The sequence below is a fragment of the Martes martes genome (genome assembly GCF_963455335.1).
Source record: "Martes martes genome assembly, chromosome: 11".
NCBI classification, from domain to species: Eukaryota; Metazoa; Chordata; class Mammalia; order Carnivora; family Mustelidae; genus Martes; species Martes martes.
In genome coordinates, this window is record NC_137899.1 from 43262870 (window position 1) to 43551227 (window position 288358).

General features: G+C 38.4%; 2 protein-coding genes across 2 annotated transcripts; one reads left to right on the forward strand and one right to left on the reverse strand.

Moving 5' to 3' along the window:
• Window positions 1-11828: 11828 nt before the first annotated feature.
• Window positions 11829-15963, reverse strand: RPA3 (replication protein A3). The gene is made up of 4 exons (XM_080817978.1): window positions 15485-15963; window positions 14099-14173; window positions 12978-13086; window positions 11829-12170 (listed from the first exon to the last, which is right to left on the reverse strand). The coding sequence occupies exons 1-4, from the start codon at window positions 15581-15583 to the stop codon at window positions 12088-12090; spliced, it is 366 nt and encodes a 121-aa protein (XP_080674104.1). The 5' UTR covers window positions 15584-15963; the 3' UTR covers window positions 11829-12087.
• UMAD1 (UBAP1-MVB12-associated (UMA) domain containing 1) lies at window positions 15845-233170 on the forward strand. The gene is made up of 4 exons (XM_080817977.1): window positions 15845-15981; window positions 45634-45724; window positions 159656-159729; window positions 231247-233170. Exons 2-4 carry the CDS (start codon window positions 45643-45645, stop codon window positions 231502-231504), a joined length of 414 nt encoding a protein of 137 aa, XP_080674103.1. The 5' UTR covers window positions 15845-15981; window positions 45634-45642; the 3' UTR covers window positions 231505-233170.
• Window positions 233171-288358: the final 55188 nt, after the last annotated feature.

A 288358-nucleotide genomic window follows, 5' to 3' on the forward strand; every position in this document is an offset into this window, starting at 1 on the left:
GTGTATTTAAAAATATATATACATTACTCTTTCTTAAAATCATGAAAGGTAGACTGGAAGAAAACTACAGGGTCATTCAGGGAGGTGCTCTAACTGTAATAAAGCTGAAACTAGATCTCAGATCTCTTGAGTGAAGTCTAGTGTTTTCCTGTTTCATAGACAGATGAAATGGACCAGATGAATTCTTCCTTCTTAGTACAATGTAATTATGTGAACTTTCAGTGATTTTTTTTAAAGCTAATTGTTATAAATATAATGCAGGCTAATGGTAAAAGAAAATCAAAAGTTAGAACAAGTGTAATGTAGAAGTATTTATCTTGGGCCTTTGCTCTCTTGCACCCATTATCTATGTGCTACTTTCCAAAGTTCCAACTTTTACTTCCCAGGAAAAACTGCTTTAAAGTTCGTATACATACGTAGAAATGTGTTTTACATAGACTGCATCTCTGTATGTCAGTCTTTGTCTCTCTGTCTTCGTATGGATAAAATCTGTATAAATTCTCTCTCAAGTTGCTTTTTTTTAAACCTAAAAATATATCTTGCAGACTTTCATTAGCCCATATACACCTATTTTTTTTTTCTTTAGCTGAGTGGTATGTGATCATATTCATATATCCTCCCTTTGATGGAAGTTTAGGGTATTTCCTTTGTTATTTTTACAATGTCACTGTGAACATCCTTGCCAGTATATCTTTGGATATTTGTGAGTAAGCCTGTCAGTCAGATAAACTATAGAAGGGGAATTGTTGAACCAAAAGCTATATAGTTATTGATAGTTATTCCCAAATAGCCCTTCTATAAATATTTTCCTAGAAATCATTGGTATAGAAAATGCCTATTTTCCCCAACATCTTCAATTGCTGGCATTATAAAATTTCTAACTATGACCATCTGGAAGGTGGAAATCTTAAAAATATTTTAATTTATGTATGTTCAGTTTGAGTGAGGTTAAGCATAGAATTTGTTTAACTATCCACTGTTTACAGTACACTGCCTATTCATTTTCATGCTCAAACTTAATTATGTTTACTTCTTAAATTTTTAAAAATTAATTAATTAATTAATTAATTAATTTGACAGAGACACAGCGAGAGAGGGAACACAAGCAGGGGGAGTGGGAGAGGGAGAGGCAGGCCCTCTGCTAACAGGGAGCCCAACGTGGGGCTGGATCCCAGGACCCTGGGATCATGACCAGAGCCAAAGGCGGACGCCCAACGACTGAGCCACTCAGGTGCCCCAATTATGTTTACTTTTGAAAAAGAAATTTTGGAAAGCCCTGAAGTGGATATAATTCTCTCATTACTCATCTTTTCTTCTAAAACATCAAAATTACCTTTGATGCATTTCTCCATTTTTAGGATTTTAATGTTTTTCTTCCACATTGATCAACCCCTTATGCCCCTTCACCCAAAGGAGAAAAATAATAACCTTCTTTTTCCTTTTATCTTCCTTCAATTGGGACGGTTCCAGCATTGATCACATTAAAACAGTTGTTTCAGGGATGCCTGGGTGGGTCAGTCAGTTAAGTGTCTACCTTTCGCTCAGCTCATGATCCCAGGGTCCTGGGATTGAGCCCCACGTTGGGCTCCCTGCTCAGCGGGAAGCCTGCTTCTCCCTCTGCCTCCCCCCAACCCCGCTTGTGCACACACTCTCTTTGTCTCTCTCTGTCTCTCTGACAAATAAATAAAATTTTAGAAAAAAATGAAGCAGTTGTTTCAACCTTTGTCAAGGGATGCATTATGTAACAATAGAGATCATATTTTGAAGTAAAAAAGAGATGGTGATTTTGACTAACATCCAGTAGCTATGCAACATTACCCAAATTAGGAAATACCTAATTTGATTTTGATCAAATTTTGATTTTCTGAGAGAGGGAGTGGGGGCTTACATATTAAATAAAGGGCAAACATAGCTCATAAGAAACCTTCAAAAATAGTATCTATTGTCATTACTGCAAAGAACTTTGTAGGATGTAATATATTTTGTATCATTTACGTAGTTCAAAATAAGAAGCAATATATTCAGAGTGTTTTTCCAGATGTAAGTGTTTGGTTGCTGTTGGGGTGAGGAGGACTGATATTACTGCTCAGAGTCTTTGATTGTCTTGTTTCAGAGATGATTTTTGTTGTAAGGTTGCTTAGCATATTGTACTCCCTCATCTTGTTGCCACCTAGTGTGGGTTCTTAGTATTCATCTTCTGTCTCAGTGATTTCCACTGTAGATGAAATCATGTGTTTAGGGATAGCAGAATGTCTTGTTCCCTGTTTTGAGGCTACCTTTATATTCTCTTAGGCCAAAATGACCAAACTTGGCTGATTTGTTAAGAATGAAACCTCTTGGAAATTTTACCTCCTGTTTACCTCAGTGCTAACTATTCAGGAAAAAATCTCTTGTGAAGACTCTTTCATCAAACTTTTGAATAGCGAACTTATCTACATGGGTCAGATGGTTTATTTCACCCTCATCCACTATCTTTGAGTTTCCCTCATACTATTCCTACCATTGTGGAGTTAGAAATACATCAGAGAGGTAGATAAATTCTAAAAAGTATGACAGCACACTCAAGGTCTTCTCATTATCAGTGATTCTTGGTGGACTTGCAGGGTTCTGGGAGGGAGGGCATTTCAGAATCCTAACTGAGAATCTTAAGCCATGAAATTTTAATATTTATCAGAGGAAGACTTAAAAAGACTTAAAAATATAAAAGGAATAAACTGCCATAAATGGAATAAAATGGTTCCTGGGGTTATTTCTTGGAATCTCTCTTGCAGTAATCATTGGTGTGTGTGGTAACCTCCTAGAGGTTACTTACATGAAAGTGTATCCTGAAGTAGTTTATATTTGGTACCTTGTCCACTTCTTACCAAAATACATGGGTGAAAACTAACAGTAATACTTTCATCTGTACTGAATCTGGTAGAAATTACCCTTTCCCAGATTGTAACATATTGTCTAAAATGATAACATATTATCATACGTTGTATACTGTTATACAATATCATTGTGCAATATATATTATATGTTACAACATACCAAGCCCTATGAGTAAAACTTACTTGCATGTCTGCATTCTTATGAATATTATGGAAATGAATAAGATCGTTTCTTAGTAACAAGTCTTCATAAACACTTAAATATGTGTATCTAAATTTTCTCATCAGCAATTTAAGAAGTTTTCCCTTAAACAAAGCAATCTGTCTTTTTATTTTTCATAAAGTCATTTCTCTATTTTAGCATACATTCCTTTTTCATTTTAAAGTCTGTAATCTTCATTATATAACCTGCAGGCTATATGAATGACGTAATCCACTCTCCCCTCTTGGAAAGGGGGATGTTTTCCTGTGCCACCATGTAATTTGCTTTGCAACAATTATTGCTATTTGTAACCAGATATAGTGATCACAGGACACATGCAGCTAGATTTAGAATATGTTGAAAACAGGGAACGCAGTATGACTATTTCTAAATGTCATTGACTTCATAATTTTAACTCATAAAAATTTTTAAAGTTCAAATGCATCAATCCAAATCATTCATTTCTGAAATGTTCTTTAGATAAATCCCTCAGTGTTCTGATGTTGCAAATGGCTATCTTATTTTATTTCACAAATCCCTGCAGTTTCCTAACCTCACTTCCAGTGAAATAATTTATCAGATGACTTATGTCTAGATCCTATTTTTAAAACTATAGAAGACAAATGTCATGTATTCCAGGCGATTTAGGGAGTTATAAGTAATGCATATGGTGTTGTGTAATCCTTTCCAGGCTTTTGATTAAGAAATTGTCAATGTGTATGTAAGTGGTGTCTTTTACCAGTTACAGATGAATTTTACAAATGTTTCTTTGGCCTTTTTTTTTCTTTTTCCTTTTGGCCTGTTTTTCCTTTAAGTGCTGAAAGAATCAACTGTGGATCAGATTAAACAGGAAGCATTTATTTTTGTTTAAGCTTTCTTAGGTATAGGTTTTGAGTCATATGTACTGACCATGTATATTCTCTATATTGCTTAAAATATCACTAAATTTGTATCTCAAATAATTTTAAGTTATAAGATAAAAGCTAAAGGAAGAAAAGCAACATAGAACATATTTTATTCATCTCGGAATGTTATTTTTAAGTTTTCCTAAGAAGGGCTAAAGCAGGGTATTAGTACCAGTTTTAGCAGATAATGTTCCTGTGCTAAATGACAGTAATCAATTTTCTGACTGTCCCATTCTACCTCCCCTAGTAACTCAAGTCCACATTTGGAAAAGTCACATTGTGTAAATTTATGATGAGAAAACAGGGAAAGGATAGAAGCCTTTGCAGCTGTCTTAAATTCTTTTTTTAGAAACAAGTGGGATAGAAATAAATGTTGTATCTCATACTGAGTTGTTTTTGTGACTTAATCATACTGCTGAGAGTGAAGGAAATTGCTCAGCGGGTCAATTCCTTTAGGTCACCATGTTCCAAAAGAAAAAGAAGCCTACAAATTCCCCTGGTTTGGAAGCAATGATTTCTAATGCCTAGTTCCTCCTTTGGTCCGCAGTATGTTCATCTGGAAAACATTTAGTATTTCTGAGGAGATTGCAAAACGAGGCAGCCTCTGGTCTACTGTCTGCCTCTCATAAAAGGTCAAATACATGACTAAGGCATAACATGTCTGAGCCATAGGGAAGAAAGAACTGACTCAGTGGAACCCTGGTCACTTTTATAAGAATAACTTATCTCTTAAAGATGTATTCTTTCATCAAGCCCAATGTTTGCCCAATGCTTAGAACTTCTCAAAAGCTACAGAAAAATATTAAGATTTTTGACACAGATTTTGATTTTCTTAATGGTTTTGCTAAGTTTATTTGCTACAGTTTGGCTTTAAATGGTCATATGTATTAAGTGGAGTTGAGTTAATGAAAGTAAATGTTAAGGTTTAAATAACAGTTCGTTCCTAAATAAATATCTAAGCTAAAAATATTAAAGCACGTAGCATTTAAATCAGTAATTACTCAATAGAAAAATTTCTCCTTGCTGATTAGCTTTTAAGATTTAAAGTAACAAGATAGCAAGATCTTTCAATGAAACCATTCATTTAAATCTATTATTAAATAAACTGTCATAGCATTTTATGGTGAGAGATTTTTAGCCAAAATAATTGACTTATTTTCCTGGGTAGTATTTCAAACTCTTGTGAAAAATGAATAGTCTCTTTAAAACAGAGGCTAATTAAGTCACGATGTCGTTTGTGGTGTTGCCAAAAGTGTTACACTTGCTGTTCATATATTCTCCTTTCTTTCAACTTACGGCACTCACTGAGAACTATCTCAAATTTTCTCACCCTTGCATCTTAGATAATGCATTATATGAAACCCACAGAGATTGTTGTTCTTTAACTCCCAACCTACAGAAATAATCATGTTGAAAAAAAATTTTTTCATATGTGAAAGCCACTATATTTCAGTCCAGATCTTAAAAAAAAAAAAAAAAAAAAAAGATTAGGAAATGCTACAGAACACAGTGCTCTCTTTCTGACATTTTGTGTTATGCAAAGAAGAAACAGTGGCATGCTAATGACAAATTTAATCTTTGCAGTCAAGATGAATATGTTACAGTGTAAATTGTTCATAATCTACACCTCTGGTCTTACAGCCATCTCAAACCCTATGCTCTAGGTCAAATGGGGTCATAAAGAACATAAGTGTCTTACCTCAAACCAACATCCCAATTAAAAAGTAACTTAAAGTATATGCTTTATTATTACTCTAGATTTAGCATCATCTTTTTAAGAAGGATAACCTGTGGTGTCAGATTATTAATTTTCTTTCAGCAACAGATCAGAATCAAATTCCATGTGAATTATATAAGGGAGGAAACCAAATTGTAGTTTCACCAAATAGAACCTACAGAATTTGGTTGTTCATAATCATGGATTTCTTTGAAGCCTTAGACCAGTTAAATATTAAACAACTCTGAGCCAGACTCCCTTAGAGATTATGCTAAAATGCTTCAGATTGAAATTTCAAAGGATAGGGACATTATTTATATGTATCTCTAGCCCAGGACTTGACACAAAATGTGTATTGAGTATAAATACATATTAAATGAATACCTTAAAAGACAACCTCAGAATTCTACGAATTTAGTGATTATACTAGTTTATCACTCAAACCATTTAACTCACCCTATGAAGAGACGCTTTTAGAGTTGTTTTAATTTTGCCTTTTTCAGATGAGGAAAAAAGATCATTTGGAGAATATCTGTAAAATTACTACTAAAGACAAACATTTTGTAGTTTGTCATCCTTCACATTAGATTCTGTGTGATATTGCTTTTAGAATTTAATATTAGAGAAAAGTTTGATTATCATAAAGACTTTAAGGCTGTGAAAATTATATGGCCTATTGTCCCTTTTCCTAGGTTCCCTGGACACCTGGAGTTAAATTTAACATCTACGTGTATTTCCTATTGAGTGCTTTTGTAGTTGTTATATCCTTTTTTGATATGTGTCCCTTTTTGTTTTGTAGCCTAAATCTTTTTAGAAATAAGTGTGATGTATGTTTGTAATGTCAGTGTTTTGTCCTTTAAAAAAAAAAAAAAAAAAAAAAGAATTGCCTGAGAGAAAGAGAGCTCACGGGGCTCTGCCACACAACCCAGAGATCAAGACCTGAGCAGAAACCAAGAGTGGGGCGCTCAACTGACTGAGCCACCCAGGGGCCCCTCAATGTTTTATCCTTAATCCTTATCTTCACTTGTTCATTGAACTTTGAACACTCTTTGAGACTCTTCTGGCTTGCCTTTCATGTTACTCTGTCAGTGAGTAAATATTTGAGTGCTTACTAAGTGTCAGGCATCGTTGGGGTCCTTCTCCTGACTCAGTCATTCTCCCGCTGCTGTTGCATAGTGCCCAGTTCCCTTGTGTCATTAGTTATATGGTTTTCTCACTTTGTATGCTGTCCTTTGATTTAGGAACAGTCCCTTACCTGAAACTCTTGGGGCCAGATGTGCTTCAGAATTCAGAATTTGGGGATTTTAGAAAAAGTCATAGGATGCATCTGCCAAAGATGTTATGTAACACCCTCCCCAGAGGGCAGCACCCTCTAATCAAACACACTAATATTTCTGCAGTGAAGCTTATGAGTATTTACAGTAAGTGAGATAAACACTACAAGGAACTTCATTACAATTCTTACTGGTATTGTTGCCAAATGAGTTTTGTTCCAAATTTAGGGGAAAGCTGTTGGGTTTCAAACCATTTTAGATTTTGAAATCGCAAACAAGGGATGGGAAGATCTCTTAAACTCTACTTTAAATATTTTAGGCGGGTTGTCTCTTAAATCTGTCTGATCCTACATTTCCAAATACCTTCTGGACATCTTCACTGAAAGGGCTTATCAGCTACTTAAATTTTTATTGACGTGAACTTTTTGCTTCCTTGCCAACTGACCTTATTCTTGCCTCTTACTCTGTTCAGTTCCTAACTTCGTCACTTAGTCCTGTGGAATCCATTATAATATATTCTGAACCTCTTGCCTCCTGTTCTTTGTCACCACCAGTTATGATTTAGGTTTACATTAGCTCTCTCCTTGGCTCCTTGCTTCTCAAACCAGGCTGGATGGACTAATTTATTCATATGCTGCGTTAGGCATTGAGAGATACCAGTAAGGTGGGTTTTTTAGCTATAGGTTTTTCACTATAAACACCTCTCCTTAGTGGGGAAGACTAGTTAGAGGACTGGTTAAATAAGCACTTGGCACAATGGATATTTTGCAACCATTAAAAAGGAAGAGATAGTTCTATATGTCAATTGCCAAGACATTTTAAAGGAGAAATGCATGTTGCAGAATAGTATAGTTGAGGTCCTGTAGACATTTATATAGTGAAAGTTCTAGAAAGTTACCTACAAATCCATAGCAGTGTCTTTGGCGAGACACGAAGCTCTACTTTTTGATTTTTGAAGTGTTTAAATATATATTCAGTAGTCACCCCTTATCTACTTCATTTTCTATAGTTCCAGTCACCTGTGGTCCAGAAGCAGATGATTCTCCTTTTCATATATCCTCAGGTCAATAGTAGCTCAAGGCTGTATCACAATGCCTACGTTTTTCACCTCCTTTCATCTCACCACATAGGCATTTTATCATCTCACCTCATCACAAGAAGGGTGAGTACAGTACAGTAAGATATTTTGAGAGAGACAACATTCATGTAACTTTCATTACAGTGTATTGTTATAATTGTTCTAATTTATTATCAGTTATTGCTAAACTCTTACCAAGCCTACTTTATAAATTAAACTTTATCATAGGTATGTGTGTATGTATGTATAGGAAAAAACAGTATACTTAGGGTTTGGTACTATCTGAGGCATCTCCACTGGAGGTCTTGGAACGTAGTTCCCATGGATAAGAGGGGGGGGCTACTGTATATGTGTGTGTGTATACATATAAAATATGTATACTATATAAACATATTAATATCAAATGTAATTTGTATATTTATATAAACAATGTTTATTTGAAAATTAAAAAGGTTATGAGCAAGTTAAGTATGATAAGAGGTATAAAGAAAGAAATATAACATAAAGTAACTAATTCTGCTTGCCTGTTTGGGAAGCTTAGAGAATGTTTTCCTTTCCGGACATAGCAGTCAGAGCAAAAGCAAGTTCAGTGGCACCCAGATCTTTGAGGGTCTAATGTGTTCCAGTAACAGCAGATCAGTACTGGATGGATAATAGTTTCAAGGGGGAAAGTAGGATTTGGTCTGAGGTGAGATGTGGTCAGATTGTGAAGGGTAACTAACTGGAAATGTGGACCTCATGTAGTCATTGCGGAACCTGAGGAGGTTCATTTTTTTAATACCTTTATTATTGTGGAGAAATTTTAGATTTACAGAAAAGTTGTGAGATAGTAGAGTTCTTTTGTATCTCCTCCCCCAGAGTGTCTCTCCCTTTATGCTCCCTTACATTATCATGGTACATTTGTTAAAACTAAGAAACCAACCGTGGTATATTACTGTTAACTCTAGCCTTTACTCAGATTTAATCAGTTTTTCCTTTGTCTTTTTCTATTCCAGGACCCAATCCAGGCTTAGTCTTCTCTGCTCTGTGAGTTTCTCTTTTCTTGTTTTTCATGACATTGACAGTTTAGAGGAGTGATCAGTTTTTAGAATGTTCTTCAATTTGGGTCTGATATTTTCTCATGATTAGCTGGTGGTAAGTGTTTTTGAAAAAATACCAGAGTGGCGAAGTACCTTTCTTATCACACTAGAGGGCACATGATCTCTGCCTGTTGTCACTGCTGATGTTAACCTTGATAGCTTCTTTAAGGTAGCATTGGCCAGGTTTCCCCACTGTCACCTTCCCGGAAAGTTTTCCACTTCCCAAACCTCTCTTTTTTGTTAAGCTTATAGTGTGGTGGTTAGAACTGATGTTAAATGCAGCTGTATTGGCTAGGAAACCCAGGAGCCTAGAAACTGGAAGGCCATTTACAGTTGAGACTGTTATAATAGTTCAAGTGAGAGATGACAACTGTCTGAACTTGCAGGGGCAGTGGCAACGAAAAGGACTGGAGATACTCAAGCTTTTCTGGGCAATGGGATGGCTTGTGGTAGCTTTAAAAGAAAAAGACCAAATCAGAACCACAATGAGGTACCAGTTCACACCCACTGGGATGGCATAATCAAAAAGTCACATTATAATAAGTGTTGGTGAGCATGTGGAGAAATTAGAATCCTTAAACACTGCTGCTAGGAATGTAAGATGGTACATCCACTTAGAAAACGTTTGGCAGTGCCTCAAAAACTTAAGCATATTTACCATTTGGTGCAGCTGTTCCACTTACAGGTATATATCCAAGAGAAATAAAAAATATGTACACACAAAAACTTACACATGAATGCTCATAATAGCATAATTCATTATATCCAAATGGTGGAAACCACCCAAATTTCCAAATGATGAATGGATAAAAAGTGATATATCCATACAGTGGAATATTTGGCCATAAAAAGGTTGATGAAGCACTGATACATGCTATAAATAGATGAACCTTGAAAACATGCTAAGTGAAAGAAGTCAGTCACAAAAGATCGCATATAATTTTATTTCTCCGAAGTGTCCAGAATAGACAAATCTGTAGACAGAAGGTAAGTGGTTTCTTGTGGTTAGGGGGTGGTTGTGGCGGTGGAGGGATTAGGCCATGATGGGTAAAAAGTACAGGGTTTCTTTTTGGGGTGATGAATATGTTCTAAAATTGATTATAGAGATGGTATACAACTCTGAATATACCTAAGAGCCACTGAATTGTACAGTTGAAATGTGTGAATCATATATGTGAATGTATCCTGATTAAATTACTACCAAATCAGGGAACACATGAGAGTTTGCACACATTCAAGCTACACTTGCTGAAGCTACAGTGCTGGTGGGATATCCAGGAGCAGATGTTGAGCAGCTCAGAAGTGAGGCTGGGACTGGAGATATGGCACCATAAATAATTAGTAGAAATGACTCACTTGATGGAAAGCAAGATATCCTATTCATTTAGTCCAATTTATTAAACACAGTAGTTCAAGGGAAGGTTTTAAGCAAAACACCTTTAACATTTTCATAGCACAGAGTCGGCAGAGGTTAACACAGGTGAGGATGGACTCTTTTTCTCTGGCATTCAAGACAACAGTTATTGAGACTGGCTGCTGTTCCTCCTAAACCTAAATTTCAGCTATAACGGTCTTTACTTCCCATGTTTTACTTTAAGTGGCTATGGCAATGTTTCTTAAGTAATTTGGAGACGATTTTGGGATAAAAGTTGAAACTGAAGATACTATCAATTTCAAATTTTGTACACCCAACATGGGGCTTGAACTTACAGCCCCAAGATCAAGAGTTGCATGCTCTAGCAACTGAACCAGCCAGGTGTCCATAAAATAAATATTTTTGGTAAAATTTATAATCTAAATTTAGGATTAGTTCATTTCCTAACTGAAGAAATTAAGTCAAGCCATAAAACTTGACTGGCCATATAAGTTACTAGTTATTCTGCTTTACTCTCTATTTTATAATTGGCACATCCCAACCTGGCCCATCCCCAGCGTTACTTAGTGGTATGAAGTACAAGTAAACAGGAATTTCATACTAAGAATGACAGTTGAAAGGAAGAAAAAAAGATCAAATGATTTCATCAACTGTTCTAATGATTAGATATCCCTTATTTGGCATTAGTAAATGTGGTTCCAAAATCCTGAGAAAGAGGTACTATGATAATTTTATATGTCAACTTAGCTAAGGGAAACCCAGATAGCCAGTAAAACATTATTTCTTGGTGTGTCTGTGAGGGCATTTCCAGAAGATATTAGTGTCTGAATCAGTAGGCCCTTACCAAATAGATGGGTATCATCCAATATGTTCATAGCCCAAATAGAACAAAAAGGTGGAGGAAGAGCAAATTTGCTCTGCCAGATCTGGGATGTCCACCTCCTCCAGTCCTCAGACATTGGAGCTCCTGGTTCTTGGGCCTTCAGACTGGGATTTACACCAGTGGCCTCCCACTCTTCAGGTTTTCAACCCTGGACTGTAAGTTATATCATCTCCCCTGATTCTCTAGAGAATTCTCATATAGGTTCTCACAAATTATAAAAGATAAAGGATTCTGTTTGCCCTTTTAATTAAAATCACTTTTTTTCAGAGTGTCAAGGAAATAATTAACATAGTATAGTTCATGAGGTAGCGAGTAAACTCTTTACACATGTAGCCCAGGATTTCATTTGGTAGGTTTAAGTTCTGACCTTACACTATGAAAATTCCAAGTTTGTGTTTGAATACGTGACTAAAAGAATAAGAATGAAATGATCAACAGTATATCCCATTTCAGTTTTTATTAATAAAACACAAAACTAAACTCAAGGCAACTGCTTTGTTCTTACATCTGAGAAGTGATTCTTTACGAGGAATTAACTTGCAGTATATAGACAGGTTCCATCAAAAGTGGGATACTGCAATATCTAATAAGGTTAGGTAAATGAAATTAAAAGGAGAACAAATTAAATATTAAAAATAACAGAAATCTTCCCCTCAACTATCAGGGGCTTCCTGTAACAGTCTTCAATGTGTTTATCAAGATCAATCATATTGCACAACCCCCAAAGGAAAAAACTGAGGGAACTCATGAGTAATTTTCACAGCTTCATTGTAAAGTCCAAGATCTGGAAAAAAAAAAAAGAAAAAAAAATTTTTTTTTAATTTTTTTATTTTAATAAACATATAATGTATTTTTATCCCCAGGGGTACAGGTCTGTGAATCGTCAGGTTTACACATTTCACAGCACTCATCATAGCCCATACCCTCCCCAATGTCCATTTCCCCACGACCCTCTCCCGTCCCCCCTACCCCCCGACCCTCAGTCTGTTTCTTGAGATTGAGTCTTTTATGGTTTGTCTCCCTCCCAATCCCATCTTTTCATTGAGGAAAAAAAAAATTTTTTATCAAACATTTAATCTACAATGGAAAGATGTAACATCATTTATTATCTAAAAGCTTTCTACCTCTTTCTCTTTTATAGAGATCAACTTATTTTCACAACTGTCTTCTAAAATAGATAAGAGATCATCACAGCTATTTACCTGTGGCTCTAAAAAATAAAAGACATGGGGAATAGGCAACTATTCATTTTGATATCCATTGTACAGGCAGTTCTTGCCTGGTTTTAGGTGTTATGCATTATTTGATGCTTTTGATACATATGATAAAACAAAAAATCTATTAACATTATTTTTGTTTGCCATGTTTTAAGTTTCTCTTCCCACAAATACTAATCTTTAATTAGTTTCCTGCATATACAAGCATTACTTAAAAGGGGGCCAAAATGTTCTCCCATTTTCCTTTGGGATCAGAAAATTCTATAGTAATTTAAAGATGGCGGGACTGAGACTCAAGACAAGACATCTCAAGTTAAGAAAACTGTTTTCCTCCTAATTACATGAAACTACTTAATACAGAATGCTTTATTTACCAAAAGGATGGTTATCTTCTTTAAACTGGACATATGATGCACACATAATGGTTGCCTTGGCCGTTACTCTTCCAACTACTTCCACAATTCCAGAGATTTCTTCGTCAAGCTAACACAAAGGACAAATTGTCACATTGGTGTTGTTATATTTCTAGTTGATAACTTGGAAAATTGTTACAGTTTACTAATCTTTCATTTCATGTAACAAAATCATCTTAAAATGTACCAATGCAAAAACTGAAATATAAGTTGTTAAAAATGTTTGAGTACTTAATGTCAGCATGTTAAGTCCTATTACCTTTAGCAGTACCTTCAGGTCCAAAGATCCAGTTAAATGTTTAAGTTGAAGACAAAATCACTTAAGGATAATGAGAATGTCTAGGATTTCTACAAGGAGTAATTTGTTTAAAAAGACCCATTGAAAGGAACTTTCTATTTTCTTATCTTGTGCAGTGTATTCTGTATATATTAACCAAACAACACATGGACTTGTCTTCATTTAAAAAAAAAAAAAAAATTTTTTTTGAGTACAATAAATGTAAAATGTAAAAACAAGTGATAACTAAAAGTACACTTAAATGAAAACAGAAAATAGAATTTTAAAAATGTTAAGCTCTTGAAAGAAGAAATTACTTAAAAGGTTTTTTTTTTTTTTAAAATGTGATTTTTTGGGTCTTTTATAGGAATAGGAATTGTTACCCAGTTAAGGGATGTATTAAAAATCATAGAGCCCAAGGGGTGCCTGGGTGGCTTAGTCATTAAGCGGCTGTCTTCAGCTCAGGTCATGACCCCAGAGCCCTGGGATCAAGTCCCACATCAGGCTTCCTGCTCTTCGGGAAGCCTGCTTCTCCCTCTCCCACTCCCCTGCTTGTACTCCCCCTCTCACTGTGTCTCTCTCTGTCAAATAAGTAAATAAAATCTTAAAAAGAAAAAAAAATCAGGGAGCCCAAAGAATCACTGGTTAGAAATGTAAAGGGATATATAATGTAAGAAGAGGACAAAAGTTTAATTTTTAGAGCAGGTAAGTTTTATGAGCTGGTCCTTTATATCCACTCCAAGAATCAGAAACATCAGCAAGATGAATTAACTAGAAGAGTCTTAGAATTAATACTTGAACATACGGGCTCCATCAACTCAATGGTTCCATTTTTTCCTTCTCCATCTGAAAGAATAAACATTTTTCCAGTGGGATGAATCTAAAAAAGAAAAACAGGATTAAAAAACCCAAAAACATAAACAAAACAAACTTTTAAATCTCATTAAAATAAAAATATTATAAGTTTGAAAATGAGCAGATTGACCCAAACATACTTAGTCAATGCACACAAAGCAATTGCTTTTGAAAAACTTGGTTCAGATTATAATCTTGTGTTAACCACATCTGGTCAAAAAACACCTAGTTAAACTTGAATTTCAGATAAACAGTACTTTTTAGTATAAATATGTCCTGTATTTTTATTTAGTAATCTGGCAACCCTGCCCTAACAATAGATTAAAGGGGGTCCATAGTGTCTAAAAGTGAGATCTACTAGCACTCATGATTTAAACAGTAGGTATTCCACCAGAGGTCTGTTTTAAAAATGAAGTTTGATGGGGACACACCTGTTTGGCTCATTGCTGGAGCTACCACTCTTGACCTCAGGGTTGTGTGTTTGAGCCCTACCTTGGGGGTAGAGAGTATTTTTAAAAAAAATAAATAATAAGCATGATGAAGTAAAGAGAACTGGTTGCCAGATTTGGGCTCTACTACTGAGCTATAAAGACTGCATTCAGGTCTGGATGAAAGTCAGCTTTGCTACTTGCTGTGGCCTTGAGCAGTTAACCATACATCACTCCTACCCAGTTTCCCTACTCTGAAGTCAAGTAACACCTATTTAACGAAGAGGACGAGAGGCTGAAATGAACTACTAAAGCTTTAAAATAGTTTTTTGTTTTTTTCCCCCTCAGCTTTCCCGGTTCACTGACTCCGAAACTTTGGGGCTGCTTCTCATCAGTAGGGTGCAGACGCTGCACTCTAACACTAGCATGAGAACACAGACTGCTATGGAATCTGGAAGGGACAACTGAAGAATGTTTATGACGAAGCGACTAACGAGAAAGCGAAGTTTGAGAAAAGAAAATTGCATTAGAAAGAAACTAGAAAAACAGAGTAGTTGCCAAGTCTGGCTAAGCTAAAAAATCAGGAAGTAAATGTGTGAGTCAGGTCTACAATTTTCTTTTTGTAAATACCAAAAGGAACCAGAGGGGAGGACGCAAGAATTTAGAACCGAGCGCATTCGAAAACGTCACGATTCTGCGCCATAAAAGTGGCGCCAAAATGGGCTGCAGTGGCTAAAAAGTGTGCAGAACGTCCCCTCGTGTAAAACGAAGCAATTGGGAGCGCAGTGTTGCTCTAAGACCTGTCCTCCTCCACCCCACCTTTCCACCCTGAGGCTGCGGCCCTGGCGGTCACGGGGTCCCTCCACCCGGCTACAAAGCAGGGGGCTCAGGGCAGCCACGGCGCGCACCTTTTCCAGCCTTCCTACGAAGCAGACCGGCCGGTCGATGAACTGAGCTAGCATGCTGGCGTTGACGCGCGACCTGGGCAACTCCATGACATCCACCATGGTCGCGGCGCGAGACCTGCGGCCGGCAGGAAACAGACGACTGAAATTCTGCGCCCCGCGGTGTCTATGGGGCAGAAGATGCCGGGACCAATCAGCGGAGACCCGCTCTCTCACTCCACCAATCAAAAGCTCGGAAATCTCGATCGAAACCGCGCAGTCCCAAAAATGGACAGAGCCGGGCGGGCTGCTTCCGGAAGTGGGGATCGGCTGCTTAGTGACGCGTGGCGTCCCGGAAGTTGCCCAGTCCTCCGCAGAGCCGGCAGTGGAGGCGGGGCTTGGATGGGGCGGGGCGGCGGCTGCCTCCCGCGATCTCCGGGCCTCCCTGCCCGACTGGATCCCGGAAGTAGGGTATTGGGCTCCTGTGCGGTAGCGGCGAGGGACTGCGGCGCGAGCCTCAGGTACCCCTTCTCGCGGGAGGCGCCGCAACCTTACTGTTTCCCTTTCTCCCCATCGACGGATGCGGAAGAAAGAGGCGGGACTCGGTTCTTGCCCTGTAGCGGCATTTTCGGTGCTGCGCACCCGCTGTTCGAGTTTCCCCACCAGCCGGCTTTCCGGTTCTGCGTGGGAAGCGCGGGATTTGTGTTGCAGTCGAGGTGTCGGGTGTTTTTGACACCCGCCCTCCTGGAGACGGGAAGTGGGGTCACCAATGATCTTTCATTGCCCTTGTCAGGCTCCTGCTGCTCGGTGACAGAGGGTCGGTGATTTAACCGCTCAACCTGCGTCACTTACTGTTCTGTTTTCACACCTGTTAGAAGGGTTGATCTGATTATCTCTACGACCCCTTCTAGCCCTCACAACCTGGCCAAGCTAAGGAGGTGGGAGTTTTCTCACCTCCTCCGTGTTAGCGACGACTTGAAGCTTTTGGGAATGAGTAGGGGGAAGGATCACTGAGCTAGGTGAGGAGACGAATTTAAGTAGCTGTTAGATCCTGAGCAGGGGCGCTTCTCCCTGAGACAGACTTTGCCTATCAAAAAACGAGGGGGTTCGATGACACGAATGTTTTGTAAGATCCCAGCAGAGTTTTGCCCATGTAATTCACGGACTCGTCTTAACTTCCCAGAACTTTCCCTCATTGCTCCCCACACCCCGGGACAAGGGAGGCATGGAAGATCACCTGTTTCAAGGAGATTTAGGCTGGGGGTGTGGATTCTTGAATCGGTCGCTGGCTCCTGTGGTTGTGCATTTGGGGACTTCATCTGCTGGGATTGGTACTGACTTGCCAGGGAAATTATGGAATAAGCGATCATAAAAATACTTGCCAACTGCTGCGGAAATTGGAAAAACAACTTTTTATTTGGAAACTGCATCCGTGAATTTGTCTAAAGCTCCAGAGTTGTCACCATTCAGATTCGGGTTTTAGCTCGAGTGTCCCAGCTTTATCTCATAGTTGCCTTAAGCAAAGATGATTCTTTTTGACACTTCAAGCCGCAATTTAAGATAGAAATCTGATGTTCCATAATTAAATGATAGCCTCCCTCAGTGTTTATTTAACTGAATATATTTGTCTTTTAATATCGCTGTCACGAAAACAAATTTAGAGGATTTCATTAGTAGATGCAGAGTGCATGTCGTTTGTTGTATACAAGAATGGTTGTACTGGTGCAAGTCAATAAAGTCTATATTTTCGCGCAAAGCCTTGACGTTTTTTGCACTTCAGGGTTGCTTTGGAAGACAAGTTGATGTGCATTATAAAGGGTAGGGTGCATGAATATCTTTAACATGGGCCCTTAATGTATCAGGTATCAGATGCTAATGTCATTATTTTATTATACTTTAAAGACCACTTTTACATACCAGTGACCTTTAAAAAAAAACCATAAAGATGAACGAGATAATTTAAAACAGCGTTTTGGATATTTTTTGTGTCATTTAAAATGTATTATGTAATACATAGTCAAGAGAGAAGAGTATATATAGCTAATATGTATTATTTCCAGAGAAATTAAATGAACTCACAAGGGCCTCACATTCAGTTTAAGAAATGGAATTTAGCCAGTTAGTAGTTTGCACCAACTCAGCTAATCTTCCTCTCTGGAGGAGCCACAAATAAACACTATCTTGACATTTTTGTTAGGCACCCTAAGCTTTTCTATATAGTCTAATCACACATGGAGGCATTCTTAAATGGTATGTTTAATTGTGCTGGTTTTGGCCTTTATATAAATGGAATCATACCATATATATCCTCTGACTTGGGTCTTTTGCTTTTGAGATTAATCCATGGTGGCATATGTGGGTGGAGTTCATTCTTTTCACTCTGCTATTTTGCTGCGTTATTGACTGACATTTTGATTGTTTACCGTTCTTTTCTACTGCATACACGGCTGCTGTGAATGTTCTTGTACCTGTTAGTTGGCGCAGTTGTGCAAAGGGATATCAGTAGAATTGCTGGAACATAGGTTGTGCCTCTTCAGCTTTACTAGTAAAACCAAATATGGTTGACCTTTGAACAACATAGGTTTAAACTTCATGGGTCCACTACTATGCAGATTTTTTTCAAAAAATATAGCACAGTACTGTAAATGTATTTTCTCATGACTTTCTTCATATTTTCTTTTTTTCTGGCTTATGTATTGTGCAAATACAACATATAATATGTATAACATACAAAATATATGTTAATCGGTTGTTTATGGCTTCTGGGAAGGCTTGCTGTTAATAGTAGGTTATTTGTAGTTCAGTTTTGTGGGAAGTGGAGAATTATATTTGGATTTTCAACCATGGTGTGTGGGCAGTGTGCACACCCCAAAGGTCAACAGTACTGTACTCAAAGTAGTTGTACTGACTTACTCTTTTATCAGAGGTATAGGAGAATTTCAGTTGATCCACATTTTTGGCAACTCTTATTAGAGTTTTTTTACCCCCTGATGGATGTAAAAAGGTTTCATGTTGTGGTCTTAATTTGCTTTCCCTGATTACTGAAAGATTGAACAACTTTTCAAATATTTATTGGCCAGTTGTGTTTGTCATGGGTTTTTTTCTTCCCCCTGTCTTTTTTTCCTTTTTTTCACTGGAAGGAGCTCTTTTAATATGGTTAAAATTTTTTTCTCTTTTGTGTAATTTAGTTGAAAAGGTCAATTTAAAAATCTGCTATAAGAATCTTTTCTTAAAATAAGCTCTTAAAGACATTATATATTTAAAATAAGAGTTTTGTCTTTCATATTTAAGAATACTCCATCATTTAGAATTGAGTTTATACGCACGTTGTTAGGTAGGTATCCAATTTCTTTTGTTTTATTTTCAATAAATAATCATTTATTGACTACATCACCATTTGCAACCAACCTTCGGCATCACCTAGGTTTACATATATGTGTGAGTCTGTTCCTGGGCTCCAGGTCTATTCCATTGGTCTATTTGTCTGTCCCTGCACCAGGACCACTCTCTTCAGTAATGTGGCCTTATGATAATTTTTTACTTCTGGGGTACAAGTTTCTCTCTCTTGCTATGTTCCTCAGGAATAACTTTCTGATTCTTGTGACTGTCTATAAATTTAGGTTGGTAAGTTCCTTAAAAAACTTTGTTGAGATTTGATCACAGTTGAATCGAATCTTTGGATTGATTTCAGCAGTAACGTCTTAACAACTACTCTTACTCTTCTTGGCCTATTTTGGTCTTAACATCCTTCCAAAAAGTTTCATGATTTTCTATAAGTTTTGACTTTTAGATTCGATTTATTCCTAGCTACCTTGTTGTTGTTGCTAGTATAAACGGTGTCTTTTTTAAGTTAAAGATTTTTAACTGATTCTTGCTTGTACACAGAGTGCGTTTGACCTTTTTTTCCAGCCATCCTGCTAAACTTATTTCTAGTAATTTTCTATAGGATTCTTTTAGGTTTTCTAGTCATATGTGAATAATTACGGATTTGTTTCTTAACCATACTTACATATTATTAGTATTATTATTTTGCCTTTTTGCCCAGTTTAGAGCTTCTAGTACCATTTGAATAAAAATAATATTTCAGTTAAGATGGCGTTTGACTGCATAAGTAAAAGTATCTTAAATACACAGAGTCTTAGTTTCACATGTTAAAAAAGTACAGAGGCATGCAGCTCAGCATGCAGCTGTGCGTAGTGTCTCTAAGTCATCAGGGACCCAGGTTCCTTCTGTCTTTCTCTTCTCTGATTCTAAGTATCTGGCACCATCCTTAAGGTCACCTCATAGGCCAGGATAGGTGCTGAGCACCAGCCATTTAGTCTCCATTCCAGGCAGCAGAGAAGGGGCAGGCAAAAGAGACTTAGCTCCCTTTAAGGAGCCTTCCTGGAAGATCCTTACAACTTCTTCTACTTATTAGGTTAAGGACTTTACCCTGTGTTCCTACTTTGATAATAGTTTTGATTGAGTGGTTATGGATATTTGATGAAAGACTTCTTTTGGTCTTAATTGAGATGATTGAAATGAATATGTTTTCCAGTCTCAACCCACACTTGCATTCCTGGAGGAAACACAAGTTGGTTATATTATCTTTTATTACATATTCCTGGATTTGGCTTGCTATTATTTTGTTTAGGATTTTTGCAGTCATGTTCATGAGTGAGATTTACTTGTAGTTTTTCTTTCTTATGTAGTCCTTGTCTGATTCTGGTATTATTAGGGATATACTGGTCTCATGAAATGAGTTATAGAGTTTCCTCTATTCTCCAGGGTTTTCTGTAAAGCTGGAATTACCTGTTTATTGACTGAATTCATGTGTAAAACACTCTGGGTCTGTACCTATTGCTTTAGGCATCTCCCACAAGTTTCTTAAGTAGATGGTTGTCATCAATTTCTAAATATTTTCTAATTTCCAACGTATTTCTTTTCTGACTCATGGGTTGTTTTTGTTTCCAAATGTAGAGGTTTTATTTATTAAATTTTGTTGTGTTATTAATTTCTAACATAATTGCATTATAATTAGATGGTGTGTTCTATCTGATGCTAATTCTTTTGACATATATAAGATTTGCTTTAAGGCTTATTGAGGACATGTTTTGTAAATATTTAATGTGTGATTAGGAAAAAATTGTATTTTCCAGTTGGATCAAACTTGTTAATTGCAGCATTCAACTATTTTGTCTACCTTTTGTCTGATTAATGTTTTAGTAATTGAGATAATTGTGTCAGATATCTTAGAGAGTAGCATTGGCAGTTTTTCCTTGATTCTGATGACTTGTGTGATGTATTTTTAAGGACTTGTTATTTGACACATGAAAGAAGGATTGTGAAATAAAATGATGACATGAAGTAGTGAGTGTTTCAAATCATGCTTTCAGCTTGATGTTAATTTTGTCAGCTACTGCTGTAGACATGGCTTTTGGTTAGAATTAATTTGTTGTATCTTTTTTCCATCCTTGTCACCGAGGGGAGACAAGACCCAGGGGCGTGGATGCTTATTTCTTTCTCTCTTGGGTGGCTTATCAGAGAGCTAACTTGGAAGGTCTGAGCTTTAGGGCAGAACAGGCTGATAGCAACCTGTGGGCTCCAGTTGTTCCCTTCTTCACAAGGCACTGCCTTAACCAGGAGGAGTCCATTACGACAGGCGTGCCCAAAGGTGTGGGCACTGGTGTTCGGCAGATCACCAGCATGTTGCCATTGTTCTATTTTCTCAAATAAACCTTATTTGATATTCATACTGTGTGGTGCTCCTATTTGGCTCTGTGTTGGCTTGATACCTTTCAACTTTTCTGTGTTCTCTTGTTTTAGGCATATCCCTTGTACAGCGTGTATAGCTGGAGGTTTAATTTTCCCTTTGTCCATTTATATTGGTTGTGGCTACTGATATTTTTGGATTTGTGTCTATAGTCATTTTATTTTGCTTTTTTTGTTGTCTGTTTTTCTCCTCCCTTGCCTTCTTTTGAATTGATTTTTAAATTTTTTTCTTTAATTCCATTTTGTTCCTTTGTATCAGTTTAAATGTGTATTGTTTTTACAGTTTTTGTGGTCATCCTTTAACATGTGGATTAAACTTAAAGTCTAAAGTTATTTTACTCTGTGTCAGGACAAGAGCCTATATCTCCATTTACCCTTTTCCCAATTTTGTTTTTTAAAGATGTTATTTATTTATCTGACAGAGAGGTAGAGTACAAGCAGGGGAAGCAGCAGGGAGAGGAAGCAGGCTTCCCGCTGAGCAGAGAGCCCAGACGTGGGGCTCCCTCCCAGGACCCAAGGATCATAACCTAAGTCGGAGGCAGATGTTTAACCCACTGAGCCACCCAGGGCCCCACCTTTTCCCCAATTTTTAAAAAAACATTTATTTGTTTATTTTGAGAGAGAGAGCAGGGGGAGAGGCAGAGGGAGATGGAGAGAGAAACCCAAGCAGCCTCTGTGCTGAACCCACGTGGAACCCCTGTCGGGCCTCAACTTCACAACCCGGAGATCATGACCTGAGCTGAAATCAAAAGTTGGACGCTTTAAGGGACCTGAGCCACCCAGACACCCCTTCTATCTTTATGCTGCTGTCTAGAGTTTTTATTCTATATTGATTTCTTGTAACTCCACAAATTTGGAATTATCATTGCTTTATGCAGTTACTATTTGCTCGGAATTATTCACATATTTATCACTCTCATATAATTTATTTTTACATTTCAACATTTTTTCTGGTACTATTTTTCCTCTTTTTGAGTTTTTTTAGTGAGAATCTTTGTTAACAAACCCCATTGTTTTGTGTTTTTCTGAATTCTTTGTTTATTTCATCCTTGATCTCAAAAGATAGTTTTACCTCTCTGTGGAATAGAGTGCTAAATGGACAGTTACTTTCCTCCAAAACTACTTTGATATTATTTTACTCTTTTACTTTGATATTTTACTCTGTTTCCCTTAAAACTGTGATTATGTTGTAAGCTGTCATGTCTTTTCATCTGCTTGATTCTCAGTTTGTCTTTGGTGTCCTACAGTTTTCCTGTGTAATGTATCCTGATGTGGCTTTCTCTCATTTAGTTTGCTGGCTGATATGTTCTGCTTCATGAATCTAATAATTGTGTTTATTGGTACTGGGACATTTTCAACCATCATTCCTTTGAACACTGCCTCTCTCCTATAATCTAACTCCTTCTGGAACTCAATAGTAAGGAGGATGTTCTCATGTGCTATTGACCTCTGTTTTGTAATTCATTGGTTTTGATTCTCTGTGTTGAATTCTGGACAATTTCTTTCATATCTTCCAGTTTACTAATTCTTTAAGCAGTAGTTACTCATTTGCTCTATCTAATTTCAGTACTTTTTTATTATTTGTTTCTAGATCTCTTGTTTGGTTCTTTTTACAAATCTTAGTAGTTGTCATTGATATTCTTTTGTCATAGTTTTAGGTTTCCCTTTATTTTTTCAAATAATACAGAATATAAAGTAAATTTGTTTATAATCTAGTTTTGATACCCACAGTCTTTATGGGTCTCATTCTGTATGTTTGTTTGTTTGTTTGTTGTATTCTATTGACTTTTCTTTGCTGTGACTTGTTTCTTCATTTGTATTGTAATTTTTGATTATGAATTCACGTATCTTGGAAGTTTTTGGTGATTTCTTTGAGATTTAGTTTGAGGGTGTGTTTCTTCACAAAAGATTTGTGTTTCCTACTTCCCTAGGTGTTTGAGCCCCAGACTTTGTCCTTCTCCCTGCGGAGCATGGATCATTAAGGCCCAGACTTGTAGTCATTAGGAATTAGCGATGGCCACCGGGAAAACATTAGCTTTAGTACTTGCATATACGCCTATGGATTTGTTGATTCCTGTCCTTCCTGGCTTGTATAGGATTTCTTTATTCTTTTGTTGGCTTGGGCATACATTTAAAAAAAAGGTGTATTTATATTTAAGACATTACCACAAATACTCTTCATCCTTCCACATAGTCAATCAAAAGCAAATATAAGCTGGGTTAAAGTGGGCATTCACTGGATAGAATTTCAAAAGATATAAAAATAAGATATTACTATGCAGGGAGCATAGTAATGAATTCTGGGTCAGTTGTACTTCTTGGTCATTCCCCTTTGTGTAATTTATGGAAATTTGAATCAGACTTTGACATATGGTTGACAGAGCTATTGCGTTTTTGTCTTATGTTTCTTTACGTGCATTTTGATGACAAACTGGGAAGGAAGTAAAACAGCCAGCTTTCTTGTTTCATCAAATATCTGAATCAAGTCTTCAGACAGATAGCAATACTGCTTGACGAGACTTACTGAATTGTAAGCCACTTGCCAGTGGTAGTGCTGGTTTTACACAGGACTGAGCACCGTGCTTTGTACCCACTGGCATGGGAGAGCTGGTAGAGAAGGAGGCTGAGAGGCAGCAACTAGACTGGGTACTTCCTTGAATTTGGAGAAAGTGTCTTGTCTCATTTTGTTTCTCTAGGGCCCAGCAGTGTGCCTGACCAGTATGTGGCCTTCACAGCATCTTGGCAGAATGAATTAAAAAGTCGGCAGTTGGGGCACCTGGGTGGCTCAGTGGGTTAAAGCCTCTGCCTTTGGCTCAGGCCCTGATCCCAGGGTCTTGGGATCGAGCCCTGCATCGGGCTCTCTGCTCAGCTGCGACCCTGCTTCCTCCTCTCTCTCTGCCTGCCTCTATGCCTACTTGTGATCTCTGTCGGTCAGATAAATAAAATCTTTTTAAAAAAAAGTTAGCAATTGAACAAACGACTGATTTTTAGCAGTTTATTTATTTAGTTTTTTTTTTTTTTTATAGGCTCCAGGCCATCATGGGGCTTGAACTCATGATTCTGAGATCAAGAGTCACATACTGTACAGACTGAGCCAGCCAGGCACCCCATAGCAATTTGCTTTTTGTTTAGAGAGGAAGTAAAGACTTGTGATGATACAATTAAGTTGTTCTGAAAGTCAAAAGACCCCTTCCTTTTTGTAAGGAGGTAGAGAGAGAATAGCTCTGTATGTACCAGGAGCTGAGTTCTCACCAGATGGTGAATCTGCAGGCACCTTGATCACAAACTCTCCAGCCGCCAGAATTATGAAATATAAATCTGTTGTTTTTAAGTTTAAAAAGAAAAAAGAAAGAAAGTCAAATGATACATACTTTTATAGGCACATTTGGGAGTGATTCCTATTGGAAGTTGAATGTGGTGGCTCCTGTTGTGTGTTAAATATATTTAAGTGAGCAGATAGAGCAATTTGAAGACCTGCACTGAATGTAGTAGCAGTAGTAGTAGTTGTTGTAGTTGTTGTAGTAGTGGTTGTTGTTCATTCTAGCTTTCCCTGTGCTGTAGAGAGTACTAAAGAGCTGTGACGTTACACCATTCTCCCTTACAACAGCATTCTCCCACAGAGCATTATTTAAATATGCCCCAAGATTTTTGTTATGTGAAGAGATGCTTTTTGATAGAATTGTCTGGAGTCTTTTTCAGGATGTTTTTTCGTTTCAGAGTAGCAACATTGAATGCAGTGGGCAGAAATTAGTATTGTATTAGTAGGAATCTGTTATTTAAAGCAAAACTTAGATGGTTTGGGGACACCTGGCTGGTTTGTTGGTAGATAGAGCATGTGACTCTGGATCTTGGGGTGTGAGTTCGAGCCCCTCATTAGGGGTAGAGTTTACTTCAAAAAATCATTAAAAAAAAAACCTTAAATGGTTTTTGGTAGAGTTATGTTTGTAGCTTTTCTCAAACATAAAAATATATCATTGTATCATTACTTTAGATGAGTCAGGGTAACTCTAAAACTTGACTCTGAATTATGTGCTTGGGCAATGAATGAAATCCAAATGATATAAATTGTAAGTGAAATTTGTTTGCAGGCTCTCAAAAGGCAGTAGCTTTATCTTCTAAATTTCTGTATCTCCCCACACTATTTAGCATCTTTTTTAGGGGAAAAAGAAAATCTATGGTTTTCATGTGTTATTGCGTTTAAAAAAAAGGAAATTAAAAAAAAAAAAACAAAACCTCTTGAAATTGAGATGTCTGCTGACTGGAATGTATCACATATTAGGGGATTATACCCATCCATAGAGGACCAGGTTACAATGAAGAATTATCCAGCCCCAGGGGCGCCTGGGTGGCTCATTGGGTTAAGCTTTTGCCTTTGGCTCAGGTCATGATCTCAGGGTCCTGGGATCGAGCCCCGCATCTGGCTCTCTGCTCAGCAGGGAGCCTGCTTCCCCCTCTCTCTCTGCCTGCCTTTCTGCCTACTTGTGCGCTCTCGCTCGCTCTCTGTCAAATAAATAAATAAAATATTAAAAAAAAAAAAAAGAATTATCCAGCTCCAAATGTTAAGAGTAAAAAGCTTGAGAAACCCTGGTTTAATATAAGGGAAGATTTTACCTTCCTTTTTTTTTTTTCTTCACTTTTTTTATCGATTCTAGTTAGTTAACGTACAATGCAATACTGGTTTAGGAGTAGAATTCAGTGGTTCATCTCTTAACATATAGTACCGTGTGCTCATCATCACAAGTGCTCTCCTTGTTATATGAGCATCAACCAACCCACAGTGATGCCCATCACCCATCTTGCCCATTCCCCACCCACCTCCCTCCATCAACCCTCAGTTTCTTATCTATTCTTAAGACTCTCTTACTGTTTCCCTTATGTTCATATGTTCATCTGTTTTGTTTCTTAAATTCCACATGTGAGTGAAATCATATGGTATTTGTTTTTCTCTGACTGACTTATTTTGCTAGCATAATATACTCTAGCTCTACCCATGTCATTGCAAATGGCAAGATTTCATTCTTTTTGATGGATTAATAATATTCCTTTGTATATCTATACCACATCTTCTTTATCCATTCATCAGGCAATGGACATTTGGGCCATAGTTTGGTATTGCTATGAACATCAAAGTGCATGTGTCCCTTTGAATCAGTATTTTTGTATTCTTTGGGTTGCTGGATCGTACGTTAGTTCTCTTTTTAACTTTTGGAGGAACCTTCATACTGCTCTCCAGAGTGGCTGTAACACTTTTCACTCCTACCAACAGTGCAAGAGGGTTCCCCTTTCTCCACATCCTCGCCAACATCTCTTGTTTCTTGTGTTGTTAATTTTAGCCATCCTGACAGGTATGAGATGGTATCTCATTGTGGTTTTGATTTGTATTTCCATGATGCTGAGTGATGTTGAGCATCTTTTCATGTGTCTTTTAGGTATCTGGATGTCATTTTTAGAAAAGTGTCTATTCATGTTTTCTGCCTATTTCCTAACTGGATTATTTGTTTTTAGGGTTTGAGTTTAATAAGTTCTTTGTAGATTTTTGGATGCTTTATCAGATATGTCTTTTGCACATATCTTCTCCCATTCTGTAGTCTGCCTTTTAGTTTTTTTGATTGTTTCCTTCCCTGTGCAGAAGCCTTTTTTCTTGGTGAAGTCCTAATAGTTCATTTTTGCTTGTTTCCCCTGCCTCTGGCGACATGTCTAGTAAGAAGTGGCTGTCGCTGAGGTCAAAGAGGTTTCTGTCCATGCCCTTCTCTAGGATTTTGGTGGTTTCTGTCTCACATTTAGGTCTTTCATCCATTTTGAATTTATTTTTGTGTATGGCGTAAGAAAGTGGTCCAGTTTCATTCTTTTGCATGTTGCTGTCCATTTTTCCCAGTACCATTTTTTTAAAAAAAGATTTTATTTATTTATTTGACAGAGAGAGAGAGAGAGCACAATTAGGCAGAGAGTCAGGCAGAGAGAGAGGGGGAAGCAGGCTCCCCACTGAGCAGATAGCCCTATGTGGGGCTTGATCCCAAGACCCTGAGATCATGACCTGAGCAAAGGCAGAGGCTTACCCCACTGAGCCACCCAGGCACCACCCTCCCAGTACCACTTTTTGAAGAGACTGTCTTTTTTCCCATGGAATATTCTTTGTTGAAGATTAGTTGACCATATAGTTGTGGGTCCATTTCTGGGTTTGTTGAAGATTAGTTGACCATATAGTTGTGGGTCCATTTCTGGGTTTTCTATTCTGTTCCATTGATCTATATGTCTATCTTTTACATACTTTTTAAAAAGGTTTTATTTATTTCTTTATTTGACAGAGTGAGTGAGAGTGCACAGGAAGGGGGAGCGGCCTCCCCACTGAGCAGAGAGCCCAATATGGGGCTCAATCCCAGGACCCTGGGATCATGACCTGAGCTGAAGGCAGATGTTTAATCAGCCGAGCCACCCAGGCGCCCCATCTATGCATCTCTTTTTTGTGCCAGTACCATAATGTCTTGTCTTGATGGGGGCGCCTTGGTGGCTCAGTGGGCCTTCGGCTCAGGTCATGATCCCAGGGTCCTGGGGTCGAGCCCCGCATCAGGCTGTCTTCTCAGCGGGGAGCCTGCTTCCCCCCCACCATCTGTCTGCCTCTCTGCCTACTTGTGATCTCTCTCTGTCAAATAAATAAATAAAATCTTTAAAAAAAAATAATGTCTTGATGACTACAGCTTTGCAATACAGTTTAAAGTCCAGAGTCGTGATACATCCAGCTTTGTTTTTCTTTTTCAGAGTTGCTTTGGCTATTCAGGATCTTTTATGGTTCCTTATAAATTTTAGGATTTGTTCTAGCTCTGACAAAAATGCTGTTGTAGAGATTGCAATGAATATGTAAAATGCTTTGGGTAGTATAGACATTTTAACAATATTTGTTCCTCTAATCCATGAGCATGGAACATTTTTCCATTTCTATGTGTTCTCTTCAATTTCTTTCTTAAGTGTTCTATAGTTTTCAGCATACAGATCTTTTACCTGTTTCGTTAGGTTTATTCCTAGGTATCTTGTGGGTTTTGGTGCAATTGTAAATGGAATCAGTACCTTGATTTAATTTTCTGTTGCTTCATTATTGATGTATAGAAATGTAACAAATTTCTGTATGTTGATTTTATATCCTGGAACTTTGCTGAATTCATGTATTAGTTCCAGCAATTTTTTGGTGGAGTCTATGGGTTTTCTACATAGAGCATCATGTCTGCAAATAGTGGAAGTTTGACGTCTTCCTTGCCAATTTGGATGCCTTTTATTTCTTTTTATTGTCTGATTGCTGAGACTAAGACATCTAGTACTGTGTTAAATAGTAATTGTGAGAGTGGATATCCATGTCTTGTTCCCAACTCTAGAAGAAAAGCTCTCAGTTTTTTCCTGTTGAGAATGATCTTAGCTGTGGGTCTTTTGTATATGGCCTTCATGATGTTGAGGTATGTTCCCTCTATCCCTACTTCGTTGAGGGCTTTTATCAAGAAATATTGTTTTGTCAGATGCTTTTTCTGCATCATTGAGACGATCATATGGTTCTTATCCTTTCTTTTATTAATGTGGTGTATCACATTGATTGATTTGTGAATATTGAACCACCCTTCCAGCCCAGGAATACTTCCTACTTGATCATGGTGAATAATTCTTTTAATATACTATTGGATTCAATTTGTTAGTATCTTGTTGAGAATTTCTACATCCATGTTCATCAGGGATATTGGCCTATAATTCTCCTTTTCAGTGGGGTCTTTGTCTGGTTTTGGAATCAAGGTAATGCTGGCCTTGTAGAAAGAGTTTGGAGTTTTCCATTTCTATTTTTTGGAACAATTTGAAAAGAATATGTATTAACTCTTCTTTAAATGTCTGGTAGAATTCCCCTAGGAACCCATCTGGCCCTAAACTTTTGTTTATTGGGAAATTTTTGCTTGCTGATTCAGTTTCTTTGCTGGTTATGAGTCTGTTTAAAATTTCTATTTCTTCCTGTTTCAGCTTTGGTGGTTTATATGTCCCTAGGAATTTGTCCATTTCTTCCAAATTGCCCAGTTTATTGGCATGTAATTTTTCATAGTATTCTTTTATAATTGTTTGTATTTCTGTAGTGTTTGTTGTTATCTCTCCTCTTTCATTTGTGACTTTATTTGTTTGAGTCCTTTCTCTTTTCTTTTTGTTAAGTCTGGTTGGGGGGTTATCAAGTTTATTGATTCTTTTGAAGAACCAGCTTTTAGTTTCATTGATCTGTTCTACTGGGGTTTTTGTTTGTTTGTTTGTTTGTTTTTTAAGATTTTGTTTATTTATTTGACAGACAGAGATCACAAGTAGGCAGAGAGGCAGGCAGAGAGACAGAGGGGAAGCAGGCTCCCCACTGAGCAGAAAGCCCGCTGCAGGGCTCGATCCAAGGACCCCGAGATCATGACCTGAGCCGAAGGCAGAGGCTTAACCCACTGAGCCCCCAAGCGCCCCTGTTTGTTTGTTTCTGTATCATTTATTTCTGCTCTAATCTTATTTCCCTTCTTCTGCTGGCTTTAGGTTTTATTTGTGGATACTTTTCTAGCTCTGTTAGGTGAAAGGCTAGGTTGTGTATTGAGACTTTTCTTGCATTTTGAGGGGGGGGCCTGTATTGCGGTATACTTCCATCTTAGGACTGTCTTTACTGCATCCCAAAGGTTTTAGACTGTCATGTTTTCATTTTCATTTGCTTCCATGTACTTTTAAATTTCTTCTTTAATTTCTTGGTTAACCTGTTCATTCTTTAGTAGGATGTTTTTTAACTCCCATGTATTTGTGGTCTTCACAAATTATTTCTTCTGGCTGACCTCCTTTCATAGTGGTGTGGTCTGGAAATATGCGTGTATGATCTCAGTCTTTCTGTACCTCTTGAGGGCTGATTTGTGACCGAGTATGTGATCTGTTCTGAAGAGTGTTCCGTGTACAGTCAAAAAGAATGTGTATTCTGCTACTTTAGGATGAAATGTTCTGAATGTATCTGTCAAAGTCCATCTGGTCTGGTGTGTTATTCCAAGCCATGTTTCCTTGTTGATTTTCTGCTTAGATGATCTGTCATGGCTGGAAGTGGGGTGTTAAAGTCCCCCACTATTATTGTGTTATTATCAGTGAGTTTTCTTATGTTTGTTATTAATTGTTTCATATATTTGGGTGCTCCCAAGTTGGGGGCATAAATACCTATAATCGTTGCATCTTTTGGATGATACAATGCCCTCCTTCATCTCTTGTTGCAGTCTTTGGTCTGAAATCTAGTTAGTCTGGGGGCATCTGGGTGGTTCGGTTGATTAAGGATCTGAAACTTGATTTTGGCTCAGATTGTGATCTCAGGGTTATGAGATCCAGCCACACATCAGGCTCTGCTCTCAGTGCAGAGTCTGCTTAAGATTCTCCCCCTCTTGTTTGTCCCTCCTACTCCCCATTATGTGTGTGTGTGGATGTGTGTGTCTCTCTCAGAAAATAAATAAATAAGTAAATAAGTAAAATCTAGTTTGTCTGATATAAGTACGGCTACTCTGGCTTTCTTTTAATGTCCATTAACATGATAGATGGTTTTCCATCACTTCACTTTCAATCTGGAGGTGTCTTTAGGTTCGAAAATGAGTCTTTCATAGACAGCATATAGATTTTTTTAAAAAATCCGTTCTGATACCCTATGTCTTTTGATTGCAGCATTTAGTCCATTTACATTCAGAGTGATTATTGAAAGATATGAATTTAATGCTGTTGTATTACCTATAAGGTTGTTTTTTTTTTCTGCTGGTGTTCTCTGTTCCTTGCTAGTCTTTGTTGCTTTTGGTCTTCTTTTCTCCACTCAAAGAGTCTCCTTTAATATTTCTTGCAGGGCTGGTTTAGTGGTCATGAATGCCTTTAGTTTTGATTTGTTCTTCTGTCGTGAATGACAGCCTTGCTAGATAAAGTATTCTTGGCTAGGTATTTTTCCCATTTAGCACGTTGAGTATATCCTGCCACTATCTTTTGGTCTGTCAAATTTCTATGGACAGATTTGCTGCGAACCTGATCTGTCTTTACCTTGTATCTTGTAATACGTTAAGGGTTCTTTTTTCTTGCTGCTTTCAGGATTCTTTCTTTGTGTGTTTTTTTTTTTAATTTGACTGTAATATTTCTTGTTGATTGCCAGCTTTTGTTGAATTTAATGGGAGCTCTCTTTGCTTCTTAGATTTCACTGTCTGTTTCCTTCCCTAGATTAGAGAAGTTTTCAGGTATAATGTACTCAAACCTTCTGCTTCTTTTTCTTCATCTTCTGGGACTCCTATGATATGAATGCTATTATGCTTTAAGGAGTCACTGAGTTCCCTAAGTCTACATTCATGATCCAATACTTTTCTTTCTGTCTTCTTTTCAGCTTCATTATTTTCCATATTTTAATCTTCTGTATCAGTAATTCTTTCTTCTGCTTCATCCATCTCCATTGTCATGGCATCTGTTCATGTTTGCATCTGGGTTATAGCATTTTTAATTTTGGCCTGACTAGATTTTAGTTATTTTAATCTCCGCAATAAGGGATTCTCTAGTGTCTTCTGTGCTTTTTTCATGCCCAGCTAGTGTCCTTATTATTGTTGTTTTAAATTCTAGTTCAGACATCTTACTTATATCTGTATTGATTAAACCCCTCTCTGTGACTTTTTTCCTGTTCTTTCTTTTGGGGTGAGTTCCTCCCATCTTATCATTTTGTCCAGGAAAAAAAAAAAAAAAGGAATCTAGATCCTAGGTATGTTTTGATCTGCTTGTTAAAAGAAGCTAGATCCAAAAAATATCTTTGAAATTTTAAAATAAATTTTAAAAAATTAAGAAGTAAAAAACACATTAAATAATAAAATTTAAAACTTTTAATTAAAAATAATAATAAAAAATAAAAATAAAAAGGAAGGTAGATCCTATTTACCCTAAAGATGAAGCTTTGCTGCACTCTGAGCTGTAGACTAGGTGCCTGCAAGGGATTTTTGCTTGTTACCTGAAGGAGAGGACCCTTGCTCTGATTCTCAGGTGGACTTACAGGTGGAGATGCCCCTGCAAGGCACCAGGGGGTGGGACTTGGTGTAAGTAGCTTTGGTCTCCACTAGGTGGTGCTGTTTTGCTCCCTGAAGTTTTTCAGCACTGATGGGCTGGAGTGGGAATGGCTCTCTCCTCGTGGGATGGGGAGCTAGCACCGGCCACCCTTCAGGAAACCCTCACAGAAGAGCACACAGTCGCCTCTCCTGTGTCCTAGGCCTCTTTGACATCCCTGTCTTCACCCTGCCTGCCTCTGAGGTGTCTGCCTGCCAGCTGTAATGGCACTCCTGTGTTTTATCTCAGGCACAGGCTGGGTTCCAAAACTCTAAAGTTTAGAGATCCCCGTGGGCAAAATCCACGCTGATCCCCTGGGGGAGGGCCTGGCTGAGCTGTAGCTGCCTGAAGGTTTGTCCCAGAAATCAGAGGTGCAACCACCTGGTGGCGTGGAGTTTATAGCAAGGCACAACAGAAAGCCTGCCAAGACTCCCTGCCTTCAGCCTGTGCCTGTGTTTCTGTGCTAGCCAGTGGGGCAGCTCAGTGGTGTCCTCTGGGTCCCTTGGCCCGGAGAGGTCACAGCACCCCATCTCCCAAATGTACTCCAAGCAGGGAAACTGCCTCTCCACATGCAACCCAGAGCATCCTCAGACCTCGCTGCCCACTCCTGGGTCTCTGCCCTCCTTCCTCACTGGAGCACTGCTAAGACCCAGGCATGACGCCGGTGATGTTGCCCGCCTCTGAAACTTCACACTCTGTGCTTCCCTGTTTATAAAAACTTGCGATGGTCCACTCCTCTCCTTTTCCCGGTCATTGTTTTAGGGAAGAGTTCTTATGCAATTCTCTGTGCGCCCATTTCCACTCTCTCTCAGTCCTCTTTCTGCAATCAGGGCTCCCTAGCAGCACCCACATCTCATCTGTCCTCCAAATCAGCTCTCTGCATTTCCTACTTTTCACGATGTGGTGGTTTTTGCTTGTTGTTTTTCAGTTCTAAGTTGTGCATTTTTACTCTCTCAGTCCTCTGATTGATTGCTTGGGTGTCCAGAATGATTTGGTATTTCCATAGCTGTGTTCCAGCTGTGTCCTAGGGTCTCCCTACTCCTCTGCAATCTTAACTCCTCTGAGATTTTGTCTTCCTAAATCAGTAGAATCAGGGGGGAACATTATTATTATGGTGTTCTTTTTTTTTTTTAATGAATAAGGGACAGGACAGGGAAAAGCAGCCAGTTCTTATCACTGCCAGGATACCAGTCTTGATTCTGAAAACAATAGGGTAGCTAGCTAATTAGAGGAAAACAGACCAACAAAAATCCCCAAATCTAGCAACAGCAATAACAGTAAAACTACGTAAAACCTCCCTGATAATTCTAACAGAGACTTTGGGGGTCATATTTATTTCCAAAGTAATGGAGGAGAGTAAAATTGCATGAGGTCCATTTTACTCTTGGTGAGATGTCTGTATGCAATGATGTAAAAAGGATACGAGAAGAAGGAAAGTTCTGTTCTAAAACTTCCTTGGACCAGCTTGTGTCTTTTCAAGATATTTTTGTCATATGCTTGAAAAGGAGCTCTGCTGGAGAAAATTCCAGAAAGTTAGTAATTTCAGATTATGTAATGCTTCCAAGATAGCAGGATTTTATTATTATAGCAACAGCTAATGATTGCAAACAGCTCCTAGTGGTATGCCTCTTACACGCTAATGAGTAGCTGGCAGTTGAGATTATCAGATGAAGCCTTTGTGCTGCTCCCCATGGCAAGTAAAGCCAACTGTTAAAAGTCACCAAGTTGGGGTGACAAACTAGAAACACCCCCCAACCCAAATTAATAAAAAGCCTACAAAATGCAGAAAAGAATTCCAACTTGGCCCCTGTGTGGAATCTTCCCTGTGAAATTCTCTGGAGCGCCTTTACACTCTTCCAGAATCCTGTCTTGCCTGGCTATATAATTATGAATTTCTAGCTCAAGATCTCCCACCTTTCTAAGTATTTTAGATACTCTGTTAAGCTAAAAATCATACCTGTTTAACTTACCAATTTGCTAAAAGCAACTATATTCGTCATGTTAGGGAAGTGAGTTTTCTTAAATCATATCTCTTCAGTTTTTAATGGCTGTTATATATGTGCATGATGTCACTTTCCAGTTAGGTGACAAGTGAAAAGGTTAAAAGTGTTACATTAAAGGACGGGCTGTCTTCAAAATGAGGTTGCCATCACCACTTTGTACACATCTAGCTATGTTGTAAAAACTGTGCTGGTGTGTTCTGGGGACATCCCTGAGCTGCTCAAGACCAGGGGAGATGGAATGGAAATACCAGTTCAGGGAGGAAGAAAGAGCAATGTAAAATTTCCTACTATTAGAAAGAACTTGTTCATGTATTTTTAAAATCGTTGATGGTGGATATTAAAATGCTCTGGTGTTTAGATTCCATTGGGGAAGTTTAAAATAATGTTATAACAGTTTTATTTCCACATTTGTATATTTATGATATGCTAGAAACTACATCCTTTATAATCTTCAGTGGATTAGTTCTAGATGTTACCTTAAAAAGTGCAAAGGGGTGCATAATGTCTGACAGTCCTTTTAGGGGTTATGTGAGCAGTGCCGTAAGATTAGTGGCTTTGAAACTTTTGCCTGCAACCCAAACTAAGAGATACGTTTCATATCATGACCTAACATCCAAAGCAAAAGTTCATAAACCATTATTTACCATACGTGATACTCTCTGATATCTTTTTGCTTCTTTTCCCTTTCTTCTTATTTTTTTGTTTCTTATTTCATTTTATTTAAAAATGTGGTCATGACCCACTAAATTGAGTTTGCTTCTGCTGAAAGATTGGGACCTGCAGTTTGAAAAACAGCTGTAGATCCTAGATTCAGTTCTTTGTTTTTGTTTGTTTGTGTATTTGTTTCTGGAGTGTTTTGGGGGAGAGGGGCCAGTCTGAACATAAAATCAAAGAGGTGGAAATGAAATTTGTGTTAATGCTTCCGTTCAATTAATTCGCTTTCAGACTTCCTGGGAGCTTATCTGTGACATCAGTTTAAAGGTCCTTTCCTTGCTCCCCACTTGCTTATCCTCTCAGATACCCATACCTTTCCCCTATTACACCAGTATCACAGACCTTTAAAAATAAAAAAGCTATCTGGGATGGCAAAACAGAGGGAAAACCTTTGGGTAATCCTATTTGGTAGTCCAAAAGTAATGGATAAATTTTAAAAGGGGTTAAATTAATCTCTTTCATACAAATATAAAAAAGACTACTGAACTCATTAAGGAGGGAACTTGTAAGATATTATAACTTGTTCAAAAGAGAACTCAAAGTATCACCACACGTTTCTAGCCAAAGAAGGGAATGTTGAATTTACAAATGGATGCAAATCTGGTCACTATCCCACAGAGCAGTAATGAATGCATTCTACCTGATACATTTCTTTGGAGAGGAATTATTGGCATGACTATCATTTTCTACAAGTTACCTCCTATAGTATGGTGATATAACCTAGTCAAAGATAAACAAAAGTTACCATAATCCATATGGATAAGCTAGCCAGAAGATCTGCTAAATTCCAAAGCTTTTCACAATTTTTCTTTATGCTGATGAGATTTAAGCTATAATGCACATTCCTGACCTAAGTTTAACATGCACCTGAAGGCCACATCCAGTTTGTGGAAGGTTTATTCAGTCTCTGGAGCATTTTAAAAATATTTTTAGTTTGTTGCTATCACCTAAAAACTAGATTTTTTCCAAAATAATTCGATTTCCACTTTGTCTTGAAAAATCAGAGTTGGTGACACTAGGCCCACGTTCCTTCACGAAACTATGACTGGAAACACCAAAGGTGCCTTCTGGTTTTTTTTGTTTTGTTTTTTAGATAGAAAATAGAAAAATGTGAATACTACAAGAGAACTGTACAGTGAATAGAAACTGGTCATGCATCCTGGTAATGACAGCTATTAGGTTCACTGTATAGGTTTCCATATTTTTGTTTTCTAAGTATAAACACGCTTATCCCCTCAACCCCTTCACACACAGAAATAGAAATTACTTTTATAATTAGAAGGCCTGCTAGTTGTTTTTTTTTTAAGAAACCAGTAAATTAGGAAAACTACAGAAAGAGTGAAATAGTATAAAACAAATACAGTCAAAAGACATACTGTAAAGAATATACAGAAAAGATGTTATGGGCGCCTGGGTGGCTCAATAGGTTTAGCGACTGCCTTCTGCTCAGCTCATGATCCCAGGGTTCTGGGATCGAGTCCCGCATCGGGCTCCCTGCTCAGTGGGCAGTCTGCTTCTCCCTCTGCCACTCTCCCTGCTTGTGCTCTCTCTCTTCTTTCTCTGTCTGTCATATAAAAAAATAAAATCTTTAAGAAAAAAAAAAGATGGGGGCGCCTGGATGGCTCACTGGGTTAAAGCCTCTGCCTTTGGCTCAGGTCATGATCCCAGGGTCCTGGGATCGAGCCCCGCATTGGGCTCTCTGCTCAGCGGGGAGCCTGCTTCCCCCTTTCTCTCTGCCTGCCTCTCTGCCTACTTGTGATCTCTGTATGTCAAATGAATAAATAAAATCTTTAAAAAAAAAAGATGTTAAAGCAAATGATTAAAGAAGTATAAGTAGATCATATCAGCTAAAATGATCTATTAAAAAATGTTTGAGGAAAAATAAATCACTTTAGCTGGAAGGTTCTCTAATAGGACTGAGAGAGCAGGAGCAGCAGTAGGGGAACCCAGGCTCCTAGTCCCGCTCACAGGCCTTAAATGAGCCCTTCAGACCGAGGCAGCTTTGGATGTTCAGGCTGCGTTCCACCAAGCTTTCTAGATGCTTTGGAATCATCTTTGTGGGGGAGATGTGAGCTAACCGTAGCTTCAGCCTGGTCCCATGTGTGTTTGTTGTTGTTACTGTTCTTATTGTTGTTTTTAGCTTGGCTATAACAGCATGTGCAAATCTGAGTCCAGGTTTCCTTAGCTCAAAACCATCAAAAGATGCCTTTCACTGGTTCCTGAATCAAGCCCTTACAAGCCTTGTTTTGGTGAAGGGCTCCTCCTCGTGGCTCCCTGGGTATCTGTCTCCCTCCCTCCCTCTCTGGAGGTGCCCGTGGGAGACCGGCCCGCACTCCCTGTCACTCCCTGTCTCACAGGAGGCTGGCTTCACGCATTCTTAGCTGATTGGCATTTGAATTTACCACTCCTGGGTTATGCTGAAGAGGTCAGTTGTTTCTGCAGTTTTGAAACGTGAAACAATATAGTCGAGTTAATATTTAAGTCCTGATAAGACCGCCAAGTATGTTTTTGAAAATACTGAAGAAAAGGGAGTGTACACATCACTTTGGTGGGAATTAAGGGGATGCATTGTCATAGTATAATCTGAGGTCTTAGAGATCGTTACCTCAAGCCCTGAACTTTCACATTTTCCATTTGAAATACCACTGATGTTCCTGATTTTGGCTACCACTTATGTGCTAACAACTCCCTTTCTCTGGGGCACTAGGTCTTATTTTTCTAACTGCGTTTTACATATTTATATTTGGACGAGTCCTGTTTCCCTTACATTTAGCTTGTTTGAAATGGAATTCATTATATTTCCTCTCCCAAAATGAACTCCCTTTCCTTCTTTTCTAATTCATAATATCACTTTCTTCAGTCCCTCAGGCTTAAACTCTCAGTCGCCTTGTGGTAATTCCTTTCCATCTGCATTTTTGTAGAGCAGAGAGTTACTAGGTCCTGCTCCGTATTTCTGCACATCCCTTCCTTTTATTCAAACGTCGCCCATCTAATCCAATCCCTTTATGCTACAGCTCTCTAACTTCTTGACTCCGTGCTCTCAGTCAGCCTCTTCAGCATGTCGTGTTAATCTTAATCTTTCTGAAACATGACTTTCCTCAAGATCCTAGACCATACAGTAACATTAAACAGAGCCTGGTCTGCAACTGTGGCTATTCTAACATATTCTTGACTCTTCAGCCCTTTCAATAATGTGTCTCCACCTTGTTCTTGACCTTGCTCTTGCAGTGTTAATTTCTGCTGCTTATGTGCATGCCTCTGTTGAAGATAATCCCCCCCCTTTTTTTAAGATCTTATTTATTTATTTGACCAGAGAGAGGGAATACAAGCAGGGGGAGTGGGAAAGAGAGAAGCAGGCTTCCCATGGGGCAGGGAGCCTGATGCAGGGCTGGATCCCAGGACCCTGGGATCATGACCAAAGCCGAAGGCAGACACTTAACAGCTGAGCCACCCAGGTTAATAATTCCTTTGCTGTCCTCTAAACGCACTGTACTGTTTGTTCTTAGTGACCCTTCTTACAGCAGAGGCCCTCCTTCTCCTTGCTTTGTGTCTGTACGCTACCCAGCAGATGACGTTGAACTCAAGGCTACCTATTTGTGAAGTCCCAACACGGCTCTTCTAATTCTCACTGACTCTTCTGGATTCCTTCGGGAGCAAATATGAAGGGGGGGAAAAAAACCACGCACGTGTGTTTGCATACAGGTATCCCCTGCTTTTTGAAAGTTCACATTATATTGCTTTGCTCTTACGAAAGACTTAACCTTAGTACCTGTTGTCGCTGACTAAAACAAGTCTGAGGAGGATTTTCCACTTTTATGAAAAAGGTGGAAAGTAAAAAGAGGGTCAGTGTTGGTTTGCAGCAAGCTATTACAGAGGCATTGTGCGACCCCGCCAAGCTCCTTTCCTGGGAACTACACTGAGCATTTCAGCATCAAGCTGCTATAGCTCTCCACTCTGCCCCGGCTTTATCTGCATTTATTTTGTGTATCCCTTAGCAAGATGTGTCCTAAGGTACCTGAAAAGCTGAAGAGAAATTATCTTGGGAGTCTGGGCATGTTCAAAAATTTTTCCATATAAATTAATGCTAACTACTTTTTCATTTTTTTGCCATTTTGGCTTACAAAATGCTTTTCTAGAAACTCTCTACATTTGGATAGCAGGGGAAACTTGTATGTTATTACTGTTAAGTGGCTGCTGTTGATCAATCACAGATGGGAATTGTGGTGTATTTGCATTTTACATTATCTAGTATATTGAAATTGAAAGAAGATAATCAATTGAGAAAACCAGGTTGCCTTCATCCTTTTGTCATGGGTAATATTACTTAATAGGTAAGCCTTAGAATAATAGGGAAAAATAAATATATTACTCGCCCTACTCTCTGCCCTTTCAGAGCAATAAGAGCTGTGCTGCCTAGCGATCAAGCTAACAACCCTTTTATATGCAGTTTCTGTATACCATTAAAAGTGAAGACACTGTCCTTTTATTTTTCTGTTTCGTGTGACTACACAGAGAAGAGAAGCATTTTGTCTTTTATACAAAGACTGTATCTGTAACACACACACAGGGGTTTGAGAGATTGGAGGCAATTTTCCGAATCATTGTGAACTAAACATTTTTATGACATCTAGGTTATTGTGCTAATAGCGAATTTTTAAAATAGTTTTATTGAGTTCTTACAACATACAAAAAATTTCACATATTGAAAGTGTATCGTTTGATGAGTTTTGAGATGCATTTATGCCGCTGAAACCATCCCCACAATCACTATAATGAACATATTCATCAGCCCCAAAGTTTCCTTGTACTTCTTTGTAATTCCTCCTTCCTCCACCCACCCCCTGCTTCCCCATTCCCCAGACAACCACTGATCTGCTTTCTGTCACTATACATTAGTTTGCATTTTCTGGAAGTTCTTATAAATGGAATCGTACAATATGAACTCTTTTTTGTCTGGCTTCTTTCACTCAGCTTAATTCTGTTGAGATTCATGCATGTTGCAGCATATTTTAGGACTTCATTCCATTTTACTGCTGAACAGTGTTATGGATATGCCACAGTGTGTCCATTTATCTGGTTTTGGACATTTGGGTTGTTTCCATTTTGGGGCTTTTACTCAAAAAGCTGGCTGACATTTGTGTACAAGTGTGACATACGCTCTCAGTTCTCTTAGGTAAATACCTGAGAGAAGGTCTGGGTCATATGGTAGATGTATGTTTATATTTTCAGGAAGCTGCCAAATTCTTACTCATAGTGGTTGTACTGTGTTACACACCTACTGTGGTATACAAGACTTCCAGTTGTTCCACGTTTTTGCCAGCCCTCGGCATGGCAGGCCTTCTAAATTTTAAACATTTTAATTGGTATATGGTGGTATCTTGCTGAGATTTTAATTTGCCTTTGCCTGTTAGTTAAGGATGTTGAATATCTTTGCATGTGATTGTTTGCCATCCACATACCTTCTTTGGTGAAGTGTCTGTCATAACTTTTGCCCAGTTTTTATTGTTTTCTCATTAAGAGTTGTTTATAGGGGCGCCTGGGTGGCTCAGTGGGTTGAGCCTCTGCCTTCGGCTTAGGGCGTGATCTCAGGGTCCTGGGATCGAGTTCCACATTGGGCTCTCTGCTTGGCAGGGAGCCTGCTTCCCCCTGTCTCTCTGCCTGCCTCTCTGCCTACTTGTGATCTCTCTCTCTATCAAATAAATAAATAAAATTTTTTGAAAAAGAGTTCTTTATATTTTCTAAATATGTGTTCTTTTTTTTCTTTTAAGATTTTATTTATTTATTTTTGAGAGAGAGAGAGCACGAGCAGGGGTGAGGGGCAGAGGGAGAGAGAGAAGCAGACTCCGTGCTGAGCAGGGAACCCAATGCAAGGCTCCATCCCAGTACCTTGCCATCATGACCTGAGCTGAAGGCAAACGCTTACCCAGCTGAGCCACCCAGACGCCCCTTGATAGGCATTCTTTAACAGATATGTGACTTGCAAGTATTTTCTCCCAGCCTGTGGCTGGGGCAGGTGAATTCTTCATCCCCCATCCATACTGAGGTAGCTTGAGGATTTCCATGTTTGAGAATTAGGAGACATTCATTCTGGGTTGGGTCTCAGCTCAGCCAAGCAAGAACGTTGCTACTGGCTAATAATGAATTTTTAAGAGTAAATGTTGGCATTTTTCTTGTTTATAAGTATAAAATTCACTTATTGTAGACAATTTTTAAAATATTGAAAATTGTAAATAAGGAAATGAGACTGGAATATGCTTAAGAACTCCAAGCTGAAGGCCAGCTGTCAAGGCCATGTACGTGAGAAGCATGAGTGCTTGGGGCTTCCCTTATACTACACTTGGGGCAGCAGGACTATTACCAGCTTCCTCCACTTTGGGGATGGGGCTCTTCAATCACTCTTATTGTTGCTAAGGATTGTCTCAGAACTATGGTGGGCTGAGGCTGCACTTGTTCCTTCTGGATATAAGTTGGGTGCTGCATTGGCAATGCTTGGTCAGTACCTGGCCTAAGCACTTAATAGATGTTTGTAAAATAGAAATACAAAGTAAATGAAGTTCTTGAACCTAGATGCTGTGGAATTAGTAAGTATCTTCAGAACCTAGAGCTGAGCAAGACTTGGGAAAGAAGAGATTGATAAAGACAGAATTGGAGTGAATCAAATGTATGTGACTGATACTGTGCATGTGACTGATAGTGATATGACATTAAAGTCCAACACAAGTGATCTACCTGTCAAGGACTCCTTGTCTTGGTGCTTTGTTGATGAAAAGCTTTCAGTTCGGTTGCAAAAGAACTTGGTTTAAAATTCTAGCTTGGCTGTTGAGCAGCCACATAAACTTGGACCAATACTTAATCTCCTTTACTTTGATTCTTTCACTTACACATTGTGAATCCTTAGACATACGTGGAGAGCTGGCTATGAGGTTGTAGGAGATAGAGTACATAAAGCAATTTGGTATAATGACTGACACTCTAGGAGCCCAACACATGTTGGGGGGTTGTAGTCAATCACCTCTCCTTCCTTGTTTCTAGTCTCAGACAGGACAGCTCAGTCTAGCCGCTGGGGTTGTGACCTACCCACACAGCTTTCTGACCGTGGGTGTAGTTCATAGAGGGGAGAGCTTACAATGTTATTGCCAGCCTCACCAGGGTACATTTTTGTGCCACTCTGTGTTTTTTTCAGTGATAGGAAAAAATCTCCTGGGAGAAAGATAATTGCATTATGTATCCTAGTGTCCAGGACATAGTCTTTTCTTGCATGGAGTGATTTCTGTAAATATGTGTGAGTGCACTGACTTTCTTGGTGCCTTGTGGAATGACTCATTAGTGTCAGCAGCAGTATTGGCTATACAAGGGAAACCCAAGACCTGTAAAGTTGGAAACTTGTTCTCACGGAGAAACATCTTGAAGAAGGAGTTAGGGTGGCGGCCAGATTGGTGGAGTGATGGGTGTGAGGGTGACTGGTATTTTTGTAACAATTTTAGAGTTCTTTCAGATGGGTATTTGTAGTGAGCTCTTCTTTGCTGCCATTCTGAGTTCTTTTATTCTGTCTTGACTTCTTTTCTCTTACTCCTAATTTATTTCTTCCGTGTCTGGAAATTGCTTGACTCATGGAACCCAAGTTGTCCCTCCTTTTCTAATGTTTATAATGTTCTAAAGGACTATAATATTATTCATTGCCAATCAGTCATACTAGCAACAAACTGATGGAGCCTGTGTATAGTTTAAATTTGATGTTTTAGGTCATGGAAAGCTTAAATCCTTCCCTTAATTAAGTTATAAATTCTGTACAAAACACTTGAATTAAAAAGAGAAACCAAGAGTCAGACGTTTAACTGATTGAGCCAGCCGGGTGCCTTTTGGTCTGGCTTTTATAACAACAGATTTAAATTTGGGGGGCTTGAGACTGACTTATCAGAGCCCATTTTATAATTTCCATGTTCGTTCCATTTCTGTTTTGTGGCCAGACATGAAAAGGTATTGGAGGGGCGCCTGCGTGGCTCAGTTGGCTAAATATCTGCCTTTAACTCAGGTCGTGATCCCATGGTCCTGGGATCGAGCCCCACGTTGGGCTCCCAGCTCAGCAGAGAGCCTGCTTCTCCCTCTGCCTGCTGCTCCCCCTGCTTGTGCTCTCTCTCTCTCTCTCTCTCTCTGTCAAATAGATAAATAAACCTTAAAAGAAAAAGTATTGGAAATTTGAATCCTTCTATTAGAAGGCTTTTCTTTACATGCTAGAACAGGAACCAGTTTTGAAAGGGCTTCTCTTTCTCTGTGTTTCACAAAGCTCCTTGATGTAGCACCCTGATGGCACATGACACAGTGAACTGAGCAAGCCACATGGCCTCATCTGCCTCCAAGGAGGAAAGAACACTGCAGTCCTGTGTCCCGCTAAGCCCGAAAGCCAGTGATCAACCCTAATGATCCCGTGGTTCTCCTTTGTGGTCATCACATACAGTTCTCCTCATTGTAGGCAAAATAACTCACCCCTCCCCAAGCGCAATCATCTAAACTGCTCCATTCAGCCACAGCATCCCACTCGAAGTCCAGTGTCTCTCCATCAGGCCCAGGTGTGCCATCTCTTGGTCTGCGGGCTTCGTGAGTTAAAATGACCCACGCCCCAGGCTCTCCCACGCTGGTGGAACTGGGAAACATACTGCCTCTTGGAGTTTCCTCCTTTTCTGGTAACTTCCTTGGCCACTAGAGAATGGGCCCTCACTGGGGTCTAAGCAGTTTTCCCTGGCAACTTTCTGTCTCTACGGCTGTTTTAAATATCCACTAGTCATAGTCCTCCTTTAACACACACACACACACATATACATATTTATTTCAGAACAGAGGAAGAGGGAAAGAGCGAGAGAATCTCAAGCACACTCTAGTGAGAGCCCAGTGGACGGCTCGATCCCATGACCCTGAGATCATGACCTGAGCCAGCTGCTTAACCAACTGAGCCTCCCAGCTGCTCTGGTCTTGTTTTAAAGCCAGACCTACAATTTTGGCTAGACATCTCTCAGATTTGCTACATCCCTCACTGCATTCACCCCACAAGTGCTTCTTCCCTCCTTCTGTATTTGAGGGTAACTTTTCTCTGCTAGGCTTCTGCTGAAGACCTACCCTCTTCGTCCATTTCTGAACCATTTTATCCCAAGTAAAGGAATTGACTAGGTGCCACATGGATCCATGCTGAGGGTTTAATGTCAGGTGTAATGGTTGTATTCTTGCTTTGATGCTTGCCCAAGGTTGAGTTTTAATCAACTATTGTTCCTTCAGTGGCTTTCTTCATATTATTTTCAACTGCTTGGGGTTGAGAAGTTAGTTGCCTTTTCCAGTCTTTCAAGTCTTTAAATCTAAGCTCTATTTTTATACATTCCTGCCTGTAAGCCAACCAGTTCTCTTCTAATACCATTTCCTTCTCCCACAGGCTTCTCTTCATCTTACTCAATTATTCTTCGCATCTCACTCTGTGTCTTTTCATCTTTTGCACTTGCTTTTGCATCTAATCTTATTTTCACCAGTTCCTTATGGGCCGTGTCTCCTTGTCCTCTATGGAGGATGCCAAACTGTTTCCAGACCTTTCTTTCGGACCTGTCACTGTATAAGTGTTTTCTTTGAGGATTTCAGAGGCCGTTCCTTTTCCTTTACTGAACAATTTTCTTGATCACATGCCTTGTGTTATTCTTCTCCAGTTGTTTTCCTTTAAAAGTAAAATCGGCCAAGTAAGTTTATCAACAAATAAGCTCCATCACCGTCCATTCGGGTCCACGGCTTAGAGCAGGTCAACCTCAGCAAACCTCAGTACAGTTCTCCATTTCCAGAAGGCTTTGCTCAGATAAAATCTTTATTTACCCTCCCTACTTGGTTTTCTGATGTGGGTGGAATATATGAAATTAAAACACGGAGCACTTGCTGCCACCAAGACTTACGTTGCTTTGCTTATAGGGACTGTACTCAGAATGTGACGTATCCTATCAGGTTCCCCCCAACTCCTTTCCCAGTTGTTTTCTAGGAGTTGTTGTCCTCCCTGAATGTACGAAGATGGGAGGAGAAAGAGAAATGTGGTGTGTGGGTGTGTGTTGGGGTACAAAATCTTACCAACACAAAGATCTGCATTGAATTTAAAGTTGCAATGGATACAGTCAGCCCGCGAGTGTCTGACTCAGGTAACCGACTATGGAGTATGTTAGAAGTGCCTTCCTTTCTTTTTTTCAGGTGGCCTCAGTTTTATGATGCTTAAACTGATGGTGGCATGACAAGAAACCTGGACAAGTTTTTGTTTTGTTTTGTTTTTCCTTTCCTCAGTCCGGTGTCCATGTTATAGTTAGCGAGATCTTTACAGATTCTGGTGTTATCTGTTGATTTTAGTTTTATGTGTATAATTTCTTGTGTTACTTCCTGCCTGTTCAGAAATTGATAGAGGTTGCATGGTTCAAAAGACACACAAGGTTGTGAACTGGAAGTCTTTGCCCCTTAATTTCTGGGTTTGTCTTCTGACACCTGGAGGGGGCTTATGTTCTTAAGTCTGGTAATAGAATTCCTAAAAGTAATTATAGTGTTATCTCTGTGTTTGGCTTTTTACTAAAAAGGGTAAGACTTTTTTGTATTTTCCTTTGAACTTGACATTATATAGTGTTTCTGTTTCAGATAGCCGCAATGTTTCCCTTCTTCAGAAAATCTCCAGAATCTAAAAAGCCTTCCACACCAGAGACAGAAGCAGATGGATTTGTCCTTTTAGGTGAGTCTTTTTAAGAGGTAATCATAATTGGTTGAAGAATTTTTCCTTTAAAAGATTACTTGGAAATTATGTGATTGATTTTTTTAATTATTTCCTTCTAATTCCAGAATTCATTTATGTATATGAAATCTATAAAAATAAAGGTGGTCAATCGCTTAGAATGTTCTCATCAAGTCATACACTTCTTATATATTACTTTGGCTGTATCCTTCAAATTAAATGTGAAAAATCATCCCTTTTTTTTCTACATGATAAGCTGGTCAACCTTTTTAATTGTGAAAAACCAGAAGTCTTGAAGGATCCTTGGTAGATTCAAGTTCTGTTTTATAAATAGCACCAAACCTTGCTTCTTAAATTAGCATCTGAAATTAAATTAGACATCCAATAAATAATTTACTGGATGAAGTATACTTTTTAAATATGTTAAATTGTGTCTCCTATGTGTTTGTTAAGACTGGTTTATTTTTGGGGCGCCTGGGTGGCTCAGTGGGTTAAAGCCTCTGCCTACGGCTCAGGTCATGATCCCAGAGTCCTGGGATCGAGCCCCGCATTGGGCTCTCTGCTCAGCAGGGAGCCTGCTTCCCTTCCTCTCTCTCTCTCTGCCCATCTCTCTGCCTACTTGTGATCTCTGCCTGTCAAATAAATAAATAAAATATTTTTAAAAAAAAGACTGGTTTATTTTCTGTTATAAAATTGATACCTGCACTTATTATGATTTTGGTAGCTTTAAAAAACAAAACAAAACAAAACAAAAAAACCTTCTTTCAAATACTATGCTCTTTCCAAAGGGAATTCTGAAAAAAAACATTTCCTTCATGTCACTGTGTCTTTCCCCCTGAGGAGGAGATTTGCAGTCTTTGTATAGTTCTTCCCAGAAATTCTCTCCCCAGAGGGTGGTGAGCCAAAACCCAATGTTCCCACGTAGCAGGCATCCTCTTCCACTCTGGACTTCCTCCTGCCAAATTCAGCTCCTTCCTCGAGAAGCTGTGCATGAATTCATAGGGTATTTGCTCCCTGGGATGTTTCTCAGGTGTTTCCCTTTCCAGATTCTAGCTTCCTACCTCTTAACAGTCTTTATGTTGACCCAGTCAGACCAGAGTCCCCTTGCATTGGCAAATGCTCTGTATGTCTTTGAGAAGTGGAGGATGGCTCCTTGGGTTTAAGGGTCATCCTGAATATTCAGTTTAGGCCCCCTCAGAGCCAGGGTTCCTGCTGTGCCTCTTTCCCCATACTTTTAGAAGTATAGGTGGGTGGGTCTCTGCCTCTTTAGCCCTTCTCTTTAGGATCTGGTCTCTGCCATGCACACACCTGTATATCTGGCCCTTCTTACCACGTCAGGAGTTTATGCCATGGCTTCCTGGTCAGAACTGGCTCCGTCAGTCCCAACTTCTGTTCCTTGAAATCTGCCAGCATTGCTTCCCTCTTACCTCCTGAATTAGCTTCACTACTGAACCTCAAGGATGCCTCTGGTCTCTTCTTTAGGCCTTTCACAAGAAATTCATCTCTCAAAATTTGCTTCAACAAAGCCTGATGTTCCTAACTCAGTTCTGTTTTTCTGTAGTCTGAATACATATGTAGAGAACTTTGCTACTTTCTGTTGTTTCATGACTTGAAATCAATATTATTATTTTTTTAATCAAATAGCCATCTAAAGGCTGTGAGAGAAGCGCACAGACATCTTTGAGAGCACGTGCAATTTCTAATGCTCGGCCTCAGCAACTCTTTATACATCTTCTTCACCTCTCTGGCTCTCTTGCCTGCGCTTGGCAAAACTTAGGGCTAAGTTTTAACCACAGGCGAAAACACTCCAGCTGCTGCTCTTTCTGAAGTCTCCAGTGTCTGGTGGCTCGAAACATGTAGATGCTTCACTTTAGCCAGCTAGACCAATAGCGGCACAGTTTCCAGGCGGTTCTACCTCAGTGGGTGAAGCTTATTTGCTGTGGACCTTTCCTCTTCTAGAAAAGACTCTGGTTTAAGATGCAGTCTTTAGCTGAGCCTCAGAAGATACAGAAACTTGCAGATTTGCTAATTCATGAGGAAACTTCCAGGACTTCATGACTCTGATCTGCTCTCATGTTCCAGCTGTGCCATCTGATATACCTAAGCTCTGAGGGTATATTTTCCTGAAAGCCAACATGCTGTACTTTAAGGGCATTTTCCCAGGACCATCTCGGATGGAGTCGGGTAGGTTCTGTCCCTGCACGGTACCTCCCCCGCAGCAACCATGGTGACACTTCTGTCGTCGTTCCACCACAGTGATGTAATTTGAAATGCAACTGGTGGTACTCCCTCTTTCAGATGACCCAAGCCACACAAGTCCCATAGATGTCTGCTGAGACTTTCTCGTCCTTCTGCTTCCATGAGTGTTGATGCTTGTCTCTGTTTAGCCCTATTTCCCTCCAGGTACAAAGCTTTACCCCTTCGCCACTTTCTGTGAAAAATCTTTGCGTCTACCTACTGTTCTGTGAACTTAGTTACTCTCCTGAAGTTGTGGTCGTATTAGCCAGCATCAGTATCAGCTCTCTCTCTTCCTGTGTCTTCTTTCTCTTCTCATCAATCACACCACCTCCCTTCTTTCTCAGGAACACCTCAGAGGCACTGCGGGGAAGCGCAGATAAGAATCCTGACTCGAGCCAGACCTGTTGGCTCAGTATCCTGGCTCTCCAACTTGCCAGAGTCTCTGTTTCAGGGGAGGCAGAACTTCTCGCTCCTCTTAAGGTCTCTGCCTGGGCCTAGGAAATACATACACATAGAACGCGATGACAGGAGGGAAGCATGCAGATTTTTCGATGTACATGGGAGCTCCTCCCACCTCAGGAAAATGAAGACCAAAGACGTGGCAAAACCTATGTGCTTATATACCAGGTTGAACAAAGAGGCCCTTGTGGAAAAGTAAAGAATGTGGGGAGACTAAAGAAAGATAAGAGTTATTTTAACAGGGTCTGTTGTACAGAGTTCTCTTGGCCTCAGTTCTCCACCTCTGCTGATAGGAGTATTTCTTTCCTCCTGGCATCTTCTCTAGGGGACTTTATCTCCTGCTTTTAGGAAGGAAAGGGGAGGCTAGAGACCCCTTCTTGCACCTGCTGTGTTTTAAGAGCCTTCGGCTCAGAACAATCCTTATGCCAAAGTGGCATATTTTGGAATGGCGTATATGCCACCCCTCACCATTTTGGGCAAGTTATATAACCTCTGGGGGTGGGAGGGCATTTAGAAAATGAGCACAAAAATAGTACCAACCCCACAGGGTTATGGAGAGGATTAAGTGGGTTACCATGTGTAAGGTGCTTAGAACAGCCCTGTCAGTGAAATGGTGGTGTTATGTCCACGTACAGGTGAGGACTTAACTTCTCTGAGTTCCTCCAGCTAACGTGTAGCCAATCTGGAAGGAGTCCAGGCAATCTGACTTTGGAGCCTAATCCTCTTAACCACTAAGCTACCCATCTTTTTTTTTTTTTTTAAATGTCATAATATCATTTTGAATTTTAAAACATTAGTGACATTTTAAGCTCTTTAAAAAAATTTTTACATTGTGTTCCTTACTATTTCAAAGAGAAAGTGCTGTGTTTCTTTGATTTCATTTTTAAATAAAAGAGCGTTGGTTGTTCATAAAGTTGGGCTATGATTTTGGCTACCTTAAACCTTTCAGTATGTAGTATGTAATGTATAATAGTCTAAATACTTTTAACTATGTCAGACAACAGTAATCTTAATGAGGTTGAGGTTGGAAGATAGTATACATTATTTAGTTAGTAAAAAATGCACCGACAGTTAGGGACTTAATTGATTTGACTGGTAAAAGTCAGGACAGATTATTAGGCATATAATAAGCTGTCTTTAAAAATGGTTTTTAAAGGGGTTACCACTTTAAAAGTGGTAACCTCCTTTTTTAAGCTGACTTGTTCTGCTAAGTTGTTCTTTTTTATCATGTGATAACATACTGACAAATGTAATACCCACTTTAGTCTCAGTGCATACTGTGTAAAATATTTGGGAAAATGCCAAATAAGTCAAATGGTAGATATGAAATGTTCTTATTAACATGCCCCATATTTGCACACATATATTTTGGTTATCATATATCCACATAACTGTCTTTGTCCTCATGTGCAATAGATACATTGCAGGAAAATAAATGTATATAATGGGTTTTCTTGTGTTTTGGAAGTGATACAACCAAATAAAGACTTAGAAAAACAATTATATTTATGGCAACAACTTCTTCTTGATATGGATTCTACGGAATCTGTGAGATTATCATTGTATGTGGTCTTGATAACCTGTTTCTGAAATGGTCAGTAAATTGTGTTGTAAAAGGTATGAATTATCTCTTTTTTCCCACTCCAGAGTACCTTTTACTCTAGGCAATCCTTCCTGCTTATTTAACAGAAAGAGGTTTTAGGTCACAAAGATTAGATGGCATTGCTGAGTTGCTGAAGTCAACACCCCGCGACTTGAAACTCAGGGTTCAGGCACAGCCTAGGTACTTTGATGATAATAGGAATAGCTGGGATGTTGGTATACAATTAGCTCACTTTTGGACAGAAAGCTTTTTCCCTGTTAAGGTTTCCAAAGCTTTCAGCCTTTGTGAAATGTCGAGTGTGCTGAATAAGGATAAGGCGGGGAAAGCCTTGTACAAAAACATCCTTTCCCTTGTAACCAGTTCCCATTCACATAAGAAGGTAATAGCTATTCCTTCATTCAGTAATGAAGTTGAAGTAATCCTCCAGGGTACTCGTTTTACACAAAAACAAATTGCAGTTTTCATTTGCATCACTGGGTGGCGATTTTTCTTAGTTTTATACTAGTGTTTAAAACCCCAGTGAGCGTGGTACTATTAGTAATTACCAGGGTTTTCTTGTGTTATGACATGTTTAATTGTACTTTTAAGACATTATCTTTAAGTTGATTACAAATTTACTACTGTAGTGTGCAACCTCGTAGTTATTTTAAATTAAGGAAAAGGGTATCTGTTGCCTAGACGTTGGCATGTAATTCCTTCCAAAACTAAGACAAAGGCATGAATTAGCTTATTATGTTATGGCAAGAAGAAGGAAAAATAAAAGCAACAAGAAAACCCCACGGAATGTAAGATGAAAAGGATTAATTTAGATTACTCTTGTTATGTTCGCTGACATGGTTGACCAGATATTGAATAGGACTTTGGACCCAGTGGAATGAAATAGGGCGAGGACTGCCCTGAAGATGGAAGGGCTTAGGTTCATCACCGCTTTCAGAATTTGCAGGTGCTTCTTAAAGTAGGGCACAGGGACCCATAGTTCCCAATAAGCTGATTCTTTCGTAAAACTGAATTGAGAATCAGAGTTTAGTAATTCAGTGGCTTGGATTTCATCATCTTTGAAGTATTGATATTGAAATATGTAACTCAGTCTCACCTTCTGTTTTCCAGTTGAAATGATAGATCAGATTTTGAAACGTAATGGCTTATTTTTTAAGATCCTCATCCTCAGAATCATTCAAACCGTCTGTACACACTCCAGTTAAACTATTCCATTTTTATATGGAAATTTTTGGTAATCTCTTTGTCTCTGTGCTCCTTTCTTTATTTAAAAGTGGAAATTTGGCTGTGTACAAGACAAATTTACATTCTAAGAGATGAGGGACAGTAAGTCACTTTGAGTCTCTGTAGGACCGAAGGCTTTAATTAAAACAACAAAGATAAAAACTAAGCAGATTTTTAGTGTGTGCTTTCTATTTTTACTCCCTTTTCTTAGAACAGAAGTATACCAAATCTTTTTAAAAAATAGAGTGTTGATGGACTAAAAAAGCAACTGACCCTATTCGTATCTCTTTACCCATGTATTGTGATACCAGAAAAACTCAAATTGCAATTACTTTACTTGGCAATCTGTATTTTTACTCTGACCTTTCAATTCTAAAGCAAGTGTGCCAGGATTTTTCAACTAACTTCATCATGCACTTGTTTATTTTCCCACTATGGATAGAATTAACAGGACTTTCACATTCATTGGCTCCTAATTCTGGTTTACCCGTTCATCTAGCGACACTTTGGAGTTGGAAGTGTTGAGGCAAGTCTGTCCCGTGTGGGGTGTACCCCCGGCCTTGTCTCCTCGACTGAGCAGGTTAGAAGGAACATCATGGGGCAAAGGAGAGGTGTGGACCATACTGAGAAGCAGAACTGAGCCCGCTGTTTCATACACTTAATTGTGAGCAAGTCAGTCATTCATCCTGGGGCTCAGTGATGTCAGTCGGATGATCCGTCTCTTTGCCTCCCTGGTTCTAACCCTCCTGTGCATTAGAGAGCACTTTGAAAAGACACTGGTGCTGGCACCTCCAGAATCCATATATTCTGGTTAGAGAGGCCTGGGGTTTGACACAGACAGGAATTTTTTTTTTTTTTTCAGTGTTCTCCAGACAGTTCTAGTGTGCATGCAGAGCCCAGCACCACAGCTATTCTGTTCTCTGTAATTTAGTGATCATACACCAGCAAACACTTTGGAAAGGACCTCATAAAAATATAGACTTACAGTTTCTCTTCTACTGTAGTTGAGCCATAAACAAATAAACAACAAGCAAACAAAACCACAACATTTCTAGGTTAAACACATGTCCTTTCAAACATCAGGTAAAAAGCAGAAAGCTTTAAGTTTCTTAATATATTTGGAAACTTAAATCTTTTTTTTTTTTTAATCAGTGGAGCGGTTGAGAAACTCTTTATTAACCTAATTACACAAATGTGAATGCCAAGTGGCCTATAACCCTTTTCATCTTTAGCCATAGTACATCTATGTGATGGATTAACACCTGTAAGCTCTTCAGAAGAGCTTTTTCTTTGAAATAAAACCTTCTGGCAGCCATATTTTTCCTGTAGCTATTTGGGGGGGGGGGGTCAGTGACTGGTTTACTCTGCTGCTGTTTCCCAGAGGGCACTTACTTAGGCAATATCAGTAGGGAAGCAATTTAAGCACGCAACACCGTATTCCATAAACGAGTTTCCTCTAGTATTTTCTTGGAGGCTTTCACGATGCTGTATCTTCCACATTTGAGACTATTTAACTGAAACATTGTGATGAGTAGTTTTTATATTTGAGCTTAAAATTTTATATTTTCTTTCGTTCTATTGAGGAAATAACAATGAGGATGACAGTAAAATGTACACACGAGCATGGTACTTTGTACTGGCAATTCAGGTAGGGTTGGCTTTCTGGTAATCTGAATAATATGACCGTATTCTTTCATATTTTAGCGGTTGTCTTACTCAGCATCTATTTTTTCCCTTTGAATGCAACCAAAGCATGTTATGAAAGGAAGGATTCTTACTAAGGGTAGCACATTAATCTTCATAACCGTGAATTTCAGAAAAACGTATCTTCTTCCTTTAGTCTGTCATGATAGAATTAAGGTGTCACCTCAGAATAGCATTATCTAATAAAGTCAGCCACGAGAAAAACATGTAAAATTTGTGTGATGGAGTTTTTTCTTATTGTAGTGATCACTAATTGAACACTCCTGAGCACCCGCTCTGTCACAGGTACTCTGCTCCTTGTTGAAAATGCTGCAGATTCCTGGGCCTGACCCCTACTTAGTGAAACAGAATCTTTGGAGCTCTAGCCTGAGAATCAGCATTTTTTAAAAAGCAACCCATAGGACTTTTCTATGACAAAAGAGACAAGAATATACAATGGGGGAAAGAAAGTCTCTTCAACAAACAGTGCTGGGGAAACTGGATGACTACATGCAAAAGAACAAAAGAGGACCACTTTTGAAAACCTACAAAAATATAAACTCAAAGTGGATTAAAGACCTGGGGTGCCTGGGGGGCTCAGTGAGTTAAAGCCTCTGCCTTCGGCTCAGGTCGTGATCTCAGGGTCCTGGGATCTAGCCCTGCATCGGGCTCTCTGCTCAGCGGGGAGCCTGCTTTCCCCTCTCTCTCTGCCTGCCTCTCTGCCTACTTGTGATCTCTGTCTGTCAAATAAATAAATAAAATCTTTTTTAAAAAAAAGTAGATTAAAGACCTAAATGGAGACCTAAAACTATAAAACTCCTAGAAAAGAACATAGGAAGTGATTTCTCTGACATCAGCTGTAGCGACTTCTTTTTAGATGTCTTCCTCAGTCAGGGGAAACAAAAGCAAAAATAAACTGTTAGGACCATCCCACAATAAAAAGATTTTGGGCAGCAAAGGAAACCAAAACAAGGCAACCTACTGAATGGCAGAAGATGTTTCCAAGTGGTATATCAGATGAGGGGTTACTATTCAAAATATGCAAAGAACTTGGGGTGCCTGGGTGGCTCAGTGGGTTAAGCCTCTGCCTTCCGCTTGGGTCATGATCTCAGGGTCCTGGGATCAAGCCCCACATCGGGCTCTCTGCAGGGCGCCTCCTTCCCCCCTCCCTCTCTGCCTGCCTCTCTGCCTACTTGTGATCTCTCTCTGTCAAATTAAAAAAAAAAAAAGAAGAGTACACTTATCTTGATGAGCACTGAGTAATGTATGGAACTGTTAACTTGCTATATTGCACACCTGAAACTAATACAACACTATGTCAACTATACTGAATTCTAAAAAGAATTTCTGCTACACTGTGGTTATAAGTTAGATTATAAACTGATATCCTACAATTGGTATTTTCATTAAAAAGTCATACTTTTATGATTATGTGTACATATTTTATGTATACATATATACAGAGATATACATTAGTCATGTTTTTAATGAGAATTATTATATATACTAAAACCTTACATTATAGTATAATTGACTTAAAGGAGCCATCGTTCTGAAATTTTTCGATATTCTAAGTCAAATAGCTCATTTCTAAACTTACAGGATGATTTATTTTTATTTCTGGCATCGATTATTTCCTGATGTACAAGGTGAAAATATGCTTGGCAGCACCGAAGGAAAACGAACCCTTAAAATAGTTTGCTGATGGATTGGTTGAAAGAGTTTAGTAACTGTGATAACCAGCCATTGTCCCTGTTGGTCTCCCTATGTCAGGGGTTCTTAGCCATGATGACTGGGGAGCTGAGATTATAGGCAAAATTTTGTGTTTGCGTTTTTCTGAGGAGAAGGTTCCTTACATTTCCTCAGATTCTCAAAGTTCTGTGACCCTAAAGAGGTTAAAGAATCACTTGTCTAGATGTTGCTATGCATCCAGATGTTTACTAGCCCCTTGGGCTGTGTGATCTTAGGATATTTTTATTTTAAGGTCAGAGGTAGCACAGTCGTTGTCAGAGGTGTGTCACATCTCATTGGCCACTTGAACTAGCTTGGCTTCAGAAAGCAGAATGACTTTTGAGCAGCTAAAAGAAAATTAAGGAATAATTACTATAATGTGAGATACATAGCCAAGGCGGTATCTATAAGGAGGTTAAGTGTCTCTAAGTGTCTAGACCTCCAAAAATAAAAATTAAGATAAAAATAAAAATTAAATAACATCTCAAAACAATACTATTGAACATCAGGTGTTCGATAGAATGAGTACCGTTAGGGACAGCTCATTCATGTGTTGGCGTTTCTCTGTCTTGTCAGTGTGGTATGAGCATACGTGCATATTTTTCCAGTGGTGCCTTTGGGACATGATACTGCAATTAGTTTGCTGTTAGGAAAACTAAAAGCATGCAGATGATAATAGAGATGTACAAATCCCAAACCGTGACTGGAGAACTCTTTTACTTGTTATATTAAATATGTAATTAGCAATGGTAGTTTACTCTTGGTTTTGCTTGTATATGGACCTGTCACCGTTCTTGCAGTAGCTCTTCTATCATTCTTCTGTAATGTTACTTAAACTTTTCTTTTTATGTTTTACCACTTGGATTGTAACCTCCTTCTAGACATCTTGTCTGCTGTGTGTCTTAGCTAATAGCACAGTGAGTTCCATAAAGCACATCCTCAATCAACATGTTGACGACGGGTTTTGAAATGACCTCTGGATCATTTAGTACTTGGTTAGAAAACTTGGTAATGTCTTCTATTAAGGCGTTTTTCCAGTGGAAATGGATCTTTGTTGAACTTACGTCACCTGTCACCTGGACTTAAATTATACTAATTTTAGTTAATTATAGTAACACAAAATGAGCAGGGATGGCTCTTCCAGATTCATTCCCTCTTCTTCCATACTTCTGAGTAAGTATTCATTTGATCTCTGTGACCATGTGTTTCAGGAGAGACTGGCTTTATTCCCGGCCCTGGGAGCTCAGTTCTAGTTTGTCTTAGCCAGTTGGGGTGGCCCAATCCACCTTGCCGGCACTTAGTTTCGGAATGGGCACCCGTGGCAATTCTGCCTGATTGCATGTGAAGGAAGTTCGGCTGAGGGGCTCAGAGGCAGATAATGGAGAGAGAGCCGCCTCTTCCCCTGGCAGCTGTTTTCTCTGGATGAAATGCCTGATGAGGTTGCATACAACGCGTCCACCTTTGCTGAGGGGAGGTGGCTCAAGACAGAGATAACATGCTGAAGATGGCAGAGTAAAATGAGAAAGCGATTTGGTCCATGATGACACTGTTGAACTGATAGATTTACGAGCCTGGCATCTGTCAACCTCTGGACTCCTTCCAAGGTGAGATAGTAAATTCCCTCATTAAAATTTAAGCCATTTTTAGATAGGCTTCTGTTCCTTGTGGCTGAAAATGTCTGGACTGATGTTTGACAGGTTAGCTTGTAACGTCCAGACTTCATGGGATATATATCTATTTCTTCACTTGATATGTGTTATAGGAAAAGTTTATATTTATGACCTTCCAAAACTTAATTTTAACAAAACAATGTATGGAAATAGTCTTGAGTTGTGTTGCAAATGAAATGACTAGGTTGTCACAGTCCCATGTAAACATTTTGAAAGATATGGCTCCTGGCATCAGGAAGGAAGCATCCTGGATGTTGCTGGTGTCTGGGAGGCTCTGTCTAACACTGCTACAAAGCAACCGATCGGTGAACAATCATATCAACTGTTTGGTGATCAGGAAACACGTTTAACATACAAACATAATAGTTCACTACTTATATGCAGGCATTTTGCTGTATTTTAGTTCGATTTTAAGAAATTGGTTGGTAGTTTGAGATTGATGTGCAACACGTTATAATTTTTCTCATCCAAACTGAAGAGAAATAGGATGGTCCCTCATACATTTTCTCATAAGTCCAGTATTCAGGAATGGATTACTGATGTGAAGCAGGAGACTCCTTTGCGAATCTGGACCAGCTATTTTTTAAAGTCAGCAATCCTGTTAATGATAACAGTCTTAATCTTAATATAGTTTTAAAGCAAGTCACCTATATGACTCACGTATCTTTAGGTGTTATATATTTAGAAATATGCCATTTCCAAAATTGCCCAAGGCAATAAATGAAATCGTAATTCTTTTTTTAAACATGGAAATTTGGGAGGAAAATTGAAATGTGTATGTTTCTTTTTATAGTTCTAAAGCCACTATTTAAAGTTTAAAACCGATTACATATTCTGTTTTTACTTGATTGCGTGTCAGTCATGCTCAGTGTGTCAAATTTTAAAGAAGAGTTTTTAAGGGCAATGATAAAAAGTTCATTAATCTTTTTTATTATAAAATCAAGCTACAATTTTTTACATTCTACCTTTAAAGGGTGGGAATGCTGCAACATGTAATCGCTAAGTGTTGAAGGAGATTTTAGGGATAATTCTAAACAGCCTCATATGTAAATATTTCCGATTGAGAGTTATGTATTTAAAATACTTTATATAGATTCTTTTGTTTGCTAAGGAGAGAAAGGAGGGTAAGTATAGTATAGAAGCTACTTCATATAGAATATCGCATTACCATATGAACCAATTATAGTAAAAGCATTCCCTTCCCTGTGAGATATAAATGCCTTTCTAGCCTGTGGGCATCATTTTATTGCCAAAGTTGGTTTAAATTTACCACCACAAAAACTCAATTATCATTTCTACCTGTTATGAAAATATGCTAATGAATCCAAATGTATTTTAATATTCCCAGTTTAGATATGCTTAAATGTTTTCCCTTCCCCAAAAGGATGCATTTTCTTTCAGCTCCTGTAGGTCTCCAAGGTTACAGGACCTTGAAGCGTGTAGAGCTCAGTGTGGTACAAACCTATATTTCTTGGGTTGAGTTCCATGTGCACCTTCCTGGAACAGGGCAGAGGTGTTACACTGACAAAATTGAATAATAGTAGTCTTTCTATAGGAAAAAACAAGCTGATGGAATTGCATGTTTTTGTTCTGAAATTTTCCTTAAGTTCTAGAGAGAGCCACCATTAAATTTATAAGCAGGTATTAGGCAGACAACATGAATATGAATATGAATAAAGGAATAACTTGCAAGTACACAATCATACTGACTTCTTTGGCTGCTTTGTTCTTTGAACATTTGCAGTCCAAGTCACGGTTTTATATTTTATTTGATAACCTACAAAATAAAATAAATTGCATATTAACAGCAATTTAAACAGAATAACTAAACATAAAATTTTGTCTGAACTTACAGTGTGTATGATAAAATTTAAAATACCAATATCAATATTTCATAATGTTCTGGAAAGAGCATTTTGACTTTCAGACACTACGTGACCTTCAGTGTGGGAAGAGATTACATTTCGAAGGAGAAGATGGGAGCTTTGCTGCTTATTTCTTTTCTCATCTTACACAGTTCAGATCACTTTACTGGGACACAGATTCCTCATCTGGTGAATGAGAAAGGAAATTAGATTTTTATCTCCGAAGTTTTTGTTTGTTTTTAATAGCTTAACATTTCAGTAATACTTTTTTTTGTGCTATGTATTTAAAGAGACTGACAAATCCCTCAATTTATTCTAATCTCTGTTGGAATAAATTGGTCATACTAAAGTATGTTCTGATACATTGAGCTCTTTTTCAAGAGGCCAAGAAATCAGTGCACCAGCCATGAAACAAATTCAGTATGAAGCTTTTCTTTTTTTGTTAAAATTTTATCTAGCTAGTAGACTCAATTTATCCCTGGTGAATCTTTTATTAAAATACTTATGAAAACGGGAAAATTTTTTTTTAAGATTTTATTTATTTATTTGACAGACAGAGATCACAAGTAGGCAGAGAGGCAGGCAGAGAGAAGAAGGGAAGCAGGCTCCCCGCTAACCAGAGAGCGCCATGCGGGGCTCGATCCCAGGACCCTGAGATCATGACCCGAGCCGAAGGCAGAGGCCTCAACCCACTGAACCACCCAGGCGCCCCATAAACGGGAAAATTTTATAATAATTACCGAAACTTAAGGTTGACAGGCAGCTAAATGGCAGAATCTGGGACGCAGTCAGACTAGGAAAGAACCAGCTGATCTGCACATGGTAGAGTATGTTGAGACCTACATTTTTAACATCTAGAACTTGGCGGCTGTCCTGTCTACCCTTGGTGTTCAGTTCTGTGAGTTAAGCAGCGTACTCTGTTCCCTATTCCTATACTGCCAGCATACACGTCACTCTTTCTTTGTTCTGGAAAACAGCTGGTCTGCAGGTAATGGAGGGATGGACGGCAAATAGGGAGGCAGAATTTCTGCCAGTCAAACAACGTAGGCAGCCATAGAGATAACATTGGTGTTGGTAGCAGTGTTATTGAAAATTGACATTTTTTCAGTGTCATCCTAAGGTGGTAGCAATAGGAACAAAAAGACAGCCCAAGAGAGAAGAGTTACATACACTGAGTCACAGCGTAAGAGAAACATGCAAATGAATTGAGCTCTGTGTGTACCAGCCTGCCTCCGGCTGGTGGGAATTTATATTTACACAGTCCTTCTGGAAGAAGAATTGGTAGCCTGTATCAGAAGCTTTAAAGAAGTAGATCCTTCACTTTAGAAATTCTACTTTTAGTAATTTATCATGAGAACATAAACAGATGCAGCTTAAAGGCTGATATGTTTAGCATGAACCTTTAAATTTTTATTTATTCCAGTGTAGTTAACATAGAGTATATATTAATTTTAGGCATACAATATAGTGATTTAATAACTCTGTACATTGCTCAGTGCTCACTCTGTTAAGTGTACTCTTCATCCCTATCACTTATGTCACCCATCTCCCTCCCCCTCCAACTGCCAGTAACTATCAGTTTGTTCTCTAGAGTTAAGAGTCAGTGTCTTGGTTTGCCTCTCTCTTTTCTTCCTTTGTTCATTTCTTTGGTTTCTAAAATTCCACATATGAGTGAAATCATATGGTATTTGTCTTTCTCTGACTGACGTATTCTGTGTAACATAATATTTTCCAGCTCCTTCCATGTCATTGCAAATGGCAAGACTTCATTCTTTTTTACTGAATAATATTCCATTGTATATAACATGAACCTTTTTTTTTTTAAGATTTTATTTATTTATTTGCCAGAGAGAGAGAGAGAGAGTGAGCACAGGCAGACAGAGTGGCAGAGGGAGAAGCAGGCTCCCTGCGGAGCAAGGAGCCCGATGTGGGACTCGATCCCAGGACGCTGGGATCATGACCTGAGCCGAAGGCAGCCGCTTAACCAACTGAGCCACCCAGGCATCCCAACATGAACCTTTTTCTTACATATATTTTATGTGACTAAAAATTTCTGGAAGAATGTTTGTTTACCAATGGACTTTATGAATTGAGGTGATTTACTTTTTTCCTTTTTATTACTTATATTTACCCAGTTTGATTATATTTATTGTAATGAACATGTAGTACTTACATAAACCCAAAGTCAAAAGGAGCCTCAAAAAGATGTCTCTGAATCCCAGTTCTCTCACAGTATATGTAATAGTTCTCCCAAAAGCAGAAATTCACTTTATTCTGCTACTAAAATTACATTGTGCTTCCTGTTTCCATAATGTAATCCAGTTCATTGAATGTTTATTGAGTAACTATAAATGCTGTTACCTTCTCTTCAAATATTTCTTTAAATATATATATATTATTTTGGTAGATTTAAGGCCAGGATATAATAATATAAGAAAAGCTTATCCTAAACTTCTCACTCATTTTGCAGTAACTTAATAATTTACAACATTTTAAGAGGAAAATATATCTTGGAAAAAGAGATTAATCCGTTTTTTTTTATTTTTTTTGAGATTTTTATTATTTTTATTTATTTGACAGACAGAGATCACAAGTAGGCAGAGAGACAGGCAGAGAGAGAGAGAGGAGGAAGCAGGCTCCCTGCTGAGCAGAGAGCCCAATGCGGGACTCTATCCCAGGATCCCAGGATCATGACCTGAGCCGAAGGCAGAGGCTTTAACCCACTGAGCCACCCAGGCGCCCGATTAATCCATTTTTTTTATCTGATTTTCTCTCTCATGTTTTCCTGGATGTTGACTTTTATTCCCTAAATACCATCCTTTATTCCCTAAAAACCTTCAGGTATATCAGGAACTTCTAGTCTATTAGAAGACATCCTTTAAACATTAAGGTCAATTTTAAGGTGAAATTTCATTGCATTTAAAAAATTGCTTATATTAACTATATCATTTTTAATGGATTGCATAAACTTTACCCTATCTATTTTATTATAGTCTACTCAGGAACTTTAGTAACATGAATGTGGAGTTTTGTGTTCTTCTTCTTCAGTTATATTTTAATTTCAGTTCTGATTGTTTCTCTAGAATTTTAAGTTTAAACTTTTAAACACTACTCATACTGTGAAGATATATAGTAATTTTTCATCTGCATTTGTTTTTTGTATTGATTTAGTTAATAAAGTTAAAGTCATGTGTTTGTTTTTTTTTTTGTCATGTGTTATTTTTACATGTCAGATATTTATTTATTTATTTATTTGAGAGTGAGAGTACAAGAAGGGGAAGGGGAGAGGGAGAGGGAGAAGCAGACTCCCGCCGGGTGGGGAACCTAATGCAGGGCTCGATCCCAGGACCCTGAGATCATGAGCTGAGCTCAAGGTAGAAGCTTAACTGACTGAGCCACCCAGGCACCCCACGTGTCAGTTATTTAAAAAAAAAAAGTCCCTCTCAGAAAGAAGTTATGATCTCTTTTTTTTATTGCCCTTATTGCCAGTTGATCTAGAATGTCTGTTGATGGTGTGTTGACTAAATGCTGAATTTTTTCTCAACTGAGTCAATAAGCACTTGTAGCAAATATATTAGAAATTTTTATTTTATTTATTTTAGAGAGAAAGAGGGAATGGGGGAGGGGCAGAGGGCAAGGGTCTCCAGCTCCCCGCTGAGCATGGAGGCTGACTGGGGGCTGGATCCCTCGATCCTGAGATCATGACCTGAGTGGAAACCAAGAGTTGGAGCTTAACCGACTGAGGCACCCAGGGGTCCCAGAAACTTTAATTTTAAAAGAAACCAAACCTTTAGTTTTTTCCCACACCTACAGAAGAGCGCTCTCAAGTAGTTGGAAGTTTATCTCTGATGACATGTGAACCTTCTGAAGAAGGAATTGAGCATTTTCCAGGTAGAAAAAAGCACCGTTGCTCCTGAGCAGGTAAACATACAGTAGTTTGTTTATTTGTCATCAACCTTTCCCCCACCACAGTCTATCTTGGACAGAATTTTCAAGCACAGCCAACTTTAGGATTGATTTATAGCAAAAAGTGGTTATGTTCTGATAGTTAAGAAAGGATGTGGAGAGAGAAGAGTCGGTTAACTTTGTCCTTCTATCTTTTTCTAGACATAATAAATTTATTTTTATTCTGATTCTGTCCATTTAATTTTTGTTACATGCTTCTCAACCATGCTCTTTCCTTGTTACTTTTAGGCATAGAACTGCCTAAATATTTAGCCTCAGCAAGAACACTCAGGCTTTTCATGTTCTTTGGTATTAGCAGCTATAACACATTGACTTTCTGGCAGAGGAATTCTACAGACAGACTCTGACCCCTTGCACCGTGTCCCTGAGTAAAGAAGCCTTGCTTCTGAGCATGTGCATCTTGACAAGGACACTCAACTCTTGTTCTTAATAGACCCAGCATCTTTTGTATCTGTGTGCGTTGGGAATTATCAGTCAGGCATCATCTGTAGGTCCTTTATTTTCCACATCTGTCTTCTCACATGATCATAAATGATTATAAATTAAGCAGCGTTAATCATGTTACATTTTATGGACTCATAGCTGGATTTAGTAAGGCAAGGGAGTGGAAGAGAGATGGATTGTCAAGCTTTCTTTATATGACGTTCTTTTAACCTATTGTATCTCCATGTATTCCTGATAAAACTGTTGTCTGTGTGATTTATTTTCTGTTCAAGCTCATATGAAACTCTTTTAGAGTTGAAATTGAAAAGAGTAATTAGCTTAAAACCAAAGAACCAAATATCTGATTTGTGGATTATCATGATAAAAATAATTCGGAAAAATTACACGGTAAATTGTTATATGTGTCTTAGTATGAAAATTGAAATTTCCTAGAAAAATATACTTTTTAGAAGACCTGAACTCAGCCACGGCATTGGCCATGAGGCCAGATTTGAGAATAGAATAATATGTGGTATGAATTTGGTTAGTAAAGTTGTGGAAATTCAGATCCCATTTGATCATGAAGAAGCATATTTTTCCCCGGCTATTAACCCATGTCAACTGCCTGAAATTTATCGATTTGAAGGCTCTTCCTCATTTGTTGCCAGTAACTCTCCCTCCTACAGAACAAATGACTCACAAGCTCAAGCTAAATAAAGTAGTCTGTAAAGATTTTCTGCCTCTAGGACTGCTCAAAGTCAGCTTTGATTAGTGGGCACTGATCTTGCCAACTTGTTCACCCTTAATAACTCCATGGGTAGGGCCCGTCAGACCCAACTCAGATGTAGACTCTCCTGTTTTTTTGTTTTGTTTTGTTTTGAAGACTGCCCTTTTCAGACATTCCATCTGCAATCTGTTAAGAACAGCATAAGACCGGTCACAGATTTATTGATTTTTCCTGGACATTTGACTGTGGGAAATGGAACCAGCAATGACCTAAACTTAGCATGCTCAGTAAACACCCTTTCCTTGCTCCAAGTTCTATAAGAACTTCAGTCTTATAGAAGTATGGGTTCCAAGCCAACTCTAGGAATGTTCTTGTGGTAGATCAGGTAATTTTCGGCAAGGGTAAATCAGCTTGTTTTGCACTTCTTTTTATTTTTAAAAATTCTTATTTTTTTCACTGTTAAAATCTGGACGAACACCTGCCTCTTCAATCAATTCTTACCTGACCCTTTGCTGGACTGAAGGGAGAGATTAAAATCTTCTACAACAGTGCTGATTGTATAGATTTTTTTTTTTTTTTTTTGGATGGGTCCCTCACTATCTACTACTTCTGCTGTCTAGTTTTTATCTGAAAGAACTGCTTACTATTTATTGCTGTAACATCAGCATCGTGTTTGCCAGACAAGGTGCAGTATTCAATTTGCTTATCTCTAAAAGGCCTATGAATCAGGTAACATCTATTTCATCTTGAAGGGTTTCCTTAAAGTTATTTGCTTAAAATAGATGTCTTATGGGTATCCTTCAGAGACTTTTAAAAATGGCTAATGTAAAATCCAATTTGAACAATTATTGTGGCCTCTCTGTGGCAGGTCTGTTTGAACTTTTCTTCAAAGTACCCCAGTGATAAAGGAGCATGAATGTGCACCCCCTAAAGGCTTGGAGGGGGCACTTGACATCAAGGATTCCCACCCTCAGCCCCAGAGCTGGGGATACCTTAAACTCATGTGAATTTTGCACTCAGTGCACAATATAGCTGTGATTGCCTTAACATAAAATGCCTTAAATTGTGTAACATCTCACAGTAAAATAGATGCTAAAACTTTTGCAGTGTTTTTCCTTTGTCATTGTGTATCTTCTGACGTGCTGCATATACCTCCTGGGGGTATTTCTCCACCAGTTTGAGAAGTGAAAATTCATTGGTTGTTTCAATGACTCTGTGTAATGAGACCAGAAGTGTTTTGTAGGAAAGTTTTGGTATTCCTTCAGCCCACTTTGTAAGCGCTGTTAAATGGCCTTTTCTCTTGGGCGGTTGCTGTTGCTTGGAGTGGATTCCTTATAACTCTTGCCCTCTGCTCGTTTGACTGTCAGAGCATACAGTTCTGCTTTTAATTAGAAATAGAGAATTTCTTTGCTGCAGGTTCTTTCCAGAAAATGTGTTATCTGGATCTTTTGGTTGTCAAGTTCTTATCAAAATCTCAGTAATATTAATAGTGGGCTGCTTGAAAGATAAATAATTCATCCATTATTCAAAATAAGCCATATCCTTTTTTAGATATGGGCTGTGTGAAGATCTGTTGAAAAAATGCCCATGAATCCATAAGCCCAATATTTCAGCTACAAGTTTAGGAGACTCAGAATCCTTGTAAACCATTCATGAATTTCCAGTAAGTTGATCATTTATTCAATAAATATTTATCAAGTACCTACTCAAATACTTATTGAGTGCTCATGGGCTAGACACCATGCTGGTGAAGGGATTTTTATTCACTGTGAATTGCTATAAGCTTTACCAAATCCTTTTTTTTTTCTTTTTGATGAAATTAATGAAGTAAAATATAGATAGGTCAAATTTCTATGAGAAGGTTGCAATATATAACAATTCTTTTTTTTTTTAAAGATTTTATTTATTTATTTGAGAGAGAGAGACAGTGATAGAGGGAACACAAGGAGTGGGAATGGGAGAGGGAGAAGCAGGCTTCCCACCAAGCAAGGAGCCCGATATGGGGCTCAGTGCCAGGACCCTGGGATCATGACCTGAGCCGAAGGCAGATGCTAAACGACCGAGCTAGCCAGGCGCCCCATAACAATTCATACATTTAAAGTAACTATGGAGACTTATTTCTTTAGTGGTTTTCATAAATACCTGTGACTGCGTTTCTGCCTCCCTCTCTGCCATCAGTTTCAACCAGATTTGTAGAAATTTTAAACAAGAAGTGTTTGTTAAGTTAACTTTCAGTGTTTCAGAACTCAGCCTCTTCCTTAGAAGTCACTTCTTGAACCGGATCCACATGACTTCACATGGTGTTTGAGATTGAATCATTGCGGACTTTAACCTGTCTGCATATTTTTCCTTTTTGTGGTAGATCATATAACTGGAGATCCTGTTTGGGCAGTTCGGTTCAAGCTTTGCAACTATCAGATAGCCAGGTTTTACCTGTAGGTGCTACAGCTTTAGCTTCTCAGGTTCTGTTGGTACTGACCTCTTCCCCTCCCCCCTTCTCCGGCCCTCGTCATTATTAACCACCTCTCTTCCTGAGCAACTGTTAATGGTGAGGTAAAGAGAATCTTGTCCTAAACTGAACACCTCTCAAAGTGATATGCATCCCCAAAAGCAGACCCTGAATTTTTCTGCAGCGTGTAAGTGATGAGTTTTGTGGATGTTGGTTTCCTCCAACTCGATGGGGCACTGACTTCACTGGTCATGGAAATGCCAGACCTTTCTGAGGGCATAGTTTTGTGCTTTTCCTTCGTATTGGTGTAATTTTTTTAAGGGAATATAATGAGTTTTTAGGTCTCTTAGATTCTTTTTCTGATGATTTGAAAGTAAAATTATGTTTATACTTCCACCAACCATTCATAAAGTTGGGCCTCAAGTGAAGATTTTAATTGCCCTTGAATTTTATAAGAATTTATGAATTCATAATACAGATTTGTTTTATTTTTACGTTAAAATAGGAAAATCTTGAACTGTTTAAAAATAGTGGCACCAGACTGGCCGAAACAGGAGCACTGGAAATTTTCACTTTAGAAACACTTGGAATCCCTAGGGTGGTCTGTGGATGTGATGTTCCAGTCTGGAAGGTCATCTTGGAAATAGATTTAGTTCTAAGTTTAGGATAGAAAGACTACTTCCTTCCTCCAGGCTTTTCACATTTTGCCCTAAAGCTGCGTTGAGGGAGGGCAGATATATTTTTTTTGTTCCACGACTTTTGTGAGGCTCTCCAATGTTAGTGCTCATATAATGCCTTACAGAAATAAGGCGTTCAGTAAATATTGGAGCTGAGTGAGAGAGAGTGGATAAATTTGTACCATAAAACCTCTAAACTAGGCCCTGGGTAATAAATAGTACTATTTACGTAAGTGGAAATAAATCTTCAGCTTACTTTTAGTCAGATTATATCCAGAAAACTGTGGTTAAAGATAGGGAAAGTTCTGAAGTAAAGTGAAAGTAAAAATGAAGTATTTTCTTCTCATGAAGGGTGGTGATATTTTACCCACTTATTTATAAGGCTTTCAAATATTTAGAGACGCTCACTAATGTAAGTAATTCCTTGGTGGGGGGGACTCCAAAACCCCAAAACTTATAGTAAGAAAAAATCATATAATTCACACTTGGATCTCTGCGGAGATTTGGTTAATATTTCACTTGTGTGTCAGGCATTTACTTAGCATGTTCTGTTCCTCGTGGAGAAAACTCTGTGAGGTAGAATGGAGCCTCTTTTACCTTTTAAATACACAATAGAGCGTTAAAGGAATGAACAGTATAGTTTCTTCCCTCACTGTAGAGCTTAGGGCCCTGAAAATTCTCAGAAGGATGAAGTTATGGCCAATAACTTAAAACCTTGAGCAGAGACTAAGGTTGGGGGCCTGAAGTTGGTGCTGTGCTGGGACAGTTTTTGCATTTGCTGAACAAAAGCAGAGAAGCACACTAAAGAAAATCTACATGACGTTTTACACATCTTCAGGAAGAGCTACTGGAAACTGCCCTCCTCCATCCCATTTACTATGCCTTGTTTGTTAGGAAATTTCCCAGAGTTCTGTCTCCCACGCTTGTAAGTTTGTGTTGCTTTGTTGAGGATAAAGGATTTAGTGAATTATTTTATTTTTAAAGTTTTATTTAAAATCAAGTAATTAACATATAGTGTATTATTCATTTCAGAGGTAGAGTTTAGTGATTCGTCAGTTGCATATAACACCCAGTGCTTATTACATCATGGCGTCCCTTGATGTCCATCACCCAGCTACCCTATTCCACCATTCCCCTCCCCTCCAGCAACCCTCAGTTGGTTGTCTAGAGTTGGGAGTCTCTTCTGGTTTGTCTCCCTCTCTGACTTCATCGTATTTTATTTTTCCCTCCCTTCCCCTATGTTCATCTCTTTTGTTCCTTTAATTTCACATATGAGTGAAATCATAGATTTGTCTTTCTCTGACTGACTTATGAGGATAAAGTAATTATAAAGTAGCATTTTTTTAGAGCCCCCTCCCCTCCTTCATTTAAATGTTCTGTGTCCTTCTGCTTTTCTGATTCGGAGTGGACCTTAGTCTCCTGCCTTGCAGGTCCTGCCTGATTCTGGCCTTAGAGAAGTGTGATTAGGACCATGACTAGAACATGGTTAGGCACTCCCCTCCCTTCCTGTCATCAGCTCTGCTTGGCCCACCTCTTCATGGGTTTGCAGCTGTGGGTCTCACCGTGCTTCCTTCATGATAGATGTTCTCGCCTATGTCTCAGATCCCTTACCTTCCAAGGATGTTAGGCTGTGTTTACTTTCTGCCGTTTCTCTTTCTCTTTTCTGAGATTTCACTGTGACCATTTTTGGTGTTTCTTTGCTCTGGGCTCTACTTCCCTTTTCTATCTCTGACCTCTCTTCTTTTATGAATTTTCACAACAAGAGGAGGTCATGAGTTGTGAAGCTGAAATTTGTTTTGAAATTCAAGCAGAAAAGGTATATGGAAATGTATTCACATGCAGTTGAATTTGAGGCAAGGGATCCCAAGGTAGAGGAGCGATCCCTGTATAGATGTCTCATCATCATGTTTTTCTATCCTTTCCATTACTGTGATTGAGAGCTAGATTTTATGGGATAAATTATTCGTAGCTTGGCTTTAAAAAGACGGCATTTGATGATACCAGTGCAGAAATGACAGGCCATTTCACATTTTAAAACCCTGAATCTCCATTAACTCACTCTTTCAAGTTGGTAATATAATCGATATTCTTGTTCAGGGCCTGGTGGTCCTGTGCTTCCCAAACTGACTTCCAAGGAAAAATAGAAATAGTTTTAGTATAGTATTAATGTTACATGTTTCATTAGGTCTTATTTTTTACATATGATATTTTGTGAAGTAAGATCAAGTTCTGGGCTGGGAGGCAGGAAAGCTGGGTTTCATTCACACTCAAGTGGCTCTTACATAAAACTCAGGTATCTTTTTCCTCCAATACTCAAAACAGCTACTTCCATTTAAATTCTTATTCCTTGCATTTTTTCTTGGTGCCTTTTAAACATTCCTTAAAATTTCCAAACAAACAGCCCTTGAGGATGAAGACGAAAGGCATGTATTTCTTAATGTTTTAGTCAAATATTTTAAAATAGTTTTTGAAGTGATTTTCTTTAAATTGGATCATCTCTTTCCACTGACCTCTATTATAATCCCTGAAATGTGTTCCCGTGAGTAGAATTTGATTCCAGTTCAAGCTGCTCAACTGTTCTCCCTACCTGACCATGAGTACCTCGTTTTCTTTCCTGTAAAACATGCTGACAGACGAGCCGAATAGTCTTGTGTTGATGAACAGTTGCTGTGCCCACCTGTACAACGTTCCTGTCCTAGCTGCAGGGGAAAAGCACTCAGTCTTTATTTCTGTTCCTTCTTTGGTCCCATTGGATATAAATTTATTATGTGTTCTTTGAAGCTGTAAGACCAGCCACAGCAGACTTTCAGGAGAATGCCATCAGCTGGCCTTCTGGTAGCGCTACCCTGAATTTACTGCCTGCTTTTAAAATTCTTCCTTGCCAAAGTTTCAGTGAATAACTCTTCATGTAATTGGGCACAGCTGTAGTTTATTTTATTTGCCAAAAATAATCACTGTCGCCCACTAAAATGGCAATTAATGTCCACTCGGTGTTTGTGACTCTTTTGCTAAGGTTTTGAAAATGTGCCTGAAGTGAGGCTTCTCCAGAAAGAGTCATGTCAGTTCCTTGAATTACTGATTTACAAATCCCTGTTCTTGTGAAAGGTTGCTGTTTAAAGCAGTCTCCTATCCCAATTTGGAATGAAGAATCAATTATCATTCCAGTTCGTTTCACCTATAGAATTTTTAACTTTATAATGTGAAGTACCAACTTGTTAGGACTCTAATTTTTCCTTTATTAGGTAAAAAGAAACTTTGTGTGTTGTATGGATGTAACCATGTACATGGCAAAAAAAAAATAGCCCATTAATTAAAAAAAAAAAAATCTTTTCTAACCTGTATTGAATTCCAGAGGTCCTCACTCAGGTCTTAAATCGTCTGCAAATACTGGTGCTTACAGTACAGATGATGCCAAGAATTTATCTTAACCAATGCAGAGGCTGAAGGTGAGCCCCTGAGAGGTGTTTTTTTGTTTTGTTTTGGTTTGTTTTACTTATTTCTTATTTGGCCAGTAAGATTTTTTTTTTTTAAGATTTTATTTATTTATTTGACAGAGGTCATAAGTAGGCAGAGAGGCAGGCGGAGGGGGGGGGGGGAAGAGGGGTGAGGGGAAGCAAGCTCCCTGCTGAGCAGAGAGCCCAATGCAGGCCTCGATCCCAGGACCCTGAGGTCATGACCTGAAACGAAAGCAGAGGCTTAACCCACTGAGCCATCCAGCCGCCCAAGATGTTTTAATATAATTACACAAACCTCCTTAGAATGGTAGCTCTCAAAGAGATACCTTCGTGGGGTCCAGGAAGTCTTTCTTCTTGCAGGTATTTATCTGTGTGACCCTGGGTTTTAATATACTCCAGCCAAACAGTGGATCACAACACCCTGAATGCAGCAGTAGATAGGAGAATCCAGCTACCCTCTCTTAATTCAAAAATTAAAAGAGATTTTTAAAAACGTAAGATAACACCTCTCTTTTCACTACATTTGTTGTGGTTTTTAATATAGCTATTTTTTAATGAAAACATGCTATTTATGTTAACATGCAAAACATAATTTTACTTATTTATTTATTTTTAAAAAGATCTTATTTATTTGAGAGAGAGAAAGCCCAATGGGGGGGGGGGTCAGAGGGAGACGGAGAAGCAGACTCCCCCCTGAGCAGGGGTCCCAACATGGGGCTTGATCCTGGGACCCTCAGGTCATGACCCAAGCCAAAGGCAGATGCTAACTGACTGAGCCACCCAGGCACCCCCAAAACATAATTTTATATGAATTAATAAATATATTTTAAGTTTCTCAGTTTTGCTTTCTAATATGATAAAATATCAGTAGGTATCACTGACATAAATAAAAGCCCTTTGAGGTCCTCAGTATTTTTGAGAGTGTAAAGAGGTCTTGAGCTAGATCACAAAGTTTAAGAAGTGCTACCTTAGAGAATTGCTTCTGTACCAGAATGTCAGTTTAACTTACAGTTTTTAATTACAAAATGGTCATCAGTGGGGAAAAAAAAAAGTGCCGTGTCTTATTTGGGTAGAAGTAAAATAGGCAGGGAAGATGGAACTGATCCTGAACAGTGTTCATTATCTGAATGGAAAGAGAGGCAGCCTCACCCAGCCTGAAGGTACAGCTCCAGAAGGGGAATGACACCATGGGAACCACATAACACGGGACTGCTGACATTCTCGCTGGCCTTGTTATTATTCTAAATTGAAGGGAGCGCCTCTTGTCCCATCCTGTAAACCAGTCTTTGTTTTTTAAAACCTACGCAATGGTGAGAAGAGATCTGCTTTGACCAGCTCCTACTGAATTGCATAGGATAAGAAATAAGTATGTGAACTTCCAAGATGATTGTAATTTATAAAGGAAGCACTACAGTTTCATTTTTGTCATTATTAAGATTGTGCTTTGGAAACATAACTGGCTGATGAAAAATAGAATCTTTGCTGTTTTTAATCATAATAACCACTTACATTATTAGAGTGCTTTGAAGTACTCCAATGGATGAAATGAATGAAAAGTAACTTGAAGTGTTCTAAGAAGGTACTCATTCAAGTCATGTTGTAAACCTAATATAGTGACTCTGTAGAAAAAAGTGAATATAATTGGATCAGGTCACATGCTTTCTGCAGTGTTCATGTTCAGTGTGTCATCTCAAAATGCTTGATATATGTTTTATATAATCATCTGACTCTAAGTACTGTACTTACCTAATCCATTACTTTGGTAATCGTTTGAGTGTTTTCCATTATAAAGCAGTGAATCATAATTCAGGCTGAAGCTATTGCACATATTCAAAACCGAAAAGTGTCTGTGCTCTATAATCTATTATTAGAAATCTTCGGTGCTGTTTGGCATGGAAAAAACCTAGATAACATCACCAGTCCCTAGCGTAAGCTGTGAAAGTCACCAAAGTTCTCATGGAGTCTGGGCGCTGAAAAGAAAGTAGATGAGGCTCCGTCCTGTTTCTGTGTGGTGTGTGATTTGGGGGGAAAAAACAGAAGAGATTAATGAAAATATGTAAAATCCACGTTGGAGCAGAACCAAAGTCAAGTGAAAAAAATGATCAAAAAGTTTGCAAAATGAATTACTGACGTAGGGTCACGGAAAGTCTAGAAGAGGTAGAAACAGTGAGGCCTATCATGTCTGCACAGCAGTCTAGCTTTGCTGATTAGGGGCCCTATGATGGGAGGAGAGAAGGACAAGTTGAGGGAATGCCAGTGGGACGTAGGAAGTACATGAGTTTTAGTGATTCTAGTAAGAAAAATTAAAACTAATAGTATAAGAATGTTAACAGTACGTGTAAGATTTTTGGTCCTTTATTTATTATTATTATTTTTTAAAGAAAGATTTTTTTTAAAAGATTTTTTAAAATTTATTCATTTGAGAGAGAGAGAGAAAGAGCTCGAGAGCACACGTATTGGGGATTGGCAGAGGGAGTGGAAAAGCAGATGTCTTGCTGAGCGGGGAGCCTGACAAGGGGCTCCATCCCAGAACCCCGGAATCATGACCTGAGCCTAACTGACTGAGCCACCCAGAGCCCCAGATTTTTGGTCTTTTAAAGCACATTCCAAAGCTGCAGTTGAATTATGCCTAAAAACATTAGGTATTGTTATTTTTTAGAGTCAGGGAAAATGAAGTAGGCAAAGCCCCACACTAGGGAATGATGCAAAGGACCCTGATGATACGTGATCTCAACTCATTTTCGTCTTCATCGCTGCTCTAAGAACTTGGTACTGTTCTCCCCAGCTCACAGATGGGGAAGCTAATTGTGGGAGAAGTTGAATAACTCGTCCAAGACTGTACAGTTAATAAGTGCCAGAGCTAGGATTCTAAACTAGATTGTCTGAGTCTGTGCTCTTAACCGATATCTTCTCCGTCCCGTGTGTTGTTTCTGTTATTTTTGGATGGACCATCTTAACTTAGATTTTAAAAATAATCCAATATCATGCAAACATTTACAGTGGTGCCTAAGATCCTAGCAGTGGCCCAGGGAGGTGACCGCAAATCTTCTGGAACTCCGGGCTTATGTGTTTGTTCCATTCCTAACGTTGAAGTCAAATCATTTTTAGTCAGTCCCCAGAAACAGTAACATGATCATGTCAGGGCACTTATTCATTAGTACTGAGGGGTTGTTTTCTCATTAGAATGTCATAACCATAGTGACTGCTCTAGCATCCTTTGGATAGTAGGATGTGGGTAGTATATTTCTGCATGTTTTTGAGGAGTTGGGATTAAATAGGCAAAAAGCAGTTTCTGTGGCCCTTTGTGAGTATTGGTCTGTGCGGCAAAAAGTATATCCAGCATGGTAGTTGACCTGCCCACAATATTCGTATGGAATGCATTTGGTCGTCAAATTATTGTTACCTAGAAGACTTGAGAAAATGCCCGTATGGGACTCAAATTAAGTTTGTAACTATGGCACTTCTTACTTTCTTTGAATGACTTCCCTGGAAATCAGAAGCCTTGTGTTCCGTTTCTAGCACCATCATCAATGTTACCTTTGAGAAACCATTTAAACAGGCTAAACGTATGTTCCATTTGGCAGTGGGAGGGCCATATGCTCTCATGCTGCTTCAGTGCGATTTTGCAAAAGTGAAATTGAGTTTTGAATAGGAATATGTAAAATGATTCTATCACTTATTAAGTAGAATGCATTGTATACTTCATAAATCTAATGTAATAAAAGAACAGAGGATAGTGTGGAACTTAAAAAAAAAAAAGGGATCTCTTTAGTTTTATAGGATCGAGAATTCAGCTTAATTTTGCCTTAAAATGATTCTTAGTGTTAAACATCTAGTGCTTTTTAAAAATCAGCCAAGATCTCTTTGGACATTTAAATTCTTTTTCTGTTCAGAAATGTCATTAACTTGAAATATAAAGATGCTTTCTCAGGAAACTGGTTTGCCTAGCCAGATCGTTTAATGTAGTTATTTTGCGATCTGAGCGGTAAAACCCAAACATTGAGGCTGCTTTCCACAATGCCTTGTTGCCCAGACAGTGATGTCATGTTTGAAGCATGTTTGGTTTGCAAAGGTCCTGCTTTTGATCCTTCAGTTGCCACTTTTTTTATGCAGCTCCTCCTGAATTACAAAGGTACTGAAAGTGATTTGCTTCATTAAGGTCTGTTGCTGACACTGTTGTATTTCATTCCTCATTCTTCCCTTCGCCTCCTTCATTAAGACCTTATTCAAATTTGGATCATGGTTCTACTGCGACATCCATGCTATTATCATCTAAATAGCAATTACATATTCAAAAACAACAGCTCCTCCTTAACTGTCTGTAACTTAACATTTTACATAGATTCAAGTGGGAATTAAGAGTAAAATGAATCTTTTCTTCGTGATTTACAACCCTCCCTTTCACCCTTGATTTACTAGTTAATGTTGAATAACTACTTGTAGACAGAGGAAGACAAAATTATTGATTGCTCAGCTTTAGTTCGTAGAGGTATATATATTATAAATTGTTTCTGTACTGAGCAGTTACCTAAGTGACAGTGACCCTGATTTAATCACCCACGTATTTGTTAGACAGCATTTACCCTTTGGGATATAATGGGACCAGGTTTAACACTCTATTAAGAAATTAATAGTTATCTTTTACAAACCTGCAGGCTTTGTAACTTGAAACATTTAAAGGAACCTCTTAAAATGAGTCGATGTATTTGTCCTTTTGTAGAACTCGAAAGTAGATGCAAATTCTAACAATATAAGAATAGACTTTTCTGTATTTTGGCCATTTTAAAATTATATTTTATAATCAGTACATAGTAAGCTAATTTGACTGAAATGAGCAACCGTGGAGGCAAAGTGTTTCAACAGATTCAGTGGGCATAAATATTAGGGCTTTTTTTGCTGTTCAATGCGGTCAAAGGAAAGATAGTGCAAAATACCAAATACACATACATATATTATATAATACAAATATTGGCAATTATATTGTATAGATCTCTTTTAAGAATTTCTTAGCCAGCCCAAAGAGAGACAGAGGCAGACAGAGAGGGAGAAGAGAGGGAGAAGGAGGTAAAGGGAGGAGAAGGGAAGAGAAAGAGAGCCCTAACCTCAAAAATGTTAATCAACTCTTCAGTACCCAGTCTTTTGGTGCCTTGCATAATTTCTCACATATTTTGCAAATTTCTTGTCATGATTAAAGGATTTTCTTTCCTGTTTGTCTGAAATGAACTGCCCTTTTTTTTGTTTCTCTATCCATAGTGTCAAATGTATCAAAATTATGTATGAGTGAATAATTATATAATGCTTCCAGTGTAGATTTAAGTGCAGTTAGCTTTTGTAGATGTGAACAATAGAAAGTTGTTCAGTTGTGGAGTCTTCACCTGTGAGAGTCAGGAAGACTCATCCTTGGTCATCTCACCGTCTTTTGTGACCATAAGCCCCGAAGATAAGGTGGCGAGGCCAGATGTTGGTGTTCATTTCACAAAGCACCTACCAAGGAGGGTAGAATGCTATAAAACAAAGCAGAAGGAGCTCTGGAGAGAAGGTGGACCACTGGAAGTCAGGCACTGAGCCTCCAAGAACAAAATGAGGTGTATGAGTTGACTAGGGTTGCTTAGAAATCATCTGTCCAAAGAGGGTCCCTGTATTACATTTTGTAATGTTGTTTTGTGATTACCTGGGGTAAGGTCATTAAAGTGATAGATCTTACCAGGTATTATTTGTACCTCTTGCTTATGCTGTCTTAGTACCTTTGAGCTGCTGTCAGAAAAATACCACAGATCAGGTGATCCATTTTGACCAATTTTTGTATAAAGTGTTAGACCTAAGTCATGGCTGCTGCTGCTGTTGTGTTGTTCTTCTTCTTCTCCTTTGCTACAAATGTCCAGTAACAGTGTTGCTTTTAATCAGTAAAACAAAAGGTCCAAAACGCCCCAGATGTCCATCATCAGAATAGATACATAATCTGTGGTATATTCATACAATGCAATGTCATATAAAAATGAAACAACTCAAGGTACATTCAGGGATATGGATGAATCTCAGATATATGATGTTGAATGAGAAAGGCAGATTGCTCAGGAATATTGTATATACATCGTCATTGTGATTCCATTAATATATGGTTCTAAAACATCTAAAACTAAACTAGGGATATAAACAAATATGGTAGCAGTATTAAAAAGGAGAATGAGGAATATGGAATTTGGAGAGAATTTACCTCTGAAGTGGGGTAGGGGAGAGTGAGATGGAGCGACTTCACGGTTAAGTAAATTCTATTTCTTGAGTCGTGGATCCATGGATTTTCACTATGTTGTCATTCAAAAGATATTTTCTTTTTACAGATTACATTTTGTGTTTATTGTTTATTGTTAGTATAAAAAATATAGTTGACTTTTGTAACAACCACCTTTTTTTTTTTTAAGATTTTATTTATTTATTCATGAGAGACGGAGAGAGAGAGAGGCAGACAGAGGCAGAGGCCGAGGGAGAAGCAGGCTCCCCAAGGAACAGGGAGCCCGATGCGGGACTCGATCCCAGACCCTGGGATCACGACCCGAGCAGAAGGCAGACGCTTAACCATCTGAGCCATCCAGGCGCCCCGAAGAACTATCTACAGAATGCCAGAAACTCACAGATGGAACAGTTATTTAGAATTTTTTTTTTTTAATGTAGGCTCCACACCCAGCATGCAGCCCAATGTGGGGCTCAAACTCACAACCCTGAGATTGGGACCTGAGCCAAGATCAAGAATCACACGTTTAACCCACTGAGCCACCAGGGAGCTCTTTGTAGCAACCATTTTGATAAAGTTTTTATTTCTAATAATTCATCTTTGGATTCTTCTGGATTTTCTAGGTAGATAATCATGAACACTGAATAATGACGTTTGTTTCTTTTTTTGCAGTCGTTATGGCCTTTAATTTTTATTCTCATTATGTTATCTAGGGTCTTGTCTAGTATGTTGAAATGTGAAAGCAAGCATCATTTTCCATTTTCGGTTGTGAAGAGAATGCTCTTAATGTTTGCAATGTCTAACTAGTAAATACAGAATATACTGTTTACCAGATTACTCCTAATTTGTTATAAGTGGTTTTTTTAGTATAAATGGGCAGTGAGTGTTATTAAATGCCTTTTTTAGATCTTTTCATGAAGTAATTTTTTGCCTTTAATCCTTAATATATAAACAGCTTTGCATTCTGAAGTAAAGTCAAAGTATATTTTATTTTTTATAAAAATAAATTACTGGATTCATTTAGCTTATATTTGGCTTGAGTGAAATTTATAATTCTTGTGCTATCTGAAAAGTTTGGTTCAGGGTTATATTAGACTAATTTTAATGAATTGGGAAGTATCCCTTATTTTTAAAACAATTTGTTGGAAAATTTGTGTAAGATTTTATTTTAATAGAATTCACTTATAAAATTATCTGGGCCTGGTGTTTCTTTAGTAGGTAGCTTTTTATCTACTGAATGAATTTACTAATGATTACTGACTTGTCTATGGAGTCAATATGTAAGTTATAGTTTCATAAGAGATTGCTCATTTTTTTAAAAATTCATACTTTATTGCCAGAGAATTTTTTAAAATAACATCTTTCTTTTTTGATCTCTGGGATTTTTGTTATTACTTTGTATTTCTCCCCCTAATATTGTTTACTGATTCCTTTGCTATTAGTTTGTTCGTTCTTTCTTTCTTTCTGTTTGTTTTTTTGTTTTGTGTTTTGTTTAGTCTTTTCAAAGGTGGACTTTAGAATTTATTGTTCCTCTCTGTTGTATTTTTATATCCTATGTCGTTTTTTGTTTCTCCCTCAATTTTTCCCCCTGTTTTCTTTGGGATTTATTTTGTTAGTCTCGTTCTGACTTCTCAGGCTGGTGGGCTTACTTTTGGTTCATCAATTTTTAGCTTTTTAACATTCTAATGTAGTCCTTAGAATGCTCTGTATTTCCCTTCAAATGCTAATTAGCAGCTTCCAATTTTAATTTGTATTCTTTCTGCTAGTTTTCAGTTTTATATATTTTTTAAATTTCTATACGTCATTGCTGAGTTATTTAGGGGTGCCTGGATGGCTCAGTGGGTTAAGCCTCTGCCTTCAGCTCAGGTCATGATCTCAGGGTCCTGGGATCGAGCCCTACATCTGGCTCTCTGCTCAGCAGGGGGCCTGCTTCCCCACTCTCTCTCTGCCTGCCTCTCTGCCTACTTGTGATCTCTGTCAAATAAATAAATAAAATCTTAAAAAAAAAAAAAAGAAATTCCTTTACAAAAAAATGTTTTAAGATTTCTGGGGCTCCTGGGTGGCTCAGTCTGTTAAGTGTCTGCCTTCAGCTCAAGTCACGATCCCAGGGTCCTGGGAGTCAAGGATCTGGCTTCTCTGCCCTGTGGGGAGTCTGCTTCTCTCTGTCCATCTGTCCCTCTCCCAGCTCATGCACGTGCGCTTGCTCGCTCGCGCTCTCTCTTTCTCTTAAATAAATAAAATCTTCAAAAAAATATTTTAAGATTCCCAAGTATATGAGATGTTTTGTTTTGGTTATCTGTTTGGTGAAGATTTTTAATTTAATGCATTGTGGTCAGAGATTGTGGCCCAAATGAGTATCTTTAAATATGTTGAGATTTGATTCACAACCCAACACCTGACATTTATAGAATATTTGGGGGGGGAGGGATAATTTTTAAGTTTTATGAAGATAAATTCTGTTTTGGTGGATTTTTTATATTCCACTTACCTTTTTAGTATTTTAGAGTATAGACAGATTGGAAGAAAAATCTGCTGTTAAAAAAGCTGTTTTTAACAACTAAAGCTTTGTATGTAATTCTCGGGTATGGTCTATTTATTGTCTTCTATAATTCTGTCTCAAGATAAGAATTATTACTACTTAAAAGTAGAGTAACTTTATTTTTTGGTCTCAGTTTTATAATCTGACATGTAGGTCATAGATCTCAAATATTTATTGTTTTTCTAAGAAAATCATTGTTTTATTGTTATGAATGCTGTTTTGATATTTGATTTTTATTTTATGCACTTGATTATTACCTTCTTATTTTATTTAATTGGATTTTAGATGACTCCATTGCTGGTTTCCAACATGTAGTTTAATATAGATATATATTTTACCTAGAATTAGTAGTGAAAGCATGTTGTTTATAACAGAGGACAAAAGGTAAATAGGTCAAAAACTTGATCTAAAATCTTTCATATTGGGGTACGCCTGGGTGGCTCAGTGGATTAAGCCTCTGTCTTTGGCTCAGGTCATGATCTCAGGGTCCTGGGATCCAGCAGGGAGCCTCCTTCCCCCTCCTACCCCCCCCACCCCCAACTGCCTCTCTGCTTTTTTGTGATCTCTCTCTCTGTCAAATAAATAAATAAAATCTTAAAATAAAATAAAATTTTCATATTGGGACAGAATAAGAGAAGACAGTAATATTTGAGTTAAATTGGACTCATGAAGATTTACTACTTTGGGAAGATGTTAATAGTTGGTTAGAAAGAAGATTTGCATTTACATTAAGTTTGGGAAACACTTGGCTTAAAATGGCTAAAGACGTTTGCAAAAGCTTTTTGGCCTTAAACCTATTACTATCTTGATAATATTTACCTTGGTTTACAGTATAGGCATAAAGCTCCTTTTTTCAAGGAAGATTTTGTAAAATTGAACATTCTACTGAACTCACATTTATTAAGACTACTTAGGATAACTTTCAGAAAGTGATCATGAATTGTTGAAAATTTCAAAAAATCTTAAGGTACAAATTTTGAGATTTTTTTTTTAAGATTTTATTTATTTATTTGACAGAGAGATAGAAAGTGCACAAGTAGGCAGAACTGCAGCAGAGAGAGAGGGAGAAGCAGGCTCTCTGCAGAGCAGGGAGTGCGAAGTGGGGCTCCATCCCAGGACCTTGGGATCATGACCTAAGCCGCAGGCAGCTGCTTAACCGACTGAGCCATGCAGGCGCCCCAGATTTTGAGATCTTTATTGCAGAAGTCCTACATCATGAAATTAACTAATATATATTAATAGTAAGAATGCCTAATATTTCCCAGTGCTTTAAACATTTCCAAGCACAATGATATATCTTATTTCATTCAGTCTTTCAAATAGCTGTGTACTGTTGTGAGCTGGGCTTTTTGAAGTTTTCTGGAATCCTCAAAGCATCAAGTTAAATTTGCCTATTTGGTGAATATTGCTAGAAATTCCATTCAGGAATTCATTTTTGTTGCTGAAATTCTTTCCATCTCCATTTTTGATTCATTGGAAGTAATACATTAGCTGAAGCTTTTGTTGTTATTAAAGAAAGAATAGTAACCCATTAAATTAAAATGGAGAGGCTTTTACCTGTTTATATTAGCATTTGTACGTTCTTCTTTGCTGCTTACAGCTTTGTGGGTAGTTAACAGGAGCTATTTTAGTTTGACTGGTATAGTTCCGATTACCAGATTTCATTATTAATGGAAATACAGTATTATCTATATCAAGATGGAAATATTGCATTTATTGTGTATCTTATTGGAAAAATAAGTTTTGTTTCACTAAGTAAAAATTTCTGTTTAAAAATTCTGTGGAGCGCTTGGATGGCTAAGTTCGTTAAGTGCCTGATTCTTGGTTTCTGCTCAGATCATGATCTTGGGGTCCTGGGATCTAACCCCATGTAGGGCTACGCTGTCAATGCCAAGTCTGCTTTTTCTCTCCCTCCCCCTCTGCTCCTCTCACTACTCAAATCCTCTCTCCTTCTCTTTCTCTCTCAAATAAATACATAAAAGTTAAAAAATAAAACTAGATTAAACATTAAAAATTCTGTGATTGACTCTTATTATTTCATTACATATGTACCAATTTTTTTCCACAAAACCATTATTTAAAAATATGAGGGACGCCTGGGTGGCTCAGTTGGTTAAGCAGCTGCCTTCGGCTCAGGTCATGATCCCGGCGTCCTGGGATCGAGTCCCACATCGGGCTCCTTGCTTGGCAGGGAGCCTGCTTCTCCCTCTGCCTCTGCCTATGCTCGCTCACTCTCTCTCCCACTCTCTCTCTGACAAATAAATAAATAAAATTAAAAAAAAATATGATACAAATGTGTCTTGGAATTAAGATACATTAACCAAGTCTTGGAAAGTCAAATTTTATTTTTCTTTAATTTTCTCCAAAATACCGTTTCTTCCATTTCAGAGCCTTTTCTATTACTTTGGAAAAGAGGGGTCCCATGTTTTCCTTAAAGAATAGTATAGAAGGGAAGTCTTAATTGACTTCCACTTAGGTGAATTTGCAAATTGATTAGTATTCTCCAGCTTCTCCAGGAAGTCCTAAATATTGTCAGTGTATAAGCCCTTCCCTGGTGAGCAGACACGCTTGTGCTCCTCCGGCAGAATGGTGTCCTGTCCATGTGTCACACTCTTTGCTCTGAAACATGGGTGTTTGTTCCCGTAATAGCACAGTTTAATTTTTAAAATACACGAGTATAATGAAGAAGTAATTATTTCTACAAAAATATAGTTAAATGCTTTGAAAGTAATCCATAGTTTAATTTCTAAGAAGAAAAAAAAAAGAGCTATCAATTTAGGTGTGACTGAGATAACCTATAAAGAGAATCGAGGTTTCTTGATTTGCAAGTATCTTTAAGTTCTCATCTGCTACGAAACAAATCAGAGATTGTATACAATGAATTGCATGTTGGGCTTATTACTAAGAAAGGCTCAGAACTCTAATCAGGTGGCTTTTCTACAAATGTGAGCCTTGACCCCAGATCTTCCCTGCGTGGGAATGTTAAAGCAAGTAACAGGTGGAAAGTTGGGGAAAAGTCAGATGTTGGGGTGTTGGGCACTTGAAGGGAGAGATTGTCTTCTGATCAACCTGTTGCTCAAAAACTTACAAATGATTTGTTTTTTACTGATAATGACAGTTTAATTACAGATCAGTTATGCCATGTAGTTGAGTTCTCCAAAATGATGACATAGAAAAGCAGAGCACAGGGCAGTAAAGTAAAAAATTCAAAGAGGGAGTTATAGTCGCCATAGATAGCAATGCAGGTAGAACTAACAAGCTATATTTTATGTTACAGGCAAAGTCACAAATCCTAGAACGTTAGAATAATATACATTATATATCTTTTAGTGTTTTACCAAATGGACTCTCTAAATTATTTATAGAATTTCCCCCCATTAATATGTACCCTCAGCATAGAAGCACTGGAAAATAAACTTAGCTGAAATGAGTGTGCTCCCTGTACTTTAAGTTTCTTCCTATCCCTATCCTTAGGATCTTCGAGAAAGTGACCTAAAGTCGTACATCAAATGTAATGTCCTTGCTGTAACCTTCGAATCAGAAGATTTTGAAATGTTTAAAGAGGATATAAAAAAAAAAACAGTTTTGAATTTTAATTTGGAAAACAGGTGTAGGACAGAGCTAGCAGTTGTATAAAATAGACAGCATCAAACACTTAAAAAAAATAGTAGGTATAGTGAGGGCACAGAGCAAAATCTCCACTGAAGCATTTACTAAACTTTGGTGAAAACTGTGACTTGAGAATATTCTGAATTACAAACGATACTGAAGAACATAGTTCATTGTTGTTACATGTTTTTTTATTATCTCAGACAAATGGAAGGCTTTTGTCAATTACTAAGAGACTAATGTATGGTAAACTAATAGTCACAGTTTATTGTTTGTGTGTTTTCAGTGAAGTCATGGATGATACGGAAACCATACAGGTTGTGACACAAATGGCTAGATCTAAGTATGAAGAGAAGGAGGGGATAAGAGCAATCCAGTGCCAAAAATCACTATGTCATAGTTACAGATGCCCTAGAAATAGTTGTATATTGTACTGAGTAACAGCCTGAGTCAGGATTCAGTAATGCCAAAATATGGGAAGAGACAATGTCAGGAATAATTTTAGTTTTTCTAAGTAACTTCAGATTATATACTTTCCTAAACAGATACAATTTATTTTTTTTTTGAATTAAAAGATAATGTTGAGGGGTGCCTGGGTGGCTCAGTTGGTTAAGCGACTGCCTTTGGCTCAGGTCATGATCCTGGAGTCCCGGGATCAAGTCCCCCACCAGGCTCTCTGCTCAGCAGGGAGTCTGCTTCTCCCGCTGACCTTTCTCCACTCATGCTCGCTCTCATTCTCTCTCTTTCTCTCTCTCAAATAAATAAAATCTTAAAAAAAAAAAAAAGATAATGTTGAAGTTATGCATTTTTAAATGATTTCCCATTTAACTGAATGTTTATGAAATAAAGAAATAGTTCCAATCACATTAGATAAGATGGCCTCTGCTTCATTTAATCCATCTAGTTTTCCCACTCTAGGGCATTGACAAGGCATGGGTTGTCTATTGTTTACCATTTACGTGGCATGAATGCATTAGTAAGAAACAAGTAGAAATGCATAACCTAAAGTTTAAAATGTATACCTTCAAAATCAAAATCTAAAGTTATCTTGGAGAAAAAAACTACATGCATCCAACAAGTTGAAATAGATGCCTAGTAAATTATGACTATTTGGAAATAAGTATTTTACCCCTCATCATTTTTCTTCACATCCACAAATCCCCCTTGGAGCCTCTTGTCTGATTATCTTCTATGGATTTGTGATGCTAGGATTTTCTTTCTTTTTTTGTTTTAAGAGTTCTGTTTTACCCCATTTCCTTGCATAGACATCATTCTTGACTCAAGGGCGTTTATGAAATGTACACAGTAACAGGCACCAAAAAGACTTGCCTGAGATAGGCAGAAACCTGTTCTTTCTCTTCACAGCAGCATCAGCATAAGCTTTATTTATAGATTAAGTTTAAAAGAAACCACTTTAAATTATGACTCAGTAAGTCTTATATATAGCAGGGGAAATCTATGGGTGTATTTTAAAGCCTCTAGGGTGATTTTGATCATAGTCCAAATTTAGAAACCAGTGACTAAGATTAATTTCTTTAGTATTTGCTAGTATGTTTAATTCCAAGCAGGGAGAAAATGGAAATTTTTCTAAATATAAAAAGTACCTTTGGAGCTGACAGAACTTTTATTTAAAAAAATGGTGTTTTTATTTTTCAAGAACAGCTTTTCCTGCCTTTTTGTTAATAAGAGTCAGCGATGGCTGCGGTAGCTATAAACACCTTTGGGACAGATTCAGAAGATCCCAAAGATACAGTGATGAAATAGGATTAGCAGGCTGTAGGGGAGGGTCACGAATGTGTGATTTTTGAAGTCTCTTCTGTTTGAAACCGATTTTCAGAGCCTTGAATTCGATCCAGTATATGGTATGCTACAAGTGGAAAGATTAAACCCGAGCGGTATAATTAGGGTAGGCCACGGCATCTGTGCTTGGATCGCAGCAACTGAATTTGAAACCAGCTGCAAACTGGTGACTAATCTCTCTGGCAAGCCCACATGAGAGTGTAGGACAATGAGGCCGCCTCAGCCTCATGAGCACATGTTTCTCCAACTTGCCTCCGAGCAGGTGATGGCGATGATGCAATCTGATTATACTTTTGAATGTATTCTAACCACAGTCAACAGTTGAGTCTCACAAGGGATTTCACAAAAGACTTCAAACCAACGAAATAATTTTTCACGTCGTTTCAACTGTAGAAGGCCATGGAAACCAGTATCTTTTTTTTTTTCACCTTAGTGACTAGTTCTTTGTGATACTTTATATAGTCTTAAATTTGAGAGGTTTTAATTAGTTTTTACATGTGAAACGAAGATGAGAAAAATGTGAAAAGAAGAAAGTACTTGAACTTGGAGCTCTTACTCCGAATTGTTCACAACTGCTTATACTGATCAATTAAAATAATTAAACTGTTCAGAGAGTTGAATTCTGTGCACACAGGAGATGGTGAGTTGGTGGGCCGGGGAGGGTTTCAGTGAAACACTAACCTTTCCATATTCAGAGATGTGCCTCCCTAGCTATGTAACCTGTCCCAATGAGGTGATATTTAACAGTGTCTTGAACATTAAAGGTGTTTAATAAATACTCAGTTTGACTTGGACGTGAGCCTTTATTTTTTGTCTTTGAAGAGAATAATAGTTTCTTGCAGTGTACTACAGAGGGACATGGTGAGGATGAGTAAAGCCATCTGTTTGAGAATGTGTGGCATCTTTGGGGAAAAAAATGCAATTGGACCTAAAATATAGTCACAGGTATTATTTCAAATGAGGACTTCAGAGGTAGAATGCTTAGAAACTGCCTATTAGTATTAAATTTAAATATAAAAATATATAGCTTGCAGTAAAGAACATGAACTCCCTAAGACCATTGATAGAATTTGCCAACTATACACCCCTGAGAAGAAGGGGAGGAAAGGAAGTGAAAAAACCCTCACCTGGTGATACTCATACTTCGTGTACATCAGAAGCATACTTTGGATGCTTGTCAGAAGTGCATATGCCAGGGCTTCATCCCCATCAATTCTGATTTTATAGATGAGGTGTGAGTCTTAGGCACCTATTTTACTTATCTCCCACCATATCTCTTCCACACGGTAATACTGATACAACCAAAATTTGAGAATTGTGATGCAGACTACTATGGTATGATAGTATAGACTTTTAAGTATACTACTGTAGTATAAACTGCTAAGCTTCCTAATTTGCAAATAAAACTTTTCATTATCATCAGGACAAATAAACTTTTCTCATGGTAATTATAAAAAGATGTTTTGAAGAAACGAGATTATTGTGTTCAGTTGTGGTTTCGTAGAAAAGGCCAATATATTTTTTTAGTACATTTTTACTTAAACTTGTCACATAAACGACATTTTACTAAAGAACTAAAGCCTTTAGTATAGTGAACTGAATGCGGGTATGTTGTGTCTGGTAATCTGAATTTGTAGGAAGCTGAAGTTTGGTTCACCATCAGAAGAATGAGTGGTTAGTACGTGTTACAGTTTGACTTGTGTCTCCCATAGTAGCTGTTAACCAAATGTATAGTGGTAATCATTCTGTAATATGCACATATATCAAATCATCAGGTCGTATATCTTAAACCAAAACAATCTTTTTGGTCAGCTATATCTCAGTAAAACTAGGGGGAAAGAGCAAGAAAAAAAAATTTCAGAGTTAAGGGAAAGGTGTGGAGGTACAGATTTTTATATGCCTTATTTTTTTACGGATTATTTTCCCCTCCTATCCTAGTAGCTGGCTAAATTTCCAATAGATGATGGTGGTTTTCCCTAGAGATATAAGTGCTTATTTTTATTATTTTAATTTTTTTAAATTTTTTTAATTAACATAAAATTTATTATTAGCCCCAGGGGTACAGGTCTGTGAACCGCCAGGTTTACACACTTCATAGCACATACCCTCCCCAATGTCCATAACCCCACCACCCCCTCCTTACCCCCCTCCCCCCAGCAACCCACAGCTTGTTTTGTGAGATTAAGAGTCTCACTTTTATTATTTTATTTTATTCCATTAGATTCACATGTTTATTTTTAAAAGTGAGAATATTGGAATGCTTTCTTTTTTTAATTTTTTTTTAAAGATATTTTTTATTTATTTGACACAGAGAGAGAGAGAGAGAGAGAGGTCACAAGTAGGCAGAGAGGCAGGCGGGGGTGGGGGGAAGCAGGCTCCCCGCCGAGCAGAGAGCCCAATGCGGGGCTTGATCCCAGGACCCCGGGATCATGACCTGAGCCGAAGGCAGAGGCTTTAACCCACTGAGCCACCCAGGTGCCCCTGGAATGCTTTCTTTAGGTCTTTCTGTACTAATTAGGATTTGTGTGCTCCTAAGCAACAGTAATTGAATATTAACTACGTGAAAAACAAAAAAGGGAATTTATTTACTAAAAGAAAAGAAAAAAGAAAAAAAAAAGAAAAGACCTACTAACCTCTAGTACCTATGAATGTAACCTTATATGGAAATAAAGTCTTTCAGATGTACTCAGATTCAGATGAGGTCATATTCATCGGAGTGAACCTTCATCTAATGACGATGTCCTCATAAGAAGGGGGAAATTTGGACACAGCGATATATGCACGTGTGTGCACACACACACGGCCCTCTGGTGATGCAGGTTTAGAGACTGGAGTGGGGAAGCTACAAGCAGAGAACACCAGGAATTGCCAGCGACCTAGGCAATTGTAGAAGAAGCTAGAAAGAAGAAAAGAAGTATTCTCTCCTAGAGACTTCGGAGAGAACATGGCCCTGCTGACCCCTGATTTCAGACTTCAAGGCTCCAGAATTGTGAGAGAATAAATTTTGATCATTTTAATCTCCCAAGTTTGTGGTACTTTTTTGTGCCAGCCCTAGGAAACTAATAAGGCATGCGAATGTCTCTTATTTGGATTTTGACCAAAACTAGATTAGAAGGAAAATATGGAAGTTTCATTTCTCACATATTCTCTATGTGTCTAAAGGTTCATGTGCTTTGGACCTGGCATGGTGGGCAAGGTGGAAATTGGTTTGCTATGTCGGGGAGCCAGTATAGTTCTGTTCCCCACCGAAAACCACATTCTACTTCTGCATGAGCATGAACCATCCAGGGGGCTCCTGCCATCACAACCCAGTTTTTCCTTAAAAGCAGCTTGTATTTGAGTAAGTACTAAGTGGTGATTTCAGAGTGTTGTCCCATAAAGTACGGAAGAGACTTTGTCATCGGCTGGAACTGGTTACCTTTCCTGATCTTTGACTGGAATGAGAACTCCCATCTCAGGGAAGATCTCTGCAAGTCAATGAATCAACTTCTTGTGCTGCTTCTTCCTCCTCTGATCTTTTGTGACTGCCCATGAGGATTTTGGCTACTTGTCCTCTCAGTGATTTGATTGAGCTCCCCATCCAGATGTATTCCCCTCCATTGACCCAGTTTTCAACCCTTGGGACCTCCATTCTATTGTAAACTATCATGGTGAAAAGCACCAACCTAAAGCCAGTCACATTGATCCAAGTTCAGAGATGTGTACATGTCTGGAGTTGGTGTTTTGAGCAATATTTTAACCTTCACTGTAGGTACCCCTGTTGTCAGCTTTACATAGAGAGGGTGTATGTGTACCTAGGAAAATCCTGGTTCTGGTACTTCTCTAGTGGGGGATGACAAGTAAGTCATTTAATTACACTGAGTGCCATTTTCCTCATTTATAAAATTGGAATGATAAAGTCTATTTTAGAGGTTGATGCATCATAAATGAGTGGCCATATCTCCCATATCGGAAACACTTGAGGAATGTTATCTTTGGTTGCTAGAAGAATTGCATCAGGATTCCATCTAATGCCTCTTCACTGTTCATTTGCATATCCATTCATATAGTCTTTCATTCATTCGTTCATTCAACAGCATTTCTAGAGCGTAGTGGGTCTACCATATGCCAGGTACTTTGCTAGGCGTTAGGAATAAGCGATGAATATGATGATGTAGTCTGGGCCCTCCTGGAACGGACAGTCCAGCTGGAGAGACAGACTTTAATTATGTGATCACCTAAATAAGTGTAAAACTACAGCACTGATAAGTGCTGTGAGAGCAGATGACCATTTGTGGAAGTTTGAAGAAGACTTCCCTAGGTAACATTTGAGCTGGAATGGAAATAGGTATGTGTTAACTGCATGGAGAGAGGAGGGGCGGGGGAGGGTTCCAGGTAGAGGGAACAACAAATCATAATGGCTCTTTAGTGGGAGGGCAAATAGCTCTTGGAGGAATTGGAAAAAAGGCCTGTAAGCTGATGTGCAGGGAGCCAGGAGGGAGTGTGGAACTTGATGAGGTCAGGGAGTAGGGCAGACCTTCACACTAGACCTGGTGGGCCCTGCTAATGTCTTTGTCTTAAGAGCAATGGAAACCATTGATGATCACTGAGCTGTGGGTGAGGGTGGCCTGAACAAGTATGGTTTGAAAAGACGCTCCTCCCTTTCCCCCCCTTAATTGAGAGGATTTAGCTCTTTCAGATGGATGCTGCTAATTCTCACACACTTAGGACTTGGCTTCTGGGATCAGGGTTGTCAGTCTGCAGATACCACCCGGCCACCCTCGTCTGTTTCTCATGTACATCATTAATAAGGATGCCATCTTCCAAACTTCATACCACCTGCCATCTACTCGCTCTAGATTGTGCCCCAGACTTCCCCGGGCCCCTCAACTTGACTCTCTCCCCTTCCCAGCTCCTATAGTCAGTCTGAGTGACTCTGCCATCTGTGGTGATGCCCCGGCTGACACCCCACTTCAATCCTGTGTTCTCCAGAGACTTTGCCTACCAATGATTTTTAGCTTTTTTGCTCTAGCAGTTCTCTGCTACGGCCTTGCTCAACATTATATAATCACTCAGAATGAGGCTTCCCCTGGAAACTTAAATCTTAAACCCAGAAATCCTATTCTCTGAAGTCAAGTAGTCCCTCTTGCATGCCACCATTTCTGCTTGTGACAGTCATTATTTGCTCAGTCTCTCACCACTTCCTGCCTTCTTTTCTTATCTAGCCTGGAGCTTGCGGCCCCTCATTGCAGTGCTGCTTTGAGATCCGATCTCTCAGTTATTTTGATCCCTGCCAGTTTTCAACTCTGGATAAACCCAACCTTTCCCTTTATCTGCGCCTGCCCCCAGGCTATGAAGCATTCCCAGAGAAAATCACAATTGTGCTTATACAGGCTGGAATGTATTGTTGCTTTCTAGTTCTCTGAACTGTGAGCGCTCTTCTTTGCTCCTTGTTCATCAGCTATGTCTTCACAGAGTGCATGTCAACCTTGACTGCCCATGGAATCACCTGGGGGTGTTCTAAAACCCCTAAAGTTTCTGATGTAATAGGCCTGGAGTATACTTCACAGGGTTAGACATCCCCAGGTGCTGAGCAGGGAGCCAGACCTGGGGCTCCATCCGAGGACTTCGAAATCCATGACCTGAGTCGAAATCAAGAGTCAGATGCTTAACCCGACTGAGCCCCCCCGGCACCCCAATTCCTGTCCCTTTTAAGAAAATATTTATTGGTATTAGTGAACTGAGACGTCTGACTTTTGGAAAATGTAAAAAAGTTGAGTCTGCTATGAAGTTTCAATTGAGTTTTTTTTTCTGAAATTTAGTTATGGTCTTTAACTGCTGTAATCAGTAAATTCTGTGAGAAGAAAGAAGTAGGCAGAATAATAAAATGAAAAAATGATTATTTTTTCAGATCTTCTTTGTTTCAGACCTTCTGTTTCCAACACTTCCATCAATATACATCTGGGCTTCCTTTTTGTCAATTGCCAGTGTCCTAGTTATCTTTTGCTCTGTAACAAACTACCCAGTTTTCGTGGCATCAAATGACAATTTGTGATTATCTCTCAGGGTTCTGTGGGTTGACTGGGCATAGTAGGGCTATTCTTGGTTGGGCTCTCTCATATGGTTGTGATCAGGTGTTGGCCGGGGTCACTGTCATTACAAAGCTGGACTGGGCTTGTTGTCCAGAGGGGCTTATTCACGTAACTGTCAGTAGATGCTAGGTCAAGTTAAGGCTGTAAAAAAGATTACCTATACATAGCCTCTCCGTATCACTTGGATTTCTCATTGAATGGTGGCTGCATTCTAAGTCAGTGGTCAGAGAAACAAGAAGTAGAAGCTATCAAGCCAGCTAAGACCTGGAACCAGTACAGCATCACTTCCACCATGTTCTCTTGATCAAGGAGCTTCAGGGTGTTCCCAGATTCAAGGCACAGAGAAATAAATACCAGCTCTTGATGGGGAAATGTTGCTAAGGAACACATGATGGAAGATGTTTTGGCCAACTCGAAAATAAAATGTGTCCCAGTTAGTGATTATAGGTAAGGTGGAGAAAAAGGTAATTCCAGAAGTACCAATATTCTCATCACTTAAAAAAAAAAAAAAAAAAAACTATTAAGCTTTTTATTTTGGAATAATTTTAGGTATACAGAAAAGTTGCCAAGATACCTCAGAGCATTTTAGAAATATTTTTCATCTACATCTTACACAGCCATAGTAGATTTGTCAGAACCAAGAAATTGACATTAATACAAAACTATTAACTAAACCACAGACTTTATTGGGATTTTACCAGTTTCTCCATAAATGTCTTTTTTCTTCTGGGATCGAATCCAGGATGCTACCTTGCATCTAACCACATTCTCTTTTAACATGTTAACCGGTTCCTCTCACACTGATTTTTTTCTTTTCACAACCCATTAGAAAATGGCTTATGTACAAATACGAATCTTTATAAAGAGTAGAATTTTTTAAAATGTGGCCTAAGTCAATTGGAGAATCAGTGATCTCTAATATATGTTAGCTTTTTTTGGATGCTATAAAACATTTTCTAGTGAGTTGCTATTAGTCTTCTAACACGGGAAAAACAGTAACATTTCTAATAGAAATATATCACATCACAGCCATTTTGGGTGTTTTTAAAATTTCTATGTTAACTTTAAACCCTAATCTTAGTTCTATTTGTGACAGAAAAAAATTAAAAATGACTTAAATCAGTGTGAATAAGACTTTAACATTGCACTCTAAATTTATAGACTTCAACATAACCACCATTTTTTGGTGATCCAACATTCAGTCTGATTTTCCACCTCATTGAAAACATTCTCCAGCTGCTGCCGAGTGATTTCATAAATTGCATTCATGATCCTGGCTTGAAGTTCCTTTAAAGAATGTGGTCTGGATGAATACACAGCAGTTTTAACACAGTCCCATAAAATATAGTTCAGTGGGATAGGTCAAGTTTAAAGTTGCACAAGGATTTCATAAACACCCTGAGTAGATGTGCACTAAAACTTTGAATGTGTTATATGGAAAAACCTTATAAAGGATGGCAGTGTTCCAAACGTAGATTGAGTTGGTCATCTATGAAACAATTCCTACTACTGATGGCTCTTAATAGTACCACCTGCTAGTTCTTTCATAGTAAATTGTGTGAAATAACACATTCTGCAAACTGATGAACTACTTATTTATTTAATAAATCCATCAATGAAAGAAACCTCTGTCATAAGAAATGGAACTATTTATTAGACCCAAAAGGTCTTAAGCCAGAAATGTCAGGCATTTTTGTGGACAAAGACTGTTGCAATCTGGCATTGTTTTTTTTAAAACAGCAGCAAGTAACACACCATACCCAGTTGGTATATTTGTCCTTTATCTGGCAGGAAACTCCAGAATCTCTGGGTAGTCGGGTGAATGCCAAGTTAAACCTCAGAAAGACTTCAGTGGTCTTGGAGTATAGTTTTGAAGGTACTCCTAGGCTGTAAGTGTGCACTGAAAGCTGACCTTTTTGGGTGTTTCACTGATACGTTTCCTTTTTCGGTGATATGTATTGGTTTAGAGAGAATATCTTTTACCAGCCATGACAACTGTTATCCTAGAGAACAAAGTAAACCAATAGAAATTTCATATTCCTAAATTAGAATTGTGGTCCTCTCGTTAGAATAGACATAGCTCGTGTTTTGAAGTTAATATGATTACATGAAATGGATGGTACACAGAAAACACAGCCATTTGTGGTAAGTATGTCTACACAGGCTGGTATGTTGGCCAGACATTGTGCAGAATTAATCCCAGGGCAGTATTTACTACTGGCCAGTCATGTCAATTGAAGTTTGATATTCTGCTAAAATACCTTATTAATTTTCAGCTTGTCACTGAACCTTTCTTTAAATGTTTATGAAGACATGTGGGTTGTTCATACTTACCTATTTTATGTGCTTAACATACTCTGTTTGTATTAGTACTGTGGAACTATCTTGAAACCAGCTACCACACACCAAGACAGATTTCCCACTTTGCTGTGGTACGAATCATACATGGTACGAATATCTCTCTTTAGAGAAGAAAATATGAGGGCAATTTCTGGCTGTTTTAGATAATTCTGAACTTGTAATTTCCTTGCATCTTCAAAGGATTGTTATCAACTTTGTCTTTTCTTTTTTGATTATAGTTAAGAATTAGCAGTGTATGCTTTAATTGTACAGTTTTGTTCTTCCCCACCTTATTAAAAAAAAAGCTTTTGATCCATGTTATTATCATCAAAGTTATTATAAAGTTAATGTAGAACTATAGGCTTAATTAGAACATTCCTTTTGAGATATTGTCCTTAGTCCTGTAACCCTGGGGAGACTGTTGTTCGCTCATGGAGTCTTAGAGGTGAGTCTGCCACAGTATGAATTAAGAATGCTAGGTGAAATTAAGCCATTAGACTTATCCTTGTGTGGATATGAATCTCCCATCAGTTGCCAGAAATTTTCTGGTTCCTGGACTGGTAATGCAGCTAACTTTTATTTATTAAGATTTTTCATCTTAACTAAGGCCTTTTGATTTGAACCCTTAAGTTCATGAATGTAGGAAGCTTAAGCTTTTGAAATTATCTTCTCTGTTTAATTAAGCTATATTTTGGTGCTTTTACTTTTCAGAGTTAAACCTCTCTTCTTCTTTGGCTTTCACTTAAGTAAAAGAGAGAGATTTGTTATTCTTTATTATATGGACAAGTATGGAATCATTACCATACACTTGAAGTTTTGTTAATACTTAAGATCAAGAGGAATATGGTTAAAAGGAAACCATTCACCACACCATACTGAGAGTTAATGCCTAGCCTAAAAAGCTTTTGTGATCTTTCATTTTCCATTCATCCCCTCAGAATGAAATAGTTACCTATCATTTCCATTGATGTGCTTTATCAACTTTAATAATACACATCTTTGTTTTTGAAGCAAAATGATATGTCAGATAACTTTATTTTTCCACTCAAAAAGCAGTGTTTTAAATCCCAAATGCATTAATTAAAATTGCTTTGCAATCTCCCACAATGCTCAGGAAATGTCTAAGACCTAAGACTCTGATATTAAAAAGTGTTTTCATTCTATTTGAATTGCATTACATAGTACATATAAGATTATAAAGTGTTTTATTTATACTCCTAAAAGTATACTTAATGATCTGTTGTGAACGGGGTGGTGTTATTTTAGTGGTTTCAACCATGGAACACTTGGGTTTCATAAAAACCAATGGTGTAAAAAAATTTTCAGGAACACATCATATAAATTACTGTTTAATAGACAATGATTTGTCCATGAAGAGTGATTATGCCTTAAATGAGTATTGTTGCAAGGTCAGTCAAAGAGAAAAGTTGACATTAGGTGATTGATAGTGTAACACTCTCGAGGGCACAGGTATTATAGCTAGAGATAATCCATCGTGGTATCAGACTCGAAGGAAAAATAGTGTAATTTAAAGGTTGTTTTTTTTTTTAAGGTACTATGTATACACACATGTGCGTGTGCACATACTGAAGGCTTCTGCAAACTTTTCATCCAAGCCCACTTTTAGTTTGTTATACACATTTCTTGGAGAACCACTGGGAAATATCCCATATCTTCATCTTCAGAATTAATTCCTATAAAGGTGGTTTTGATTATCTTGATCCTAAAGTTTTAACTTCCCCAAAGCCTGCTTCATTCAATTTAGGAGGGTCTGGGAGCGCTCATGATAAATTCCCTCCCATTCAGTTTGCCATAGTAGTTGTGTTCCTGAAATTTTGTGCCATTGTCAGGAATGGATCTTTCACTGTGTGTCCATGATTGGAGAATTGCTTTCCAAAATAAAATCTTTGTATCTCCCGGTAAAAGAGAAGTGGTGGTGTTTATTACAAAAGAGCTTTGCCATTTGGTGAGAGAGAGGGTTATCTTTTGAATATTCTAGTCAAATACGCCAACTGGATTTTTGTGCTGTCCTTCCCGATGACTTCACTGCATTCTTTTGGGCTTTGCCGATTGCAATTGGGGTTTTCCGTGCTATTAGTTCAGGCTGCACTTAAGTCACTGATATAAATGAGTCCTTTCTCTCCTCAGTTCCCACTGTGAATATTATACATTCTGACTTGAGAAGCGTGGTCTTTGGAGATGTCTGCTGGTCAGATCCTCTTCCGGAGAATGATCCCTTTGGATTTTGGTAGTTCAGTGTTAAGACCTCTACGTGTCTTCTTCCTACGTCCCAGCTCTTGTGCTAAGCCACTGGTCTTTAGGTCACAACTCCATTTTTCCTCTTTCCAGTTTGATGAAGGTAGAGTTCTGTGCTTCCTCACCTGCTGAGTTTCTACCTCAGTCTTTTTATTTGGGAGAGTTCTGTTTATTTAGATTGTATCTGTTCACTCAGTACTTTCAGATTTAGTTGGCTTTATTCATTTTATTCCAGTGTGTTCTTCAAATTATCTTATCGATGCAGGCCTTCTGCGATGCATGATAGCCCTTATTTACTTGTCTTTGTTTCACTGAACGTATTTTTCTTCATCTAATAAAGTTCCTATAAACATTTCTTCCAAACATCTTGTTCTTTAAGAAAGAGTTCTCTCTCTTTGAATTCTGAAATTGTTTCTTAATGTCTTCATGTAGAGTGACAGGGCAAAATAAGTGACAGACTTGTTCCTCAGTGTGTTGAGCTGAGGGTCACTGTGTCTCTCTGAGCTTTGCCACAGTTCAGAAGGCAGGTGTCATCCCCTACCAATGTCTCCAGCATGCCTGGACCCTGGCTTCCAAGGGGCTGCCCAACGAGATGGTCACTTACCCTCTTCTGGCCTTAGGAAACAAACCAAGAACAACTGGAGTGGCCGAAGGTCATTGGAGCTCTGGTCTCCCCGCAGACCCTGCTGCTTCTCCCGGCATGATAGCCGCCTTGCTCTACAAGGGTGATCCTTTTCTTGGCTTGGTCTGCACCCCTGACAAGCAGGTTCTGTAAAACCACATTTTGAGAATCCTGACGTCTTTTGGAGAAGGAGGAGTTAAGCTTCCAAAATGTGTAATTTTTATATGTTCATTTAGGGGAAACCCTTATTGTTTAGTGAATCAGACATCTGGATCTAAATCTCAGCTCTGCGACTTGCCAGCTGGGACTTTGGAGAGTTAATTAACCTCTCTGGGCTTCAGTTTTCCTCAGCTCTGAAAGGAAGATGATGACATGGTCTCAGTAGGGCTGCCATGATGTTTATATCTGAGAATTATGTAAAATACGCAGCCAAGCCCTGGGCCCAGAATGGGTGCTCCCTCAACAGGAGTTTCTCCTTCTCTCCAGCAGAAAGCTGAGGTTTCTGCCCACGCTCACCACCAGTTCTTAAATTTGCCTTTTGTTTTGTCCGTGGCTTAATCTCCAGAGCAAATAATCTTAGTCATGTTGGAGGATCAAAAGCCTGCAGAAAAACTACCACTACAGTATAAGTGAAAGACAAAACCAGTAGGAAATACTCAGTATTATTTGATTTATTTAACCTACGACAGTTTCCTTTTTTTTTTTTTGATGACGTACCAGTGGTTGTACTATTATTTTAATGTGTACACTGAGATTTATACAGTTTTAGTTACCCTTATATTTTCATTTAACAGAAGATGATTGTTTTTGCTTTGTTTATCTCCAAATTTTTGCTAAATTGATCTCCTTGAAGCTTGGCATATTATCTTTTTATGTGTAGTAAGATGAGGAAGAGTGCGGAATGTGGGCAGGTTGCATAATTTTAGAGTAGCCAAATTTTATGATAAAATGCAGAAGCACCATAATATAAGGTTGGTATATTCAGTTCTTTTGGGTTTGTTTTTGTTTTTGTTTTTGTTTTTTTAGATCTTCAAGTTCATTCAGTTTTTTATTTTTTTTTTTAAGGTTTGGTGGCACACGTGCTCTCTCAAAATGAAAAATAAAGAAAAGAAAATATTCAGGATTGGTTCAAAAGAAGTGAATAGCTCACTATTTTTAGAGAAAGAAAGAGCACATGTGTGCGTGCATGTGCAGGTAGGGAGGGGCAGAGGAAGAGGGAGAGAACCTCAGATCTCACCACCCTGAGGTCATGACTTGAGCCGAAATCAAGAGTCAGATGTTTAACTCACTGAGCCACTTAGGCTCCTCTTTCTTTTTCTTGAAATCTGTTCCCTTGGTTTTGCTGCTCATCTCTTCTGCATGGTCTCAGTAAGCATCTATAGATTTGACTTATAAAACTCATCCTCATGTTTAAGTTAGGTTTTCTTTACTGAGTGGTGCTTCATGCTTGGTAGTCTAGCCTGAATACTTCTCATGGCTAATTGGACCAAATCATGTCCTGCACATTATTTGTGGTGAATTACAGGAGGAGATCCCAGTGAGAGACAATCGACCCTCGTGGCCAGGGGCTTGCTTGGCCTCTGATGCTCATTAGACTGTAGTTCACATCTGGTGTATATAACATTAATTAGCTGTTGGGTTTTGGGCAGGTCACTTACTATATACCTCAGGCTCCCTATTTGTAATGGGATAATTCTGTAATGGAACAATCTGCAGTGGAATAATAATGCCTAATTTATCAGATTGTTATAAAGGTTAAATGAGATGATACGTATCAGAGGCTTAGCCCAGCAGTTGTATACACTAAGTCTTCAGTAAACATTAGCCATTATTATGTAATGGAAGATACAATGTTATTAAAACATTCTTACTAATCACCTTAAACCAAGCAATCACATAACCCAGTTTTCATGTTATCAATTGAGACAATGTATTCTAAAACCAAGCTAATAGAAAAGTCATTTCTAATCTATACAGAATGATAATTATTTTGAATTAATAAGAGGGCCTATAGACCATTAAACAATAGTTAGCTATTGAAAGAATTCATTTTTTTGAAGATGTTCAACATATGACCAAGGCCTAGAGTAGGCATTGGAAGGATGTAGTATACTTTATGAAATTCTTCCAGTATGGGATCTGACTCGCTGAACTTAAAAATGAAGCAAACAAAACAGAATCTTGTTCTCCCATGCCCATGGTGCCAAAAAATAAATCACTGCTCTATTCATCAAGTCATAAAATTTAAATCATCTCTATTTGAGTTGGATAGCTCCAAGTAGTATTTGACGCTAACCACTAGTTCAAGGAGAATCTGGTGATAGTTAATGGACTATTGTTCAAGGTCAATTGACACTAGGTTGCTGCCTCAATATTAAAGTATTGCAAAAAATATGGATATAAAAAAACTTTCATTAAGCAGTGGATATAAATGAACTTTATTCCTCTAACCAGATGTATTACGGTTTATGCTGTGTTTATGCTTAATGCTGTGCATTAAGAAGATTTTCTTGCTTTAACTTTACCAATAATTTGCTTTTCTTCTGAGCTCTCAGGGCTGTGGCTACCTAGCAACAACATGTGTAGGCATTTCTTTATGTGCTTCTCCTACTTTCGTATTTTTATAGGCCAGAACCCCCAGCCCGTATCCTCTCTGGAAGGCTGCTGATCCACAAAAGTGGCACCTTCTTTACCCGGGACAGTAAAGTTCCAGTGGTTTTTGTTGTTTTGTTGTTGTTGGGTGTTTTTTGTTGTTGTTGGTTTTTTGTTTTGTTTTTTTTTACATCTGCCATATTCAGTTGCCTTGACCTGGCTGCGTTTGGAATCAGCTGGTAGCTTGAAAGGGGAGCTGTTGGCTTCGGGGCCAGTGTACCCAGGTGAGATAGAGTTCCCAGGTGAGAACAAGAATGGGCAAGGGATATAAAAAGGAGGGGCTAGGGAATGAAATCCTGTTGTTTGGATTCCTGAAGGAGTGGGCAGAAGTTTTAGGAGAAAGGGTAAGAGACTCTTTTTACTTCTCAGCACCATTCAGGCATAATGTCTGAAGTTATAGGAGTTAACAAACTTTTAAAACAAAATATTTCAGATGTTGCGTGATTATTACCTAAGTATACCTGAAGTAGTTTAGGTTATGTTCTTTTAAACAAGGAAATTAGCTTAGTTTGCTCAAACATCAGGCTTTGCATTTGACCATGGGAGAGGCCATGTGCGCACTTGGTCATGAACGGCATCGGCAGGCACTGGAGGTTTAACCACGAGCTCAGTCTCTGTCCCGCTGTCATTTTGCCGGGCCTCCGTGAAATTCACCCCACACTGTCAGTCAGTTGCTGAACTTCAGGGGAGATTTGGCCTTTCCCCGAGTTGCTAACATCTGCCCTTTGCACGTCAGGCTTGACAAAATAAACCGGCTCTCGGTAGCAGGCACCCCTAGCTCCGGCGTGTTTCTTTGAGGTGCTTGGTTATTTACGCGCGTGGAGTATGGTTTAACCTCAGTACCTGCGCTGTCTAAAAACAGTCAGAACTATTAGCAAAACTTACATTCTTCAAGACCCATGTTTTTCTCAAGGAGGCTGACAGGTGTTTCTAATGATACCACAAATTGAGCAAAATCTTTAGAAACGCTGGATATTTCTGTCAGGGTCAAAAGCAGTTAGTATTTCTTGAAATACATGTGTAAAAGAGTGGAACCTGAGTTTATACAACTCAAGGTATTTCGTGATCTTCTGCAAAATTATAGGAGTTTCCTGTGGCCACTTTGGGATGACAACAAATTCATAAAGGGTAGAAGAACTGACCCGGCTTGCCAGTTTATTGGTTAGAGAAGCTTCTCAAGATGTTCAGCTTCTGTGTATTTGTACAAAGGGGAAGCACAGGAAGGTTAGTCAGGACTTGGCTGAAGAGAAATCTGAGTAAGCTTTGCAGTTCCTGTGTCAGGGGGACAAATAGGAAGGCAGCTTAAATAAGTGAAGACTGTTAAGCATCTAATTACTAGGTGGTGAGCCCCTTTGTTTCCCCGTAATAGGAGCATAATTGTTAAAAGTTCCTGAAACCCTGGAATTACCACTACTTTCAAGGCATGAGTCAAATTTGAAAATCGGAACAGTGGGCTAAAACTTTCTATTGAAAACTGGTCAGTCGCAAATTTTAATATGAAGGAAAAGCATTCCATCATTTGGTAGAAATGTACATATTTATGTGTGTGTATATCTATATCTGTATATATATTTTTGCATCCACCTCAAAGAATGTTTTGTGAGAATCCGTTACTACCCTTTGTGTCACCTGTCCCCTAAAAGTATCACCTAAATCCTCTTGTAGACGGTTGTGCATATAACTTCACACCACTTCTTAGAAGACTGATGTTTTCTATCCACAGCTTAAAATACTTGATTTGTCCTCAGTTGTTTCCAATTTTAAGTTGGTATTGCCTTTGCTATAGAAATCTGAAGTTCTAGAATTTTGAAACTTGGAGAACAAATTCAAGTAGGACATATATTTCATAACCGTTCATAACACTATCTGCTCTCATAATCTGCCTTTGGCATTACCCTTTCCATCGTGAAGGATTCATAACCCTTTTTATGGCTTATTACCTATAGCAGTCAATAGACTCCGTAATCATTTTCATTTCTTTGGACTCTATCCAGTGCCCATTTATGTCTTGACATGTAGCTATGAGAATTAAAGACAGTTTGAGAGCGGAAATAAGTTGAAAATCTTCCTCAGCCAATGCCGAAATCAGGAATTCACTGTTTCTCTAAGTCCTTGTTAAACCCTGACTTTTAGGCATGATTTTTTTTTTCCTGCACTCCATTCATTTGATGGAAACATTAATTAAGTTAATAGCATGGCAGCGTCTCCCACTGCCACTGTGAGTCCCTGAGCAGTAGTGCACATTACATTAACTTCTTCAGGTTATAAAGCCCCCATTTTGCACGGCGAAGCAGTAATTTCAGGGAATAGGGCTTAATGAAGTTTCCCCAGGTGTTTAACTTAATACGAGAACTCTGAATTCCTTCTAAGTGCAAGGAAAAAAAGTAGTTTTTTGAAACAAAAATTTTAATAGTGAATTAAAACAATTAGAATGATAGTTGAGGTTCTCCATGCTTACTAAGCCAAGATTAAACTGAATAAACCTGATGCCATTGGCTTGCTGAAAAACAATTGTGAACTTTTCCATTAACTACAATTAATATGATAAGGAGTGAGCAAAACCTGCATTTCTTCTTCCTCTAAAAATGGGACTATACGGTATAAGGCTTTAAGTCAGCTTACTAAAAATTCAATACATTTGTAAAATGAGAGTAATTTTTCTGCTCCTAAATAAAATATTTTCGTTTTTTGATGTAGCAAAACTAACTAGTTCATGATTAGAGTTTTATTGAAGAAATCTTTCTCACCAACTGCCTCTTAAAACTTAGCATAGTGGGGGCACCTGGGTGGCTCAGTGGGTTAAGCCTCTGCCTTCGGCTCAGGTCATGATCCCAGGGTCCTGGGATCGAGCCCCACGTCAGGCTCTCTGCTCAGCAGGGAGCCTGCTTCCCCCTCCCTCTGCCTGCCTCCCTGCCTACTTGTGATCTCTGTCTGTCAAATAAATAAAATCTTAAAAAAAAAAAAAAAAACTTAGCATAGTGATAAAATTGTTGTTGAAGAGTGACTGACTGAGTCCCCTCCATTGTGTAGCACAGGGCCTGGCACATAATAAGTAGTCTGCAAACATTTGTTGACGTGCTAAAGATTTATATGGTGATGGCCTCTTTCTGTGTAATATTTGCTTTTTTTTTTTTAAGATGGATTTTTTTTTTGAGAAGGAGGGAGAAAGCGAGAGAGAGAGAGAGAGAGAGAGAGTGAGAGAGTGTGTGTGTGTGTGTGTGTGTGCACGAGTAGGAAAGGGAGAGGAAAGGAGAATCCTAAGCACTGAGCTCAGAGACTGACACAGGGCTCGACCCAAGTACCCTGAGATCAGGACCTTAGCTGAAGCTAAGAGTTGAAAGCTAAGAGTAGACTGTGCCACCCAGGCACCCCTAACATTTACTTTTTATAATCAACAGGGTTTTTTTGCTACATTGTAATTATTATCTAGGTTCTACTTCTATTTAATTATCTTTCTAAAATCTTTATTAGATTTAATTTAAATGTAAACGTTTATACTAGGAAAACCTACTAAAACATGCTAATGTTTGAACTCTCCCTTTTTAAATGATTAAAATATAATTGATGTACAGTGTTAGTCTCAGATGTACAACATAGTGATTTGGCAATTCTGTGCATTACTCAGTGCTAATCACAATAACTGTAGTCACTATCTGTCATGGTACAACATTATTACAGTGTAATCGACTATATTCCCTGTGCTGTACTTTTCATCTCCATGGCTTGTTTATTTAATAACTGGAAATGCATGCCTCTTGATCCCCCTCACCTGTTTCACTCATTCCTCCTGCTTCCCACCTGTCTGGTAACCACCAGTTTGTTCTATTTAAGAGTCTGTTTTGTCCATTTGTTTTGTTTTTTTGATTGCACATATAAGTGAAATCCTATGGCATTGGTCTTTCTCTGTCGGACTACTTTCACTTAGCATAATACCGCCTGGGCCCAATTCATGTTGTTACAAATGGCAAGATTTCATTCTTATAGCTGAGTGATAGTCCACAGTGTGTATATGCCACATCTTCTTTATCCATCCGTCTGTCGAAAGACATTTGGCTTGCTGCCATATCTTGGCTATTGTGAATGCTTTCCCTTTTAGACATATGTTTAAAAAAATACTAAACCTATGTTTTTGTATCTGGAAAGATAAAAAGGAAATGGTTACAGTGGTTGCTTTCGGGGCCCGGAAGTGGCTGTTGGTGGAGAAGGGGGCTCTTCAGCAGTTAATTCAACAAATATTTGTAAAGCACCTATTAGATGCCAGACACTATGCAGAGTATTGGCCATGTTGGGGGACCAAGACATCGTCCCTGTGTTCATGAGTTGTAGAACCTAATAGGAGAACCAGGCATTTAACATACACATACATACACACACACACACACATATGTTTATTTATTTACTAACAGGAATGAGTGATATGAAAGAAATAAAAGGATGCTATGAGGCGGAATTTGTAAGAGGAAAGTAATTTAAGGGGGGGTGTTGTTTAGGGAGGCCTCAGAGTGATATTTGAGTTGAACTGGAAGGATAAATCAGAATTAGGTAGGCAAGAGGTAAAGGAAAATGTTCCCCAGGTAGAGGAACCAGCATGTGCAAAAGCCCAGAGGCAGTGAGGATTTGGGCTTCCTGGAAGAACTGAATGAAAGAAGACCCGTAACACTGAAGTGCAGGGAGGGAAACAGAATTGGAGTAAAGGTGGAGAGCAGACAGGTCAGAGCATACAGGGCCTGGGAGTTTGAGTTTTGTTGTCAAGGACAAGGGGAAATCATTGAAAGTTTTTTAAGCAGAGGAGAAATAATATCTGGTTTGCTTGTTTTAATTTAAAGACCTCCCTGGTTGTTGGAGGGGATAATGAATAGGAAGTGGTCTAAAACAATAATAATCCAGGCAAGCGAGGTTGGCAACTTTGGCTAGGATAGTGACCACAGAAATGGGGAAGAGTTGACAGGTGTAGTATGTTTTGGGGGACCTGGTGATGGATTAAATATGGGGACAAAGAGGTACCCTAGACTGAATCTCCATGTGTGCTGGCATGAGCCACAGGGTGGAGGAGGATGCTCCTTCTAGAGAAGGAGCAGGGTTAGGGGGAAGATCAAGAGTTCAGTTTTTGGACAAAGTAGCTTTTATGTAGTAGTGGAGGTTTATAGCCGACGTTGGGCTTGTAGTGTGAATTTGGGACTATTAGGATGCACATGGTATTTACATCTTTGTGAATGGATGCAATTACATAGGGAGGGCATGTTGAGAAAGAGCTGGGGACCCAGCCTTGGGGGACTCTCAAACTGAGAGCTTGAGGAGTGTCAGGGAACCTCACAAGAGCCTTAGAAAGCACTGTGGAGTCAAGAGGAATATTGAAGAGAATGGGTGTTGGGAAAGCTAAGATGAGAAGTATTTCAGTAAGAATTAGGCCCACCTTTTTGTGTAAGTTTGTATTACTTTTAAAACTTATGTGCATGTACATATATTTTTTTTTCCTAGAAGATATCTTTTATTTGCTATTCAAAAAAGAAACCACCGTGTAACTAAAAATGAAGTTAACCGATGAGATGATCTTGGACAGACTCTCTTTTAGACTACTTTTTCTTAACATATAATTACAAAAGATATGTTCGAGCACCTGTACAAAATACATACAGAGTGGGGAAAAATACAGCATGTAGAATCCAAGCAGAAGGATTTTCACAAGACGTGTATCCTATTTGCCACATATTCTCATTGTTGTCTCTGCTGGCTGGATTCGTAGAACTTTTAAGACACATAAATGTGAAGGTTGAATTTAATTTCATTTTGATTCTTGCCGTGTTTGTTCTCATGTGCCAGAACTCGGCAGAGTAAGGATTGCCATGCCGAAGTGTTTTATTTCTCCTTCTCTGGGTAGTATAGCTGAACCAGTCAGAATGCAGGAATGTGTCTGGTATTCCCTGAGCCCTTTTGTAGTTGTAATAGCTGATGCTACTGAATTATCTTGCTAAATGATAGGCTGTTCGCTCCTGGAAGGAAGACTGGTCTAATGGGAAGAGCATGGGCTTGGATCCAGTCCCAGCCCTAATTCTTACTCCTGCAAATTTGCGCAGGCTACTTATCTCTTCATCCTCTTGTGTGAAGTGCCTATTCATAATGAATACCTACCTCAAGAAATTTTTTTGAAGATTTATTTAATAAAGTTAAGTATGTAAAATGCTCAAGAAAATATCTTTAACAAAGCGTGCCCTTAATAAGTGTATTTCTTTTTAAAAGATATCATAAAAAATACAGTTTCTGGTATCTCCCAGCCCTTGCGTATAATGTCTGTCAGTAATTATTTCTGTCATTTAAGAAGATTACATTTCTTTTTTGTCACAGAAGCTGAGATTTCACAACACATGATACTGTTTACAAGTTTGTTTTTCATTAAGGCATCCCTGATGTCCATTTTCTTCGCTCTGTCTCAAAGTGCTTTTTCCAAGTCACAGCTTCTTTAATACTGCTAATTCATGAAGTTAACACCTATAACCAAAATTTTCAGGTAGTGATTTTCAAGATTGTCAGTTGAAAAGCAAATATATATATATATATATATATATATATATATATATGAATAATCACAGATGTGAAATTCTGTGTTCACTTATCTAAAAGAAGCTCGATTGATGAGAAAGTTACTATTTGACATTTACATTTTTCTGGCTTCTAATATTAGTGCTTTACTTTGTCTAAAATGGGACTATGGTGAATATTGACTCCTCTTTATGTCCAAATAGACTTGCTATAAACGAAGCCCATCAAAGTGCTGTATGTTCAAATATAATCATGTTAAAGTAATGATTCTCTGTATATCAGGGAAGACTTAGAAATATTTATTGTAAAACACATGGTTTTACAGTGTATGCACTAGGTCGTTTTTGCTTCGTCTCTGTGTGTATGTGCATTTTATATTCCTGAAACTTGAAAGAGGTGCTATATATTTAAATATTATCTTACTTTAGTTTATTCACATCAGTGTGCTTTTCTGTTTAAATATCTATCTAGAATTGGTTGGGAAGCAACATAACAACATATGAGATTTAGTCCGGCGAGTCAAAATGAAATGTATACAAATTATTCACATTCTGACAAATAAGTTGCTCTAAAATCAAAGCAGGAGAGTAAATGTAGTGTGAAATGGTACGCAGAATCCAGCCAGAGCATAATTAGCAAAGAATAGTAGAAATGCCATTTGTTAAAATCTGAATTGTAACAGTCAGTTAATTTTCTCACAACAGGAAATAGCAAAGCATTTGAGAAACATCATCTGTTAAAAACAGTATTTAGGCAGGTTAAGGAACCACAAATACAAAGTATATAAATTATAAAATTGAAAACAGAACGTTCAGTAGTATTTGATCTTGATCGCCTTAACAGATATGTTGTTGTTTTACTGATTGCTTTATTTCAATAAATTTTTCAAGATCCTATTAATACTTTCCCCCTATATATGTGTATGGGCATATAAAATCTCTTAGATTTGGGATTTTCCTCCTTTGGACAAAGTGAATCTACTAGAGAAAAGATATACTAATAATTAAAGCTGGGGAGGTAAGCCATTTTTTTTCTATTCTGCACTGGTTTAAAAATTTTTTATTGGGGCAAACCATACATAACATAAAGATTTCCATTTTAACCATTTTAAGTATAGAATTTAGTGAAATCCATTACATTGACAATGATGTGATATCACCACTGCTGCTTCCCAAACTTCTTCATCACCCCAAACAGAAACTGTATTTTTTAAAATCTTTACTGAGACATAATTCACCTGCCACCTGCCATATCATTAACTTTAAGTGTACAATTCAGTGACTTTTAATATAATCACAGAGGTGTCCAACCATCACTATAGTCAATTCTAGAACATTTTCATCACCTCAAAAAGAAACTCTGTACCCTTTAGCAGTCAGACTCCATTTTCCCCCAATTTTCCTCTAAATGTTTGCCTAATCTGGACATTTCATATCCATGAAATGTTATAATATCTGATTGTTTGTAACTGGCTTCTTTTACTTTTATGTTTTTAAGGCTCATCCACATTGGAACACGTATCATTATGCCATTCCTTTTTATCTCCAAATACTGTTCCATTCTATGGCTATACTGCTTTTTGTTTATCTGTTCATTAGTCCATCAATATTTGGTTTCTACTTTTTGGCTATTATGGATAATGCTTCTATGAAATTTGCATACAGGTTTTCTGTAGACATGTTTTCATTTCTTTTGGGTATATGCCTGGGAGTGGAATTGCTGAATCATATGGCAATTCTATGTTTAACTATTTGAGGAGTTGCCAGAATGTTTTTGCAAAGGAGCTGGCCTATTTTTTAGTAACTGTGTTGGGGGGGGGTTCCCATTTCTCCATATCCTGGCCAATTCTAATTGTTGCTGTATATCTTTCCAATTTTTCTAGTCCTCCCAGTGTCTGTAAAGTGGTACCACTGTGATTTTGATTTACATTTACTTGATGGCTAATTATATGGAGCATATTTTCAGGTGCTTATTGGCCACTGATAGGTTTTCATTGGACATATGTCTATTCAGATCTTTTGCTCATTTTTAAGTTAGGTATTTGCTTTTATAATTGAGTTATAGAAGTTCTTTATGTATTCTAGATACAAGCCTCTTATCAAATATGTGATTTACAGGTATTTTTTTCTTATTCTATAGGTTGTCTTTTTTGAGACTTGACTGTTTCTTCTCTCGGGTTTCTAATTACATTGTGACTTTATTTGGGGAAGTTCTGAACTGTTTATGGGATGTGCATATCAGTGACAGAGTGAGAAAGGTTACTTCCATTTCTCTGTACCCATGAAGTCCATTTCCTCACTCCGCACTCTGTCCTGTCACATTGATTCAGGAGACATTTATTTTGGTACTTGGTAATGTGCTGGACTCTGGAACCAGCTTCTGAGAGTAGGAGAGGGAACTCCTTTCTTAGAGTCTGGACAGGTCAGAAAAAGTTATGTTGTCAGGAAAAGCACTGCATCTTTACAAACCAGGGAGAGTTTATTTTGTTAGATTTATGCTATAAACTTGCAAGAAGTTGAAGGAGACTTAAATATCACTGCGTATATTTTACTTCATGTGTGTAAAAACTAGTCTAGCGTAGTGATTCCAACAAATGGTCTGTTTCCCCACACTGTCCACTGTCCTTCATCAGAGCTCTCTGTTCCATCTCCTGGGCTCTGGAAGCTTATCCTGTTGGGTCACCAGTTTTGTCATTGCCCTGGTGGTTTCTTCTCTCCATTTACCCAGGTCTTACCTGCTTTCCAAGGCCTATCTGAAGGTACCCATGATGGTGTCTTGCTGATCACTGATGATCTTTTCATTCCCAAGTGAGTGTGATGCTTTTGAACCTTCCTTGTGTCTTCACCAATAGTCCCATCTTTGAATGCTTCGTTGTCCTCCTAGCTTGCATATACTAGAGTTCAGACCATTTCCTTCTTTGGGATACTCCCCATGGGGCCGAATGGAAGAAATTCGAGAAAAACAAGAGTTTCTGGTCTAAGCCTACAAACTCTTGGAAAAGTGATGGAGGGAAACAGAGTCTGGGAAAAATCAAATAGTGGTGGGTTAGCAGATGCTGAGTTGATAAACTTAATGAAACAAGCTGTTACGTTGAGTTAATGGTGATGAAAATACACAAATTCAGATCTAGTTTAGGCTATTTAGCATGTCCCTCCCTCCCACCCCCATGTTTTTCATGGGATCTGACTTTGAGTAGGCTGACTTGGAACTCTCATATGCTTAAAGTTTTCCATTTCACACATGTTGTCTAAATATGTGCCCGTAGTTTTTGCTTTAGCTACTGGCCTAATAAAAGCCTCTTGTGAATGCTTATCACCTTGTAAAGTAGTTACCAGAGCTACAGTAAAATTTGCCTGCAAGTGAAAAGGCTTTGACTTCCCTAGGGGGAGAATAAAAAACATATGAGACAAACAGCAGCAACTGAAATTATCTGGTGTAGAAAGTGGCAGAATGCCAGCCAAATGCTCTGTCCCTAAAATGTTCTAAACCTTTATCTCAACTCACTAAAAAGGCCACCTTGTTTAAAGAACTTCAAACACAAACTTGGAAATGTCTCATTATTTTGGCACAGTTTACACAAACAATCCCCCTTTTTATTGCTATCTTCAGGTATTAAAGCCCTAAGAGTTACAAGAATTTTTTTTTAAATGTTTCTATTTCTTTTTTAAGATGGGGTGTGTGTGTAAATTGTTACTGAAAGTTGTTGCCGTGTTTGTTTTAGATACTTCAGTATATCTAATCAGAAATGATGTTGATTGTTAAGTCGGCAAAGTGGCCTTGGAGGGTGTGGTAAGAAATGTTAACGAGAAACCTTCATTAGCTATTAGGCCATGAGGACTGTTTTTTTTTTTTGGTGGTTTTTTTTTTTTTTTGTTGTTGTTGTTGTTGTTGTTTTAATAATAGAGTTGGAACGGGTTGGTAAATCTTGCTGTTGTTTGGGTGTTGCCATGGGAGAATAGACCATGTTACGTAGAGATATTTTGACGTCTGTCCTAGGGCAGCGGTCAACTCTAGCCTTGTTTTGCTCAAAAATATTGGTATCTTTTTCAAAGTTACTTTTTTTTTAGAAAGTTCACTCAACTTTTTGCTTTATAATTCTTTAAGTTCTTAAACCCAGAGAGTCTTATTCACTGAAAACCCAATTATAGTTAAATGCTTTATTTCCTGAATAATCACTATTTTTCCTACTATTATTAATACTACTTCATTTGCTGAATACTGTCTTAGAGAACATTTCAGAGATGCTACTTGATTTTGATTCCTTCAGAAATCCCTAGAATAAGGCAGGGCAAATGCTTTTATATTGATTTTTAGGGATGAAGGAAGCTGAGGTTCAGACATACCAAGTGGCTTGCTAGAGGTCACAGGTAGCAGGGGATAATTTTCTATTTCTCTGCAGTGCCACTTGAAAAGCTTCAAATCTTAGGGGCACCTGGCTGGCTCAGTTGGTAGACCATGCTCTTGACCTTGGGGGTGTGAGTTTGAGCCTCATGTTGGGTGTAGAGATTACTTAAAAATAAAATCTTTAAAAAATACAGAAAGCTTCAAATTAGGTTATTGTGATACTTCACAATTATGAAATACATTTTTGACAAGAAATAATAAACCTTTTCATCAAATCTGCCAGAAAGGCTGCCGTATTAGTAACTCAAAACAAAACAGAGCTGGAAGTTTTGGGTCCTTTCATCTTTCTGACTAAGCCCACTCAGTGAAGGTTTTGGGAAATGGAGGTCTTCGTTGTTGTTTGCTGAATTACTCTATTTCTCTATATAACTGAAAATTCAGCCTTCATTATTTTCAATTTAACATAATTTTCCTTAAAAGGAAGAGGAAGTTTGTTCTTGGAAGAAAGTATAGTAATTAAATCTAAACCATTAAAATATTAGAGAACATAAGAAATGCTGTTTCTGGGCCAAAATATAAGAAAATAAGGTTTAATCGCCTAACAAAGTATATGTTTAATGGTATGCATTATGTTTCCTTCTATATATAAATTCAATATTTTTGCTGTATTATGTATTTATGTAATAAAGTTATATAACTCCCTTAATCCAAGGTCTATTCCATGGATTAGAACACATTATAAATTAAATACCTATTCATAAATAATTATTTAGAGAAACTTTATGGAGCCAGCAATGACATTTTGAAATTGCTGCTACAAAACCAGATGACCAATCCTGGAATTGGAATATAAATTAGTCAATCAGTCTTGTTAGGGCTGCCAGATTTTTTTTTTTTTTTTTTTTTTTTGGATGGGAGCAGGTAAGGTGAACTTTTATCTTTGCCTTGGATTTCTATTTACAGCAAATTATTCAACATTGTGCTGTGGTGGTACTTGATAATACAATCCTAATGCTGATTCACCCATTTACCAAATTTTATGTAATAGCTGTTGCCTTTTTATATTTGTTTAAATGCTTTATATCATGTTCTCTCTTGAGAATAGTAGTACATTTTAATATACATAAATTTTAAATTTTATTATATTTTTAGGGAAAAATGGGGGAAAATGTAATATTTTTCACAATAATATTTTGGGATTTAGCTCTGTCATTCTAGGTCAGGCATAGTCATCAATAAGTCTAGGAACCACCAAGATTCCCACATTCCTGATGCCTCTTTTTGTCCCCTTTTATTACTGTGCTGTGGACATCCCATCATGCAAGATTTTCCTCTACTCTGGACTTCGCTTAGATCAATGTGATTGCATTGATTTCTGTATTTGCTGTTTGGATCTTTTTTCCCCTTTATTCAGAAATTTCCCCTTCTATGAGACTGAAGCGCTACCTACTGCGCTAACGAGGCACCTCAGAAATTTCCCCTCCTAGTTCGTTTAAAAGTTCCAACCTTTGCCTTTCCATACTTGGTGTTGGTGTTTTACAATAGATTTGAAGAAAAATTGTATGAGGGTCCAAGACAAATATTAATCACTTTTTTTGACGTGAAAATGAATGCTATAACAATTCCATAATAAATACCATGAAGTTTAATGTGCTAAATTAATTTAAACAGTTTTGATAGTTCTTCCTTGAAGGACTCTTTTCTGGGTTTTTATAATCTCACTTAAGTGAGGATACAAGGTGGTTTAATTACTTTCCAGCAGTGCACGCTCTAACAGCCAACATTCCAAGTTAAAGCTATGTGTCTTCTTGGGGTTTGAACTGTTTCCACCTAATCCAAGGAAAAATATTTGAGGGACATTAGTTAATGCATTTTCCAGGAATGGGAGTGGGTAAGTATTTTTTTCATGGCTTATAGAATATTTAGCAAATTGAGCCTCTAATATTTAATTTTATAGCATTCTCGGTACTAGTGGCAAAGACTTCCTCCAGAAATAGTGAGAAATTATGTGAATTCCCCTCTTGGTATGTTTAGGAGGGTAAGTCATAAATCTTCAGTCTCATATTTTTCTAAAATGAAACTGGGCATTGATATCTGCTATGATCTAATATGCAGATATAATGAAAAGATTCATAAAGTAGTATGAAGACTTTTGAAAGTTCTCACAAAAGATCATATAAATTGAGACTGTGATGCAGAAAACATCTAAGATTTAATTATTCTTTTCTATGATAGTTTATCTAAGTTCTGTTAAAACCTTAATAACATTAAGTACTAATGAAAGGACCTTATGTGTCACATTTGCATTCATAAATATCCATGAAGGATCTCTTTCACCAGTGTTATTCAATCTTAGTCCAGGACAAGGTCAGACATTGATTATGTTTGACAGTCTTAACAAAAGTGAATAGGAAAGATAGATTTTCTTGTATTTAACTGCTAGAATGGTGAGGGGCAATGACCTTTAATATATAGTATAATATATGAAGAGGACTGTTAGCACAATAGAATGATAATGATCAAGTGCAGCTATAACGATGACTATTTATTGAGCATCTGCTAGGTGCCAGGCTCTACAATAGCTCTTTATGTATGTTTCATATAATGTAATTTTAGCAAACATTTCAAATTCAGAGAATATTCTACCCGTTTGCCCAAACATGGAAACTGAAGTTCCAAGAAATTAAATGACTGGTCTAAACCTTCCCAGCTAGAGGCCGTTTTGCATACATTTGACCCCACTGGGCCAAGCTGTTTGTCAGTGTTTGGCTACCCTGTGATCAGAGACAGAGAAGGTATTGATAATGTATAAATTATTTATTTGGCTCGGAAATGTATGTGCTTTTAATTTTAAATTTGAATTACCTGTCTTTGGCAGTTTGGAATTTGTAACGTGATGGAAGATAGTAAAACTCCACTCAAATTAGTATGAATATTTTGATTTAAGCTTCTCTGGTTACTCCCTATTTCATATTACACACAGATGCCTATTTTCTTATAATTGACAGCCCTGGTGTGTGTCAAATGCTGCTCTCAGTATTTATGCAAATTTATGAAAATGAATTCATTTATTGCTCACAGCATCTCTATAGGGTAGGTATTATTTTTGTCCCTGTTTTACAGATAAGATAACTGAAGCACAAAGAATTTACGTGACTTGCTCAAAATTACAGGTAGAAGGTGGCTGAGTGGGCCTCTGAACCCAGTTTGGTTCCAGAGTTTGTGCTCTTAACTGTCTGTGTTTTTCAGATTTTACAGGACATGGTGAAAGCAATAATTGTTTGAAACTTATTGCTGAACTTACAAGTGTGTGAGGGTAAATGGAAATAATAAATAATGTCAGTAAGATATTTAGTAAGAAGTAACGACCCCCAATAAGACCTTGGAATTCTCTACATTAAAAATAGAAGATGAATTTGGAAGGCAGCTTTAATTGTGTTAAAAGCCAGCTGAGACTCCTGGTTTGTAGACTTGTTTGATGTTGTGCAAGCTCTTCTTTATGGATATAACTGAGCAGGGTATTGTTTCCTAAATTGTACCGCAAGTTACATTACTTCCACTAATGAAGAAGTATTGAGTTCCGTGATGACTGTTTCCTGCCCCACTTCTATGTATCGTGGCTTTAGCCCATATGTTACAAATGAGAGAGATTTCTTATGGACATACAGGGACAAATGAGACTTTTAGAATTGTTATGTTAAAAGAGGGCTGATGTTTCCAGAGCTTTAGAGAGAGAGAGAGAGAGGCTGGATGCATCAATCAAAACAATGGATTGGTAAAACTGAAACTGAAGAAGTTTCTGAAAAAGAGTGAGAAGTTTTTGATTAAGATTTCAACTTGTATGCATTTCAGTTTTGGCAAAAACAAAGCTTAAGTGTTTCTAGCTGTGCAATGTGGGAATGTAAATGAGAGTTTGCTATGAGACTTTCTAGAAGTACACTCAGTCTAAATTGAATATTTATGGGGGTGGGGCAGAGTGACAGACAGGTGGGGAGAAACACCCAGCTCCTCTGGGGGAGTAGATTAAGGACCTTTGGTTTAAACTGGATCTTCTAACTACTCTGTTTACCTGTAATCAGAGGCAAGTTTAGCAGGAGCTAATTTACCAGGTTTAGGTTTTAGGGCCCTTTCCTTACACCAGCCCCTTCCAAGGGTTTGGGAGGGCCTGTGGCTGTATATGTTCCCATGGCCATATTTTGCAAAATTTGAAGAATTTTAAGATAGTTAAACCACAATTAGTTAAGACTGCTGTCTCTTTTCTACTCTGGCCCTCCTTCCATCACATTTCCTCACATGCTGGATTGCTTTGGAGGGTTCACAGGCATTTTTTGGATGTGGCTGGAGGGAAGTTGAGCTGTCAGTACACAACTTTAACTTTAGGAGAAAGATGCTTTGGAATGTTTCAGTCAGACAACTGAGAAATCAGATTCCTAATTTTGACAAAGATGAAGAGTTACTTCTTTTTTCACCTTTACCTTTATTAAAGAACTGAGAAAACTCAGGTAACAGAACATAAAATTAAAACAAGGTGAATGATGAAATACATAGAAATTATCCTCCAAAAAATATATTGTACGAAAGAAAATCAGATTATCCCCAAAGCAATAATTCACTGGGAAGAAGAAATAATTTTTGAATAGAAGTAGTAAAATGGATTGTTTGAAAGTCTAGTTAACAAAGAAGAATGGATCCTATGAATCCCTCGGGAAAAGAGTTACGTTTCTTGCAGATTTGACCACAGAACACTAACATGGAAAAAGGTAACATAAAACTTTATCATAATGTATGTCTACAGGGAGCTTTATAGTGAATGTCTTTAATTCAAAGAATATTTAGGGATACTCACATGTAAACTTTGAAAGCCCTGAAATTTTGTACCTTATATATGAAAGAAACCTTATGGAAATTTCTCCAGATTTCACAGTGGTCCTAAAAAATTGACCAGAGTTGTGAAGGTTAGAAACTTTCTTAAACATATATTTCTGAACGATTGGCTTTTAGATCTTCATTAAAAGAAACACCAAATTGTTCAATTTTATGTGTGGAACATTATATTACAAAACTGTCACTTGGCACGTTATATAACAAATTGTCAATGTGCATAGTCAGACATTTTAGAAAGAAAGCATTATGGAAGTGTGCCAGATGATTGATTAATAAGAGAATGGTATTTCTCTGGATTTTTGTGATGTTTGTGGTATTTTCAGTTGCTTAAAATTTAACTTTTGGTCCTATTTCTTATTCTACATGCATTTTCACTATCTGATGGTGTATACATAAGTTTGTATTCTTCATCTTTAAGAGGGCTCCTGGGACACCTGGGTGGCTCAGTCAGTTAAGCGCCTGCCTTCAGCTCAGGTCGTGATCCCAGGGTCCCGGAATCTAGTCCCACATCAAGCTCTCTGCTCAGCAGGGAGCCTGCTTCTTCCTCTCCCTCTGCCTGTCGCTTTCCCGGCTTGTGCTCACTCGCGCGCTCTCTCTCTCTCTGTCTCTCTGACAAATAAAATCTTTAAAAAATGGCTCCAAAAGTGTTCAGACTGCACACTACCTGTCTGAAGTTAATAGTTTGTAATGTGAAAAGATATTATGTGGCATACATATTCTATAGTACCTAAGGTGAGGAGTAGAAGATCCCTCCCCCACTCCCATTTCAAAGCCCAAAAGAAAACTTTGAAGAAAGTTTTAACCTTTCCTGTGTGTTTCCTACAACGTTTAGATCTGTTTTGTCCAATAAAGTAGACAGTAGCCACATGTGGCTATAGAGTGCTTGAAATGTGACTAAGGTACTGAATTTTTAACTTAACTTAAATTTCATTTAATTTCATTAAAGTTTAATTTAATGAATTTAAATTGAAATTTGAGACGAATGCCCAATTCATTAATTAAACATACTGCCAAGTATGTTTAGGATGACTTAGGTATGTTAATTTACTTCAGCCGTGAATTTTGTGAACTCCATAATGTGACATTAGTGTGCACCTTCGTGTGTGTGGTATGTATACACTTTTTTCCACAAAGGATCATACTCTGCATATACTCTTCTTCATCTTAACTGTTTAACTTAACTATATGTTTTTCACAATAACTTATAGGTTTACCTCATTTATTAGCTGCATAATGTTCTTTTCTGTCTGTATGATCTTTTTTTCAGATAGATGCTGGAGTAATTTTTGAAATATGAGTGAGATCCTGTCACCTACTCATATGTTTAAAACCCTCCCATGGCTTCCAATCTCTCTCAGAATAAAATCCCAATTTGTTATATTCCTCTAAGGCCTGCCTTGTTCTGTCCCTTCACTGTCCTTCTGCTTAGTTCGGATAGCACGTGCATCTATTCATCTGTAATGTGGAGATGAAACAGGGGTACTTTATTCTTTTTAAAAACTCTACCAGAAATGTTGCCAGTAAAGCAAAATGTCTTCACTTATCAAAGGTATAGTCTCATGTAGTGTCTCACTTATCTGACCACCAGCAGTTCCTCTTAAAGCAAAGAAGTCTGATTTTTCCTCACAAATAGTGCTCACTGAAGTAAAATAAACCTCATTAACCAGAGTAAAAAATATTATAGACGCTCTGTAATCAAGAGCACATTTGAGGGAGGAAACGGTGTTACAGCAGATAGCTGTAGTGCACTGTGTCTTAAGAATTTGATGCTTCTTTATTGCTAGATTAAATTTCAGAATTTAGAGTCTAAATTTTCCCTTTCACATCTGGTGACACTTTTTTTAATCAGTGTGCAAAAGGAGAAAAATCTGTCTGCCTTCTCGCCATGCCTCTCACTGCAGTCCAGCCTATGCCAGGCTTAAGGAAAAGCCTTTCGCGTTGGCAGGGAAACTCCAAAATGGTTTCCAAGCCCATTAAAAGTAAAGGGAGAGTTTTTGCAGAAAATCTAAGAATTTTTTTTTTTAATTAGAGCGGTACAAAATAAGCAACTTTTAAAATTAAACAATGAAAGTCAAAATGTGTTGGCTCCGAGTCCAATGTAATGTTGGTGTTCCGGTGCCACCGGTGTACGGCGGACTCCTGTGATCTATTAAAACTTAAAATTTAGGAGTGTAGAATTGTGGAGGATTTATGATTATTGACAGCTAAAGGGGCTAGGGAGCAAGGTATGGTGGTAGTTAGAAACACATGGACTGGCACACATTTATCACTGAAGAAATGTGTGGACGAACAAGTGAATAAACAAGGAAACTGTGTTGCTGTCATCAAGTAGCGTATGTTCGTTAGAGCATTGTGCCCTGGGAGCCGGGGACTGAAGGAGTCCGGGATGAGTGGAGCAGAGAGAAAGGAATATGAAGTGATTGCCTAGAAGTGGGGAGCTCTAAACCTGGCTGGAATAAAATAGGACCTAGGGGGTGAGGACAACTGTTGAGAAATGAAAAGAGAGCCATTTATGTGTGAGTCCAGGCGAGAGGTAACGCCACTTTGACGTTATCAGAACTTTTTAGACAAAGGTTTTAATGACCTCAGGAATCAGGGTTATGTCACGGACTGACCAAAAGCAAGCTTGTCAATGCGTTCAGAGAAGATGAGAATTAAGGTATAAGTGGGTCTGGTCTGAGTATAAGACTGTTTATGTAGAAAGGGACAGAAACTCCAGCTCCTCCTGGTTTAACTGAAAAGGGGCCTTTGTTGGCTCCTACCAGATAGCACATGCATTGGGCTGACTTCAGGAATGTCCTGATCCGGCTTCAGATGATGGTCCAGGATGGCCTCCCTTGCTGTGGAGGGCTGATCTTCCTCTGGCAGCAGGACCGTGTAGCTGTTACCCTGCTCTTTGGTGTATGTGCTGGTCGCTATTGTCTCCCACACTGTGGGAGCATCTTGATAAACAGGTTTTTAATTTTAATGTCGAATTTTACGTTTACATATGATGTTGAATTTTAACCTTTTGGTTAGTACTTTCTGCATCCTGAGCAAGCCATCTTTGCCAACTGAAGATCAAGAAAATATTTATCTTTTAGGCCCTACTGTTTTACCAGTCACATTCTGCTCAGAGCCCCATGTAGGTTTCTGGTTGATTCTACTGTATAGCCAGAGTTGGAGGTCACTCGCCTGGACGGTGCGGAGAGTCTTCCCAGGATCCCTGGGTACCGCCACAGTGTGGGGTAACTGCTCACCCCAGAAATGACCAGTTTGACCGAACCCCTGCATGTTGACCTCTTATGTGGCAAACTAATATGCACTAAGGTTTTTTTTTTAATAGGACTTTCCCCTTTTTGGAGAGAGGATTTACTACTTGTATTAAGAGATAAATGATGTGAATGTATTTGTGGTTAGTTAGGTTTTTTGTTTTTTGGTTTTTTTTTTTTTTAACTATGTAGACAGGGTATCTCTTCATAAGCAATGATCAATTAATTATATTTTGTAGTCAAGGTGTCTTTTTGGATTCTGAGACCTTGAGACTCCTCAACCTCAGGACTCTTGATCCTTTATTTTTCATGCTGTTGCACACTATGAGGTATCCAAGATGTGAGAAAATAAAATTATTCCAGATGGTGCTCCTTTTTCATTTTTTACAGTGTTTCCATCTAATCCTCTCCCACAAAAGAAAAATTCCCCTTGGAATTGCTTCTGTTATTATTTGTATTCGTTTTTAAACCTTGACAACCATGTGGACATAGTACAGGTGGTTTTGTAGGAGAATGATCTATAAAGTTCCTGGTGCTGGGCTGCAGAAGGGGAAATCCTGCAAATGCCAAAGCAGAGCTGCTTCCAAGTCATTAAACATGTTTTGGAGCCGGATGTAAATGAAGTAACTTTTTTTTGAAGATGCGTTGATTTTCGGATATCTGATCACTATAATCTGGGATAGACAGGCAGAGGAACACTGAGGACGTGGCCGGGTCTGGCCAGAGGCCTGGCACCCCCTCTTGCTAGCTGTGTGGCCTTGGCAAGTCCTTTAGCCTCTCTGTAATGAACGTGATAGTGATTCCCACCCTGCAGGGGCGTTATGGGGATTGAGTAGAGCAGGCTGGTAAAGCTCCAGGCTATCAACGCCTGATCCACTGTGTGTGCTCCTTGAATCTTAGTTATGCCGTTGCTTCTGCTGCCGCCGCCTTTGCAGAGGCCACAGTAGGGTCTCTGTTGTGTTCATTCCTGTCTCCTTTTTGTCTGTCCAGAGTGAAGGCTCCAGGGTTGGGAGACGCTTGTAAAAAATCAACATGCAAAAACTCAGGGAAGGAGCTGGAGTGTGATTTATTTAAAATAATTTTTTAAGTGTTTGATTATTTAGGGTTTTTTGTTTGTTTTGTTGTTATTCTGAAAACCAGAGATGACTTTGCTTCCTTTCCTTCATGTCATAGCCCATCCCAATGTTTTTGAACCCTTCTACTTGTCGACTGTACAATTGTTTCTCTGTTGATGCAGAATTTTTATAGTGAATACTTAAAAGACAAAAGTGGAAGAGAAGTTTTGATGGATCTCTTTTTTAAATTTTAAGATTTTGTTTGAGAGAGATGCGGGGGGGGGTGGCGGTTGGAGAACATGAGTTGGGGAGGGAGCAGCAGAGAGAGAGGGAGAAGCAAACTCCCCTGAGCAGGAAGCCTGATGTGGGGCTCAATCCCATGACTCTCAGATCATGACCTAAGCCGATGGCAGATGCTTAACCAACTGAGCCACCCAGGTGTCCCAGGCTTGCTCACTTTTTTTTTTTTTTTAACCTTGAAATACTGTTATAAAGTAATAAAACTTTCAAGCTGTAGAGCATAATACATCATGCATTCACGTGCCTACCCCAAGCTTCAGCAACAGAGCGGTATGGATAGATACCATGGAAGCTACCTGTGGACACCTCTGATCCCCCATGCCATTTTCTTATACCACATACAGTGTGTAATTCCAAACTATATGTGGTTTTGTTTTGCTTATTTTAAAAGTTTATCTGAGTGCTACCTTTTCTTTGCATTCTGCTGCAAATTGCTTTCTTTACACAATGTTGTATTTGTCAGATTCATCATGTTGGTGGTAACTGTCATTCATTCATTTGAACTGTTGGCTGATATTTCTTTGCATGAAGATACCATAATTTATTATGTATTTTATTTATGAGTGCCAGTAGACACTTGCACTCTCTCTCTCTCATAGACCATGCTGCCATCAACGTTTCTTTTTTTTTTTTTGATATTTTATTTATTTATTTATTTATTTATTTATTCATTTATTTGACAGAGACGGGGAGAAAGAGAGCAGAAGCAGGGGGAGCAGGAGAGGGAGAAGCAGGCTCCCTGCCAGGCAAGGAGCCTGATGTGGGACTCGATCCCAGGACTGTGGGATCATGACCTGAGCCGAAGGTAGATGTTTAACTGACTGAGCCATCACGGCGTCCCAACCATCAACATTTCTATACCTGTTTTAGCTCACAGATCTTTATAGCTTCAGTTTTATTTGTTTTTATACTCAAAATCAATTCTTTTTAGTCTGGTCACATTTTGTGGCCCTCATTGTTTGCATCATCATCATAAGATTGCACTACATCTTTTATGTCCTTTCTAGCTCAAAATTGTACTTTTTATATATGTTCTTTAAACTGCGTAGTTTGAATTATTGGATTTTAATTAATATAATTTCACAGCCCCATTGGTATGTCTCTTCAGTTTATTCTTCAGGATATGGATTTTACTTAAGCAAGGGAAAGTTCCATTTTGAACATTTTTGAGGACAAAAAAAAAATCAAGAAATTATCATTAAGCACGATGACACAAGGTACTAAATTTTTTCCACCCAGTTTTCTTTCCTGGAATGTAGAGTAATTGCAAATACTAATAATTTAGGATAAACATGACTTTATCCATATGTTTAAAAAAATCTTGTGTAGATGTAGATCAGTCCCTGTACCTGTTTCCACAAGAGTTCAGTCACATTGAGTATTTTGTGTCCTCTTTAACCTTTAGTGAAATTTCATACAGTCGAAGCATTCTCCTGTTCCCTTTGCCTTTCTCTCTTTTGCTTCTGACCTAAATGAAAACCTAATGTAAGATTATGAATAGGCAATTAATGAAGAAAATTAATTTCTTCAAAGAAAAAAGTACCAGAGCATCTGGAGCAAGGAGAGATTAAACCTGCCTGAAGGGCCTGGAAAGGATTCTTGGAGGAAAGGGAATTTAAGCAGTGTCTTCAAGAATGAAGACCTCAAACATCTGTGACAAGCAGGAGGCACGGGGAGCCTCCAGAGAGCCCATCGCTAACTGGATCCCAGTACTAGAGAGCCTACTCACAGTAGTACTACACGGAACAGAAGTGCTTGGTACTGTCCAAATTGCTGTTCCACAGATTTGTGAGGTATAATAAAGATCGTCCTTGTTTTAAGTCATAAGCTTGTCACCAATAGTTAACAGGAATGGCAGCAAACACTGGCGGGTGGGGGGGTGGATACTTTTTTTTTTTTTTTTTTTTTTTTGGTTGGTTTTGCTGCTTGCTAGGTCAGTATCTAGTGCTCTAAAACCTGTCCCCCACATACACTACTGTAGAGCTTATAGCAAGAAGACTGAGTTCAGAGAGAATTCCAGGCAGAGGAAATAACATGAACAAAGGTCATGAAGTAGGGAGGGACAGGATATATGGAAGGTAGACTGATTCAGATGTGACTGAGAGCAGGATATCTCCTGGTGAGTAGTCACTGACGAGACCAGAAAAGAAGATTACGGACATGGTATGAAGGGCCTTGAGTGTGAGCTTGAAGAGACTAGAAGACCTAGAGCCACTGAAGGCTTTTTGGAAAGAGAAGTTGTGCTAGTGGGACTTGTCTTTGGGAAACTTCTCAGATATTTGTGGGATGGACTCAAGTTTGGAGAAATTAAGGAATTAGGTTGGAAGCTATGGTAAGATGTCATGTGAGTCTGATTTGTGGTGGCTGGATCCAGAATGAAGACTAGAAAATAGGCGACAATGGGGCTCAGTTGGTTAAGCTGTTAAGTATTCGGCTCTTTGTTTCTGTTCAGGTCATGATCTCAGGATCATAAAATCAAGCCCTTGATAGGGCTCCATGCTCAGCGCAGTGTCTGCTTGGGTTTCTCTCTTCCTCTCCCTCTGCCCCTTCTGCCTGCCCTCCCCACCCCACCCCACCCCAGTTCTCTCTCTCTCTCTCTCTCAAATAAATCTTAAAGGAAAATAGGTGGGAAACTTTTTTAATTGGGCTATCACTAACCCACTCAGTGAATTCTGGGAATTAAAAAGACGCCCTGTCTTTAAGACCTCTTACTTCCATTTGTTAGAAAATTGTTGTAATATATGTATTTAATGAGAGAAAGACACTTGACTGCCATCTACTGGAAAACAAAACATACACAACTATAATGTGAATACTCCTCCCTGCAGATGTGGCACTCTTGTGCAGTACACAACCTGTACTACCATGTCTGTGACCATAATCATGTGAGTATGACTGATAGGATTTGGTAAGTGATTGCATTTGTTATAAGAGGGAAAAGGAAGAAACTTCAACTCTGGATGGCAGGGAAGTTGGTAATTAATAGAACTGGAACTTAGGGAATAGGTTCACAAAATAGAATTATTCTAAACATGGATAATTTAAGAAGTTCCTCATTTTGTTTATTGATCCTAGTATTTTGCATTTACACAGTTAGAATTTTTTCTTTTCTTTTTTTTTCTTTTCTTCTGGTTTCCACTCTTTCTGACATCTGAGAATGGTGACCAATCTCTTCTCTCTTGGATTCCATACCTCCCCCACCCTCCCCCATATCTTTTCCTTCTTTCCTGATCATTGCTTCTCAGTCTCCTTTGCAGTCCCTTTTTTCCTCGGGTTTTCATTCATATGCCTTCGCATACAGTGGGTGCACAATAAATGTTTGTTGCATTGAATGACATTGCCTTTGGAAGATCAGTTTCAGGTTTACCAGGAGACTGACTCATGGGTGCTAGGGACTAAGGGTGTGCGAGAATTCAGAAAGTAGAAACCTATTCTAAATACAGTCCCTTGTTTTAGGATCTATTTTCTACACAATGGGTCACTCTTTATTGGGGAATTCCTGTACTGTTGATCTGTTCATCATTGTTCAGCGGTGGCAACACCAGGAGAACAAATTATTTATATTGGCTGTGTCATACGGGCGTGCCTAATTCAGAAAATACTTTCAAACCAAATAACGAAGCTTCCCCGTCTTCTACTTTGGGAATAATGAAAAGTTCCTTTTTTTTTTTTTTTTTTTTTTTTAAATCTTGACTTTTGTACAAGTAGAGTAGTGATGCGTTAAGATCCCATTTAAGTATTTTCATTTGAGGTTACTTGCTAACATTCTTAACCACTACCACCTCCTCCTGACCCCCGCAAGCCCATCCACTTGAGTTACTTTTGCTTTCATTTTTCGTGGGACTTGTATATCAAGGCAAACCCAAGAACTTTGCTCTTCTGACAGAACTCTGCAGACATTTATTGTGTGGCTGCTTTGTGCAGCATGCCGTGGAAGATACAAAGGTTTCAGATTGCTTCTGCCCTTTAGGAGAGACTGGCTTAATGGGAGAAGTAGACACATACGTAACTGCTCCAGGGCAGGCGATGACAAGGGTCATAATATAGTGCAGACTGAGCCAGGACTCCCTGTGTAAACATCTCTCCAAGACTGAGCCACCATACATGGCCTTGCCATATTTCTTTTCTAAATTGTACACGTTTAACCAGTAACTTACTGAGTTGGATTAGACTGTGTTTTCTTCAAAGATTCTTAAGTCAAAAACCTACTATGAAGTTTGAGATTTAGCAGAATTTAGCTAAAAATACATTGAATAACACTGATTTGATTCTTTTAAATTTGATTTTTTTTAATGCTTTTAAGTTGGTACTATCCAAAGAAATTAGAGAAAACTAGAGTGATATTAAGTAAACAAGGATGTAAACCAGGAGTTTTATATTTATGTGAGCCCAGTATTTAGGAAATAAATATCCTAAAATTCTCTAGCCAAATTTTATTTTAAGATGTGTTTTGAGTACAGGAAAAAGAAGATTATAAACAGTACAGTAGGAAAAAATAAATATAACCCTCATAAATACAATGAGGTAGAACGTAAATACTGAATGGATCATTGCTGTTTAATTAAGGTGCCTTTTATTTAAGTGAAACCAATGACATTTTTACAGTTACTAGAGAACTGAAAACATTCGAATTTTTAAAATTTAAGTGTATTCAAGATTTGAAATTTAAACAAAGTGTTACTTTTTTTTTTTAAAGAATCCTTTCTTCTACAATAACTCAATCCCAAAGAAATGAAGGAGCAAAACTGAACCAGATATCCACGTTGTACAAAAATAAATGCGCCTGAAAACTCATTTGAACTTTTGTTTACAGCTAATACAAAATTGAGAGTGTATAATTTGTGTAATGAGTGAATTCAGGTTTGCTGACTTCACATGATGACTTGCAAATTAAATTCATGCTGAAGATGAGATGCAGCTCCATGAAGGCATATTACCTACTGCATTTAACTTAAAATCTAAAATCAGAAATGAACAGTGTGTCAACCAGTTTTGTAGGTGACAGGAAATTGGGAAGTATCTCAAAGAGCGAAATAAGAGAAGTATCACAAAGATACCAAAAAGGTTTAAAAGTATCACAGGAAATAGTAAAATAATACATCTAATAGCAAGTAATCTGAAAGAGATATTCAATGGGAGAAAATGCTTAGTAATGCTGAAAGGGTGCCAAGGTGATATCAGACAGCAAAGTAGGTATGAGGTTGCAATGGGATATGGCAGGCACAAAGAGCCACTGCCATTTGGGGAGTCATCTTGCAAACTCATTATAGTAAAAAGAAAGGAAACTGAAATCCCTTATAAATTGACAGTATCAAGAACACATTTGTCTTATACCAACCCAAGAACTTCCAAACCAGTAGCCACTGACATTTTGAGTAATTTAGAATACAGAAATTACAGTGTGTAGAATAGAGAAGGATTGACCTAATAAAAAAAAAAGATTTTAAAAATAAAACGCCTTGGAGTGACTGAGTGGCTCAGTTGGTTAAGGATCTGACTCTCGATTTCAGCTCAGGTCATGATTTCAGGGTTGTGGGATCGAGCCCCACTTCAGGCTCCACACCGGGTGTGGAGTCTGCTTGAGATTCTCTTTCTCCTTCTGCCTCCCACGCCATGTGTGTGCGCACTCACTCTGTCTCTCTAAAATAAATAAATCTTTCTTAAAAATCGTCTTATCTTTAAGTAATGAAACAATATGAAGTTATACGATGGATATAAATGACTTATTGAAAGACAGAAATTGTTTAGATTGAACTAAGACCGTGGAAGCTGGGAGTAGTGTGGATGCTTTCAGAGGCAATTCTCAGCATCTAGGCCAGTTGCACGATTACAAAAGAGCATCTCAGGGCCGTGATGGGAGCTGGATCACTTGAAGCAGGTTTGGAGTTCATGAAGAACTTCGTTAAGTAACAGTGCCAGAATTGATTAGAAACAAGCATGTTCTAACAATGAGGTAGTATTTCTACTGTTGTCTGTACTGGTCGGATTACTCTGCCTCATTGTTTACCATCTGTGATTCACTGTTTATACTCTAGGACCATTTAGATGTCTTTGCCAGGATACCCTGCCCTTTCTCTTAGCACCCTTTTTGATCTTGGCTTCTAGAATTTCTTTGACTGGTTTAACCTCTTATCTCTGCAGCTGGCTTTCTGTTTCCTTTGAAAGCACTTCCTTCCCTGTAGGTACCCGCTAGTCTGTCTCAGCACTGAGCATATTTGTCTTCACCTATCACTGCCTACTACTGGTGACCCATCTTCACTCTAATTCTTACCATCATTAATTTTTTTAAGGACACATCAGATCAGATGTATTGGCTTCTTATCCTTAAATTACTGAAGCTCTGGGGCGCTCTGGGTGGCTCAGTGGGTTAAGCCTCTGCCTTCGGCTCAGGTCATGATCTCAGGGTCCTGGGATTGAGCCGCGCATCGGGCTCTCTGCTCAGCAGGGAGCCTGCTTCCCCCCCCCCTCTCTCTCTGCCTGCCATTCTGCCTACTTGTGATCTCTGTCTGTCAAATAAATAATAAAATCTTTAAAAAAATTACTGAAGCTCTATTCCTGGTCTTCCCATCCCAAATCCAACAAATCCACAGCTTTTCAGTTAGGCTGGGGAGGATAGCATCTCACTGATCAAAAGGCTTAATTCCTTCTAACCCTGTCTCCTGTCTCTCACCACTTTATTCTTTCTGTCCCTTTTCTTCTGGTAGCTAAATTCTTAGTCTGGTCTTGAAATCTTTCTCTCAAAATATTCCTTTTGTTTCTTGCAACAATACTCCAGTGCTTAGTAATAATAAGTAATAATAATATTTAATAAAATGATACCATTGTCTCAGAAACTTACAAAAACTCCTAATTTAGGTTAAATTTCTGTTTTGATATTTCCTTTCTTAAGCTTCTATGGGGAAGGAAATGAGTTATATTAAGCAAATTTAATAATATATGTCGTTTACTATTAAAGCCCTAAAAGTTGTCTTTTAAAATCCAAAGTTGCTGGGGCACTAGGTGGCTCTGTCGGTTAAGTGTCTGACTCTTGATTTCAGCTCCGGTCATGATATTAGGATCATGAGACTGAGCCCACATCAAGCTCCATGCTTAGCTCGGAGTCGGCTTGTCACTCTCCCTCTGCTCCAACCCCCTGCTCATGTGCATTCTCTCTCTCTCTCCAAAAGTAAATAAATAACATCTTTTTTTAAAAAAGTAACAATTCATTGACCTAAGCAATTTGTTATCTCTTCTTACACTATCAACCCTTGATTGAGTTCCACCTCTGTCAGGGCTCAAATTAGGCCTCTGCTGAGGATTATGTAGGCTTTGGCCTCAAGAAGTTCACATTCTTATAGTAGGCAATAATTGTGGTTGAGCGACTGAGAAATCATTCCGATGTTCAATAAGTATTTACTGAGCTTCTGACTCTATTCCAGGCACTGTGCCAGGGAGTAGGGATACACTAGGGTAAGCACTAGTAGGATAATGTAGGGTCCCGTGTAAGATCATGGGCCACCTGACTTTCAATCAGGTGGGGAGACAGATCATTAAACAGTTAATAAAGTGGAAAGTCAAGAGGTGCTGTGTACTCAGGGGCACTTAATATAATAGATGAGCAAGCAGGAACTGTAGGACGAGGGAGGATGGGGGTGACTTTGGGGCTGCATACTGCAGAGCCCAGCGTCCCTGTAGAACTGAAAGAAGGTTGATGTGAATTTGCTTTTGATTCAGCTGGGGAATAGTGAGAGGAGAGAAGAGGGCTGGTAGTTGGTGGGAGAGCTGGGATTCTTATAAGCACACATAACTATTTGAAGTTTTAGAAATCGTATGTCCTACCCAAGATTTTAGAAATAATTATTGTCTCCCTATTTAGTATCTTCGGGATGTTTTTCTAAAAACTTATTGAATTTGTAGCCAAGAAAGTATGGTGTGTGTGTTTGTGTATGTGTGTGTGTGTGTGTGTGTGTGTACATACACACACATATAAGTTATATAGTGCTAGAACAGTTCTCTTCAGTCACAGATTGTTTTAATAATGCAATAATAGTTTTGATTATGTTATGATCGGAAGATGGCAGTTAGAACCCAAATGGAGTAATTTTCTCATTTCAATAAAACTGTGGGGATGCCTGGGTGGCTCAGTCAGTTAAGCATCTGCCTTCAGCTCAGGTCATGATCCCAGGGTCTCCGGGTTGAATCCCTCCTGAGGCTTCTTGCTCAGCGGGGAGCCTACTTCTCCCTCTGCCTGCCACTCCCCCTGGTTGTTCTCTTGCACGCGTGCTCTCTCTCTCTCACCCTCTCTGACAAATAAATAAAATCTTTACCAAAAAAAAAAAAAAAAAAAAAAAAAACCAACTGTGATTGTGCCATGGCCCAATAAGCAGCAAAATTTACTTGTCTGTTTTTGGTTTTTTGTTTTTTTTTCCTCCTAGGCTATATATATATGTAGTTAAACTCAACCCATTTTTAAAAATATTTTTTACCACAAGTAACTGCTTATCGCAGGCAAACCCAGTGACCTACTATTTGTTACTTATATCTGCAGGCCAACAATTTATATTAGGAAGTAAAACTTTACTGTTCAGCATTAAAGTTCATCTGATTAATAAACTGATATTGCCTCAGGTTTCATACTTTGTCGTGAATAAACTAGGTCCTCATGCAGTTGAGAAATAGTGCGCCAGCTGCAAGTCCAGAAAATACTTGCTGTTACTCACATAATAAAAGAAGCCCCAAAGCCTTATAATTTATAGATTCATAACCATTTCTTGTTGAATTTATTCTTCTAAATTGTGCAGGTGCTACTTTGGTCTAAAACATACAGCCCTCTTTAGACTATCTTGAAGAACTCGGAGGTGCTTAATTTTTTTTCCCCTCTTACATTGTGAGCTGGTTAGTGTTAAGGATAAACTCAGCACTCATTTAAAGCTCAAAGGTGTGATTGTTTTAAAACTTACCTAATACTCCTTTTTTATCATTGAAATATATATGTTGTTTCCTGCAGATGTATAATTGTTCTTTTATTAAAACATACTGTGATCTTGCCATGTTCTGCACAAGTCTAGATGTTGGTGAACTGATGAATACAACGAAAGTCCCTGCCCTCATGGAAACTTACAGTCTGGGGCAAATTATATTTCGGTGGATTCTATAAGCATTCCTGCCTGTTCTGCATTCACAGAACCTCTGGCCTAATGAAATCTAGGCAACGATTTCAAGTTCTGGCTTTTCAAGTCCTTTCACCTTAAAATGATGGCAGGAGTGTATTGCTTCAGAGATGACTGTTACTGTTTATTGTGAATAGTGAACATTCCAAGAAATTAAGCTGGCAACCAAAAGTAGGATTAAACAGTTTGCATTGTTAAGCGTGTTTATTTTAGGTTTCAACTCTAGGGTATTAGTAGCTAGAATTATTTCATTAATAAAACAACATTTTCCCAGAGTTTCCTAAGAGGATAAACAATTTTCCAGGAGATCATCGGTGGCTAATATGAATTCTGCAGTAAGGTACTCAGCTCCAGATCATAATAACAATTACCACCCCCCCACCCCGCCCCTGCCACAATAACAGTTTCAGGTAGGTGCCAAGTACTGTTTTAAGAGCTTTACATAAATTTACTAGTCTAATCCTCAAAGTAATGCTTTGAGGTAGATACTATTATTATACTTCTGTATTACATATGAAGTAGCTCAGACTAAGTAACTTGCCCAAGGTTACAAAGCTAGCAAGAAGCAAAGCCGGGATGAGATTCCCTGTGTCATCCTGTGTGCTCTAGAATAGCTTCTCCTACTGAAGTACATGCTTCTCATTACCCTTCTCACTTTTTTGTGTTCTAGTAATTTGCTTTCTCTCAGATACGTAAATACTGATTTGTTTAGCATACACATTGTACTCTGAAAGTGACCATATGGGTTTTTTTATTAGGGTTTTCCCCCCATGTTCATAACTATCCTGTCTTACAAAGGTTGGTTGGTTGGTTGGTTGGTTTTAATTCTAAGCCTAGGAGGTAGGGTAACCTGGAAGTTCATGTGTTTTGGTTCCTTGTGGAGTTTGCTGGCTCATTCGTTTATTAATTAATATATATGGGTTTTTAATACTTAGTACACTGGCAGATTGATCACATTTAAAGTGAGAAGTCAGTCAAATTCATTGCATGTGAAATTTTATTTTTCTGTACCTCCGAAGAACAATGAAAACAGAGAAGCAGTCTTTGTTGTCCCCTAAAGAGAAGGAGCATGGTTTTGCCAACCTCATGTTCAGAAAGGGATTTTCTCTTTTGTCCTTGCCGTATTTTGGGTTACTTTTTTCCCTTTGGGTTTCCTGCTGGAGCAAGTTATTTTTGCCGTTCTGACTCCACACCCTGTTCTCGAACTTGTCAGGGCTGTTTGGTCCCGGGACCACCCTCCTCTCCTGTTGTGCGTTCCTTCTGCTCCTCCTCCAAGGTTCGCTGATGGCGGCTTCTGAGATGGGGCCTCCGCTCTCCTCCCCATCTGGGAGGACTTGCTGCCTTAAGTTTGTGTGCTTCATTTTCTTTGCTGATTTGTTAACGAATTACACTCCTTGAGGATAAGTTTTTGTTTGTTCTCTTATTTCTTACACTGCGAAATCCTCAGCCCCACCCAAGTGCCAGATAAATATTAGGGCTTTGATATTTGTTGAATAAATGCATATCTATATTATAGCACTTACTTTATTGTGTTTAATAGTTTGGGCATGTTTTTCTCCTTCCCCTTTTATTCATTTTTGTATTTTCCCCAGTGTCTATAACATATTTAGTAGTCAGTGTTTCCTGAGTTAATGAATGTGCGTCTAAATCATACTTGTACGTTCTGTGGCACACCAGGTAGAGAGGACTAAAAGGCAGGGCAATAATGGATAGTGCCAAAAGGCCCACCGCAGCAGAAATTTTAGAACTCTGAATCAAGAAAGTTAGAGCAGAAGCTTCAAATCCAGATGTCCCCGTTCATTCATCTGTCCGGAAGTTTAGCTTTTGCATGTCTGTATTGTATACAATTGGGCACAGCAGTCAGAATGAGCCCCAGATACTCCTGTGTCTGTAAGGGAAACGTGGCAAGGGAAGTAGTTCTAGAACTAGGGATGGAAAATTCCATAAATCTGCTTCTGTCAATTAGGGAGACTTAATTACACAAAAATCTAAAAAAAAAAAAAAAAAGTAAGCGCCCACCATTGTCTGCTTTTTCAGATGTAGAGAACTTTAAGTATCCTATTTTAAGTTTTAAATTGAGTCACAGAAATTAGGACCTCAGGAATAATAGGCTTATTACAGGGGCGCCTGGGTGGTTCAGTCAGTTAAGGTCTGCCTTTGGCTCATGTTGTCGTCCTGGGGTCCTGAGATCAAGTCCTGCATTGGGCTCCCAGCTCAGTTCAGAGAGCCTGCTTCTCCCTCTCCTTCTGCCTGCCACTCCCCCTGCTTGTGCTCTTTCTCTCTGTGTCTCTCTGACAAATAAATCTTAAAAAAAAAAAAAAAAAAAGGTTTGTTACATACTGTGGGAAGCTAGGAGACTAGGATTCCCTACAAATCATATGATGCTTTCACCAATCAAATGCTTGTAGAGTGCTCCATCTGCACCCACCTAGTGGGCTTGGTGGCCTGCTGACCTTGGCCAGTGAAATTTATCTTGGAGTGTTCCTTTTCGTTCCCTTAAAGAATGGAGAGAGGTGGAGAGGGGTAGAGGGAAGCACATTTATGTAGAGGAAGCAGCATGTCCTAGGACAGAGTTCTGACAGCACGGCGTGTTCTAGCAGTGGTACAGCACATTTATGATGGTCAGAACATAGGGTCCAGGAGAAGCAGAGGAAAGAAATGGCCACTGGCCTTGGGGAAGCAGACCTACCTGGATGAAGGTGGGTATTGAGAGCTGTTGGGGACTTAAAACCCATCAGCACCATAATCCTACTCTTCCTGGTCTCCTGCCCACCGCCTTTGCAACCAGCATTCCTCTTACGGTGCAGACTGACCCTGGTACAGATTTATGATTTCTACCTCTAGCTCAGCACTCAGAATGACCTTCTTCTCTTTTTAAAATTTTTCTCCAACCTGTTTTTTATGAGCTGCATTTTTTATTATCTGTAGTAAGTATTCGAAACTGGAACAACTTTTCTCAGGAGCCTCAGCTCTCATGACCCCCTCATTTTAAAGTAATGACTCATTGCCCTTGTCCTTTTTCTGAGGAAATAGATAGTATCTGGCATATGCTCCCTCAGCGCGCCTCCCCTCCACATCCAGACTTCTCTTCACCTTTGGCCATCCTTATAGTCTTTCCTTCTGCCTCAGAGGAAAGTGTGTGTTCACTGTTCTCAGCTCCGACTCCTCCTCCAGTGCTCTTGAGCTTGCCGCATGCTCTGGGACCTTCCTCTGTTGATCATTTGCTCTTTTATTTCTTCCTTATTTTAGGCTCTTTCCTTTCAGCTCATAAACATTCTCAAGTCTCTCCTACCCTTGAAACTCCATTCTTTGAGTCCCCCCACCCCCCGCGAAGATGTCCTGTGTTTCTCCTTATTTAAACAAGGATCTGAATATTTAGAAAGATTATCTGGCTGAGAGATAGAGGAGGAAGTCAGGGAAGGCAGAAAGTTGAGGAGAGGTTCAGTTAGGATGGTATCGAATTAAAACGGTGACCATGGGGAGGAGCAGACAAGTTTGCAAGGTATGGAGGAGGTAGAATTGACCCAACTTTGAATGGATATGAGATTCGAGGGAGAGGGAGAAATCCCTGATGACTCCCATGAATGGAGGGAGTGAATACAGAAAGAGGAGCAAGTTCACTGGAGGGAAACAATGTATTCCTTTTTGGACGTGTCAAAGTGAACTGCTCTTGGGGCATCCAGTTGGTGAAATTGAGTAGGCAGTTGGAAATATGGGAAGTGTGGTCTGTAGCTCAAGAAAAATGCTTGTTCTTTAGAAACAACTTTGGTAGTCAAAGGCATATTGGTATATCTTGAGTTATAGTGTTGGATGAGATCCCTTATAGGTGCAGTAAGAAAAGAAAAGCCTTGGGGAATAACAGAGCGGGTAGAATAAGAGGAAGCAATGAAGGAGATGGAGAACAAGAGAAATAGCTAGAGGCATACGTGTGTGTGAGGTGTGTAATTTTTGTTTTGTTTTGTTTTTTAGCTTTTGAAAACAAGGATAATTGCATCTCCCGCTTTTATGCAAAATGTGCCAAAATTGTGTAGACTCCATCAGTATCTAATACATGCCATTATTGATAGAGCCTATTGAAAATGGAATCAGCACTTTCATGAGAGCTTCCTTTGCCTTTTGTCACATATTGCTGGGGTTTCTGGAGGGAACGAATTTGTCAATCTGATAGTTTGGAAAGGTAACATTCAACAGGAGACACTCGGAAAAGTTGGGTGACTAGTGTGCTTAGGGGGGTGACAGTCGCTGCAGCAGCAGCATGGGATGTTATTTTCAATAACAACTCGTTTGTCGATGTAGGTGATACTGATGGCCGTCTTGTGTTAGAGAGACATCATCGGTAACTTCACGCCAATAGTTTTGCCACCCAAGTGGAGGTTCTCAAATCTGAACATTTTCTTGTTTTTATCTCCTTGATGTTCGATCACATTTACATTCCGTTGCAACACTCTAGCCATGAGTCAGAATGAAAAGCTGTTCGAAAGTAGATTATATCCTTATGTTTCTGCAAAAAATCTTGGGATTGAGGGTAGAAATTGACAGCAACCCAAGAATTCATCCGAAGCCACTAACAACTTAGACTGGCCTCGTTTTAGCTGGGGCCCACTCAGGGTCTCCATGGAGGTGGGGGAGGTGGTGGGCAGTGTCACAGGATCAGTACAAGAGGGACCCCTGGAGGTGTGCAAAGAAAGTCTTAAAGCTTCTATTTATAAATTATTTCTATCTCCCCCTTAAGAAACAGCTGTCTGTTTTTGTGTGTGTTTTCTAATGTTCCCTAGAGATCGGTACATTGGTCCATGTCTGTAAGTAACTAAATTATATTGATATAAATCTAGAGGAGGCATGTTCAAACGTCTTTAAATTGTGTTTGTTTGATTGGGAATACACTCTGGAGACCTCAAGTCTAAGTCCTAGACACTGTCTGAACGTCGTGAGTCAATCGGGAACATTTAGAAGTTTCTTACCAAAATTCTGTCAATAATTTTAGCTTCTATCCGAGTCCAAAGTGTTTCGCTTGCAAATGCAGATGTATGACTTGACCTTAATTCCACAGCATGGATTTTAATGGAGAGCATTCAAACGCAAGTTCAAATGCATCCATTGCCCTCCCTGGGAACACGCCACAGTCTCTCACGAACTACCTAGTGCCTCTGCACACACGGTGTGCTCTTTACAGCCCTCCTTTAGTCACAGACAGTTTAAGCTGTTAAATAGTATCTCGCTTTAAAAGGTAGGCTGATGGCGTTTCTATCTTCTGGTACATCTGGTAAGTTAATAAATACAGTCTCTGCGAGTATCCTGCAGGGACCTGTTTTTACACGCATACAGGGACGTTTATGCAGAAATCAAAGGCCATGAATCAGAAGAACACAACTCTTGTTTCCAGTGTACTGGAGGCTTAAAAAAATTGGCTTTGAAAAATTGAAAGTAGTGTGGTTTGTTTTTATTGTGGAACCGATCAGGAAGAACAATTTACAGTCATTGCCATTCTTCACAGCTGAATGGAGTAGAGGAGCCTGCCTCGTGAAATGGAGCAGCTGCGCCCGTTTTCTCTGGGCTCACAAAAACATTTGCTTTTTCATCGAGAACTTTGGATGGTGGGGTACAGTTTGTTTTCATGATGGAAGTGGTCAGTTGTGCCTTACCAGACAGCTGTAGTGTAATTAAGAAAAACTGTGTGAAAGTGGATTAAATATAACAGAAGAAGCCTTTTTTTTTTTTAAGGGGGGGTGGTCACCTTAAATTTATTCATTTTACTTTAATGCTTAAAAAGCAGAAATACCACTGTAATTCTGGTCTATAAGATTTTACTATTTCACCGTATCATTAGGAAATAGAAGATTAGACTACTACAGAAAAATTGTTTGCTTTTGGGACAAATGCAAACTGAAAAGTAGGAGTTTTAAGATGAGTTAGCTTGTGAGAGAACTGCTTTCAAAACAATGTTTGGAAGAAGGAACTGAACACTTATATTTATGTTGACTTTAATGCATTCTAAAAGTTAGTGATTTCTTTTGTAGAGAAAAGGGTTTTTTTGAGGCAGCTTTTTAGATTCACTTTGGCTCCAAGTTGAATGTTAGGAGAATTCTGTTTTTGATGACCAGAAACTATGAGAGATGAAAATCACATTTTTCTTGGTAAATTTTTAAATGAATTAGTCAAATAATAATGAAGTAATCTGGTGAAGTGTTGATTTGTTGTAGTTAAATGTGGAACATTAGGCTGTCAGTGGGCTTTGAAAAGCATACATTTATTTTATGCAGCAGACTTTGAAATAAGAATAGAAATGCCTTAATTTGCATCATAGTCTACAGTGGGAAAGTAACTGTTACAAGGTCAGAGGAAGCTGAATTTTAAAAAAAATATATTATTGCGCTCACAAATAACCAAGACGCGTACTAGGTGTTCATTGTTTTTATACTGATTGCCTAACATGTTGAAAAACCAGATACTCACCCTAGGCAAAATAAAAGATTCAGGTTTGCTCTAAGAGTTTATCCTATACTGAAGATTTTGTAGGAAAGACTCTTGGATTTTATTTCAGTTAGGGAATCTGGAAAGCTGGAGGAAGGGAGGGAGGGGGCAGAGAGTTACAGCCCAAAAGCTCTAGCTGTTTCCAGCCTGGAAGCCCTTACTTATCCTGGGAGTTTTCATAGGAGGAGGACTCTACAATGGGTGTTTTCTAGAAGAATCCCAACCGTCACTTCCCCACTCTCTGGTGGCCCATTCTTTCCCGATTCCTTGTGTCTTCCCTCATCAGAAGCCCTAAGAAGACTCTGAGAATCAAGCCCGACTTTATTTCTAAATTGCAAACCACGGCTGCAATTTGATAGTTGGTTTTTTGGTTTGCAAACTGAGCCTTCACGTTTACGAAATTCTTCTTCAGACTCCAGTATCTGCAGAGTCCGGGCAAAGTTGACTTCAGGAAGGTGAACAAAGGAGAGTGTAGGGTGGACTGGAAAGGTAGACTAGCAGTTAAGCAACTGAGGCTGGGTTTTCAAGTAAGCATGGCAACGAAGAACAGTGAAGATAGCAGTGTGATGCAATGAAGACATTACTGGGAATTCTAATCACTGGAATTAGAATCAAAAGATTTGGATTCAAGTCCCAGCTAGCCTAGCTTTGGGGGAAGTCATTCTCTCGGGTTCTGTTTCTTCTTGTATCCGGTGGAATTGCGTTACCTCTTCTACACACCAAACAAGTTGTGAGTCTTCAGAAAGAAGAGGGGAGAGAGAGACAGTTGTGGGCCAGTACGATCCAATAGTGTAGTTATGGGACCAGTTGAGCCATCTGTATCGTTTCTGGAGGGGTGAAAGTGGGGAAGAATTCTTGGCAGCAAGGAAAGAGAACGTAGCAAACATTAAATCTGGCTAACATCGATTCTGAGTGTTCTCAGAGCTCTTTGAGAATCCCGTTATTTATCTCTGTTTGCTCCCCAACCCACCACTTCCCCCATAACACCAATTCCAAACCCTTTCACCCTCTCTAAATCCCAGCCCAGCCCCTCCTTCCTTAGTCTTGGTACACAGACCCCTGCCCTCCTTTGCAGGGGTAACCCTTCCCCACCTACCATCTGGAAGTGTCTCTCTTTATCCATTCCCTTCTCACTTTCTGTCTCATCCTCACAAAAGGAAAACTGTGTTCTTGACGCCGTCTCATCCTACCTTATCTCAAACTTTGCTTCACCAGTTAACTCGTATCTTCCTCTTGTTCTTTTCATCTCTCCCTTCCTGGTTCTTCTCCATAGTCAAGTGGCTCTGAGTTCAGTGTCCTATGTGGTTGGTTGGTTGGTTGGTTGGTTTTCATTCTCACTGATGAAATTTTTAAGAGTGATTTGAGTACTTCCTTTCATCCTTCATCCATGCTTTCTTTAGATCCATTTCAATCTGATTACTGTATATTTCATAATGAGACTCATGTCTCAGAAGGCACCAGTGATCTCATGGTCAAATCCAGTAACCATTACTCTGTTTGCTTCCATTGGTCTCCATGCAGAGTTCCACATGAATTTCTGTGGCCTCCCCTCTCCTAATTACAGACCTCTCCCTCTCTGGCTTCTGTGTGTCAGTACATTCCTTGTTCTCCTCACTGACTGCTCTTCTCTTTTCCTTGGCCTCTAAGGGTAGATGTTCCCTAGAATGCTATACAGAGCTCACACAATACAGAAACATTCAAATTGGGTAGAGGACCTAAATATAAAATCTAAATCTATAAAACTGATAACAACATAAGGGAAAATCTTTTGTGACCTTGGACAAAGATTTTTTTAAGAGCCAACACAAAAAGCGTGATCCATAAAAGAAAAGAGTTGATGAATTGGATCTCATCAAAATAAACATTCTGGGGACGCCTGGGTGGCTCAGTGGGTTAAGCCTCTGCCTTCGGCTCGGGTCATGATCCCAGGGTCCTGGGATCGAGCTCCGCATCGGGCTCTCTGCTCTGTGGGGAGCCTGCTTCCTCCTCTCTCTCTCTGCCTGCCTCTCTGCATACTTGTGATCTCTGTCTGTCAAATAAATAAATAAAATCTTTAAAAATAAATAAATTTTAAAAAAAAACATTCTGCTTTAGAGAGGTATTGTTAAGAAGATGAAAAACTCAGATTGGGAGAAAATATTTACAAAACACTTTTCTGATAAAAGACTTGTATCCAGAACATAAAGAACTTTGAAAACTGCATACTAAGAAACAAAGAGCCTCATGAAAAAAACAAAAAAAAATAAAAAAATAAAAAGTGGGGTGGGCAGATATGTGAACAGATACTTGATCAAAGAAGATATATGGATGGCAAATAAGCACATGACAAGATGCCCAGCATCATTAGTTATTGGGGAAATGTAAATTAAAAAACCACGGTGAGATACCACTATACCCACTGGAATGACTAAAATCGCAATTATTGACCATACCAAATGTTGGGAGGATGTGGAGAAATTGGAACTTGCAAATAGTATTACTGGTGGGAATGTGAAATGGTGCAGCCATTCCATTCCTAGGTTTTTACTGAAGAGAAATGAAAGAATACACTGTAGGACTCCCTTTATATAAAAATCTAGAAAACCTGGTGATGGAAAACAGAGTAGTGGCTTGGCGATGGGAATGTGGTGTAGAAGGAATGGATTGCAAAGGAGCAAGAGGAAATTTGGGGGAGTGATGGATATATTCATTATGTTGATTGTGATGATGCTTTCACAAATGTATACGTATGTCAAAACTGATCAAATTTGACACTTGAAAATGTGCAGTCTGTTATACATTAATTATACCACAATAAAACTATAAAAAATTCATAGAACTACACACTGAAAAGGATGAATATTACAACATGTAAATTATCCCTCAATAACCCTGACTTTAAAAAAAAAGCATATGAGAAAATGAAATATGGGGATTGAGGTTGCAAAAATAATTAAAAGCCAATCTGAAAAGATTACAGACCATATGATTCCATTTATGTAATAGTCTCCAATGACAAAGTTATAGAGGTGGAGAACAGATTGGTGGTTGGTTGCCAGGGTTTAGGAATGGTAACCATGGGGGAAAACAAGGTGAAGATTACATGGGAATTTTCAATACTATTTATGTAACTGTATAATATACAACTAATAAATCTATAATTATATGAAAATAAAAAGTTTCTTTTTTTAAGAAAGCCCATTAGGTATTTTTGTGTTCTCTGATGGGAAGCCATCAGTGTTTTTATATGTTAACTCTATAGTAATGTTTATCACACAAACTCTAGAAACTGATTTTATTGAGATGATTACAACTTAATGTTGCATTGTTGTAGACAGAAAACACATCAAGCATCATTTTCCAATTGCTGGTTCCCCATCTGAGCACTGAATACCTTAACTTTTTTCTCTGAGATTTTTAAGTTTTTCTGACTAGATAATACATACAAATGGTTCAAAATACATAACAAAGGAAGCAATGAAAAGTCGTCTCCCAAAGCTTTCTTCTACTTCACAGTTCACACTTCCTCAAAAGTAAACAATTATTAATTTCTTGTGTATTCCTCCAGAGTTTCTTCATATGTATATAAGCAAATACAAATATATTTTTTATGCTCCTCCCCGCTTTTTTAAAATTTTATTTATCTATTTGTCAGAGAGAGAAAGCGTATAAGCAGGGGGAACAGCAGGCAGAGGGAGAAGCAGACTACCCACTCAGCAAGGATCCCAGTGCGGAACTTGATCCCAGGACCCAGGAATCATGACCCGAGCTGAAGGCAGATACTTAACCAACTGAGCCACCCAAGCATCCCTCTCCTCCCTGTTATTATCAAAAAAATAATTTACTATATTGAATATTTTGCATATTTCACTTAACAGTGTGTCTTAAATTTTGAAGGTGATATGCAGAGAGCCGCTAAGTTCTTTTTGACAGTTGCATAATACTCCATTATGTATTTAAATACATATGTTCTATACATACATTTAGAGACAGTTACATAATACACACACACACCTGTGTTCATGCACACATACACACATATACATAATACTTATATACTAGGTTATTTCCAAACTTCCACTTTTGTAAACAGTACTGCAGGGAATATCCTTATACGTATGTCATTTCTTACTTGAACAAATACATGTGAATACATGAAATTGCCCATACTGACTTTTTTAATCTAGAAAAAATTTTATGCAGTTGAGCCTAATATATGTGGAATAAGTTTCCAGATGTGTAATTATTGGAGACAAAATGTTTAGTGTCCTTTGGATTTTTTGCTTCACTACCAGATGTATATGATAACTTGGATGCCTAAAAATGGAGTGGAGACCCACTGCATGTGTTCTTTTCCTTAGAGCTGAGGGTGAAATGCTCATGTGCACACACAGGGGTATTTCCCAAAGCCCGGTGACTTCATTCAGCGGCAGGTCTCACTCTCCCCCTGACCCAGTTCTGTCAGGGTTCCTTGCCTGTTTATGAAAGGCTTTGGTTTCTCCTTATTCACAGACCTAGACTAGAGCTCTAAGCCCTTTGTCTTTCTCCAGGGGGTATTGCCCAAAATACCTTCTTATCTGCGATCAGTGTGTTATCCCACATTGGTTCTCCCAATTAATGCAGCCTTAGTATTACATTAGGTCTTATGTGTTAAATCAGATTCTCTGAAAAAGGCTGACTGTTTGTACACCAGACAAGTAGATGGAATGTACCCTTCTCCATAATGAGCCAACTGATTAGAGTCTTGGCTTCTCCAGCACTGGTTGTGTATATGGGTTTGTAGGCGAGAGAGAGAGAGGAAAAAAAAGAGAAAATATGGCAAAATAATTAACAGTTGGTTAATAAAGGTGACGGGTAAAAGGGAAATATTACTGAGGCCCCAGGGCCTTGAGGGTTGGGCAGGATGCCACCCTGTGGGCAAAGGATCAGATTTTCTATAGATTGAACATGTTTTAAAATAAAAAGTTGAGAGAAAGCATATTCACTCCTGAAATTATTTACTTTGAATTAGTTGGTCTTCATCACCATTATGTTCTTAGTTTTTGTTTTGCTATTTCTAGATCTGAAGACATCTTAGAAACTCTGTCCCCAGATTAAAAAAAAAAGGGGGGGGTTTCCTCTGATGTTGGGCATTTTATGTGGACGATCTCATTTAAGCCTCTTACCAACCTGTTACTGCCTTTGTCATTTCTCAGATGAGGCTACTCACACACAGTGAGGTTAAAAACCTTGTCCCAAATCACACAGCAGACATGTGGTAGAAATGCTACTTACTGCCCGACCTGCTGTCACTATGCTTGACCTGGTCTTTATTTTGGCCTGAAGTATTTGAAGAGAGAGATAAATTATCATCTGACTAAAGCTCTTAAAGCAATCTCCTGGTCCAGATAATGGGATCATCTGAAGGCTTCATGAAGAATGCAAGTGGTTATACCTGGAGTGGAAAATTGACAAACATCTTGACATGTTAAATTTGCAAAACTCTAGGAAAAAGGAACTGTTCTGTGTGCATACAGCAGCCCTTTTTACCCCTTTTTTTGAGTTTGCTTCTTTCGTGCATACTCACCAGCCTGCTAAGAGGCGTCATTGGCTCTTTTTTGGTATATTTCCTGTACATTTTTTTTTCTCTGTTGACTCCTTTCTATCAGAATTTAAACAGGTTCCCCCTTTACTCCACACACCCTCTGGCCACCACCATCTCTTCTCCAAACCAAGCTTTCCTAACAAATGATACCACTGGGGTCTTTTTCTGTTTTCCACCAGCTCCTCTAATTCTCCCCAATCCCTGGCTTATACCCCCAACTGCCGATTTCCTTCTAGCAATTTTTCTGTGCTATTCTTTAACTCACAAAACTGAGACTATATTTCATGCACAGTTTTGTGGCATGATTTTCTTCCTGCTTTCATATTGTGGACATTTTTTCATGTCATGAATTTTTAAACCCTTCTTATTGATGAGTGGCATACAGAACATATTCTGCATAGAGAATAGCATACAGAAACAAATTTTAATTTCAGTGATTTTTCATATGTCATTACCATCTAGATCAAGAAATAGAAATTACAGAATCCTAGAATATCCCCCCAACCCACCACCACTTTCTGTCATTTTACCCAACTCTCCAAAGGTATCCTGACTTGAAGCATAGATTGTTTTATGTGTATGAAATGCATGTAAATGCAGTCCTACATTGTATACATTTTGTGTCTTGCTCATTTCATTAAATGATTGTGAAATTCACCCACATTATATGCAGGTGTAGTTGATTATTCTTTGTTTTATAATATTCTATTGTGTGAACACATGAATATGTTTTCAAACGTAACATTAATGGGTATATATTATTCCATTGTATAGATATGCCATAATTTATTAATTCTACTATTTTTGCCAGGTTTTTGCTATGATAAATAACCCTATAATGAACATCTCTATGATAAATACTTAAACTAATGTCTGACCACTCCCTTAGAGTATATTCTAGAAGTGCATTTACTAAGAGGATATAAGCTCTTTTAAAGTTCTTAATACATACTGCCAGATTGCTTTCTGAAAAGATTACACCAGTTTACTTTTCTGTTAACAAATTACCTGGCACATAAGTATTCAGTAAAATGTCATTGATGTGAGCTCAAGAAAATGTACTGAAAGTTCTTTTATATCTTAGGATCCACTTCTGAGTTTTATGTGTCAGTGATCTTTTCAGTTCATTATTGTTTCAATTAATGTAGCACAAATATTCTCCCTAATTCTTTTTTTTAATTGCCTGATTGTTCTTGTGTTTTAAATTTTTACTGGTATAGCTTTAAAATATATTGCCAACTTCAGGAGGAAAAAAATGAGGATTTCATTGGAATTACCTTACTGGTATTTCTCTAAATTTATGTGGCAAGAATTGACATATGTATATAATCCTACCCAAGGATGATTCCCCATTCAAGTATTTTCATTAAATGCTCCTTCGTAAAGTTTTATACGTTTATTCACCTAGGACCTGGTTTTCAAAAAATTTTATTTCCACATATTTTATATTTTGTGGCTATTATGAATTGGATAATTTCATTATATTTTATAATTAGTTATTTGAAAGCTGTGGAGTTTTATATATTTATTTTGTATTTATCCTCCTGGCTGAGCTCTTATTAATGCTAACAGCTTTTGTTTGGATTTGGTACCATTCATGCTTTGGGGTTTGTGACCATTTAGTTTCTAAATTCAGAGAGGGAGAAATTGGTATGAGGATAAATAGAAAAAAGTAACCTCAAAAGCTATTTTTAAATAGAGTTATAGAATTCTGATGATTTGCAAAACCCCATTTTTTTCATGCATTGAGGTATTCTCTCTGCCAAATCCAAACCATTTTCTCTAGCTTTATATTTTGAATGAAGAAGTCACACTTCAGTTAAACATAAAATTAATGAGATTTTTAAATGTGAAAACATCTATCATTACGTTAGGTAAATTACTCCTGTAGTGAAAACCACATCATTTACTGTTTGTGTTATGCTACATTTGCTTTTTTCCATTTTCTTATTTAAAAAAAAAAAAGATTTATTTATTTATTAGAGAGAGAGAGAAAGTACAAGTGGAGGGAGGAGCAGAGGGAGAGAATCTCAAGCAGACTCCCTGCTGAGCAAGGAGCCCAACACGGGGCTGCATCTCACAACCCCGAGATCGTGAACTGAGCTGAAATTAAGAGTCAGATGCTTAACTGACTGAGCCACTAGGCATACTCTCTCATTTTTTAAACTTCCATTTTCTTATCTGTTCTCTATTTTGCTTCTCTATTTCTTTTTTAGGAATATAGTAGTTTGGGAAGAAATTTTTTAATCCTATCAGAAAAAAAAATCTTCAAAGTAAGGGAAAAACTAGAAATCTTTCAGTTCCTCTAATTTTTCTTCCTGTATTCTCCTATACTTTTCTGTTCTGGATATTCCTCATGATTTTCTGTCTCCTTATACACTATTTATCTGTCTGAATGCTTTACACATATGTACATGTGAGATATATGTGTTTGTGTCACCTGTTTTTTGTATCCCCTCAGAGGTAAGAAAATATGTCTAGGTCACATATACACATGTTATTGCATATATAATAAAAATAAATTTTTCTTCATTTAAACAGTTCTAAGTTTTTTTAACTTGTAAATTTAACTTGTAAGTTTGTTGTCTTATTACTTTTTTTACTCATTTTAAATTGTGAGGTTTTTTTGGTGGGTTTGTTTTTTTTGTTTTGTTTTCCTTTTTTGTTTGTTTTTGTTTGTTTTTGTTTTGCTTAATCTTAATAGTTTTAAGTACACAGAAACTTGAACCACAAATGTAATCAGAAAATAATACTTTAATCCAAGTTAATCCACATTTTGACCTTCTGTGCCTACATCAGCAACAATAGCAGAATGTCTGGTACATAATCTCTTGTGTGGACACCCATATGCACAGGCCAAGTCTGATCTAGAAATGAGATCCTCTTTTGAGATGGTAGTTTTGCTGGTTTTTAAGAAAATATCATCGAGGATCTCATTTAATCCTTATAAGAGACAGGGTGGTTGTATGGTCTTATCTCATTTGTAAAGTGAAACTAGGTCAGACCAACTACAGATAGTTGTAGCATGCTCTAAGTGGTTGGTTAAGCCACGGTGGGGGTTACTGAAGTACGTATTTCCTGTGTCAAAATAAAAAGAATTCACGATCTCTATAATGGCAGTAGAATTGGAGTATGAGAACTTAAGAATTCCTGTCTTCTGTAGAACAGAAATTTTATTTTTCAAAAGGCAGATGCTGTAGGGTGTGTTTCTGCAGGTCTTTACTAAGCTTTGAGGCTGGGAGGAGAGAAGGAATGGACCACAAGGACGCCATGTTCCCCATCTCCCTTATAAAACGGGCTCACAGGCAGGAATAGAGGACAGCAGTCAACATTAGCTCAAAGGGAGGGGCACCTGGGTGGCTCAGTGGGTTAAGCCTCTGCCTTCCGCCCAGCTCATGATCTCAGGGTCCTGGGATCGAGCCCTGCACTGGGCTCTCTGCCCAGCAGGAAGCCTGCTTCCCCCTCTCTCTGCCTGCCTCTCTGCCTACTTGTGATCTCTGTCAAATAGATAAATAAAATCTTAAAAAAAAAAAAAATTAGTTCAAAGGTTGCTTCCGTGGCTTAGCTACCAGGAGGTTTAAGAAATGATCTCTTAGAAACTTTAGAGGTAAAGTGATGTGCTTTCATTAGAGAGATGTAAAACTGGTTCCAAGTCCTTAAGAGAAAATGGAAATGAAACATAAGAGCCAAAAATAATTACACCAACCACATAGTTAAAAACCAACAACAAAACTGCTTCAACAGGCACCTTGTTCCATGTGGCATTTGGTTTGTTTTGCACAATGTCATAAAAGTACACGGTCAGTGTACTTCTGGTTAAGCAAAGTGAAACCAGAAATAGACTCTGTGCTCCATCTACTCTAATTCAATACACACAAAAAGGCGAAATAAATTTAAAGTGATAAACAGATCCAGGTTGCCTATGATGGTATGCCTTTCTGAAGGTGGATATTATTCAGGGAGAAAATTCAGAGTAAACGGTTTCCTTTTATAATTATGTTAAGAAGAACATGGGTCTTAAATCCATACAGAGTCTCGTTTGAATACAGGCTCTATCGCTTAGGCATTTTTTGATGCTGGAAACTTTACCTCTCTTTCTCATGATTTTCTTTAACTGCTAAATTAGCAAAAGTATTCCTTCAGAACGTTGTTGGAAAGACATTATCCCCTTTCATAAAGTTGTCACAATTTCCATGGAAAGTAGGAAAAAATTGCTTAAAATCTTTTCAGGAAGAGTGCCATACAAGAAAACAAACAAGACCAGCCTGGTTATCATTTGATTATATTTTTCAGTTAGTTTCTGTGCCCCACCCCCCCTTAGAAAGAGGTTGCTCAATGATCTGAACTGTTAGAGGTTTTTTTTGTTTTTGTTTTTAAAGATTTTATTTATTCATTTGTCAGAGAGAGAGAGAGAGCACAAGCAGGAAGAGTGGCAGGCAGAAATAGAGAGAAGCAGGCTTCCCACTGAGCAAGGAGCCCGATGGGGGACTTGATCCCAGGATCCTGGGATCATGACCTGAGCCGAAGGCAGCTGCTTAACCAACTGAGCCGCCCAGGTGCCCCTGAACTGTTAGAGTTTTTGTTGCGTATGAAACATCACTCGGTGGTTGTTCATACCACTTGGCTGTGCCGTCATTTACAAGTGAAAATGGTAAAAAGGTGCAGAGAGTAAAGGATTACTTCTGTTTAGGCTGGTGGGTTAACGAGCCACCGAGATCCCTATCTCCACCTTGACCTAGATCTGTCTCTTGCCTATCTTTATATCCTATCTATGTATTCTAACCATCCTAATTATTCACCTCATTTATTTTCTGTTTCTTTTGAAATAATTTTGAACTTGCAGAAAAGCTGGAAAACAGCTTTTTGTCTTATCATTTGAGAGTAAATTAGCAACGTGTTGTGTCATCACTTCTAAATACCTTCGCATGTAGTTGCTAAAAGCAGGGTATCTCCTACATTAGTCATCAAAATCAAGAAATTAGCCACCAGAGCCATAGATCCCTATTTATATTTTGTTCAAATTATGTACTTTGTAGCGAGGGATCCTGTTCAGAATCACATATTGTCCTGTCTGTTTAGTTTCCTTTAGTCTGAAATAGTTCCTCCATCTGTCCTTGACTTTTCAATACCTAGATATTTTTGAAGACTATGGACAAGTTATTTTTGACAGATATCCCTCAGTTTGGGTTTGTCTGCTATACGTCCCTGAAATTAAATTTAGGTGGTATATTTTTATTAGGAATATCACAGAAGCTGCATGTTCTTCTCATTGCATCTCATATGGGAGTGCATAGTTCCTATTTGTTACATTACTGGAGATTGTTGACTGTGATCACTTACTTAAAGCCATGTCTACCAGATTTCTCTACTGTAAAATAACTCATTCTCTCTTTATGATCAGTATGTGGCGGATGATGGTTTTGGACTATGTAATATTTTGTTTCTTATCAATCTCCCACCAACTAGTTTTAGCATCTATCTGTGCTTCTTGGCTGAATTAATTATTACACTGATAGTTGCCAAATGGTGATTTTCCTAATTCCTTGGTTCTTTCTGCATTCATCAGTTGACATTCCACTGCAAGAAAAGGCTCCCTTCTTTTCTTTTTTATCTATTCACTCTTTTATTTATGTCAGCATGGGTGCATGGATATTAAAAATTATTTTATCATTTATGGATATTTGTAATGGATTGTGATCTGTTATTACCATTATTCATTTTGATATTTAAAATGTCCCAGACTTGCCCAGAGGGAGCTCCTTAATTTTTTTTTTTTTCAAAGGTTTTACTTACTTATTTGACAGAGATAGAGGGCCCAAGCAAGGGGAGTGACAGGCAGAGGGAGAAGCAGGCTCCCCACAGAGCAAGGAGCCTGATGTGGGGCTTGATGTGGGGCTCAATCCCAGGACCCTGGGATCATGACCTGAGAAGAAGGCAGATGCTTAACTGATTGAGCCACCCAGGCACCCCGAGGGGGCCCCTTCAAACCATCCTCCTTACTCTTAGAGCACTCTCTGGCACAATGAGATGAACCAGGCCCATTTTCACCCTGATTGTATTTCAGTAGCCTAAACCAGGCCATTGCTGCCACCACTTCCCCCACATCTTCCCCTCCTTAGTTGGGTCGTGAAGTCCTGCCGCTGCCTACTTGTTGGGACTCAATTCCTCAGGAGGGGAGAAAAGGATGAAGACAGACACGGATGGATGGGTAGGTGGATGGATTGCTAGGCCGGCTGACTGACTTTAAAAAAAAAAAAAAAAGTGTTCTTCCCATAGATATTGGGAAATAAAAGTACTAGCTCATCAGTCTGATAGGGAAACAGATATTTGGATAATCAGAAATGACAGATATGTCCCAAGTAATTTATTTATTTTAATCTTGGAATGTGTCTTAGTCCCTTCGAACTGCTGTAACAAAATACCAGATTGTGTAGTTTATAAACAACAGAAGTTTACTGGTCAGGATACTGAAGGCTAGAGAGTCCAAGATCAAGGCACCAGCCGGCACCGTCGCTTTCTGGTGAGGGTCCTCTCCCTGGTTCAGAGCAGGTGTCTGCTCGCCCTGTGCTCACATGGTGAAAGGGGCTAGGGACCTCTGTGGGGTCTCTTGTATAAGGCACTAACCCCATTCCTGAGAGCTCTACCATTGTGACCCAAGTACCTCCCAAAACTCCCCACCTCCTAGTATCATCATCTTTGGGGGTTAGGATTTAAAAATATGAATTTTGAGGGGACACATTCAGACCACAGAACATTTCTGCTGTCTACTGATGTTTGAATATGGGTCCATTTACTGTTCTGAGAACTCGGCCTAAACCAAGCCAAGTTCTCCAGCTCTTTATCCTACCCTTGTATACAGCCTCCCTGTCTGAGAAACTTCTTACTAAGTCCGCTATTTGCTATTCTCTTGGAATCAGGCTTAAGAAACCATGTTCTTTATGGTTTCCTTTCCAGTGTCTTTTGCCCTGTCATGCATTAGTAGACTCATGGCCTACAGACCGGTTGGCACTGTACAGAGAAGTAAGCATTCCGTAGTTGCCTCCTCAGGAAGCCTTGGTGGGGAGCTACTTCGTGCTCTTCCTCTTCGATTGGGATTGCCCCGTGCTCTGGTTTCCAGAACCCTTGCCTCTCATGAGGGCTGATGTCTGGTGAAGAGAGAGAATCTGATAGTCTCAGGAGGGAGGTTTGCTTTTAATAAGTCTGGAGGCGGATAGGGTAGGTGAGTGGGAGAAGAGAAGGAATTTGATTGAGACAAGTTGATTGGAATGAAGCAACTACTCTGGGAGGGCTTTGCATAACAGAGCTGGTTGGTTAATATGTTCCTTTTTCTGTCGTAGTCCTTTAAGCCTTAAAGAAAAAAGGGAAGCTCTTTGAGATTGGACCTTTTTTTTTAATGTGTTGCAATTAGGCGCATGTCCAGATGAATCCTAATTTCGCTAAACCCGCCCCAGAAGACTACTGAATTTATTTGAAATCACTGAGTCATGAAGATATAAATATATAGTGAGTGCTTAATAAACGAACTCTGATTTCAAGAATATCAGATTTATGAAACTGAGCAATACTGTGGAATTAGGTAGTAATAAATTAGAAATGTAAGTTTAAAGCACATAAACCATATGCAGTTTTTGTAACTTTAAAATGGCAAATGGTTTTACTGTTTAACCGGTCTTGAAACAAGTGATTTCTTCTTTACAAACTGAGAGAACTGTAGGTTTTTGTAACATTACAACTGTTTTGAGAGACATTTTGTGCCACAAATATGTTAGTGTGTATTCTAATGTGATACTATGTTTTTGTTTTAATTTGGGGGAGGACTTTTTTTTTCTTAAAGTATTTTAAAATTTATTAAATACACATCAGTGGGAAAAACTTTTTAAAAAACAGCATTAAGTACAGTAAGATAAATAAAAATATTTTATCAGAATTCTTTTGGCATCCCAGGTACCACTTCTATTTCATGCCATTATCTCAAACTCACTGTAACTACACAGAACCCAGGAAAACCTCTTCTCTGGTTTCAAAGTCACTATTGACTCTTTGTCCTTCTTGTTCTACCCTTAACAAACTGCTGGGAAGTGTTTCCAAGTATTTTACAGCTGGTCTACCTCGTCCTTCCTTATTGCTGAAGTCCTGTCCAAACTTTACATTAGAGCTGTGCGTATTGATCTCTGCTTAAGCCTTTTGTTCAGCCTCTACCTTTCGCCCAGTTCTCACTGCTATGAATAAACTTCTTTCTTTTTACCAGTCATGGTGCATCCTCTTCAGCTTCCTTTATTTGTTCCATAGTTTCATCAGAAATGTATTTGTCTCAGGCTATCTGCCACTGGCCTTTTGACAGTGCTTCGTTGGCATTGATGCATCAGTTGGAAAAGAGCCATTACGGGGTGCCTGGGTGGCTCAGTGGGTTAAACCTCTGCCTTCAGCTCAGGTCATGGTCTCAGGGTCCTGGGATCGAGCCCCGCATCGGGCTCTCTGCTCAACAGGGAAACTGCTTCCCCCTCACCCCCGCCTGCCTCTTTGCTGCTTGTGATCTCTCTCTCTGTCAAATAAATAAAATCTTAAAAAAAAAAAAAAAAAAGAAAGAAAGAAAGAAAAGAAAACAGCCATTATGTAAGGGCCTGCCACATGCATACTTGGTACCAGACACTGTACTAGATGCCGCAAATACTGTGGCCAATAAAATAAACACATCACTGCCTTGGTGGAACAGTCTAGTGGGAACAACAGCTAGTTAAACAAAAGTATGTACAATTAAATGACTGCAACTGTGTGAAGCGCTTTGGAGAAGAAGAACACGTGGGAACAGGGAAGGGGCATGGGTTTGGGAGGTTGAAGCTAAGATGTGAAGACTGAATACATATTAACTGGTTGAGATCTGGGTTGAGGAACTTCTCAGGCACAGAATGGTTCTTGCTCTTCTCATCGTCACTTTTTGCGCTGTAATGAAGCAGATTCTCCTACTGTTCAGCCAAGCCCACTGCTCACCGTCATGATGGTTCTTCCTTCTTAATGGGCTTTTGCCTTTTGGCCATGCTGGTGCTGTCAACCTATTTTGGAGCTCTGGAGGTCCCTGTTCCCAGTTCTTAGACTAGGATTTAGACTCAGAGCTGGTAGTAGACTCTTAAAGTCTGATTTGTCCTCTGCCTTCTACCCTGTTACTCTTTTTTCCTTCCATTAACTCCATCAATCCCACAAGTGGGATTTCTGTCGAAAAGCACAGGCCAGCAGTGGGCATGTTAGAGGGGATTTGTTGATATTGAATCCTTGCCCCTAAACACCTGGATTCCATTGTCCTCAACCCCCCTCCTCATCCTAGTGACATCATGGTTTAAGGTGATTGAAAAATGTCTCTTCCCTAAAGGAAGTTGAGGTATTTTGCTTCGGATCATTAAAGGATATGCATGTTAACTGTGAAGTTGCATACTCTATCATTGTTTCATGTGTTTAGCCAGTGCTTTATAGCTTAGATTTCCTGATTCAAGTTATTCAAAAATTTCCATTTTTATAACCAGCATTTGAGATTTATTAGTATATTGATATTTACTATCACTACCACCATGTTGTTTCCTGGTGATGTAAGGACATACAAGCTTGCAGATACACGTCAACAGAAATGACCTTATTGTACTTGTACACAGTGGCCAAAGTGTGCTCTCCTGACATTGGTTCTTTTTTTTTTTTTTTAAAGCAATGCATTGTAACTGGGCAGCTGGTCAGACTATTTCTTATAGCCCCACTCCTTATGGAACCATAACCAGTTCTGGGGCAGAGGGACAGAAAACACACAATTTCCTTCACATGATTTTTCCTTTTTTCTTCAAATATGTGTATTTATTAAAAGAACAAGAAGATGAAATAAAGACTAATGTATATGAAAACACTTATTATAATGAAACTAAAATAAATTGTAAAATACAGTATTAGCCAATAGTAGACATATCTTTAGCTTCCACCATTTTATTGTTCTAAATAGAGGATGACCATCTTATTTTAAAAATGGTTTATATTTGGGAGCCTGGGTGGCTCAGTCAGTTGAGCATCTGACTCTTGATTTCAGCTCAGGTCATGATCTCACGGTCATGAGATAGAGCCCCGCATTAGTCTCCTTGCTCAGAGGCGAGTCTGTCTGTCTCTCTCTCTCTCCATCCCTTCCCCCAGCTTGGGCTCTCTCTTTCTCTGTCACTCTCTAAAATAAATTAATCTTTTAAAAATTTTTTATAGGGATGGGGGGGTAGGGAGAGGGTGGTTGGGTTATAGACATTGGGGAGGGTATGTGCTATGGTGAGTGCTGTGAAGTGTGTGCTGATGATTCACAGACCTGTACCCCTGGGGCAAATAATACATTATATATTAATAAAAAAAATTTAATGTTTTATAACTAATTGTGGTAAAAGACGCATAAGCCCTGCTTTTCAAAACTCAGAGTCTAGTACCAATTGAACATCTTTCCATTCTCCCTTCCCTCCTGCCCTGGCAGCCTCCATTCTACTTTCTTTCTCTATGAATTTGACTATTCTAGGCACCTCATTTAAGTGGAATCAAAAAGTATTTGTCTTTCTAGGACTGACTTAACTCACTTAGCATAATGTCTCCAAGGTTCACTCATGTAGTGTACATCAGAATTCTCTTCCTTTTAAGACTCAGTAATGTTCCAGTGTTTGCATGTGTCACATTTTGCTGATCTGCTCATCTGTTGATGGACGCTTGGGTTGCTTCCACCTTTTGGCTCTTGTGTGTGAATGCTGTTGTTCTAAACACGGACATACAGATATTTCTTCAAGACCCTGCTTTCAGTTCTTTGAGGAACTTATCTTATTGAGCCCCAACCTTAACACAGAGATAGGGATTCTTAACTATTTAAACAATGTGGGAGGGAAGGAAAGAGGGAGGAAAAGGGGGCAGTCATTCCAAAAATTAGGCAGATGGTAATCTGCCAGCCATGTGAGGTTATCTAAGTCTGCTTCGGTGTTTTTCAAAGTGTTGTTCATGAACCAGCTGCATTAGAATCTCATGGAATCCTTGCTAAAAGTTTTGAGGTGTTTCACCAGAGTTCACAAAACTGAATGTCTTGTGAGACTCAGGAATTTGCACTCCTGGTGATTCTCACACACACTGAAATGTGAGATGTACTGCCCCAGTGGCAGGGAAAGGTCTCAGAATTTTCCTCTGTTTCTGCATATGAAGGCTCTGCTCCCCGCCACGTTTAGCCCCTACCTTCCTTTGGCGCCCGATCATCCCAGGCTATCCCATGACACACTTTCTTTCCCTCTCTGTCTATATATTGTAGCCCAACTAAAAGTTTTATAAATGTAACAAAGGATGGCCAGGCCTGAGTCTGCAACCTTAAACTTTGATCTGGGCCCTTTTTTATTCAAGGTCTTTTCTTCCTCAGTATACTAAGTGGCAATTCAGTGTTGCTGTCTGTCTGCTTCAGTCTGGGGCCAGTGAACAGGTTAGGACTTCCTCCCTCGGCCTTGTGGTGTCTAGGTTTACCTGAATTCTTAAAGGGACCACTTGTCTTTTTCTTAAGTGAACATTTTAAATATGACACAGTGTATTGCAGCCCTCGGGATGGTAATTTTACACATTTATGCCGTATGACCAAATGACAAGTGTGACATCTTCAGTAAAACCAACCAGGTTCTTCAGCATTTTGAAATCAAACTCCTTGTCTTGATTCAGTTATCAGATCGTGCCCCCTATCATATCTGCTGTGTGTGGCTTTGCTTCTGATTGTGATCTGTGATTTGCAGGGGATTCATTTTTTTTAAATATCAACTTTTCTTCAAATAATGTTGATGTGTTTTCAGAAATATTCTCTTAACGTCTGGGTGACACAAGAGCGTGTTTAATATTTGACTGCCATTAAAAGTAATACTAATGACATACTTTAAAAAAAAAAAAAAAACGAAAGGAGCTGTGGGTGGAGTGGAGGCAAAGCCATGGTAAGGAAGTTTCTGGCCACCTTTTTCACAGAGCGCTCCATACAAATTTCTATTCCTTAAGTGATTGGGTACTCCCATAATTTTTAGGTTTTGGCTCATTTCTACAGCCAGTTTTTGTGACTGAATTTTGCTCAGTTGAAATCCCTTCCAAGAAGATGTAAATGACGCAAGGGTGGGGATAGGATTGCGCTAGTTCATGTTCACGTGGTGCCCAGCATTATATGTGGTACATAGCAGGTGTTTAACATATATTTCTTGAATGAATGAAACTTAACTTGAAGCTGATTATAATATATTTCATATACTGTGCTCGTTTCTGCTAGAGATTTTCTTTGCAGTTTTCTACTACACTAACCCCCCCCCTTTTTTTTTAATCAATCTAAGAACTCAGTTTCAAGTGCTTGAGAAGCTTATGTACCTAATATCTCTGATTGGACCAACCGATGCTATGTTTGAAATACCCTTTTGATTTCATGGGACCACTTGTTTTTCTATGTTGAAAACTGACTGGGCAGAACTCTTGACACCAACCAGTAACTTCACAAGTTTATTCTGTTGAGTGAAAAGGAGACGACACTCCCAATGGTGAGTGATGTGATGTCCATATCTCTCCCACCGAGGCTGCATTATTAGTGATAGATCGATGCCATCATTTTACCAACAACAGGCAGCACGTTTGAGTCTGTGTCTCAGGATACCAGATAACCTAGGAGAGTGAGCCTACTCTTTTCTCTTTTCAAAGTTTGGCTTCAATCCATACACACTGAAAATCCTTTTTGTGTCAGCGCTGTTTGTTTTCACAGAGCCTATAGAAGCTGTTGTCCGTGGAGGCTCAGAGCGGCCCTTTACGGAGCTTTCTTTCCCCAGCATTTTGGGATCCAGAGTCAGGAATGGTGAGCTGAATATACTCTCACAGTATATAAGTTTACTCTGATTTAGGATAGATAGTAACAGAAATCCTTTGAAGAAGATTTGTACAGCGTGATGCAATAGTGTACAAAATTAATTTGGGCGGTCTTTTGTGTTTCTCGTCTTCCAGTCCAAAAGTAAGAATGCCTAGGTTTAAAATGTTGAAGCTCATAGTGTTAACACTGAATGGATGTTTTTGGTTGCTTTAAGGTCTTCCAGAAAAATTATTACCCCTAGCTACAAAGTAACAAGACTCAGACCTAAAGACATCCGTGGACTCCTACGACAAGTTAATTAAGAGCAGGCCAGTAGGACTGATCAGTGGGTCTGACCTCATTTGGATTTGCTGATATTCCTACTTTCCTGAGTAAATGTGTTTTCACTGTTCATGTGCCCCTAAGCTTTTTCTTTTCTTTTCCCTTTTTTTTTTTTTTTTAACATATAATGTATTATTTGTTTCAGGGGTACAGGTCTGTGAATCATCAGTCTTACACATTTCATAGCACTCACCATAGCACACACCTCCTCAATGTCCATCACCCAGCCACCCTATCCCTCCCCCGGCAACCCTCAGTTTGTTTCCTGAGATTAAGAGTCTCTTATGGTTTGTCTCCCTCCACAGCCCCTAAGCTTTTAAAGGAGTAAGCAAGATTTTAGCTGTGCGATTTTAACAGCAGTCAGAAAATTAAAATCTAACATGATGCCCACCTAAAAGTTGTATATCAATATGTATTAAAATTAAGATCCACACCAATATAAAAAGTAGTTTTTTTTTTCATATTTTAACATTCACTTATAATTCCTTTTTATAAGCCCTTGGTAAGTGTGTATATAGAGCTTTCTTCTTCACCCCCCTCACCGCACCCACCGCAGTCAAATCAACAGATGTCTATTCAAGTAAGAGTTCACCTCATTGTCAGAACAATGCCATTGTGTTAGTTGTAGTCCATCCTTAGTGAATCTGAGTGTAATAATTTTGGGGGTACTAATTTAATATAGTCTTGGTGTCATTTTAATTTGCTTTTCTTTCATCCCTAGTCAGCTTGAACCTTTTCCCACTTTTGTTTGCTAACTTCATTCCTCCCTCCGTGGCTTAGCTGTTCCTCTTGGCTCATTTTCTCATGGGGTTATAACAATTGTCATCAGAATCCTGACCTGACAGCAGCGGGCTCCTGGGCAGGACATGTCTTCAGCAATTAGTACTTTTGCTTTTTGTCTCTTCTTCCTTTCTTTATTACAGTGGAAAACGGGGAGTAAAATGGATAGTATGGGAAACTGTGGAAGGGAAAACTAATCAGAACTGGAGGAGACCCCAATGTAAAGTGTATTAAGCTGAGTTGGATAACTCAAGTTTTGATAAGTAATGAGAAGCAGCGTGAGATTATGTAATGATTTGGCATTGTCGGCGGACTTGGACTCCAACAGCAGGCCTGCCATTGTTACATGGATAAAATAAAGCCTACCTCACAACACTGCCAAGAGCACTAAATGAGATGACACTCGAGGGCCTCTCCTGTCCTCTCTCCTTTGGGAGGTTACAGGCAACAACAGCCCAGTGACAAGGGCAGGAGGACGGATGAAACCAGCACTGAGGAGGAAACCTTTATCTTGCCCAAACTCCAACCCCTTCTTCCCTGCTGTTAGCATTTAACATGTTTTCTCATTCAGTCTTCGTAGCAGCCTCATTATGTCTCATTATTCCCATTTTTCTGATGAGGAAATTGAGGCTCTGAGAAGTTAAGTACCTTGCCCAAGGTCATGGATTTGGTAAAGGATTTGGGCTGAGTTCTGTCAGATTCCAGAGCCATTCCCTTGCCACAGTGCCAGGCTGCCTTGTATAATGAGTGTGTGACTAAAGAATGAAAAGGAGTTAATGGACTGGCCATTCCACTGTTCTTTCCACTACTTCACTTGGTGAATGACTAATAAGCAAACACTCCCAGAGGGTATTTGCATTTTAAAAGAGGAGCTCATTAGCCCTAATGAATCTCTAATTTGTGGAATATGTGGGGGAGATATTTCTGATCACTGGGGCTTTCTCCTGTGTCTTCAAGGTGCTGGCTCCCCTGTTCTCCTCCATGGATTATCAGCTGTTCTGGAATCAGAATTATGTGTAGAATGCAGTCACATACTGCTAGTCTGCCCCAAATGCCATTGCGTGAATTGACAGGGAGTTGTGAAAAGATCGCTAAAAGAAAATAAGTGTAGGTTAGCACCGTGGAAAATGAATGTTCGAAAGCTGAATAACAAATGGGACAATTTTGAGGGTCTTCTGAAGAATCAAGTAAGAATGATATATTTTATAATCAATTTTAACTTCAGAAACGTTCTATCAGCATTTCTCACAGTGTGTTCATAGACCTCTGGAAGATGTTTAATGAATATCAGGTGAATAAAATGCTCCATAGTCAAATATATTGTGAAAAGGGGTTTTAAAGTTTTTCCTTCCTCCCTTCCTTTTTTTCCTTAGAGAGGACAGGGAAGGGCAGAAAGAGAGAGACAGACAGACAGACAGAATCCCAAGCAAGCTCCACACCCACCATGGAACCCAATGCAGGGCTCGATCTTACCACCCTGAGATCATGACATGAGCTAAAATCAAGAGTCTTATGCTTAAGCAAGTGACCCACCCACCCAGGCACCCCTAAAGTTTCTTTACTGAAGAATTTCTCAGAGCCTTTCACATGTTTAAGTGAATTGGAAATCAACTGGAAGGAAACACATTCTGCAGATTTTTCTCATACTTTTGACCATAGACATCTTTTTCCCACGTGAACCCCTCAAAACTAGTGTTTTGTAGACTGCATTCTGAGATATTCAGTTCTATGTAATTCTTCTCTAGTTAAAGGAAATAAAACCGTTTTCTGTATTCACAGCTTTTCATATTTAGGTGGGCTCCAGACCTGTCCATATCAGCCCATTCCCAGTCCAGTTAGACCCTAGGGCCTTCCAATAGTAACACCCCTCTTCTCCAGATAAGATCTAATCAATTGGGGGGGGGGACAACCAAATAGAGACCAGATTCTCATTTTTCCTGCCTATTAAGCTGGTGCTGAAGAATGTGGCTTCCATCAAGGACCAAATGGATTTCTGAATCCCCGAATTAGATTGAGCTTCATCTAGTTACGGAAAATGCTGGGCTGGGGCAGGTTTTCCAAGGTGGGAGGAGGTCCCTGTGGAGGGTCAGAGCAGATAGAGCCACGTGCTGTCTATGGTCCTCCCATTCTCAAGAGAAGGGGAAGAAGTGGGGACGAAACCACATGTGCAAGGCCCCCTAAGTTACAAAGGCATGGATTAGGGAGCAAAGAGAGGCCTGGGGTTAATGTTAGTAGAACTTCTTCACCCTGAATGAGGCCTAAGGAGTGAGGGCATTCCCTCACCCCCTCTCCTGCCAAAAAGTCTCCTCTGGGTAACCCAAATAGGCATTGGGGTTCCTTTCCCATCACTGAGGATTTCTCTCCTTTTCTCTGTCTCTTATACCGAGTGCTCATCTTCATCACCATCATCTGCCCTTAACCCAATTCACCCAGTAGATTAGGATCATAATGATACCCTAATGACCATCCCTTGCTTATTTCCTCAAATAACTCAAATATAATTTAGGCTTTTATCCTAGAAAAGGCAGAATACATATAGTCTCTAGAATAGGGATCAGAAGGGGCATCTGACGGGCTTATTAGTCGGTAGAGCATGCAACTCTTGATCTCAGAGTCATGAGTTTGAGCCCCACACTGGGCATAGTGATTATTTAGTAAAAAATATATAAATAAATAAACAAACAGGAATCTGGAAACTACAGCCTGAAACGTGTTTTTATAAATAAATGTTATTGGAACACAGCCACATTCATTGTTTTATATATTGTTTGTGACTGTTCTCAGCCACAAAGGTAGAATTAAGAATTTTGTGACAGAAACTGAAGAGCCTGTGAAGTCTAAAATATTAGCTATCTAACACTATATTGGAAAAATTTACCAATCCCAAATCTAAAATATAGAGGACTTTTACTTCAGCTTTTTAAGTTCTGAAAGAGCTCCCTTAGTCTGTATATGTAGCCTTTATCACTTACTCTAAATAAAAACTTCATTTTGAACCAAGAAAATTGCATGGTTGTAATGTAATAGGGGTTGTTGCCTTTTGTGAAATTGTTTCTAGCCTTACAAACTTCTGGAAAAGTATCGAGGGGACTGTATTTGCTTTGAAAGATGGGAAGGAAGGACAGAGGCTTGCTCTGGTCAGAAGTATTTGGCATCTTCAGTGGAAAGGGAAGAGAAGAGATAATCTGTAGGGCTTGTGGAAGAAAAAAGGAGTCCAGAGAAGTTGTCTAGGTGCCGAGAGGGTTGGACTAATGCAAGATCCCGCGTTCAGAGCTCCCTTTTGGATCCTTGGGCCCTTCTCTTCACCGTTCTTTAACTCAGACTTGATTCCACCACCTTAGCCCACATCCACTGTAACCTTCCACCAGACCAGAGAGTCCCTAGAGATGTCAGAAGACTAGGTTGTGCTCCCACTGTGACTGCCTTCTACCTGGGAGACTTGGGGCAAGTCACTGAATGCCTCTGCCCCTGGGGGTTCTATTCTCCTTTTTAGACAGCTGATTCACAAATGAGAATTTTTAATCTGTCCAATGTACAAATCAGAGTTAATGATCATTTTGAGAACTAAAGTACCTTATTTCACATTTGTCACATGTGCTTTATTGTTGAAGTATCTAACTTTTGTGTGGATTATAAAAAATTGGAGAAAATAACTTTCTCATGATAATTCTTTGGTGGGAAGAAAAAAAACCTTCAAAAATTATATTTGATTTGATTGTGACCTGTTCTTTTCTGTTTGTGATTTATGCAGTTTTCATTTTGTGCCTTTGTTTATAGAGAATAATCTCGCAGATGGCATTTTTCCTTGTAATCAGTTATTGTCCTATCTGAGTCATCGCCAGACATGGCATTTCAGTAAATAGTGATTCTACAATTGCTTCCAGGCAGATGTGTTGTGTGATGTCAGGAACACCAGCTGATAACCTTTCTGGTTATTCAAGCAATAGGGAGAAATGGAGAAAGCTTCACACAGACACACATCTTGAAGTCAGAAAATGGCAAAGTAAGCGCTGACTTGGTGTTGAACGATTTTAGCCAAGTACAGTGTTTGTGAGGCTATGGGATAGAGCAATAATCACTTGAGAAGGTAAAACTCTTGAGTAAATGACCTTGTATTGTGAGCATCGGGCATGTGAGTCGTTAAAGGTGCTCTGACCTCAGGATGTAGAGACTGCTGGCTCCTTCCGCTGCTCTGGCCTTAGGCCGTTAGCCAAGCCAACCAAACTCTCTGGGCGTCGGTTTTGCCAGCTGTAAGCTGGGGGTGATGATCTTGTCCCTCACTTTCAGAGAGAAGAGAGAGTTCTGAAAAGCGGGATCTCCCAGATATGCCAATAAATGGTCAGTTTAAATGAGCACTTCCAAAATCAGTCAAAATAGTTTGACATGCTAGGTTACAGGAGTAGTTTGGTGTAAATTTTTCACTTGAACAGTTATTAACTTTATTATCCTGTAGACCTAACCTAAGAGTTCCTGATGCTATTGCCTTGGTTTGATTTTTTTTTTCCTTATAAATAATCATTAACTGCTTTTAAAATGTAAGAAGTCATGCCACAATCATGGATCCCTAGAATAAATACACCCTAGTGGTACTTAATGTAGTTGCCTTTTAAGTTTAACAAATATGTTTTAGAAGGACGTCAACTGTATGCTCAAATGCAGCTTTTATTACATACCATTTAATATTTTAATCTCAGTTTTATGGACTAGAAAGTATAAAGAGAAGTTAGCTTATTTATTCAGCTAGTATTTATTGAACACCTATTATGTGGTAGGTCTTGCCCAACGATAAGAATGTTGTACATAGCTGAGAACAGAGCTTATAAGCCAGAAAATGCACTGAGTGATGTGCTTGCATTGTATTTTTTTTTTAAAGATTTATATATTTATTTTAGAGAGAGAGAGCAGGGGAGGGTCAGAGGAAGAGGGGGGTAAGAGAATCTTAAGCAGGAGCCACACCTGGCCAGGAGCCTGACACAGGGCTCAATCTCATAACCCTGAGATCATACCCCAAGCCAAAAAAGCACGAGTCAGACCCTTAACCAACTGAGCCACCAAGGCACCCCATAATTCTAAATGATTTTAGTATTTAACAGGTTTATTTAATTCCTTAAAATTTCAATGAGACTCTTCCTTGATTATCGCCAATGGTATGCTGAACTTCTGTGTTTCATAAAAAAAAAAAAAGAAGTTAAGCTCAGCCAGGACTTGCATACTTCGTTATCTCCAATCAGGACTTATGGCCTTCCTTATTAACAAATTCCTACCCTTTGGTGTTGGCCAAGTCATCATCCATGAATTTTGTAATCTTCCCTGTTGTGGACATTTCCTGAGCTGGCTTAATTTTATGGGAAGTGTAGTTTACAAATTACTAAATCAACCTCTGATTAATTGTTTCTTTACCTACCATGTGTTAATCACAGATTATTAGTGATAGTTAATAAATTAAAATGGGCCATTAAATAATTATGCTTAAACTTACCTATGTTTGTGCCCGTCCTATGTCCTTGGAACCAGCCTGGTTACCAACTTCATTTAGTGATATAACCCACCCAGGCATCAGTCTTAGGAGTCAAAGTATTAACCAAAGGCTAATTTATGAATTTGTTCATTGTTCTCCCCTTCTGTAAAGATTGTTTGATGTTTGGTTAACTATTACATGCAAATATACATATCTACTCTGAGGCAAATCTACAGACCTACAAGTAAACACGTACAATGAGTAAGCCCTGTTAAAAAAAAAAAAAAAACTAATTTGGAGGAGAGTTATTCATATTATAAAAACTTTTAAATTGAAAATAATTTGCCTTGTCTTCCTTAAATCCTAAGCTTTCCTAATTTACTTGAAATATGACTCGATTTACAAAATAAGAATTTTCAGAGTAAACCTCTATTAAAGCATCTGGGTTGAGGTCTTATGTGTGTGTGTGTGTGTGTGTGTGTGTGTGTGTACATATGATTCCTGGAACCTGTATAAAATGATCATTCTTAGAAATTAACTTACTTTGTAACAAAGAAAATAGTAGTTGCTTCCATAATGTGAAACATACAGGAACAAAAGATATTTTAAATAAACAGAAGACAATTTGGCCTCAAGGGTATGGTAAAGGTTTTGTTGTGTTTTTGTTTTTTGCTTCACAGGAGATACAGCAGGTGAGCAAAGAAAGGCAGCAGAAGGTAAAACTTCAGAGGCCGAAGGCAGCCAACCTTTGGAGGTAAGGGGAACTCAGTAAATCTTCTTGGGGTGAAGCTAATAAGTCAGTATGATTATATATTCATCTAAGGATAAATAGTAACTTCCACTCTTGCTTATGTAGACAGATGCCTAGGACAAAGAAAGCAGGTGATCTGCTGAAAGTCAGGCAGCAGTAGAGGGAGTGGTTTCGCCAAGGCTAAGCTTTTCCTAATGCTGGAAATGGAAACTTCCAGTTGAAAAAAGAGGAAAAGAGCACTTAAGTTAAAATGTTTGAACTATTTTTAATTGAGTGGCTATTTTCTAATACATTGGAGTAAATAGATAATATATGAAGCTATAGGGAAGGGTTTGAAAATAACCTATTCAGAACTGTGTTCCTGTTTCCAGCATCAAAGTGTACTCCTTGACATTATTCAGTAGAAGGACTAGAACATTTGTTCTTTTCTGCGTGAGAAATGATTTCTTCCTTGTGGGTGCTTCAAAATGTAATTCACATAGTTCCACATACTATATAGAAACATACTAACATCATTTAATCACTAAAACAATCATTTTTAAGATTTGGGGGGAACATTAATTATTAGGGTACAAGAGATACCCATGAATTTTGGAACTTTCTCCATGGTGACTCACCCCTACTTGTATTCGTCTTGTAGCACAGGGAGGGTACCGCTGCATACAACTAGAGAGAGGTCAGGGACCTGTCCTATTTTGTGCATCACTGGAGTCCTAAAGCCTAGTGCAGAATAGGCCGTTGAAACGTTTGTTAAATGAATGGATGAATACAGTCACGATCAGTTGAGATGAATCTTATCCAGTCTCATGGTTTTAAGTTCTGTGACGAGGCTAAGGATTCCCCAAGTACATCTCCATGAGACCTCTCCCCTGACCTCTAGACTGTACCCAACTGCTCACATGCCATTTCACAGACAAGCTTCCAGGCAGTTCAGCCTTTACGCAATCGAAGAAGACTGGTTGATTCCCAGCCCCAAAGCCCTAAAGGTTCTCTCTGCTCAGGTTTTCACCATCTCTCTGTAACAGCACCACACCTTCTATACAGTTGTTTAGAATCGAGTTGTATATAGTCGTTTAGCCTCAGGTGTCCCGACTCCTCTCCTCCTCACATTCCACATAGGGCCCGTCCCTAAGCCCTGTCACTGGTTCCTCTACATCTGGAATCTGACCCCCTCTCAGCACCGGCACTGGTAGAACCCTAGACTGAGTCACCACCCTCAGCCCCGTCCTTCTCCCTTAAATCCATTCTCCACACAGGAGACAGAAATATGAATCAGATCACATCACTCCTTGGCTGAAAACCTGCCTGTTGCCCACAGTAACTAGAATAAATGCTCTCCCATCTCCTTTCTCCCCACACCCCAAGCCCCAACTCCACCTCCCATTCTGTCCCTTGGTCACGTTAAGCTCCTTCCCACCTCAGCCTTTGCATTTGCTCTCCCTTTGTTACCAGAGGGTCATTCAGGTCTTCTTTCAAATGTCACTTTCCATGACTGCCTCAGCTAAAGTGTCTCTTTCCCCTGGTCACTGTCACATAACCCTGTTTTATTTCTTCCATCAAGTTTATTCTCAGATTATTCATTTGTTTACTATCTGCCTCTCTGACTAGAACAAAAACAGGCTCTCTGGGCCTAGAAAAGTGTCTGGTACGTGGGAGGTGCTCAATAAATATGTGTTAGTGATAATCAGGACTTCCTGTAATGTCACCATCCGTCTGCCAAGTTAAAGGCCTCAGCATGTCATTTGGACTCATTCTCCTCAAAATTTTTATCAAGTCTATCAAGTCTTATTGATTCTACCTCACAAATATCTTCCAAGTCTGGTTCTCATTCTCCAGTGAGGTCTTCATCTGCTCACTAGACTGCTATTAAATGAGCAGTTTCTTTCCCAAATCCTTTTCTGAAAATCAGCAGCAGGTTTTGTGATGTCAGGCCCCCCAAATGCCTTGAAACCTGCAGCATAAACCTTAAAACCAAAATGCTGTCCAAACGGCACCTCCTTTGTGAACTCTTTTCCCTGTGCTCCCAGCCAGAGATAGCCCCAGTGTCCTTGTACTACTTGTGTTGTCTTTATGACTTCACCAAAGTGTGAGTTCCTGGAAGGTGGAGCCTACAGCTTCATGAACTAGCTTCAGCCACTAATATCCTGTCAGATGCATGTGGTGTGACAGAGATGCCCTGTCAATAATTCTGGGATGGATAAATGAACAGATAAGCAGTCTTCTGCAAATGCAGTCTTGGGAGTCTCTTCATTTAATCCTATTTTTATTTTATTTTATTTTTTATTAACATATAATGTATTATTAGCCCCAGGGGTACAGGTCTGTGAATCTCCAGGTTTACACACTTCACAGCACTCACCATAGCACATACCCTCCCCAATGTCCATAACCCAACCACCCTCTCCCAACCCCCAGAAACCCCCAGTTTGTTTTGTGAGATTAAGAGTCTCATGGTTTCTCTCCCTCCCAATCCCATCTTGTTTCATTTTTTTTCCTTCCTTACCCCCCAAGTCCCCCACGTTGCCTCTCAAATTCTTCATATCAGGGAGATCATACAATAGTTGTCTTTCTCTGATTGACTTATTTCGCTCAGCCTAATACCCTCTAGTTTCATCCACGTCGTTGCAAAAAGGCATGATTTCATTTCTTCTGATGGCTGCATAGTATTCCATTGTATATATATATACCGCATCTTCTTTATCCATTCATCTGTTGATGGACATCTAGGTTCTTTCCACAGTTTGGCTACTGTGCACATTGATGCTATAAACATTCGGGTGCATGTGCCCCTTCGGATCACTACATTTGTATCTTTAGGGTAAATACCCAGTAGTGTGCTAATCCTATTTTTCCCTGTCCACTATAAACACATAGTTCTCACCCCTTTACCACTATGAAAAGAAAAAGCTTTCTTATTTCTTAGGGGGTACCCATAAAAATCTATTAATTTACATTATTTTTGATACTCCTACAACATTACAAGGAAAAGTGTAATGATTTCATTTAGTTTAAAAAAAAGGTGTGCCTGAGTGGCTTAGTCAGTTAAACATTGGCCTTCTGCTCAGGTCATGATCCCAGGGTCCTGGGATTGAGCCCTGCACCAGGCTCCCTGCTCACTGGAGCCTGCTTCTCCCACTCCTGCTGCTGCTGCTCTCTCTGTCAAATAAATCAGTAAAAATTTTTTTAAAAAGATAGATGTCTGATTAAGAAAGTGTAAATACTGTACCGAGCAGGAAAGATTCCCACTATTTTTTTAGTGGCTATACTAGAAATGTTGAAATATTATTTATAATGAGAATATGCTTGGTAAATTAGCTATTGAAGCAGAAATTCACAATCTATTCATGGAAAAATTAGAAAGTGCCACAAATCACTGTAATATAAAATGGAATAAATAAGTTCCTAAACTCCGTAACTACAAAGATAAGTGAGATTTCAGCGAAGGAAGAGGTGTCATTAGGGAGGGTGAGTGTAGAGAGGCCTCAGGCAATAGGTGAGCTTCGGACCATGAAAGAATTTGTCTCACCACTTACAAAATTAATTCCTGTATGATAAATCCCTGTGAAATTCCGTAATGAAATCCTTCAATAAGAACATTTAAAAAAAAAAAAAAAAACTTGGGGGGAAAAAGAACATTTTAGAAATACAGGGGCAGATCGTGGTATGAACTGACTTTCCACACAGGAATCTGAATGATAGATGATAAAGGGTTAAGAAACAAATGTGGCTCGGCCTGTGCCACACTGTAGTTTTGATAGCGGTTAAAATATTTTAAGTAGCCTGTGATATTTTTCCTTACACTTCATAGCCCAAGTATACTTAAAACATGTGTTCCCTCTCCAAATAGAGCTCTCTCCCAACATCATGGAAATTCTAGCATCTAGACAGAATATAATGTGCAAAAAGGAGAACTGGTTTGGACATCAAATAAGTTCATTTTTACAGAGGGTGGATTATGAGATATCTTTACAGGTTTACACAGATGACTATGAAAGGCAGCATATTTATTTGTATTAAGTTATCAGTGGGACTTTTTACTTTGTGAACTGAAAGTAATATGGCATTCATTTCAGAAAAACATAACTTCTCAGTGTACTTGTCTTCTTCAGTCCCCCTCCTTAAATATTTTAGGGTTACTCTCAGTGATGACTTGGAATGGCTACTACTGTTTCTACCGTGGTGTTCCCTCTATATGATCCCAGAGCATCCTCACCTCAAATAGGATAACTTAAGGAAATACTGAACCATCTAATCATCAAATGTGGTTACTCTCACATTGTGCTTCAGTCAGTTTAAAGAGCCACTGGTAGTTTTTAAAAGAATTCATCATGTTTTCGGTGCGTAGAGCATGAGCCCCTCTAAGCCTATGTTTGGGCTTACTGAAATGAAAGTCATTAGACTCTAGTACTTGGGGAAAGCGTTATAATTTGGAACTAATTCCAATTGGAGGATTATCCACCTCCTTCTGTTCCTTCTTTTTTTCTTGTTGCCTTTCTGGGTGAATTTTGGTCATGAGTCATAATGATGTTGCCGCTACTTACTGCCTTCTGCCAGTCTAGGAGCCTGTTACTTACAGCTCAGGGGAATAAACTCACAGATTCTTGGGGGCCCCATTTTGAGTTTTTGCCATTATAACTCCTCTTTTCAGGGAAATAAACATTGCAAGTAAGCAGGTAATTAGTCATTATTTTCAAATCATCAGTCATGGCAAGTGTTTTGTATTGTGAAAACTGGAACCATATTAGCGACTAATTTACTGGTGGGCCTATTCTTTTTTGGTTTTGTAGGTATATTTCAAGAGCTATGAATATGTAAATTTCAGGTTCTTTAATTATATCCAATTTTGGTGGCTATTAGTAGATTTTAGTAGATACTTTTAGATTAAGTGTGTATTGAATTTAGATTTATTTGTACTACAAAAATTATTTTTAAATTTGCATTTAGTTTCAGTTTCCAAGACTGAGGAATATGTTTATTTAGTTCGCTTACTGGCCTAAAGGTAACAAAACACAAAAACAAGCCAATAAAAATCTCCCCACAAAACCACAATTCTATTTATATATTTGTCTTGAGTGACAACTAATTCACATATGCATATGGAGACACATATAAAATAATAACTAACAGATGGTATAGCTGCAAAGTAGGATTTATAAAGATTATTATCAGCTGGTGGTATTGAGATACTACTGTGGTTATGCTGACAGAAGACACAAAAATTATTTATAATAATAAACTGTGACACTAATATCCCCCCCAACTTCTGTTAACCAAAGTAGCTTATTGCATATTTAATATAAATTTCTTAATGACGACCTAAACAAACGTACAGCCAATTTGTGCTAGGAAATTTAATAGACAGCAATTGCCAGACAGTAATTGAGGTAGCAACAACAAAATGCTTGCTAAAAATTGTTAAGTGCAGAATACTAGAATCCCTGGAATGTGAAGTAAATATTTGGGGGATTTTGTTCAGCTCATTTCAGGCATATTTCTCAATGTAGTATACTGGGTTTTTTTTAACTTACGTATTTGAAAATAGATGAGTTACCTGTGGAATTCATATTCAGTAATTTAGGAAACAAAAGATTTTTTGTTTCTTTTGAAAGGCATGGAATGCACATATTCATGAAACATGTCCACTTTTCTTCTAATGCGTTTTTGCACTTCCCTTAAGTCTTTTAACAGAGTGGAGGAGCCTTCAGACTCTGTAGGGATTAATTTCCTTGTGTTTATTTCAGATAGTCATTAAAATGGATGAAAATATCCTTGAGCTTTGTGAATTCCATACAATAAAGACTTTGATTACCATTTCTTAAAAGGAGAATAAGATGATCTCAATAAAGACTGGGTTCTGCGTAGAAAAGAATCATGGTTCGTGGTGCAGGGAAAAGGGAACTAGAGGGAGTGATTTTCAAGAAGAGTTTTAAGAATAGCGAACATTCCTCTACCGGATGTCAGGATTTCGGCTTTAAGAATTTTCTAGTATAACATAGCATCTAAGTTTATTAATTTAAAGTATTGGTGTTATAAAGACGATTATGAAACTTATTTATTCTCACAAGATAGTCATAGTCCAAATACAGCTATAATGGGTATTGATATTGAAGGCCGTTTAAATTGGTACAACCATTTTTGGAAAGCATTTTGGCAGTAAATATCAAGAGTCATAAAGACGTTAATATATTTTGACAGTAATTCCACTTCTAGGATTCTATTCTAAGAAAATAATCTTTTCAGTCCCCAAGAAGTTCTACATGCAAAGAAAAAAAAAAAAAGATGGCAGTTCATTCAAGGGACTATTTTTCCATTTTCCTAAATGCAATTTATGATTAGTTTTCAATCAAATATAAAAACTCTTGGTTTCATAATTTCAGTTAAAAATATGAGGTCCAAATTGTATATACCATATTGTTGCTATGTAAAAACTGCACAGAAAAAGATGATGGGGTCCATAAAAGCGTTAAGGGCAGTTCCCTTTGGGATGAGAGCTGTGTGGGTTAACTCATTCTTTCCAGTGTTCTTATTTTCCGATTTGTCTGTAATGAGTGTATCTTATATTTTAAATGTTAGTGAGGTCAGTGATGAGGAAATGATGTATTCACTCAAGGGCAGATTTTGCTTAATAGAAGAACTATTTCCTATGGCAGTAAAAACAATGGAGCGGATTATTGAGGGTGACCCTTAGGAGATATGTTGGGATGTTTCTGCCTTGGCTCATTTAGGTTTAAGATCCCTTAATGAGTTGATCACAGAGCACCACATCTGATCACGATTTGTCAAAACATCTGTCCTCTCACCCAGGGGCCTTTCCAGCAGGGAGAAGAGTGAGGTGACTTGGAGGTTATTCTTCACATCTCATTGGAAATCACACAGCCCAAACCTTTCTCATTGATCAACCTGTCAATGTCATTGGATCAGCTATAAAGTCATATTTCCCCCCCCCAAAATATGTTGTGGGTTTTCAGTTTAAATGTGTATTTGTCTAAAAGCCTTGCTTTCTTTCTTTATACTATGATGTTGAAACACTTAGTTGAACTTAATTAATTTCTCCCTTTATAATAATTAGTTGATGAGAATGTAATTTTATCAAATGAGTGTAAGGATCTTTGTTGTTTGTTTCCCCTAATATAAAACCTTTTCAAATTTCTGATTTACTGGGAAATGAAGCACAGTTAGATTATGTCATTTAAATGGTAGAATTAATTCTTTAATGTATTTATCCTCCTTATACAAGATACCTTTTGAGAAGAAGATTTTATAGAATGCATTTCTCTCATCTTTTCTTTCATTTGAATTATTGCACAATATAGTGGGAAGTACATTTTGGGGGACTCCCCTGCTCACCAAATGTATCATCTGGGACCAGTTGCCAAGGTTCTCTTCAAGTTCAGTTCTCAGTGAGATAGGTGTAGGTGGGTTAGATGCGGTATCTGAGATTTTTTTTTTCTTGCCATGAAGTCCTAGCTCTTGACCTCTTTGGAAAGTGAATTGGGATTGTGCCACCAAGTGCCAACCTTTATGTCACTACTCTGATGGTGATGAGGAGGCAGTGATGGACAGTAAGGTGAGGATCTGCTGTGTATTGAAGACTTTAGGCATTGATTAAGTCAAGCTTTTATGCTTGTTAAAAAGGAGGGGTCCAGCAGCCCTTGCTGGTAAATTGTCAGACTGCAGAAACTACTTCCAACCTCCTTGGTCTTGCTTATAAGGTCTGTCTTGGGCCACTGGTAAAAAACAATTAAAACACTTTACTATTTCTGCAGATCTGTAAACATTTGACTTTTATATTTGACAATCACACTAGCCTAGGTCACTGATTACCCAAAACACTGGCAAGATGAATTAATTCGAGGCTTGCTTATCAGAGTTTGTAAAGACCTTCTCTGTAACTTCAGATTTGTATGTTTTTGTTACCACTCCATCTTTGTCCTAATTTCATTTTCACTGGAAAAACTTGTAATTGAAAGGTCATAATTCTGGTGTTTACCGGTTTCCACTGGGGTTTACTAGCACACTGAAACATAATGTTCATTCATCCCAGTCAGTAAGGCCAAACTATGTGAGGTGTAGGAGAGCTGCCCCTGTTTCCATCCAAAATGCACATATGGTGTGGGGAAGCCAGTAATGTGAGTTTTACGCAATGTTTCTGCTCATGTACACAGTCTGTTGCTCAGCACCAATTATTCCTTGCCAGAAACCCGCTAACCTGCTGCTTTTGTAGCTCTGCTTGATGAAGCTAGGTAGCTTAAAGTGACCACAATGATATTTATTTAACTTCAGCAATCTTAGTTTGTTAAAGTTATACAACTTTAACCACCTGCCTCATCTGCTGATTGATTGCAGTTGATTGCAATTAGAATCCGAGAACTGGAACCTTGTTACCGCATTGCTGGAGCTGCATTAGAGCCAATATGTGTTTATTATATATGTGTAGGCAGAGGAGCACAAATGTGGAAATACTAGCTTTTTGCTTAGCAAATCTAGTTTTCAGTCTCCAAATTAGAGAATATTATTTTTAAAAGTAAATTGGATCTTCTGTTTATATTTTGGTAGTCATTTTGTTGTCATTTTTCCAGTTTTCCCACTTTTATAGTTTTAAAAACCACAAAATCAGCAGGGTGAGAGGTCCATGTTGGGAGAACAACTGTTCTCTATTTCCCATAGCCATCTTTTTTCTAATCCCCTGTTTTTTAATTAGTAACAAATGGTCCTTATTTTTTTCCTCCTTCGGTTCATGTTACAGTCGTAACTTCTTGTGACTACATACAGAGTTTAAATTAAAGCACAGCCGTATTTATGTTGTCTTCACACAACTAGAGTTTTTTTCTTTTTTTTTTTTTTTTTGAGAGACGTTTCATCTGACTCTTTTGCAATGGAAAAGTAGCATGCAGATAGGTATTTGGTCTCATTGGCAGTTTGTGAATATTCCACTTTGTACCTTACTAAGGATTCTTGGTGTGAATCTGCTTATGAGGATATGAATACATAAAAAACAATTACTGTAGTGAAGCTCAGCTAAATATATGTTGATTTTTGCATTGCCTTCCAGACCTGGCAGTCGCTGTCCCTTACATGTGTCTTCTTTTTAATGAACTTCTGTGTTCTTCTACCCTGTTCAGTAATTAACATTAATTTCCCCATTCAAGGACTGTTTAATGTCCACTTTGGGGATGTCATAGCCTTAGGAACGTGCCTTTCACACATTGCCTTTTAAATTAGTTAAGAAATCATTATGGGTGTGAATTCATAAATCTTCTCTACCGCCCATTATATAATAGAGAGTATATGTACTAGAACCTCCTAATGTAAAAGCCAAAAGCTATAATTTTTTTAAAGTAATAGCAACCCATATTTTCTCTGCCTTTTTATGCCACTTGGAGAAGGAGAAAAGACTGGCATATACTCTACCTGAGAGCACAGTGATAGTAGATTGAAGTATCGTTTACATAGTAATAAAAAGTCCATAAAAACTTTCTCAGAACTTCTGAACCAAGAAGAGTGTGTGAACTGTTGCATAATCCTACTTTTTATTTTTATTATGTTAGTCACCATAAAAATACATCATTAGTTTTTGATGCAGCGTTCCAAGATTCGTTGTTTATGTACAACACCCAGTGCTCCCTGCAATACGTGCCCTCCTTAACACCCACCATGAGGCTCACCCATCCCCCCTTCCTCCTCCCTTCTAAAACCCTCAGTTTGTTTCTGAGTCCACAGTCTCTCATGGTTCATCTCCCGCTCTGATTTCCCCCAATTCACTTTTCCTTTCCTTCTCCTAATGTCCTCCATGTTGCATAATCCTACGTTTTAAGCTGGTTTGGGTTGGAGACTAATTGCCAGAGCATGCTATTTGTTCACCTAGGTGTTTGGGGATTCGTTACTAGATCCAGCCAGTCCACCGGAGTGTTTCTATCTCATTGGCTTAGTCCTGCACAGATTGCCTGCCCTGAATGGTTTTTCAGCTTGACTGAGTAACTCTGTGAGAAACTGTTGTGTGGAATACACTCTGACATTTATTCTGAGGGAATTACTAAGACATTGGTCTACTGCATGACACGGTCTCCGCCATGTCAAATCCCACTCAGGTCTTCTGGTTTCTTATTGCCTTTGTATGAATTGAAAATAGTTTGTTTCTTCTAAGGTGGTAATATTCCCTTTATCTCAGGGCCATAGTGAATTCTGTGCCTCATCATTTTTTCTGTTTTCCTTTGGCAGGAGGAGGCTCAGATCTAGATGTACAGCTCAGTTTTAGTAATTATTTAGCATCCTATAGAATATGTATTTGCATACTTCATTTTCCTCTTTGCACCTATATTTTTCCTGTACATGATTTTTATAAATTTACTGTGACTCTTGTTAGCTGCTTCAGATTCAGTGTGGAGATGAAAGGGTTACAATTTGTACACATGTAAGTATATTTATGTAGTACTTATATAAAGTAAGTCTCTATTTCATGTGTGCTTTTTATTTTACTAGGTTATAAGAGATACATACAAAGTAGGCTATAAGATGTATATATGTGTATGTATACACACACTTATGCAATTTTGATTTTCTTTCATTCCTCCTTTTTTTTTTTTTTTTAAAAAAGGTGATAAAATTATACATGAGTTTTTCTGTGAGAATCTGCGGACATGGGGCACCTTACTTAACACCTCTCCCATGTCTCAGGCTCACACACCCTGATCTCCAGTCCGTGTGATTTCTTCAGGGTTGTTGTTGACTAGAGGACAGGGGTAAAAGGAGCCTCCTTTCCAGATCATCAACTTTGTCCAGCTGCTTTCAGGCAGAGTGTCCCTTAGGCTCCTGTAACTTGCGTGGCTCGCTCCATCAACCACTCTTTAGCCTCTTTCTACACACACTTTTTTTTTATGCTCTGGACATACTTTTTAGATGGTTTACTAGTTGGATTTTTAGATATAAGTATGGAAGATGTAGGAAAAATGACTGCCTGATTTAGAGACACTGTCTTGAGAGTCATGATTTCTCACAGTGGTGAATCCACCGACCCCTGCAGGAGCACGGAGCATGGCCAGAGCATGAATACCATCACCAGACAGACTTGGAGCTCGGGTCCTGGCTTCCCCATGTATCAGCATGGTGCCTTTGATCATACTTAGCATCTTAGATCCTTGGGTCCCCTTGCCGTAAAATGTGAATGGAAGTACTTAGCTTGCAGGGTGACTGTAAGACTTAAACAGTCAATATGTAATTTTTATTTGAATGTCTATATACACAATGTCTGACATATACTGGACACTCAATAAATGTTTGTTTCTTTTTCAGTTGGAAGAAAATCATGGTTAATGCCTTGAAAATCATACTAAAGTAGGGTTGAAGGGATTAAGTCAGGAATTGTGCTCAGATGAAAGTTTTAAACACCTGAAAGGTAGCAGCTTAAATTAGGGCTTTCTTTGTCCCATCTGATGAAAAAATGTCTTGGAAGGTGGTGGAAGCATTGTTTCAGGAACACACCTTTGTCAAGACTGATGTCCTATGAATCTTGATCTTTTCCTCATAGTTTGCAAGATGGCCAGTGTAGCTCCAACCATCATATCCAGTTTCCAGGAAGTTGAAAAAAGGAAGGAAAGTGAAGGGAGAATGAAAGTACCTGTGACCAGAAACATTTCAAAACCTCTCTAGCAGAGATTTATTGGCCCTAATGTATCACATGGCTACCCCAGCAGCAATGGAGCCTGGGAACTGTTTTTCACTTGGTACTTTGCTACCCCCAGCAAAACCAGCATTCATTAATGAGGAGGAAGAGAAAGATGAATATTGGATGGACTGCAAAAGTCTCTGACATAGATAGGATCCTATTTTGCCTTTAGAAGCTTCCTTTTTCTAACTGCAGACATCAGTGTGGATGCGTGAGGGAAGTAGAGAGAAATACCCATTGGAGATAACTAGACTCTCTTTGGAGGCAGGAGGTCTTTGAGTAGTCAAAGGGGATGGGAAATAGAGAAGGATATTTCCTTTATTCTTATCTTTTGAATCTATGACAAGTTGGGCATGGTGCTAATAGGAGTTTTACATATATTATCTCACGAATTTTTACAGATGAGGTAGGCTATACTATCTATTTTATTGAGGAAGCAACCAAGTCTTAAGGATATCCATTTCCCAAGGTCACACAAGCCAGAAGTAAGACTCACACCTGGAACCACAAAATCTTTGCATTGCATCATATGACATTCCTATAGAACTCTAAAGAAACCTGCTATTGTTCTTAGCTTTTTTCTATAATGCCTTGTACTAGTGGGGTTCGTAATAACTATATTTTGACCTCATTATTTGTGTACAGAATTAAATGGAGCATCACATAAAGGATTCTGCTGTTGGTTGCTGAAGGTTGTATAGAGGCTGGGAGAGGCACAGGTGGTGCTTCCCCCTCTCATCACCACCACTCAGAGGTGGGGCCAGCTGCCTCTGTATTTCTACATCTAGTCAGCAGCACCTAGGGACATTCTTTAGGACAAAGGGAATGTGGCAAAGCAGCAGTGACCAGTCTCAGGAAGCCAGAATCCAAAATTGAAAGCTGATAGAATGATGTGGCATGGAGACTGATATCTTCTCAAGTCAGAAGCCAGGGAATTATCCTTGACTTCTTCCTCTTTTGCCACTCTCAACCCAGCTGGTCACCCTGTCACTTTGCTTCCACCTCACTTACCTGCCCTTTCCACTCCCTCTCCACTGCAGGTGCAGTTCAAGCCTAATTGCCGCTCGTGTTGACTGTTGTGAAGAGTTTCTGAAATGGCCTTCTGGTCCTCAGTCTTATCATCATTCATTCCATTTGCCCACAGATATGACCATGGAGCTGCCTTACCTGATGATGTTAGGGGCTCTTCAGCTGCTTCCAAGATAAAATCCAGTAACTTTGAGGGGCATGGCTGGCCCTTCATGATCTGGCCTTGCCCTGTATAAACATCCAGGTCATTCTTTGTCACCATACGGAGTTTATAAAACCATGCCGTGAACATATTCCCTTCCTCGGAGTTTATATGTGCAATTCTCTCCTTTTTCTGGAGAGCTTTCTTTATCTTTTACCCCTCGTGTTCACATGGAAAACCCCTATTCATCCTCAGACCTCTGCTCAGATATCTTTCATTTTTGATGCCATCTTTGTCTCCCTTCTGCTTTCTCAATCCCTTTACATGCCCATGTTCTAGCTCCTTGTATTATGACCAAAACCATCATGAACTAGGGAATCCTGGTTGATTCAGCACTGTGTTCCTACTGCCTACCACTGTGCCTGGCATAGGTCAGCCACTCAATAAAAGCTTAATGCTGATTGTGTGCAGGAGTGAACATTTCGTTTGGACCTAAGACAGAATAACTTGTTATCCAGTTTGTTATTCTAGCCCTGAAACACCATAACTCTGGGCACGTTCCTTATTCTTTTAATGCTGGGTTAACGGGAGTATATCTGTAAAATCACTCCATCTCCCTGCATTGAACTGTTCCCACCAAGTTCTTCCATGGTTTCTGTTAGTTTTTCAGGTTATCTTTATTTATAAGTATTTTTTAAAGTATATTTTTTAAAGTATATTTTTTAAAGATTTTATTTTTACGTAATCTCTACACCCAATACAGGGCTCAAACTCACAACCCCAAGATCAAGAGTTGCATGCTGTTCTGACTGAGCCAGCCAGGCACACCATCAAGTTATCTTTAATCAATCCCATTAGGCCAGGTCAGTGATGATTCTGATTCCCAAATCCCAAAGGAGCTTAGCTCTATCATGTATTAGGCCTTTCCTCAAAACTCAGTTGTACATTCAGTTCTTTTCCTCTATATTGACTGTTGTAGGCACCCATTCGTGATGGAAGACATATTTTAAATTGTATTTTTAAATGCTTCACGACATTTTTCCTCTTATTTTTTAGTGATTCCTAAGTGTATCTTTTATTTAAAATTTTTAATTTGAGTATAGTTGACAAAAACAACATTGCATTCGTTTCAGAGTGATTGGACAAGTCTGTACATTACACTGTGGTCACCATGAGTGTACCCTCCACCTGTCACCACACAACACGATTACAGCACCACTGTCTGTATTCCCTGTGTTGTACCTCTTATTCCCGTGTGACTCCTAAATATCTCTATGTGTTTTGTCCCTTTTAGTTATTTAGTGTAAGACTTTCTTGCACAAAAATTAAGTTGGCAAAGTAAGTACCTGATAAGCATCTAAAGTTTTTCTCCAAACCATATTATTGCTACTTCTTAAATTCTTCATTCCCAATTTTTAATATGCTAAACATTTACATTCAATAGTTGCTTAGACTGCACTGTATCTGACAAGATATAGATAATCACTGGAAGAATAGAAGATTCTTAAAAGCTGTGGTTTTCACTGTCCTACTTAATGCTGAAATCCCAGAGCCTAAAAACAATATTTATATAAACCCCATGTCAAATAGCTGTTGAAGGAAGGAAATGAGGAAGCAATATAGTAGCATTTTAGTTACCCAGGGGCTGGGCAGCCATTGCCATAGTGAACTGGCAAGTCCAACTCAATGTACATCATACATTCGTATATCATACCTACAAACACCTTGCAGAAATCACACTTGTGCAAAAGGGCCACCGAAGCAGATCAAAGAGATGTGTACCATTTTCAGTTAGATAAATCTCCATGGGTGGACATGTTTTTTGGTTTTTTAAAACCTCTACTTCATGCCTACTGACATTGAGAACCAAAACCAGTATTCTGTGCTTTCAACCTCGTTGTAGTTTTGCTCTGAAAGAAAAATGGATCTAGATTCTAGCACAAGTTATTTAGTCACCAAAAGATCTCTGAGTAACTTCACGTTGTTATCTTTATCACTGCTGAAGTAAAACCTGATTAGCCAGCTTAATAAATTATAATTCCCTAGCTTCTTATCAAAGAGCATTTTCAAACTCTCAGACCATTTCATTTATTTCAATAAGTATTTCTTGAACACCTGTTTTGGCCAAGGCTCTATTAACCATTGTTCTTCACATCTGAAAATCTCTGGGTTATTACTCTACTGAATATTTGTGGTTTAAAAAAACTGTGTTACATTCTATAAGCTCATGCAAGATCATGCAAGACAGTTGACCATAACTGAAGCCCAGGATTGGAAGCTATAACTATGTCTTTCAGAGATAATCGTCACTCAAGCAAATTTTAGGGCATCACAAAGTTAACCATCAATTAGCCAAATGAATCAGTTAACCACTGCTTTCCTTAACCAAGTTAAGTGTCAAGGAGTTTTACTGATGCAGAAAGCTGGTGCCACAGGAGAGTATGGGATCTGAAAATGATATATTAGGAGAAGTATAAGGTTAAATTGTATATAAATTAAGGATAAAAGCATACTATGAGAATGTTTACTTTTTCTGATACATTCTTCTCATAAATGATTTAGGGACTATTCTGTTTGTATCTCAAGGTGTTTTAGGTGTTGATTATAACATTTATAATTCTATTAACATTTTGGTTTTGGTTGCTGATATATTGCCTGGAATTATCATCCAAATCAAAACCCAAATTTGAAGTTAAAATCTTCTGACAACTCATGAGAGAGAAGAAAGAAATGAACTGGCATTCATTTTTTTTAATTATGCCTTTTAAATTTCAAATATTCAGATTTGAGGATTAAATACTGGCATCTCTCTGTCACTTCTTTTTCTACTAATGATCATCCCTGCTTCACCTCTTTAAAATGGTTTATTGGGTTTCGGTTTAGCATGCAAGCCCTTAAGCTGTCTTTTGTCATTTCAGAAGGGCCAAGAGCTTGTTAGCCTGGAATTTAGTGTATTTTGGTAGTCATTTGTTTTTAGTTATTCTTTTCTTGATTTTTTGGAACTCTTTTCATGAGGAAACTCCACGATTCTTACCAATTAGTCATAAGCCAATTCAGCTTTAGGAATTACATAATTTACTACTTTGGAACACTATCTTATTCAAAGATGGGAATATTTCACTGAATGTTGGGCAATGTGGCTGATAATTAGATCCTCAGAGAAAAAAAGAAAACTGAAATTTGTGGCAGGATCAGAAATGGGGCCAGGGAAAACAAGTAGTTTAATATATAAATACTTGTTATTAGTGAAAATTAAGCATGGCCTTCTTAGGATTCAGTCCCTGTTTTTAGTGCTATAGTTTGTGTTTTCAGTGTGTTCATTAACACAAAGAACAAGTAACTTCACTAGTGGCTTGAGATTTGACTCACAGGAAAACATTAGGTAGTAATTAAGAACAAGGCTTTTTTTTTTTTTTTTTGGTTTGAGAAATTTTAACTATAGTGCCAAATGTGGTTACTGTTTGCCATGTGTGGCTTTGAGCACTTAAAATGTGACTGTTCTGAATTCAGATGTGCTAAAGTATAAAAAAAAAGTTCTGGGTTCCAATGATTTGGTATGAAAGAAAGATCGGAACTATCTCAATAATAATTTATGTTGAATACGTGTTATAATATTCTGGAGACACTGGATTAAAGAGATTAATTTCACCCTTTTCTTTTACCTTTCCTACTATGGCTGAAAATCACATACGTGGTTCACCTTAAGTTTTACCGGACAGTGCTAGTCTAATGGGTTAAAAAGATCCTTAATATTGTATAGTAGATATTAGTTAGTAGCAGCATATTTGATTCAGATTTTAACCTCTTGAAGAATCCATTTTGGGGGCAGTTTGGGAAGCCCAGTTATTCTTCTGCTCCACGCAACGGCTGCGGGTTGAAGCGGCTATTCTTCGGACTTGCCAACCCTGTTCAGTTGACTGATAGCAATCGATAGTTACGCAAGGAATAAGTGCCTCTTTGTTGTCGTGGCAGCCTAAATGAACGAACTGCACCTAGTGTTTCTCTCTTTTTCACCTCTGTTCCCTTGATGGCTGTGACATAGTTGTTAATAACTGGTTGATATTTATAGTAAGATCAATCTAAATTAATGCAGTTTTTCAAAGACCCAATTCATATATTACCATATGCCATAAATTATGGTATGGTGCAAATTATCATGGCTTATCTTATTTATAACCCTTGACTAATATTCTGTCACTTATTATGTTATTACATTTTATTACTGATAATATCCATAACCAAAAATTTATTTTTCTTATTGTGCTTTCATAAGAAACCAGCTGAAGCAGAACATGCATGTAGTAGGAGCTGGGAAACAAGCATTTCTTAATAATCAGCCTCTCTTTTCCAGGGAGGTTTAACTATTTCCTTTGTGGGGGGGGGATCATTGAAGACTCGTGTGTACTTTATTTTAAATTCTTTAATTTATGAACTGTTTGACACCACCCTAAAAGGTTTTGGGGCACTGAGATTAGTCGAATGAGGTTACATTATGTTAGGCAGAGAGGCAGTTGAATAGGCATTGACAATAATAAAACCTGTAAAGGTCATTCTGTGCAGATAAATGTAATACTTGAATTAGTCAGTCATTTACTTTCTCTAAAAAAGTAATAAGTTAATCTTGTTCCAAAAAAAACCTCCAAGACTGGTAGTTTTCTTTTTAATGCCTTTCATCTTGGGCAATCTTTTGTATATCATGCAAAGGACCATACAATTAGCATGAAATGAGAGAGTGCTTTTTAAATTTGATGAATAAGGGCTCTTTTTTCTCCAGCTGATATGCATGCAAGGTGGAGGTCTGTATCTCGCCAGCAGACAGACTATTGGGTATCTATCCTATGAGTAGCTCCCAGTTTATATCTGTGCCTTAATGAGGAAAAAGGTCTGGAAGTAATAAAAGTGAGCTTAAAGTATGTTAAAAATAGCACAATGTGTATTGTGTAAATGCTGCAAGATTCCCAGATTTGGGCAGTTTGGCTTTCCACCTTGCCCTGGATTGCAAAGATGGCCCTGTCATCCTTTTTTTTTTTTTTTTCCTTTTTGGCAGTCAATTGAGGACATATTAGTAAGACTTCCGTGAGCACGAAAAACTTTTTTTGGGTGGTGGTGGGGGTTGTCTTTTCTGTCATTTATCACGAAAGCATTCTTTGTTAAATTTTTTTTTCCAAGTGTTACCTCCTTAGAAAAGTTTTTTTGCTTCTATATTCTTGTGAGCTGTTTGCTCTTTAGGAATACTTGTCTTTGAAGTCACAGTACTTATAATATGTAATGAACATTTTTCTTTCTTTAAAAAGTATAATATACTGTTTCATTAGTTAGGAGTGGATGCTCCCATCCTTGCTGTTTTAAATGGCATAGTTTTTAAGAGATTCCCAGTATTGCTGAGAAAGTTTTTTATAACTGGTCATTTTTGTTCACATGTTTACCTTGTTGTGCTTCATAATTCCCTCATATGTAGCTCAGTACTTCCTATTACTTAAAAGAAGCCACGAATAAGGTAAATCGGTCATGAATCAAGCTACTTTTCCCTCTTAAGGCACTAGTGTAATTAGGACTGCCAGCTGTAGTATAAAATACTGGATGCCCAGTTAAATTTGAATTTCAAATAAACAACAGTATTTATTAGTATAAGTGTATCCCATGCAATATTTGGGTCATCCTTAGACTAAATAAGTCATCTCTGTTTGACCCAGCAACCATAACTGTAACTCAGCTCCCCTATTAACTCCAAGAACTCCAGAGTTGGGTTCATTCTATGCTTGGTGGTTCTGCACAATGCTGATTGCTGATCATCCTGCCACAATCCAGTACTTAGGGACCTCACAGTATAGGTATAGTCCTTGGAAGCTCAAAGTGCTTCAAATATGTTTTCTCTTTTATCCAGATATTCAGGGGGAGATAGAAAGGGCACACTGTTGTCATCTTGCCTACTTTTCATTCTAAAAAAGAGAAGTTTCCCTCTTGCAAAGTGATAATAAAGTCTCCTCCTTACTGGCCTCTATTTTTGGTTCACTTAGCAAAATCTCTAGCAGTATAATTACAGTTTAAAAAACTTTAAAAGAAGTGAATTCAGAGAGAACATACATTTCCTGTGTGCTTTATAAAGGTGGAGGGCAGGTGAAAACTGACTCTTCCAATGTGAACACTGCCATCCAGGTGAAAAATTTTACTCTCCCTTCTCTTCTCACTTTGCCTGCCACATAACAGATGCTGAGAAGAGCCACTCAACATGCACGCCCTCTTCCCTTGTCATCTGCATTATTACTAAGGTTTCCTAGGTGATATTTCTTCCTCCAGCCTCGCTCCCTTCCAGACTGACAGCCAGCAGTGATATTTCTAAAACATAAATCTTACCGTAGCACTGGCACACTTTCCCTGCCTAGTTATCAGAGAAAAGTGCATGCTGATTAGCATGGCATTCAATGCCCTTCCTGATCTGGGCTCTACTTAATTCCCTTTCTTTTGCTTCTTAGCACTTGATGCTACAGAAATAGAAAATATTTGGAATGCCTCAAACATGCCAGGCTTCTCCATATCTCCAGCATTTGTGCACTGTTCCCTCTGACCGGAATGCATATCTCCCCTTTAATCTCCCTAGTAAAATCCTGTTCATCTTTGAAAATCCTCTATAGGCATTATTTGCCCCAGGAGGCTTTCCCTGATCACCCCTCACTATCCTTAGAGTGAATTCTGCTCTTCTCCTTCAACTTCCGTATACACTCGTGGTATCACGTACGCCACAGTGTATGGCCATGTTTTATGTACATTGCTCAGTTTTCTGAGGACAAGCCATCAGCAGCATCATTTCCAAATCTCTGGTTTCTAGCACAGAGCCTAGAAAATAACAAGCACTTGGAGACATGTTTGAGTGCCTGAAATGACCACTCACCCGCTAGATCAAACTTCAGGTAAACGCAGTCCCCCTGAACTGGTCCTGTGCTTTGGCTGCTCCCTGCCACAGTCTTGTCCATTTTTTCACGGCAGTTGAGAGAAGTGATTCAACTACCTACCGAATGACTAATCTACCAGTGCTGTTTATTAGTTAACTGGAATTTTTTCATAGGGTACTCCCATATAGAGGAGGGGTTGTGGGGAGCCTTTATACAATAAAGAATTACAAATTTGCCTTCAGATTCTCTATCTCCTTTTGTTTCTTGTGCTTTCTACCTCTAAGGCTGCCCATCAGTGTCTTTGGGGTGGGGATGGAGTCAGGGGAGAGAGGGTGGCGGTGGGGGAGGTGCTGGACGAGGAAGGAGTGATTATTTACTGGAGTAGCCTGACATCGCTCCTTTCCTTGACTAGTCTCCCTCCAGGAAAAACGTATCCGTCTTTATGTTCTATTCCCTCAGAATCTACCCAGTCGTGGACTTTAATATATTAATTCACAAGGAGATACTCAATTATATTGGTAGCTTAAAGTATAACTTTTCTCAGGCAACAGTTGCATTTCAGCAGACGCTTCTAATCCCTGTTTCCAAAGAATGAATAATACACTTTATAGCAAATATATACTTTATAATACCAAGGGGGAAAAGTGTGTTTGAAAAAAACTGGGGATCTTTAAGTCTCCCCTCAAACAGAATTAGTGCTGCCTGTAATGTATATATACACAAATGAGTCGGGAATTGCATTTGATTGTCAGTAACAGACATTCATAAACTGGTGGCTTACACAAATCAGGGTTTGTTTTGTTTTTTCATCTAAAAATGTCCTGAGTTCTGTAATCAAGGGCTAGTATAATGGCTCCATGAGACCATCCCTGTCTTAAGAACTCTGTCTTTCTGCTCCAACACCTTTAATGTGTGACTTCCATACACCAGGTTGCCTCTTGATTACAAGGTGGCTGCTGCATCTCCAAGCATAGAAGGAGGGGACTGAGGCAAAACCAAACCCCACGTAAATAGCTTTTCCAAAAGCCCAATTCAGCAGCTTTCACTTGACTACTTTTACCAGTAAGGATGGTTGGGAAATGTTGTTAGCTCGGTACCTTGCCATGATACATACCTATAATTAAGAAAGGGATGGGGCGGGGTGCCTGGGTGGCTCAGTCATTAAGCATCTGCTTTCCGCCGTAATCCCAGAGTCTTGGGATTGAACCCCACATCCAGCTCTCTGCTTGGCGGGAGGCATACTTCTCTCTCTCCCACTCCCGATGCTTGTGTTTCCTCTCTTGCTGTGTACTGTCTCTGTCAAATAAATAAATAAATCTTTAAAAAAAAAAAAAAAAGAAAAGAAAAGAAAGGGATGGAGTGCCTGGGTGGTTCAGTCAGTCAGTAAGGATCTGCCTTTGGTTCAGGTCATGATCTCAGGGTCCTGGGATTGAGCCTAGCATTAGGCTCCCTCCTCCCTTTCCCTCTGCAACTCCCCCTGCTTGTGCTCTCTCATTTGGAAGGGAAGGGAAGGGAAGAGGGGGAAGGGGAAAAGGGAAGGGCAGGGCCCACTGATACAGAAGTAGTAGCGGAATTAGGGCAAATAATCTGTTATCTTTTATCTTTATGGGATTGTTCAAGTAAAAAATATTCAGAACTAAGTTAGCTTATTTTAGTTAATATTATAATAGAATTTCCTTTAAGATGCAATTATTTTTTATTCTTAAATTGTTTTTAAACTTAAAAATTGTTTTTACAATTTTTTTTTTAAAGTAGGCTCCATGTCCAGTGTCAGGCTTGAACTTACCTCCCTGCGATCAAGAGTCACATGTTCTACCTACTAAGCCAGCCAGGAGCCCCAGGTCACTTAGCTAATATGTGGCTCAAACTGGAATTCGGATGTATTAGACTCAGTCCAAGCACTTAGCTGCCAAGTCAGTGAATCACAGTTGGGAGCTACAGCTCTGCCTCAGGCTTCTGGAGCCCCTCGTTCAGAGCTAACTGCAACTAGGTCAATCCCCAGGGACCCCATCCCAGCTGACCTCTGTGTGTACACTCACATGCCTGCACGTGCCAGGGTTGAGGGACTGCCACTAAAGCCTTTGATCCAGAAAAGAAAGGAGATAGCCCCTGACCTGTCTCACCCTCTATCCTGCCTGCCTTCTTGCCCATGAAGCCTTCCTGAAACCCAGCTTCCCAGTGACCCTTGTCTTCAGCACCTGCATAACCAGTGGTACAAACCCTCATTCTTCAGGAATCACGACCAGGTTAAAAGGAATTATGACTCGAAATCAGTTGATTTCTAATTTCTAATTATCTAATGACCATATAGTCATGTCACTTTCAAAGGAAACATTGTAAGTGCATTGCAGTATCTACCAAACATCTTGCTCTATCTATAGCAATTCTTAGCACTAGCACTAATGAGGACTTGGCTTTGGATATAGCAGCTAGCAATTTTTCATAACAATTTTGGTGATAAGGTTAAATTATTTAGGAAATAGATTTTTGCTGATGAAATTTTTCCATTGTCACATAATGAACAGCAGCCATCATTTTACATACCTATCTTTAACAGGTAGTCTAATACTATCAGTAAAAAGTGGCTACAGGTTTAGGGAACAGATGATTTCTATTTGACTTCAAATTTTAAATTCATTCAAGTAATTTTTACACATCTGCATTGATCATAGTTTTGCATTATCCCTGGCGACGTGGGAGAGGCATACAAATATACTCAGTGAGTGCCACATCATTTAAATCTCTGGGGAAAAAAAGCTCATTTTACTTTTTATAAATGTAAATGAACAGAAAAGGACAAATGCTGAAGTCTGAACTAGAAATATACTATGGTGGTTTCGGTCTCACATCATGGGGCTGGCTGAAGTAGCACATTCCATTTTTATTTTAAAGAAGGATACATTTAATAACCTGTTATCATTTTGAAAATCAATTCTGTATACTTTTCAGTGGCAAAAAATATTTGTGACATAAAGGGATATGTTAATTTGGTTGACGCTAGTCCTGATAAAACGTAAGAAAAAGATGCAGTCTCCTGGATGTCCTTGGTCAGGCAGGATTTAAGGGCTCAAGTCATGGACGACTCATCCTTTTCCTCACATTTAATTATTCACTAAGTCCTGTCAGAGAGTCTCTTGTTTGTCCTCTTCTTTACCTCTCCCATGCCAGGACCAGAGAGCAGACCCTTATCATCCCTCATCTGATTTATTACAGAGCCTCCTGAGATCTTTCTTCCTCTTGACTTTTGCCTTTCTGGCCTATTCTTGACATGGTGTCAGAATTTTGTACTTAAGGGGAAAAAAAGGAAAAAGAAAGAAAAAGGTTGTATTCTTGCCTCTCCCCACAACCCACCCACCTCCTCCCCCACCCCCCCATCCCCCCATCAAAAATCCACCGTCACCTGTTACTTAACAGAAATGGACAAAGCTCAGCCCCGCATTTGCCTGTAGGCCCTGCGGCTGTTGCTAGGCCCCTCTGGAACTGTGTTCTATCTCGCACTCGAAGCTAGACTCTTAATTCCAATTCCCAGACATGCCTTCTGCTTGCACGGCTCCCTTTGCTTGCTGGGCATTGGGTGGCATGCCCTTTCTGCAGCAGCTGCTTTGGAGCTCAGCCCTGACCTTCAAGCCCAGTCCAGGATATAACTTGTTTTCCCTGCTTCCCCCATCGGAAGTCAGGTCTCTTGTTTTACGCACTCCCACACTATATTGATCTTTACCTCTATAAGGCATTTTTAAGTATTTAGTTATGTGGGCTAGTGTCCTTTTCTCCCTTTTATCCTACCCCTCTCTCTGTCTCTTTCTCTCTCGCCCTTCCTTCCTTTCTAACTCACATATCTTTTTTTTTTTTCTTTTGCTCTGGGTGCCTGGTAACTTTGGACCAATTTTGAAATAGAAAAATAAGTCATACAGATTCTTCCTTTTAGCACGTTTTGTTTCTCTTTTCCTTGTCCCTATCTATTTTGGTGTTTTCTTTATTCCTCTGTCGGATATTGCCTCAAAACCTTTGTAGGAAGAGATATACTAGGGCCCGAGTAAATATAAATAAACCCACAGACCATATGTTTGGGAAAGCAGGAACTGTGTCTTGCTCATCTTTGTGTCCTCCAGCACTGTGTCTTCACCAGATAAGTGAGATGAATCGGAGCATATTTATATCTCTATATCTTTATACGTATCCGCATAGAGAATTTCTCATCAGTTTTCTGAGGTGGCTACAAGAAGATTCTTTTAATAGTAGAAAGTAAACCAGTTCTTAAAATGTATAGTATATGGTTAAAACTGAGCCCTCCTATCTCTCTCATTTCTTAAAGAAAATATGAAGGATATGGAAATACTAATGATACGCATTTGTAAGGAAGTTTATTTGTATTAAGTTTATATTTGTATTAAGTTAGATATTCCAGGCTAGTGAAATTGGGTTGTCCTGATGAGTAATCGGGTGTAAATTCACAACGGTTAGAAGGAAGGTAACGTTACTTTGACTGTTTTAGTCCCTCACTGCATGTCTTTATGTCCAGTGTGTCCTCTGAAGCTCCTACAGCCAGACCATCTCTTGCAAAAATTTCTCTTACATATTTTTGAAAGTTCCATTCATTGGGGATGCATTCTGTGATTCTATATACTCTTTTATTATCTGTCCTATTTGGTCATAAAATCAAACCAAGGAACAGAAAGTTCTACTTGTTCATTCCATTTTTTAAAATTGCACTTGACACGTAACATTAGTTTCAGGGGGACAGTGTAGTGATTACTAAGTTATTATTAAGATTCAGTTTGTATGTTTCACCATGCTCACCACCAGCGCAGCCACCGTCTGGCACCAGACAGCACTACTGCATACAGTTCACTACTTTCCCTATGCTGTACCTTTTATTCTTGTGACTTACTCATTCCACAACTAGAAGCCTGTATTTCCCCCTCCCTCTGGCAACCGTCACTTTGTTCTCTGTGTTTTTGGACCTGTTTCTGCTTTTTGTTTGTTTTGTTTTTCAGATTCCACATATAAGTAGAAGTAGGCAGTATTTGTCTTTCTCTGACTTCTTTCACGTAGCATAATACCCTTTAGGTCTGTCTGTTGGCGTATATGGCAAGAGCTCATTCTGTTTTATGGCTGAGTAATATTCCATTGTTCATAGATACCACATCTTTATCCATTCATCGATCATTGGATGCTTGGACTGCTTCCCTATCTTGGCTGTTGTAAATAATGTTGAAACAAACATAGAGGTGCATATATCATTTCAAATGAGTGTTTTTGTTTTCGTTGTGTAAACACCCAGTACTGGAATTATTGGATTATATGGTATTTCCATTTTTAATTTTTTGAGGAACCCCCATGCTGTTTTCCATAATGGCTGCACTGATTTACTTTCCCATCAGTAGTTCATCTTTCTCCACATCCTTGCCAACACTTTTTTTTTTTTTTATATTTATTTTAGAGAGAGGGAGAATGGACACAAGTGGGGGGACACAAGTGGGGAAAGGGTCAGAGGGAGAGAAGCATACTCCCCACTGAGCATGGAGTCCAATGTGGGGCTCGATCTCAAAACCCTAATCACGGCATGAGCTGAAATCAAGAGTTGGGTGCTTAACTGACTGAACCACCCAGGCACCCTATTTCTTGTCTTTTTTGATTATAACTATTCTGATAGATATAAGGTCATAATCTCATTGTGGTTTTGATTTGCATTTCCCTGATGATTAGTAATATTGTATCTTTTCATGTGTCTCTGGTCCATCTGTGTGTCTTCTTCGGAAAAATGTCTATTCAGGTCCTCCACCCAATTTTTTTTAAAGTAATCTCTAAGCCTAATGTGTGACTTGAACTCATGACCCTAAGATCAAGAGTACTATGCCCTACTAACTGATCCAGCCAGGTGCCCCCCTACCCATTTTTTAAATCAGAGTATTTTTTTGGTATTGAGTTGTAGAAGTTCTTTATATATTTTGGTTATTAATCCCTTATTGGATAGATCTTTTGCAAATATCTTCTCCCCTTCAGTAGGTTATCTTTTTGTTTTATTGATGGTTTCCTTCACTGTGCAAAAGCTTTTTGACAGTCCCAATAGTTTATTTTTGCTTTTGTTTCCCTTGCCTAAGGTTACATAGCTAGAAAAATATTACTATAGTCGATGTCAAAGAAATTACTGCCTATGTTTTCTTCAAGGAGTTTTATGGTTTCAGGTGTTACTTGTAGGTCTTTAATACACTCTGGGTTTATTTTTGCATCTGGTATAAGAGAGTGGTCCAGTTTCCCCAGCACCATTTATTGAAGAGACTATCTTTTCCTCATTGTATATTCTTGCCTTCTTTGTCCTAGATTAATTGGTCATCTAAGTGTGGGTTTATTTCTGGGTTCTCTGTTCTGTTCTATTGATCTGTGTGTCTGTTTTTGTGTCAGTATCATACTGCTTTGATTACTACAGCCTTGTAGTATTCCTTGAAATCTGAGATGGAGATGCCTCCAGCCTGGTTCTTCTTTCTCAAGATTGCTTTGACTATTTGAGGTTGTCTGGTTCCATACAAATTTTAGGATTCTTTGTTCTGGTTATGAAAAATGCTTTTGGTGTTTTGATAGGGATTGCATTGACTCTGTATTTTGCTTTGGGTAGTATGGACATTTTAACAATATTAATTCCTCTATAATTTAACAGTATTTATTCTTCCACTGCTTGGGTATGGGATTTTTTTTTTCCATTTGTTGGTGTCATCTTCAGTTTCTTTAATCAGTGTTTCATAGTTTTCAGAGTACAGGTCTTTCACCTCCTTGGTTAAGTTATTCCTAGGCAGTTTATTGTTTAGGTGCAACTATAAGTAGAATTGTTTTCTTAATTTCTCTTTCTGCTACTTCGTTATTAGCATAGAAAATGCAGCTGATTTCTGTGTATTAATTTTGTATCCTGCAACTTCACTAAACTCATTCATTATTTCTAACAGTTTTTGGGTGGAGGCTTTAGGGTTTTCTATGTATAGGTATCATGTCATCTCAAAGTAGTGGTAAGTTTAACCTCACCTTACTGATATGGATGCCTTTTATTAGCTCCATTCTTGATGCTTTCTGTGTTCTTTTTAGTAAAAGAAGTCAAAGTAGTCTCTAAATCACAGGTCAGTTTTCACCATTCTGAAACTTGATTACTTAGTTCTGCATTGGTTTTAGCCTCATTTTTACTGATTATCTGAACCAGACTCCCCATAGAACCTCCCTGGTGACCTGGGCCTATATTCAGTGCCAGGGGCTAGGAGCTCCAATTCCTTTTGTGGCTTTTTGACAATTACCTAACTTTCCTGTATTTCCTCATTGACACTGTTGAGATAATCGCCTTTTCATACCTCATAGAAGTATTGTGAGATTAATTAATGTTTGTAAAGTGTTTTCAGGATCATGATGAAAGGTATTAATTTGTAAGCATGTGGTATTATTATAATTATTAGTAGTAATAGGGATGGTTGTTTAATGCAAATTTTCATCTAAGTGTAGTGTCATATTTTCAAAGGACAACCTCTTTCTTTGTGGCCAGATGTGGATACAATTAACCCTTTACCCTTTATTTTGAAGATACAATTAGCCAATTGTGTGTGCAATTAGACGTGTATGCAGTTTTTGCCAGAAAAACTAATTACAGCCTTGGTAAAAAGTCCTTTTGAAAATGCTGGCCCTTTGAATCTTGACTGTCCCTATCTGTGTAATAAGCAATTTGTGCTGCGTGTATTTTGAGGCCACGGAGGCTCCTTGAATATTGAAGAATTGCTTTTTCGGTTACTGGAGAAAGATTTTATTTTTGTGAAGCCATAGCATTGTATTTTGCCATCAAGCCTAAAAACCCTTTCATGTAGTTCTGGTTTCAAAGGTTTTATTGATTTTTCTTAATCTTGACATTTAGCTGAAAGATTTTCCGCAGACTGCATTTTGTGAAACAGGTTTTTCTTTTGTAACTTTTTTTCTCCCTTGAAAACTCCATTTCCCTTCTGTCTCTAATCCAAACCTATCATCTCATATTCCCCCTTACTCACGAAATAGCCAGTAAGGAACAGATTAGTACTGATCCTCTCTCTCCAGATATGGCTTTGTGACACCATTTTACAAGGGACTTTTAATCACTATAATGTAAGTTCTATTTATACAGAATAGTAGAAAGAATACTGAAGAGACCAGGAAGATACTGTTCTATCTGTGGCTATCCTATTATTAAATGAAAGGGAGATATTCATGGGAGAAGTTTAAAACAGCTTCTTTTAAAATGTCTACTTTTTAACACTTCTTGTCACTGATAATTCTTGAACTTGAATTTGCACCATCCTATCACCATGGGGATTCAGAGATGAGCAAAGCCCCACTTGTCACCTTCTAGGAGCTTAATATAAAGTGTGGATGATAAGGAAGGTGGTCAGGCCTGCAGACTGCAGTTAGTGTTGTACAAACAAAGCATGGGGGTAGGGTGTTCAGTGGAGGTGGGGATCACCCTGATCCGGGCATCAGAAGTTTCTTTGAAGCTGCATTGGAGATAGGACCTGAAGGACTGGACAACTTGTTGATAGACAAAAGGGAAAGTTGGATAGACAAGAAGGAACGTTTTTGTGTGAGCAGAAGCACCAAGCTGCTAAAAACAGAGGCAGGTTCAGGGAAGAGTGATTGGTTTTGCTTGAGTTGCAGGGACCTTGTGAAGGAAGTGGTAGGAGTTAAGACTGGAGAGGTAGCTTGGGGCCACACTGGGCAGGGAGGACCTTAAAGGGAGAAAGAAACATCTATATTTAGTTCAGCTGTCCAACTGAAGCAACTCTACAGTTTTGTTAGAGTGATATGGCCAGTGCTGGGCTTTAAAATGAAGCAGGCCCCGAATGCCAGATGAAGTGCAGTGGGCCAGACTAGAGGACACGAGATGCACTCAGGGATGTTGCCAGAATGAAGACCAGAGTCATCTCTGCGCTGTTAGCATTGGGAGGGAAAAAGGAAGTTGTTAGATACATGAGGCATACAGCAGAGTTAGTATTTCTTGATATTGGCAACTGTCCCGACGTAGAGGTGAAGGACAGGAAGAAGCTGGGTCAAGATGCCTGGGAAGAAAGGGGAAGTACCTTTCACAGAAATCAAGATGTCAGGAGGGGGCCAGATTTAAGAGAACTAACTCTTGGGAATTGCCACACTGTGGCATGTTGATACAAACAGACAGAGATAGCAGGATAGAAGAAGATTAATTCTAGATATTCCATGTAATGTTTCCAATAAGAATAGTAGACAAGAATTATTTTTTATCTCAACAACAGCAGAATCAGCTTGCATTGCTGGGGCACCTTCATACCATGCCAAATGAGACTATAAACAGAAAGCTTGAAGAAATTAAACAAATATATATCTTGGAGCCTATTAACCTTTATACTATGAAAAACTAATTGGGAGAGCTTATATATAGGCAACATGTCCAAAACACAACTCTGTGTATCTGCTTTAAAAATATTTTTAGTCACTGAAAAGTAGCTATAATACTGGTGGCTACTTTTTCAAGTTTCTATTTAAAACATTTGAAATAAAGAAGCCAGGGCAAAATAGTATTCTCATATCTAATCTCAGGAAAGTCTGTTCCCCATCTCATTCTGTCAAACACTGGTTCTAAGGAGGTTCTATGGGTAATTTATCATGCCATCAGCCTCAAGAATGTGGAGATCTAGCCAGGTATCCCTAAAACCCCTAGATAACCTCATATAATTCTGTCATCCATAAATTTCCTAACTTCTTTCCAGCCTTTTTACATTTTCAGGCTTCCCCATGTCATTGAACAATAAATCTCATGATTCAGGGAGATATTACCAATTATTGAGGGGGGAAAAAAGTCTTCCCAGCCTTCGTTGATAAAATGAAAAGTCTGTAATCCATATGGAGGATGCTCTATGCACATAATTTCAGTTGCCTTTTTCCTCAAGTAAAGGGACATTGTAGAAAGATTCTGAGCTTTGGAATAATAACTATCTACCTTCTGTATAAAATGCAAATAAAGAAACATTATCCTTCCAGTCGCTCAGGCTGAATCTCTGGAACTCTGCCGACTCCTGTTCTCTCTTGTACCTATACCAGTCTACCAGCAAATTCGATTGGCTCTACCTTCAGATACATCCAAAATCCATCACTTCTTGCCCCCTTCACTGCAACCTTGGTTCAAGCAAACATTATCTCCTATCTAAATTATTGTAGTAGCTTCTTAACGCCCTCCTTCCATCCTTGTTGCTCGGCGGTCTGTTCTCAGCTACATAAAGGACATAGTGATTCTTTTCAAACATAAGGCACATGGCTTTCAAGTACAAGCCAAAGCCTTTGACCATACCTCAGGACCCTGCACAGTCTAGTCTCCGCATGGCTTCTTTTCCTACCATTTCCTTCCAGCCTCACTGCCTCTGGTTGTTCAAACTCCTGCCTCAGCCTTTGCGGTGGTTGTCCTGGCCTGGATTACCCCTTCCACATCTCCTGCAAGTGTTTGTTCAGTTATCTTCTAATCGAATTGTAACTGCCCGTGCTCCATACCTCCTTTCAGCTTTACTTTACTTTTTTTTACCTATCACCACCTATGATGATACAATATATATTTCACCTAATTTTATTATATGTCCTTATATGTCCTTCTCAGTGCTTGTAACAATGCCCAGCATAGTGGAGGTATTCAGAAAATGTTTGTTGTGAATGTAAACAGCCACACTTTTAGGCACTGATTATTAAATGCAATTATATATCAGAACAACACGTATTTGCTCAATAAATGTTTCCTTCACTATTTTCCTTTCATTTCTCAAGGCAAAGCACATAGAGTTACACACAGCATCCTGAAATCAAATGTAACAAAGTTTTTATGCAGAAAATGTATCATTATTTAACCTGTGGGGCTGTAGAACCCCTTACTGCACTAGTGCCTTCAGAAAGCACAGTCTTCCATTTTTCTGTTCACTCATTCAGACTTAAGTTTACCTGCAATTTACTTGCCTGTTTGAGACTGTATTACTTAGAAGGAATTAGATAAATCTGACATTTACAAAAACAGTAGATCGGTCTTAGTTATGGTTTCCAGATACTTATAAATTCATAAAGATCAGAAAAGTTTTTTCTAGTCCAAATTTTTATCTCTGTTCCGTGAATTATTTTCTAATAGCTTTGGGGGAAGAAAGTTTGTCAAAAGCTACCCCCCACCCCATGGAATTGTCTAGTAAGCACTTTTTAGTGATTATTATTTTGACTAAATAATGTTTACTGGGAAAATACTTTGTTGAGTAAAAAGTTTTTTATATGCATAATACACAGATACACATCAAAGAGGTGAATTATTCAAATAATCTGTTCTTATTTATGTTTTATCTACCAAATCTATTAGAGATTATTAGAAGTATATCAGGCACTCATCATCCTTTGTAATTCTGTATCTATCTGTATTTCTCTTTTTGTTTTCTTTTGTATATGTTGGCCCTATTTTTTGATGTAACAGTATTTGTGACTTTTAAATTTCATTATGGGTTCTTTTATCAACAAAATAGCTTCTCTGTATTTTTAAAAATATTTTGCTGTTACTTTTTATATGACATTATATAATAATCCTGCCTTTTTGTTTGCCTTTTTATTTTTAATCTTCGTGATTTCTGGTCATTCATTAATCCACTGATATAACACATTTTTTAACTTCTAGCAATATAGGCATGAACAAGACAACCATGATCCTTTCTTATGAGGTTTATATTCTAGATAGATCAATCTAGATATGACATGTATATCAGTAGATATGTCAATAGATCTATCTATATATCTACCCATCTATATTAGTTGACCGTATAGCTGTATACATCAGTAGTTAGCTCTGTCTATATACAGATCAGTAGATATAAGGATTATTACTCAGCCATAAAATAGAAGGAAATCCTGCCACTTGAGACAACATGGATGAAACTTGAGGGCATTAATATTAAATGAAGTAAGTCAGAAAATGACAAATAAGGTATGATCTTATATGTGGAATCTAAAAAAACTGAACTCAAAGAAACAAAGAATAGACTGGTGGTTGCCAGGGGTGGGGAAAATGGGGAGATTTTGGCAGAACAGAGCAATAGGAGGGAGAAATGAATACTAAGATTTTTTTCATAGATGTTGTACCATATTGGATGCTGATATAAGGGATCTAGTAGAGAAGTGAGAAGTCCTAAAGAGAAATAAAGGGTGGTTTGAAGAACATTGTTCTTGAGAAGCGGTGCAGTGCACAAATGAATGGTTTGGCCTCAGGACAGTTCCTCCAGGTTAATGGTGATTGTAGGAGAGTATATAGTACAGTAGGTTGTTAGATTTTTTGGTGGGAAGTTGAAGATGGTCTCTAGAGATTTTGAGCCATAAATTTAAAATGAAACTAGTCAGCATGATTCCATGCTTTCCTCCAGTCCACATCTAGCTGCCCAAGTGCATGCCGATTTGCAGTTGTTATAAAACTGGGTTTAACTGGGGTTGAGATTTTACTAGATGAAAACCATGTACGAACAAACATGACATTGGACTTGAAGGTGTATGCAGTGAGCTAGTTATGTGATCAAACACACAATCCAAGCTGGATGGAGAAGGAAAAGATATGAGAATGTTCTGGACGTTGAAAAAATGGATTTGCCATTTTTGTGGAGTCACTTGAATTACCAGAGTGCAACTTCTAGAGTATGAGAGGTAGACTGTTAGAGGATGGTGGTCATTATCTGTCATGCGGGAAACAGAGTTCTGGAGTTAGGATTTTTATTATTAATCTCAAGGTTCAAGATGACTATGGAAGTACGTAGCAGTCGTGGCTCGAACAGGAGGACTGGAGGTGGGGGGTACATGGAGCTGAAAGGCTGGAGGGTTGGGTGGGTTGTTTGTTCATGGTTTACAACCCTGGCTGCACAAATTCTGAGGAGCTTTCAAAGAATATTGATGCTAACTCTACCCCAGACCAATTAAATCCAGATCTTTGTTTGTGATTTCTGGGGAATTGCTATTTTGAAGAGCTTCCCATGTGATTATAATGTGCATCCTAGGTTGGCATTACTGAGAATGATCTTAAGAGACATGGTGGAGAAAAGTATGGTAAGTTGGAGTATTGGAAGGCAGGAGGGATGATTCAGAGGATCCATCTGTCCTTGAAAGCCACTTAGCTCAAGTCAATGCATACGATGTATGCCCTCAATCAATAGTAGTGTTTATTGTTGTTACCCTCATGATTATTGACAGTGGCAACATCAGGAGCATTATCCTGGAAAAAGCATCCAGTTCTTTTATTAATTTCTCAAAGGGTCCTTACAACGGCTAAAACCCACTAATTTTAGATATCATCAAGGAGGGTTCCTAATGGGGTATGGAAAGGAAAAAAAACAACAACAACAAACCCTAGCAATTGGCAGCATACTTCACGGACCTTCCAGACAATACTTAAACCCAGGAGGAGCTCTAGCCTGTCACTGCCTGAGGTGGCAGTCTGCTGGCATCAGCGGCCTGCTGCTCAGGAGTTGGGGGCAACTCTCTGCCCTGAGGAGCCCAAGGATCACCTAACAGACTCATTTTCTCTTGTCAAATCTGAAGGCTAGGCAACTGCTGAGAACTTTTTAAAAGCCTTTTAGTTGTGTCTCAGCATTCCTGTGGCAGGGCTGGGAATGGGGAGCAGAGGCAGACATTAAACATGTAACACTCTAACACTTTATGTTTTCAAATTACCTTGTCTCTTTTACATTCTTGCCTCCTCCCCCACAAAAGGAAGTGGATTAATCAGAATAAACAGTACTATTTAAAACTAATGGATACTTGGAGACACTAAAGTGACTCTCAAGATGTGGGCTCACTAAAGAATGCACGAAATTCTACCAGGTACAAACTGCAAATGTGACCTAATCTTATTTCGGTGTTATTTCATACAAAAGCTTGTTTTCACATAGATTCACTGAATCACTGAGGGAGCTGGCAGGCGAACATCTTAGAAAAGATAATGTCAAAGAAAGAATTGGGAAATATTCCCATCTGGAACATTCCAGCTTCATTCTATTCTAGTTTGAAGAAGAATGAGATACATATCTCTTTGTACCCAACCAAATTTTAGTTGGCTATAAAGAGACCTAGCCTCCTATGCTTTATTCCCAGTCCTATCTGTCCTCCATAATAGTTCCCGTCAGCTTGTATTATAAATGAATAAAAGAGCTAATTTAAAATCCTATCATCTGATACAGGAAGGCATACACTTTTCTCCACTGCCGTATGTAAAAATAATGATGACAAGTCTGGATAATGATACTTTACAGTAAAGAATGTAATTTCTGTACAGTGTCTCTGTTAGGTAAGCGAAGACAGCCAACTAAACAAAAGTTTGTTTTATAAACCAGTCGTCTTTTAAATACCTTCAGCTGTGTTTCTGTCCTTATTTCACACTTGAAATTCACAATTATTCCCTTCCTACTTGCATGATACTGAGTGACTTAGCTCTACACACTCCAGTTCTGCCTCTGTAAAATGAGGGTAACCCACTCTTTCTCTCCTCCCCCCCACCTCTCTGCCTTCTTCTCAGGAATGTTATTGAAAGCAAAAGAGGTTATGGATGTGGAAACACCTTGTAAACTAGAAATTGCTGCATGGAATGTTTTTTGTCGCCATTTTCATTTTGTTGTTGCCATAGCGCTATTTCCAATCTAAAAGGTGGACCTTAACTCATTTCGGTAAGCATCACCGAGACCTAGTTTAAACTTGGTTTAAAACTTGATCTGGTAGGGCGCCTGGGTGGCTCAATGGGTTAAAGCCTCTGCTTTCGGCTCAGGTCATGATCCCAGGGTCCTGGGATCGAGTCCCTCATCGGGCTCTCTGCTCAGCGGGGAGCCTGCTTCCTCCTCTCTCTCTCTCTCTCTCTCTCTGCCTGCCTCTTTGCCTACTTATGATCTCTGTCAAATAAATAAATAAAATCTTAAAATATATATATATATATATATATATATATAAAAACTTGATTTGGCATTACCAGAACTTAAAGAACTTAAGACATTTAAAGCTTCTTACTGTAATGAAAAATTTATTTGGGTTTAAAAAAATTGTATATTTTCTGGTAACTTGTGAGCATTTCCCTGGTGGTGTTGAGTAGACTATAGCAAGGTAAAGGAAGTTGCCTTTTTATTTTTTTGCACTGCTGTTGTGTGACTGTTTCACTGAGAAAAAAGTTCACTATCTGAAGAGAGTTATTATCCAAGGGGGGACAAAAGAGTACATCTCTTACTCAATACATATCCTTCAGAAATCTTGGTTGCTGGAGGTCCATTTTCTTTTAGTCCCTCCTGAGAAAATTCTTTTTTCCACCAAATATTTCAACAAATATTTCCTAAGCACCTGTTGTATGCCAGGCATGCTTCTCAAGAATGGAGATAGAGTATAATTATGAACAAGATAGACACGGTCCATGACTTCCCAGAGCTTTCATACTGTGCGGAATAGTTAAAAAACCTTAGGGCCCCTGGGTGGCTCAGTCAGTTAGGCATATGCTTTCGGCTCAGTGCATGACCCTAGGGTCCTGGGATCGAGCCTCACATCAGGCTCTCTGCTGAGCAGGGAGCCTGCTTCTCCCTTTCCTTCTGCCTGCTGCTCCCCCTGTTTGTACACTCTTTCTGTCAAATAAATAAGTCTTTAAAAAAGAAAAAAGCAGAAAACCTTAAATACTCCGTCCTAATGACAGTGAAGAGAAACACCATGGGCCATAATCTGCCAGGTGGAGACTCTCCCATTTCTTATATAGGATTCTGTTTAAGATGGTCCATGACATGCAGCCAGCCCTTCAAACAGCAGTCTGGATGCACATATTTAAAAATTTTTTATGTGAATCTACTTTGCAGAAACTAAAGTCTTCTTGCCACTTTAAGAAAAACACAGAATGCCATTTTAAGCCCCCATTTTTAAAGCTGAGCACTTGACTACAAAGTTTGTGAAAGGCCAATTGCTTTGGCATGCGGATGTCTCTCTCAGGGCCCACACTTGTCTGTTCTCAAGATTCACTGCCAAGATGAACTTCTTTCTTGGCCCAATCAATTGCTCCTTGGGTGGTTCTAGGACTAAAATGATTATTAAAGACTGGCAAATTCTTCTGCAAGGAATGGTAAACCCAATTTTAAAGTGAAAGATCTTTAGAACTTAGCATACTTTTCTTCTGATTGCTTCTAGATCTTTATGTAAACCCCTATTTCTTTTAATCAACCGCTGCAGAGGAGACTATGATTCTTAATACATTGAAAGTAAATGAAAGAAGATCAAGTGCACTGCCTATACATGTGGTATTTAATGTCATCTAACATTTTATTGAGCCATACATTTGAATTCAAACCTATCATGAATATGCAAGTAGGAGGCAGGAGCTAATCTTACAAGCCTAGAGAAAGGAAGACTTAGTAAAAAGCATTGCTGTCTTTTCTGTAATGGGATTCCTTACCCCCTTATGGTTCACAGATAAAATCCTTTTCATCTAGAAAAAAAAGTTCTGGCTCTGGAGCCAGACTGATCTAGGTTACAATTCTACTTCCACAATTTCCTGAATTGACATTGCTTGTCCCAGGCACAGTAATGTCCATTCTATAACCCCCCAAAACCCTTCTTTCCCCCCGAACTCAAAAACTCAGGGAGTCTCCCCCAGCACATATACATACACAATTTTGTAAGTCTAAAATTGAGGTTTACTTACAAGAATAAACTGAGTGAGGGGCACCTGGGTGACTCAGTCAGTTAAGCATCTGCCTTCGGCTCAGGTCATGATCCCGGGGTCCTGGCATCAAGCCCCATGTTGGGCTCCCTGCTCAGTGGGAAGCCCGTTTCTTCCTCTCCCACTGTTCCCTCTCTTGTTGTCTCTCTCTCTCTGTCAAATAAATAAATAAATTCTTTTAAAAATATAATAGGGTCTTTAGATCTTATAAACTAGAGGAAAAAAAAAGAATAAACTGAGTGAGATGCTAATTCTTGGTTTATGACAAAGTGGTCCTTTCTGGCTCACCAGTGGGAAGGAATGAACACTTCCTAAATTCATAGCCTTCATCCGCCTGACAGTAAAAAGGCACGGCTAACATAGCTTTGGTGACACCCTGGTTGCCTTTCCTCGTTCCCCTTAACAAGAGGCTGGCACAGCTTTCCCACGTATCCATTGTGCAGATATGATTACTGCAGAACCTTCCTCTGAATCTCAAAGTGGAAACTGGATGATAAGAGCGCACAAATTACACACAGTCCAGGTTTTTGCCTTCAGCAAGCTCCATGCCCCAGTCTTGCCATTTCTCCTCTCAAGGTGCTGCTCAAGGTTTGAATTTCATTTGCCATTTAGGACAGGTTGTTTTAAATTGGCTTGCCTAACTGTGCTGCTTTTAGTAACTCTTACAGTGTTTGTTAAGATTTCTTAGAGGAGCCTGGGTGCATAATCCAACAGTGACTGCTGGCATTAGTTCCTTCCCGACATCACTGTGGCCGTGGCTGTCATTAATTAATTAATTAACCCGACATTCAGGTCAGAGGGACAGTCCTTCTTTTCGTGTGTCTTCACCTCGCATGTGATTATCTGGATTCTGGATTTTTTCCCATTTTACTTAGATGGTAAGAATACAAGCCTGAATCATAAGTGGGTAACTTTTTTTCTTAGCTATCTACCATTCATAGGTTTCATCCCTACTCCCCCGTGTCATGTAAAATGCTAGTGATGCAAGTAATAGGATAAACCCAAACACATACACATCATGTGTTAAGGACCCTTTAATTTACTATTTACAGCCCATATGCTTTTAAAGTGATTTTCACTTTGTACTAAGGGCTTAATTTGTCAATGTGTTATCTTCTATAATTTATATTATAAAACACTGAAAAAGGGAAATACCAATCAAAGATGAATTTTTGGGCTTCTGTAGATGGGGAACTTCACAGTGCTCCCATTAAACCACAGTGTGTGGACAATTACTTTTATTAAGCCTGATTTCTGCTGGTTTGCCTTGCTGTTATGATGGAATAATCCTGAAATATTTCACATGAATTATTGGAGAACAGACTGTATTGGCCATTGACATCTACAACTGTACACATGTGGCTACTGAGCATTTGATGTGGGTAGTCTGAATTGAAATGTGCTCTAAGTATAAAATACACACTGGATCTCAAAGACTTAAAATGAAAAAAGAACCTAAAATATCTCATTAATAACTTTTATATTGATTATTGAACTGACATTTTAGATATATTGGGTTAGATAAAATATATTGTTAAAAATTCCAGCTGTTACTTTTTTTTTTTTTTAAGATTTTATTTGTTTATTTGAGGGATAGACTGAGCAAGAGAGAGAGCACACGAGCAGAGGCAGAGAGGGAAAGGGAGAAGCAGATTCCCCTGCTGAGCAGGGAGCCCAACGTGGGGCTCGATTCCAGGACTCTGGGATCACGACTTGAGCCGAAGGCAGATGCTTAACTGACTGAGCCACCCAGGCGCCCCTCCTCTTCCTTTTTAACCATTGCTATTGGAAAATTTTAAACTACATATGTGGCTATTAATAATTTCTATTTAACAGGACTGATCTATAGGGTTAAAGATCTTCCAACACAGCCCCTTCATTTTAGAGATAAGAAAACCAAATAGAATTCAGAAAACTTAAGTGACTTGCTTTCTACCACATAGTATATAAGTAGAGCAGTAAAGTTTGAGACCAGAAATTCCTCTCAAATGTTAAGACCAGTGCCCTTCTCAGTAACACCAGTTTTTTGTGACTCTGATACTTTCATTATAAGAGGAAATGTCTACCCTTCAGAATTCTTCATTCAGTCCTTTAGTTAGAGCAAAGATTCTTTGTATAGTGAAAGTAAAAAATTCTTTTAGTTTGTTTTATGAATTTGAAATTTTAGTCACTAGCTTGTTCTTAAAATGGTGGTAGTTTTCCCTATGGAAACTCTTACAAAGGGACACTTATGGCATTGGAAATATTTTAAAAATAGATCCAGTAAACACCATACTAAATAAAGTTTTCCATCTCATTGCACTCTTATAATACAATATGTCATAAATTTCAAATCTTTATTGGGTATTCTCAAGTCACACTGTCATGATAGCATATAACCTGGAAATGATGCTAGGCAAAGTAAGGCCTCCTGGCTATATATTTCCTTGGTAAATTGCTAGGCAACTAGTCATTTTCTCTTTCTAAGCTTTAACACTATCAGTGTTGGTATTGTGAGAACAGCCTTTATTTGAGCTAAAAAATTGCCCATGTGTAGAAAAGTCGTTCAGAGTTCAGTTTTTAAGAGCAGGAGTGTTCTCTGGTATACAAACTGTGACCTTAGTCCAGCTATTTAATATCTCCATGTCTCATTTTCCTTGTCTATAAACTAGGGATAATACGACTTATCTGTAAGGTTGTTGTACACATTTGAATGACATATATGTAAAGCAAATATAGATGGTTTACTATTCCATAATGTCTCATAGTATCAATTTTGTCTTAACACAAAGAAAAAATAAAATAGCAAATATTTGCTCTTACCTTTAAAATATTTTTAGCCTAGGGGCGCCTGGGTGGCTCAGTGGTTAAAGCCGCTGCCTTCGGCTCAGGTCATGATCCCAGCGTCCTGGGATCGAGCCCCGCATCGGGCTCTCTGCTCAGCAGGGAGCCTGCTTCCTCCCTTCTCTCTCTGCCTGCCTCTCTGCCTACTTGTGATCTGTCTGTCAAATAAATAAATAAAATCTTTAAAAAAAAAAAAAAAAAAAAAAAAAAATATTTTTAGCCTCTTTCCACCCTCTCTTTCCCAGAAATCCTCTACTATGGTAAAAGTTCTTGGTCAAGTCTGGTTGTAAGACCATCTTGTTTTCCATATAAAAATTCTTAGTCATTATCTGAGAGCTAACTCAATCCTTAACAATACTTGTAACTGGACATACTTATTATAATAAACATCATATCCATTAAAATATCACATTTATGAAATAAAATATAAAAAGATGAGACTGTTAAAAAGCTTCCCTAATACTAGTATTAATTTTCCAATTGCATCAAAAAGAATAAAATACAAATTTTAGGATTATTTGCTCCAGCTCTTTGAATAATACCGGTGGAATTTTGATCGGAATGGCATTAAAAGTATAGATTGCTCTAGGCAGGATAGACATTTTAACAATGTTTATTCTTCCGATCCAAGAGCATGGAATGGTCTTCCATCTTTTTGTGTCTTCTTTAATTTCTTTTATGAGTGTTCTGTAGCTCCTTGAGTACAGATCCTTAACCTCTTTGGTTAGGTTTATTCCGAGGTATCTTATGGTTCTTGGTGCTATAGTAAATGGAATCGATTCTCTAATTTGCCTTTCTGTATTTTCATTGTTAGTGTATAAGAAAGCCACTGATTTCTGTACATTGACTTTGTATCCTGCCACGTTACTGAATTGCTGTATGAGTTCTAGAAGTTTGGGGGTGGAGTCTTTTGGGTTTTCCATATAAAGAATCATGTCATCTGCGAAGAGAGAGAGTTTGACTTCTTCCTTGCCAATTTGGATACCTTTTATTTCTCTTTGTTGTCTGATTGCTGTTGCTAGGACTTCTAATACTATGTTGAACAAGAGTGGTGAGAGTGGGCATCCTTGTCGTGTTCCTGATCTCAACGGGAAGGCTGCAAGCTTTTTCCCATGGAGGATGATATTTGCTGTGGGTCTTTCATAGATAGATTTGATGAAGTTCAGGAATGTTCCCTCTATCCCTATACTTTGAAGCGTTTTAATCAGGAACGGATGCTGGATTTTGTCAAATGCTTTTTCTGCATCAATTGAGAGGACCATGTGGTTCTTCTCTCTTCTCTTATTGATTTGTTCTATCACATTGATTGATTTGCGAATGTTGAACCATCCTTGTAACCCAGTGACAAAACAAAGAGTCAACCCACGGAATGGGAGAAGATATTTGCAAATGACAGTACAGACAAAAGGTTGATATCCAGGATCTATAAAGAACTCCTCAAACTCAACACACACAAAACAGACAATCATATTAAAAAATGGGCAGAAGATATGAACAGACACTTCTCCAATGAAGACATACAAATGGCTATCAGACACATGAAAAAATGTTCATCATCACTAGCCATCAGGGAGATTCAAATTAAAACCACATTGAGATACCACCTTACACCAGTTAGAATGGCCAAAATTAGCAAGACAGGAAAGAACGTGTGTTGGAGAGGATGTGGAGAAAGGGGAACCCTCTTATACTGTTGGTGGGAATGCAAGTTGGTGCAGCCACTTTGGAGAACAGTGTGGAGATTCCTCAAGAAATTAAAAATAGACCTTCCCTATGACCCTGCAATTGCACTACTGGGTATTTACCCCAAAGATACAGATGTAGTGAAAAGAAGAGCCATCTGTACCCCAATGTTTATAGCAGCAATGGCCACGGTCGCCAAACTGTGGAAAGAACCAAGATGCCCTTCAACGGATGAATGAATAAGGAAGATGTGGTCCATATACACTATGGAGTATTATGCCTCCATCAGAAAGGACGAATACCCAACTTTTGTTGCAACATGGACGGGACTGGAAGAGATTATGCTGAGTGAAATAAGTCAAGCAGAGAGAGTCAAGTATCATATGGTTTCACTTATTTGTGGAGCATAACAAATAACATGGAGGACAAGGGGAGATGGAGAGGAGAAGGGAGTTGAGGGAAATTGGAAGGGGAGGTGAACCATGAGAGACTATGCACTCTGAAAAACAACCTGAGGGTTTTGAAGGGGCGGGGGGTGGGAGGTTGGGGGAACCAGGTGGTGGGTATTAGGGAGGGCAAGGATTGCATGGAGCTCTGAGTGTGGTGAAAAAACAATGAATAGGGGCGCCTGGGTGGCTCAGTGGGTTAAAGCTTCTGCCTTTGGGTCAGGTCATGATCTCAGGGTGCTGGGATCGAGCCCCGTATTGGGCTCTCTGCTCAGCAGGGAGCCTGCTTCCCTTCCTCTCTCTCTCTCTGCCTGCCTCTCTGCCTGCTTGTGATCTCTATCTGATAAATAAAATCTTTAAAAAAAAAAAACAATGAATACTGTTATGCTGAAAAGAAAAAAAAAAAAAGAATAAAATACCCAGGAATAAATTTCACCAAGGAAGCATCATGTTCCATGATTTCAAACTATACTACACAGCTACAGTAGTCAAAATAGTTTGTTATTGACTTAAAAACAGACACATAGCTCAGTGGATCACAACAGACAGCCCAGAAATAAACCCATGCATATGTGGTCAGTTGGTTTATGACAAAAGAACCAAGATATACAATGGGGAAGGACAGTCTCTTCAATAAATGGCACGGGGGAAATGGGACAACCACATGCAAAAGAATGAAGTTCAACCACCATCTTATACTAAAAGCAAAAAATCAACTCAAAATGGATAAAAACTTGAATGTAAGACCTGAAGCCATAAAACTTCTTTTATTTTTTTAATTATGTAAGTCACTGTACAGTACATCATTAGTTTTTGATGTAGTGTTCCAAGATTCATTGTTTGCATATAACACCCAATGCTCCAAGTAATACATGCCCTCCTTAATTCCCATCACCAAGCTCACCCATCCCTTTCACCCCCGCCTTCTAAAACCCTCAGTTTGTTTCCTGGGGTCCCTAGTCCCCTCTCCGATTCCCTCCCCCTTCATTTTTCCCTTTTTCTCCTAATGACCTCCATGCTATTCCTTATGCTATTCCTTATGTTCCACAAATAATTGACTTTCTCTGCTTGATTTATTTCACTTAGCATAATCTCCTCCAGTCCCATCCATGCTGATGCAAAACTCAGGTATTTATCCTTTCTGATGACTGAGTAATATTCTATTGTATATATGGACCACATCTTTTGAGGTACCACCTTACACCAGTTAGAATGGCAAAAATTGACAAGGCAAGAAACAACAAATGTTGAAACCATAAAACTTCTAAAAGAAAACGCAGGCAGTAAGCTCCTTGACATTGGTTTTGGCAATGGCTTTTTGGGTATGACACCAAAAGCATAAGCAACAAAAGCAAAAAACATACGATGGGACAATATTACACAAGCTTCTGCACAGCAGAGAAAACAATCAACAAAATGAAAAGGCAACTTAGGCATGGGAGAAAATATTTGCAAACCATATATCTGATCAGGGGTTAATAACCAAATGTATACAGAACTCCTACAACTCAATAGTGAGCCCTCCCAAAAAAATCCCATTAAAATATAGGCAGGAAAAAAATTTTAATTAAGAAATAGCCAGAAGATCTGAATAAACGTTTTTCTGAAAAGACCTACAGATTGCCAACAGATACATGAAAATGTGCTCAACATCACTAATCATCAAGAAAGTGCACATTAAAGCCACAATGAGCTATCTTTTCACACTGGTCAGAATGGCTATTATGAAAAAAAGAAATAGCAAGTGTTGGCAAGGATGTGGAAAAAAGTGATCTCTTGTGCACTGTTGGTAGGAATGTAAAATGGTGCAGCCACTATGGAAAACAATACGGAGGCTTCTCAAAAAAATAAAAATAAAACTACCCTATGATCCAGCAATTCTACTTCCAGGTACTTAACTGAAGGAAAAGGAAACACTAACTAGAAAAGGTAAATGCATCCCCATGTTCATTGATGATTATTTGTAGTAACCAAGACACACATGCAACCTAAGTGTCCATCAATGGATGAATGCATAAAGTGTGTGTGTGTGTGTGTGTGTGTGTGTAATTCAGCCTTAAAAAAAATGAAATTTTGCCATTTGAAAATGGATTTGAAGGACATTATGCTAAGTGAAATAGGTCAGAGAAAGACAGATATCATGTGATCTCACTTATAATGTGGATTCTAAAAAAGAAAAAAATGAGGCTCTTTCAATTGGCTTTTCTAAATCATGATGGAATTTTTATTATCTTTGGTTATGCTTTGGTAACTGTACCAGATACCATACCATTGAATTGTATTTTAAAACTTGAAGTCTATTCAGAGTTTTATTATTGAAATAAAAAGTTTTCAGTAATAATTGTTCCCAGATTTCAAATACTTTAACTTGAGTTAAAATAAGTATGGCAGTTGAGTCACATAAGTTTACTTTAAAGGGTTTTCACTTTACAAAAATATTTGATCATATGTGCAGTCAGAATTCATTTCTTGTTCCCCTTCTTGCCCACCACCCATCCCATTTCTTCTCATTGCCTGCTGTTCCTTCCTTATAACACTTCCCAGTTGTTTTCCTAGGGTCTTGTCAAAATTTCTCTGTGTACTATAATCCTGACCAAAGCAGCCCTGTGACTGTTTATTCTGCACTCTGTCTACTGCCAAGCATTGTGCCAGACACACCATAAAGAATATATTTTTTGAGTAGATGAATACAGTTGACCTTCTGATTTCTAATTCATTTCTTTCCTCTGTATTATACTGTCTTAGCCATTTTTACAATTAGGATTCACATTTTTTAACTCCAAAAATGAAGGTCACTACTTATACCCATATGGCTGAATTTCTTAAAGCCATTTGGTTTCTTTATATGTACTTTAAAAATTCTTAAAATATTTTTAGTAGATGGTCATCTTTTGATGTATTTGAGCCAATATGAATTAAGCCCATGAGGAATTTTTTTTAAATTTATAACTAAATGAGGAGAAGAATTCTTGAAAGCTTGAGATACCACTGGAACCTCATTTGAGCCAGTTATCTGGCATATCGTTTTTTTAAATGATAATTTTTAACACTTTTTAAAGATTTTATTTATTTGACAGAGGAGGAGTATGTGGGGCTTGATCCCAGCACTCTGGAATCATGACCCAAGCCGAAGGCAGCTGCTTAACCAACTGAGCCACCCAGGTGCCCCTTAACATTTGTTAACATTAATTGACTAAATTCTTGAAGCCTCTTTCAACTAGTCCTTTATTTTTCCACAGTAACTTTAACTAAATTTAACAGACTCTGCTATGCTACTAATTGTATCAAAATACACCTTATGGTCGTTCTGCATTTTATTTGCCATCTCAATATAAAGGGACATTCAATTAATGTTTTCAAAAAGAGAGAACATTTTAGCAATTTTTAATGCATTCCAGTGCCTTTGGTAATGGAGTTGAAGTTACACAACTATGTGGTTTCGCTGCAGGAAGTCTCCAGTTCCTAACATCAACCAGTTGGTCTGGTGTCTAAAATGTTCACAGTTTGGTTAAAATGCTCAGTACCAAATGTGTGACTTCCACCAAGGAAGGTAGAGTCAAATGATACATCAGGTGGTCTCAAAATGACAATAGAGGATATGCTGAATCAAGCTTACTGTTACTGCCATGCTTGTTAGAAGTTATTTCTCTGAGCATTGTTAAGAGAAAGGGAGGAATTTATAAAATCTTGACTGGAATAGTGCCTGGATCCATAGCACTTGGGTTTGGAAGCCAGGAAATCATTATAAAAATTGTAATTGGCTCTTTTTTTTATTTAGTCATCAAACTTAACAGAAAAGACAACTGGAAAGTCAGGTCTACTTTTAGAATTATTAGGTCAATTATCTGTTATTTCTGAAGGAAAGATTTTTTTAAAGATATATATACTGTGGAAATTCTGTCATTTTACTGCCAGCTTTATTAAAACTGCTTTCTCAGTTTGCAAAGATAATGATTTCTCTTGTTATTTGAAAAGCTCTATATGTGAAATTCCATTTTTTATTATTTTCTATTATTTATTTTATCATTTTATTTCTATTATTTATTTATTATTAGCCAACGTATATATGAAATTCTTATAGTACTATTAGTCTACCTGTTATTTAAGTTATGATTAGATATTATAACACTTGAATTTCTTAGGATGATACTGAATATGGTAGACACTTAACATTCTCAAATTTCATGATAGCTGGCAAGGAAAAAGAACTAACATTTACTGAGTACTTACTGTGTTTCACGAACTATATTAAGGAGCCCTTACCAGTGTTATTTCATTCATTCATCACAACATCTTACTGAATAGGTTCACTTATTCCTATTTTACAGATGAGAAAATGGGGGCACATGAGGATTAAGTCCCCAAGGTACAGAATATAAGGTAACTTTTCCAAGACAGCACAGTTGGGGAGCCCTTAACCTGTATTTCCATATTGTCATTTCTACATGTTCAACGTGGTTCACTGCAAAAGCATTTGTGGGGGTAAACATAGAGAATTTCATCCAGAACAAAATTAAGGAGCATGGCCAAGAGGAAGAAAACAAGCCAAGGACTATGTTCCCAATGGATTATTGGAGGTCTTGTAAAGGAAGGGTAAAGTTAATATGATTTCATTACTCAAGCCCACAACATTCATTCATTCAGCAGTATTTGTCTATCATGTGCCAGGTACCCTGCTGCTACACATACAATTAATTGGACAGGGACTTTGCCTCATGGAGCTTACATTTTAGTAGGAGCGACAGACCAAAAAAACTAATCTAAAATAAAAATAGGCAAAGAGATTATGATGTCAGGCCACGGTAAGTATAGTGAAGGGTATAACCCATAGAGTTAGAGAACAAGTCCTTGGCGGGAGTGGAGCAACTAAAACAGGGTGGACAGAGCAGGCTTCTGCATGGAAATATATTTAAGATGAGACTTAAAGAATTATTAGCAAGATGTGCTGAGGTCGAAGCAAGGAGAGAACTGAGGAACAAAGACAGATTATTTCACATTCAGATTGGAAAATATTAAAAAGCCTGACAAACCCCAAGTTTTGGTGGTACGGTGCAGAAAGAGTCCTTACACCCTGTATAAGTCTATAAACAACTACTCTAGGGAACAATTTGATAATATCTAGTAAATTTGAAAACTTTGTACATATACTCTGGGGCAGTTATTCTTAAAAAGTTTTAAAAAACAATGTACCCCTTCTTACACATTTTTAAGAGGTCATAAAAACTTTCTATCATGACTTAAATTGTTGCAAAGGATAGAATTTCCCACATACTGCAAATATTGACATTTAAACATAAAACGATTACATCATTCTTTCAAATATATCCAGTGAAATTGAGATCCCATAACAATTTGGTACATGACATCACCCATTTAAAAAATACATGAACAAGCTCTTTAATAATCAGAAATTTCATATCATTCCTTTTTCTACCTGAACTCAGATTTCCATCCACTTCCCCCAAAGAATTTTATCGTTTATCTTGAAAGTCTTTTATTGATCACTCTACCTTATTTCCTGGCAACAAAAACTACTGGTATAAATTATTTTTAAAAATATATTTACTTTGTGGGGTGCCTGGGTGGCTTAGTTAAGTGCCTGCCTTTGGCTCAGGTCATGATCCCAGGGTCCTGGGATCGAGCCCCACATCAGGCTCCCTGCTTGGCAGGAAGCCTGCTTCTCCCTCTCCCATTCCCCCTGCTATGTTCCCTCTTGCTGTGTCTCTCTGTCAAATAAATAAAAAAATCTTTAAATATTATATAGATACAGATGTAGATAGATATCTTTACTATGACCCTAAGGCCAAGTGTTAGAAAATGTCTTCTGAATTATTTTATTAGTATATAATCAAAGCTATACGTAATAAATTTATGTAATAGACTTTAAAAGTTGATTTTTTTAGAAGGGCATCTCTTGGTGATGTGGAACAGCTTGTTTTCTTTTAATTACTTCCTGCAACTGAAGATGACTGTTACTAGGATGAAGCTAACAGTAAAATGAAGAGAAGATAGGGCTGGTTGGGGGCTTACAAAGGTGCATTAGTGTTTTTTAAGTGCATTATATCAAGTAGAATCTGTAATATTCCTTCCAAACTCATCTAAATATAGATAGGTTAAATGAACTTTTAAATGAATATAGATGTACAATATTTAAAAATATGTGGGCAAAAGAATGAAAATATTTGAGTCTGATTAAGTGATTGAGAAAATAAAAAACACTATGACTGATGCATATTCCTGTCACTTGAAGATGTATCTTCAATCTGTTGGAAGTAATGCTGAACTTTTCAACACTCATCTACTTTTTGTCTCAACAGATTTGCCTATTCTGAATATTTTATATAAATAATATGTGTTCTTTTGTGGTTTCTTTCACTCAGCATATTCTTTTAAAGGGTCATCTGTGTTGAGGCACATATCAATACTTCATTCCTTTTTACTCCTTTAATTGTTGGACAATAGTCCATTATGTGAATATACCACATTTGTTTAGCTGTTCACCAGTTGATGGACATTTGGGTTGTTTCTACCTTTTGGCTATTGTGAATAATGCTGCTATAAACATGCATGTATAATTTTTTTAATACCTGTTTTTAATTTTTCTTAGTATATACTGACGAGTGATATTACTGGGTATCATAATAACTCTGTTGAACTGTTTGATAAACTGGCCATTTTCCACATCATCTTGGTGGTGCCACATCTTACATTCTCACTAGCAGTATGTAATGGGTCTAGTTTCCCCACATCCAAGCTATCAGTTGTTGTTATCTGATTTTTTATTATATCCATTCTCCTGGGTACAGAGAATCTCACTGTGTGGTATCTTATGGTTTTGATTTGCATTTTCTTCATGACTAATGATGTCAAGCACCTTTTCATATGCCTACTGACCATTCATATATCTACTTTGGAGAAATATCTATTAACATCTTTTGCCTGTTCTGTAAATGGGTTGTCCTTTTATTGTTGAATTGTGTTTTTTTTTTAAATATATTCTAGATGCAAGTCCCTGATTAGATATTTGATTTGCACATATCGTCTCCCATTCTGCTGATGGCATTTTCATGTTTGGCATAGCATCTATTGAAGCATAGTAGTTTGTAATTCTGATATGGTCTAATCTATCTACTTTTTTTTCTTTTATTACTTGTGCTTTGGTGTCATAGCTAAGAAACTATTGCCAAATGTGAGGCCATGAAGAGTTGACTCTACATTTTCTTACTTAAGAAATAAACAGTTTAGCTTATTTCAGTCTTCAGTTCATTTTAAATTCATTTTGTATATAGTCTCATATAAATTTCCTTTGTATGTGACTGACCAGTTGTCCTAGCACCATTTGTTGAAAAGACTGTTCTTTCCTCCATTGAATGGTCTTGGCACTTTGTCAAAAATCAGTTGACCATAGACATACTGAAACAACAGCCTCACCTGTACAACTAATGACCTGAATCATAATGACCTGAAGATTGGTGGAACAGACTTCGCACAGCCAGTTATAGAGAAGAGACTGCATCAGATACATGGCTGGGAGAAACTGATATTAATACAATAATAGTAGGGGACTTTAACTCCCCATTTATGTCAATGAATACATTATCCAGAGAGAAAATAAGGGAACAGTGGCTTTGAATGACACACTAAATCAGATGGACCTAACAGATGTATGCGGAACATTCCCTCCAAACACAGCAGAATACATGTTCTTTTCAAGTGCACATGGTACATTATTTTGGATAGATCACATGTCAGCCCACAAAACAAGTCTCAAAAAATTTAAAAGGACTGAAATCTTATCAAGCATCTCTTCTACCCACAACTGTTGAAACTAGACATCAATTATAAGAAAACTAAAAAAAATACAAACACATGCAGGCTAAACAACATACTACTAAACAACCAGTGGATCAATGAAGAGATCGAAGAGAAAATTAAAAAAACACATGGAGACAAATGAAAATGAAAGCACAAAGATCCAAAATCTTTGGGACGCAGCAAAAGCAGGTCTAAGAGGGAAGTTTATTACAATACAGGTGTATCTCAAGAGATAAGAAAAATCTCAAGTGAACAATCTAATCTTAACAACTAAACGAACTAGAAAAAGAAGAACAAACAAAACTCAAAGCTAGTAATAATAAGGGAATAATAAAGATTATCATGGAGATGTGTGAAATAGAGACTTAAATAATAGGAAAGATCAGTGAAACCAAGAGATGGTTCTTTGAATAGATCCACAAAATTGATAAACCTTTAGCCAGTCTCATCAAGAAAAAAGAGAGAGGACTCAAATCAGAAATGAAGGAGGGAAAATAACAACTGACACCACAGAAATACAAAAGATTATGAGAGAATGTTATAAAAAATTATATGCCAACAAATTTGACAACCTAGAAGAAATGGAGAAATTCTGAGGAACATACAATCTTCCAAAACTGAATCAGGAAGAAACAGAAAATCTGAACAGACTGATTACTTACTAGTAATGAAATTGAACCAGTAATCAAAAAAACTCCCAACAAAAATCCAAGACCAGATTGCTTTACAAGGGGATTTCTACCAAATATTAAAAGAAGAGTTAATACCTATTCTTCTCAAACTATTCCAAAAACTAGAAGAGGAAGGAAAGCTTCCAAATTCATTTCTGTGAGGCCAGCATTACCCCTAATACCAAACCAGACAAAGACACTATAAAAAAAGAACATTACAGGCCAATATCTTTGATGAACATAAATGTGAAAATCCTCAACAAAATATTAACAAATGAAATTCAACATATATTATATATTAAAAGGATCATCACCACAATCAAATGGAATTTATTCCAGGGATGCAAGGGTGGTTTGTATTTGCAAATCAATCATTATGATACATCACATGATGTATCATTATTAAAAGGATCATCACCACAATCAAATGGAATTTATTCCAGGGATGCAAGGGTGGTTTGTATTTGCAAATCAATCATTATGATACATCACATGACCAAGGGGAAGAATAAAAACCATATGATCATTTCAATAGATACAGAAAAAGCATTTGATAAAATACAATATCCACCAATGATTAAAAACTCTCAACAAAATGAGTTTATAGTAAACATACCTCAACATAAGAAAGATTATTTATGACAGACCCACAACTAACATCATACTCAGTGGTGAAAATTGGGAGCTAAGATCAGGAACAAAACAAGAATGTCCACTCTTACCACTTTTATTCAACATAGCACTGGAAGTCCTAGCCATGACAGTCAGCCAAGAAAAAGGGAAAAATGACATCTGAATTGGTAAGGAAGAAGTGAAATATTCACTATTTGCAGATGACATGATACCATATATAGAAAACCCTAAAGACTCCACCAAAACACTACTGGAACTGAGAAGTGAATTCAGTAAAGTTGCAAGATACAAAATTAATATACAAAAATCAGTTGCATTGCTATACACTAATAATGAAGTAGCAAAAAGAGAAATTAGGGAAACAATCCTATGTACAACTGCACCAAAAAGAATAAAATACCTAGAAATTTAAATGTACTGATGTAGGAACATTTAGGAGGCAAGAATATACAATGGGGAATATACAGTCTCTTCAGTAAATGATGCTGGGAAAACTAGACAGCTACATGCAAAGGAATGAAACTGGACTACTTGCTTAAACCATACAGAAGTATTGTGATGAGCACTGGGTGTTAAACACAACTGATGAATCATTGAACACTACATCAAAAACTCATGATGTACTATATGTTGGCTAACTGAACATATTAATAATAAAATAACTCAAAATGAATTGAAGACTTAAATGTGACCTGAAACCATAAAACTCCTAATAGAAAGCATAGGTGATAATCTCTTAGACATCTGCCTCAACAACATATTTATGGATAGGTCTTCTCAGGCAATGGAAACAAAAGCAAAAATAAACTATAGGAACTACACCAAAATAAAAACTTTTGCACAGCAAAGGAAACCATCAACAAAACAAAAAAGCAACCTAGTGAATGGGAGAAGATATTTGCAAATGATATATCTGACAAAGGGCTAAAACCAAAATATATAAAGAACTTCTATAACTCAACACCAAAAAGAAAGAAAGAAAGAAAAACAAGCACTGTCATTAAAAAGTAGGCAGAGGAAGGGTGTCTGGGTAGCTCAGTTGGCTAAGCATCAGACTCTTGATTTAGACTCAGGTTGTGATCTCAGGGTCCTGTTCTTATGGTGCTGAGATCGAGATCTGCCATGGCTCTGTGCCAGAGCCTACTCAAGATTCTCTCTCCCTCTCTCCCTCCCCCTCTCCCTCCCCCACACCCGACGTGTATTCTTGCACTTGCTCTCTCTCTCTTTCTCACAAAAGAAAACAAAGTGGGCAGCAGAGGACCTGAATAGACATTTTTCCACAGAAGACATACAGATAGCTCACAAACACATGAAAAGATGTACAACATCACTAATCATCAGGGAAATGCAAATCAAAACCACAGTTAGCTATCACCTGACCCCTGTCAGAATGGCTAGAATCAAAAAGACTAGAAATAACAAGTGTTGGCCAGGATGTGGAGAAAAAAGAACTCTTGTGCATTGTTGGTGGGAATGTCAATTAGTGCAGCCATTATGGAAAACAGTATGGAGTTTCCTCAAAAAATTAATAATGGGGTTATCATATGATCCAGTATTTGCACTATTGGGTATTTTACCCAAATAAAGTAAAAACACTAATTTGAAAAGATATATGCATCTGTGTTTACCGCATTATTTACAATAGCCATCATATCGAAGCAACCTAATTGTCCATCAATAGATGAATGCATAAAGATGCTGGCTGTGTGTGTGTGTGTGTGTGTGTGTGTGTGTGAGAGAGAGAGAGAGAGAAATCTTGCCATTTTCAACAATGTGGATGAACCTAGAGGGTATTATCCTAAGTGAAATAAATCAGAAAACAAAAACAAATACCATACGATTTCCCTTATATGTGGAATCTAAACAAAAAAAATACTTCCAGTTATGGACATTGGGGAAGGTATGTGCTATGGTGAGTGCTGTGAAGTGTGTAAACCTAGTGATTCACAGACCTGTACCCCTGGGACTAATAATACATTATATGTTAATTTAAAAAAAATACTTCCTTTTGTCTTGAACTGATTTTCACATTTAAAATGTCTTTATCACATTGCTAAGAATTTTTTGTTGTTGGTTTAGTTTTTACTTTAATTCTAGTTAGTTACCATATAGTGTTACAGTAGTTTCAGGTGTATGATCTAGTGATTCAACAGTTCCATACATCACCCTGTGCTCATCATGACAAGTGCGCTCCTTAATCCCCATCACCCTATTGCACCCATCCCCCCACTCCACCCTCCTCCTCTGGTAACCATCAGTTTGTTTTCTGTAGTTAAAAGTCTCTTGGTTTCTCTCTGTCCCTCTCTCCCTCCCTTTCCCTTTGGTCAAAACCAAACTCTTATGTACAGAAAACACACTGGTGGTTGCCTGAGGGGAGGTGAGGGGGGGTTGGGCAAGTAGAGATTAAGAGGTGCAAATTTCCAGTTATAAAATAAACAAGTCATAGAGATGAAAAGTACAACACAGGGAATATAGTCAATAATATTATAATAGTAAAGATGTGACAGATGATGACTGCACTTGTGGTGAGCATGGAATAATTTCGAGAATTGGTGAATCAATACGTTGTATACCTGAAATTAATATAACATTGTATGCCAATTATACTTAAATAAAAAAATAAAAGTTAGGCACCTATAAAAGTAGTTCATCATAGACACATATGTTATTTCTGGACTTTTAATCAATTCCATTGATATATGTCTGTCCTTATGCCATTACCACATATCTTAGTTACTGTTGCTTTGTAAGTTTTGAAATCAGAAAATGTAAGCCCTCTAATGTTGTTCTTTAATTTTAAAGATTATTTGGTAGTTCTGGGTATTTGGGAATTCCATATGAATTTTAGGACCAGCTTATCAATTTCTACAAAGAAATCAGCAGGGACTCTGATAGGAATTGCATTGATTCTATATATGAATTTTTAGAATACTGCCATTTTAATAGTGTCATATTCTGATTCGTGAACATGGAGTGTTTTTCCATTTAGATTTTTTAAAAATTTCAACAGTGTTTTGTAGTTTTCAGAGTATGTTTTAAATTTATTTCTAAATATTTTACTGTTTGATGCTACTGTAAATGAACTGTTAATTTCATTTTTAGATTATGTATTGCACATGTATAGAAATACAAATATATTGATCTTGTATCCTTCAACCTTGCTGAACTTATGAGTTCTAATAGTATTTTAATGGATTTTTTAGATTTTTTCTACATGCAGGTTCATGTCATTTACATATAGAGATAGCATCCAGATTAGAAAGAAATAAAACTACCTATTATTTATTTTAAAAATCTATTATTGATTCATTGCCTAATTGCTCTGGCTAGAACATCTGATATGTTCAACAGAAGTGGCAAAAGTGGACATCCTTGTCTTGTTCCTAATCTTAGGGGGAAAGCATATGGTCTTTCATTGTGAAATATGTTTGCTTGGATTTTCTGAAGATATCCTTCAATCAGGTTGAGAAAGTTCCCTTCCATTCCTAGTTGGGTGAATGTTTTTACCATGAAAGTATACTCGATTTTTTAAAAAAATTTTTTCTGGCCTGAGATGATCATATAGTTTTGTTATTCAATTGATGTGGTATTACGTTGATCAATTTTCCCTAAACTCATGTAAACCATACTAGTAGCCAGTACAAAGTTCATGCTACAAAAAAAGCATAATATTATACATATATTGTCTGTATAGGTCTCTTTTCAAAAAAAAAAAACTAATTTGGGGGGGGCTATAAGAAAGGAAACTGAAGGAACAGCATAAAATGAGTAAATTTTTATGCAAGTGAAAGTATTTTTGTTTTCTACTCAGTGATTACCTGCTCAGAATTTTAAATTGTTTTCAAACTTGTGATTTGCTTTACTTTTTGTAGTTGGTGATCCAGATATTTTTTATAGCTTTTCAAGCAATCAGCATGAAATTTATATTTTGAACTGCATCACTTTACTACACTTGATCTTAGCCAAAAGGCCAAGAAGCGATTGAACTGCACCACTTTAATCAATTTTTGTTTAGGTTTTAGTTCAAAGCAATTAAACAAATAGGAAGTAAAAAACACACAAGGCCTTTTAAAAATTAACCTGTAGGCTTTGAGCATGAAAGCACCACTTTCATTTGTGCTCCTCTGGGCATAAATAGTGATGATGTACTTCCCCTTTTTTTCTACATTTAAGGGTCCACCCAGAAATTTGCAACTATATTGAGTCCCGGAAATGTTCTCATTCTCTTTTCTTGTCTGTGATATAATCTCTTAACATAGTTGGTTCAAGAAGCATGTTAAGTTGACCCAGATCACGTGTTTGAGCCTTTTAAAGGCAAAATATCTTCTCTGTTTCCTGAGAACAGATTGCAGCCCCGGTCCAGGCACCTGGTGCCTTCTTGCCATGGCTTAGCAAGTGCCAGAGGCTAGGGGATGTGGGCAGTTGAATCCAGTCCATTCTTGTCACTGGACAGTGAGCCCCAGAGGACTTATTTCAGGAAGTATCATCATTATGTTGTCACTTTACTTTCTTAAATTTAACTAGAATATATTTGGTTAAGGTAAAAATGTTACTTTACAAATATATTATTCAGGCATCACAACACTGCTTTTTAGGGGTTAAAAATGTGTAAATAGCCTGTAATTTCAGGGTGTCTGTAATCCACATAGAATTAGCATATCCAGGTGGATATAAAAATGACAACGTGCAATGTTTTCCCCTTGTCTTTGGTTTTTGTTTTAAAAAAAAGTTACCTTCCACATTACATGCGCTTTTCTTTGTTTTGAGAGAAAAAGAAAGTAGGATTAGTAGAAGACTATATAGTATATTAGTTATAACTATATAGCTATAGTAGAAAACTTCTATAACCCTTTCTGAAGAATTTTTTCAACATTCTTTTGAAAAAATTTGAAGTCTTTAGAAACAGTGCATTTACAAGGTATGAAGCGAAGTTTCTGCAGATTGTCAGGTTTGCGGGGCAGCATAGAATAAGTGAATCAGAGTACAATCCCAGAGTTAGACTCAATTCTTTGGGTTTCAGTGTTCCTCATGTGTTAAATGGAGGTGAAAGTGGTATGTATGTCATAAACAAAAAAATTAAATGAGAGAACACAGGTAAAGAGCTTTGAGCAGTAACTGCCAAGTAAATGCCCATTTACCAGTTAACCAATGTCTGTGGCAATAGACATAGATACACTGTTACAACCTTAAGACTGACTCAAAATAAAGATAAAATTAGAATTAGTAATACTAACATAATTTACATAATTTACAACATAAATTTATGTTAGTAATACTAACATTATTTATTTAATTAGTATATATTAAAGCTCATCATCTTTATCCTTACTTCCATTCTCATGGGTAGACCATAAATTAGTTTCTTTAATGAATTCCCATCATCAACTCACCTACAAAGTAGGCATGGGAGAGAAAATAGCTCTCTTGGACTCTGAGTGTAGTCTCCATACATTTAAGAACACTTTAGGAAATTATAGGCATTGGTTTTTAAACCACTTTGGCAGTTAAAGCAATAGCAATCAGGGGCGCCTGGGTGGCTCAGTGGGTTAAAGCCTCTGCCTTCGGTTCAGGTCATGATCTCAGGGTCCTGGGATCAAGCCCCGTGTTGGGCTCTCTGCTCAGCAGGGAGTCTGCTTCCTCCTCTCTCTCTCTGCCTGCCTCACTGCCTACTTGTGATCTCTGTCAAGTAAATAAATAAAATCTTAAAAAAAAAAAATGCAATAGCAATCATTCCTAGAAGGCCAAAAGAAGATCTGTACTGGGTTCTGAAAATCAACTGCCTGGAAATACCAGACTTTTGAAAACTAGTGCTCAGACCACCATGTAAATGGCTGGGTCCCAGAGAGTTAACTGCTGCTGCTGCTGCTTCCTTCCATGAGGCCTTTCTGTTCCCTAGTTCAGTCATCATGAACACCACACTGACCTATAGTGAAGTCACTGGTTGGCCAAAAGGAACTGGGTGAGGCTCTTCCTTCTCCTATCCCATCTTCCATTTCTATCAGCAGGTTAATTATGTTTACACTTTGACTTCTGATAACCAGTCATTCCCACCTCCAGTGAATTCCTTTTTTGTTCTACACATGCATCTTTCTCAATTTCTTTCTTTTTATCAGATTTCACCATTTACTCTACTTTGTCACCTTGCTATTTATGGGATTAAAATAAAAAAAATCTTGAACACAACTCTCCAGACTTCCTAGATATATTTCTCATGAAAATACCTGACAGTGCACCTAGGCCAACAGTCTTGAAAAGTACTCCAAAGTACCTTCTAGATTCTCTACCAAAGTTCAGGTCCTACGACTGTATTTGGTTTCTTTTTTTTAGCACTGACAATCAAAATAATTTTAAAATGTTTAATCTGCCTTGTTGTTATTCTGATTTTGACATTAATAATTTCCTTACATGTATTTACTGCAAATACATAGGCTTTTATCTCTATTGTGGACCCACTGGCCTGAGAAAATACATTCTAAGTTCTTAATAATAACAGTGGTTTTCTAGGCCATAACTTTATAGAAGATTGGCACCTACATTTATATATGTATGTATATGTACATATACATACATATATGTGTGTATATATAATATATATATTTATATATTTATATTATATATTTAAATTTATATATACATATATGTGTGTATGTATATATAAAATCTTTTTAAATCCAAAGTGTTTGTTTTTTATCATAATGAAGAGCAGTGTAAGTTAGGTCTTCTTCCCTGACAGAAGTCCTTTTATGGGGTATCGCCTGAGTTACATGTTTCCTCTCAAGATATATAACTATCAGTTGATATTTTGTTTCTAAATTATATATATTAATTTAAATGCTGTTTCTATAAGAATTTTTACTATGCAGAAGATTTGGGGTGTAAGTCTACTTGGAATTATGGTACTTTATAGCTGGATCACCTGGCCCAGCTATTTCATATTTTCAGGGGAATTAATTGAAACACAGAAAGCTCAAATGATTGGTATAAGGTCACATGGTTTAGATGGAGACCATAGTCACTGGGACTTGGGTCTGGTGCTCTAAGTCTTGCAGATTAATTTTCAACTTAAAGTACAAGTAACAGTATATATTCTGATAATTAACTTCTTTCTCCCTAAAAACTTAAGAATCCTAAAAAAGGATGTTCCTAAGAATTGAATATCTATACTAAGCAATTATTCTATGGTTCTTTCCAAAGCACTTTCCAAGCACAGTGTATATTTTCCTTTTTTTACTTTGCTGAGGCATTTAAAAATTTTTAGTATTTTAACTTTAAATTTAAAAATTAAGATAGTGAATTTTATATTTTCCTGTAAATTTGGACATGATTGTGGCTTCTCAGTTTTAATTGATTCTTAGCATTATTCATTCTGTATTTTGTTGGGTAGGCTTCCCCCAAAAGCAGGTAATGACATCTTATACCCTTAAAATAACACACACAAGAATTACAGCATAGAGTTCCAGAGTGGGTGGAAGGTCTTAGAGATTATGGTGCTGCTTCAAACAGGATTGAAATACCATCAATTACACTCAAATTTTAATCCATAAAATATTAAGTTGGCAAGGCTTACTTTAATTATGATTTTTAAAGCTAAGCAAAGTGTGTATTATAAAAAGGTACATACAAACTTAATGTATCTTTAAAAATCACAATTCAAAATAAGTAGGAAACATATTTTATGTTTCCCCTCACTTCCAGTTCTTGCTGATTTTTCTCTATGTATGTAAATATTCTGTATTCCTATATTCACTGACTCCTTTTAGAATTATTTCTGATTTCCTACTTGTTGATTGTACTCTAGTTTAAAAATACTAAATTGTACTCTAGTTTAAAAATACGAAAGATAGCCAAAAGGTAGAAACAACCCAAATGTCTATTAACAGCTGAATGGATAAACAAAATATGGTATATATTTAGCTTCAGAAAGAATGAAATTCTGATATATCATACAACATCCATGGTCTCCAAAAACATTATGCGAAGTGAAATAAGCCATTTACCTCATAGAAATAGAACCACACGATGTTTATCTTGTCACTAGAGGATAAACATTGTGTGGTTCTATTTCTGTGAAGTACCGAGATAGGCAAACTGATAGAAAGTATAATAGATAGAGGTTACCAGGGGCGGGGGAAGGGAGGAATGGAGAGTTGTTTAATTGGTACAGAGTCTCTGCTTGGGATGATGGAAAAGTTCTAGAGATAGTGGTAGTATCAGCACAACACTGTGAATGTACTTCATGCACTGAATTATACACTTAAAAATGGTTAAGATAAATTTTACAGTGTATATATTTTACCACAATAAAAAAATATTATCCTGAGTTAGCCATAAAATAATAGCACTCTCCTTTGGCCTCTGAGTATATACCTTCAAGGGATCTGCCTCTTACCATTCTGAGTAGCCCCTTCATTCTCACACTGGGGTGGAGAATACACAGCTGTATTTACTTTTCCATCCACATCTATTTTGAAATACAACCTTTTTTTGCATGAGAGCCAAGGTCAAGTGACACAGCTTTCTACTCACCATTTTAGTTTGCCAAACATCGTTTTTCTAGCGGAGTGCTGGGTTAGGTGCAGCAAGGGTGGGTAATCTGAGTGGAATTCAATTAGTCTACCTTAGTAATTTCTGTATTCCATTTGGTATGATGCATTTCCCTTCATTTCCATCTCTATATGATAATGTACAGTTATGTATTCACTACTATAGTATTTCCAAGTGTGTGGCCTATTCCACACATCATATTCAAATTACAAAGAAAATAAGGCTTTTCCTAAACAATATTTTCCCATTTCTTAACATTTCTTTGTGTGTCCTGGGATTAGAAAGATCTTTATATACAAGGTGACCATGAGATCCTTCTAATAATTGTCTTTGAATTCTGGCTATAGACATGGCAATTCTATGTACATACTAAAAAGTATATATTTATGTCTTCACATAATAATGTAAACTGACAAAATACAATCTTTTCAGTGCAAATTAAGAGCAGCAGAACGGATTAGCTTTCTGTCTTCAAACAATCTTAACATGACATAATTGCATTTTTATTATTTATAATATCTGTTTGTTGTTAAAAATACATATTGTACTTAGGTTATGAATTTGTTAAATGCTCATTCCATCAAAGCACATGCCCAAAAAAACCCCAGCATGTAGCTATTACTTAATATCTTTAGACTTACTTTCTTTTTGTGTTTCCTACTACTGTAGTATGCTATTTGTTCCCATTCAGTCGATATCATATACATTAGGTCTATTTATCTAATTATATAAAAAGGATAATCAAATGTTTCTATTTTCTTACCTCTCTAAAAATAGAGAGTATTCCATTTCCTTTCTTACTGTCTATGTAGACGGTTGAAGTGCTTTATTGTTTTACAAAATGAAAATCCTTCATTTGAGTGAAATTAATATTTCAATTAATATTGAGATGTACGAGATCATTTTTCATTATTTTCCTTTGAAATTATCTGGAAGAAACATGACCGTGTTGCATTTCATTCTAAAGGAATTGAATAGATATTTAAAATAACTAAAGCTGTATCGATGGGAAGTTAAGTAGAATCCAGTGTGACTAATAAGGGATATCAAATACTTCAGATCTGTGGTATACATAATAAGCTTAAAGAATTCATGTACAGAAGCCTAAGCTATTGTGTAGCAGTGGCTGTGATCAGGTGCTGTAGTTTTTAAGCTATTACATATTGCATCCAGTTTACTATATTTAATTAAGTAACAAGATGCTTAGTTGTACAGATCCTTTGAACTCTATTTCTATATTGGCACAATCTATACTTTTGGACCTTCATTCTCTACTCCAGATGAAACTTGTCCATAGAGAAATTGCTAAGTCCACAAAACAAACAAATTATTTCCCGTGACGACGGTCTTTATACTGGGTTGTAAATCAGGTGACCCAGAGTACACATCTCTGCCAATTAGTAGTGACATGACCTTAAACAGTCATTAAACTTTGAGCCTTAGAAGATGAGAATTGAAACAGTGTCTTCCCTATCAAATTTAACAGGTTGTGAGGCTCAAATGAAACAAAGTATGTGAAACTACTTCAAAAACTGTAGAAAGCACTAAACAAATATCATTTTCCCAAGATTCTGATTAAAACTTTTCTTATCCCACAGATTTAACTGAATTATGAAATTGATAAAAATCATACCAGTAAGTTGTTTCATGAGTATTATAGCATATTTAAGTTTTAAAAACCATTAGTTTGTTTCAGTTTTAATTCCAAGATCATTTAACATCTGCACGACTCTGTTTTTGTTTGTTTGGTGTGGTTAATATGCCTCTTGTTTTGGTATAAATGGAGATGTGTGGGAAGTAGAAATTGGTGGGGTCATAATGTCCTAAGGGCACTCCTTTTCCTCATCTGCATCCTGCTAAAAGAGCCAGCAGGCAGAAAAACAAATGTCCCCCTTTTGACTAATACAGCCTAGGCTGACGGAGGCAGCTTCATGTAGTACTGGAAATGGACTTCTGCACTCCCAGTAACCCATGTGCAGATCTGTGGGGAAAGTTGAAGTCAGCACAATGGACACTCTTAACTTGGAAAACTTGTCTCTTCTGGTCCAACTAGAGAGCAAAGAAAGAGAATTTCTCTAGGCCTCAGGACCTTGGATGGTTTAGTGTCCCTCATCTAGAAACATGGACCTATGGCCATTGTCCACCAAGTGGGTAGCTCAGTCTACTTCCTTGGGGGAGGATTGGGGGTATGGCAGACAGCCAAGGTGCCTAGAGAGAAATCCCTCTTTACAGAAACCAGAAAAGAAAGAGGTTTTCTCTTTAACAGAGGTGAACAGAAATTAAATAAGTGGAATGTACCCAACCATCCCCTCTCCTACTCAGATCTCATCTCTGAGGCTTTCCCTCCCCTTGGTGCTTAGCTAGTCCTGCCACCCTGTTCCTGGTCCTGTTCCCCGTCCTGTTCCCCACACCCCTGCCCTCAGGCATAGGCTCCACGGCAGCCCCTTCAGACTATACCAGAAAAACTGGTTCCTGGAAGAGAAGAGCTGTGTAAGGCAGGTTGATACTCTAGATTGAATGTCTCCCCCCAAAATTCATATGTTGAAACCTCTAATCCCCAAGGTGAGATTATCAGGAGGTGGGGCTTTGGGGCGGTGATTAGGTCATGAGGGTAGAGCCCTCATAAATGAGATTCGTGCCCTTGGAAAAGAGGTCCCAGAGAAAGCCCTGGACTCTTCTGTGATGTTTTAGGAGAAAGAGGGCAGTCTACGAACCAGGAAGCAGGCCCTCACCAGACACCGAATCTGCCAACACCTTGATCTTGGACTTTCCAGCCTTCAGAACTGTGAGAAATAGATTTTGTTGTTTGTAAGCCACCCAATCTGTAACATTTTGTTATAGCAGCCAGAGTGGACTAAGACAGTTGATTGGGCACAATTTGTAGTTAATAAGGTTAGCTTCTTCCTCTCTCTCTCAGTGAAAGGTGGGTCTACAATAAAAATAGTTGCCACAGTCTCACCTACATTATAGCAGAAACTTACTGAACTTCTGTTGGGAGACACATTTGTGAAGTTGTTCATTTGGCAAGTAAAGAACAAGGCATCTCATTCATAAGGAAAGTAAACTAGTTTTAAGTTCTATCTGAATTTAATACCTTCCATCGTTCATCATGTGGGAGATAATACAGTGAGCAAAATCTTGTTAGGAAAAAAAAAAAACAGACGTGGAAATGCAGCTTAACATAATTCCTGGCTTATTCTGAATAAATCTGAATATGAAGTTCATGAAGAAATTGAAATTATTTAGTCATTCAATAAACATGTATCATCACCTATTATGAGTGGCATTGCTCCGATTGCCAGGGGGAATGGAGATGAAAGCTATCGTCCCTGGCTTTGAGCAGACCATGGTTTATGAGAGTGACAGAGAATTCTAGTCCAGTATGATTTGTGTGGTGAGAGAGATATGCACAAGCTGTTGTAGGAACACACGGGCAAGCAATGGGCCCAGGTTTGAGGAGTTAGTTGGGAAAATCTTTCTGAAAGAGTCCTGATATGCATCCTGAAGGGCTAGTTGAAAAGGCAAGATGAAGGGAGAAGAGAGAAAGACCAATGTCCTCATTAAGGCAGAAGTAATCCAATGAGCTAAAGTTCAGAGCTTAAGGGAGAGCTTGGCGTGATGACGTAAATGATGATAGTAAATAGCTTGGTATGGATGAAGATGTTAGGGAATGGTAATATAAGAAATCAGACGGGTAAGCAAGGCCAGATCATACCTTATGTGCTACGATATGGAGTTTGTTCTTCTGTCCAAAGACGTTGAGAAGCATTAAGCAAGGAAGAGCATGTGTGTTCAATAGGACCAGCGAGAGGGAGAATATAGTGTAGTAAGTATAACGTAGTGTAGTAAGGCTGTAGGCAGGACACTCATGCAGCATTCATGACACAGGCTATGGTGGCTTGCATTAAGAGAAGAGATGGTGGGATTGATGAGAAATGATGGGACTTGGGAAGACATTAAAGACCTCAAAATCAGTAGGACTCAGTCATTTACTGGATGGGGGAAGCATCCAGGGAGAGAGAAGTCAAAGATAATTTAGGCATCTGTGTTTGGCAGTTATTATACAAAAAAATATTAGAAGAGCATTGCGTTGGGATAGAGCTGGGCAAAACTAGTCAGGTTCAGAACATGTTGAGCTCAGTATTCCAAAAGAAGACGTATGATAGGATTTGAACATGTGGGTCAGGAGCCCTAAGTGTATGTCTAGGTTCGAGATGGGTGTGGACGTGTGCGTGTGTACACACATGCGTGCATCCACATACTTACCTACTTTCAGGGAGTGGAGGGACGGGGCAGTAGGAACCATGGATATGGATGAGCCCCTCCAAGGAATTGTGTTGAGACGAGGAAAAATAAAGGAACAGAAATGAGACCCTGGAGACTGTCATTTCAGAAATAGACAAAAGAATAATGAGCCAGACAGAGGCAACACTAAGTAGCACAGAAGCCAGAAAATAAAAACTCAGGGTGACCAGTCTTAAGTGCTACAAAGAAGTCATAAAAGGTTAGCACTTCAGAACGTCTTCTCAGTTAAGCACAGTGTGATTATAAGTAACCTTGGACAAAAGCAGTGTCAGCACAGGGGCAGAGAGAGAAGGCAGATTGCAGTGGGTGAGGAGTGAAACAGACAGCGAGTGTCAACAATCGTCTCAGCCTGGCTGTGAAATAAAGGAGAGAGATAATGTGGGCGTTCAGTGGGTAAGATGCCAGTGGGTGCGAAAGACCTCACCCGAATTCTCTGTAAATGGTGAATTGACTTTATAAAAGATCAGCAATTGGGAGCTCCCTCCTAACAGACGAAGCCACGTCCTTGAAGTATAGGGACAACGGGATGGATGTGGAGCGCTGGGGAGGGTTTCGATTTGGGTGGGAAGAGGGCAACTTGCCTGTGGTGGCAGGAGGGAAGCATGGAGTGGTAGAGATGCAGAGAAGTTTTTTGGGCGCGGTTAAGTAGAAGAAATCCTCGCCTGACGATTCCTGTTCCTCTGCAGAGTGGGATGTTAGCCCACCGGCTGGCAGCAAGGGGCCGGGTGGTGATGTAGGGCGAGAGGAGGGGAGAGCAGGGGTGACATGTGTGCTGGCAAGAATGAGGGGGAAGGCCTATAGGAAAACACGAGATTCCTGGATAGCTTAAGGTCAGAGATGATGAACTTCTATAAACTAACTTTTTAAAAATATTTTTTAAAAATCACTGGAATAGCCTTTTTTATTTCCCAAACCAGTGTTAAACAGGATCCCAGGCTGAACATGCTGTTTCTTGCTGGTTCCTTTCCTAAAATGCTTCTCTTTCCTCTTTCCACTGCCCTCCCCCCCCCCCAGTTGGCTGTACAGAATATTTTCCGGCTTCAGTGAAGCCACTTTTCCAAGAATGCATGGAACAGATTACAGAAGCCGGTGCCAGCCCGCTTACTTCCCCCTCTTCACTTGCACAGGTTCAGCTGGAGTTCTGAAAAGAGGAAGTCAGGAGGATTGGGGTTTTTTTTGTTTGTTTGTTTTGTTTTTTAAAGAAAGATGGAAGAAGCAGGAAGCATAAACAGGTGGAAATACTGGGGGTGAGGGGCTAGGGAAGAAAAGGGAACAAATACTGAAAAAAAAAAATCATGAGCCAAGTTGTAAATTGAAATGATGTCAGAAATCGGAAAGGAAAGGGAGCAGAGAAAATATCTACTTTCTAACCTGGCCTCTTAGTTTGCTACCCCAGAATATGGCATCCTCAAACTGGGAGGCCAGGCCATATGGGAAACAGGCTGGCAGTGAATTCAACCTTCTTTCGTGCCTGATTTATCTGTATCAGGGGTCAGGTGTTCTGGGCTTTTGTTTGTTTCTTTGGCCTAACCCCTCGATGTAAAAGATCAAGTCTGGGGTGCCTAGAATAACTCAGAAATAAGGGGACCCCACTCAAGTGCCACAAATGAGCGCTTGTGTTATGCAGGTGTTAGGTTCTGGGTGTGGAGGACTTGCAGAAAAGCAGCAAACAAAAGCAGCAAATTTCTTCCTAGGGAAAGGGGACTACTTTTTAGGACATGTATAGGTATAAGAGACCAGTCCCCTGGCTTTTATCAGCTAGCCAGACATTTATTAGCAACTAGCCTCTTAGAAAAAATAAATAAAAAAGGAGCCTGAGTACTGCCCTTAACTGTGCTGTTGCTTCTCTCACCTTCTAACCTCTTGTCCCCTGACGCTTCTGACTCAGATTTGCCCCCCAAACCACCCCCATCAAGACGCTGATGTAATGCAAGCAGATACCAGCTGAAGCCAGAATAGAATGGATAGTTATCTGGGGAGATAAAGTGACAGTGTTGCCTGTTCGGGCTATTGTTCCAAGGAACATGTCTTTTATTTATAGATGTTAGAATTTAAAGGCATAGACAGCCAGAGCTTGACATTACCTCTTCTTACTGTAACTCATTTCCTAGAAATAAGCTTTAGCCTATAGCTACCTTCTTTGCATGTAAATGTGTTAGATGTGTGTTTTATACCTGGTTTCATATTCTTCTAATAGGTTCTGTGACTGTTTTGGTTAAGGTTGGTTTCTAAATTTTAATGCTTCAATATTTTGCTTTTATTGCACACTATTTTATCTCTGCTTATCTGAGGCACGGGTTGCCTTAAAAAGCAGGAGGTTTAAAAAGAGGCCAAATAGAGGTGATGTTCATATTAATAAAATATTCATATTTTAGTCAGGTAGGGCTAAGGAGATGAAGGCTCCAAATTGTTAGCGGGTTTGCAAAATTGGCACCCCTTAATAGATTTCATGGTGGTTTGGGGGGGCTTCTGTGCCAGGAAAAATGTAGTCTGTTCTCAAACCTGCATTTCCTTGCTTTCAAATACCCAGGAGTGAGGTTCACAGGATGCCACTAACCTTCTGTTGCTCCAGGGAAGTGACTTCATTTTTCTAAGCCTTCACTGAAAAGTGTTATGTGCCTTGTATTCTTGGACTGTGTTTTCTTCCGAAGCTCTGAGATTTTGCAGATTGAACCTCATGAATCTTTGCAGCCCCTCTGCAAGAAAGAGAGGAATAGTGTCTATAAGCCTTTTTTAATTATTTGAAACAAAGATCATAGAATGTGAGGAATACAAGATAAACTTAGCCAGCCCATTTATTTAAAAGGTTAACTGATGAACAAGAAATAATTTTTATACAGACATAAAAATAGGTGATTAACTGTACACTTTGCTGGAAATTTATCTTCTCCCCCAGATTAAAAAAAAAAAAAATCTGACATGGCATACTGCTATTTAAACCATGTAAGGACAAACATTACTTTGAAAAAGAAGTATTAAAGCTAGATTATACGAAGGAACTTACATTCAAGAACAATGTCATAGCAGCCCTTCTGTCAACAGGATTAATCACAAAAATAACGAATATGCTTTATGAACGTAATATTTGAAGTAATTTTTTAAAATTTGGCTATTAACCGTAAGGTTAATTGATTCTTTTCTTTGTGCTCCATTGTGGTTAACATACTCATTCTTCTCTTTAAAGACCCATTTTATTATGCAAATGAAAAAAATTGAAAGACTGTGTGTGTAAGAGAGAGGGCTGCTTTCTGCCGGGGCACTCGTGCACCTGTTCCGGCCTCAGCCCCCACCTCTGCTTCCACAGGCTGCCAAGCTCGGCTGCGTGATCAGAGTAGCGGGTGTGGGGTCCTTGAATTTTGACTCACATGTTCTTTGTGACTTACTCTTGTTTTGCCTTAGAATTTCCCCCCTTCCAGCTCTCAGCATGCCAGCAGCAGCTGCATCATGGCGCTCACCCTGCTGCCAAGAGGGCAGGCAGCCTCCTTGGAGACGGGGATGTTGCACTCGGGCCAACTGTTAAGGGATAGATGTTGGAGTAATACGCCCAGCACAGCTGAAATTCAGAGGCTTCTAGGAGGCGTTTGGTGGAACACTTTGTCCATGGTATTTTTAAGTTAATTTTCGGAAACTTTTTATTTTGGACGATGTTCAAAACAAAGGTAGAAAGAATACTGTAGCACATGCCTCTGTACCTTCTACCTCTGCATTTCAACCATGGTCAACTTAGAGACCATCTTGTTTCACTGACCCCGGTGTTTCCCTGTGGTTTATCCAGACTACTGGTGGATTCATTTCTGGGGATAAATATTTCATAAATTACAATTGCTTTTCTGTCCGTCAGTCTAAGATCTCTCACCTTAATGATTTTTTTCAGTCCTTTCTTGCTAATGGTAAAAGATAGTAGAGTCTTTTTTCCCTCAAAAGTAAGCCAAGATATGCTATTATCCAAGACGTAGTTGGCCAGAGAGTTAAACCTTAGAAGTTGGGGGTTATTATCCAAGACGTAGTCGGCCAGAGAGTTAAACCTTAGAAGTTGGGGGTTTCTAAAGCAAAGCAGTATGGGTTACACACCTCCTTGTTAGTGGGGAAGGTGAGATTTCAAGAATGCTTTTGTTTAAGAAAGGTGATGATTTGGCAATTGATATTGGAGAACATTCTGTACACAAGAAAGAAAAGAAAGTTCAAGCAGGGGATGCTACTAACAGATAGATCTAGGGAACATTTGTGCATGAGATCAAGAGAGAAGGCAAGATATAAAAAAGGATAAGGGAAGATGATTTGAACCATCAGTGAATATCAGAAACAAAAGAGAGGCACCTGAGTGGCTCAGTCAGTTAGGCATCCGACTCTCAATTTCGGCTTGGATCGTGATCTCAGGGTCATGAGATCGAGCCCCACATGGAGCCCTGCATCAAGCTGTACACTCAGCACAGAGTCTGCTTGGGATTCTCTCTCTCTTCCCCTGCCCCTCCTCCCCACTTGTATACTTTCTCACTCTCTCTCAAATAAATAAACAGAATCTTAAAAAAGAGAGAGAGAGAGAGATGGATGAATCCTAAACTTTATCTAAAGCCAAGTGGCATTGGCCATTCCTAAAATTGTAATTTAGTCACTCACTTTAACATGTGCTAAGCATTAGTCTAGTTACTTATGAATATCATTTCGTTAATCCTCATAGCAAGCCTGTGAAATAGGTACTATTATTGATCTCATTATGCAGCCAAGGAAACTGAGATATGGGGGAGTTAAATAACTTGCCTAAGACAATAAGCAGGAGACCTCGGGTTTGCACCTAAGCGGTGTGGCTCCAGAATCTGTCCTGTAAACACTGTTGTGCTGCTCCAAGGTAAACAAAGCCTCAGCACGTAGGTCATCTTGAGGAAAGCAGCAATAGCTAGGTGATAGCCTCCAAAGAGGCTGGAACGGTGGCATCATTGCTCACTGATACCTATGCTCTCATCTGACCCAGGGATCCTTAGTATTTAAGTCTCACTCAGGTTTCAGGAGGCAAGTTCTGTCCACTACACATATGGAAGTTTCTAATAAGCTTTGTCATAGCAGGGTGTGGTTACATTGTTCTAGCTGCAGTCCTAAGAAAGTTCTCTGGTGTTTTATTTTCACATGAAGTTAAGATAACTCTTGCTAGGGATGTGTTTGGTTAATTCAAAGTCATTTACTAAACAACTATTTCTTGAAGGCCTCTGTTCTAGGTGCTGGGGATGCCTTGTGAAGAGAGCAGTTCCTCTCCTACAGAATCTCCATGGAGGTTTCCTTTCTAGAGCTTCTCATTAGCATAACAACAGCTGTCATTTCTCTCAACTCATGCAGCAAAAGGAAAATCTAGAGAAACCTCTCTTGACCCCACAGCGCTTTGCAGCCCCTGGCCCATATGTCTTTTTCCCATCTGTAGCACCATGTCTAGAAATGTTGTCTGTTCTCATATTTGTCTTCACTTGCCTTCCTCCCATCATTTTTTTTTAATTTATTTATTTTAGAGAGAGTACATGTGCAAGCAGGGTGAGGGGCAGAGGGAGAGAAGCAGACTCCCCACTCAGTGTGGAGCCTGACACGGGACTCAATCCCATGATTCTGAGATCATGAGCTGAGCCCAAACAGAGTCGGAAGCCAAACTGAACAAGCCACCCAGGTGCCCCCCACCTCCCATCATCTTTTAAACACAGCACCAAGCAGACTTACTCCTCGAGATGTCCCCCAGCTCCAGACTCCTATGAGATCCCCCTACCTACTAACAGCTCCACTTGGATGTCTATAAGGCACTTGGAACCTCCAAAACATCTCAGCTTCCTGCCACATGCACTTCCCACCTACACGCTTTTCCCATCCCTGTAAATGGAGAATGGAGACTTCATCCTTAATTGCCAAGCCAATGACTTCGGCTTCATCCTCGACTCTGCTCTTGCTCTCGCACCCGACATCCATACCATCAGCAAATCCTACTGGCTTTCTCCTTGGTCGATCCATAATCCAACCATTCTCTCTCACCCTTAGTATCACCACCTAACCCACAGTCATTTCTCATTTCCAGCTGGTCTTCCGGCCTCCTTCCCTGGGCACAATACCCTCCACCGTCTATAGTTAACACAGCAACCAAAGAAATTCTTTTGACGTCAGTCAGAATTTATCTCCTCTACAACAACATGTTCTTGAAAAATTTTTTAAAGCTTACATCAACAACAAGGATGAATCTCATACATAAAATGTTAAGTGAAAGAAGCCAGAAAAGAGTTCATACTGTATTATGACTTCACTTAAAATACAAAATAACAGCACAGACTGTTAGAAATCAGGAATGGTGACTGAGGGACGAGGAGCTGCTTGGGAATGAAAGAGCACCTGGTAGGCCTCTGGGAGAGCTGGTCACTTCTATTTCTTGATCTGAGTGCTGGTTGCTCACAGCTGTTTGGTTGGTTAAAATTTAGCAGGTTGTGCTCTTATGATGTACCCTTTTCGGTATGCATTTTCCATTTCAATAACAAATTTTACAGAATTGCTGTTTCTTATACAGAAAACCATTCTCCTCTAGACTTAGAAGGAATTTATCAGCACTTAAAATTATGAGCCCCATGCAGGCAAAAATCGTGTCTGCTTTCATCCATTCAACAACAGAGTTATTGAGCACTGGGCACTGGGGATACAGCTTTGAACATGGGAAGTGAAACTCCTTAAGCTTCCAAGGGGTGGTATCACAATAACTTATATACCATAGAACAAGGTCCTGAGGGCTATGGAGAAGAAAAGGCAGGCTCGGGAGACAGAGTTCAGGAGTGCGGGAGGTGAGGGCCAGGACACAGTTTAAATAAGGTGGTCAAGAAGGGCTTCCTTGAGAAGGATGTGAGAGAAGGAGCCCCTGGGCAGGGACTGGAGAGAAAAGGCCCAAACCGAAGCAGGCTCGGTGTGCACAAACAATAGCAGGAGGCTGTGGGACTAGAGAGGAGAGAGCCAGGATGGACTAGCTGGAGATACTGCCAGAGAAGGACCCCGGGAGCCAGATCAAGAAGGGCCCTACGGGCCTGCTGTTGGGAGCAGGTCATTGGTCTTCACTTTTGTAAATACACTTCAATTTTGTTTTTGTTTTTTTTTAAGAATTTCTTTTTTAAAAGATTTTATTTATTTATTGGTTAGAGAGAGAGAGAGAGCGCGCGCACAGGCAGACAGAGTGGCAGGCAGAAACAGAGGGAGAAGCAGGCTCCCCACCGAGCAGGGAGCCGGATGTGGGACTCGATCCCAGGACGCTGGAATCATGACCTGAGCCAAAGGCAGCCGCTTAACCAACTGAGCCACCCAGGCGTCCCAATACACTTCAATTTTGTATCCATTCTCCTGTGGTGGCTACTTAGGTCATTTCCAGTTTGGGGCTTACACAGAGTACGATGAACCACACCCACCCACCCCCCGCCCAGTACAGGTCTTTTAAAGAAGTACTACATGCAAGGTATACCAGTCTTAAGGAAATTGAACAAGATAGATCAAATCAGTTCTTATTTGAATACCTTGGGCAATGTAACATGCTAGTTCCAGCGAAAGTAGGCAATCAGTCAGTACTTAGGTTCACATTGGAGGTCAATGTTCGAGTATGTTTTAGGGCATACAAGGTGGAGGATATACATGCATATGTACAAACTATGCAAGGTAAGTCATGCCAGGTGGAGAATACAAGGAAAGGTCAAATAGATTTCTTGCCCTCAAGTACCCTAGAGTCTAGCTGGGGATAAGACATGTGCATATGAAACAGCAAGGATACAAACAGGAAATGCCAAATAACATCCCAGGCATTCTGCCCCATATTCTCTCTGAAGCGGGCAAGGTCACTTTGGACTGTTTTGATACAAGATTTTGCAGGGAAGCTGGGCATGCTGTAGAGCCTGAAAGCATCCATCAGATTTGTGGGCCAGACTCTGTAGATATTATCTGGGCTAGGGAAATAGCAAGAATGCCAATCTGTATTCAAGGGGGGCCATGCGTGGTCAGTGTGAGTAAGAGTAGGGTTTAAGATTCATTTCAAAGCCTACTAGACATTTAGATAGATGCAGCAGTCTAATCTGGGAATAGTTCTATATTCCACATTTCTTAATCATTTTGCTATATTAACACCACGTTTACCATGACTAAACCTCAAAGTCCATGAGTTATTAAATGACTTAAATATATATGTATTTTTAGACTGGCAAAGAAAACTCATCCAGTGTGACAGTAGCAGGCCCCGAGATGGAAAATAAGGCAGGCCAGACTTTGGAAAACAACTCATTAATGGCCGAACTGCTGAACGATGTACCCTTCACCTTGGCCCCCCACGTGCTGGCCGTGCAGGGCACCATCAGTGACCTTCCAGACCACTTACTCTCCTATGACGTCAGCGAAAATTTATCACGGTTCTGGTACGATTTCAGTCTTGAAAATTCAGTGCTCTGTGATTTGTAATATTTATGTCTATTTGCACCATAACAGCTTTAAACAAAAGTTTGCCTGTTTTCTTTTACCTGTTTGATATTCTTTGCCATTTCACCGCTTAAAGGTCCTCAGAAAAGCAAGGATCATAAAGCAAACATTATATTCATTATGCTGTTTTTTAGAATAAAGTATATTTGTATAAAAGTTGGGACTTAAGCTCTGCTTCCTTTCCACCAGATAATAAATATAAAAATTAGGCTATCAAGGTTTCATGAAAGGAGCAGATTCCTTCCACCGGTCTCTCAGAACACCTCAAGTTTCTCTTAGGAGAACTGTGACAAAGAGCTGTGGCACTTTTCTTAGTTACCACAACTCCAAAGTCTGTGCTTAGAAGGCATGTGATTTCTCTTCTCTGATTTGAAGGAAGCTTGAATTAATGTTATTCCCTTTCTTCTTCCACAATGTTTATGAATGAATTCAGGAAAAAAAGAAATGTTGCCAGTTAGCTTAATTTCTTCAGTTCCTATTTAGACACCGAGGGGGAAATGTAAAACTTTTCCTGAAAAGCAGCGGTCGTGTGCTGATCCACGAATGCTGTCCCTACTCTGGATGCTGCTTGTTTGGAGTGATACATGTGATACATTTCAGTTGCCCCAAACCCACCGCAGCCCTTTCCCCCTTGAATGGTTCCCGTGTGCCTGCCTTTGTTTTCTGCCTCGCTGCTACTCTGGAGCGCGTGCCCTCACCAGCTTTCCAAAGAACTTCCCCTCTTTCTGCTTCAGTTGGCATTTGCTCCCCTTCCCACATATGTTCCCAGTTTATGAAGAGATCCACGTTTCCTTTCAACCTCTCTGCCTCCTAAAGAAAAACATCTCATGATGATACATATTATTGCTGATAACACCCTTATTTAGAAATTTGTTGGCCACAATACAGATGGAAATGTTTTGCTGCTAGAAAAGCTGAAATCGACTCATTTCCAATTAGAGTGTAGGCAAAACACCTAACTATGACTTTTAGTTCTTGGCTATCCATTATTTATTCCAACTAAAGCAGTAAAGAACTGCCATTGGTCAGTAAATGGTAAAGGGAAGAAGCAAATTGTGATAGAGTATTTTCCGTGCCATGGAAAATTTAAATCACATTTGTTTTGATCAGGAGCAATACAGTTTATTGATTCTGTGCCAAACTGTAAGTATATTTTTCACAAAGATAGAGTGCCATAGCAAAACTAAACACTGTGCATAAAGGTACGTGAATCATTCAAGTTTTAATGTGTTGTGAATGTTTAATAAATGTAGCATTGTCTTGATAAAAATGCCATATTATTACAAAAATATGCTTCACTTACAAATAATGGTACCACATGAAGTGAATGATTACATTAAATCTTTACACAGTTTTCATAGAACATCAGTCTAGGAAATGTGACCTATTACTAACACAAATGTGAACATTTTATAGTAGTTTTTGTGAAAACATCCTTCTTAATACCCATGTTAATGTACCTTGAAGCTAAATGTTATGTCATCAATTTGTCTAATATATTTGTTAAACTGTCTAAAATACATTTCATTTATATTTTATGTCTACCATGTTATAAATATGCTTTTATTTTCATTTGTCTAAAATAATTGTTATATTTAAATAAATGTGAGTTAAAATAAACCAATATTTTGATTATTTTCAGATCCAGAAAAAAATAGTGTTCTTTACCTTCATATTTGAATGCAAGTTATTAATTCTTTGTGAGGCAAATATTTAAGTATGTAGTTGGCGCAAGACCACAAAAATATGAAATTTCCACTTATATGTGAACTTTAGGGAATAACACTGAAAATGGTTAAGATCACTAGTCCTGGTTCAATAGGACTGGAGGGATTTGGAAGAAATCACATGAATATCTAGCTCTAGAAAGATCCCCATCATCACAAAATTTAGTAACGGCTACTATTCATGAACTTTTTTTTTTTTTAAAGATTTTATTTATTTGGCAGGCAGAGAGAGAGAGAGGAGGAAGCAGGCTTCCCGCTAAGCAGAGAGCCCGATGTGGGGCTCGATCCCAGAACCCTGGGATCATGACCTGAGCTAAAGGTAGAGGCTTTAACCCACTGAGCCACCCAGGTGCCCCTGTTCATGAACTTTTAACAAAAACATTTTAGTTTTCTTAATCCTGTACATAAATCAATGTTATTATTTTAAAACTGGAAGGAACATTAGAAATCAGCCAGCCAACTTCATTTACCCAAGATAAACTTGAAGCCTAGAGAGGTTCAATGACCTAACTCACCTGGTTTAGTGATAAACACTGAATTGAATAGTGTTCATAATTTTAAAAATATAACAAAGCTGTATGCTCGGATGGAAAGAGTTCGGGCATTTGAGGCAGCCAGACTTTGTAATGGCGTACTCACTCACAAGCTGCGGGACTTTGCTCAGTTCTCTAACTTCCTTGGTGTTTTTATTTCCCACACTTGTTAAATAGTAACGGTATGCACCTTGCAGAGCTGTGTTAAGTTTTAGATGGTGTTTGTCAGATGCTTGGCAGCATAAAGCTTGACATACCATAGGTGTTCTGAGAAAGGAGCTGCTGTAATTCTCATTACTTACCACATATGCACACTAGTCTAACAAAATGCAAAATGCATATTAACTGAACATATTAAAGAGGCATATAAAAAATAGCAACCTACGTTTATTATTGGTCTCTCCTGCCCCATTATTTTTTTCCATAGTAAATACCTAACTATATAAAAAAAAAATCTCTAAAATATGTTGGTTGACTCTCTGCAATTCCTTAGTTAAGAATTCCCTACAGAGAAATACAAATCAAAACCACAGAAAGATACCACCTTACACCAGTCAAAATGGCTAAAATTAACAAGTCAGGAAATGACAGATGTTGGCGAGGATGCGGAGAAATGGGAACCTTTCTACACTGTTGGTGGGAATGCCAGCTGGTGCAGCTACTCTGGAAAACAGTATGGAGTTTCCTCAAAAAGTTGAAAATAGAGCTACCCTAGACCCAGCAATCACACTACTGGGTATTTACCCTAAAGATACAAATGTAGTGATCCAGAGGGGCATGTGCACCCAAATGTTTATAGCAGCAATGTCCACAATAACCAAGCTACGGAAGGAACCTAGATGTCCATCAACAGATGAATGGATAAAGAGGGTGTGGTGTATATATATATACAAGGGAATACCATGCAGCCATCAAAAAAACCCACATAAAATCTTGCCATTTGTGACGACATGGATGGAACTCGAGGGTCTTATGCTAAGTGAAGTAAGTGAATCAGAGGAAGACAATTATATGATCTCTCTGATATGAGGAATTTGAGAGTCAGGGCTGAGGGTCATGGGGGGTAGGGAGGGAAAAAATGAAACAAGATGGGATCGGGAAAGAGACAAACCATAAAAGACTCTTAATCTCAGGAAAGAAACTGAGGGTTGCTAGTGGGGGTAGGGATAGGGTGACAGGATTATGGACACTGGGGAGGGTATGTGTTATGGTGAGTGCTGTGAATTGTGTAAGACTGATGATTCACAGACCTGTATCCCTGGAGCAAATAATACATTATATGTTAATTTTTAAAAATTTCCTACAGAACACTTTCTTTTCTCTTACTATCAAGCATCATGGCCATTTTCCTAATACATGTTATCATTGGAAAAAGTACAATAGATAGAGATTATACAAGTGCTTTTACTGAGTCTTATTTTTAGCCCTGAAATATATTCAGGAAGTTGCATGTATTTTTTTTTTCCAGCTTTAAGGGCATTTGCATCTTTTCCTAAAAGCAGAATTAGATAATTCTGACCAACTTATTATGGTCAATTAAAATTGATTGACTGAACTTTAAAAATTGTACTTTACTAAGTATTAACAAAACTACATTTCTTGTTAACAGTTCTAGAAAATCATAATAGTTTGTTTTGTTAAGTAAACATTCAGTGACACCGACACTTTTCTCGCCTTTTCAAAGTAAAATGGTAAATTGGAAACAGTATTAAAGAAATCTTTTCTAATATTCCCAGAATCCTGATGTGTTATAATTCTAAAGGGCAGATATGGAGTAGCAAAGAAATAATCTCATTCATGTTCTAAGACAGTGGTACATCAGACCTTACTCCCTTCCCTATCATGATAACAAATGATACTAAATGAACATTGCCCTCAGTTACCTAGCAAAGAATGTTACTTTCAGAGATAATACATTGTCTTATTAATATGTCAGTAGTAGCATTCACATGAAATATAAGTATATTGGATAGGTGGCTGAAGGATGTTACATCTTTTAAAGCCACTGAGAAATAAGGGTTTGTGGACATCATCTTTTGAGCATTTGTGTCCTATTACTAAGGGAATGACCTAAATATTATTGAAAAATCTGAAGCGCTCAAAATAAGTCTGACTCCACTGATATTACATTGGCCTGAAAGATGAAGTATTCCTATGTGTCAGGAAAATGACTCTTTATGCCGTATGGTATGGTTTGGTGCATCAGTGTGGGTGAAAAAGAAAGGTGTGTGGATTGATGTGTAGGAGCTCTATTACAGTCAATGTAGCAGTATGTTAAACATCATCAAATAAACTTTTTATGTGAGGGGTAGCTTTAGAATTATAGGAAAGTTACAAAAACAGTGCAGCATTCTGATACACCTCCCACTTAGTGTCCCCTATTATGAACATCTTACATTACTACAGTGCATTTGCTACAACTAATGAACCAACTTCAGTACCTTTCTGTTAACCCAAGTCCACACTCTGAGTTCATGGTTTTCCCATCATGTTCTTTCTTCCCTTCTAGCATCCCATCCAGTAGAACATATTACATTTAGTTGTCATGCTCCTTAGGCTACTTTTGGCTCTGACAGTTTGTTTTTGATGACCATGACATTTTTGTGGAGTACTAGTCAGGTATTTTGTAGAATGCCCTTCAATTGGGGCTTATCTAATGTTTTCACATGGTTAGACTATGGGTTTTCAGAGGTAAATTACGAAGATGAAGTGCCCTTGGCTGAGATCGTATCATACCAAGGCTATATGCTATCAATATGATACTCCTCCTGATGTTAATCTTTATCACTGGGCCAACGTAGTATCTGCCAGATTTCTCCACTGTTACGTAAATCTTTCCCCCACTTTTATGCTCTGCTTTTTGGAATTAAGTGATAAATCATAGCCCACACTCAAGCAGTAGGAAATTAAGCTCCACTTCCTTAAGAGGCAAGTTGCTACATAAGTAGCTATGTGGAATTCTTCCACATAAGAGATATGTTTCTTCTCTCCAGCTTATTTATTTATCATTTTCTAATTTATATTGGGACTCATGAATATTCCCTCTTTTTTCCAAATCTAAACCAGTGGGAGCCAAGAAATATATTTACACCTTTATAAAAGGTAATAAAAGATAATTTGGCACATTTTACATGGTGCACATGAATACCATTTGTTGTTGGACATGACAATATATTCCATAATTTCCTCAGAATTAATCTTCCTTTAGATATATTACTCCTTAACTTGCCATGACTGGAACTGTATGCACAATAGAGTTTCCCTGAGAGCTACAAGCGTCACATTGTAAGTGGAGCCCTCTTTCATACTTGGCCTTTTCCTACCTCTCTTTCCTATAATGACTATGTCTTACACATGATATCATTCTTCAGCAAGTGGTGTAGAGACAAGATTATACTGTAATCATTTTCCTCTCTAAAGAACCAAGACAACTCATGATACAGAGCTCTTCTCTACAATAGATGACTTTTTTTTTTTAGTAATCACAGAAACAAAGTTGCAGCTCGTAAGTTTCTAAAGAAAGAAATGTTTCATTTTCAACCTCTAAGAAGTAGTTTTAAGAAGCAGTATAAGCAAACTCAGTCTTCTTTTGGAGGGGGAGGTGCCCAAGAAACTCTTATTTTTACTTCTGATTAACCAGAACAGAACTGTGTGCTATAACATAAAGTTGATCTGCTCCAATTTCACTTGGGGGGAAAAAAAATCAATCAAAGCAAAAAGCATCTTATTTTGTCCTTGGAAGAAACCTGAATATAGTTCTTTGTCAAGAATTTGCCCAGTCCCAATTTTAACCCCTACCAAGGAAATAAATTCCTTACAATCAAAGGTAAGGCAAAGGATAATTGCATCCAGAACAACCCCGGCAGTACGCTAACTCTGAACCAGCCCCACAGACAGCTTTTTAGTTACTACCCAGGCCAGAGAGAGAGAGTCAGACAATAGACTGTTTCAGAGGTCAGTTAAGGAGACAGCCTCCCACTTAGGATTGCTGCCAGGGACGTACAATCCAGTGTCTGACATCTGGGTTCTGCAGCTGCCAAGTCTGCCCCTTGTGTGGCCACAGGTGTTAGCTATAACTCTGAGACACGTGGGGGAGAAGGAACAGGGTAATGTCAGTTTCACTGTGTGTATGTGTGTCCATATGTACAGTTCTAATTTTATCTTTAATTTTTTATTTTAATCTTTTCAAAGGTACATTTATTTTGTCTCAAAATTAGTGTATTTATGCATAATGGCAAGGAACATCTAGGAGGCTTACAAAGAAGAAGCTTTTGTTCAAGAACAAGGGCATAACAAAGCCAAGTTCTTACACCTATAGGGTTCACTGTACACTAATATGGTGTGTGTGTCATTGTTACCTTCATTTGAATAGGCCTTCTTAGGACTGAAAAGAAAGAAAATGGATGCTAAAAAGCAAACAGGCAGTTGGCCTAAGTTAAAACCTAAATACTTGTCCTCTCCCAAAAGCCACCTCCACCCCGACACCTTTGTTTGGGATGTTCACAAGAATTTGTGTTTATCAATAGGTGTGTAAGTACAGCCTGGGACACACTGTATCTACTTCTCTATTTCACACTACACCAGCCATAACCATCAGTAAACACAGCTTAAAGAGGCAACACAGGAGACTTATCTCCTACTTGAGGGGCAAATCTAGAATTCCCCACCTCAGGTAAGTATTTGAGGTTCCTAACCCTAAAGATATGGGCAGTAGTAGAAACAAAGATGATTAAGAAAAGGGAATGACACTGGTAAGAAATACAAAGAGCCAATAGTGAACAGCATTTAAAAATATAGATATCTCTATAGCCCCATAATTAAATATACACTTCCTCCCTTTTTTGCTTACTTCATAGTCTGAAATAGAATTTAATGGAGGAAAATGTTCAGATTTCATCTTCTCACGGAATCTCTTCTAAGGAGAAATGCTTGAATCCTTAAGCCAACGTTTCTCTACCTGTTAAAAGCAATGCCCCCGATGGTTTTGTTTTGTTTTGTTTTCCCACTGTATCTCTTATATATTTTACCAGTTAGGAACATTTTTGACAGGCTCTACTTTATATTTTCTATTACAAAGACAGTAGGTAAACTGAATATACTTTTTCAAAGTACAGCCCACAACCCCATTTCCCTTAAGAATCTATGCTCTCTTACTGACGTTCCATCTGACTTATGCTTGGCACATAAATCCTCGATCGGGCTTCATTGAATGAATGAGTGAACCAATGAAATAAATCATTAAATTATCTATAAAGGAGACTTCCCAAAAGCAAAGGAATAGAATTTCAAAATTTCTGTAGCTGTTCAGGCCCCAGTAAGTTCCCCAAATTATCATTGCTGTGTTTATGCAGCTGAAAATAATACCTAGTTTACCAAGCCTCTACAAATTGTGCCTTTTGTCTGTTTTGGGTATTCTCCATGTTTTTCAGGTTGTGTTTTCCTCTGCCCATAATGACTATGTATGTTCTCATGATGAGTAAGAACTGATTCTAGACAATACAGTATATTTTGGTGCTGTGGATTAACTCATTTGAGGTTTTATCTAGCTGCCAAGTTTCCCTTGTGTGTCCTTGATTATTTTTGCCTATATTTCTGCCCTGGAATTTATTAATCCTATATGACCCACCCTTGAAAAATGTCTCATCTTTCTTATGCTTTCCTAGGCACATCTGAATATTTCAAATGCACTTGGTTTAGATAAAGACATTTTTCTAAGATCAGGAGCATACCTTTCCTTTAGAACTCTTCTGTATCTCTGTCTTACATTTCCTACCCAATCAATTCTCTTCCGTCATCATTTGAACATGTTTAGATCCTTTCCCTCTAGCTCCAGCTGTGAACTCTTTTTCCATCTATTTGGAGTCAAGTTTCTTGAGTGGTCTATTTTTGTATCTGTACTTCCTTACTTTCTGCTCACTATTAACCCTCTGTAACCTGATTTCCCATCCTTGGTTAGAACCTCCACTGAACTGCTTCCTACAGAGCCACCCCAACGTGCCAACTGCCCGTGCCTTGTTCTTCCAGGCAGTCCCAAGTATCGGTTACTTCCACTGTCCTGAAACTCTTCACCCGTGATTGCTGTGACACTTGCCTTTCTGGTTTCCCTTCCATCTCTGTGACCATTCCACCTCATACCAGTGGGGACTGCTTTTCCTCCGTTCCACCCCTGAAATGTTGGCTCTCTTCTGTTCCCTGTCTTCTCCCCACACAGTCATATATGTGTCTGTCTGCTACTGCTGACACCCAAACTAATCTCTAGCCCGGGACTCTTACGTTCTGCATCTTTCTACACAGTCCTTTATCAGACACCTCTCTTGATGCTTCCTCTCAGCTTCTCGAGCAAGACCAGGGTAGCTGTTGTTTGCATCTGCTCTACCCTCTTTCATAGCCCTCCTCTTCTGCATCCATTTTCTCTGAGGAATTCCTTCTTCACTCCATATGGAATGAAGTCCTCATGGGAAACAGCACACTTGTTCCCACTCCTGGACCCCAAAGGGCCAGACGGACACCCTGACCGGGTTCAGTCAGCACCCCTCTTCCCGAATGATACTAATGGAAGCAGAAAGTGGCACCTCTTCTTGCTGGACAGCCCTACTTCCCTTTGTGTTTCCAAGTCCTGGCATATCATCTGAGGTCCTGGGCTACAGGAGCAGGAAATCGAGGAGTCTATCCATTCTTCCTTCTTACTCTGCTCCATACTCAACTGCTGATAAACTTTTGTGAATTATCATAAAGTCTTGTCTCTCCAACTTGTCTGTCCTCTCCTTACCTACGGCTCCTATTCCGGTCTCTGTCGTCATCATTTCTCCTAACTGATCTCCCTGCATCCTCGACACTATAGACAGGAAGAACTTATTAAAAAATAGATTTAAAACCCCCAGTAGCTCTCCGGTATCCTCTAGAGAACTGAAGAGCCTGAAGGCAAGTAAGGGCCCTCGATTGCCTCCCTAGCCTCCTCTCAAATCATGTCCCACGTGCTCTTCCCGAGTAAGCAGAACACACCACGCCTCCTGCAGCACGCTCACATTCTGTTCTCTGTGCTTGGAACGCCGTGATCTTCCCTTCTATTTTTTTTTTTTATTTTATCGCTGTTTGTTTGTTTTCCTGGTCATAAAATATTTATTAAGGTTTACTTTAGGGAATAGAGCGAATATAAAATTCAGGATAACGATATGAAGTAATTTAATTTCAATCCTTTCAAAGTCAGCCCAGCCCTCAATGCTCTGCAGATGTCAGCCCACTGGTGAGACTCACTAAAAGCAGTCTGACAACTCCAGAAGAGGCTTTTCGTGAACATTTACAGCTAGAGCATCGGAATACCTTTTAAGTGCAAAACCACACTACACTTGTGCAGCAGCAATGCATTCATATGGTTCTCATTAGTCATTAGGAGTCAAATCGCATAAAACCCCAGAAAAAACACACGATGGAGCTCACAAAATATGCTTAAAAATGAACCTGTCCTTGCAAAACACACACTGTAATGGAAGAAAAGACATTTTTTAAAGTACTGTGCACACTATTGGGAGTTGTGTGCATTCCAACAATCTCCAGTGGACTAATCTGTGGCTTAATTATTTTACAAAGTTTTGTTCAAGTATCACCTCCTCTGGGAAACCCTTTCTTATTCCTCCTAAGCTGGATTGGATGTCCTTCCACATTCCTTGGCGATCCTTTGTTCTCCTCTCTCAAGGTTCTAGACTGCAGTATGGCATTGTTTGTCTAAGTCATAACTCTGTGAATGGATCCTAACCTGTATTTCCATGCTTAACATGATGACTGACACATAGTGTGTGCTTGATATAAGTTGGTTGAAGGTGCAAATCATTGAATTACCACCGATTTGAGGAAATGTAGAAGGTTCTTATCCCATCTACATTAGAATCTGCCCTTCAGTTGTGTTGGAAGCCTATAGGCAACCTTTTAGATATTCATACTAGAATATGCCATTTCCTTAATGTTCCCAAATTTGTATCCCAAATAATTAGCTTCTTAAATTTTTTAAAAGTAGAAATGTACCTTTTGTTTGGTTAGCTGTATCAGTAACAATACAATAAAACTATTTTGTATTTATCTTAACCTTTTAGTGTTGATTAACTCTTTCAATTTTGGAGGTATAAGTGACTATGACTATTATACCTTGGGTTTTATTATTTGGTTTTCTTTAATGTACACATAGAGGGAACTTTCTTCTGCCTTCTATTAAATTGGCATTGATAAATCTTAATTAAATTACATGGCTCTTTTTAAATCATGGATTTTTTTTTTAAATTAAACATATAACGTAAAAATTGAATGCTTGATGTTTTAATGCACTGTGGCATTTTGCTTCCACGTAACCTAACCTTACTGAAGGATGTGGAACTATTAACCCTTTTGATAGTGGTCTGCATTCTTGAAGAATAGCTCATTTTACTTTTGAGGAAAAACAAATAATTATCTGAAGAAAGAAGACTCTCATGTTGATTTTTCATGCAAGTAAAGAAGGTTCTAAAATATTCTTTAACTGGTCCATTCATTTGGTAGCCAGTTTACTGCATGAATTCAACTTTTTAAATTTCTGTAATGAATTATAATGATTTTGTACAACATTAGTCAGTGGAGTTCCTAACCAGTGTGGTCACATTAGTAATTGCAACCTCTAAACTTCCCCACAGAGATGAAGATGCAGATTTACATCATTTTCAAAAAAACAAGGAAAGCATTAGTAGCCAGTCTCTTAAAATTTTCATTCAGCCTATAAAAAGAGAAATAAATTCCAGTTATGTTGGCTAGCAAAATTCTGCATTTCTGTTGTCTAAATAACAGCTTACAAATATTTTACAACATCAAGTAATAAAATATTTCATGAGATAAGCTTCTTAGCAGAAACAGTCTCCAGAACTAAACTCAAAAGTAAGTTCTTAATCTTTATTACCTTCCTATTCTTGATTAAAACATCTTGTTAAATGAGTATCAAGGGTCAATAGTTTCTTTCCCCACCCCAGCTGGAAAACTATCTGTGGAAACTATCTCTGCTCACTTAGGTTTACCACCCTATAATTTTAAGTGACTCTAAGTTTCTATACTTGGCAATGTACACCCATCAGAAAGGGACTGTAGGGATAAAGCCCTCTGTAAGCAAAGCAGTAGTCTCCAGGGTATGGGTTATTTCCATTCAGGCTTCTCTAGTGTTCCTGGAGATACACTTGAGGCATTATTTCTTTTTTCATGTTGATTGTGATAAGAGCCTCATTTCCCAGTGCACTCTATCACTGCCCCACAGGTGCCCCACAGACCACTACCACTGGGCTTACTGCTTTTGTTGTGCTGAGGACAGCAGATGCGATATCCTTCGGCCTGGGTGTGCTTTGTTACGCCTGTTAAGTACAAAATGCCAGAAATGTACCTAGTGCCTGACAAAACATAAACCACAAAAGACAAGAGCTCTATCCTTACCACCTTTCATTCCAGAATATAACATAGCAGTAGCAGTAACTGTATCAGGCTGACCACCAAAGACAGGTTTGATTCTCATGAAATGCCTGGTGAGTCAATTTAAATGAAAATCATGTACAGAGGGGACTGGGAGGGCATGTGGTGGTAACTGGAGGAACTTTTTGGGTTTGTTTGTTTTGTTTTTTTTTTTGAAAAATTAATAGGTATTCACCTTGCCTAAAGTGTGTGCTATGAAACACGTGATATTAAAAGACTGGGCGGAGTGGGAGGTGGGCCAGAAAGAGTCTACAGCACCTAGAAATGAAGCCATAGTCTCCTGAGACTAGCCTGGAAATAATGAGCTACTTAGTACTTGTGTCATTCCTGGCACCACTCTCGCTATTAAACCTCATTTCCCAAGAGTATCCAGTCAGGCCAATGTCTCTACTGCATACTCAGCCCCCCACCCCACCTCCTTTCTATCACCACAGCACTCCTCTACTGATGCTGTTTCTCTTTCTTGCACTCTTCTGTTCTGCCTGTTTACATTCTACCCACCACTCAGTACAGCTCAAGGTCTAGCTCCCTCACAAACATTTCCCAAATGGGGAGTTCATGTACCATCGCAGAGCCCCAGTGGCAATCTGATTTTCTCGCGGGTTCTTCCACCTATTTTCTGAAGAGATTGTGAATCTTGACTTTCTAAAATCGTAAGATACATCAGGGCAAGCTGCTAATTATTTTTTTTTTTATTATTAAACACATTTCCCACAGCTGGTACTCCATAAGCACCTGACTTTCAAACATTATTCCAATTGTTGATCTTAAATGACTGACCATCCACACTTGTCTCAAAGATCTGCAACACCAAACTAAGACTTGCTGTCACCACTGTCATTAGAGAGTAATTATCCTTTCTTCCACTTCTTGCCTACTTGCTGTTTCCATGTGTTCTTCAGGATACACATCCTCCCATAGATTTTCTCCCCAAAATGTATCTCCCACCACCTAAAAAGTTGACTTGCTACACCCCTCTTTTGTGGACAGACCTTTTAGCTCTATACTCCACCTTCCTCTGTTACTTGGAGGGAGAAGTTTGTTTTTCCTACTTAGAAAATGGCACTCTTCCTGGTACCAGCCATGACCATTACTAGATGGAGCTTTTTCATTTTGTACCTCTGTGAATGAAAACTTAGGTGCAAAGGATAAAAGTCAACAGTATTTATGAATCAGTTTAAAAAGTACTCAGCAGGATGGGGGACTTCAAAAGGTCTGTCTCTGGTTCATTGATAATTTAGACCAGCGACATACCCCAGTCCTAGAGAAATTTTTGAAGATCATGATTGATTGCAGAGCTGTTTCATCATCATCCGAAATGTTTGTTAAGCACCTCCTTTTCTTCTTTGTTATTTGCAAAGAATAATTGCAAATATTTTTTTGCACATGATTGCAAAGAAATCATGTGTCACTTCAGCTCAGATCTGAAGCATAATATTTCTCCCTCTTGAGGGGCTTAATACATTCTGAGCGGACGGATAGAGGATGGAAGAATGGAAGGATGGATGGATAAGTGAAAATCTCCATCATGCCTACTGATAGTGACCGACCAATGAGAGTATTGTTAGCTTTGATTTGTACAGTAGTGATCAAAGTTTTATGCCACTGCACCCACCTACTACTACATTTCTCCTTGGAACAAAAGACAGTTGACAGGGTGAATGTGATGAGAAGCTATTCAATGTAAGCAGTGATGATTTTAACTTACACTTGCTAAATCCTTCTTAAATACTAAGCATTGTTCTGAGTACCTTACTTTTTAATCTCATTTTACCTTTCAAAACTCTAGTATTGCCAACAGGTAGAAACAATTCAAATGCCCATCAACAGAGGAACGGATAGACAAAATATACATACAATGGAATATTCAGCCATAGGAAGGAGTCAAGTTCTGATACATGCTGCAATGTAGATGAACCTTGAAAACATTATACTAAGTGAAATAAGCCAGATACAAAAGGACAAATATTGTATTATTCCACTTGTATGAAATATCTATAATAGGCAAATTCACAGAGATAGCAAGTAGGTTAGAAGTTACCAGAGACTTTGGGGGTAGAAAAGAAGGGATGGCAGTTATTTGCTTAATGAGTACAGTATTTCTATTTGGGGTAATAAAAAATTTTGGGAATAATGGAAATGGTGGCACGGCATTATGAATGTAATTGTTACCACTGAATTGCATCCTTAAAAATGGCAAATTTCATGTTATTTACATATTTTTCCAAAATAAAAAATTGTGGAAAAGCCCTATTATTAACCTAATTTGAAATCTGAGTACCTCAAGAATGTTTAAATAAATAGGAATCACATATTCTAACCTAACAAGAAGTATAGGAGGAAGTATATGGCACTGATGCAGGGTCTCAACAATATCCAGGCCATCCTTTCTTTGAATCTCGGCTTTCCCTAACAATTGCAACATGGCTGCTGGAACTCTACATATTGCTTTCATGTTCAAGGTAGAAAGATGAAGAAGGGGATGAAAACAGTCTCATCTTTTTCTTGTATCAATAAGAAACAAAAGCTTTCCTTGTGCCCCCAATAAATTTCCACCTACATCTTACTGGGCAGAACTGTGCCTCAGGCTGTCTCTAGCAACAAGGCACAGGAGGGCTGCCAAAGGAGTATCTAGCTTTCCAGACTCTACCAGGGAGGCAGCAAGAAGACGGGTTGGAAATATCTGTTAAGAAATGAATGCTATCTGGCACAATGACAAAAATGAGGAGCAGAAAGTTTAAATCAGAGTTTCTCAACCCGGCAGTTGACATTTTAGACTGGATAATTCTTTGTGGTGAGGGGCTGTCCTACGCCTGGTAGGATATTTAGCAGCATCACTGGTTTTTATCTACCAGATGCCAGTAGTTCCCCCCACCCCCACCCCAGTTGTGACCATCAGAAATGTCTCTAGACATTATCAAATGTCTTGGGGGAGAGAGCACAAAATGGCCACCAACTGAGAAGCTCCGGGGTAGATGACTAGCCAAAGTCTCATTGCTGAGAGGTGGTGGGTCTGAAGTTTGATCCCAGGACATCTGAATTTAGAGCCTTTCCTATGGGCCATTCTTCTGACCACCCTACGCAGTTGAGTAAATGGGCCTGTAATGAACAGAAGCAATGGATCAAATGAATTAACTTGCAGAGACGGGGTTAATGAGACACCCATGAATTCTGCTCTGACTCTCCACATGCTTTTCCTGAGCACTTGTTATTTAGCCCCAACCTTTTACAGTTTCAAAGGTAATAGCAGGTGTATGATGGAGAAGCAGGGATCAAGGAGCTGTCCCAGACGCTCTCAACAGGGCAAATTGGTTCCTAGGAAAGCAAAAATGTCTTAGGCAATTAAATGGTTTGTGGCCCTCTGAAACTCTGCCCTATCCAATAGATCTTATCTCAGTATTTAATTTCTCCATAAGGGAGTATTTAATTTTTTTTTTCTCTTTGAGGAGGCATAATGGAAAAACACATTGAGAAACACTGCTGTAGCCTAAGGTACTAGGTGGAGCAAGGATTTGTTTCAGAAAAGGTGAGAAATGTTATTACCTAAAATGAGACGGTAGGGGATATCTAGAATGTGAATGTATGGTGAGTGGATTTTAGGAATCCTGGGGGTGTTATCATTAGATGTATCCCTTTAGCAATTGTTCCAGTCACTAGTCACCCCAATTAAATCACTTTCATGTCCCTCTATTCATGAATGTAATAAACGTTTATATTTATCTCTTTTTTAATCACCACATTAGTTTCATTGGGCTATGCCTTTCCAACAAGCGAACTCCCCCCTCTTCTTGTCCTCGTTATTCAAGGATGTATCACTCTAACGTTTTCTTTAAGGAATAAAAGTGTCTAGAAATACAGTTACGGTATTAAAATTTCTTGGGATCACCAGCTAATTATTCACACCATATAATAATATGGAAGCAAACAAGCTTAAAAGCCATAAAATTCAATAGATCTCGGTTTGGTCCCCTAACTTTGGGAAAATTATAGAATCTCACTAAATCTTCATTTTTCTTATCCATGAAATGGGCATAATGTTTACTTCATAGTGTTGAGATGAGAATAAAGGAGGTATTACATGTCAGCCACTTGGCAGAGAGCCCAGCCTATAGTAAGTGGCCAGTATATGGCAATTACTGGAATAACATCGGTAAATAAAACTTAATAGATCTTTTTTTCTTTCTTTCTTTCTGATAGAAAAAGGATAGCAGTACGAGAAAGGACTGGCACAAATCAAAGTGATCCAAAAAGTTCCTCTTCAATCAGTGTTTGGCTCAGGACAGTAGGCCAGGATTGAATGGACATGTTCCGAACCAACCGTGGTTCTTGTCTAACACAAAGACAAGATGCCTAAAGTTCATCCAGGAGAAAGGCAACTGTGGGCTCTCTTCCCCTGATATTCCTTCCTAGAGCTGATGCTGTCCAATGCTTAGTAACCATCCATTTCTCAACCCTCTTTTAACAAATTAGGAAGATGGTACCTATCTTTCCTATTGAGATTGTGAAGACCAAATCCATTCATTTATATCTATTCCACACAAGGCAGAAGGCAGCACAGTCCCTATCCACACAGAGTTTACATGCGACCCAATGCTATACGATCTTCCTTATTTATTTCAAACCCTTTGCTTAGTGCTTAACACCTAGTAAACACTCAAAAAATAACAATGGTTTGTTGCTTTGTTATTCTCCAAAATATATAAATTTTAAAATGCACCATAACAATGTAGTGCTGACTGCTGACCTTAGTGAAGGGGGTGTTCACTGTTGCTTGGGTATCTGAAGTGGGTGGTTTGGATGAACCAGCTATACTGATACACAATTCAGTTTTCTACTGAGTTAGGATAATAACGTGTTCAGAGAATACTTGCTTTTTAGGATGGATCAGGTTGAGGTAGAAACTACATGACTTTTGAAAGAAACTGTTTGTACTTTTTAAATCTCTTATCTGAAAATTACTATTTAGTTGAGACTTCTTCCTTGAGTTTCTAAAGCTATAGATGGGGTTTTGGAGAAGGGATGTGTAATTGTTTTCCAAACCCTATTTTCGACACCTTTTCTAAGCTGTTAAAATATATGTGAGATATTAACATTAAGGAGATACAAGAAAATATTCCATAGATTTTATATTTATGACTTCATCTGGCTGTAAAGCAAATGGCTCATGGAATATTGTAACAGTCACTTTTATATTGAGAGTCCTAGTTTAAAATCACTATAACAGGTACTACCAACGACTTTATTTGCCAGAAAGGCACATATTCTAGACAAATTTTGGCCTAGGGAACTGCTATTAATTCCAAAACATGAAGAGTCACAGGATAATCTTACAAAATGTTCGCTGCTAAGCATTGGATTTCGTCTTCTCTGACACTACCAGGTTCCTTAAACAATTCCTTCCTACACAGAAGTGGCATTTGGCCTGAATTGTTGCTAGTCCCAGCTATTTGATTTGGATATCTTAGTATCTTTTAAATATATATATTTATCTCTTCTGAAACATCATTTTCCTTCAAATCAACCTAATTCACCTCTTCTCCTGTCCCCTCATAGTATTAATTTTATCATATATCAGGTTTGTTTTGTTTTGTTTTTCATTTTTGTTTTTAACCGTAGGAGTGGAATTGTCTAACTATGAAGGTGAAAGCACAAAAGTCATGAAGTGCTAGGGCTAAGGTTCTTCCAACACCAGTAAATCCCCCTTATAGGCCTTTCTGCATACTCCAGTGCTCATTTAATAACCCAACTAGACATCCTCCATCCTTTATAGGAAAGCATTAATTTTTGGTTTCCTGGCTTTGACATGATTATGATCAAATATTTCTTTTACTTTAGAATTTCTGGTTCATTTTTTTTTCTTTCTACCTCATCCCCTTTATTCTAAGGCAGGGTGGGTTTGGAGATGATTTATACTGAAGAAGAAAAATATAGAGCCCCAAACTGAAATTCCATGGGATTTGAGGTAGGTTCCTTAGATCCAGGATGATGCTGTTTGTCTAAATTTATCCATACCTTTTGATTTGCTGTAAGGAATTCTCATCTTTCTGCTACTGGCCTTTTTGATCCAGTAGAATGAACAGAGATGCTCAGAAAATGTCTCTTAAATGAATGTAATAATAAATGTTCCTTAAAGTGTGTATTTTATCCCCATATTTTACATTATTTAACATACCGTACAATTTGAGTTCTGCCTAGTAGACACCAGTGCCTGGGCATTGGATCATTCTAGTTATAACTTCCAATAGGCATGGTATCAACCTAGCCAAAGAGGAATTATTATTTTCTTCTATAAAACAGAATTTTGTTGTAGCACATAAGTACAAATATAAAAGGAACATTCTTTTTTTTTTTTTTTCCAGATTTTATTTATTTACTTGAGAGAGGGGGCACAGGAAGGAGAGGCAGAGGCTAACTTCCCCCTGAGCAGGAAGCCCAATGCGGGACTCAATCCTGGGACTCCAAGATCATGACCTGAGCCAAACATAGATGCTTAACCTATTGAGCTGCCCAGGTGCCCCTAAAAGAACATTTTGTTTAATGGGGCACCTGGGTGGCTCAGTTAGTTAAGTGACCAACTCTTGATTTTGGCTCAGGTCATGATCCTAGGGTCCTGGGATCAAGCCCTGTGCCTGGCTCCCTGCTCAGCAGGGAGTCTGCTTGAGATTCTCTCTCCCTCTCCCTCTGCCCCTTCCCCCTCACTCATGCACACATGCTCTCTAAAAAATAAATAGATCTTTAAAAAAAAGGAACCTTCTATTTAATTAAAAATCACATAATAAAACCTGCACTCAACATTTTAAAACACACATTTGAAAAAATGTTACATATAGAGCTAATACAATTGACCTTTGAACAGCACAAATTTGAACTGCACAGAGCCACTTAACACATGGATTTTTTTTATAAATACAGTACAGTACTGTTAATATATTTTCTCTTCCTTATGATTTTCTTAGTAACATTTCCTTGTCTCTAGATTACTTATTATAAGGATAACAGTATATAATACATATATAAAATATGTGTTAATTGACCATTTATTTTATCAGGAAGTCTTCCAGTCTACAGGCTGTTAGTCGTTAAGTTTGGGGGGAGTCAGAAATTATACATGGATTTTCAACTGTGTGGGGTTGGGCACCCCTAACACCCATAATAGTTCCAGGGTCAACTACACGTGTATCTCCATGGAGTTAAATACCTCATGAACATTAGCTGTTCAGTCACTGTGATTCAAACTCAGTATTTTCCTAGACTTCAGTAGATCCCAACTTAAGCCTTCCAGGGTTGTCCATCTGAAGTTCTTTGAGGAGGTTTCTAAAAAGCTTACATCTCTCCCTAGAAACAAGGATCTTCACCTGCTGGTTCTCAATTTAAAAGGGAGAAGAATTTTATTTGCCATTCCAAGAATAAAGATCTATTTGCTTTATTTGCCATTTTCTCCTCTAACCTAAAACACACAGAAAGTTAAGAAAACAAACACTGTGTTACCACCAAAACTAATCAAAAAGAAATTTCACTGCCACTTCTCAAATCTCCACAACTTCCCTGTATCTACTCTGGCTTCCGTCTGCCTTATTTTTAAGATGAATCTCTTCCCTCAGAACCCCTTCAACAACAACAACAACAACAACAACAACTCTCTCAAACATGACATTACATAGTATTAAAGTAGAAATAGGAGATGGTTTCCATCCTTTACTGTCATTTTTATAGTGCATTTTATCTACCAGAGTTACTTAATACTTGGTAAACTTGTCCTAAATGTAGCTCCTCGTAAGGACATTAAGAACCTGTTCTGGTGACCCCCTCTAAGGAAAGGACAGCAAAATTCCCCAGAACGGTGCCTGCTTGGAAAGCCATCTAAAAGTTTAGTGCTGAGGAAGTGACACTGAGTGTTTGGCAGCTTGGAATGTGTTCCTCTCGAGAGACTGCCCATGTGCAGAGTTGGCAGAAGGGGACCTGGACAGGCATCAGACGCTCCTCCAGCCACTCAGAATTAGGGGTCTTGACGGGTAGGGGAGCAGTGAGAAGAGGAAGCGGAAATTGGTTGATTCATGCTCCTCTGGCTTGCCTCTTGTCTCTAGGCACAGCCCAGAGATGCGCTGGCAGGAGTAGGAGCAGCTGGATAGATCGAGAAAGGCCTTTGTCCTTGCCATTCACTAACAACCAGATTTGGGGTGACAGATGCAAAATAGGCAGGACTTCAGGCAGGCTTGGAAGGATCTTAATATTCTGAAACTTATTCTTGATTAGCATGCTGGAGGTTTGAATCATTTGGAATTTTTTTTTTAAGATTTTATTTATTTATTTGACAGACAGAGATCACAGGCAGGCAGAGAGGCAGGCAGAGAGAGGGGAAGGGAAGCAGGCTCCCTGCTCAGCAGGGAGCCTGATGCAGGACTCGATCCCAGGACCCTGAGATCATGACCTGAGCCGAAGGCAGAGGCTTTAACCAACTGAGCCACTCAGGTGCCGCTGAATCATTTGGAATTTTTAAAGAAAGAATTATGTGGATTTTCACTGATCCCATGGGTGTTTTGAGGAGATCTTCACCCCCTTCTCACAATAAAATGCTTAACTTTCATTTTAATATCTAATACTAAACATTTTTATTTCATTTTTTTTCCTTTAAGGAAAGATCATCATTGTCTATAAGGAAATGATGGGCAAAACCAAAATCTCTCAAAATCTGTTTTTACGTGCTGTTAGAAAAAAATCATGTGAATTTTTTTTTAACTCAGTCATGCTGGAAAAAATTTGTGGCTAAGGATGATGTGGAAAACTTCAACATTAAAAATAATATGCTAAGTAATCCAAAAGGGAAATTAATTTTCACTTCGAAGGTGTTCACTAGCACAAACACTACAATAATGAGTGAACGGGCTCTCCTGAGAAAATGCCAACTGTTGCTGCTTCCCACAGGACTGTAGGTGTAACAAGCTTCTCTCACTGCCCTAACTTCTGACTCTGTGTCAGGAGACTTAAGAAGGACATCTTTTCAGCAATTAAAAACAATCTATTGTGTTATTATATACCAACTTCTCCCACTGTTTTTTGTTGTTTTTGTTTTAAGATTTTATTTATTTATTTGATGGAGAGAAACACAGCAAGAGAGAGAACACACGCAGGGGGAGTGGAAGAGGGAGAAGCAGGCTTCCCACTGAGCAGGGAGCCTGATGCAGGGCTTGAACCCAGGACCCTGGGATCATGACCTAAGCTGAAGGCAGACACTTTATGACTGAGCCACCCAGGCACCCCAACTTCTCCCATTGTTAAGTCTCTAAGAATTAGCTGGTTTCCTTAACAAGTGAAACTGTCACTGCTATTGAAAAAGAATGACAGTAATACCAGGCAACTCAGACTGCAAAGGGCGTTTGAATTCATGGTATCCTCTAGAAGCAGCAGATATGACAGAAAACCCATTCATACCCAGATGCAGAGACCAAACCCCTAGGGGATCGCTTCATTGGAAATTTCAGGGCAGTATTTTCCCTCTTAGGCTTTGTAGCAGTTATGAAGTATGTGTAGGATAAATAATTTAAATTCATTTTCCATAACATCTCATGTTATTATATAAAAGATAGAAATTGAAAAAGAGAAACAAAGGTCTTGAGCAATCCATTAGATGAATAATCGTTCACTGAAAAATTAGAAATTGACTCTTGGGAAAGTCAGTTACGGAGCTGGCTTGTTGAAACCACCTACTTCCATGTGCCCTTCCCTCCAGGTTGCCTTATCTTCATGTCTCCTACCATTTAAGGGGCAATACAGGCATTGCTGCTCTAAGCTCCGCACCTCCACTCTTGCCCATAAAATTCACAAATATCTTCATCTGTTAGTGTTTTTCAAGAATAGTAGCAGATGTGGACCATGCTGTGAACAATCTTAATAATACAGATTTTTTAAAAAACTCACAGTCTCCCCTCCCCCCAAAAATACCTCATCATAATTATATTCAAACTTGTGTCCCACTTTACTAAATACCTGCTTTTTGGGGCACCTGGGTGGCTGAGTCAGTTGAGTGTCTGACTCTTGATCTCAGCTCAGGTCTTGATATCACAGTTGTGAGTTCAAGCCCCACACTGGGCTTTGCTCTGGGTGTGGAGCCTACTTAAAAAATATAATAATAATTCCTGCTTTTGATAAGTGGAGCTACATGCCAGAAGTCTTCTGGGGGTGGTACATGTTACAGGTGGAGAATCAAAATCTAAATGGCACAGAAGGTTAAAGGAGAAAAAATACCCCTGTAAGTACATTTTTTTCTCTTGTGTTAACATAGAAATAAAAATGAAAGACACTAAGATGCTCCCCAGGGTAGGGAACCTATGAAAACTTTAAAAAAGGGACAATGATTTCTTACAGCCAAGTCATCCCAAAAGAACTTTAAGAAACGTCTTTCTTTATCCCTGACCCTCAAATTATCTAAAATGAATTTTAGGACATTAACCCAATTGTTTTATGTTTAAAAATACTTCTCCTAACAAAACTAGTAGAAATAGAAACTATCAGATAAGATTGCAGAAATCCTAAGGTAGCTCCTAGCAACTATTGATAACTTTGTTGGAATGCTGGTATTATTGGCCAGTCTGCTTCTACTCCTTTCCACTCAGGTTCTCTGGTAACAGGCTTCCTTCAATTGAAATAACCGCTTTAGTGATTGTCTCTAGTTTTCCCCCTGCTCTCCCTGGACTATGTTATTAATTCTATGCCATGCTAGGGACTGTTTATGTTGAAGGATTTCCTGAGGACTGTTGTGAGCATTGCCCATGAGGAATCTCCCCTTTTTTTTTCTCTTGCTGTATTTATGTAATTTATAATTTTAACCTATGAGTTAACTCAATGGAGATATTATTTAAAAGGCTACTTGTGATATGTATACTATGGATTACCATAGCTAATCCAAGTCATCATAATCTTTACCAGAGATTATTGGCTCTTGTGAATAAGTGAAAACAAATGTGCTATGTATACAATTATTTTGATCTTAAAGACCACATGTGTTAGAGAAAGACAAAATTAAGATTCTGCAGTTCCCTTTAAGACTCCAAAGTATCTACCTTATAGTCAGACCTATGTATATATTTAATTGTACTTATTGTAGTTTCTATATAGCCTTGGATTTGCTGATATATAGATGTGATTATACATGAATATATGTATCTAGACTTGGGCATGCATAGACATAAAAATAAAATTACAAATCTTGTAATAATATAAACAATTATAGGTAGAATTTAATGTAACGTGTCTTTTTAAATTAGACCTAAAGAGCATTAGAAGGATTTATTAAAAAGACAACTGGATTAGGCATTAAACATGATTTCTAGTGCCCCACCCTCAACTTTATCACAAATTGGGTAACTCATTTAGCGTTTCTTTCTTTTTTTTTTTTTTAAGATTTTATTTATTCATTTGACAGAGATCACAAGTAGGCAGAGAGGCAGGCAGAGAGAAAGGGGGAAGCAGGCTCCCTGCTGAGCAGAGAGCCCCATGCAGGGCTCAATCCCAGGACCCTGGGATCATGACCTGAGCCGAAGGCAGAGGCTTTAACCCACTGAGCCACCCAGGCGCCCCTCATTTAGCGTTTCTGAGCCCCAGTTTCCTTATTTGTAATTGAAAATACAAAAATAATTATAGATACCTGACCCTTTATATCATAATAGGGCACCTTGTGCTGGGAAAACAGAGGCAGAACGGTCAACACATGTGTTTTATTTACTGAACTTCACAGATTAGGAATAGGACTTCCACTTCCAGCAGCAATAGTAGACAAGACACTCTGCTGGAAACCAATTAGATCCTAAATACAACATTTTGATTTGTTGCTGGACTCCCTGAAGTGTGTAAAATAATCTCCAAGTCCAGTCCTCCTGTCCCCCACTCCCTAAATAAAGGAACAAGCTGAGTCAACACTGGAGCTTAGAGCAGTGAGCTGACAAATGTTCTGAGCAAGAAGCAGAGGAGAGAACTGTGTCATACTGGGAAAATGCCAGAAGGATACTATAAATTGCAATTTAGATACAGAACCTGGAGTTGACAGCAAGGAAGGGGAACTGAACCTTAGATTCTGCATTAAGCCAGGACTCCCAAAGAGAGCTAATGTGACCCCAGATTGGTAGCCTTCCCAACTCCTAACAGAAACCAAACCAAATATCTATAGAAAAGCATCCTACGGTATATCCCATGAGATTCCCATAATTTATAATCAGGCAACTATTGTTCACAATCAAAGACCACTAGGCACACAAGGAGGTAAGCCATCTATGTTAGAGCTGTCAGATATAGACTAGCTGCTTACAAAGTATTTAAAGAAATACAGAATCAAAAGAATAAGAAAACAACAGTAAACTTTAAAGAATGATCAGGCAGTTCTGAAAAATAACTAAATGGAACATCTAAATATAAAATATGTAAATGTTAAAGAAAAAACAAAACATGTTAAAAAACAGCTTAGCCACAGCTGAAAAAGCATTAATGAACTCAAACATAGAAATGAATAAATTAACCAGAACACAATCCAGAAAGAAAAAGGACTGAGAAATATGAGAATAATGTATTTATTGAGGATGAAATGAGAAAGGCTAACATATGTCAAATCAAAGCCGCAGAAGGCAAGAATAAAGCTAGTCAAGGACTAATAATTGGCGAGAAACTTCCAGAAATGCTATACACTATTAATCTATAATTTCAGAAAGCACAGTATTCCCAAGTAGGACAAATAAAATCAATGCCTAGATATTATGAAGTGACTTTAGAGCAGCAAGGACAAAAGTTTTGTTTTGTTTTTTGTTTTTAAGGACAAAAGTTCTTAAAGCAGCTAGAGAGGAAAGATCACAAAAAGATGATCATTTCATGGACAGCAAAATGCTCGGCAGTGAAAACAGAAAACAGGAGGCAATGGAGTATTATTTGTTGCTGAAGGAAGTATGAACTATTCACTGTTTCAGAGTGAAATAAAGACACAGCTAAACAAAAACAGAGTTTGTCATTAATAGACTCATACTAAAGGAAATTTGAATCTAAAGTTGACCTCATTAGAAAGATAGTATTCTCTGGTGATAATTCAATTAATACAGAAGTCAATAGCAAAAAGGTACCTTTAAAGTTCTCACATCTTTGAAAAGAGATTATTCATTTATCAATTAAGAAATCATCATGAAGTTTAAATATTTAAAGCTAAATTATAATGAAAATATAATCCATCAGAAGTAATATTTTTAAAGGAAATTTGTCAGCCATAATTAGAAAAGAAAGTATGAAAATGAATTAAGACCCCATCTTAATAATTTAGAAAAGAACAAGAGAAGAAATCCAAAGTAAATAAAAGGAAAGAAGGAAAATAAGAATTCCATGAAACTGAAAACTACAACAGAAAGGCAGACATGAAAGTCAGCTTTTTGAAAAGAGTTAAAAAAAACAGACAATCTTGGGAACCTGGGTGGCTCAGTCAGCTGGGTGTCTGCCTTCAGCCCAGGACATGATCCTAGAGTCCCAGGATCAAGCCCCATGTCAGGCTCCCTGCTCAGTGGGGAGTCTACTTCTCCCTCTGCCCCTTACTCCGCTCATGCTCTCTCTCTCTCTCTCTCAAATAAATAAATAAAACCTTAAAAAAACAAAACCAAAAAACACCAGACAATCTTTTGGCAAGACTGAGGAAAAAAAGCACAAATAATACAAAGACTAAAAAGGGAATGTAAATATAGGAACAGCACAGATTAAGAAGAAAATAGCATGAGTAATAAATTTGTTGATACATTTGAAAACCTAGACGAAATGACATAATTCTTAGGAAAATATAACTTACTTATGAATTAAAAAACTTGAATAGTTCTAAAGCTACTAAAGCAATGGAATCCATTGTTTAGAGTCTTCCTACCAGCAGAGACCAGGCTCATGTAATTTTATAGGTGAAATTACCTAGCATCCATGTTAATTTCTGCCTCTGGGCTTGGTGGGGAGTCTGCCTGGGATTCTCTCCCTCCATTCCCCACTGCCTCTCTCTTCTGCCACGCTCTCTCTCTCTTTCTAATAAATAAGTAAATAAAATCTTTAAAAAAAAATAGGACTATGATTTTGGCAGACTGTTAGATTGACAAATGGAAAGAAACAGAATGGAATAAAGAATAGACCCAGACATCTATAGATACTTGATATACAGTAGAGGTGGGATTGCAGATCCCTGGTGGTGAGACAGGGCATAAAGGATCAGGGGAGAAGGGAATTGGGAGTAACTGCTGTTAGGTATAAAGTTTCTTTGGGGACGTGATAAGAATAATCTAACATTAGAAGATGGCAATGGTCACACAACTCTGTAAATATGCTGAAAGCTGTTTAACTATGTACTTTAAGAGGTGAACTTCATGGCATGTAAATTATATACCAATAATGCTATTAAAAAGTGAGCACTGTATAGTAACACAAAACAACAGGGATGAATCTTTAAAAACATTAGCTTGAATGAAAGAGACTTCCAAAAGATTATAGATACTATGATATCATTTTTACATAACTCAAAAATGAGCAAAATGATATAATATATTACTTATGGATATATACATACATGATAAAAACTATCTGAAATATGGCAAAGGAAGGATAAATGTACTTGAGAGTTGCTCCCTCAGGGGAAAGTGAGGGAAATAGAATGGGAGGAGCCCACGGTAGATGCAACAGTCTTGGTGACCCTTTCAGTTCCTGAGTGATTATTTTAAAGTTTTTATTTTGATTATGTATGTTGTACATATTTTATATTTGACCTTTTGAATGTACCAAATATTATATTTACAAGATAATAAGAGAAAAATACCTTTTAAATTATTTTTTATACCCAAGTCATCTTAGAAGAACTTTAAGAAACGTTTGTTTCTACCCCTGACCCTCAAAATATCTAAAATGAATTTTAGGACATTAACCCAATTGTTTTATGTTTAGAAATATTTCTCCTAAACAAAACTAATAAAATAGAAATTCACATACCAACAAAAAGTAAAGGAGGAAACTCAATTGACCCCAGACTCCCCCACATTGCTCTCAAAACCAAAGACAGGGCAGCAATGTCTACAGAGTTCTGAGGAAAAGAATGTGTGACTTGAAAATTTTCAACCCAACTAAATTACTCTGCTAGGATAAATGCAACAGATAGATAGTAAGCATGAAAGAATGTAAAGAAATCAAAATCCACAAAATTTTCTTGGTATAAAAAAGAGGTTAATTAAAAACTTCTGTATGATGGGGCACCTGGGTGGTGTTGTCGTTTAAGTGACTGACTCTTGGTTTTGGATCAGGTCAATCTCAGGGTCCTGAGATCAAGCCGCACATCAGGTTCCATGCTCAGAGTGGAGCTTACTTGAGACTGTCTCTCCCTCGGCCCCTCCCCCCCTTTAAAATAGATAAATCTTTTTAAAAAACTGCTCTATGACAAAAATGGAGGCAACCAAGTAGATGAATCAAAGTAAAGAGCACTGAAATGGAGAAGCTACGGCGTGAATGGTTCTGGTATTGAGCACTAAATCATTTAAAATAGCATCAGGACTAAACAACTATTTGAATTACGGTTTCAGAATGGGAGATAAATGTTATAAACCCAAGCACTGGAAGGAATAGTACAAAAAAAAATGGAGTTAGATGCGGAAGGAAAGTAAAATGTGTGTTTTCTCAAATTTCATAAGGACGTCAATAATACCATGCAAAACTGAAACATAATTTTTTAAATATATTGACTCTACCTCAATCTTTGTTACTGAGGTTACTATTGACGTTTGGGGTGGGCATGTCATTGATATCAGGACTGTCCTGTGCAATGTAAGATGTTTGGCATCTTTAGAGCTCAGATTCCAGAATGCCAAGATCACCTCAACTATTACAATCACTAAAAACATGTCCATGCATTTCTAAATGCACCTCAGGACTTGGCCATGCCTTGGATTAAGAAGCACTGTTCTAATCTCTTAAAGTTTTTCATACAATATTTTTCTCTTAAATTTAGAGCTATGTCAGAGAATTAAAATCTCTTGATTTAAAATTAGAAAAGGGATCATTTACCTAATAATTCATTCAATTTCATATTGGTATCCCCTTCTTCTAGTCAGTTAAAGTAAAAATAAATTTAGTACAGAATAAGCCCTCCTATCCAATGCAACCATTTGTAAGTTAACAAAAATTGCTTGTTAAAACAAGTAATGTGAAAAAAGATACATACTTTGCATATTTCACTTTTGGTGCTATGGTAAAATACAGATAACAAAACTTATCATTTTAGTCATTTTTAAATGTACAGTCCTGTGACATTAATATATTCACATTGTTGTATAGCTATCACCGCTTTCCATCTCTAGAACTTTTTCATCTTCACTAATTGCATATTTTAACATAAACCACATATATGGTCATTTGCCAATCTTTTGATTTGGGGCCAAGATCTTTTCTTTGAAAGTGGTCCCCTGATTGGAATTCCCCCTGGCCATCTTTTTTGCATGAACTACAGTAATAATGTACTCTCCAGGATTTCCAGTCTCAATTTTTAAAAAAATGAAACAAGAGCTGAAAGACACTTGGGAAAGAATCTGAGTGCAGAATCCCCTTAGATTCCCCTCCACATCCCAACATTTTACCATTGTGATGCTCATACCTAATCCAAATCTCTTACATCTCTTCAGTCTTCCTAACATACTCGATCCAGTCTTTATGGAAATAACAATTCATTCTTTTTTGCATTGGTATTGTGTCAGGTTTTGTTTTGTTTTTTTAAGATTTTATTTATTTATTTATTTGACAGAGAGAGAGAGCGAGAGCAAGAGAGGGAACACAAGCAGGGGAAGTAGGGAAGGGAGAAGCAGGCTCCCCATTGAGCTGGGACTCCCCCTCCCCCACCCCCACCATGCGAGGGCTCAATCCCAGGACCCTAGGATCATGACCTGAGCCAAAGGCAGATGCTTAAGGACTGAGCCATCCAGGCACCGTGGGATTGTTATCAGTTTTTTAAAAACCTGTTATTTAAAGTTTTATTTATGTAAAGTAATCTTTACACCCAAAATGGGGCTTGAACTGATGCCCCAAGATTGAGAGTACATGCTCCTTTGACTGAGCCAGCTGGGTGCCAGAAGTTACGTGATTTTAAAAGTTTTGAGTTCAAACACAAACTTGTAGAAAGTATTCAACTAAACTGACGGGGGCAGAAGTTAGGGCTTCTAGTAAGCTGTCTGCTTACTTTGAGCACTTTAAACGAAGGGGATATGAAATGATCTGGCAAGTTGGATATACTAAATTTAAAATATTATGTAACCTTGTGATGGTTAATTTTGTGTATCAATTTGATTGGACCATAGGGTACCCAGATGTTTGGTCAAATTCTGGGTGCGTCCCTAGTGAGGGTATTTCTGGATGAAATTAACATTTGAATGGGTAGACTGAATAAAGCAGATTGCCCTCCCTAACGTGGGTGGGTCTCATCCAATCAATTGAAGACATGAATAGATTAAAAAGGCTGAGAAAAGGGAAACTCCTCTTGCTTGACTGCTTTGATCTGAGACACCAGTTTTTTTCCAGTCTTTAAACTTGAACTGAAAGATCAACTCTTTTTGGGTTTCCAACCTGCCAGCTTTCAGACTAAAACTATACATTGTCACCCGTGGGCTAAAAACCCACAGGGAGTATCATTCTCAATAGGAAAAAATTGAGAGCTTTCCCCCTCAGGTCAGGAACTAGACATAGATGTCCACTTTCACCACTATTACTCAACATTTGACTGGAAATCCTAGTTTCAGTTATGAGACAAGAAGAAGGAATAAAACTTGTTGACTGCAGATCTTGGGAATTCTCAGTTTCCATAACCACATGAGTTAATTCTTAATAATAAGTCTCTTTCTCCTCCTATACATATATAGTATATATGCACACATCCTATTGGTTCTGCCCCCCTGGAGAATCCTAACTAATACCTGACAACCAAATGCAGCGTGGATCTTGGAACAGAATGAGGGCATTAGTGGAAAATTGGTGAATTCAATAAAGTCTTGGATTTAGTTAATAGCAATATACTAATGTTGGTTTCTTTGCTGTGCTCAATGTACCATGATAAAATAAGATTTAATAGCAGAGGAAACTAGATGAGGGGTTTATGAGAATACTCTGTATTGTCTTTGCAATGTTTCTGTAAGTTTAAAATTATTCCAAAATAAAAACTTTCTAAAAATATCATGTACAATATTAACCCTCTTTCTGAAACCATTTCTAACTACCTACCTTCTATTTGTATTTATGCTTTCTGTTCATCAAATGTTAGTCATCTGTACTTTGGGAAATTATTTGCTGCTTTCTTTGTAACTTTCTGTATTGCTTGGGTTTTTAAAACAATAATGGGCAAACATATTATTTGACTAAAACAATAAAGTCATTCTTTAAAACATTTTAGTCTGTTTAACAAGGTGACTTCTAGAAATCATCCATGTTCTAAAAGTACAGTGATGTTTCATTTAGTGTTAGTTTTTAGTAATATGGTTTCCTCTATAACCCTCTCCTGGTGGATACAATGATAATTTTAAGATGAGGCTCCAAGATTAATACTATGCCCACAGAACTAGGAAGATGACCAGATGTCAGTATAAGAATATGTTGTTTCTGACCCATACATAGCTTAATGGGTTATGTCTCTGATGAGTTACTTTTGCTTTTTGCCAGCTCTAAGCATCCTAAGGAAAGGATAGATTGTTGTTTGAGTTCTTGGTTCTGTTCAGAGGAACAGTGAGAATAAAGAATCATCAGGGGCCGTATCTCCAAATCAAAGCAGAGGCGCCAAATTCCTAAATGTTCTAGTACAAATAAAATTGCCTCATGCTCACACTCTGTCCCCTTATTTCTCCTTTTTTTTCTCTTCTCTTCATCCTGTCTCTCATTCCTGTAACCTAGCCTCTCCCTTTTGATTTTGCCTATGAGGTGCGCACTGCAGATTCTCAAGAGACACTTTTCTTTTTTCTTTTTTCACTTCAAGACCCCGAATTCTCAGTAGACAAGGAGAGACTCTTCTTCGTTTCCATGTCCCCATCATCTAAGCATCATCCTCACCCATCAATCACGATGAGGGCTGTTGAAAGAATGACTTTGAGGCAGGAGGTGATAGAGAGGTGTACGAGGTTAGCCACCTCTGCTAACTGAACCTCTGAGGTTTTCTGGCTCTATCTGCTCACCAAAATTCCGTTTCTCTCCTTCCCTATTGTTTCCCTTCCTCAGCTCCCCTCTCCTTGTAATATAGCTAGAGGCAAATTGCCTTCATTCCACACCTTCTGTATATGCAAACTCTAAGGTCTTGCGTGAGGCCAGTCTTCCATTTAATTTATGTTTCTATAAAGTATTAATCCCTACAGTGGTTTTCAAACTATCAGACATCAGAATCACTTGGGGAGCCCTTGTTAAAAACAGTCTGCAGGACCACATGCCAAAAGGTTCTCATTCAATAAATCTGGGGTAGGACTAGAGGATTTGCATTTCTAAATTCCTAGGTGATGCCAGTAATGCTTAGTCCAGAAACCATATTTTGAGAGTCACTGGTCTATATATGACAGAAGTACTAGCTAGTTGTTTAATCTGCTCAGCCAGGGAGAAAAACAAGACAGAGGCATTCATTGTCTAGAACTTCAGCATGATATAAAAATAACAGGAACAAAATGCATGTTTTGTTTTAAACCCAAGGTATAAAGGGTTTGTGTTTTTTTCTTATTATCGTCTTTCTTTAATTCAAATCATTCCATAGACTATATGAGTTAAAACTGCTAACGTGGAGAGAAGACTATTGATATTTCTATCAGAGTATATAAAAAGGTTAATTATGGTGTGCACATCTTAAAGATCTCCTTGCCGTGTGAGCCATCTCCAGAAATACTTGCCATAGAACTGAAATAGAAATGATTATATGAGTAAATTATCACCCACACTCCTTGCATGCATCATTTCATACTGCAAGCCTTTTCTCTTTTCAAGGAATAATGGTTTTACATTTTACTTTGTGATGGCACTCTAATTGCTAAATATAATAGGGGCATTATGCTACAAAGTTAAAAGATTCCAAGTGAAAAGATAAGTCAAATATAGTAATCTCATCCAGCCAATGATTCTTTAAAGTATGCTCCTTTTTCCCCCCGGTTATCTCCCAATTCTGAACTGCCGCATGATGATTTAAACTGAATACGTGGAGGGGGAGAAAAAAGCTCAAAGGGATCCTAGAATTCTCTAGCCTGCAACTATGACCCACTGGCCAAATCTGGCCCACTACCTGTTTTTGTAAATTAAAAACTTATTGGAGAACAGGCATGGCTGTGTCTCTACATGCTTTTATATGGCTGCTTTCACACTACAATCACAGAGTTAAGTAGTTGCAACACAGACCATGTGGCCCCAAACCAAAAATATTTACTTTCTCTCCCTTTACCAAAAACATTTGCTGACCCTGCTCCAGTCCAACCTACTCGTTTGGCAGGTGAAAAAATTTATCCTGAGAAAGAGAGAGACAGAGAGGTAGCTCAGGGTTACACACTCAAACAGAAACAGGATTGCAGAATGCCAGACATGGCCCTCAGCGGCTCCTATAAGAGCTTTGACTCCCCTAAGAGTCAAAGATGTCCTTCATGATGAGTAGAGAAGGGGACATTGGGGGAAGCTTGCATCTCATTACAATTTTCAAAGAGCCCTCCATATGACAAACCCAAAAAGAACACTGTGACATAAGTGTGCTTTGATGTTAGTCCAAAATGTATAAATGGCATGATTTTTTTTTCACCCATGTACAAAACACATTAGCAGTCTAACATTCAGGGGCTGTTTTTAATAACGAAAAGTCCTTTCTCATTGACGGGAGAATCATTAGGATCATCTTGCCTTTCAGAAAATACAGTAACATTCTGTCATGTAATATTCTACACAGTGTCCAGAACTTACAGGAGATGTGCCTGATCATGGGAATTATTTTCTCAAGTAATTAGGTTCACCAAGTTGGCGAAAGCATATCAGTGTATGTGTTTGTGTGTGTTTGTGTCCCTAAGTGTTTTTTTTACATTATTTACACATTTATGTCTAAAACAAAATGATGTGATGATGCTTGATGTCTGTGCTCTCCAATCTCTTTTATTTGTATGTTAAGGAAAATATATTTGTCTGTTTTGTAAATGAATCGAAAGTCTATGGTTTCAGGTAAGTGCACAGAGCCGTATAATGAACTGAAGTGTTTTCAGGAAAAGGATGATTATTTTCTTTATTCATTCATCGGTGTTTTACTAGGTATCTCCTCTGTGCCAGAAACCCAGAGTGCTGACTCTGATACACAGAGTAGAGGCTCTGACTGTCTGATGGGGTAGGTCATCATCTAGAGGCACGTGGTACACTGTGTCTGCAAGTTCTATATGAAGAGACCGCTGCATGAGACATTTGAGCAGAGCCCTGAAGGATAAGTAGAGTCCTACCTTGAAGATATGCACATTCCAGGGAAATGAAAATTCAATTTTAGTGTTCTTACCTCTCTTGGGAGACTTTCTTAACTCCCTGGTCTTATGTACATATCTCTCTTCCGTGTTCCTATAGTATACATCTATCCTAGGACTTTGCTCTCTGTCTGGCCTTTATTAGGTATTCAGTAAGTGAATGAATGAAGAGTGAATGAATCGATGAGTGAGTTAATGAACATACGTTAAGGCAGAAGTGTGACTCACTCTGGGCTGTTTCTGGAACTGCTTATGTGGCTAGAACATAGGACCTGGGGAAGAAGGGACAAGCCTACTGGGAAGAATGCTGGAGCAGTAGGTCAGGGTAAGGTTATGGAGCACCTTGTATACCACCCTAGGAATTTGGACTATATATTTCAACAACTTCTTGTTGGCACATATTATGTACCAATACTATATTAGGTTCTAGAGGTACAAGATATGGCCCTTGCCCCTGTGGAGCTTACTGGTTCACTGAAGCAATATCAATCATGGGTACCCATGGGCCCTGGATACAGACTACCTTGGTTCCAGTTTTAATCTATCCACTAACTATGTGGCTTTAATTTCTCAGTGCTTCCATTTCCTTTACTGTAAAACTAGAGTAGTAATTGAACCTACTTCTTAATTGTTGTAATAATTAAAATGAGATAATATAGGGACGCCTGGGTGGCTCAGTGAGTTAAATGTCTGTCTTCCACTCAAGTCATGATCCCAGGGTCCTGGAATTGAGCCCCACATCAAGCTCCCTGCTCAGTGGGAAGTCTACTTCTCCCCCACTCTCTGCTCCTCCCCCTGCTCATGCCCCCTCTCTCACTCACCCTCTCTCTCTCTCTCAAATAAATAAAATTTAAAAAAGTTAATAAAAGGATATATATAAAACTATCTGGCACACAGGAATTACTCAGTGAGTATCAGGCACTCTTAACTATTGGGAAAACCAGACATTGAACAAAGAATATGAAGTGTGTTGGAGAGCTACAGTAGGTGAGGCCCACAGTATAATGAGAATGTAATGGTGGTTGATGGTATGGGCCATGAGGGGAGCCGACATGATCCGGAGACTCAAGGAAGGCCTGTCTAAGGAAAGAGTAGATGGAAAGATGTCCCAGGGTGAGGACCTCCTTGTGAAAGGGAAGATACCATTGTGAGAGTGAAGTAAGAAGAATGCCAGTCTGGCTACAGCTTATGGATTGGAAGAAGTGGGGAGAGAAGAGTGGCTGGAACTGATGCCACAGAGGCAGGCAGAGGCCAGTTTATGGAGGGTCTAATGAGTCATGGTAAGACTGGGGCTTCGTCCCAAGTTAGTGGGAACTACTGAAGGGATTAAGCATGGGAGTGACAAAAGCAGAATTGTTTTTAAAAGGTGAAGAAGGGCAGATATTCAAGAGAACAAGGGAATTGACTTAATTGCTGATTGAAGAAAGGTGTAAGAGGTCCCCCAGATCTCTGGATGGATAGTGTATCCTTTACTCAGACAGGAACAGGAGAGGAAGAGAAGACTTTCAAGGTCAAAGAGGAGAGCAATTGAGGTTGTGGTACTAGCATTGATGGAGATAGAATTCAGAATATAAGGGAACACAAGAACCTGGGCATGGATAAGATCACCAAGGAAAGTAGATAAAGTAAGAAGACAATCAAGATGAAACTCTGGGAGAAAAATCCAGAGAAGACTGAGCAGGAGTGTACAAAGTTTTTGGTAAAAACTAGGAGATGCTGATATCACAGCAACTGAGGAAAGAGAAAAGAAGAAAAGAAAAAGGCAGATAAAGTTAACATTATCAAATGATGTTTCAGTTTTTTAAAATAAGAACTGAAAATGGTCAACTATATTTGGCAATTAGGATATCTCTGAACGGGACCATCATAAAACTCTCCTGAACTCTGAATGTGCTGATTTTTGGAGATCTTACCCCCTATTGTGGCAAATATTAAAATGTTCCAAATTCCACATTAAATGTATCATAAATTTAGGTATATAGTGTTTTTCCTTATGAAATTACCACAGATTAAAATTTTCTAGTTTTCTTTTTTTGTATTTAAGCCGATCAATTCTTCCTGTAGATCTCAAGCACTTTGTAGATTCTTAATAACCAAAAGACCTAGGCTCCTAATAATGGTGACCACATTCAGGATAGGCTACGGTGGGTGATGCGGTGAATGACAAAGTGAAGGCCAGAAGTATGAACTTCTCTTTAACAAGAATAAATGGAAAGAACAGAAAGAGAGGGAGAGAAGCAAAGAAGAGCATTAAGTCCAGGGAGGGTAGGATTTATTTAAGTTAAGGGCTTTTCACACAGTTTGGAAGAAAAAAGTAACAAAACAAAACAAAATTTTAAAGGTTAATAATGCAGGAGATAGTAAGAATATTTCATCAAAATGCTCCTTCAAGGGACAGCAGATAGGAAGCAATCCAGAATATAAGCAGGATTCACCTTCTTAAAAATCCCTCTGAGTCCAGATGGAAGGAGAGGAGGACAGCTGGGTGGATAGATATTCACAGCCTATAGCTATTATTAATAATGACATGTATAAATCCAGACTATCAAATATCTCCAATACTACCATTCAGTGTAGTTCTTCTAAAGATCAGCAAATGTAGGAGTGGCATGGGAAGCTTAAGATGGTTAACAACTCTGTTTCATAAATAATCCCAAAGTGCCATGATGTAGAGTGCTGGATAGATGTCTGTGGGGGTTTGGCTCTTGTTCTTTTATGAGCCAAGAAGAGGCAAATACAGTCTGCAAGAAAAATGCCCACCTGTGTCAAGCAAATTGATTTGTCCAAGGCACCATCTGATAACTTAGCTGATTTACACCGAGAAAGCAGGAGGTATATGGAAAGTGCATTAACTCTTTGGGGCCACTGGGGCAACATTAGTAAACCACTGCTACAGTCCTAAATGGTTCCCTTAATGGCCCCAAAGAGTAAACACATCCCCCAAAGTCTCAGCTGTTCCCAGGTGGTCATTTGTCCTCTGAGACTTGAAGTGATTACAAATGCTTCTCAGGAGCCAGGTCAGTGGCCCAATTCCCAGGTAAGGAAACTGGATTTTATTCTAGGCTACTTGACCAGTTACTGACAGAGCTTAGATTAGGTATTAGTCAGCTAAAGTGGTTAGCTAATAATTAGCACTGCTGCTCTGATACCAGTAGGTATTCCAGTGACCATCAACATAGTTAATATTTGTCATTCAAAATGTAATTGTTCACAGTGAAATACTCCACATTCAATCCCATGGGGTAGGCAAGTGGTTCCAATCAGATGGAGGTGAACAGTCTTTTGCAAAAATATTTATTTTAGTTATGGCTTTTTGTCACCAAATGATAGTCAGCTGTCAAACTCAAGCTAATAAAAGAGGTGGAAATTTTTCAAACTAGATATTGGTGGTTGCCCTCAAGTTTTGTAAGTTTGTTCATCAATCAGGCTCATGAATTGAATAAATCAGATTATCTTTGGAGGTGTTGCTCAAGGAGTCACAAATGTGTCAGAGGTGAAAGAGCCTTTGAAATCCTCAACTCAAGGGTGCTTGTTTTTTTTACAGATGGGGAAAAAAAAAAAATGGCCTCAGAGTGGCCCAGCCAGCCTTTTGCCTTAAGTTCCTGAAGTGAGAAAGCCCAGTTACCTGAAGGCAACAGAGAAAGGAAGCCACTGGACTTCAAGTCCAGAGGCCACTTCGAGAGTGGTGGAGATAGAGAGCATTGCACATGGTCATACCCAGAAGTAGAACCTGGGTTTGTTATTTAAAAAGGCCACCAATTCTTTGCAAAACATACATTCAGTTACTAGGCCTTCTCCCCCTTTAAAGGAAACTACGAAGTATGTAGAAAATAGAAAAGCAAGAAAGTTGACAAAAGAAAAGCATGTAAAATTTGAGTCAAGAAAGCTCTGTTCCAGGATGTATCTACCTCTACACCTCAAAGCTTACTTGCATGGCCAAAGGCTTCTAGAAATTTCATGGCCAGATGCCCACTTGTGAAAGGGCAATTGAATCTTTTTTTTGATGATGCTTCCTAGTATATTATGAATGAGCTATTATAAAGCTTACATAGAATAGCAGTGGTCTGTGTAATTTTTGCCTAAAATGATAGTTTTTTGGTCAGGAGACCACGAATAAGGGCAGCTCAGGGTTCTGGGATTGCATAGGATAGAACATTAGTTTTGTTTTGTCTTGTCTATGATGATTAGTTTTAGGACAAAAAGTGCCAAAAATAGCACATTTTAATGAAGAGTAGCACTTCCCTGTTGACGTCCTGGCTGAGTTCAGGGAGCTTTGCAAACACAGAAAAAGCAGACTCGAATATAAGGAGAAGGGGGCTCAAAAAGAAAATTCAGCTTTCTTGCCAAATAAGAAATGTATGTGATTATTAATCAAAATAAATACAAGGGTCAAATAATTATAATTATATTAATCTCTTTGAGGATTTGGGACCTCTCTAATACCTATAAATTAAGAATCATTTTAGTGAGTTCATTAATTTAATAATAATCTCTTACAGTATATATGATCTTACATATCATAAACTGCTTTCACCTATTTGATTTTGTTTGATGTTCACAACAAATGTAACATGGTCAGGGCAAATGTTACTCTCTGTATTAAACAGATGAGCAAGTTGAATCTGCAAAGGGTCCAGAGCTCTTTCCATTGACAACAGTACCTCTAAGGTCCTGTTAGCAGTCCCTCTGTGATGAATAATAACTCTTTAGCTCACCTAAGGCCTGAGCCTTCAAGCACAACTGTCTTTAATATAAATGTTGACTGAAGATTTGCCCATTATGCCCTGGAAACATAAGAACTGTGCTACTGACATGTCTTTGTGAAATTCAAGTAGCCTATCTTTCTAGCAACACAGATTGAAATAAAGAAGAGTGCAGATTAAACATGTTTTCAACTGATGGTAGAAATATAAAGAGGTTCCTAATTAAGGAATTTGTTAGTAACTCTTCCCACTTTGCTGGATGCCCAGCTATCAATGCCAATGAGTTTTGGACTTTGGCCATAACATTTATCTATTTCTCCAAAAGCCATTTTCATTCACACGCAAGATCACCCAAGTTGCACCGTGCACTTTTGCCAGCCTGGTGGAGGTTCTGAACGCCTCCAGACTGATGCTCCCTAAGAATCTGAAAAATATTCTTTGTATGCCAGCTGTTGTGCTCCTTTGATCCCCCAATTTGCATATGGTACATTACTCAACAAGAGAGTTTTTCTTTCTGTTTCACCGAATGCAGGTGTGCAATCATTCTGTGAGAGCTCTCATACTCGGTCATGTAAATTAGCCCCCAGGTCCAAGGTCTGAAAAACTTAGTTTTTATAAAGACAATGAAAAACTACAATTTTGTACTTAATATTTTTCTGTCCTCTGAAAGTCTTCCCATTCACAGCCACCCCCCTACATGGCACCAGTCACTGTAGGAAGGGTTTTTTTAGCTGGTATAGATTTATAGAAAAATTTTCTTCCCAGACCATAAATAAGTAACGAAATATATTTGTTCACTTGATTTCTACAAAACCCACCAAATTTCTTTTTAACATTTATTTCTAACATCTTCCCAGATACTTAAGAATTCTTGGACTCTCTATCTTCTCAAGAATTACTTTTTTCTTCCGCAGTGTTTTTCTATAAAATGTACTTGTCTCACACCAAGAACACCAAACTGAAATACTCAGGTAAAAAAAAAAAAAAGGTTTCTTCTTCCTCAGCTACATTTATGTGCACAGATGCTAACTGGAGTAAAATAAAAGGATCTATGAATGTTTAATCATTACAGAAAACCTGGGCTTATTAAAATATGGAGTATCTTTAGCCTTAATTCAGTACTACTGTAACTAGAAGTTCTAAGAATATTTAAAAGATCAAATATTTATCCCTATATGCAAATCAATTCCCAATAATACTATTTTACCTTGTAGTTCTTTTAAAATGTCAAAATGCATATCCCACATAAAGAAAAATGTGTGATTTTCAAGCAAACTAAGAATTTCACTAGTAACTCAGATTTTATTCACTATTAAGTATGATTTTGAACTTACTGTTTCTCAATAAATATAAAATAAATTAAATTTTTATTAGTATAAATTACTGCTTTACTCCAAATTTCCAAAATCATTAAATAAAAACACAGAGAAGGAACACAAACATTTTCCCCCAAATTACCCCTTTAGCTCTTAAGCTTCATTCAAAGCTTGGGCCAATACTATGAAAGACAAAAAAACAAAGCAAGAACCCAACAAACAAAAAGGAAACCTTTCTCTGCTTTTTGTTTAACTTAGTTTCCAAGTCAAATTTCAAATTTTATAATCATAATTATAATCACTAAATTTTTAAATGTTTACATTTTATAAAAAGAAATAAGGAGTATTATAGTAGGTGCCTTTTATACTCCAAATAAGTCATAGTAGGCCTTAAATTGCTTGCAATAATTAGATCAGAAGAAAATGCATCCTTTTATATCTTATAGTATTGTTGGCTAAACCTAGACTGCCAGCTTCTTGCCACCCCTTTAGGTAACTGGATGGATCATTTCTCTGTATGTTACAGAGGTAGCCTGCACTAGTAGAGTGAAGAACCCTGAGACAGGTAAACTCATACACCAACTTCAGGCTCAGACAGACTTGAGAGGGTTCTAGTCTTACAGAGCTTTCCAGAAAAAGAAAACAATTTTGTGCCATAAACACAGGGATTTTGTCCAAGTTCTTTCATCTTAAGTGTGCCTTCTGGTCAGCCCTCTTTACTTTCTATTGTTCAGGTCACTCGGAGAAGTAAAAGGAGTTTTGCAAAATATTTGTCCTTCCAGGAGACTGCGTTCTGGATATGAAAATATGTAACTCCCATACCTTTTCCTAAGAGCCTGCCAGTCCTCTTCCCTTACCGATGGTTACCGGGAGCTCAAGTCCCATGCTCCTTTATAAGCATGGGGCTGGTTTCTTACCCACTTTAGACTGTGCCAGCTTTCAGCAGACTGTTGGTGCTAAATAAATGGTGTGATTTGTAGTAATAATGGTGATGATAATGAATCTTAAAACACCTAACTAATCCTGGTGAACTCTCTATGATGTTAAGGCTGTGGAACACATGGTTGACTAACAGTGATAATGACTGAAAACGAGGTGATAAATTACTATGCAGATTGCTGATGGCCTATAATTGTCTCAAAAGGAGGACATTTCATAACAGACCAACCCCTTTTAAATAAATATATGTGTAGCATTACAGACATAGAGAACTGCATCAGTACTATTTTTACAATAACCTGCTCCATAAAATACAGAGAGACCAAACAACTTGGACAAACACTCCCGGGGTCAAGGGACATAGGAGGTAAGAATTAAGACTGTGTTTGCTCTTTCTTGAATGTCGCATTGTTCCTGGATCTGTAAGCATAACTTTAGAGACTCCACCAATATAAACACAAAACTACCTAGTTATGAGCCTGTGTTTACACAGTCCAGATCAAAAGCATAGACACTCAGGTTCATTTGCATTTGCTGCCAAAAATGTCCTGAGTCTTCTTTTGAATAGCAGCAGTAATTCATATTTTGAGGCCATTTATTCTCAAGACTAATTTATATTTACAAATCTCATAAAAGGCCTCGTATTCTTTACCATGTTGCCAGTACTTTCTTTTCTTTCTAGTAGCATTGTTCTTTTCTAAGGAACTGATTGTGTGGCAGATCGCAGGATCATTGCAGAGAGCACAGATGAAAAGCCTGTTATTCCAAAGGATTAAATTACAATTCCTAGTGAACCATTGCCAAGCTATTTTTTTTCCCCAAACCCAGGAGGATTGGAAATAGGAAATGTTATGCCTTGAAAAGGGGTGGGAGTGTTTGAGTGGATGAGGAAGAATAATCATCCCAGTAAGTGTTATTAAATTCTCTCCAAGTAAAATCATGAAGCAAATAAAAGACGATAAAAAAAAGTCTTAATATCCAAAAGAACTAGAAGAATAAACTGAGTTTGTAAGAAGTAATGATTATCATGGGATGGATTTTTATTGAATTATAAAGATGAGTAAGGAGAAGAATCCAATAGATACAGTATTTACATGTGAATACACAAAAACAATTAAGATCCCCACTTTACTACAGCATTTTCAGGAGCTCAAGGAATACGGGGGCAGAGGATCTGAGAGTTGCAAATCCCTCACTGCTTGCATATGAGCTCTCTTGGGGAGGATTATAAAATATACTGGGGAAACAAAATGAAAGAGATCCTCCACTGAGGGCACTTGGAATGGGATAAATGAACACCTCCCCCCAAAATCTGACCTAAAACCAGGAGGAGAAATCAGTTCTGTTTGAGATCCTAAACCTCAGGGAAGTATCACATAACCTGGGAGGAGATGGGATAAATAAATTTGGGGAAGAAAACAACATAGAGAACAATTGTTTTGAAATTCAATTCTGAAACATATGTTAATGCATTTGGAGGAAGATAAAGGAACTAGGTACCCAATGGCATGGAGAACTGAAGCGAGGAGAAAAGAAACTGATAATTAGCTATGCACTGTCATTTCAACAGGGAGTCTACAAGACGCCATTGTGGTTTCTGCTAGTGTATCACCGTAAGAATCAGGAACAAACTCCACATGAAATGCTGTAATAAAAAGTCCAAAAATATTCACTGAGGGTTTTCCATGTTTCAGGTACAATATTAAGTATGAAACTACATGCTTAGGACAAAAAAAAAAAAAAAAAAGGATAAGATAAGATCCCTGTTCATTAAGAGTTCATAGTACTTTCAAGAAAAGACAGACACACAAGCAGATGATCCCAGAACAACAACAGTAACAACAAACGGAACAAATACTACAATGATATGTAGTAAGAAGAACGCTGGAGAGGTAGCTGCCTGGAGAAATCAAGAAATGCTTTGGAAAGGGAGTCATGTTTAGATTGGATCTTGAAGGAGGGATAAGAGGTCTCCAGGAGCAAAGAAAACAGATAGGAAGAATACAGCCCATGCAGTGTGGCGGGTTGGGGTGCATGAGTTGGAGAAGCCAAAAGATGAGGTTGGAGGATGATGGGGTCAGACTGTTAAGGGTCTTCTGTACTGTGCTGAGGGGTTTGTCCTTAACCAGGGAAGTGAAAGAGAACATTACCAGCTTTAAAACAGGGGAATGACCTAATCAAATGTGTGTCTCAGAGTAGAAGCTCTGGCTGGAGAGGGTAAGGCTCAAGTCCGCAAGAAGCAGTCAGGAGGCCACTACAATGTGGACAGATGGGAGAGGGGAGGTTGGATTCCATATATACTATGGAGATGGAAGGAACAGACCTTCACAAGATATTCAGTGTTAGGGGTGAAGTACAAAAGGGGAAAAGTTGGCGGTGACCACAGCTCTAAGATGGTGATGGCATTAATTAAGAGAATACTGCAAGAGGAATACACCATTTATGCCTGCAGCAGGATGACACAGAGGCATCCATGGGGGCAGGGGTGCTTGGCAAATCTATTGTTAAAATCCAAATATATATAGTGGAGGAGACTGCAACTCAAGAATCAGCCAGAAAAATATCCTCACTCTGCCCCCACTCTGCCGTGTCCTTGAGCAGATTCAATAGGGCAGAAAACATTTCACTGGAATTTTACTTCATTTTTAACTATTTTAACTAATTTTAACTATTACAAAACTACAGTTTTTAAAAATGTTCAAGTGTGTCACATGCCAAATGTCATTGGAATAGACACCCAACAACATGCTTACTTGTCTCACCAGGTAAATGCTGGTTTAGTCCTCAGAACAAATGAAGCTCCTTCTCATTATTTTCAAATGGATGTGTACCCTGAGATTACAAGGCAACTTAAAAAAAAACAAACTATATTTTTATCATTTCCAACAGTTTACCTTTGTAATCAAGAAAATCTCGATATGCAACCACTAAGAAATTGCCAAAATAAATTGGCTGCTAAGGCTCATCTAAGATGATAATTGTCATCTAAGCCCCTAATTTTAATTCCCGGTATTCATCAAAACACCCTTGTTTTTCAATGAATTTCAACCAATGAAATGTTTACTAAAAATATTCTTATTTCATATATTCTGTTTTATCTATACGTGTGTGTGTGTGTGTGAGTGTGTGTGTGTGTGATTCTTCATAAGACTTATTTGGAAAGGGGTTCTAGCTCTAAGAAAGTTTCTTAAAAAACTGAATGACAAGTGTATACTTGAGCAGTGTGTCTACTGCGTATAGATCTACTTTTATTTCTGAGATTGTTAAGGAAGGCTACAATTTATTGGACTCATTTAAAATTCTAAGACCATTCTTTCACTCTCTCGACACACATCCTTATTTTTCTCCCTGCTCCCCACTTCTCCCTCTGAGTTTGGTATTTATGTAAGACAAGGACAGGAACAATCTGATCTGGCAGGATAATAATCAACCAAAGTGTGTCTCTTCTGTTTTTCATTTTGCTTGATTACAACATCAAAATGCAAGAATGGTTGAACTATGTTGAAGTCTGGGTTTTGAAAACACCTGTTTACTAATGCGGATGTTTGTGAATTTTCATATTTAACAATAATTGCAGCTCACTCTGTCATTTTTACACTTTCATTGCAGAAACAGTGGCCTGCACATATCCTGACAAAATACATTCAAAGATTATGGTAGCAGCTAACATTTTCATGGAAGAATAAAAATGTACATTAATACAATTTATACTTCCTATATTAGTTTATACAATCTTATATAAGCAAGAATCAACTCCCTATGTCATACATAACTTTTTAATGTGCTATTTGAACTTCATCAACAGCTTCTTGATTGGGTCCCGAGCACTAATCAGGCCCCCTCAGTACTATAGGAGGCTTAAATATCTTGCATTTATCATGAAAAGTAGGTAGGATCATAATGACTAATCACATTAGCATAATTTAAAAATGCAGAGCATGAATAGCTTCCCCTCCCAAGATTTGTAGTAAAAACTTACACACAATAAGACTGCCATGATTCATTACACCATTGGCTTATTTATATTGTAACATATTTATGTGCCTAGCAGAATGAAACCATAAAATCACCATTAACAGTAGAGGAAAGAGGTTCTTTTTTTAACTGAGTTGTATGGATTCGGATTAATATATTAAAAATATATATGTCTCAAGGAAGAGAAATTGCTATCCTCTTACGTCCTCTTAGGACCTTACAAAAGCTGGGCTCACTGTGCGTCTTTTTTAGTAATACACATTTTGCACTTTTACTATGAACCAATTTCTGCCCATAAAGCCAGATAGTGAGTTGCTGGTGAAGTCACTGCATATCACGGACACACGGTACTAAGGTAAAATTTATCCTTAGGAAAAACAAAAAGAAAAATCAACTCATCTTTTGGGGAAGCTACCATACTTCTAAGTAGTATGTCACCATGCAGATGGATATAAATTCACTTACCCCCTCTCAAGACCTCAGGGTGGTTGTTTTAAGGACTGAATTGGTCTGCTAAATACGAACTACTGAGTGCCAGGCACTGAGCAAGGTGCTTTGAATTCTGCTATGAGAAATGACACAGTCTTTGCCTCCAAAGGGCTTACCATCTGGTGGGGAAATCAGAAAAGGAAACAAACACTTAAATTATAGTATCCTGAGTATCTGTCACGAAGGAATTCCCAGCAAGGCATCCTGGAAGGTGTAATGACAGTGTCGATACCTGGAAGGAGTTCCCCAGGTGAAACGACACCAGAGTGCAGACGAAAGTATTCCAGGAAAAGGGGAGCTGTTTACGAGCACCGTTTGAGGAACTGAGAATAGTTCATTACCAAGGAATTATTGAATATTTGTTGGCTGCACACAGCTAAACCCTAGATTACAAGAAAGAAAGTGGCAAAGGATGAAGCTAGAAGGGATTCAGGGACAGATTTATTCACTTAAATATTCAGGGGTAAAGGATCTGTCAGTGCACAAGAGAGTCATGGCATCTGCCTTCAGGGAGCATGTAGGTTAGTGGAGAAAACAGATTAAAAAAAAACAACAGCAACTAGGGGCGCCTGGGTGGATCAGTCGGTCAAGTGTCTACCTTTGCCTCAAGTCATGGTCCTGGGGTCCTGGGATGGAGCCCTGAGATGGGCTCACTGCTAGGCAAAGAGTCTGCTTCTCCCTCTCCCTCTGCCTCTCCCACGCTTGAGCACGTGCACTCTCTCTCAAATAAAGAAATAAAATCTTTTAAAAACATTTTTCAAAATGATATCAAGAATGTCAAATGGTGAGCACTGCAATGAAGCAAACAGAGTGCTGTGAGAGCGTAACAGGAAGAACCAACCTTAGATGGATTGGGGCAGCATCTCTAAGGAGGTGAGATTTGAAGAACGAAGAAAAACCCAAGAGTTCAGATCATGAAAGGACTTGGGATTTTATCTTGACAGTTGCCACGTTTAAAGACTGTAAGAAGGAGGATGATGCAATCAGCTTGCATTTTAGAACAATCCTCTGGCTGCTACACAGAGTCTGGAGATGAGTGAGACAGGAGGTAGGGAGATCAGTCGGGTGGCTTTTCCAGTAATTTGGGTGAGAGATCATTTCCTACTGCCAGAATATCTTAGTAACAGCAGTATTAAGCAGGGATAATGTTAAAATATTTAACAATCAGTTTGAATGAGCATTTGCTCTTCGGGATGGGTGCTAGCTTCAGCACCAAGCAGGGTCTGCGGACCTGTCCCTGCGGGGCCAGGCGGGATGGGCAAGTGGATCTCAGAGGTGGGGCCTGCACGACTGGGGTTTAGCCCAGTGGCCCTTTACCACCAGTATGGAAGTATTTCATTATTTTAGCAACAGATGCAGCCGTAGCAGCCTCAGAATTAGGTATAGGAAGGCAGGGAACGATTCAGGAGAGGATTAGGAAAGAGAAGGCTTACATTTGGGTAATGCCTGAAGTGAGTAAAAGGGAGGAGTTAGGGATTAGGCTGTGGTTTCTGTTTGGGCAACTGCGTAAACTCGTTTATTTATTCAATTACACTTCTTCAGCGCTTTACGTTTTGGGCACCTGGGAGACCTGAAATGTCAAGTGGGCAACTGGATATGTGAAGAAGAGAGATCTGTGCTGAAGAAATAAATTGGGGGATTTTCAGCAGCAAGATGTCATCTAACCCTACGGCATGGGTAAGGTCTCTAGGGAAAGAGTAGGGAGAGACGCAACAGAAGCCGGGATGGAGCCCTGAGCAACTCCAGTGCTTCGTTTGTGAAGACGAAAGGAGCTTTTGATTACTGAGCGGTAGCTGCTACCATAGGGGAAAAAAACAAACAAAACAATTGTGTGAGGTTTCAGGAGCTGAGAGTGTTTCCAGGAGGAGGGAGTGGTTGGCTGTGTTGAAAGCTGTGGAAACATTGAGTAAGAAAGAAAAGACTGGAGTGTCTGTGGGATTTAGCAACACAGAGACTGTTGGTGACCTTGATAAGGACAATCTCAGTGGGTGGTGAGCACAGAGGTCAGATTGCCTAGCACTGAAGGGAGACGAGAGGTGGGGAAGTGGACATGGGGAGGACAAAACAACTTCCTACTGTGATGTGGAGCTTCTTTGATTTTTTTTTATTTTATTTTTTTTTTTTAGGGAAAAGACTTGAGCAAGTTTAATTGCTAGTAGGGGAGCCAGTAACATTTTTTTTTTTTAAGATTTTATTTATTTATTTGACAGAGAGAGATCACAAGTAGACAGAGAGGCAGGCAGAGAGAGAGGGAAGCAGGCTCCCTGCTGAGCAGAGACTCCGATGCGGGGCTCGATCCCAGGACCCTGAGATCATGACCTGAGCCGAAGGCAGTGGCTTAACCCACTGAGCCACCCAGGCGCCCCAGTAACATATTTTGATAGATTCCTGGGGTCAGCAAACTAGGGCCCCTGCCTGTTTGTAAATAAAATTGTGTTGGGACACAGCCACTCCCATTCATTTATATATTGCCTAGGACTGTTTTTCTGCTATGACAGCTTAGCTTAATAGTTGCAACAGAGACCCTATGGCCCATAAAACCCAAAATAGTTACTCTCTGACGCTTTACAGAAAGTTTGTGAGCCAGCCCCCAGTTTAAGTACGACAGGCTCTAGCCCATTTAATTTCTGCAGGAACCCAAATAAAATATATATGTTGAAATACTGTATCGGACACCCAGAATTAATCTAACACTCTATGTTCATTATAATGGGATTTTGCAAAACAAAAGTCCTATGAAAATTCTTCCTAGTCAGTTCACCAATTTATCGACAAAAAGGCCAAGAGACTTAGCTTTGGTCCTCTGCTGATAATATGTATCTGTTGTTGACTATATACACACACTTCAATTTACTACAACATACCTAGTACCTGGTACTGAGCCCCAGATGAGGTGCAAGTAACTGGGTAAAGCCAGGAAGGAAAGGAACCAGGGGCTGTACTGGAGGAGCCTGGGGCAAAGGGTGGAGGCCTTTTTCTTAGATTTGGGGAGTTAGCAGAGGATCCCTAGGTAAATGCACTTCTATGGAACCATCCCAGTGAGGTCCAAGGAGGCTGCAGTGAATAGCCTCTAGAATTAATCAGGGAAGTCATGGGGGGGGGGTCGGGGGGATGGGTTGGGGAGATCTGGACTGAAGCTGAAGAACATCCTTGGTGTGAAAACAAAATCACAAAGTGGCAGTTTGTAGTTTGGCAGCAGGGAAGGGCTGTCTTGACAGTTCCTTATTTCCTGTGATGAAACAGGAGAGAGGAGCTGAATTTATGTACAGTCTAAGCCAGTTTATCCCTCAGGAGCGGGCTGTTGGACCAGGAGTTGGGCTGTTAAAAAATAGGTCAAAGCAACAAATTTAAAAAATGGCATTTTCTACAAACACTTTGTTCAACTGACTACAAATAAGTATATATCAATTGACCAATCTTTTGACAGAGGGGCAAGGTCTTCACTTGGAGTGCCCGGGACATCATTCTTAAGTAAAGCACACCTAGAATATATTCACTGAGATTTAAAGTCAGGGTATCTTTAAAGGAGAGCAAAAACTTATAGATCAATGAGAAGCAATCTGAGTACAGATGCCTTCTAGATTTTTTCCCACACTCTGTTACAGCTATACGCATCCCTCACACTTTATGAAGATTTTAACTTGTTTTCATTGAAAGAGCTCTCTTCTTTGTCTTCATATTTCACTTCTTTATGTAGCATTTAACGAAATCATGTCATTATGATAACAAAATACAACTGTCAAACAGAAGTAGGAAACAACTGCTTCTCAGGAAACATACAATTTATATCAGAGTAACCCACTAATGTTGTTCTGTGTGTGGGACAGGATACAAAGAAAGTAGTGATTCTGATGAGCCCAGGAAAGGGAGGAAAGTTAAGACTGTTACTCTGTGAGGGTGTTAGAAGCATGTTATGGGGCCCCAGCTGGTGCTCCTTGACTCTCTGACAAGCTGCCAGCATGGCTGGGTCCCCTGAATATTGACTCAGGGCAGCTGTCCCAAGTCATCACACTCTAGGGATCGTGGAGTAGTGTGTGTTGGAAAGCACGCATTAAACACTTGCTTTAGCTTCTTCTGGAATGTATGTGGAATAATAGATGACTCCTCCCAACAATGCGGCTTCCAGAGAGTTAGAACTGATGAGAACGGGCCTTATACGTCCCATAGCAGATTTAGCTTTGTAAGGCGTATTTAAAGTTCTCAGTATGCTGAATCTAGACAGAGACAGTAAAATCTCAGTAAGCATATTCTGGCAGTATGTCACCTGGTAACTAACAAAGAACATCCAAAATAGTAGGCAGGGATCACCGAACAATATAAAAGGAACCAAACCAGTGCTTAATGTATTACTATGAAAGGAAATTGAGGAGCCCTCTGCTTGCAGCAAATGCATAGCCAGCTTTATAACTTATTTTATATTAAAATTAGACTGAGAGGGGCGCCTGGGTGGCTCAGTGGGTTAAGCCTCTGCCTTCCGCTCAGGTCATGATCTCAAGGTCCTGGGATCAGGCCCCGCATTAGGCCCTCTGCTCAGCAGGGAGCCTGCTTCCCTTTCTCTCTCTGCCTGCCTCTCTTGTGATCTCTCTCTCTCTCTCTCTCTCTCTGTGTCAAATAAATAAATAAAGTCTTTAAAAAAATAAAATAAAATTAGACTGAGAAAAAATGATCCTACTCTCTATTGTCAATACTTTGGAAATATATTTCCAATAGTTTAGAAATCAGGAAGATAAGATTGCCCAATGAAACTTAACTACAAAATCAAGAATATCATTGATCAAATATAGATACGCAATATCAAAAGAAAAGAGACGATCTCTAATATGAAATCTTTTATAATGCTAAATTTTTAATATCAAGACATTAATTAATTGTAGAACTTGAAGAGGCCTAGAAGGTCCAACTGCCTTTATAACATATGTGGATATTAAGACTCAGAAAGGTTACAAGATTTGTTCAAGGACCCAAGGCCAGTTATGAGCTCATCCAGCCAAACTACCCAGGTCTCCTAGGTCCTAGTCTATTGTTTTTCTCATTATAACACCTTCCTTCTAAATGGAATTTTCTGATTAACTGAGGTCACGCCATCCTCAGTGGTCTGGTTACTATAACTGAGTAACAAATTACCCTATAACTTAATGATGCAGAACCACTACCTGTGATGCTCATTATGTCTATGGGTCAGATTCCGACAGGGCACTGTGGGGATGGCTTGGGACTGCAATCATCTGGAGACTCACTCACATGTCTACTGATCGATGGTGGCTATCCCTGGCCCCATGGTAGATGGTGGTGGTTCTGTGGGTTACAAACAAGTAGCCTCTCCATGTAGCCTGAGCTTCCTCAATAAATGGTGACTGGCCTCCAAGCGTGGGCATTGAGAGAGAGAGAGAGAGAGAAACACACAGAGGTCATATTGCCATTTATGACCCAGCTTGCAAATCCTGCAAAGAGGCTTAACCTCTTGATGGAAGTGGCAACATCCTGGAACAGCATGTAGGACCAGAAGTATTGCTGTGGTCACTTTTGGAAATTACAATCTGCTACAATTAGAATTAAAAGCATTATTTCACCAGGAGAAAACTGGAGGGAGAAAAGAAGCAGCAGAAGAACAACTAACAAATCACACCTGAAGGCTGAGTGTGCCCGTTCCCATTTCTCTCCCTCTGGGGAACTTTGCAATCTGTGCTTACTGCAAATTGAACAGGAATAAAGCATTTTAACTCAACATGATTGAAGCTTTTATTTCATTTAACTGTCTAGTTTGGTGTGTTGGAAAGTATGTTTATAGGATATATCCCTAGCATAAAAGCCTTCACAATGAGGAAAAGGGGAAAATTGTTTTAATTGAAGAAATTATTTTTTAAAAATAGATCATGTGCTAGACTATAAAGAAAACATCAGTAAATCTCCTAAAGTACAACGTGCACAGACATATTCTCTGACCACAGAACAATAAAACTACAAATTAGGACCAAACATTTAAACAAAAATTTCCCACCCACTTGGAAATTTTAAAATATACTTCTATAGATCTCTTGGGCATAAAAGGGGAAATATGATTGCAATTACAGAATACTTAGAAAATAAGAATAATGAAAATACTACAAATAAAAACTCATGGGATAAGGCTACAGTTCTGTTTCAGAGGCATCTAGATCTGTAAGGAATGAATAATGACAACACCGGCATCGGCAGCAATGGTTGGCACTTCACGTGTCAGGCACTGTTCTAAGAGTGTTCCATGTATCAACCCATGCAATTCACACAACAACAGATAGGTAGTTATTATTGTTTCACAGAGGAGGGATCAGTGATTTGAGCAAGATCATGCAACCAGCTCCTATCATACACGAAGCAATGTTCCAGGTGTTGGGGTTACAACGGTGATGCAGACAGGCAAAGTCAATGCGCTCTTACAGGTCCTCAATACTGCTCAGCCGGAGTGGGAGTTCTCGTTCCCCACAGGGCCTCCACTGATACCTTCATGGCTAGAGGGACAGAAGGGCCTCATTACTGCTGGGTGGTGGTGAAAGTCCTGGAGTTTGTGAGGCCTTGTCTGACAGTACCCCATCAGGAAGGGGAAGGCTTTGCCAGTGCCAGGTAGGGATGGGAGTCCAGGCTTCCTGTGTGGTCCCCCCGGCATTGGGGAGGAGGAGGAGGAAGGGACAATGTGTGTCATTGTGTGTCACATGGTGGGGATGAAAACCCCAGCCTCCTCCTTATCCTTCTCTGATGCCACCTTAGCAGGTGTTGGGGTGCCTTGGTAAACCCTTCTTGAGGGCTAAAGTCTGGGTTTCCCACTAGGACTTTCCTGGAATGAGTGGGAGTAGGGCCACAATTTTTTCTGTGGCTTTTGGCTGGGGTAGAGCACTTTAGATAATTTAAAAGTTTGCTATTTTGCTAGGCTGACACTTTCCTGGTCCTTTGGCTAAACAGAGCAGGCTTTTGTTGGGGCTTTTTCTGTCTGCCTGTTGGTGTTTGTGGGCTGCCAGCTTCTTTAACTCCAAGTCTGGGATATAGGAGGCAGGCAAATAAACACAGGGAATTAACCACTGTGGACAAAAGTCCCTAGTTCCTTCTTCTCCTTTCTCGCCTTTCAGTGTGTGTGTGTGTGTGTGTGTGTATTTTATACACACACACACACACACACACACACATATAAATATCCAAGGGTCTTAGTTTTACTTAGCTAGAGGAGTATGGAAAAGTATATCAACTTCATCTTCCCAGAAGAGGAAAGCTCTTGTTTTGTATTAAGAAGGAAAAACAAAGGGGCGCCTGGGTGGCTCAGTGGGTTAAAGCCTCTGCCTTTAGCTCAAGTCATGATCACAGGGTCCTGGGATCGAGCCCCATGTCAGGCTCTCTGCTCAGCGGGGAGCCTGCTTCCTCCTCTCTCTGCCTGCCTCTCTGCCTCCTTGTGATCTCTGTTAAATAAATAAATAAAATCTTTTTTTAAAAAGGAAAAACAAAAACAAAAACAAAAAACAAAACAAAACAAAAAAACTTGATGGCATGTGCCCATTCTTAGAGCAGAAGGAAAAGCAAAATGACAGAGAATCACTGATAGTGATGGCTGAAGGGGAAAAGGAGTGAGATCCTGTGTACATGTGAACAGGTGGCCTTAGATATGAACATGGATAGTTAATCCAGTCACCAGTGGGGAAGCTGAGAATATATTACAAATGTAGGGAGTTTGGTGGGTTGGGAGGTACATGAATGAGGAAGCTCTCTAGTGTTAGCTTCCATCGCCTCAATGAAATAAGAAGGGTGGCACAGTCAGTTGAGTGTCTGACTCTTGGTTGTGGCTCAGGTCATGGTCTCAGGGTCATGGAATTGAGCCAATTTTTGGCTCTGTGCTCAGCTCAGAGTCTGCTTGAATTTCTCTCTCCCTATCCCTCTGCTCCTCCTCCCACCCCCCCCCAACACTGCATTCTTGCTGGCTCTCTCTCATATCAATCGATCAATCTTTGAAATAAAAAGGGATGTCATCAGCTGAGAGAGGGAAGTGGGATCAGGGAAGGGTGGGGTTTGCAGAGAAGTTGCTTTGAAGGATAGTAGAGTTAAACATACTGGAGAAATACAGTAGGATTGCTGCGTACACTGAAGCCACACAAATTTAGAAGGAAACCAGTCGGCATAGTCACTTGTTTTCCTCCAGAACTAGGTTACAGAGTAGGAAGACAGATGTGGGTTTAATCAATAACTATTGCCAGATCAGATGTTAGAAGGGGAAAAAATCAAAGACATGGTGGGTGTGGGTAAGGGAGTGATTGTGATGATGGACCATGACATGGCACAATTCTGAAAGACACTATTTTCACTGGAGTTTGCAACACAGGGACCCTGCATAAATTCTAATCTGAATGAGGATAACCCAAGAAAATGGACAGTAAACATTTGGTGGTGCCTGGATTGGAGTCCTAATGGGATTGAAAAATTGTTCACATGGGAGTAATAAATTAGAGGCACTCAAAGACAGGAGATGATGGCCAAAGATATTTGAAACTGAGATTTAGGCAATAAAGCAGATATTAGAAGTGAAAAGATCTATGGTATGAGAAAATATAGCTGAAGTGGATGGAAGACTACTGGCAAACTAGATACCCTTAAAAACCTTCCAATTGACAATAGCTAAAAATGATTAATAAAATGTAGAACTATATTTTTAAATGCATTAATGACATAGTAATAAGGCAAGGTCAACATGAATTCAAAGCAAGGCCCTGGTAAGATGACTCAGACACTGACGCTTGCTTTTGCATTGAGGGCTTTTGACAGATCAGGAGATTTTGAGTTCAAGTGTTCATAGCTTTGCAAGATATGGATGAAAGGTAACAAAGTACAGGTCCAGGCCAAAGAAGGCAATCTAAAGGACAACAGTCTACATAAAGCTCAAAAGAGTACACTAGAAATAAAACGGCCTCCATTCCAAACAACAAAGACATTTGCTCTTCTTAAAATGTGGCACTGGGTAAAGGGGAAGGAAAATCCCTGAAAGTTTATTAGTAAAACCTAGCCCTTACAGGTGAATTTTGATGCCTGATTTGCACTACCTAGGTTGTATGGAAAAATGTTAAGCTGAGAATTTAGTTTACAGTGGCCCTCCTTCAGTAGTACCCATGGGCACATAGCAGAAACAAATGCAAATCCTTTTTAAATGAACTCCCTTCAATCTACACCTCAGAGAATACCCATAGAAACAGGAATCCACAGTTTAAAAAGAAAAGCAGCATAAATGAGACCCAACAAAAACAAGCAACTATCACCCATAGCAATCAGGTATTGGAAATATCAGATGGTACAAATTTACATACAATTTGTAATGATTACAGAGGCAAAAACTAGGGAGTCATCATTTGCAGGAGATAAGTTGTTTTTTCTTTATACATAGAAAATACAAAAGAATCAATATATAAATCAGAATTCAAATCTTTTAGCGAAATTGTGACTTGCAAAGTATTTAAAAAATGCTTTTCTATATACCAGCAACAAGCAATTAGAATATGTAATAAAAAAGATGTCATTTATAATACGATCAAAAACATTAAATATGTAAGAATAAGTTTAACAAAATATGAGTAAGACCTGTATATAGAAAATCATAAAACTATTGAGAGAAATTAAAGGGAACCTAAATAGAAAGAGATACTATGTTCATGGATAAGAAGATTTAATATTATAAAGTTGTCACTCCTTTTCAAATTGACCAACAGGTTTATTTTATTACATTTAAAATCCCAATAAGGTGTTTATTTTGGCAGGTGGGCATTGAGAAATAGATAATGGAACTTGATGAGTTGATTCTCAAGTATACTAGAGCTAACATTGAAAATCAGTTGAGAAAGTATGGGTTTTAAGCACAGAATGCTGAGACAACTGGTTATTCATACAGGGGGAAAAAAAAAAAAAGAATCTGAACCCTGACCTCACAACACATGCCAAAAATAAATTCTAGGTAGGTGAAAGATTCAATATTAAGTAGAGCTTTAAAACCTCTTGAGGATAAAATAAGAGAATGCCCTTTATAATTAAAGGAAGGAAGAATTTCTGAAGCTAGACAGAAGAGCACAAAAAGTAAAGGAAATATTATTAAGGTGAACTACATTAAAATTAAGAACTTCTGTTTATCAGGAGATACCATAACTAGTAAAAAGATGATCCATAAGCTGGGAAAGGCTATTTGCTTTACCTACGTGACAAAAGGCTAGTATCTGGACTACATAAAAACCGTAAGCCAATAAGAAAAATACAATCTAATTCACTTTAAATGGGAAACAGATTTGAATGGCCACATCACTGAAGAGAGAACACAACTGGTAGATGAACATATGAAAATATATTCACTTTCATTTGTAATCAGGGAAATGCAAGTTAAAACCACAGTGGTATATTATTTCAATCTCAGCAGTTTGACAAAAATTTTTAAATGTAAAATACCAAGAATTAGAGATGTGGAACCAATAAATTCTTATACAACTGCTGGTGGGAGAGAAAATTTATTCCAACCATTCTGAAAGATAATTTAGGATCATCTATCAGGTTGAAATGTGTATGCCCTTTGACTCAGAAATTCCACTTTCTGCTGTTTGGCCTATAGAAACTCTAGTACACAGGTATTGAGAGATAGGTACAAAGATATTCATGCTAGCAGACTTGTAACAGCAAAAACTGGAAATAACCAAAATAGTCACCAACAGTAGAATAGATTAAAAATAATGATATATTCATATAATTGAATACTGCACAGTAATAAAAATGAATAAATTAGTTATTTGCAATAACATGAATGACTCTCAGGAATATACTATTGAGTGAAAAAGTAAGTCCCAAAAATATCCATACAGCAAAATTCCAATTGTGTGAAATTTTTAAAAATGCAAAATTATATATTATATGTTCATGTACATGTGATAAAACAGAAATAAAGGCAATGATGAGGAAGGAAGATAGGATCAGAGAGGGACATCCAGAGACTTAAATGTTCTAGGTGTTTTTTTGTTTGTTTGTTTGTTTGTTTGTTTTTAAGAGAGAGAGAGCGCATAAGCCAGAGGGGTTAAATTTTTTAGAGAGAAATAGAGCATAAGCTGGAGGGGGTAGGAAAAGGAGAGAAAGAGAGAAAATCCTAAATAGGCTCCATGCTCAGTGTGGAACATGACATAGGGCTCAATCTCACAACCCTGAGATCATGACCTCACCCAAAATTAAGAGTCAGAGGTTTAACCAACTGAGCCACACAGGCACCCCTTAAATGGTCTATGTCTTAGAACAGGGTGTATACAAGTAAGTGATCATTGTACTGTTACTTTTTTTTATCCTTAAACATTTACTTTACAAATATCATTTTGTATATATTCAATATTTAATAAAATAAAATTTCAAGGCTCTTTGGAATTGAGGAGGTAAAAAAGGTTTATTGCAGCATGATTTAATGCTGGAAAGTTGGGAACAGCAAAGGTCCCCAATAAGAGTCTGGTTAAATAAAGGTAAATCTCTGTAACAGAATAGCATGTACCAATGAAAAATGAAAAGTTAGAAGTGCACGTAGTAATAGGAGATGTTCATTATATAATAGACGAAAGAAGTTACAAAACAATATAGTATCTCATTTGAATAAGAAACTTAAAAACGCACATACATAAAAATTTAGGGACTGTTTAATTAGTATACCAAAAAGTTAATAGTGTTGAGATCTAGGTCTTGGCTATTAGGATTATATATGAAAGGTTTCTTTCTTCTTAATTACTCTTTTTTAACCAGAAACATATTACTCTCATACCGATTTTTTTTTTAAAGTCAGAGAAAGGATAGCAAAGCATATCTAAGAATATCAGATAGAAGAATGTAAATATAAAATATTTGGAAATGTCCTTCACAAACTATGTATGTTATTTAAAGAAAGTGACTATACTTTTCTTAGAGTTAAAAATTACATTTGAAGGTGAAAGGATTTATCTATCAAGTTTCTGGCTAAAAGACTAAATAAAGATTTAAATTCTTCCTGATTTTATTTATAGGATTAAAACAATCCCAGTTCTCATCACACACACAAATTTTTTGTAACTAGGTTATGGTGACAGATGTTAACTAGATTTATTGTGATGGTCATTTCACAATATGTACAAATATCAAATCATTATGTTGCATACCTAAAATAATATTGTATGTCAATTTTAAGTCAGTAAGAAAATAAAATTTTAAAACCTCAAAAGGAATTTC

Bases quoted from the DNA above. Each gene is read 5' to 3' on its own strand.
- RPA3 (XM_080817978.1), bottom strand. From the start codon at position 15,583: ATGGTGGATGTCATGGAGTTGCCCAGGTCGCGCGTCAACGCCAGCATG. The intron at 14,174-15,484 runs GTGCGCGCCGTG...TTTCTTTTTTAG, and splicing joins TCGTAGGAAGGCTGGAAAAG to ATTCATCCCACTGGAAAAAT. The intron at 13,087-14,098 runs GTATGTTCAAGT...CCTTTGTGTTAG, and splicing joins CCATTGAGTTGATGGAGCCC to CTTGACGAAGAAATCTCTGG.
- UMAD1 (XM_080817977.1), top strand. From the start codon at position 45,643: ATGTTTCCCTTCTTCAGAAAATCTCCAGAATCTAAAAAGCCTTCCACA. The intron at 45,725-159,655 runs GTGAGTCTTTTT...TTTGCTTCACAG, and splicing joins AGATGGATTTGTCCTTTTAG to GAGATACAGCAGGTGAGCAA. The intron at 159,730-231,246 runs GTAAGGGGAACT...ATGTATTTTTAG, and splicing joins AAGGCAGCCAACCTTTGGAG to ACTGGCAAAGAAAACTCATC.